The 206,453-nt window shown below is 37.6% G+C and overlaps 9 protein-coding genes across 20 annotated transcripts; 3 read left to right on the forward strand and 6 right to left on the reverse strand.

Annotated features, from left to right (window-relative positions):
- Positions 1-755: 755 nt before the first annotated feature.
- Positions 756-31,983, reverse strand: qki2 (QKI, KH domain containing, RNA binding 2). Of its 5 annotated transcripts, none has more exons than XR_008156236.1 (8): positions 31,231-31,954; positions 21,856-21,998; positions 16,314-16,430; positions 12,251-12,394; positions 8,624-8,711; positions 7,570-7,860; positions 6,497-7,312; positions 756-3,110 (listed from the first exon to the last, which is right to left on the reverse strand). XR_008156236.1 is itself a non-coding variant. In XM_052570958.1 (8 exons), the coding sequence occupies exons 1-8, from the start codon at positions 31,370-31,372 to the stop codon at positions 3,094-3,096; spliced, it is 1,014 nt and encodes a 337-aa protein (XP_052426918.1). In that variant the 5' UTR covers positions 31,373-31,956; the 3' UTR covers positions 756-3,093. The 5 variants fall into 5 exon arrangements, 4 of the variants coding, with proteins under 4 accessions (XP_052426918.1, XP_052426917.1, XP_052426920.1 ...); XM_052570958.1 differs by having other exon boundaries at positions 6,497-6,571; positions 7,570-7,857; positions 31,231-31,956; XM_052570957.1 differs by having other exon boundaries at positions 6,497-6,571; positions 31,231-31,955.
- An 18,846-nt stretch (positions 31,984-50,829) lies between these two features.
- Positions 50,830-56,540, reverse strand: prph2a (peripherin 2a (retinal degeneration, slow)). Its single transcript, XM_052571605.1, has 3 exons — positions 54,519-56,540; positions 53,446-53,692; positions 50,830-52,343 (listed from the first exon to the last, which is right to left on the reverse strand). Exons 1-3 carry the CDS (start codon positions 55,097-55,099, stop codon positions 52,134-52,136), a joined length of 1,038 nt encoding a protein of 345 aa, XP_052427565.1. The 5' UTR covers positions 55,100-56,540; the 3' UTR covers positions 50,830-52,133.
- A 132-nt stretch (positions 56,541-56,672) lies between these two features.
- LOC127969551 (tubulin-specific chaperone C-like) lies at positions 56,673-58,003 on the reverse strand. The gene has a single exon (XM_052571604.1). It carries the CDS (start codon positions 57,954-57,956, stop codon positions 56,844-56,846), a length of 1,113 nt encoding a protein of 370 aa, XP_052427564.1. The 5' UTR covers positions 57,957-58,003; the 3' UTR covers positions 56,673-56,843.
- A 1,872-nt stretch (positions 58,004-59,875) lies between these two features.
- On the forward strand, positions 59,876-69,777 carry bicral (BICRA like chromatin remodeling complex associated protein). 2 transcript variants are annotated; one of them, XM_052571088.1, is made up of 11 exons: positions 59,876-59,981; positions 62,430-62,475; positions 62,570-62,618; positions 62,696-62,761; positions 62,980-64,338; positions 64,449-64,509; positions 64,812-64,896; positions 65,254-65,399; positions 65,498-65,592; positions 65,674-65,776; positions 67,154-69,777. In XM_052571088.1, exons 1-11 carry the CDS (start codon positions 59,891-59,893, stop codon positions 67,612-67,614), a joined length of 2,562 nt encoding a protein of 853 aa, XP_052427048.1. In that variant the 5' UTR covers positions 59,876-59,890; the 3' UTR covers positions 67,615-69,777. The 2 variants fall into 2 exon arrangements, with proteins under 2 accessions (XP_052427048.1, XP_052427050.1); XM_052571090.1 differs by lacking the exon at positions 59,876-59,981 and adding an exon at positions 60,022-60,254.
- A 48-nt stretch (positions 69,778-69,825) lies between these two features.
- Positions 69,826-72,790, reverse strand: si:dkey-21c1.4 (uncharacterized). Its single transcript, XM_052571091.1, has 5 exons — positions 72,539-72,790; positions 71,059-72,144; positions 70,692-70,802; positions 70,493-70,609; positions 69,826-70,416 (listed from the first exon to the last, which is right to left on the reverse strand). The coding sequence occupies exons 1-5, from the start codon at positions 72,546-72,548 to the stop codon at positions 70,388-70,390; spliced, it is 1,353 nt and encodes a 450-aa protein (XP_052427051.1). The 5' UTR covers positions 72,549-72,790; the 3' UTR covers positions 69,826-70,387.
- Positions 72,791-73,535: 745 nt separating this feature from the next.
- si:dkey-21c1.1 (uncharacterized protein LOC100150256 homolog) lies at positions 73,536-77,339 on the forward strand. 3 transcript variants are annotated; one of them, XM_052570018.1, is made up of 4 exons: positions 73,536-73,685; positions 74,185-74,309; positions 74,818-74,929; positions 75,640-77,339. In XM_052570018.1, the coding sequence occupies exons 2-4, from the start codon at positions 74,278-74,280 to the stop codon at positions 75,889-75,891; spliced, it is 396 nt and encodes a 131-aa protein (XP_052425978.1). In that variant the 5' UTR covers positions 73,536-73,685; positions 74,185-74,277; the 3' UTR covers positions 75,892-77,339. The 3 variants fall into 3 exon arrangements, with proteins under 3 accessions (XP_052425978.1, XP_052425979.1, XP_052425980.1); XM_052570019.1 differs by having other exon boundaries at positions 73,539-73,685; positions 74,222-74,309; XM_052570020.1 differs by having other exon boundaries at positions 73,563-73,685; positions 74,227-74,309.
- A 539-nt stretch (positions 77,340-77,878) lies between these two features.
- tepsin (TEPSIN adaptor related protein complex 4 accessory protein) lies at positions 77,879-82,845 on the reverse strand. The gene is made up of 13 exons (XM_052570017.1): positions 82,663-82,845; positions 82,082-82,154; positions 81,903-81,994; positions 81,664-81,757; positions 81,004-81,071; positions 80,699-80,780; positions 80,525-80,593; positions 80,230-80,418; positions 79,963-80,149; positions 79,321-79,434; positions 79,096-79,174; positions 78,833-78,967; positions 77,879-78,619 (listed from the first exon to the last, which is right to left on the reverse strand). Exons 1-13 carry the CDS (start codon positions 82,699-82,701, stop codon positions 78,128-78,130), a joined length of 1,713 nt encoding a protein of 570 aa, XP_052425977.1. The 5' UTR covers positions 82,702-82,845; the 3' UTR covers positions 77,879-78,127.
- A 148-nt stretch (positions 82,846-82,993) lies between these two features.
- On the forward strand, positions 82,994-84,394 carry ndufaf8 (NADH:ubiquinone oxidoreductase complex assembly factor 8). 2 transcript variants are annotated; one of them, XM_052570022.1, is made up of 4 exons: positions 82,994-83,081; positions 83,330-83,423; positions 83,537-83,647; positions 84,150-84,394. In XM_052570022.1, the coding sequence occupies exons 2-4, from the start codon at positions 83,343-83,345 to the stop codon at positions 84,168-84,170; spliced, it is 213 nt and encodes a 70-aa protein (XP_052425982.1). In that variant the 5' UTR covers positions 82,994-83,081; positions 83,330-83,342; the 3' UTR covers positions 84,171-84,394. The 2 variants fall into 2 exon arrangements, with proteins under 2 accessions (XP_052425982.1, XP_052425981.1); XM_052570021.1 differs by lacking the exon at positions 82,994-83,081 and having other exon boundaries at positions 83,155-83,423.
- Positions 84,395-85,557: 1,163 nt separating this feature from the next.
- On the reverse strand, positions 85,558-129,667 carry slc38a10 (solute carrier family 38 member 10). 4 transcript variants are annotated; one of them, XM_052570014.1, is made up of 18 exons: positions 129,454-129,667; positions 128,307-128,509; positions 127,917-128,034; positions 127,570-127,615; positions 127,398-127,491; positions 126,585-126,728; positions 124,984-125,108; positions 101,003-101,105; positions 98,643-98,825; positions 97,228-97,339; positions 95,736-95,842; positions 93,612-93,774; positions 91,153-91,326; positions 90,596-91,051; positions 90,289-90,372; positions 89,403-89,423; positions 88,496-88,759; positions 85,558-88,328 (listed from the first exon to the last, which is right to left on the reverse strand). In XM_052570014.1, the coding sequence occupies exons 2-18, from the start codon at positions 128,394-128,396 to the stop codon at positions 87,172-87,174; spliced, it is 3,441 nt and encodes a 1,146-aa protein (XP_052425974.1). In that variant the 5' UTR covers positions 128,397-128,509; positions 129,454-129,667; the 3' UTR covers positions 85,558-87,171. The 4 variants fall into 4 exon arrangements, with proteins under 4 accessions (XP_052425974.1, XP_052425973.1, XP_052425975.1 ...); XM_052570013.1 differs by lacking the exon at positions 124,984-125,108 and adding an exon at positions 106,159-106,283 and having other exon boundaries at positions 129,454-129,665; XM_052570015.1 differs by lacking the exon at positions 89,403-89,423.
- Between the last annotated feature and the right edge of the window lie 76,786 nt (positions 129,668-206,453).

Consider the following 206,453-nt stretch of genomic DNA (forward strand, 5'->3'; position numbering starts at 1 on the left):
AATGTGTGAACAGTTAGAAAACTGAAAAACTGTTTTTTAGAAGGTTATTCAGAGTTATCGGCTTTCTTTGGCGACTCCAGTTCCTCTCAACGCTGCACCACGGACAAACAGAAATTGCTATCTTGACCTCTGTGATTTCTCTGAGGATATTCAATGCTCGAATGAGGAAGTGATTTGATACATTTTATAAGCTTGATGTTTGTTACTATAGTTAGCGCTGATGTGCACAGCTGAAAAATATTCAAATTTAGAAGGCATTACTGGATTGACCTCCAGTTATTCGACAAAAGACAGTTATTGCTTCTTTTGTTTTCTTGCACATTCCAGAAAATCTGAGAAGTTTCGCTTACATTGGTTTCAATGGAACCTTTGAAAGACAATTACTGGTGTAATCTGCGGTTACTCTTTTTCTTGACTCTTAGAACTTTCAAAAACAGCTCAACAGATGGTTGTACGATACAAAAACACAGCACACACAATGGAAAATGTTGAGAAATTAAATATAGTAAGACTGTGTGAAATAGAGGTGGGTGTTCGTCCAACTCAAACCACTGTACCGTTTCTATAGATTTTTCCACCCCATTATCATCTTGTCACTTTGGTGTTAAATGCAGCTTTGTTCAGTATGATCAATTAAAGAGTAGAGAAGTTTGGACCCAGATCTTCTCCATTATCTACAGCAGACCTGAATCAGATTAGTATGCAGAGTGTTCTGGCACATTTAAAAAGCACAAGAGAAAGAGCGACCAAGTTAGTTTCTTTTTTTAAAACTATGATTTTAATATTTCGCTATTGCTTCTCAGTACAGAGTTTAGTCCAGCATATTTCAGTCAGTAAAACACGCTTTTGCTTAATTTCACACAAATCCTGTTCTAAAGATTCAAAGCAGACAAAAGAAATAGTTGACAGGATTAATGAATAGAAATCAATCATCAAACGTTAGTACAATCGACAAGAAACGATTAATTAAATTATATAACTAGAAATGGTTAATAGCTTACAATTTACATGAGAAGGCACAGAGGCAAAGCAAGAATGACAAACCCAACACCCCAGCAAATAAAAACCACTTTAAAACTTGCTCAGAGCGAGGCTTGAACCAAATTATATTTTGTTGTTCACATTAGTTTTTCAATTTTCCATCAACTATGGAATTAAATCATCATGGGAAAAATATGTCTCTCATTTCAATTTTTGTGTAATAAGGCATACTGTTCATATCTGGAAATGTGATTTAATGTTATTTCTCACATACAAAATATGATAGAAAAATACATTATAAAATGTTACAATGGTTATAAATAGGACTGTGTGCAGAGAGCTGCTTGGTATTGCAAAAAAAAAAGAAAAAAACCTTTAACAGAGAGTTGCAGTTCATGGGCATATACAATAAACAAACAGTCACTCAAACAATCACCCATAAACACAACACATAATGACACTGTCTAGATTAATACTGCATGGAAAGCAAATACTAAACCAAAAACATATTAACAAAAAACTCCAGTTTCTAGTCAATCTGACAGGATGAGAGATCCTTGTAAATCCAATTTCCATCCATTAAATGTATTTGCAGGATTTTTATTTAGCAATTTCCAGGTTAATAATAAAAAAAAAAAACATGCAACTGCATCACAGCCTCAGACGTCTAAAAAGTATTGCATTTGCTCTGCATAAATACAAAAGGAGGTGCATCTTCTCAAAATCCGATTCTGATAACCAAATCACAAAATGTAATTATCATTTGTTAATACGCTTTTAGTCTTCTTGTTCTTCAGCACTGAAATGGTCTGACATTTTAACTGGAAGACCTGAACTGAAACCGAAGGAAATGTAATAAAACTGAAAATCATTTGCATAGGAAGGTATGGAGAAACGTGACATGTCTGCATACAAACATGCTCTTCTAGTACATTTCAATTCTTCAAAAGGAATAAAATGAGCTCTGTACTAATTAACCCCAAACATTTATAATATTCATCCTGATGAATGGAATAAATGTTTCTTGAGATATAAGCAGACTAAAAATATGGAAATAGTGACCAGTAACTGTTGGTTGCTTCATTGCTGTGTATCAGATGTAGTGATGGATCTACAAACATATTAGAGAGCTTATACATATATATTATCAACTACAAACAGGCTCAATTACCATCTAATGTAGTGTGACAGGGTAAAACTCAATCATTACTTGTAAATAAAAATGAGAAACTGCACATAAAAAATGTATTTTTGAGTAACGCCTGCAACATTGTTCTGTACACCTCTTGTTTTCATGAATAAAGAGGAATTGAACAGAAATACCTGATATGTTGGCATATAACACATTGATGGACATTCATACTTATTCATAATTGATGATTTTGTGTAAAATAAGGCACTGGTTTGTTTTTTTTATTATATAAAAAAAAGACACTGTTTTGGTCTCAAAAATGTTGTCTTGTGTTCATCACATTTTGACAATAATGCTTCGTTTTTTTAATACAAAAAAGATGACCTTTGAAAAATATATATTCGTTTCCTGTGCAGCACCCTCGTATCAAAAAGATATCAGTCGATGTTCAGTGTTTGCACACTTGCTCACTTTTTGACAGCTCTCTGAAGAAAACGCTGGTAGGCAAGCATGGCTTTTACATCCCTTATGGACATTTGGACCGATAAATCGGTTTTAAAATAACTCTTCAGGATGGCATGAGAACTGCAGTGCACAAACTTGTTATATAGAATATTATGCTTAATTGTTATGAAACCAACAAAGATTTGTTTATTCAGTGTGTGTATGTGAAAGGCTAACAGTAGGATTTCAGGTGTCTCCCAGACAGCGTTATTGCTTTATGACACTTCAGTGCAAGCTGGGAAGCCCAGGTCACCTGACCAAGGAGGTCCTCAGTTTGAGAAGGGGAGCGATTCTGTTCTGCGGGTGGTGGCGTGGGGCCATCACGGCTTCTCGGCTGTGTTAAGTGAATTAAATCTGCTTCTGGGCTCACCAGCAGGCCGCCAAAACATAGAAGCGAAGGACGAGAGCCAGAGAACTGGTCAGCAGGCAGGCAATGGTCAGGTCATCATTGGGTGAAGAGTTCAGAGGGTCATTGGTTAGTTGCCAGTGGCGGCTGGGTTGTTAGAGAAAAATCAAAATCAAAAATGGACAGACAGAGGGGAAACGAAAAAAAATTAAAGGACACAAAAAGGACACAAAAGAAAAAAAGATAGAGAAGGAGATTAGTTTCAGCTAGTGACGGTTGGATGACAATATGACATTACTAATTCCAGCTACTGTAAGAGAAAAACTGCTCAACGTCTAAGTTAACACAGCAAAATCATGAGAGCCTCATGATTTCACTCCAGAACCCATCTCCCAGGTGAAAATGGTTAAAGAAGCAAAGAGGCAAATCAATTATAGAGACATTACGAATTAAACTAACAGCACTTAATAGTTAGTAGCAGTCAACAGAGTTTGGGTATTTGGAAAAACCGACATCAAGATGTAAAAGGGCATCAATCCTGGATTAAAAGATGCACATTTTTAGAGGAACGATCCTCTGACTGCTATTAAGCATTAGAGTGCTGCTTCAATACAAAGCCACAAAGCTGCTAGTGATAATGATATGGATTCATGAGTAGTTACAGAGATGTGACGAGAGAGAAGTAAAACCAGAGAGTCACAGGCTAAATCAAAAGATTTCTAGACAGTACAAAACGTTTGGTGGGTTTTTTAACTCAACTTTTATTGCCTTTAAAATTGGACTATTTGCAAAAATACAGAACGCTAATCCAACAAGAATGATCCGAAAGCATATCAGGCTGAAATTTAGGGCTACAACAACACAAGAAAACAATTAGAAAGACAAATCTTTTCGCAAACCTATAACAGTGTAGCAAGACGGTCATAAATACGACATCCTAAAAACAAAATGTACCCCTTATGGAAAAAATAAAATAAAGAAACAACATGACATGGATCACTAATGTGCATTAGTATAAATTCCCTATTCATTTACAAATACAATAGAATTTCATAAATGTTCTTGTTTTATAGTTAAACATATTGCTTTCATAAACTCATCTTAAAAAGATCACAGACGATAACTGTTCTTTTCCATACATTTGACACAAAATTCAAAAGAAGCTTACTGCAAACCAACAAACAAGAAACAAACCAACCAAAAATGGAAATATTTCTTCAGTTCAGCTGTTGTTCTTGTGCTAACAGGCGGAAACAGTGTGTGACCGTCCTGCTTTGATAAACATCCTAACATCTCATGAGGTTTTGCCGTTTAGTTTTTTTCTTGTTTCACTTTGCTCTGTCTGAGTATCGCAGACTAGGAGCTGGTGATTTAAAATCTTCAGTGCAAAATACTTGTGCCATATTTTTATGATGAGGAATTTCTTGGATGGGGAGTTTAAGGGATCATAAGCACATTATAATGCTCGGATTATGCACCGAGCATAAGAAACTATTTTCAAAGGGCTGTGCATATGATGACTTACACTCTCAAACAAGTCCTAACCTTCATAATTGTCTAGCCTGTCTTGTGTGACACTGTCCAAGCCGGGTGCTTGGAATATTTCCTCCAATGCCTTTGATTCAAGGCTGTTTTCCAAGCTGAGGAATCTTAACAAATTCTCAGAGATCTTTCCGAGGCTGTGGGCAGTAAGCCACACGAGACAGATTGGACTTTTTGTGCAATTTCACAATTGTTATGCATTAAACTGGTCAGTTGTATTGGTCTATTAAATGATGACATGTTAAAGTCTTATGGGTGTGAAATTCACTTATATTGATCAGTAGATTCTCACGTTTTTTCAGGAGTCATAGTTATTATATGTACAGTTTTGGCACATCCACGTGTTTGTAATACGAGTTTAAATCGGTTTCATTACAGCGGACTTTAGAAGCAGGCACTGTAATTCCCTTAGATCCAGTTTATTTCCATTTAAGGCATTTGAAAGATTTTGAGATGAATATGCTCAATGATCCTGGCCAAAAATTATAACATTTAACCTAAACGACAACTGATCTACACATAAAAATTGCAGTAAAAAGGTATAAATAAAATATGTCAAATGAGAAAAAGATTCCAAACAGTACACGCACTCAAGATTATGAACAAAAAAATCTGGATTTGCAGAAGTCAAAGTATCTTCTGGAATGAGTTACAGCTTATAACAGGCCTGAAATAACACAGTATTACAATTCATATGTTTAAGTATGCATCTGTATCATAAATTGGGGATAACCAGCATTGCACCACCTTCTCAACTTTATGCATGCTGGTCTGGCCAGGCTGAACCATAAATAAGACGATTGTTTTATTATATCAGATGAGACCGATTAAAATAGAGTTCTATTATTCAGAAAGTAAAAACTTTGAAAGCTGCCGAAACAATGTTTCAATGGATCAGAATGGGAGAGTAGATTTAAATGGGACACTTATGTACTTAAGCGACATAAAATTATCTGAAAATACACAAAAACTGAGAAAGGATATCAAAGGAATGACAAATGAAGGAATAAACAGAAGCAAACGAACAGGTGAGCTCCATTACCCTTCATTGACTAGGAGCCTGAAGGCCACCACAACGTCATCAGTGTAATGTAGCACAGTGGACAGTCAATTTTGCTCCAAAGCTTCAGGTCATGTTTGTCTCAATATACAACGCAATTAAGTGCTGAAGTTATCAGATCAAACTAACGGTCAATTCCAAAACCTGGTGGATTTCTTACAGAGGCAGTGTTTTTAGGCACCTTCCAATATGAAGGCTTGTTTTACCTCAGTTTAGTCTAAGGTAGCATATAGTATGCATCCTTCACAGAAAAGGCTATTTCAAAATGCATTGTGATGTTGCATTCATGTCATTACTGACAAATACTGATAAAGGAATTGTACACTTGCAACACGCTAACCTCAAACTTGAAATCAAGGTGAGTCTCCTGTGTGGAATGCCACTGATGTTTTGTGTTGGTTATGAAATTGTACATTAACAAGGTTCCATGGCAGTTAGGATGCCGTCTTAGAAGGCAGCTCACTAGATTCTGGAACAGAGCTTCAATCTCAGAATTTGGAATGTTGTCTGTCATCACAGGATGTTGTAAGCTCCTGTAAATCATTTCGAATTTTCTTTTGTAACGGTATTCTAATTTTTTTTACCTTTGCTTCAGTGACCCCAAGAACATGCTCTAAATATAATACAAGTATGCTGATAACACCTACAGTTTCAATGCATTTCTAGGTTGGCAGGTTTAGTGAGTAAATGAACCCTGCACAGTATGACTGGCATGTACTATACCTGATAACAGCAACACTGAAAGCTCAAATGATGCTTTTTGTTTGGCAGGTTAGAAGTGACTAAAACAATCCCTCTGTTTTCACTGAGTGAGATGCAATGAAAACGAAAGTGTATTCAGCATACTGAAGAAGCTCAACACAGACACACACACACACACACACATATATATATATACAGAGCACAGTTTGAACACTGGAGCTAAACTAACCTCGTTCTGCGGTCACTACCCTTTGGTAAGGATGGACGCGCATATCCTGCCTTCGTACTTTAGTAGTCACTGCACCTGCTCAGAGCGCAACATTGCCAACAAAACAAGAATTACCAGATTATTCATCAAAATACATTAAAACTACACTTCACACAACATTGTTTCACAAACGAGGCTTGTAAGACCAAATTACAAGGCACACCTTTTCTCCAGGGCCCTGTTATAGTGAAATCACATCATATGTTATTGCCCTTTCTCAATTTCCCAGTAAATTGTGTTGCATTTTAATACACACACACAAATGGTGTTTTTTAATGCTCTTGACTATTTTTTTACAATGACTACAGAGCCCTTGTATTCCTTTCAGCACATTAGATGCCTCAGATAGTATGAATTCACTATTCATAGGCTATTTCATGGAGAAAGTTTTTCACAAGCATGTTATATTAGCAATAATACTGATCGCTGTCTAAATATCTAAGATACAGTTGCATGAAAAACAAATATAGATTACTAAACAAATATAGATTACTTTTCAAACAAAGGAATGTAATCAGGCTTACTTTTCATTATTTATCTGAAAATATAAATTTTTAATCTATGAATAAGTCAACAAAACAGTTAAGACCAGTGTAAACATGAGTAGTAATGATCTTTAGTCTTTTGTTTCTTATAAAAATCAGTTTCTTCGTTTGCTCTTTTGTCTTTTTTTTTGTTCCAAGGCAGCTGAAAAGCAAAGCATTTTTAAAACACGTTTGGGCTGAGGACTGTGTTAAACCCCTGAGCATTACTAGCCTTTTGTCTGGAAAGCCATACCTACAAGGACAAGACAGAATGATGGAGTTAGTCTCCTGGATCTCGGAGCAAAAGAGGACAAATCGTGTCAAGGATGGGCAGTATATTTAAATACAAAAAAACAAATAAAACATGCAAGATAAATTAAATATATATTTTATGAAATAAACATTATTATTACTATTTTTTTTTTATTAATTTATCATACTACCCAACCTTAACATCAAATTGTGTTAAATGCATAATCTGTAAGACAAACAAATAATCAAATGTCTTACCTAAAACACCACTTGAGTCAATAGGATATTCAAGAATGGAGGTTGGGGCGAGGGTGTAGGGGTAATCGTAGGGTGCATAGATGATGCCTGACTCAGGGGTCTGGGGTACGAGGGCAGGATGAGGCGTGCCCGTGGGCATGATGGCAGAGGTCTGGATCTGCCGGATGAGGGGCATGAGGGTGGGTGCGGCGGGTGCAGGTGTTCGCAGTGCCGCAGTGGGCATCACCGGGGAATGGCCGGTGATGATGCGGGGAGCTTGTGCTGTGGCGGCCAGGGAGAAGGCTAAGGCTGCTAAACAGAACAAGATGCACAAAGATATGGGGGGGGGGGGGGAAATCGAGGGGCTAATCAATCTACCTTGACTTACATTTCAAAAACTAAATATTTTTCACACAAAAATTAATTAGAAATGTGCATTTTAAGTCATCCACATGGACAGTGCTTTCATGGTAACCAAAGAAAAGTTTAGGTTTCTAATATTATCTATTGGATTCAAAAGACTGAAATTATCTACAAAAAAAAACTTGCAAAATATATGTTAAGTGATTTGGACTAAATTAAAGGAACAGTTGACTCAAAGATGAAAATTTGTCATAATTTACTCACCCTCATGCCCTTCCAAACCTTTTTGGGAGTTTCTTTCTTATGTTGAACACAAAAGGAAATATTGAAGAACAAAACACTTGTTGGTCCCCATTGACTTCCATAGTAAGGAAAGAAATACTATGAGCCACATCAACTATGTGATCACCAGCATTTTCAAAATATCTTCTTTTATGTTCAACATAAGACAGAAACTCATACAGGTTTGAAACAACATGAGGCTGAGTAAATGATGACAACATTTTTGGGTGAACTATTCCTTTAACTGATGAAAACCAGCTTATAACTTGCAAGTGATGTCAACATAAAGCTAAAAATCTCAAAAGAGATAAGTTGTGTTTAAAAGACAGATAAAATTGTAAAAGAAATGAGTTTTATATAAAGAGACTGATTTTTGAGGGGAAGTGAAACTGCACAAACACAGGTCGATGTTTGATAATGTCATTCTTACGTGACTTGATATTGGCGTCTCTGTAAGTGCCGTTGAGAATGGCCAGCTCCATCAGCTGCATCTTTTTCAAGCTGTCTTCACCTTCGGCCTGCACACACACAGGAAAAAAAGCTGTTAGGAATCCTTTAACACTTATTAGCTTCCTTAAAAAGCTCAACTGAAATTTTTTGTCAGCTAAAATGTTCGAGAAGGCAGTGCAGTGGTGCAGGGAAGCTAATGTTTCACACTTGGCAGATGATTTACTCTGCCACTGTTAAAACAAGCTAGGCCCAAGGAGCAGGAGGTTAAAGAAACAGATTACTCTCAACAGCAGGTGCTGGGATCATTCTCCGTTTTCCATCAGCTGAACCTACAAGCTGTTTTCCCCCTTATACAGTTCACTTTCTCTGGAGTGGACACCGTTTTTATGATGAAGTGGTCCATATGAACCAATGGTTCTCAAGCAGGGGGCCTTCAGCACACCTCAAAGTGTTAAACAGCTTTATGCTTCTCTCTGAAAACAGTCGAGCTCCTAAAGGAATGATGTGGGCGGAGCTTAAGAGTCACGAGTATGCGCAGCTTTTGCCAAGCGATCGTCTGCAAATTGTGATGACAACATAAACAAAGTGGGGACTAAAACTTTCTTAGCTTAAATTAACTATGGCTAACAAGTTACTGAATTAATCATGTTGATGGCCGTGCTCTTGCTCTCACTCTGGTTGATGTGTACATGTGCTCTTCCTGGAGAAGTGCCCATACTAGAAATCCCACCCTTTATGGCCAAACGTGAAAATAACTTTCTGAAACTTATATGAACCCTGAAGGAGTATCTTCGGCACAGAAATACTTCATACATCCAACTGGCTTTTTGGGACTTTGGTCATATTTAACATGAGAATCAAACTTTTTAAGAGTGTAAATAAGTCAGAATACATGAAATAGTATTAGACTATTCCACAGTCTTGAAAAACCTGTATATACGAGGTAGCCTAATTTTTTAAAGGTATTTATAGACCTGGAAAGTCCATGTAAAAAACTTAGCAAATATATAATGATATATTTTTTTTTAATCTAAATATGTAAAATACATATTTCAAATTAATTTACCTTTTTTTTGTTATACCAAGCAAGCTCTCAAAAAATTATCATGAAGTAATTTTGATTATCAGGCAGTAATTTAGTAATTTCTTCTTATTATTGATCTTATCCAGTAAAATCATAAACAACTGGGCAAGTTATGAGGCCTATGAATAATGTAGACTACAGGAGGCTTTGGAGACAAAAAGTTCAAACACACACTGATCTAAACCACTGTATATCTCCTAGTGATTTATCTGTGGATGTAATAGATGTAAATGCACTGGGTTAACAGCAACAGTATAAAAATGTAAGCCCAAAAGAGAGAAAAGATCAACAACTAAGTTTGGATTTTCATCAAGCTCCCAGACAGTTCAGAGCAGGTCAGGGAGGGGCACGGCAGACAGTCCACAGAACAACATGAACTATGTCAGCAAGCAGAGAAGCGAAAGAAAAGCGGGGCTTTTCAAACAAGGATCAGTGTGTGTATAGGTGTGTGTGTGTCTGCCAGCCAAATGACTGAAGCTAGTGAATATCAGCCCATAGGTCAGACTATGTGTTAGGGAAAATATATTTAAACATTTATAATAATTCTATTGTTTAAGGATTCGTTGAATTTGGCAACAACAGCATGAAATGAGTTTATTCTAGTGAACTTCACATCTTTCCCTTTAGCTTTAAGAAGGAATATTGGTGGGGAAAACAAACATTACAAGAATGTTTTACTACACTTTATTATTTTGTAAAATAATAATGGTGAAAGGAGTGCAGGACATTGACTAGAACCAATCTGAATAAATTCAAAATAAATATAAAAACATTTTCTTTAGACATCATTCTATTACAAAAATTTATTTCTCAAGAGGTTTGAACAAGTAGGAAATGACCAGAAAAAAGTGGAATACTCTTCCCCTTGATGGTTTGATGAAGACAAACACAACCGCAGTGGGTTTACCTTCAAGTCGAGAGCTTCCTGGAGTAAACAGTGCTAAACTTTCTAAAGAGCTTATTCCCCTTTCAGGATTCCATTGCAGAGAAAGGGCACAACTGTCAATCAAGGATCAGTGCATCCCAAGAGGGTTACCATGGTAGCACCACAGGGAGTCCAGAAGCCCTCTCTCTTAGACAGAGGAGAAGGGATTGCAATCCACAATTACACAAATTTTCCAATTTCCCCACGCTACTAACTCTATTATGCTTTCTACGGTAAACAGCTTTTGTTCACAATAAGAAATACCACATTTATATACAAATACAACACTTCGACTTTTTTGAAGTTGTTTTCATTCCATTTGTATAGCGCTTTTCACGATACAAATCGTTGCAAAACAACTTTAAAGAAAATTATGTTTCTACAATATATTTAATTAAAGCTTATCAGTGGTGACCGTCAGCTAAACGTACATATTGCAGAAATGTACGGAAAATCAATTAAAGACGTAATCAAACAGACGATGAACACTATTAACAGCTATTATTATTTCAGCTTCATTTTAATTAATGTTTCAGAAGCAGTTTTAGTTTGTTAACAATTACAACATTGATTCGCAACCCATTTTATATCTGTAATCATGTCACATATTTCAGAACGAAATGGAACAATAAATAAGAAAATATATAATATATAATACATTTTTCATTCTTGTTGAATACCAGTAAAATGGGTTACACAGAATAAAAAAAAATGTAGGGCTGGACTATATTTTATCAAACATTTATTGACTGCAATATGTCTCCATGACGGATTAAAAATAAAAAAACAAGTGGCGGCGACTTTGTAATGTCAGATGAAACAAAATCAGGACAAGTAAACTGTATAAACAAATAGGTTTAATAGTTGTAAACTTTACATTTTAGTTAAAAATACTAAAAACTCTAAAAAAGCAAATTGTTCTTCTTGACATTTTAATGGTTTCTGCAAAGATTAGATAACTCTGATGTAAGAATATTGCTATATTTCTATGTCTAGCTTCATAACTATATTGCAATGGAAAAAAATGAAAAAACATTGTGGAAAACACTACAGAAAAAGAACAATTCTCTCAATCTCACTAGGCTTCTAATGGCATTTCCTTCTAACCTGCTGTCACTTCCTTAAGACCTAAAGGTTAATTGGCATTCAGCTCTGTGTCCCAGAGCAATGTTGAGACTTCCATTTGTCCCCTGTGGGTTTTTTTCTGAGTCTTGACCCTTCAGTCCTGTGCTCCTCATTAATTTATAAGCAAAGGTAATTAAGCCTAGAAAAAAAGTGCCTGTGGTGCTCACCTTTGCACATCTGGAGTCATGTGTGCTCAATGGCTCCAGGGTTATACTCAAGAAGGAAAGCAACCCTGTAATCTGCTCCATGCTCACATCTACCTGTCTGAGGATGCAGAGCGACTAGCGAGGAAACAGAAGACCTGATCTTTCAATTATGTGTGTTTTCCTTATAGTACCATTTATCAGTGCCTAAGCAAATTTTCCATAAGTCTTGTTTGTTGAGGTGAATCAATCTGATTTTGCCACTCGACACTTAAAAAAAAATTGTCTCGAAGAATACAGACAGAGATCAAAGACAAACAAATCACTCACCGCAGGGACTAGGAGTTTCTTGACCTCCTCCACGGCTCTCTTGAGTTTGATCTCAGCACGGTTCTGAGAGTCTTCCACAGTGATGAGGACATGCAGGTCTTCGTTCAGGTGTTCCCAGTTGGGCTTTCCTCTGTTTTGCTCTTCCTGTTCACGGAAAACAGAAGAAATGTTTGCAAACCAGGGATGTGCCCCAACTCAATTCCTGAATTTGAACTGAGACATCAAAGAAGAGGCAGAATTGCAATTTGAATAGTTTACTTTGAAGAAAGTAAAATTAAATTAAATTCATAAATTTTTGGTAACACTTAAGAATAAGGTTCCATTAGTTAATGTTGTTGTTAATTGTTAGTTCATGCTAATTCACAGTCCATTTACTAATGTTAACAAGCACAAATCTGATTTGAATAATGCAGTGGTAAATGTTGAAATTAACATTAAGATCAATAAATGCTGTAGAAGGATTGTTCTTGCCTAGTTCATGTTAACTAAAGCATTTAACTAACATTAACTAATGGAACCTTATTCTAAAGTGTTACCCATTTTTTTAAGTAAAAAACCAATATTAGAGATAGACAAACCAATAGATAGATAGACCGAATGATAGGGAGATAGGGAGAATGATAAATAGAACGATAGAACAATAGATAGATAGAACAATAGATAGAATGATAGATGTCAAACTCATGAACTGCAAGAGAGGCAATTCTTTAATTTTGAATTTAGCAGAAACTAATTTCAGGTATATTTGGCCACTACAGTTAAGTTGATAGCTAGTTAATGCAACACCTACTGTACTATAAATAAAAATCCAGAGGTGTTTTTGAGTCTAAACAGGATTTTAAAATGACAAAAAGGCTAAGAATAAAGAGACGGACAGTCAGAGAGGAGACAGGAAATGACGTTGAGAGAGTGCTGGGTGGGATTGGGAAATTACTGTAACTTGGGTCGCCCACATACGTGCCACTTGAAGACATGTCAAAGCACGTGCACAACCTGCCAGGCCACATTTCCAACAAGTATTCTCCAGGGACATGTATAAGACTGTGGATTGACTGAGTGTTTAGACCACTTCCTGTTACTACCCGGCACTCCAGTTTCCATGGAAACTTTTCTAGACTCTTATTTGCAGCTCCACACAGAAATAAACCTACAACACCAACAGGCATGTGGCAACAGTTAGCCTGGAGACAAGTGACTGTCAGTTTATCTCAGGGTTCAGACTGCTAACAGCAGTGACGAGCCGGTTGCCATAGAAATGGGGCGTTCGGGCCCAAGCATTAAGCGTTATTTGAATGCATTGTCTCCAGCTGGGTTTTTCATCACAGCGGGGCTTATGTTTACGACGCAGAGCTCAGGCCTTCAGAACAATCAATTACTGCGAAAACTCGCTTGCCGCCTTCTGAGGTTCCCGCTTCAAGCAATCACAAACATTGCCTTGGCCTCAAGGGTAAAGTTTGAATGAGAGAAACAAAGACACAGACGCCCTAGCCACATCCTTGACCGGGGGACGTCAGTCTCAGATCACAGTTGGTGGCGTTGTATTTGCTAATAAGTGGCTGCCACCTCCTCAAAATAGAGTAATTAGATGATCAAATTTGGGCATCCAATAAGGCTGCAGTCTTGCGCACAGCTGGTTGTGTGCTAATAATAACTGTGATTTTGACTCTGAAACAGTCTAAGCAGCAGCACAATGTATAGAGGTCTTGGTCTGGCCTACTTTGGTGGGCAGGCAATTTTGTACACAACACAGCAAAGTGAGAAAAGTTGCTTGCATGATGCCTTTAACTATAACAGCTATGTAAAAGGTCAATCCAACACAAGCTATAAATTACAAAAAGTGCATGATTTCAGCAAGGTTTCTTAGGATATGTACACCTATTTGTACACAAACATCCTCCAAATCCTCAGAATCCCTATTTCATTTCTAACCATTAAATGCATGAACCTTTTGCACAGCATAAACAAGCTATTTCATCATGTGATATTATAAACATAGCAGATTGCTATAGGAAAAATTGACATAAAGCTATGTCATCATTTACTCAACCTCATGGGTTTCGAAATCAGTATGTCTTCCTTCTGTGGAATATGAAAGGAGTTATTAATAGGAGAACATCAAAGTTGCTCTTTTGAAAGTGAACGCTGACCATGAGATTTTCAGTGAATAACTTAAATTTCAGTGTGGAGAACATAAATGTTATGTTTCTCACATAAGGTTATGAAATGGCTTGAAACATAGCATACAAGTCATATGCACTACTTAAATTAACTTTATGTTGCTTTTTTGCATGCTTTGGGAGACTGACGGTGTTTGGCCCCTATCCACTTTTTTTATTGCACAGAAAAGAACAGCTAGGACATTCTGCCAAGTTTCTCTTTTTGTGTTCCACAACAAAATGGTGAGTACAAAAACTAAAATGTAATGTTATGGAAAATCTAACCTTATAATTCCAATAGCACCTTTCACAGACCAGAAACCTAACCCTATTCTGTGTTTATTCCAGGAAATGTGACAGTAAATTCAATTTAGGCAAAGAGAATAGATGCAGATGGCATCTCCATTTGACGCCTGACTTGTTTGCCCCTGGCTGTAACTTTTCTTATTTCTCACTGTTGCTTGATTGCCATAATTTTTCAGTTTCTCACTGCTGTCACAGTAGTTTCAGTGTCACAGAAATTAAGTTTGCAGAACACTACAGGGCTTCATGATTTCACAATCTAACGTTAATTTTCGCACAATGTTCAAAAGCACTCTTTACAGATTTAATTTTGACATGCTATTATGACAGGAGCATTTTGAAAAGCATAAGCCTAGTGGCTGCTGTCAGAAAACAATTATGTCAAACTTGAGAAAACGGCTGAGGTTTAAACTTTCGATTTCAATTGTCTGTTCTGAGCTTCCTAAATGTGCAACACCTCTTCTGGCTAAGAATTCTGAGCCACCAGTCTGTTTTTCTGTCTTGACCAGAGAAACAGCCTTTATAAGCATCTCTGGTGTGGTAGACATAGGTTTTGCAATACAGTGAAGAATGGCACTTTGCATGAGGCATCTTGGTTAATTGTGTTCCATTAATTCCCATCAATCTGAATCTCATCAATGCCTCTAACCCAATATATTACTGTGTGTTCTCTTAATATTTCATTTGCATGATTGTGTAGGCAGTAGAAGTTGTGCTGTGAGGAATAAACACAGATGGCATATCCTCAAAAGTCTTAAACTGATAAAAATTTTGATTTCTATTATGCAAAAAGGAGACAGTTGTCTCCTGATGTGTTTGTGGAAACAGGACTGAACTCAAGACAGTAGTTCGTAGTTGCTAATGTCTATATACCAGATTAAAAGCAAGTAGTCGGACATTAAATATCATTACAAGGCATAGATGTCATTAAAACAAATCAGTCTTCAGTAGCATAATTTATTCTGTTCTTGTTTTTGTTGGTTTAGAGTATTGAGCTACAGTCTAAAAACTTGGACTAAATAGTGTAGGATGAGACAAGGAAGTGAAAAAGTATTCTTTGAGCTTGAAAAACAGAGCATTCTCCTTCCTCTAATAGCACTCATTTTCATTTTAATGCGAGTCATTTTTCCTCTGTGTCAGGCAGCCTTGGAGGCAGGCAGATCATCTTCCTCAGTTGTACAGTGGGGAAGGCCATGCAGGCTCTGTCAGGAATTCCATTAAAATGGAATCGCCTGGATTTTGTCTCTTTCCATTTGGCATCTATTAGTTATGTGCTGGCGCAAAGGCAGTATATGGTCTTCCTCGCTAAAAAAACATGCAATAAAAATATGGCCAAAAAGCACTTAAATTTTATATTGAAAGAAAAGAAAAACAAAGGGATCCTACACCACTCATCCAAACAAACAACGAATAAACTGAAAAATTTAAACATGCAAAGGAATCAAAAGACACAAAACAGTAAAAAAGGAAAGCAAAAAAAGAAGGGAAAAGCAAAATATATTAAATAGGAGAAAATATAAATAATAAAGGAAGGAAATGAAAAGAATATAGTAAAAAAAAAAAACTTAAAGTTAAAGCAATAAAGTAAATCAAAAATGTCTTACCTTCTTCTTGTCTCTCATGGAGCCTTTGCCTCGCACCATGATCTTGCAGCCCGTCTCTGCCTCCAGTTGTTTGGCTGTCAGACCCCGGGGACCCAGGATTCTTCCCACAAAATTGAACTGTGAGGAAACATCAAAATGTAGAGATGTTTTTTTAAGTGGAAAACAACTGCATTTCACACATCTGGTATGAGCATCTGAAATCATTTGAGTTGCACTTTCGATGTGACAGAACATTGTGTGTTATTCATTTTATATGTGCATAGTTCTGAGATTTTTAATCACTGTTCAATTTAGTTAAGAGATGCGGAGGCAGCCACAATCACATCCTCAAGGTTAAAAGCACAGACCATCATCCCCTCAGCTAATTGTTTTGCCATTTGGAAGCTTTGGCATAGCTTTATGTTATCTGCAGCATGGTAACATAGTTGTATTATTCAATCAAAGGGACTTTGAAAACCCTGGCAGAATGTTTGGAATGTCTAATCCCCGTTTATTGAAAGGGGAACATCTAGAGACCAAATGCAATTTTGGAATGTACCATTTGCCACGGGGAAGCCTTAACCATGCTCCACCCTGTTCCTGTACTGATACAATCACATGGAACAAATTTAACCTAACAAAGGGGTCAAAGAGTCACATAAAACACAAATACCTATACCACCATTGTAACTTATGGTGCAGTGCTTGATTGCTTTTGGTCCAATGCAAATTCATGTTCCAATAAACATGATTCTGGCTTTAAAAGTCAACAAAACAACCATTTACTGGAAAATATTTTCCAAACCCAAGTTAATTTTAAATTCCTTTCAATTTAGACGTGACCAAAAGTGGAGATGTCTGAATGGTTAATTTGTTTACTCCGTAATAGAACCGTAAATTTCCACTGATTTCTACTCTCAATAAAACCCTTAAGACATTATAAATGATATTTTGTAGCATTTGAGTATGAAAACCACCAGTCAAGCAAACTGAATGATCTGTTGAGCTTTGACTCCACCCGTGGTGTGATTTATTGTGCTGTCCCTTTAAAAGTCGCAAGCCCAGGACATTGTGCTTTTTGGCGTTTGGGGCCTGTGGCTGCGCCACTCTTTCAGGATTTAACCTTATCTGTCACAATGGGTTGAGTGATAAGCCAGGCAGCTGAATCTCTCTCAGTGTCACAATGCATTCTCTTCCTTTTAAAGCTCATGCCTTCTCAGGCCGCTCACAGCTGCTGGGGGTTGTTGGCCCTCTGTGCTGTATATTTAGAGATGAGCTCATCAGACTACTGTGTACTGTGGATGGCACTGGCAAAGTCTGTATGTTTGTCTGTGTTACTGTAGTTTATACTTGTTTGTAGGCAAAGCTTGTGCAATTGCTAAACTTCGTTGTCAGTCTAGATGTTTCTGGCTACCTTCCTGTCATTCTGATTGGTAAGCTGTGTAACATTGAGATTACTGCTGCTCTATGTAACTGCACAAACAACTGAAGGGACTGATAGTATATCATTTCCAAATAAAATTCCCACTGATTACCAGGTGATGCTGATTAAGGCTGCAAAGTGTGTAATTTTCTGTGAATCACAAAATTTGTATCTGATTTCAAGCAAATCACACAGTATTTCTCATTTCACAAAAGAATGGAATGTTTCTTGAAGGGAGAACACCAAAAATAAACAAAAAATGGGTCAGAAAAGGCAGAATGACTTTTGTGTTTTTAGTCACTAATTTTATAAGTTGACCTCAGAAAAAAAAACACTACAGTTTTTTAGTATTTAAGTCTATTATGCTCACCAGGGTTGCCTTTTGTTTGATCAAAAACCCAATAAAAATTGTAATATGATCACAGAGTGATAATGAAATATTATCACAATTTAAATGTTTTAATTTTTCACAATTTTTAAATGCACTTTATTCCTGTGGTGGCAAAGCCTTCTAGTCTTATTATTAACAATGTTGAAAACAGTTATGCTGCTTAATTTTTTTATTTTTTTATTTTGTCTTTGATGAATAGAATGTTTAAATTAAGAACAATTAATTTGTAATCGAAATATTTTGTAACTTTGAACAATTCAATGCATCCTTGCTAAATAAATGCAGCATTTTCTTAAATAAAAACTTTCCATAAAGGATAATTCACCCAAGATGTATATAACATATAAACACAAATTAAGATTTTTTTGAAAATTTGTGTACATCTGAGACGACGTATGGTTGAGAAAATGAGGAGAGAATTTCTATTCTTCTCTTTGGGTGGACTATTCTTTTTTTTTTTTAAACAAATTATGTAAACGCTGTCCTTTTTCTTTTGCTTTGTAACAAGTTTAAGAACTTCATCTAAAGTGTGTGGCTCTCGATGAACAACAATGAAGTACCGGAAAAACCTCATTACCAGTCGACAGCTAGAGTGAAAAGAGTGGGAAGAGGATGACAGACTGAGGCGGCGGCCTCAGAATCACTCTGAACAGTCTTTACATAGAGACAGTGAGAGCATGCAGAATGGAAAACTAATCATCATAGTCCACCCCTCTCATCGCTTCGTCAAAGTCCACATTTGTTTTCACATAGACTTTGAAAGCAGGGATAATGCTCTACATCATTTTCTCCAAAAGGCGATAGAGGACATAAAGGCCAGTGACCTGCATGTCTCTCCCCCACACTTGGCACGGATGGTGGGATGGTGGTAACCCTGACAGGTACCTGCAGGATTATCGGAAATCTGCTTCTATTACAGGGGAGCAAACTCACTCTTAAAACAAGCCTGATGATTGATGGCTGCAAATAAGATAAGGATTTGTTGTGCCCTCAACTGATCTATCAAAATGACCATCACAAAGTGTAACGAGGAAACACAAGGTGGAGGCAATCTAACAGTATCTTGCATTATAATTTTTTACACTATCGGTATCTTCCAATCTTACATTACTTTTTAAATGTAAACATTAGGTATTCTGACATCTGCACACTGGATCTGGACAATTGAATTTGAAAGTAATTGATTCATGGTAACTCTAGCTGTTTGACAAAGTAATGTCAAAATAACAGTCAGTAGGTATTACTGACTGTTACTGATAGTCAGTAAGTTACTGATAGTCTTGAAATCATCAATAAAAATGGTAGAAATTGAGAAATCTGTATTACATTGAAATATATGCCACTATTTCATAGTAAACGCATTTTTGTAGTTTGGTATTATTAGTCATGTAGAAAACTAATCAAATCTACCATTTTTTGGAAGAGTAGCCAGTGAAAATATTGGCAGGGCAATTAAAGATCTGAATAGGGCAGAAAAATCCTTATTGTTGAGAATATTGCTCGTGAAAAAAGACCTACTGGTGCTGGCAGTGCGCAGTTACAAATGACTTTGTTGCTTTATGAAGTTTGTGACCTCAATAAGTCACTCAACAATGGGAAATTCTGAGCAGGTTGTCAAAATGTATAACATTTTAATACACTAGACAGCAGATACCAGTTCAGAAGTTCCTGTGTGTTGTCATCTATCAGGTTAATCTATTCAAAAGCTTTTCTGCCTTCAAAATGCGTTTACTTGATGCAAGAACAGCATCAGAATGAGATGTATTGCATTCTAGAGCTTCCGATTTCTTCTACATACTTTTAAAACAAGTTAATTTCACACATTTGTGCAAGTGCTGTAGGTTGGGATTCGTCCTGATATAGAAGACAATGCACAGAGGCTAATTATAACTAAACGAGAGATAATAGAGAAGCCTGTTACGCACCTCTCATTCAAACTCGATTAACCCTGACCCTACTATCACTCTTATCAGCTCTTTAAGACAGGAGAAACGTGAGAGTTGTCAGCCAGAAACACTCTTCCATCTACTAACTGTCTCCTTAAACACAGCCTCAATGCTAAAGACCGTCAAAATAAACAGGACACTGAAAACGTACATCCCAACACTTTGCTCAGATGACATACAAACATTTCAGGTTGGGCTCCTCTCGTAATCCACTCTCAGGCCTGATGACTGTTTCTGCATTAATTACGTTTTTTGAGAATCGTATGAAAGCTGCCCTTGTATACAGGATTCAACAGTCATGATGCATTCAAATAAGATGCACAATCTGGCTGAGAGTCAAACAATGCATAGACTCAGTATTAAGCATTAAGCAATATTTACCATGCTAATTATTGTCTTTTGATCATTGCTGTCCTGGCAGAGACGAGTTAATTGGATCAGTCTGCTGCAGGATTATCACGCTCCCCTGAGTCTACATCTAAGGTAAGACTATCAAAGTGTAAAACAACCAAATATTAGTCATAAGTCATACAGCAGGTAAAACTGCAGTTTCTGAACCCCCTTTCAAACTGCGTTTCCGGCAAATACATGGGTAAAGTTTTCCGGCAATTGTTTCCGGGTCGCTAGATTTTGCACTTTCACACTGCCAGTGATTACCCGTTTACACACAACCCGTAAAGATCCCGTAACAACACATGACATCAGGGCGTGACGTGTAATGTACGAGCCGAAAACGTAAGGCACGTTATACTTTCACTGAAGCTGGCGAACGATCTTGGCGTCAGCGCGGAAAGTGAGGAACTAACCGATCTCTGCTTCATTACAGTTAGCACATATTTTTTCTGTCACGAACGTTGATCTTCCTTCAAAACAGCCAGTAAAAGAGTCGCACGATAACGTGCATCATCACTACGACACGGCATTAGATCTGGTTTTTGTTCACACAGCGCTCGTCCCGGGATTGAACCCGGCAATGTTCAATGCCGGAATCAATTTCACAGAATTTCACAGAATTTAACATCAGTGTGAAAGGGGCTTGATAGGGTTGGGCCGACAGACGGCATTGTGATTACGATTGTTGTCGTGTGGTGCCGCACTGTATCAGCTAAAGACTTCTACACTGGACGCAACAAAGCGCCAGTTGAAAATCATTTGAAATTTCTGTCAGCAAGTCATAAATAGAACGCGGAAGCAGTTTACTGTCAGAGATTTGTTGTGTCACGCCACATCCAATGAGTGGATGAGTTCTGTTGACATATTATAATGAATCTCTATTATAGATCAGTGGTTTTATAGTATTTTGGCATGCCACTCGCATCCGGTGGAGACACGGTGTTAGGAATCATTAGTTGTTTTCCCTTCTAAGGATTCACACTTTGGGCACATGCCCTGATGTCATCATCCATCGTGATGTTTCACTGTAGACATCGTCCGATGCCAAATTTGTAGACATCGCCCAACCTTAGTTTCTGACTGTACATTATTATTCCAGTAACACCATGAATGCAATGATTATTTTAAGATACTAATCTGCTGTAAAACAGCTTTCTTTACCTCAATGTTGTGTGCATACATGACTAAACTCGTTCTTCTTATCAATAAATCACCTGCTTTACCCACAGAAACATGCCTGCACTGATGGAGATTCAACTGTGAACTCCTGCTCAACAGTCTATGAGTTGAAGAAAAACATGGGAAGCGTTTGAGACACATTTGGGAACACAAATTAAATCTATACAGTAGTCTTAGTAAGTGACAACAAAAGATTAAACTATTTTGGAAAGGTGCTGAAGTAATACTTACATCTGGATATTCTTTGACAGGCACGTAGAGTTTCTCTTGGAGTTGTGCAATGGGCCCCACAGCATCCGGGAGCTCGGAAGTCCTTTTATCTGTGCTTCCGTTCAGAGTGTCATTGTACATGTCCTTCCGTACCCGTCCAATTTCTGTCAAACAGACATGTTAAAAACTCAATTATATAAAGGAACTCTGAATTAAAACCTGGATAGAGATTATATATAAAGCCATATTTAAAAATTAAAATGATGCCATCATTTACTCACTCTTATGCCATTCCAAACCTTTATATGTTAATTTCATTTGTGGATGATAGAAGAAAATATTTTGAAAAATGTAATTCAATGCAAAATAGAAGTTAATGTGTACCAAAGTTTTTTGGGTACAAAATATGCTTGCGGGCTTGGAAAGGCATGAGGTTGAGTAAATGACAGAATTTGTATGTTTGGGCGAACTATCCATTTAAGGTTTAACATCTGAGAGAGGAAACTTCAACCAAGATCCTGACAAATGTTTCACTTTCTTTGAAAAACGGTATTATCTACACAAACAATGCAGTTTTCCACATAGCTTGATCCATAAAAGTCATTCCCTTTATCTTTAAAAACAAAGAATAGACGTACTTGCTGTTATAAATGACTTGCAGAAGTTTTGAAGAGTTCATGCAGCTACTTAATTCAAAAACAACTCCTAAAAGGCATGAGAGCCCAGCCAGCCATGGAGGAACTAGCGCACCATGATGTGCATTCACAAAGAGTGAATCAGACACCAGCCTTTTGAATGCTCGTCGGTCCAAACAGAGGAATTCCAAAGAGACCAGCTTAAAAGACTGAAGCAATAATTATTATTTAACAAAAGCTCTTTGGAGGATATTGGGAAGAAGCAGCACTATATTAGAATGGATTTACACTGATGTACAATATGGTTCAAAATGACAACATCAAAGCACGGCCCAGGCCTGCAGATTAAAATGACCTAAATATAACCCTGAGCGGAGTCAGTCGTAGCCTGCTGGGCTCCCATAGGATCCTCCCAGAGCAAAGCCGAGAACCTCAACAAGATCTCATAAGCAATAACTCAACAGTACTCAACAGGCTCTGGTCCTCTGAATTCCACTGACAACACCACTCAGTCCTGAAGATCGAACAGAATTGTTTTCAATGTCTCTCATATGTCTTACATTAGTGAATGCAAGCATGTAATGTAAGAACATTTACACTCAAATACATGCAATACATGCTCTTACCATGTGTTCGATTCCAACAGCATTTTCTGATTTACGATGTTTTAAATAAATCCCAACTGGTTACACCAGGACCGGTTTCGTCTGCCAATATGCTATCATTCAGAACAGAGCTGATAAAATAAACCCTCGGAGTGAAATCAGCAATACGAGGTCCCACAAAGAAGCACAAATCCAAACATCAGTTCAAACTGCTCAAAGCCGATTCATTTACACATTCTGGCACTTACACATGAGAAATATAATTGGTCACTTTACATTATGTGTTGAAAGGAGATTAAACAGCGAGTCAGAAGTTTATACTGGGTTTTGTGTGACTCTATGGCTTAACATTCCAACAGTCTCAAAACTTTGGACTAAGCATGACTTATCCCATGAGTAACAAGGGCTGGGCGATATATACAATATTCACAATTATTCTGCTGCCAATATTAAACAAGCAATATTGTGATTATCACAAATTTCATGGTTTTTATTCATCTGTTAAAGCTATAAGGATAGCTCTTCCAAAAATAGAAATTGTGCCAAGATTTACTCCCCCTCATAAGACTTCTGTTGATCTTTTTTAATATACATTACCAAACATATTAAACGCCATGGCTGCTTGATGAACAAGAACAAATCACACTTGTTCTCATGAGGGTGAATAAGTAATGACAGAATTTTCAATTTGTGGTGAATCATCCAGAAGCATAAATTCAGACGCAAAAAATGACTTTATATAAATGGAGAATAAATATAGAAAGATTCAACTGTTTATAGCATTACACACAAATGTTCAAAGAAGTCTCTGAATGCTATTTTCATCAATTTTTACATTAATAAAAATATTTTTGCATATTGCAAATTAAAATGAATACTGACATTAAAATAAATTTTCCTTGAGTCCATTTAGTAAAATTCAATTTGAAAACACCTAATATTTTGGATCTGCTTACAGAACATATACATAAATAAACAGAATTTTTTTAAATAAACAAAACACTACAGTCTGTTTAAACCATCCCCTGAAGAACAGCTGAGATGACATAAGACATATAATTTTCCACCCCCAGTTTAGCTGTCATTAGCACAGCCTTCAAGTGCACTAAAAACAAACAGACTGGTCAATACTGGAAAACCACTACATAGATATACAGTGAGATAGTCCTTCCAACTGCTGCTGTAGACCATCATTTACATGTGTGTGTGACAGAGAGAGAGAGAGAGAGAGAGAGACAGAGAGAGAAATTGAGAGAGAGCGAGCAAGCACAAGACATCAGATTACAGTTTGTGTTTGTTTACTGTCAACTGAATCGAGCTAACCAATACTACAGTATGATAGTTGGTCTGGTATGACAGCAAGCGAGCAATGGCTACATCACTGAGACATAAATATCACCTCCATAATGCTAGCTGCGCTCCTGCATTTTAAACACAGTGCTACAGACTTTACAGACTTATTTACTAATGACACACTGGCATGCGTCCGGCTTAAATTACTTCTTCCGACACCTTTAGTATTTTTCACAGTTTTTGTGTCAGCCATGGGAAGTTTGTGCCTATATCAACTTCAAACGGGCAAATTTGGATGCAGTTTTTAGACTTTTTGAAACAGTTTAAAAGAAAGAACTGGAAATCAGAGATATGTGCTGGCAGAAAAACAAGCGTGATTTAATGTGAGATGTCAGACACATTCCTTGGTCGTTTAGCGAACAAAAGTGTTGTTGCCTGCGAGAGCTGGCGGTCTCCAGACCTTGCTGGACACTGCATAAAGACAAAGCGGTTACTCAACCAAACACTGCTTCACAGTATGTGCCATTACATAAGGCTTGAAAAGATGAGTGCACATACACACAGACACACAAATTCATATAAAAGACAGAATAGGAAATTATTATAAAAACTATACACAAAACATTTATGAAAGATTGTCATCAACCAAGTAATTCCCATTTCTAAATGAAAGAATGTGACCAGTTTCGACAAAATAAATAAATAAACAGCAATTTTCAACATTGATAAGAACAATAAATGTTCCTGGAGCACCAAAGCAGCATATTAGAATGATTTCTGAAGGATCACATGACCCAGAAGATTGGAGTAAATCTTCACAGAAATCAAATAAATTAAATTTTAATTATTATATTAATGCATATGTTAATTAGTATATTAATACATATATCCATAATATATATTTACTCATGCCTAGATTGACTTCATCATCATATAAATGTATAGTTTTCTTTCCTGCAGTTATAAGTTGCCACTGATGAGTCTATAAAAACTAATTATTCATATTTTACGTACCATTTCACAGTAAAGTGTACGTCATGCAACGGAGAGTATTAAGACTTTGGAACAGAACAGATCTGTCATACAGAGACAGTGAAGTTGGCCATCTGTGGCAGTGTGGGAGAGATGAGAGACGCTGAGAAGAACAGAGGAAACGTGATAAAGAACGGTAAAAAAATAAATAAATAAAATATAGAAAAGGTTGCAAGAGGGATGAAAGAGTAGACGGCAAACAGTGAACCATCTGGATAGACGTCTACTGCCAGGAAACTGTCCGACTTCTCCTTCGTTTCAACACACCACAGTTACTGCAATTGTCAGGCTGTTAGTGACAGTGTAAAAATAAATGTGTACAACAAGATTTCCCTTTGCTCTGACATTATATCTTCAAACTGAATGCCTTCTTCAGACCAAATACCTGTGCTGAAAGCAAATCCATTTAAACTGCAACAGTTTTTTTTTTAACCAATAACTTAAGACATCCCCATTTTTAAGCATAAAAATGTAATTATTTAATAATCCTAATGTTTCAAGCCCATAAGCTGTTATTTAGTCTGGAATACATAAGAGTTTATGAGAGCTCTTCTCATATACAATACTTAATTAAATTCATTAACTTCTACTAAGCAAAGCTGCATTTATTAAACAAAACAAAAATATAATAATCATTTGATCTTTCCTGTCACTTTTCATTAATTTAATGCATCCTTGCTGAGTAAAACTGACCCCAAATGACTGAGCCATAGCATATATCTCAAAAACATCAAAAATGATAGAATAAAAGTAGTCTATATGATTAATTTACTATATTCCAGTTATTTTAAACAATATGATAACATGACAAACCGACTCAAATTTAAATAATTTGCCTTCTGTCATAACTATAAAACAAACATGGTGCCAAGTTTGATGTCAATAATGTTTGGATATGTGATGCGCCGCAAAAGCCAATAATGTCATCGATATCCAAAAGGCATTATATTTCACATAAAAGCTACAGCGGATGGCAGGTTTATTAGATAATAAATACAAAAAAATTAATCTGTTTATCAAAATGACTAGAAAAGCAGGATTTGGAACAACATCGGTTGAGCAAATGACAGATTTGTCCTTTAAGGTCGTCCTGATTCTCCTGGCAATCAGAAAATTAGAATGCAGCATGTGCTTATCACTCTGATTGGAGCTATACAACATCATGATGTGTTTGTGATGGTCAGCACTAACGTACTGGTGATTGGATGATTGCTGATTGCATTTAGGCTGAAAGAGATTGTCTGTTGGTGTCAAGAAGACTACTGCGGGCAAACTGGCAGTTAAGGGTGAGATAAAGATTGAGTATTTACAGCTGCAAGCAAAGCTGTCTGGGAAGAGCAGGAGACTGATGAGATCACTGACACGCTCGATAATCAACATTTATCTTATCAAAGAAACCGCTAAAGGGAGACAAAGAAAAATTAGACACACAGGGACAACTGAAAAGCACCTACACAAACACAGAAGACATGAGGACTGACACGGAGGCACGAGATGTGACCTGAAAATAACATCATAACTGCTATACTTCATAGCTCCAGGCACATCTGTCTGCCACTGCGTACAAAGCAGTTTTATTCAGAAAGACCACTGTGAAAAAAGTGAGTTATCTAAACATTATTAAAACAAACTCTTATTGTTTGAGATTCAAAGCCAGATGTGTTGTATCCCTTTGTGGACCAGTATTTATTTAGCTTTACTCTGGGAATGAAATCAGTTGAGGCCAATTATTACGGTTATTCCACCAAAAAAAAAAAAGGTTTTTTGTAATCAAAGTGTAAAAACTTTTGCCTCTAAAATGACACTTCCCTTTTCGGTGGATACCACAAAAGATTGTTAATTTTAAACCAACTGTCTATATAGAAACCAATACACGGATGGATGAAATTATGTCCTGTCCTACATTATTTCTCACTAAATATCATTTTTTACTGATTTTTTATTTTTTTATTTTTTAAAATAATTTTTACTGATGTCATGGCTTAGACCTAAATGTGTACAATTCTGTAATGACAAAATTTCAATGGATGATGTATGTTTTTGTTTATGTTTTTGAAAAGTCTCTTATGCCCACCTGCAATAATTTGATCAGAATGTAAATACATACAAATCAGCAATATTGTGATATCTTACAATATAAAATGACTGCTTAATATTTTAATATTATTTAAAAATTAAATAAAAAAGTACTCCTGTGATGTAAAATCTGATTATTAAGCATTACATGTCACATGATCCTTCAGAAATCATTCTAATAAGCTGATGTGCTGCTCAAGAACATTTATTATCAATGTTGAAAACCATTCTTATGATAAATTTCTAGGATACTTTGTTGAATAGAAAGTAAAAAAAGGCATTTATTTGACAGATTTTTTTGTCTTTACTCTCACTTTAAATGGAAGCATAGATATAAAATATGAATTTAATAAAACATTTTCTGATTCCATAAAAAGGTTTCTGATGCTAAATATAATAATAAATAGTATGACGCCCCGATGTAGCTTTTCTTGCGGTTAAACAGTGACCTCAGCCCATTTAATTGACCTGTTCCCTATGGAGAAGTGTTTCAGAAGAATTATTTTAGTGCATATTAGTTTTGCAACATCTGTCCTGACTCAACTTTGCAGAAATTGGAGGGAAACTGTCTAGCTAGTGGTGTCCTCGACCCGTGCCCATTCTGTATCTCGCTCTGTCTGCGTCACGGGATCTTACTAAGGAGGTAATAGCTTAATGCATTGAAAATCAAAGAGCATTGATGTCACATGTATTCTGAGATGAAAGGGTCATTTAACTACACTCACTCAGACTTTCAGGACAACATGTATATAAATCATTATGTTAAATAACAGAGAAATGGACACAATTAAATGTGTAAAGTGATTAACTGTTTCCTAGAGCACACATTCATACCCGATACTCGCTCTCTCACACACACACACACAAACACTTATGTGGAACATTGAGCAACTCTAACAGTCATGAAGTGGTGACAGATTCATGAAGAACCGTGTGATCATTGTATGTGCCCTTGTCACGGTCATATGATGCATATAGGTCAGAGTGGTGTCCCTTCATTGCTCATGTGGCAGTCTATGTTAGGAAGGGGTTACCAGAACCATGCTTTACTCTTTAACCAAGTAGACCACAATGTGATTGTGAGGACAATCAAAGGTCAAGACACCACTGAGAATTCTAACTTTCCTAACACAATTGCTTGGAGCAACTTTCACCCCTTTAGGAAATACATGACACTGTGGAGGCATTTAGAAAACTACAGAATTACTGATTTAAGTGGCAGACTTCAATACAAGCATAAAGAAAGATAACCCCTAAAAATAACAATGTTTAAGGCAAATTCCATAAGATAAAAACTTTAAGCCAAGTGGTATGCAAAAACACAATAAAAATTTAGTTTAAGTGAACCCTGTAATTTATTTAACGCATTTAATTTAATTGTTTATTTGACATTTACTGATAGAAAATACATTAAAATATTTTCAATTATAGGAACCACAAAGTTAATTTTATACATATTTAGTTTCAATATTTGTTTAATGTTTATTGATAAAAAATAGAACCAAAGAAACAATTTCCTTAAATTTATTGTAAGCATTCAAGTTTATTTTATAAATGTTGTCTATTTAATTTCAATCAAGGGGTTTAAACTTCATTTAGAAAAATTACAGGAAAAAATTTATAAAAAACCTTATGATATGATGATAAGGGAAAAAAAACATACAATATTTGACCTTCTGCGGTTGATGATATGCTGAAGGTTAATCACCTGCTTTGGTGGACCACTTTTTCGGCCTTATTTTGCACCCTATTATTGAAAGTGCCTCCAACAATAACATTTGTGAAATGCGGCTAACAATCCCAATATTATTTATCCTAGGCAATAATAAAAGGCAACAGAACAGTTTCAGTAAAAAGAACAGAAAAGCACATTTTGCAACAACTTCACTGCTAGGTCCCCCTGGGGCTCTGTAGTCCCGTTTTATATCTAACTCAAATAAGGAAAAGCCAGTGTTTTCAAAGAGAGGTTCAACATTGCTTCTGGATCCTCTCCCAGATATTTTTCTTCCAAGATGGCTTAATTACTCAAATAATTCAATAAGCAGCATACCAGCAGAATATTTGTTCCTTAGAGGGAACACAAAAGAAGTGTGAAGAAAAGAGCAGTACTTGGAAAACACATGCTGGAGATTTACAAAACCTGGAAACAATAATACAGCACCATATATATCAAATATTATGCGTAATGGCTTGTATTCATTTAAAACACTACATATACAATACACACAATTAAAACTATATAAACAACTGGAACTGTAAGCATGCTGACCTGTAAGTAAAAAGAAAAAATCCAAAAGAACATTTGAAACTGCAGACACAAATGAGTTCTCTGGCATCATAAAACACACTGGGTGTGAAAAGAAAAAGTACCCTACAAGTGCTCAAGCAAAATACCAAGCTTATTATATAGTAACCTCTTTACAATAACCTGACAGAACTGGGATCCTCATACGAGGAAAATATATGATACAATAAAGCTATACAAAAGGCAGTGGGTGATTTGGAACCCCCGTAATAATGAGAGGAAATCTAGATCAAAGAAATTGTACCTGTTTTTCAGCTAATCAACATTTTAGGAGCTCCATCTAGTTTTCAATATGCTTGAATAAAGAGAACAAGCAAGGCTAAATTAGCTCTAAACATAGGAGCTGAAAAACCCAGGCTTAGGGAGGTTATTTATGACACACATTTCAATATGCCACAAGCTATTAGTGAGTTATGATGAATCTAGATTCAGTGTACTAAACAACCAGACAGATTGAATTCACTCTAAAAATGGATTGTAAAATACTGTGGATATATAAATCTAACAGACCACCCTTCTCTCCATAAAAGTATTGCAGTGATAGCCTTTATATTATTACATGGGGTTATCAGCAATAAATTGCGAATGAAAAAAGCCACAGCTATGGGGCTGTATGATTAGAATGTGAAGGAGAAAGAGAGAAGTGATTCTGTTATCAGGTCCTCAGCTTCCTCTGCGTTCTCAGAGGAAAACTGCTGGTTACATGCGTTCTGCAGCATTTAAATGTGTTAACAGTGCATCAATAGGCCTAAGCAAACATGTTCTTTCATCGTGAACAAATCATTCCCATTTACTGACACGTATATTTATTTTGACAGCTTTCCTGGCTTATTAGCCTATATATTGAGTAAACCACATGCCAACAGAATTTGAGCACAGTTGTAAAAAAGTATTTCATTGGTTGGACTAACTGAAATAACGCAACCTCTTCATTGAATGAGTGAGGGGGTCTCAGTCACAAGAAACAGAGGAAGAGCACGAATAAATTATGAATATGTAGAAATGACTTTTTGTCTATATGATATAATAATGTCATTTCCAGCTTAAATTTTTTTTATTGTCTTCTATAGTAAACACATATGACGTTTAAACACAAAAGTCTGTAGTCTAGATTATTAAACGCACATTTTAAAAAAGGATCATAAGATTTGCTTCAGTCCTCAAAGACTCGATGTTAACAACGAATCAGTGAGTGAAAGATTCAAAGACTCGCTCACTCACTCACTAAATGACTCCCACTTGTCGCCACCAACCGGCATAATAATGTAGCAATTTTGTAATCGATTTAATTTTCACTGGGATGAAAAAAAAAATCTAAATATATTATTTACAAACTCCAAGAAACAATTTTTTTTTATAATAATAATAATAAAAACATCAACATATCTAGGATAAATCTAAAGGCACCCACAGTTCTTACGAACCCAAATCAAGTGTGTAGAACTCTCACCTTCATCTAACAGTCGCTCGAGATGGTTGAAGATACCACAGAAGTTTGGCAGGCTGCTCATCATTTTCTTGTCGTTCATGAGCTGCATCAGATAATCAGGAGTCGGCTTAGGCTTCTCCTTCGTTTCCATTTCCCCAACCATGTTTAATACCCTTCAAAAAGGCGTTAAAATTCGGAAAAACACGACAACCCCCTAAAAAAGTAAAGAAAAAGAAAAGCAAACGGAGGGGTTTGCTATGTTTTCCCTGTTTTATTCCAAAGTCCTGCCCCGATGTAGCTACTTTTCAAACGCAATGTTGAAACTTTGCATCACCCCCAATCATCAGTTTTTACAAAAACAACAACTAACTTAATGACTCAGTTAACGAAAGGAATCTACGCGAAAGTGCTTATTTGTTTGTAGAGTGTTTGCCGTCAAATAACTCCAAAAACTGCCGCATGCCCGCTGAGATTTGTGCGTCTGTCCTCTTCTACAGAAAACGTTTTATCGCCACCAAACGTTTCTCCCCAGAACTTTCCACAGACCGTCGACGTCGTTCAGAGCACTTGAATAACGGTTTTAAAGCAGGGCAGTGTTCACTTGTAGGCTCTGTCTCTCGCGCAGTGTTAACTCCTTTAGTTGCGCCTGATGTTTCTGTGTTCAGAGCAGTTCTCTCCCAAAGCTGTCTGTCACATGATCATGATCAACCCTACACTGCTCAACATTGCCATCGCACGGAGCCTTTCTCCCTCTCTCCCTCTCACACACAAACTTGTACACATATACTCCCATAGACGTGTTGTTTCAAAGTCAATGTGATTTGTACAGATTCTAAATAAACGATAATATGCAAACATTCGATTCAAAACGTTATAGTTCTGCCTACTGAAATCTGAAACTTGTGTGACAACTATAGCCACTGTCTAACCCTAAACCTTACTATATTTACATTTTCTGACTTTCAGCTATTGTAAAACAAATGTGCACACCCAATAATTCTGAAGCAATGATATGAAGAAAAAATGAAAGTGGGTATTTGTTTGCATTCCAATGCATTACTAAATATTTAAACATGGACCGTCTTACAGATAAGAATATTTTAGAGGAAGCATGGTGGATATCTTGGTTTTATAATCAACTTTGACTAGACCAGTGTCTGTATTTCACTGTGTTATAAGTGTGCATTTTACATGTTCAAATCCAGCTTTTAAGCAGGTTTTATTTCTGAAAGTGGTGCAAATGCATTGGTTTTGAGAAACAGGAGGGAGGGGAATGAAAGGGCTTGGAGGAACAGGAAAAGTTTTCAGAAATTCTTGCAGCCCTCCTCCTTCCTCTGTGAAGTGGGCAGCATTCTTATGCAGATAGACACAGACTCTAGCTATTGCTCTCACAACAGCTAAAGGCCAGAGAGAGGCCCTCCTGTAGGGAGCGGTTTGTTGATAAAATGCTGACCTAGGATCAGATTTGTGCCATGTTTTAAGCAACCAAGGTAAGTGCAAGGGGAAAACTGATCCAAAAACAGGAGAAAAAGACTTGTTGAAGTTCTCTGCATTCATACTGGGTTCTGTCTCCAAATGTTCCTACTGCCTTTGGAATTGTACTCTGAGTGAGCTTGCAGGGTCAGCGTCGGTTAGCAATCTAAACCTTGCACACAATGCAAAACATATTTTCTTGATCAGCACATTGTTTTCAGTAAATATAAAAAAAAAAAAAATCAGTAAAGATGAATTTACTTGAGACAAAATATTTACAAAATATATAATAAATATTATATTTATATATATATATATATATATATATATATATATATATATATATATATATATATATATATATATATATATATATATTACAATTTTTATTATTTTAAGCATTAAGCTTTATCAAAATGCATTAAGCATTATCAAAATGCATTTATATAATAGTATTTTCTGTCTTGTTTTAATCATAAAATCCAACAAAATTTAGTGATTATGCTTACAATAATATACATGTATATTAAATTGTTATTTATAACAAATAAAGTAATTAATTTAAAACAAGCCGGAAAATGGCATTATAAAAAATGTTTATTTATTTATTTATTTATTTTTTGGCACAGAGAGGATGTTTTTTCATGTTCAAAGAAAACTATTTTAATAATGGACTAGATTTTTTTATGGATAACACGGGTTGGTGCTAAAACATTTACTTTTATTTTTACAAAACTCCAGGAACAACTTCTACATGATATATCACTGATATTTCAGTGGCCAGGCGATTCCTCCAGGATGCTGTGTGGCCCTTTCTCCCCTTATTTTTCACTATAGGGAATCTGATTGGTGCTAATTTGTCAGGCCGTGGAGATGAAAGTGAGGATGGTATTAGTCTGGGCATCAAGGGATTGGAATGGAGGCTATTTAGCATGGGAGTCAGACAATCCCCAGGGCCTCCCATCACCACAGCACAACCGTTAAATAAATAGAGAAGTAATTAACAGACTAGTGAGAGAACAGACCATTTCATTACTGCACCTTCTTCTGATAGCGAGAGTGAAAACAGTTTGCTATAGACAAAGCCATTGAGATGTATTGACAAAAGAATATGTGAAAATCTCAGAGGAAAAGCACACAATAGTCATTTGATTGACAACTCATTAAGATGGATTATTATAGGCTTTGAGCAAAACAAAGAATAAGCATTTCATTTTCTTTGTGGAAAGTTGAAAAAACAAGACAGATGTATTATTCTGATGTGCACACTACACGTGCTTTCTTTTAGACCATATCCTTTTTGAACAGAGGGCCTGTTTTCTTCTAAGAAATCATTGGCCGCAATCACTAAATGTAACTGAAATGTGGAATTTCATCACTATACAGTAGTACAAAACAATTAATTTTTTCATTCTTATCTGCCATTGGTTGTACAAAGAGACAGCATCCATTGAGTTGAATAATATAACTGCAAACTTTACCTTTAAATTTATCAAGAAACAGAAGTTGACAATCATTTATTCACTTTTATGATGCATGTATCACTGAGTGAAATGGCTTCTGGAGCTAAAGTAAAATAGGGGAAATTTGCTGAAAATTTACGGACCATCAGGTCATCCCAGATGTAGAAGAGTCTTTTTCTTTATCAGAACAGGTTTGATAAACAGAGTTACATTTACTGCTCACCAGTGAGTGAATGGGTGCCGTCAGAACAAGAGTCTGATCAGACAGCTGATACGAAAATCACAATATTCCACAACTCAACTCCAGTCTATCAGTTGACATATTTTGAAGTGTAAAATGTGCATGTAATAAAGAAATTCATAATTTGAGGCGTTTTAACTTTAAACCTTTGGGTCCAAATACCATAACATATAATAATGCTTCCTCTGGTTAAAAAAAAAAGAAAAAAAAGAAAAAAAAATATTTAAAACAGTTCATCTCCTCTCATATGAAAATCCACCAACATACAGAATTTGTTAAGAACTGCTTTGGATTGTTTTTTTGCTTATAAATGGTGGTCGATCTATGCATATTTCTCTCCTGATTCAGATTAAATGGATTTTTCCCTTGAGAAAACAAGATTATGGATAAAGGGTATTTATTTTAGCTGAAAATGTCGTAATGATGAATTTGTTTTGTTGTTGCAGCTTTTCACTTACAAGACATTAATTTATGGAGTGAAGTCACATAGATTATTTGTGGGTAATTGTGATATTTTAATCAACTATATGGACTTTCATTCTGACAGCACCCATTCACTGCAGAGGATCCATTGTTCAACAAATGTGATTTAATGCTAAAGTTGTCCAAATCTGTTCTATTGAAGAAACAATCTACATCTAAGAACATTTTTAGCATATTTTAATTTTTGGTGAACTGTTCCTTTAAGAGCACTGCAATCTGACAAGAAAACCATTTGAAAGCTTTATTTTGGTCATAAGACAAATGGCATTGTTGTTAAACAGACACAAGGATCCTCTGCACCTGTTTTTCTTTCATGTGTAAACAGGCTGGCAGTTACTTGTGACATGGCGATGAGAGTGTGTGTCCCACTTGTGTGATTATGTTAAACAATGTTTGTTCACTGTGTGTTTGTGAAGAGCTCTATATATTTGCAAGTTTGCATGTGTGTTTGGGTATGAATGTATGCTCATATAACAATTATGCCATTGTACATATGCATCTAGTTTGTGTGTAACCACTTTAAGAATGCTGTATATCTGGGAATGTACATTGTGTATGACATGGTGAATGATGCATGTTTTACCAATGGGTCTTTGTGTAGTAACAAAGGTTGGTTTGTAGTCTGTCACTACTCTGCAATCCACTGAGTGGAGGATGAGAATGAACATGCTTTGTTTACGATATTTGTTATGATGAATATCTAGAGGCTACTAAGTGTCTCTCCCATGTCATAGCATACATACCAAAGCCAAGAAGGAGTTAAACAGACAACTGTATCTGCTTTTGGCCTTGTGCATGCATGGGGTTCTGTCAACAAGCCAAACAAGCTTTACATTCAGCATGAAGCCTGGGTCAGTTAAAAGGTCAAAGTTTAGTTCATGCTTAGGCATCATGAATGTGTCCTCTGACATTCCATTATGCATCCCATGACAGAATTATCCATGTAAAACAAAAGAATATGGTACACTAAGACATGGCTCAAGCTATAAAGATATTTGTTATGCACTGTGAATTCATTGTGTTGTATTTATTATGTTCTAGATATTTTTTCAACCATATTTAGTTAATTATGAACTGTATATACACACTATATCTTTCAAAAGTTTGGGGTCGATTGCATTTTTGATTTATATCTTAGTCTTATGCTTTATTTTTTGTCCAAAATATTAAAAACAGTTATATTGTGAAATATTATTATAATTGAAAATAACATTATATATTTTAAGATGTTATTTATTCCTGTGATGGCAAAGCTGAATTTTCAGGAGCAAACTCTGTACTCCGTACTATTTTTGAATAGTAGTGTATTTATATAAATTGTATATATAATTATTTTTAAATGTGCATTAAAGAAAAGTATAAGCTCCAAAGTAATTGTAATTAAGTAACATTGGCAAGAAAGTGACAGGCAAAACTGTAAGTGTAAATTTAAACTGTATGCAACAAGAATTCTGCGAGCTGCTGCTCACATAAATAACACTGAATTTTTATCTCTTTATCCTTATTTAGACCATTTTAAAATGTCTCATTTCAGACAGATCAAGACTGTGTCAAGCATACATCTCCTAAACGAGTATTTGAGTCATAAGTCGTTAATACATTTCATATCATCAAAATCCTTTCTGCATCACTGCAATTCATATGTGGCCAGGCATTTTAGCAGATATTCTTGAGACTACCTCCAGTGAGGCAGCCCACCTTAGCCCACCAGCTGCCCATCACCTGTCACTCAAAAAAAAAAAAAAAAAAAAAAACGGCTGGAGGTTCTAACTATTGAGAGACCATGGTGTGCCCAATTTGTTGCTCCATTTGAAGAATGTTTTTGAATTTTGGTCAGCTTGAGATAAAAACCACAAACACCAATACCTTAAAAATTCCTTAAAAATGAAGGCAGTGACCTCTGGGGTCACTTATTTCCTCAACCTTATCTACTGGAACATTACGAATTAAAACAAAAGCAAAGGATTTTTGTTTGCTCTATGCTCATGTTTAGGGAACATATGCAGAATAACGTGGCATGAAATTAAACATGCTAAAATGTGTTAAGCACAGTATTAGACTTTTACTGGCAGCTGAAATCATAATAAAATTACCTAGAAATAATTATAAATATATATATTTTTTTATATTTACCAACAATACAATTTAGTTGCAATGACCACTGCAATTCAACATTTTGGTGAATGTGATACTGGGAGAAATATCAAGTGAATAAAAACTTAAAAAGAACTGGATGTTTTTAAAATAGATTTTTTGCAACAATGTACATTTATTTTTTTTGATCAAGTTAACGCATCCTTACTATTCTTACTGACCCCAACATTGTTAAAGAGTGCTGTGTGTGTGTGTGTGTGTGTGTGTGTGTGTGTGTGTGTGTGTGTGCAAACAAAAACTATTTATATTTATATATATTTAAAAAAACTTCAAAGCTTTCTATGGCACACATATGGGCCTGATCATGCTCACTGTTTGAAAGAATTGCATCAGAAATTACATGTAATTTTCTGATACATCACATTTTTTTCCCCAGTTTTCTGATGCACGAATTACGAAACTATTATCTTCTGATGCTGAGAATGCATTAGTGTTTTAACAACACTAAATAATACAGCGCCACCAAACTCATTTCTCTCCCTGGGTTACATAGTCCCCTCCACAACAGCTATTTTAGCTCTATTCCTCCCCCTCATCGCCCCTTTTCATTCTCTCTCTGGTTGTGTTCTTTCTGCACAAAATCATTGGTATTCACTAATAAAGACCTCAGAGACATAATGCAGGAGACATAGCCCCGTTACAGAAATAGATTTATTGCTAATCCATTATGCATAGTGGGTAATGTAACATATCTGATGCGCTGGCTCACAGCGGGAGGAGAAAGAGGGTTTAAGTGCATCCAACATTAGGCTGGAAAACTGGAGAGCAGAGGAAGCCACAGGCATCACAACATGCAACCCTGCAAGTAGATGAGCAGTCCTGGCCTCCAACCACACCTGCTGCCACTTCATTTCTTCTTCTCTTTCTCTCAATAAAAAGGAAAGTTGGCTCAAGGCAAAAAGATGCCCTGAGGTGACTCTTGAAACCACATGTATAGCCCCTAAATGCTAATAGACAAGAAGCCAGACGGTATGGAAATGGATGTACTGGTGTGAGGCTATGGGGATGATGCAATTCAGCAAAAAAAAAAAAAATCACACGTTCATTCAATATGTGTGGCTTTCCTTATTTATAATTTATTTTAAAAGAGACAGATAAATGAGTTAGATGAATGGCTAATTTCTATTTCGGCAGTTCCTTTGCTTTATGTTATTAGCCTGAAAATATAGATAAAAATATAGTAGATAAAAAAACATATACAGCTCAGTTAAATATAATTACGATGATGAAAGCATAATAGTGTCATTATAGTTAAGAAAGGACAGAACCTTAGCTTCACACGGATTTAAACATTCAACAAAATATAAACAATTCATATTTCAGGCTTTGGTGGTCAATCGCTGCATTCTTTTTATTGTTATAAAATAAACTCTCTTTTCAGTCCATTTATATGTTTTTCTCACTATGACTAATCTCTGTTTGATCAGGCACAAAGTTTGCTTTTATCTGCTTGTGTTTTAGTGTGTACGAAAGAAAATATGAAACATGAAAATGGTGTTTAGATGCTTTCAGGCAACTGAAACCTCAATGACTCATATCATGTTGACTGCATTGGTTAATTTACATGAACTTTACAAGAGGGGACCTCCACTAAAGTGTTGCCAGCATCATAACAATTACGGTTGATTTATGGGCAACAGAGGGAGATCAATATGTTCTAGTTGACACCTTGGGCACCGGGCCGGGGGACAGTTGAGTGCTATAGATAGGACTTTGTAAAGCCCTTCACATCACCACCTTACCTCCGCTGCATGTCGCACATGCCCCAAAGTCCTGGAGCCCTTGTCACAAATCCAAACGAGAGACAGATGGCTGTTCATGGGGGGGCTGGGAGGGTGAGACAGCCATGGCCGACCAAGATATGTGTCAGAGACAGACATGATTACAGGAATATATGGGCTTGTTTTTCCACTGGTTGATCCAAGCAGATATAACACAGATTCAAGGAGAGATACAGTCATGCATAGTCTCTCTTTGGACTGAGAAAGTCCAGAGAGCACATCTGTGGTATCCAAGTCTTTCACATTGATGACAGGTACACGATCAATGGATGTGATGAGGTCAGATATCTATTCCAGAGCTTGGTTCAGTTCCATAATGCCAATCGGTGAGGGTCTGAAGGACAGAAAGTCAGTGGTTCATTGTTTTTAAAAGCTAAGCACTGGAGTGACTTCATAAATTGAGCTAGCAGCCTATGTGATGTCATCACCACAGCTGCCTACGGATTGATCTGTCAGTTCAAATCACCCGTCACACTGTACCAGATGAACAACATCTATATGACTGCATCAGAAAATACTGATGAAATATTTTGAAAGACTTATGATTTAATACACAAGATCTTAAAGCAGGTCTTAAAGGGACAGTTCACTCAAAAAAAAAGAAAAAAGAAAGAAGAAAATTCAATCATAATTTATTTATCATCATGTTTTTCCATACTCGTATCTATCCTGCTAATGATTGTACACTTCATATGTCCAGATCTTCTAGTCTGTGATGTTGATAAAGAAAAGCTTGCTTAAATCTAAAACCCCACCAGCACTGTGAGGCAGGTTAGCTTAAAAATTCAGCACACAAGGAATTATTAGATTGTGTCAAAAGTTCTGTCACTGTGCATAAAATAAAAGAGATGTATTTATTTGTTTATGCATTTGTTCAGAGAGACTTCGGGGGACTGGAGTGAAATGTCTCAGCATGAAGCAACTGACTCTCAAGAGTTATAAAACAGACTTGAAGGGTTTGAAATGGATCCAGTTCAGACTTTTTCCTCCAGCGACCAACATTAAAAACAAACATAGAAAGAAAATAAAAGCCAGATTTTATAGCTTCATCTGAAACAGTTGTCATCTCTGTTGGCCTGCACAGTAAACGGCATTTACTACCAAAAAATAAAAATTGTTTTTTGCAACATAACACATTAGGGAATCGTGTGAGGCATGCTTCTTAGAAACCATAGTTTATTTTTATTTTTTTCAACACTTACAAAACGCATACTTTCTAAGTAAGTATTAGTACAGTGTGTGGTCAAATCTATCTTCTCTAAAGCCAAATAAAAGTAAATGTGTCATCTAATAGGATAAGGATCACAGAGCTTTCACTCTATAGAAGGAAATGTGCTGTGTTTATCTTCTCACACCTGGAATTGTCTTCAAAGTTGTCCAGGAACAAAAGAAACTGGATCAAGAGCCTGTGTTCAATGCATTCTTGGCAAATCCTCTTTTCTATCTTTCTCTCTGGAATGGGGTGTTGCACATTAGATACACATTGAAGGAAATATCTCTGGCTCCACTACGTCATGGCCATCTGCTTTAGTCAGATTCTCTCCGGTCTGATTTCACTCAGTTTACATTTAATGTCAGCACACAAAACAAGTATGGAGATTGCAGCACAGCCCAAGGCATAACATGGCCAGTTCCCCCACATCATAAAATGCTGGGTGGGGACGTACTTTATATGTTTATGATTCCTTCAACCATACTTTCTAATGAAAAACACATGGTACTGTTTTACTATATCTCTGTAAAATCAAGAGAAACAAGTGTAGACAGAGTAAAATGAAGTTCAGTAATCAAATAAATCATAAATAGTACATTATAAATAGCGACTCGTAAATACTGTCTCGAGATATATAAGCGCAGACATGTGATATACTGATATTACATTTGGACCAGACACTTAAAGAGGAAGCACTCTTACAAATGGGAGGAAATGGAAGGACTGGGAACTGTGTGTAGATAATGAATAAGACATGATGGAACTCGTGGGATTTGAAAGACTGATGGTCCATCTGAATTTGCTTTACTGCTGAGAGCATGTTTTATTGAAAGATTTAAGACTGCTTTTCTCCTCTGTGACACGCATCCCCGAGGTCATTAATGTCTGATCTGGTGTGACTAAAAGTGTTCTTGAAGAGCCATAAGTGTGGCTTTATTAGGAATTATTATCCACAGGGTTGTTGGAATTTGTTTTGAAGAACGGGTCGGGAGTTCATGAAGTGCACAACTCCTTATTCGGAAACCCCAACAAATAACAGACAATAAAGAAGAGATTTACGGTTATTCTTAAACTTTGTTTGCCACACACATCCATTCATAAGTTTGGGGTGAGTAAAAATACTAAGCAAAACACCTCTAAACCATTGAGCAAAACAACAGTTTTCAACATTGATAATAATAAATGTACCAAATCAGTGTTTTAGAATGGTTTCGGAAGGATTACGTGACACTGAAGATTGGAGAAATGGCTGCTAAAAATTCAGCAGGGAAATCAAAAAACTTTTTGAATATTTTTAAACATTTGAAAATCTTTGTAAATTGTAATAACATTTCACAATATTACTGTTTTTACTGTATCATAAGAATCCTGCCTTGGTGAGTATAAGAGACTTTCCAAAAAAAAAGCAAAAAAATCTTATGGATCCCAAATTGTCGACAGTCAACACTTAATATAGTAACTAATTAATATAATGTAATGTAATGTAATGTAATATAATAAAATAGATTATAGATTTATAAAATGATTATAAAAGATTGCGATGTGTCAACTAGACACCTGAAACAAGCCTTTTTTAAGGAGGTCTACAATACTTAGAGAACGTGTTTTAGCTTAGAACTGTTACACAGACAAGCTGCTTACCAGACAGATCCATTTAAAAAATAAACTGAAACTGAAACTTGTGCCACATACTCGGATAACCATTTATTGGCCAGATCAGAGACACAATCGGTATTATTCTTTGAAAACAAGTTATCAAACATATTGTGTGTTAGACAAGCTTTTACTGGTCAAAAACAACCAAACCCTGCAGTGAGGTTAAACAAAGAATTGCATTTTCATTTCATGAGGGGTTAGTTGTCAGCGACTCAGATGTAGTGCCCAACCTTTAGAAAGACATGAGTCATAGAACTCAGAATCTTTCAAAGAGCAAATGTCACAGCCCACAGTAATTCAGACTTGGCTCATTTCTGCTGCACAGTGTTCTGTCAGTCCGTTATACTGAGAACCTCTCGTTCCAGAGCTTGTTACTGGATACTGCGAACGCTCACATGGTTCAAACAAGCAGACTTCCTCATTGTGAAGTTCCCGCCAATAATAAATACTGTGACAGTAAATTGTGATCTGCCTTGAAAACGAACTGTTACATGCCAATAACTGTTGCATGATTTTTAGTAGTCTTGTGTCATTTTCAGAGGCATTCCTTTCAAGCACATTGTGTTCAGATGGAATGTGCCCAATTTTGTAAGCAACCTCTGTGCTACAGCACAAAGATACTGGAAAAAGGTTAAATGGGGCTTGATTTAATAAGACGGATCATTCTTAATCCCACCCTTCTTTTTATGGTAAAAAAGCGGTTTAGAATTCTTCGGTATTGACATTCTATTGCTGCGCTAACATATATGTGCCCATGTTTTTACATGAATGTGTCCATGCACTGCCCTGCCTTTGTCCAGTCAAACTCAATGTGTCTCATTGAGTCCAAATGTATACTTCTATTGTGGCCTCTAAGACAAATATGTAGCATCGTGACTGCTCCTCCACCCCCAGTGCAGGCAACCCAGCACATAGCACTGGTTCACAAACAATCAAGTGTCCATTGACCAGCCAAGGACAACAGTGGTCTTATGTGCTCAATGGGCGTTTGGACGTACAAGGAGGGTTAATGTGGTGACATGGTTTGTCATCGCCAGCTGGTATGGTGGGGATGTGAGGGCGAAGATGACCCATTGTTCTTGCACCACCAGAACAATTGCACATTTCAGAGGGCAACACTGTCTTTGAGAGACAGCGCACCCCCTGATTGCAATGAGGGACTGACTGCATGTGATGCAAGAGTAAGCAGTTTGCAGTTATCATCTGTTGTTAGTTATTTTTTGGAATTTTATCTTCTCTCTCTCTCTCTCTCTCTCTCTCTCTCTATCTATATATATATAGAGAGAGAGAGAGAGAGAGAGAGAGAGAGAGAGAGAGAGAGAGTGGGGAAAATATTTATTTGATCCATTGCTGATTTTGTAAGTTTGCCCACTTACAAAAAAATAAATAGCCTGCAATTTTTATTGTAGGTTTATTTTAACGTATAGAGATAGAATACCAACCCAAAAATCAAGAAAGAAAAAAGAAAAACACATTATATAAAGGTTAGAAATTGATTTGCATTTCAGTGAGTGAAATAAGTATTTGATCCCCAAGCAAAACATGACTTAGCACTTGGTGCAGAAACCCTTGTTGGCAAGCACAGAGGTAAGATGTTTTTTTTTATAGTTGGTCACCAGGTTTGCACACATCTAAGGATGGATTTTAGTCCACTCCTCTTTACAGATTCTCTCTAAATACTTAAGGTTTCTTGGCTGTCATTTGGCAACTCGAAGATTCAGCTCCCTCCACAGATTTTCTATGGGATTGAGGTCTGGAGACAGGCTGGGCCACTCCATGACCTTAATGTGCTTCTTCTTGAGCCACTCCTTTGTTGCCTCTGTGGTATGTTTCTGGTCTTTGTAATGCTCGAAGACCCATCCATGACATATCTTCAGTGTTTTGACTGAGGGAAGGAGGTTCTTGTTTAAGATTTTACAGACCATAGCCCTGTCCATTTGCCTCTTAATGCGGTGAAGTCGTCCTGCCCCAAAACATAATGTTTCCACCTCCATGCTTGACTGTAGGGATGGTGTTCTTGGGGTCATAGTCAGCATTTCTCTCCTTCCAAACACGAGTCCAGTTAATGCCAAAGAGCTCAATTTTGGTCTCATCTGACCATAGCACTTTCTCCCAAGCCTTCTCTGAAACTCTTTAATCATGTTCATTGGCAAACTTTGAATGGGCCTGTACATGTGCCTTCTTTAGCAGGGGGACCTTGCGTCCACTGCAGGATTTCAGTCCATTGTGGTGTAGAGTGTTACAAATGTTTTGCTTGGTGACTGTGGTCCCAGCTGCCTTAAAGGGATACTCCACCCCACAATGAAAATTTTGTCATTAATCACTTACTCCCATGTCATTCAAAACCTGTAAAAGGTTCACCTTCAGAACACAATTTAAGATATTTTGGAGGAAAATCGGGAAGCTTGTGACTGTCCCATACAATCTTGTCTCTGACATCCTCTGTCAGCTCTTTGGTCTTACCCGTGATGGTGGGAGAGGTTGGAATGGAAGATACAGATTGTGTGGACAGGTGTCTTATTCACCTAACAAGCTGACATTAGGAGTAACTTCTTAAAGTGGCAGGACTAATCTGTGTTTCTCAAGGGCACATAACCAGTCTGTGGGAGCCAGAATTCTTGCTGGTTGGTAGGGAATCAAATACTTATTTCACTCATTGAAATGCAAATCAATCTCTAACCTTAATATAATGTGTTTTTCTGGATTTTTTGGTTGGTATTCTGTCTCTATCCATTCAAATAAACCTACCATAAAAATTACAGACCCTTTCTTTGTAAGTGGGCAAACTGACAAAATCAGCAGGGGATCAAATAAATATTTCCCCCACTGTATATAAAATGAAAACAGCTGTCTGAATTGTAATAATATTTCATAAAATCACAGCTTTGGTGAGCATAAGACATTTCTTTAAAAAAAAAATTTTAAAGCATGCATAAGCCTACTGTTATGAAATACAAGAAAACAGGAAGTGTTAAAGCATCACATACAGTCACAGTCCTTCCCCCCACAACATGTACATCATACTAAACAGGCCAGTTTGGATCAATGTTTTCTATTAATGCTCTGTACTCTCCAGCTCAAGGCCTTTTATTTTTATTGTCTAAAGAATATGCTCACTTTTATTCCCCTTCCACATTAGCTTTTAAAACTCTCAAATGATCAAAAGGAAACTTGAGAAAATTGATTTTCAGATAAAGCTGTGTTGTGCTGCTTGAGATTGTCCCTCAGAGATGTGTGCGACGGAGACTGTCATTAAGCTCTGTACAGTAACACACACACACACACTTCTAAAACAGCCTTTACCAAACAGATATTTGACAATAATGGAGAATACGCTCCTCTATATTTTATTGACAGTTACATTTGCCTGTTATTGCATGTCACATCACTACACAATGTTTTAAATAAGCGGTACTTTGCTATAAAGTTTCCAGGCTTCTTTTCTTTTTTTGCACCTTGCTTGTTCAAATTAGATTTTTTTTTCTTTTATCTAATGGAATGTTCTGATGAAACGAGCATCATTAGAATGCATTAAATTCCCACTTGAAGAAAATGTCAGAATTGTCCATGCGAAGATTGGAACTCTATAAATGAATACTCAAGTTGTTTGTCCTTGCCCATTAAACATTCAATAATTAAATCATAAATGAAACGAATAAAGCTTATCATTATGTAACCAAAAACTGTACCTCACTAAATTAATAAATACATTAACCAATAGGGCTGTTGTTTGAATAAATAAGGCTAAACAACCAAAAAAATCTATATATTTTAACTAACAACACAAATTTATGTTTATTATAAAATAAAATTTAATAAAATAATGTTTATACAATTTTCTATGAAGTGTTGGATGACTAAATAACACTACAACTTGGCCCTGCATCTAACTAAATAAGTTAGTAAAATATTATTAATTCTTAATAATCTAAAATTATGATATAGACCCTAGAAATGTTTTAATAGCTATTGCGGATAATAAAAGTATTTTGATATAAACAGTCTTCCTTTTATGCAGTTTTCTCTCCCCTGAGAAAGCTGTTGTCTTATACTCTTTGTCTAACACCTCTCCTTCTCACCTTAATCCAGTTTACACAGATAGAAATAGTTTTCTTGGCAATCTAATATGTGATATGTGTGGAGGAGTCAGACTTAAAGCCTGTCATTGTGAATGATTGAGCGCTATTAGAATGAGTCAATAGTTGATGTGTGTTTAAGAGTTTAAGTGAAATACATTAAACTCTTCTGTTTCTGCATGACAATAGAAAGAAGAGTGCAAAAAAGTCTCGTCAAGCTCACTTAGGTGATCTGGTTTTGGCACTAACATTGGATTCGGGGGTTGAACGTGAATTACCCTCTAATGTTTCTATATCTCGTGCTATATCTAGATAGATTGATGACAGAATGAACAATATTTGTTTTTCTCTGCTTGTCAATTCTCTCTTCCAGGTCCTATTGATAAAGACAAACTGGCATAAAATAGTTAAATAAGGCTATTGTGGGTTAATTACAATTGCGACAGTTGCAACATAAATATTCTTTATGTTTGTTTTAGTTTAAACATATATATGGACAGACTGAAAAATATTTGTTTTAGTAAAGTATTTATTATAATTGTAGGTAAAAATGAATGAATGAATGAATGAATGAATGAATGAATAGTTGGAATGACTTTGAATCAGAACGGGGGAGATGTGATGAGATGGGCTTTTGGAAGCAAAAGTGAAAGTCTCTGTCAACTTACCTTTCATATACACTATCAAAACCTAATTATACCTTTAAGTTCTACTACCCCTGCAAAGAGAACAAAAAGACCCAACATCTACTCAAGGAACCCTTACTTCAGCATAACTTGACACACTAATGGCTCCAAGACTGATTAAAGACAGCCCAAGCCCATAAGAGCCTTTCACCTTCACTGGAGGGCATTCAGACAGAAAATATATATAAAATAACTTGCCTGAAAAAAAAAGAAGAAGAAGTGGGTAGAGTCGCCTGTGTTTTAAACTATAAAAGCTACCACGGTCTCCTGACAGACCCCCAGTCATCAAAGCTAAGCTGGCGGCCATGTTGTAAATCACATCTTTCCCTACAGACTTCACCATCTTAGCTGTTTAATCCTGATCTCAGAGGGGCAACATCCAGCAGTATAATAAAAGACAATACATTCTCTCCTCTATCCACAGTTTAACCTGCCCTCCAACAATGAAGCTGCATCTACAAAGAACCTTTCCTTCTTCACTTCAATGCGTCCATCCATCTCTCCCTTTCTCAGTCCCCAGCGTGTTTTTGTCATTCGCGGTCTCCTTGAAGGCATTTATCACCGGGTCACGTAGAATGAGAGCAACCCTGGACTCAGGCCAAGCACAGAGCACAGAGGGGTGAGAGAAACGTCTGGGGTCACGACTGTGTAAGTGTTTGATCATCATGAGATCTTTCTGCTTTTTACCATAGGTATATTGTTAAAATCGAATTATATGTGACAGATATTTTTGTTGTGAAGTTATTGGGTTTGCATACAAGGATCACATGGGTGTAACTTGTCTGTATTTTGATAGAATAGAGTCTCTGTCGATATGCGTCACGTCAGTAAATGCTGCCCCCACGAGGATGATTATGTTAATGTCTCATTCATTTCTCATGAGACACTTAAAGGTACACTGTTTTAAAAAAGTTCTACAAATTACAAGTAGTACTTTGCAGGAAAAATATGTTGAAATAATGTACACTCACACTTCAGTAATATGAATACTCTAGTCATATATAGCAAATGTATTATACTACATCTAGCCAATCACCTCATTGGAGAAAACATCACATGACCAGTCAAAAATTCCTTTATCTTCATAACGTTCCTGTTTATATTTGATAATGTTTTCTCTTGTGAAACAAAGAAATTGTAGCTGACTGATATTGAAATAAAGCTCACACCTGCCGTGAAATGTCTACGCTGTTAGGACTACGTTAGCTCACTATTTGAGCAAATGAAGGCAGGTAAACAAAGCACTGCCCTCTACTGGTGACAAGTGGATAAAGATGTTTTGGATCAGTTGTTCCTTCCTGTACATTTATTTTTTACCAACGATGTATCCGAATTTTCTCGAGGTGTGTGAATTAGTTTTAAGAGAATGAAACCTTTTCTTATTAACTTATTTTTTATATAATCGTATATATGTATAACAGAGAAATTATAGTTAGCTTCAAGCTACACATGAGATTAAAACAACACGTGAACGTTAATAATCAACACTGAATGTTTGTATTAACTTCCGACTGCGATCCAGTGTGGACATTGGTCAAATTATGAGGCAGAAATATATTGTTTGTAGACTAGCATTTTAGAAGAATTGTATGGGGAAGATAGGCTATGCAACTTATGTGGGGCATGAAAAAGTAATAGTGTAAATAATTACTGTTACCAGAAACTAATAAGTAAAGTAATAATATTACTTTTGAAAGGAGTAGATAAAGGAGTAATATATTAAATTTATCGAGTAACTAGCCACTGCTACTGATTAACGACCAATAACTCTTGAGCTGATTATTTTAAGTGAATTAAAAACCTGCAGGAAACCGGAGTAGTTTGATTCCTGAAAAAAAATAAATAAATAAATAAATGAATTGGAATGCCGATTCTTTGAACAATTAGCTGCGAGTCTTCATTATTGTTATTTTCTGAATGTAAATGAAGAAGGCCTTGTGGCCATGCCATTATTAGTCTGTCAGCCATCAGACTCTCAGAGTCAGACATTACTGATGAGGCTGTAAAAGGCAAAAAACACAGAGAACCGGAGTCCTCGGTCTTATTAACTGTCAGTTAGTGCAAGCTATTTTATGAAGAAAGAATAACTGCCAGGAGGGTTGTCCTAAAAGAAAAGTTTGTCCAAAAGTTTTAATTTCGTCATCATTTAGCCTACTCACTTTCATGTTGTTCCACAGGCTTATGTTGTTATTTTCCCTATGTGACAGAAAAATATATAAAATATATTTTTAGAAGACTCTGAATATGGTTGACAGTAGGCTCGCAAATATGAAAACATTTAATGAAACAATAAGACTTATTGTTTTTTAACTTATCAATTCAATGCCTTATTCATAACACATGAAAATATGCTACATTTGTCGCCATCTACTGGGGTAAATATGCAATAGGAAGAAATAGTCACTGAATAAGTCACTGGCATGAATCAATCTCCTCATCACTAATGGTAAAACAAAAATCTTCTTTTGTAAAGATTAAATAATGGCATATTTTTCATTTCTGAGTACACTATTAGGCCTGCTGTAAAGCAGATCATAATGCAAATCATGTTGAAGCAGTTGAAGTGGGTGAACATCGGTGGTATAATGGCCACTGAGTGTGAGAGTGGGTGGCTGTATATGATTCTGTGTAGAAGGAGCTCAGTCTTGCCTGAAGATGTTTGCAAAAGATGGATCGAGAGATGAGGCAATTTTCCAGCTGAGAGGAACAGAGAGAGAAGCTCAAATCCCCGGAGAGAGAACAGACAATCCATCACAAAAGTCAAAAAGGTTTTGTAGTGTTTGCAGACATGTCATTCAGTCTGAGAAACAAATGAAACTTATAGAGTCGATACCGTGGTGATAAGGATTATTGAGGACATACATTAAAGAACACACCAACAGATGGCAGTGTTTATCTGAGATTTAAATCGATTGTTTAGGTTTAATGAAGTGTTTATGCTGGTTGGTCTAGTTCTGTCATTGACCCCTACTGGTTGACTCTAAGAAATAGGATTTAAAAACAGGACAGTGTACAGATCCTTTGAGTTTATACACTCTTTAAAGGTGAAGTGTGAGATTTCTGCCATACTGTTGTATGAAAGGTACATATTTGATATGAACGTGCAAAAAATTATGACAAATTAATTAGTCATTATTGAGATTCAACTAAATAGGCTAAATGTGTGTTTGGGATAGGAGACAATCTCTTTTAATATCTAAGTAAATTACCAATTTTCATCTAAGAATAATCCGAATGAGTCAAACCATTTATAATTTATATAAATTTAATAAAGCAACAATTTGTAAGAATTAACATAATTATTTGCTGTAAATAATCTACTAAGGGGAAAAAATGATATTGCATGCCCTCAACTAAAAGTTTCAAGTCAATTTCCAATTATGTAGGCCTACTGTAGATTTATTATATTGATTTACCTGACATGCACAGATGCATCTTCTCCTTTGTCGACAGTTTTTAAACTGCAAATTGTTCTGACAGTTAAACCCCATATAGTGTATTTGTCACTATTGTGTCTGAACTGCATATAAAGAAATATATATGTCTTCTCCACTATATTTCGTCACATAATCCCACGTTATGATGATATGTGACCCAAGTTACAGCTATAAGCTATGACATTACAGCTATAAGATCACTTTCTTTGTCAATATAAAGCTAACTGGGAATCAGCACTTGCATGGTGTCCCCCATTCCCCAAAATCCTATGATCTAAAGGAAAATATGGTGGAAAAGAGAAGTGCACAGTTTGGTTTGACACATACTGTACCTGCATAAGGACTTTCTGTCTCCTACACTGCTTGATACTCTTCACCGGATATACAGCAGCAGTCCAGGTCACCTGCCAAGAAGTTAAGCTGAGCACACTCAAAAGCAGCTTACTGTCTTTATCAGATCATCTGTGTTTATGTGCTCGTCGGCAAACTAAAATACCTAAAGAAAGTTCCCCTCTTTACTGCCTTCCCATTTTCCAAAGTATTTCAGCCTTAAATGCGGTTTCATTCCTAAAAGCATAAAATTGTAATGTTTAGTGTGGGTAACTTCTCAATTTTCAGGCTTAGGCAACAATTAAATCAACATTTATGTGGCTATATATATAAACTCCTATTTAGCTAGGTACTTCACTTTTTAAATACAAACCAAAAACTGTCCATATGGTGAAACTCACTATTCAGTTCACTGCCATAGGGTATGCACGACAAACACCATGTGAAAGAAATAATCACATAATTCTCTGCTGATTATTGGATAAGGCAAACCTCCCACAGAGCTCCCAGAATGCCCTGCTCTTTGATCTCAGCAAATGACTGGACAACAGAAATCAAATGACTGGACCATAGAAATCAAATGACTGGACAACAGAAATCAATGACTAGACACTAGAAATCTGCATGTTTGTACAATTAAACAAGTTTTATTCACAATGACAAATACTACACACCAAACACCATTCTAATAATCTCAACTTCTCTTACAAGTAATCTTACGAGTGTTTTTACAAAAAGAAAAGTAGATTATTAAATAATTCTACGCTATTTACATGGACACATAATTAGAATTTAAATAAAATAATTACAAAAAAATTACAGGTTTGTGCATAGAGTTTCAGTCTCTGGCCTGGGCCGTTTCTTGGAGTAATTGTGCGGATGTAAAAGCACAGGAGCTCCCAGCAATGCAGAAGTCACAGGACAGGTTTTAGCTGCCAAGCTGTCTCCTCAACTCCAGGGGCTTTCTCAAGCATCCCCTCACCCTGTACATGGTTCTCCCTCTGTATCGTAGCACATATAGGGGCCTCAAATGTTGCTATTCTCCTAAACCTGCAAAATCAGCCTCTTCTTTTAGTGCTCATGAAATCATGTGTTATCTGATGCTGAACACAGCAGTGTACTCATCATCAGGCAGGTCAGAAAAATATATGTAATGTTTTTTTCTATATACCCTTTCCCAATTCACAATCACAGTCCTCAGAAATATAACTTTTATTTATTTTTTTAATATAAAAATTACTTTAAAATAAAACAGACATCTAACTTCTTGTCTCTTTATCCATCTGTCAAAAGTATGTGCACTCTCATTGCACACATTTCATATCTAAATCCACAAGGGTGAAAAAAAACCCTGTCTAGCTTTTTTAAAAGGTGATTTAAAAAGTGTTTTCTTTTAATTTGTCATACCTGTCATATGACAGATGGTGTTGTTTACTCCTAATAAATAGAAGGACTCACTGTACTGAGGCTAGTTTCCATATTTATATCTATATTCCAAATCCCTGACTAGCCATTCTTAGGTTGAATATCAACTTAAATATGGAATAAAATATAACTATAAAATTACAAAGTAAATAGTCAAAGTCAAAGGGTAAAGCAAAGCTGGCAAAAATAAATGTAGATCTATTATATTTTAAGCCACTCTTTACAAGTCAATAATTTTTTTATATTAATAAGTTTGTTTGTTGTTATTGTTTTGGATGGGTGGGTAATTTCACCATAATATGGGATTCTAATATACTAATTTAATTACAGGAAAGTGTCCGACTGACAAAAGTTTGTATTTCAATTTTTTCCCCTTCACCAGTTCCTCATTAATTGGCTTTGTCTACACTTTACGTCGTGTGAGTGATATAGTTACAGTTTTAGACTGTGTCCCACAGCTCTCTACCTCGGGTAGGTGTCCCAAAATTTTGGCGGGCAGGGCTCGCTCAGCTCACAGTGGCAACAGCCTCTTCATTTGCCCCCTCGTCTACTTGACTGCCTTTGCCCATGGCCTTCATCTTAGCCATAATGTCGGTGAAGGTCTCTTTGACGGTCTTCTCCAGGATCCAGCCCTCGCTCTCACTCTCGGGGTCTTCTGGGTTAACCAGTGTAGACAGAGAGGTGTTTACATACTGAAGTCCAATCATTACAGCGATCTAAAGCAAAACATGAAAGATATGGTTTTTTTTTTAATCAAATGTATTAAATGTTCTACATTTCCAGTGGGTGATTTGAAATCACCTTTTCCAAGAAAGCAAGATTTAGCTCCACCCCACAGATAAGAACCTTTGATCCATGTGAGTCCTCAGTGTCACCACACCATCTCACACTCCTAATCTCCACCACAACTAGTTCAAGGTCTTGTTGTTTCTACTGCATGTCATAAGTCTGGCAGATTTAGTTCAAAACAATATTTTTTTTAAACTTTATTTTACAGTATGTGTACTAACATGTACTTATAGTGTACTTACATTGTATTTATCTAAGAAAGTTCTGGTAATACAAGGTAACTACATGGGGTAGGGTTTAGGTTTTAGGGGAAGGTTCAGGGTTAGTACCTAGTTATTACATAGTTATTGTAATTACTATAATAAGTACATAGTATGCACATGAGGAACAGGACTGTAAAATATAGTGTTACCATTTTTTTATTATTTTCATTGAGTCTCAAATTTATAAACAAACTATGGGTAAAATTGTTATTGAATTATTTTCAATGTATTATTTTAAATGTATATATTAGGTAAAAAATAAAATAATTTACCAATCTTTCAGATCTGGTAAAAAGAGTCCCTTATAGCCACTGATTCCTCAAACATGTAGTTTAATTTATCCTAGAATGTCAATCAATATTTCAGTATTACTTCAAGGTAGTCAAACACTGTATTATATTTTAAGCAATGTAGCTGTTTTCCATGATTGTGCCATGTTAGGTGATTGATTGATGGAACAAGTCTCCCCTCAGTGAAAATGGTATGATGACATAAGAGAGTTTAAATCCTCCCCAAATGTGCAGCCAAAATAATTTGTATTTATTATTTACCTTATTAGGAGCAGACAACAAAACACCTTGTAATGGTAGGATTTGAACTGTTTAAAGGTTTAAGTGTCAGACAAAATGTACCTTACTGATCAGAGATCAGTTTGACCTTTATATCACAATCTATTATTCTATTAAGATCGGAAGAACGTAATGTATGTGATTAAAGTCTGATCCTGGATCAGCACATTACGATTTTTCAAAGCTTAACATCTTACTTGCAAGAGAGTGACCATCAGCACAAGTATCCCAATAGTGTTCATCATTCCACCATAGTAGGACACCAGAGCATCTCGGCAGCCACGTTTCCAGATGTTTAGATCTTCGGTGTAGTGGTCATAGCTGTAATGAGCTGAGTTGTTGGTTATTTGCTGTTGGATGCAGGGTCGTGGAGAGCTAGGGTTGCAGCAGCTGAAGGGAACTCCATCCATTAAGTATTTTCCATCCACATTGCTGCTGATTCGGCTAAAGACAAACATTTTTGCAGACATGCTTCAGTTTATTACTAACATATATCTTGTTAAATTTCAGGATGCATTTGACAAGTATGACTCAAATGTACAGTAAATTAAAAACAACATTTACAAAGCACTGTGTGAATGTTTCATTTGACATCACTTATCATTTCAAAACAAAATAAATGATATAGGCATTTCTCAGCCAGAAATTAAAAAAATAAAAATAAAAAAGGCAACATCCTTTTTTTAGTTTGAAAACTAAATGCTCACAATAAAACTTAAAGAAAATACTGCATCGTAACTTCAATGTTATTTATTATCAATTAAATAAAATGTATATAAATGAATTTAATTAATATAGCTCATTTAAGCCACATAGAAAACTTTTCATTGACTTTATAGGTTAGGTGTTAAACATCAAAAGCCATTAAATAATTATTTGATATTAATGCACGAACATTCGGCTAGTAATTTCAATGTCTATTCCAAGCCAATCTAGCAGGTATTCAACTGATTGAAAGGGACAGTAAGCTCTGGGGGCAAGAAAATGTGATCCAAGAAGATTAGCGGATAAATCTAAACTGGCTAACATTCCTGATACCACTTACACTGCAAATTGACCCCTGCGAATCACCGATTCCCTCCTCTTACTGTAAATTTCTAAATAATTTTGTAAAAATAACACACTATTTTTTATCGTTTAAAAAGTTTTAAGTATCTTAAATGACATTTCTCTCAACCTGAATGTCTAAAATATGTAATAAAGACATAAAGAAAGATAAAACTATGTTTACATTTAAGTGTGACATCCATTAAGAAAAAACCCCACTCACTCTTTGACTTCCTTGGAGCTGAAGTCCAGGTACCGGTTGCTCACCCACTGGATCTCGAACCAATCTTTGTAGTTGTTGTTGCCACAGCAGCGAAACTCCATTTGCATGAGATCCAGAGTTCTCTTCATGTAGCAGCGTCCCGGTGTATCAGTGTCCTTGTAGTACTTCATTCCATTTTTCAGGCCCTCAGCAAGTGTGAACTCTAGAGGAATGCGCATGGCAAAACACATCACCGCTGTGACAATGAGGAGGAAGTTGAAGAACAAACAACAAATGAGAAAGGGCTTCAAAACGGTCTTCCATTTCACAAACTTGGTGGAGTCGAGCGAGTCGTAGCAGATTTTGCCCCCAGAGGCATTGAGAAAACATGCCAAAAGACCCACACCAATAAGAATGTTGGGTACAAAATGACTCTCATTGTTGTCCATAAGTTCGCTTCTCTTGCGCAGTTCAATTTTAAAGAAAAGGCCCATGCTGAAGACCATCACTCCGGCCATAATGGAAAACCAGTACATGAGCCATAGCATCTGGGCCAGCTTCACCCGTTTCTTCAGGTCAAACTTTACTTTCATTAGAGCCATGATGATCTCCTAGTTAAAGTCCAAATAAAAGTCCAAGAAAACTATTTTCAGAGTTCGGTGATCTCCAAAGACAGCAGTGCAATGTAGCTTACAGAAGTTGAACGTTGAAAGTACGTTCAAGGCGCAATGTGTAATCCATTCCAGTAAAGAGAGAACTTGTTAGCTACTTTCATGATGATCTTCGCACCCATAATAGACTAAGTCCAACTCAGATTCTTCTAAAGGCAAACACCAATGTAATACATTATCTTTACGATCTTAAAACTGGATTTTCATCTCAATAATTAAAACAGCAGTGTCCTCAGGTAGTGACGCAAATATCGGTGTCCCTCTATCTGCAAAAGGAGGACAAAAGCCAAGGATCCAAATGATTAAACACAAAGTTACTGTACGTCATCCTAAACCCAGCTAATCACCCTCATCCCATTTACAGAAATCCCTGGCCAGTAGATGAGCCTATCTGTAAGCTGCTGCCGTGGCGTGTGATTGGCTTGATTGGTCACATGGTATGAATGGGATAACCACAGAGACACCAAAAAACCAGGAGGCTAAGGCTTAAGACCACTACACTTCTACTTCCAGGGTCTTTGAGTTCATGACAGACACGCCACTGTTTGAGAGCATCTCTACATTTCTCGAGGTTGAAATATTCATGGAACTGATGGCAGTCAAAACCCTAACATTTTACAGTTTGTTAACATTAGTTAATGCATTAACTAACGTGAACTAAGAATTAGGAATATAAATTCTACAATGTTTATTAGTCCTTGTTAATGTTAGTTAAGACAATTATTTAGTGCATGAACTAACATTAAAAGATATGATGATTTTAAGAATTTATTAATGTTGAAATTAACATTAATGAATTCTTAAATATTAAAAGTCTAGAAGTATAGTTAAACAATGAAAGCATGTTAACTAATTTATTCAATTTTACCCCCAAAACAAACAGTAAAAAAATAATAATAAAATAAGCCTACAGAACTTCATATTCAGATAATGATTATACTTGTATAAAGGACTACAGGGTCACATTATTCACTGTATTAGAGAACCCAAATATAACAGACCACTTCTTACAATTCCATTTAAAAAATTTTTTTTATCATTTTTAAAATATTAAATGAAAATCTCATCTGTATGCATTATTTTGGATATAATACACAAAAGCACCAAAATTAAGAACTGTATAGCATTTTTTCCCCATAAAACTTTTATGCTGAAAGATTGAAAAAAATTCTTACCAAACAAATGTATATTTCTTCAGGTTAATCTACGAAAAAAATTCTGAACAATAGTAACAGAATTCAAAGGATTTCACCCAAAAATGAGAAATGTCAACATTCACTCAGCCTCAAGTCATTCCAAACCTGCATGGCGTTTCTGATATTTTGAAAACCGCTAGTAGTCAAATAGTTGTATTATATTATATTGAATTCTGCAGGTTTGGAGTGACATGATGAGGGTGACAGAAATTTCATTTTAGGGTGAATTATCCCTTTAACATAATTCCTGATCCCATAATTATTAAATACATAGACTGATGTGCAAGTGAATCACAAATAAACACAAATGCGATAAAACAGACTTTATTATTTGCTTACACATCCTTCTATTAATGTATTTTTTATTAAGCAATTAATAAAAAATTGGCAAGCAGGAATTCTAGAACATTCTATGTTTACAAGATTTCAATTTTAGCATCATATTGACTGAGCAGTCACACAATATTGCAATCAGATCATTATTGTTTAGATGTTTTTTCCACAACATCCCAACTACATATTCTCTCAGTCTCAGGAATGACAGTCCAGTTGGGTGAAGGTGTCCCAGCAGCAAGCCAATTGAAATCATCCACCTCTGTCCAATTATTCCTGTTCGGATCAAGTCCAGCCACTGTGAAATGATCATGAATCCCTGGATAAGTCCATGTGAACGGGGCAAACCGCACCCCATGACAGTCCTCTATAATTGCCCGGCTGGTCACGTGCAGGTATATCTGAGTGGCAGTGGTGTTATGGGTGCGCAGCTGCTGACAGGGGAATACTAAAGTGCTGTCAGTGCACTGGTCTACAAAAACAGAGCTGGACACCGGCCCGGAGAGGATCTCGCAGCTGCGGACGTTCTTGATGTGCAAGGTGCTCGGACAGCCATAAAGCCTGACTTTACAGTTTGTCAGATGAGATAACAGAACATCTCGTTGCTGGATCTCCTCAGCTTGCTTGATTAAGACTTGACTGTCAGCATTAGAGAATCCACACTGATATACAGAGACAGAAGCATCCACCACTACAATACCAGCTGCATCAGATGCAGACTTCTCTGTTGTTTGTTGAACGGGTGCAGGCTGCTTGCTTGCCTCTGTGTTCCTGGATCTAAAGGCGAATTTCTTTTTAGGCAACAGCTCATCTCTTTTCACAGCAAGAGTGCTCTGGAGCTTCTGCAGGGATGCTTGCGCCTGTCTTATTTCATACTGCGTTAGAAACATAATGCTGTCACTGAGGAACTTCTGGAGCTGTTGAATTTTCAAAGTGGTCTCTTCCAGTGTTTTTGCGGATTTTTGGCGGTCATTATCTTTACAGCTGGAGAGCATCTCCTCGACTGCTGTCCTCTCAGCATTAAAGGAGGACGTGAAGAACTCGCTCTTCTCTTCCGTCACGCTCTGGCTCTCCTTGACGTTTCTCCGGCGCTCTACCTCCTCCAGCCTCGCCTGATCCCTTCGTAAAACACGTTCGGGAACTCTGACAGCTGTATTTTTTTCTCCGTCATCGTTCCCCATATTAACTTCCACTCCCAGCGCCGCCATGTAGTTTCTCCTGGTTTCTCTAAACAGGCGTGGTGAACGCACGTTGATCATGTGACCACTCGTCAAAGTGTGCTTATCAATGATTGGACTAAGAATCAGCACCGTTAGTTACGCGGCGTTCTATTGGCGCATTAAATGCTCACGTTCATAATAAACTTATGACTATTTTCCCATACATAATTTAAACGGAATAAAATGATTTATTACTTTAATTAGACGTCTTCTGTCATATTCATTTCAATTGGTTATTGATTTTTATTTGATATGAAATGTATTTTACAGCAAGTTTATAAAACAATTGTTGATGTATTTCTTTTTAGAATTGCAAGATGACTTGACTGTATTATTGTTATTATATCCCTTACAGTTTATATTGATTATATGTTGAATTTTGTACATGGTCAATGTATGCATGGTAAACAAAAATCATACCAGCAGGGTTATTATTATATTTTGCATTTTAATTTATATTTTATCTAGTTTTACATAAATAGTTTAGTTTTATATAGTTTATACAGTTAGGCACATCAACCATAACTCCTTAAAAAACAGCTAGAAGCCTTGGAGTTATGATTGATGATCTGCTGACTTTCTCAGACCACATTGCTTAAACGATCCGATCCTGCGGATTTGTTTTAATCAGCATCAAGAAGATGCTACACAACTCCTTGTTCAAGCTCTTGTTCTGTCTAGGCTGGACTACTGCAATGCCCTCTTGGCAGGTCTTCCAGCCAATTCTATCAAACCTTTACAATTAATTCAGAACGCGGCAGCAAGATTAATTTATAATGACCCAAAAAAAATACACATCACAGCTCTGTTTATCAGTTTGCACTGGCTTCCAATAGCTGCTCGCATAAAATTCAATGCATTGATGTTTGCCTACAAAACTACCACTGGCTCTGCACCCATTTACCTAAATTTGTTACTTCAGACTTATTTGCCCTCTAGATGCTTGCATTCTGCAAGTGAACGTCGCTTGATAGTGCCATCCCAAAGAAGCACAAAATCACTTTTACGGACTTTTAAATTTAATGTTCCCTCCTGGTGGAATGACCTCCCCTACTCAATCCGAGCAGCTGAGTCCTTAGCCATCTTCAAGAATCAGCTTAAAACCCATCTCTTCCATTTTTATTTGACCCTCTAACACTCACTATTCTAGTTCTAATCTTAAAAAAAAAAAATCTAACTACCTTTCTAATCTTTTTGTGTTCTATTTTCTTTTAATTTATTATGCAATTGTATGTGTGTGTGTGTGTGTGTGTGTGTGTATGTATAAAGACCTCTAACACCAGCTTTCTCTATTCTTTTTTTTATTCTGTTTTCTTTTTATTATAGTATTTAAAATCCCATGCTACGTGTACTGTGTTAACCTAACTGATACTTGTTATAGCACATTTATATCATTGCTCTTTTTGTTGTTTTTGATTGCTTCCACTGTCCTCAATCTGTAAGTCGGTTTGGATAAAAGCATCTGCTAAATGAATAAATGTAAATGTAATATTTTTTTAAGTATCTTTTTCATTTTTTTGATTAGTTCATTGTCTATTTTAGTACTTAAAATAAAATAAATAAATTATCAATACATTTGTCGATTTTTATTTTAGTTTGTAATGTTTTAATAATTTTCGTTATTGATAACATTAAAAGCCTCGCTGTGGCAACAAACTCCATTATTTTACACACTCAGATAAAGGACCAAAGAATCCAGTGAGGTATTGTTTATTATGTATGGTTCTGGTTGACACCTGTGGGTGACGTGTGGCCTCAGGACACAAAGGTGTGGTCGTTGAGGATTCCCCGCCCCCTGTTACAAACACTGATATTATATTAATTTATTCATGTCAGGTATTTTGGGTGATTAATCAAAACAACAGATTTAACTTGTATTGTTGCGGAAGAAACCTCAATAGTAAACAAATAGTATAACAGATCCCTTTTCGTTGAAGTACAGAGCCCTAAGGAGTGTAGTGCACTATGTAGTGATGCTGCCTTCTGCTGGAGCTCCCCCGCTCCGGTGGCCCGTGCAGAGATGGCGAGGAAACCCCGTGGACACGGCACTGCTTTTTCATGACGGTGAGTTTCCCCTTTGAGTGTATTATAATTTTGTGATAAAAATTTCAAGGAAAAAACACACACAACCTCCTTCCTCCCCTTCCTTCGGGGAGGGAATAGCAAGCGTGGAGAGAAACATCTATCTGAGACTGAGCAGCAAGAACAGTGAGGGGAAATATATATGAGTAGGAGAGGGAGAAAGAAGAAGAAGGAGGAGGAGGAGGAGGAGGAGGGGGAGCAAATTAAAAGTTGCCAAATGGAGATATTGGGTTTCAAGAAGGAGTTAAGACAGGAGTAAGGGTTTGCTTCTTATTCAAGTCGTCTTTATGTGATGCAAATTCAAATAAATATGTATGTTTCGCCAACGATTGTTTCTCCGTTCGGTTTTTGCTCGACGAATTTAGCCGTTTTTTAATAACGTTAGTTAGGTGCGGGGGAACGTCCACAACGTCAAGAAGGCCATCATCAACTCTAAGCACGAAGACCGATTAGAGTTAGCCTGATGGTCCGCTTTTACCCCCTTCTTAAAAAATACGACGTCCGTGCGGGTGTGAAACGAGGCGTCCGAAGCCGAACACGGGTTTCTTCGAGCCGTCTGTCCCGCTCGCGCTCCTCGGCGGTCACAGATGCGCAAATACGTTTTCAGATGAGCATTTGCGACTCAACGAGCCTCTCCAGCCTCTGTCTATTTATGGACAAAGTCCCTTTGTGTTTGTAGCTGTTACTTTAAGCGAGATTAAGGCGGGTTTTGTGCGTCCTGTCCTTGCGCCATGGAGATCCCTTTAGTTAGTCCTCCCTTCCACCGTTTGACAAGTGAATCAGTAAAACGCGTCGCATTGCTTCAACAGGGTTTTACTGTGTATTTTGAGGGGTTGCTGGTTTTCTACGTGTCTCTTTTCCGCCCCTTTGACTTAACAGGCAAAGAGGACAGATGATTTTTTTTCTGTTAGAGAGGAAGAAAAAAAAAAATTCATCTCCTCCCTCATTTGGCTTGCTAACTTGACTACAGCCTAAACGTTTACAAGTGTTAAATATATATCTCACATTTAGTACATCGTTTAGTTTATAAAACCCGTTTTTGTATGTATAAGAATGATTTTTGTATATATTTTGAAGTCGATATGTAACGTTAAAAGGGCCGGATTAATCTGTCATACTTATTTTTTCTTTGTCCAGATTGCCCTACACGGATGTTGCTAGCTTAGTCTTGCTAGTTAGAAAATGTTACAAGTTTTAAATATAAATAGCATATATAATATCTTAATATTAAGCAGTTATTATTGATTAATCTTATTATTCGTTCGAATCCATTTATAACCTCTATAGACTGTTCAATCATTGAGTTTATTTTGTCAGTTCCTGTGTGTATGTTAAATTATGAAATAAAGGCTAACATTTTGGATTTCTGCAAGCTCATTAAGCTGTTTTTAACACGTCCTTCAGAAAATATAAAAGAGAAAAACATACACATCGAACGCTGTTCAAACATGTAATCACTTTGGAAAAACACAAACAACGAATTTCATTCTTTCACTAGCCTTAACCATAAAGTGTGTTATAAAACATTAACAGAAGCTTGTGAAGTCAGTGAACAACTGGCCAATTTTTCACCCATCCCCCACGTCGCTAATTCTTTTTTCCCATTTCCACACGTGCATTTTCAAGTTGTTCACATTCCTATGGCAATTTACAAAGAAATACGATCTGAAATTAAAGTCCAGTAGCATTATACCACTGCACAAGTACTCTGCGTCATAATGTCTTTTGTCTGTGGGCTGTTGCGAGCAATGGCGCAGTTTCAATCGCCTGCCTCCATTTTGAAGTCTACAGGCTGCAGCAAAGAAAACAGCCTTCTTTCTGTCACACAGTTGACTTATGAATTTGTAAATATAGAAATCATATTCGTATTTAAATACAATGACTATGTATATCATACAGTTTTACTGTTTATGTGTTTGGTGGAATGTCAAAACAGTTTATTACTGTTTAGTACACAGTAATAATTACTAACGTGCTACCTTTTTTGTTTGTTTTATATTTATTCTTCTTTGGAAATAGAATGATGTCAGAGGGGGCCACATCATGCATTACTTAAACATTTTAAATTATTCATTCACTTGTTTTTCACCTTTTTTGTGTTAACATTGTTATCATAGATTGGCTTATTAATATATATAATATATTACTGTACCTGAATTTAATATTATACATTCATTCGCAACCTAGGCTTGAAATGACAAACTATACCTGAGAATGTTCATTGACAAACTGGGGTTCCTGACAGATTACATAGTTTTGATTTTGGTTTAGAACATTATACATGCTACATTTATTGTAGGCTATTTAGAACAAATTCATACACAAATTATATATTAGCGTAGTCAAAGTCATGGCTGAGTTAAAATTTAAGGAACCTGTACTTTACCGAGTCCATTGAAAAATCTCTAAATCTGTAATTACTGTACACAGGTGTCATGGATGATGAAGACGACCGACGTCTTCTGGATTTTATAGGGTAAGCAGCATTACAATTTGATAATTACACCTTTTTACCCATCATATGTAACAAATAAATTTTCATGAACTGTTTAATGTTTTTTTTTTTGCAGAGATGTGCAAGCATTGAATGAGTATCTTCATGGTTCAAATAGTAAATCTGTAAGTATGCTTAGACTATATGACATTTGTGTTTTATATTGAAATATTATTGACAACTTTACTTTACATTCAAAAAGATTGGAGAAGATGATGTGACTAATGCAGCGTTTGGGTCGGCCAGTTCATTCTTAACTAGTGACACAGTGAGTATAGACAAGGTTCATATCAAGGAAAGATAAGCTCATATCTACTGGAATGTGAAAATACAATAATCTCAAAAACTTTTTTTCAAACACAGTTAAATAAAATATTTTAATATTTCCATAAAAGTGGTTCAAAGAGGTATTGTCTGCATGCAACTGGGATATCTGGAAAGGGTTGTAGAGCATCTAAACAACTAATTATTTGGTTTTCTATTCAGGGTGGCTCTAACGTTGGGCTCAAAGATGACCAAAATAATTTGGGAGAATTTGGGGAGGCTGATGGAGCTGAGCTTCAGCTCTCAAGCAGTCTTCCGTTCATTGAGGATGATGACTTCGAAAGTGAAACCTCACAAGATGAGGTCGATCTTGGGGGCGAGGACCAACCTTTCGACATCCTTCAGAAGTCATTGTTGGAAGCAGATATTACAGAGCAGACAATGGCTCAAGAAGCCCTTTTGGACTCCCAGCCCTCTCTCATTCCCACAGCTTCCGCTTTCCCTCAGCAGCTGGTCTCTGGAGGGTTTGGAGGTATCACAGGTCCTGGTGTGGTGGCACCATTGGCACAACCTCAGGCTTTTATCCAGCAGGTTCCCCAACTACCCTTGCCAAACGGCCCTGCTGGACACATCCAGGTAGTGGGATCCTTCAATGGCAGTGCCTCCTCCATGATGACTATCAACAGTTTGGAACAGCCTCAGTTCCTTTTGAGGCACAGCGGAAATGTAGTGACAAACAACAGTGGGCAAGGTACTATGTTCACCCCTTCTGCAGCTGGTCAGGTGTCAATGTCCTTTAATAAAGGCACGATACCAGTTCAGAATTTTATCATCCAGAGAGGCCCTATGCAACAGACATTGATTAGATCCATTCAGCCTAAACCCTTACAGGCAGGGGGACAAACTGTATACAATATCAGCAACATCGGGTTCCAACCCAGCACCACAACTGCTGCGAATATAGTCAGTAACCCCTACACAGCCAGTGGCTCTCCTCAGTCTGCTCAACAGGTGAAAATGGTCAATCCAGCCAGCAGCATTTTAATGCATTCACCTCTGGGACAGCAAGCGCAACAACAGTCCCAGTCCAATCTGCCTCAAGGGCAGTTTTTGCTACCCACTTCTGTTTCCCTCACCCCTGGTACGACTGTTCACAGCTTCCAGGCTGTTAATGGGCAGGTGATACAAACAAACACTCAAGTGGGCGACCCATCGTCAATGTGCACTACCACTTACTCCATCCTCACCAATCAGAACACAACAGTACAGCTTATTGCTGGGCAGAATTTTTCAACTGGAGGGCAGCTGATAGTAAATCAAGGTCAAATAGGCCAAGCTTCACCAACACCTGGTGTGCAGGTGTCTCAAAGGCCTGGTGCCACGTCCAAGGTTTGGACTGCATCACCTAGCCCAACCCCTGTACAAACGTCACAGGCTCTGGGCCACCTCACCATGGTCAATTCAGTCCAAGGCCCACAGGTTTGTCAACAGTTATCCATGACCCCTGGACAGCACCTCCTTATGCCTGTGGCCCAGAACGTTACTTCTGGTGTTCAGGAGTTACAAATTTCTTTAAACCAGGTGAAACATATTTGGATTAATTAACCCACATATTCTTTTTATTCCAACCTTGTTTGCCTGATCAAAGTGTTATCATTTCATCACATTTGAATGTTTCTTCAATTTCATAGGGCACCACAGCAGCAACACAAAGAGGGCAAACACAATTAGTTAATCTTCTTGGTACCAAAGGTAAGACTCCTTTTTACTGAACCAGTTTTAAATTAAATCTAGTTTACTTATTCATTAACAGATACTTGCTTTCTATTTCATTATATTTTTAAAATGTAATTTCTTCCTATGATGGCAAAGCTGAATTTTCAGCAGCCATTAGTCAAGTTTTCAGTGTATTAGATCCTTAGAAATCATTCTGATATGCTGATTTGGTGCTTGAGAAACATTTATTATTATTATTAATGTGGAAAAATGTTGTGCTGCTTAATATTTTTTTGTGTTTCTTTTTTTCTTTTCTTTTTTCTTTTGTTAAATCTTAGCTGTGAACACGCTCACTCCTGCCAGTCAGGAATTGCCTTTTACACTGAAGCAACCTGCAACTCAACAACTTACTAGAGGAGAAATGTGAGTGCCCAAATTGTAGACTAAAGGTCCCCGAACAATGTATGTGTTTTCAGAATTTGTCATCCTTTCCTATCACAATTACTTGCTACGTATGCGACAACGCAAAAAATCGAACCTTGTCCGAATTTTTTTATTACGGATGAAAGTTTCGAAAGCAGTGTATAAACGTGATGGACACAACATGAGGTCGTATTTATTTTTTAACATACAAAAATTTCGGACGATTATTTCAGACTCAGTATGCAAATATCTTACATCTCTTACAGCTGGTGTTTTCTGCACCACCAGTGTCAACCAAAAGTTAAATTGATTTTATGATTTGATTATAACGATTGTAACACTGGGATTATTTTACAGGGTCCTCCAGCAGTTAAGACGAGATCATGATAGAGTCATGTCTTCAGAGCGGACCCACTTCACTTCATTTAATGATGTCATTGAGAGATTACTGCCCTATCATGTTTTCCAAGGCTCACTACCACAAGATGAAGATTTTACCAAAGGTGCATTTCGACATTTCCTCAACATATATAATATTTAATCACAGATAAGTACTGACGGAATATGACCTAGGTTCTGATAACTGTTTTTGACTTTACAGTTGATGAGGAGTTTGAAGCAGTTGCCATACAAGTGTTAAACAAAACGCAGGCCATGGTGAACAAATACAGGCGCTTACTTATGGTCGAGGCAGAGGTATGTTTAGAACACAGTCCTTTTATTTAGGTGATTACTCTAATATTTGGCAAAATCAAACACTGCTTCATCTTCTTTCAGAGGTCCAGCCCTTCATCAGAAACGGTGATGATTGACAGGACTTTTAATCAAGAGGAACGGAGCAACTTGACCCAAGACAAACGAATGGTAATAGTGGATCCAGGTAAGAAATGGAAGCCTTGATGAATTTATCTATTTTTGTTGTCTGTCATTATTATTAAAACCTAAGTAAAACATTTTACAGATGTTGTGTTTTAAACCATGTCATGGTTTGACAAAGTATCTTCACAGCATTTCCAATTAGTTTTATTTTGGTTAAATACAAGTAGTCCTAAATAAAAAGTGTTTTTGGATTTTGGTACTCATGCTGTTTTGTGATCAACACAATAAAATATTTTCATTCCATGAAACCAGTGCCTTTTGCGTCCCTAAGAAATAATCAAACAGATTCAATAAAACAACAAATAAATGTGCATTTTAAAAAGCATAATAATACTATATATGTATTTCATCAATATTACATAAAAAAGTTAATGAAATATTATTTTAAATAATTGAAATAGCATTTTTGCTGGTTAGAGTAAGATTTTTGGCCTTTTCTTTACTATGATTTTTCATTTTCAGCAGGGCATTCAATTAGCAAATTGAAGGCAAATCAATATAAAAAAAATTAGATTTGCATATTGCTCTAAATATAGTCTCATTGCTAAGCATTGTTTTTTGTAAAAGTATGCATTTTTCTATAAAATATAAATACTTTTATTGGTGTCCCCTGATTTCATGTCAGCCCTGTTATCCTCATAATATACCCTTGTAAAATAATGTAGATTCAAGTGACATAATTTCTAGGAGGTTACATCATCTGTCAACCAGGATAACAACACTTAAAACATAAGCATGTTTCGCTTACTCCTCTATAATGTTCTATTTATGATGGTTGGTGAGGTTTGACTGCATCATCAACGTCAATCCTGTTACCATTTTTAGAATGTAAATTTAAACAATTGTTTCTTACATTTAGTATAATCAATATCTGTAGGTGTACAATACAATTTCTTGTCATTTAAAAGTGTCTCCATTTCATGGATATTTAAAAAAAATATTGATTAAACTTATTTGTGTGGTAAAGTGGAAAAGTCACCGATTTCGTGGAATGACCCATATCAGTTTTGTTATGCAAAGTAACACATGCATAATACATACAATTGCCAAAGCCTTAGAGAACATGTATATATATATATATATATATATATATATATATATATATATATATATATATATATATATATAAAAAATATGTAAAAAAAAAAAATTCTGTAATAAAAACAGCAGACTGTGAAGATGGTACTGGAAATTTATACAGTAAGATATACAGTATAAATGTTTTGGTTACGTTTCAAAATAATTGGTGTAATTTCTGTAATTTTTCTAAAATATGGAACCGTATTAACACGTTAATGCAACCAAATGAAATAAAAAAATATTTATTTTTGCTTGATTGGCTTTATGTTTGTGATGTTTCGCTACATCGCTTTGTCAGATGGCTTCATGGAAGATTTCTGCTGTGGCCCTAAACTGAAGATCCCAAGTACAGAAGTTTTGACGCCCACCACCCCTGAGGGCAATCCCAGCGTAATGGAGACATCCCCGAGGCATTCCATAAGTCACACCGGAAGAGATGGGCAGGGTATGGACAGCCACACAGAACCTGCTTATAGGACAGAACTTCAACAACAAAGAATGGAGGAACACAGAAGACCTCCAATCAAGTGCATCCTGGACCTAAAAAAAAAGAAATTCAACAACCTAATCAGCAGCAACAGTCAACATGCCCACTACCCTACATCTCCCAGCCAATCACAGCATAGCTCTACCCAAGGCCACCCTTCAAACCTGGGGCAGGGTCATGAACATCAACTTCCCTCAGATCATAGTCACACCCCATTGGCTGACACTGACTCTGTGCTTGAGGCTGCCGTGAATAGCATCTTAGAATGTTAGACAGTGCCATATTTATGTTTGTTAGTTGTTCCATGTCAATCTCATTTCATGCCATTGGTGTGCTAGCTGAACAGACTTAGATTGGCATTATAGTGGGTTGTCGAGGAACAGGAAGGTGAATCTGGTGATGGTTATACTCTAATACTGTGCCTGTTGTTCTAGAGAAGTTTACATAAGAAAGCCTTTTTGACAATGCTTCACAGGATACACTTGCAACCACACACACACATAAATATGTGCGCACATACACACAAAATCAAGCAGTAAGTGTGATGTTTGAAGTGTCAGGAGTAGATATTTGTAGCTTATCAGTCAATATCAGACACTTAGATTAATAGTCAGTCCGCACTTAAGGTTTTATGGTTGTCTCAACCCATATGTATTGTGTGATTGCAGTAGACATCGACCAAGTGACACACACAAAGACAACTGCACGTTTAATTGTTATTGAGCATCGGTTATGCTCTTTTTATCTTTTTTAGTTGAATTTTTTTTGTACCTTACAGGTATGTGACCCCTCCACAGAGAAAACTCACTTGTGTGGTTTTGTGCAGGGGAAAGTTAAGACCTCAGATTGAGGGTACAATGTTACATTGTTTATCTTTTTTTGTTTGTTTTAATTCATTTTTCTGGAATGATGCATTATCATTATTATAATCTTTTTTTGTCTTTTGTAAAATCTGTGCTGCTCCCTGCCTGGAGAAAATATGTGCTGTTTTATACCTCAAGATAATGTCTAAATAACTCGCATGGGCGAATCTCGAAAAAACTTGTCAGTCACCTTTTGACCCAAAATGAAAGGAAATAAAAATAAGTCATATTCTGCAAAAATAAATTAAAACTATTTTAGGATCGGTAATATATTTTTTGCAACGTTGATATTTTTTCACGACAATCAAAGCACATTTTACCTCAAATTTCTGATTGCTAAATTTACATTAAATTCATTTTACATATAAAAAAATAATAATATAAAAATCGTTTTTAGGTATCGTTTATATTTAGTTTAAATGCATGCAATAAAGGCCGTGCAACTGTTATGTATAAGTACATTATAATCGAAAAGTAGTTTTTTTTTTCCTCACATTAACATATATATCGCTTCTTTAATTATAATGAAAATGTTTTGCATTAATGAAAATTGGTTATATTAGTCAAGAAATAATGTCAGTGATAAGAAAAACCTCAGTGGTCCACAAAAGGCTTGAATTCTCTGAGCAAATGTAATGTCTTGTTTCTTTCCTTTGATTGATTTGAGATGTCTGTGAGATTCACCCAGCTAGATCTGCTTTGAAACTTTGCATTTTCACCTGTGCATCGAGTCCCCTGCTGGTCAGGAGGTAGTCTTGGTGGTCGGTTTGCAGGTTTTGCTTCTAGTGGCAGCTTCATTTTTGCACATTTGGAAATGACCTTGTTCTTTACAGATAGCCTTGCTCACAGTCCCTTTGTAGATCTCTTCTCTCTTATGAGTTCTAAATTTGTGGAAGCAGCAGTAGTGCTGTCACTCACAGCATATCAGGTTTTCATGCACTATGGTTATTCTAATTAGTTGCGTTAGGAGATGGCTGTTAACTGACAGGCCCACATTTCAACAGCCAGTTTTGAGAAATCATTTCTGAAGAGGAGACTTTTAGCATTCAGTTGTATTTTGTAGGCTTGAAAATATACTAACGGTGCCATTGCAAGGCTTGTGAGCTGTAACAATGGGAATACAACCAAGACAATGTCAAAAACTGACCAGAGTAGAGAAACTGCAGTGTGCGGACATTTTCACAAGTCTACGTTTCCATTAGCATCCATTCCAGAGCAGAAGGGAAAGTTGCTTTTTTCCATCTATTCATGTCATCCCATTGTTTTTGCATCATTTACACTAAACTCCACTGTCTTTCCCAGCAAATCAACCAAAAATGACACAGACATACTCATCTCTCTGATCTGAACTCTTGTGGTCGGTATTAGAGAGCATTCCGAATGACCTTCTCTTCGAAGGGCTTCTTTGCCTTAGAGCGAGTGGAAACAAGTTCAAATATTCTATCATTCGTTTTTACTGCTTTTTGTTGTGCGAGTGTGGCCTTCAGTTATCGGAATACCCCATTGGTAAAAGTTGCTTTTAACGTTTTATTTACTGCATCACCCGAAACTTGATTTGTAATGTTTGTACGAAATACACGAAACACAGAATATTTATACTTTTTGTAAAGAAAAAGAATGTAAAACAAAAAGTTATTTTTATTATGTTAGGTATGTGTTCACGTCATACTGTATGTGGTCAGTTGTTTTTGTGAGTGTTCATTACAACAGCAAAGATAAATATTAAATTCATTTTGAATACAGACAATATTTTGTAATGTTTTCATTTTCGATGAATCATGGGTACTGTACTTATGTTAGCAGATGAAAGGATGATGATGTAAACAACAGTAAAATATATGACAGGAAAAAAACTAATATATTATAATTTTAGTTAAATCCACTGCTTGGTTACATAATAACAACATTTTTCAAATTATACAAATACAAGTTTAGTTTAACACATTCTCTTTGTCTGCAAATAAATGAACATTTAAAAATATTAAAGTTAAATAACTCCAATAACCATGCTCTCAGATCATTCAAAATAATTCTAACAAAAATACAAGCAAACCTAATATTGCAGTGAACTACTAGTTGCTGGTGTTATAATCTTGCTATATTAATTATTTAGCTTATTACGCCCTCATCGCCCTGCTGCTTCTCCAAAGTGTGCTCCAATTATGAAGACCACCAGACGTCCCTAATGGTACTTCCTCCAGAATTCTTTCTCTGTGAAACAGCATAAAACAAGGCATTTTATTCATGTGTTGATGATTATGTGTAGATGCCATTAATTCAGACTCACTGAGATGTGGGTAATTCCATATGTAACACAGGACACAGTATCCAGTCAACAGCATGGATATCCCACCGATTCCTCCTCTCCGAACATCAATATACTTCCTGTAGTACCACTGCCATCCTGATCACATACAACCAAAGAAATCAAAAACATTAGACCAAAATGCTAAATTATGCTGTATTTTGATTGTTAAGGAACAAACCTTGCTTCGACATGGTCACAATCTCTCTGGGTGACAGAGGAGCTCGAGCGCCAAACCAGACACCAAGTTCATTCAGTCTGACATCTCCAAGTTTCCACTGCACTACAGGCACTACAACGAACAAAGCAATAATAATCTCACCAATATGTTTTGATATAGTGATAGTCCTAAACAGGCAGTCTGTGATGTTCTCATAATAATGGCAGAATGAAAACTATCTTACCAAGAAACTAGCCCCATAAATCAAAGTTGCAAAATATACTAGATAATACAAAAAAAAAAAAAAAAAAAAAAATTTCAAAGGCATTGCCTGTTTACTTAAAAAAGATTACATAAAGAACAAAACATCACATAAATCATGCATTACCTTCACTTTGGTTCGCTGGTCCAGCAGATCGATCCTTCATCCAAATACGTTCATTAGCATAGCTGCCTAAAGTTTCTGTGGAGAACTGTATTCTGTTGAGAGCAGTCACTGTCTCTGTGCTCCAAGACAGACTTCTGACACCTTGCATGCTTGAGTTAAGGATTTCTTCTGCAGGCTGATGAATGACTTTTCCAGATAAAGTGGGAGAAGGTGGAACAGCAACCTTGGTAACTGCTGTTTCAGGTTTGTTTGATTGTCGCACATCAGAAATCTCTTTGGAAGGATCTTTAGAAGTTTCCATAATAGGATAAGGCACAAACAGATTATAAGACCTCTTATAAAACAAACTGTCATTGATGTGGTCCCACACTGAAGTCTTGGGTGAAAAGAAAGCATGAGCTTTATGCTCTTTTGCCCTTGATTCTAGATCAAAATCCTTGTTCTGATTATTCAGTCTGTCAGGCTCCTCCAAGTTGTCCACTATTATTTGGAGTTCTGGATTTTCATGTTCAGATGGGAGGCTAGCGGTTTTCAGAATGGCTGGAACAATATCGATTTTACTCTTGGTGATGGATAACTGAGCTGATAATGGCGCCATCTTTGGTTTCTTTTTGTCTTTAGTACTTTTTCCATTACTTTGAAATGTTCTTTTGGAGAGTTCGCAAAAGCTTTTATCTATTTCATTGTCGGATAAAGAGGTAGGGTTGCTTGGCTTCTTTGAGACTGGCACTAACAGCTGTAATCTCTCAAGTTCCTTCTGTCTTTTAGCAAGCCATCTGCTTTTAGGTCTCTCCGTGCTCAGAGTCTGAGCTGATGGGACTCTGACCTCAGTAGTTGTGAGAAGACTATCTGCATTGTGAATATCTTCTTCTTTCCTTCTTCCTTTGGAGGTTAGGGTTTCATCAAATATGACATTATTTATTTCTGTTGTTGCGGTTTCTATATGGATCTTCTGTCTGGAAGTGGTTGAACTCGGTTCTTTGGGTGCTTGAATGCTTTTCTTTGGCTGTGCAACTGGTGCCAATTTACAGTGAGGGAGGTGCGTTTTCAGCCTCTTGAAGGGCTTTCCACAATATGGACAGTTTTCTAAAATGGGGGGGGGGGGGGGGGGGGGGTCAAAGAATTGTCAGAAATGACAGGACTGGACCAAAAGGGTTGAACTCCAGTTCACTTCATTGCTCGGAGAATATAAATATAAGGACTTGAATATTTTCCCACACATCTCTCAGAACAAACATCTAAAAGACCTGATGAAATTGCTTTATGAGCTGTTTTCAGTGTTGTGTGGTGTTATTCCTTTAGATTTGAAATATCTGTATAACAGTTAGTCAAGTTAATTTGGTTAACTTTCAGTAGTACACTGGGATTTAGATTATCTTAAATGTCCAATTTTGATTTTACATAATCTAAAAAGTAAAATAAAAACACGAGATACTAAAATTAACAAATCATCCATCAGATATTTAGATTTGATACTTACCTACACTCATACTTTAGAAATTCACTGCCATCTTTCTATGAAAGAGGGAAAGATCTTCTCTGTTTTTTAAATACATTATTACACTCTGAATTGGGAACGTCTCACGCATCCACACATAAACAAGTTGGAAGAAACTGTTAAGTATTTTTATGTAGCTCGTTTAAGGACAAATTAAGTAAAATAACGGACCCTGCGGAAAGTGACGAACCGCTAGAAGACATGCTGGATTATTTGGAGTTAGTAAAGACCCCTTTAGCCGTCTTTATCAGTGCCTGTGTATAAGTACTACAAGTGTGCATAACACCCTTGATTTTTTTTTTTAATCTAGTTATAATAGAGTTAGAATAGAGTTCACAGCTGGTGTTCCGAGGCAATTCACATATGAATATAATTATTACAAAAAACTAATAAATAATAAAAGTAAATAAATAAAAACATTTCAGTTTGTAGAAGGTTTTTAAAATTTGAGATTTTGATTACTTTCACATTTTGTTATTCTAAAAAACAATTACAAGCAAAAGACTATAAAAAAAAAAAAAAAAAACGTACGTGGGTTAAAATAAATGTAATTCTTAAAATACATGAAATTATTTCACACACAATTATTTATTACACACACACACACACACACACACACACAAACACACACAAATTATTTAGACATATATCATTATATATAATCTTTCTTGAAAATTTACAATTAGGAAATAGAAAAATAAAAATAATCAAATAATATAAACCTATAAACGTAATATTGAAGATGTTTATTTTCTAATAAATAAATTCTCACCAATGGCCTTTGCGCGTTGGACTACAAATTGACGTCATCATTACTGAATAAATTATTAAAGAGGATCAGATTCTAAACTTTCAGATGATTTGCAAAATCCAAATCACCGCAAATGTTTTATTCAATGTAGTATTATCCAAATATAACAACTCAATTAAAAATAAAACGTAACGAATCGTACGTCACCCCTCGCTCAAAGGAAAGCATGTTACGTCAGCAACAGATGGAAGACAGAGTGAGAGAGTGAGTGAGTGAGAGAGAGAGAGAGAGAGAGAGAGAGAGAGAGATCCGGCGAGATGGATACGTTGTAACTTCATAAAATGACTGAACTCAAGATTCATCTGTGAACAGACAGAGGTAGAGTAAATCACAACCCTTTCGTCTCTTCACAATCTATTTATTCCGTTCAAATCCCTTCGTTTGTTTTGTCGTAGGAGCAGTTCATCGCTAGGAGGAAGTAAAGTGAACTACACATAGCATTGTGCTATCTGTCTCTCAGCTTGACATTATGAACGTACTATTTGTGTGACATTATTACCGATTTGCATCAGTGCACTGATGCAAATTAGCCATTTTGACTCATGTGAAACATTAATGCAAATTAACGTCATACGTTTATATTTAAATTATGTAGTTAAGGTGTTTCCCTTCCGTTCTTTGTCAGTCCTATGCAGATCATTTTTCTAGTATGAATGTAATAGCTCAGTTTATAAGCTGATACTATACGCGTATATTGGCAGGCCTGAATTATTAGATATTAATGGGATGCCTTCTGCACACCTGCACTGCAATGTAAACGTGTCTGCAGCTTCTCATTGGGAGTGTGAATTACATTTGTCATTTCGCTCATCATTAGGCACAAATCTTGACTCATCCCTTCATTTTGCTGAAAGGGAAGACGGTGGTCTCTGAGACTGAGAGGTGCTGTGTGCCCTTATTTGGCTGTCAAATGCACAGATACGACATGCTGACAGAAAACAGGTAACATCATTTGCTTATAATTGTGTTTGCATGCGTGTTTCATGATGCATTTATGTAACACACGTGTCCTGCAGACATCCATGTTGCTGCTGTTGACAGTGTATGCAGATTTAGTGTAGTACTTCATGTCTGCGGGTTATTTTTAGATGTTCTTTTTCAAGGCTGATCCTCTTGACTAGTAACTATATCGGTTAAATGAGTCTGTGCTGTTATCCAGAATCAAGCTTTGACAGCTCGTGTGTTGATGGCATTTTTATTCTTAAATCTGAGTCATAATCCTGCAGTGGACATATTGATGACTAATGGTTGCAATCAAGTCTGCAGTGCCCCATTGCTTAAGAAATGGTGTTGCTTACTACTAAGAAAGATTTGCATCTAGAATGTTCTGAATCAGCTCAAAAAGACCTGGTTGAATAATAATAATAATAATAATAATAATAATAAGACTGTCCACACTATTCTATGCATGTTGAACATCGTAGTCAACGTTGATGATCTCGTTCAACAGGAAACGCAGACGCAGCTGTGATGCTGAGGAGCTTCAGGTCTTGCCCCAGGCCAAGAGGTCTGGGGGTTATTCCTTTCTCCCTGAGGTTGGCCGTGATGTCTGGGACTCTGAGGTAAGATGGCATAACAGTTGACCCCCTAGGTACAAACTAGGGGAAATGCTTCAGTGTAGAGTTAAGGTTGTTTTCAGTACTGTATCCCGCAGACCAAAGCGGTGACTTGACCTTTCATGAATGAACTGAAATTTCAGATGCTATTTTTAATGAAAAAAAATTTTGACTACCAAATTGTAAGACATTTTTGGCCGATATATTAAATCAAATAATTTATGTTGTATAATAGTCAGCTTAATGTCCAAGCTTGCATGGTATGACTAGCTTAGGTGACATGAATGTAAGATTGCATAACTTTTGAAAATGTTATTCAGTTTATACTTCACAAAATTTAGTAAGTAGGTAAATAGTAGTTTTTAAAGTCTATTATGTTCACCTAGGCTGCATTTATTTGAGAAAAAACATGGTAAAAACACATTTTGTGAAATTTAAAATAACCGTTTTCTAATGTCATCTATTTAAAAAAGTTATTTTATCCTGTGGTGGTAAATTTAGAGCAGCCTGTGGTAAACTCGTAATTCAGAGAGGAAAAAATTTGTACAATTACGAGATCTAAAAAACAAAAAAATGTAAACTCGCAATTGTGAGATATAAACCCAGAGTTGTCAAATATAAATAATTCATGGAAAGTCGCAGTTGCCTGTATTTTTAATTCGTGGCAGAAACAAGACTCTATTCTTATTCATTCTCATTTCCTTGGCACCCAACAGTCTTCCAGCAGTGACAGCAGTGGGATCAGCAGTCCAGAGCGGATGGCAGGAGCCACTTCCAGTTTCCAGAAGACTGAACAAAGAGGACTCCATGTATCCCAGGCTTCCTGCAGCCCTATTGCCCCCACCATCTCAGCAGAAGAACCGGCCGTCTCCTTAAGCCACAACCTCTCATACGATCACATCAATCGTATCTTAAGGGAGGCCCACTTCAGTAGCCTGCAAACTCGTGGTCAGCAAGGGCCGACGTGATCCACAATGACTCTTCAAGTACCCATTGGTGATAAGGAACAATGTACAGGGGACCTTAAGGGGGCCACTCGAAGACCTAGCACAAATATAGGCCCTCTAAATGCATTTGTCTTCTTTCTTATAGCACTTTTTCATGTTCATAGTGGTTATGTGGGGCTCTACATGATGTATTGAACTTCACATAGGTGCTATATAAAAGAAAGATCTCAAAAATGGTCAAGTTCTTATGTAAGCTTTTGCCCTTTACTAGACAGTCACACATGGTGCTACTGCAGTTCTGGGTCACGTTTTATTCAGACACATGCATTTGGTCATTTTTGACACTCTTTGGCCGATCTGGAGAAGGAAAAGAACTCAAAGAATTTCCTGTATTTAAGAGCTGAAGTGTAGACATCATGTGATTATAATGCAGCCCCTGCTTTGGAGTCATTAAGAATACTGTTGACGTGTTTACAGAAGATTCCGGTTTGGTTCTGACTGGAATTTAGAGTCTTTCACAAAGTTTTTGGGGCTTGATGATAGCTTACATATCCAAAACTCAGGTCTAGAGGATTTCTCTCTGCGTGCCATGAAGGTTCATACTTTAAATCAGGAACTTGGTTCCAGATCCTTACATTTTTTATATATATAGTAGTCTCTCTTTACCTTAGAAAAAATAGATTTTAGCACATCACACTGTAGAGAAACTATTCTGAAAATGCATGCTGGACTCAGGTCTGTTAATGTACATGATGCACTCTTTCGCTAGGAATTTAAAGGTGTAAACCAATGAATTATTGTGCAAATCCAGTCAGTGCTAATTGAAAGCCATGTCTGATATTCACACAAGAATTTCCTGGTTTCATTTTACAATAATCAGAGCTTGAAATACACTAGTTTAGATCAGTCACTGTGCTCAGTGTAATACGAGGACTCGTCTTCTATGGGCAGACCAGGAATGACCTAATATTAGCTCGCACCTAACTAAGCGCTCTGCAGTATCACATCATTGCAAAATCCTAAATATTTTATCATAGAATATCCATACAATCCACTTAAGCCTGTTTAATATACATGATAGCTTAACTCTTTTCACAATGTTAAACCAAACAGGAATTGTAGTACCTACTCCTAAATTTAGTATAGTTCAGTCAATTTTAGACTAAATTTTGAAGCTTAGTCCAAACAGATTGTATGAGGACAGTTGCATCATTTCAAGCAATGACATCAATCATGTACGAAATACATAAGTATTTTAAACTACTCCATGCACAATACTGTACAACCCAGGCACTGTGCTTCGTGTGAAAGACTTTTAGCTTTTGATGATGAAAATTGTCCCTGCAGTCACAATTGTTTTTTATGTAGGATTGTACGTAATATATAGCTAGCATATATACAGTATTTGAAATCGTTGTTATTTTATGAAATGTTCCGTTGGTGTAAATAAAAATGTATTCTTTTTTTTATTTCTGTTCCAGGCTCTGACATTTTTTTTTTATTCAAACCTGCCTTTTATAATGCCTGGCTTTAAAATACACTTTCACATGAGACAGTTCTTTATATATTTGCACATAAGCTAGACATTGTTTTAGCAGGATGCATTTTGATTAAACTCAATGTGGGTGTTAATGTTTGTTCTTCTTTTATAATACACACAGGAAGACGTACGTGCTTTTAGTAAGAGGAAAGACTGTAGTGCAAATAGTAGCAACCATTGCAGAAACACTCAAGTTTAACACCACAAGAGAAAAAACATCCTGAGTTTTCTCAAATTTATCTTCATGAATTCAGAAGGAGCTGAAGAAATGTACCGTTACTGATCATCGAGACTTGACTTGTTCCTAGCTTGAACTCTTAATGTGAACCACTAGCAGCGTTTAGATAGTAAGTGAAGAGTATGTTTGCAATCGCAGGTGGATGTTACCTTCATAAGTACTGGTTAAGACTGTGACCACATTTACATGCAAAATTATTTGTGGTGAAAAAAATCCTTCACAGCAACTGGTATATTCCTGTATACATGTAATCAGCATATAAACTAAGACATGCGTGTTTTTTTCTTGCTATTCCCTGGTGAAAATACTGGAGTTTTTAGACATTCTGAATAGTAATGACAACAAATCAGATTACAGCAGACTAAAATGTTCATGTGCATGTAAACGTGGGCACTTGCAGCAATTATTATATCATTATTAGATTTGAATTAAGTTATTTTCCCCCCAAATCAACACATAACTGTAAATGAATGTTGGCATCACAGATTAAGGAAAGAGAAGACAGACACTTGCTCAGTAGATGTGTGTGAGCCTGCAGTTCTCTCACAGCTTTTCTCAATTGCACAGTCTGTGCCTGTAGTGGCTTCTACACTCATCTGTGCGTCTGACTCGACAAGAACAGGCTCAACCAAACATACAGGTTTGCTTCTGTTGACTAACTCCATTCCACTGAAGAGTGACAGTCTGGGTGGCTCTGAGAGCTTAGATTTTTCTGTGTTCCTGCACTCCAGCTCTTCTTGTTCTCTTTTCATATGAGACACAGGTACAGGGCTGTTACCCTGCAGGTGTTGTGTAGATGGGGTCTCCTCTGATGGGGTTGCGTTTTCTCCTAGTTGTCCCGGAACAAAGGAGACAGTTATAGATTCAAGAGGTTGATCTGAAAGCGAAGAGCTGGTAGAGGATGGACGTCCAGCCCGGTCACATTTGGAGTTTGTGACACAACCAAGCAAGGCCTCAAACTGCCTTAAGAGCTAATTGAACAAAATCATCTGTAAGTCCTACATAATTACCAAGATAATAAAGAACAAAATGGTGTAGAAATTGCTAGTATATTTCACAATTAGTCACAAAATGGAATTTAATTAAAGGTGAAATTTAAAAGAATGATTGAAATAGTATTTTCTTGTAAAACATACTCTTAATAATTTGATAGATTCCAATCGCTTGTGTAGGGCAACTGTTACCTTGGTTGCCTTGTTGGCGACAGGGCCTGTGGTTCCTTCACTAAGTTGAGCAAGGCGTTTGTTTGTGATATTGAAAATATGGTCTAAAGAGAGGAAATCTGAAGACATCAGGCAGGCCAGAGCACACAACGCCCTCTGCAGGAAGGAAATAGAAATTGGTTATGCTGCATGGTATCAGTATAAATTGCTCATGCATGTTAAATAACAAAAAATGTTTATTTGAAATAATATTCTGAGGAGTGTAACAGAATAGGAGACTTTACCATCTGGACGATTTGTGTGCGGTCCTGGAGTTTGCGAGACAGAAGTTCAACGACCACCTCACAGTTGAGAGTGGAGCATCTGAAAGTAAACAGAGGATCAAGATGTACACAATTTTAGCTTTGACACTGCATGCACTGACATTACAGCCCAAGAGTATTCTGTAGATCAGTATATGTCTACACTGATGCCAAAATCATGCACATGTTTCATAATGAATCATTTACTCCTTGATAAAGCGCTGGCTCTCTTCTCTGGACAGGAAGACTTTAGAACCGCTGGTCAGTCTGTTGATCAGTGTCGTCTCCTGACCACAGTCCCCCAACTGAATGGCCTCCACACTGATTCAAATCAACACAAATATCACAAAATAACAATGTCAATCTCATGGTGAGCATAAGAGACTGCTTTCAAAATAAAAATGTCCAAGTAATTACATATATAACTATACTAATATTTGTTGTATACTGCTCATTAAATATATATATATATATATATATATATATATATATATATATATATATATATTTTTTTTTTTTTTTTTTTTGTGTAATAGTTACATATTGCTGCTTTACATTAATGATAATCTGAGGGTCATTGAGAAAAAACAACAACCCTTATGCTTAATTTAACTCAAAATTGAAATATATTAAAATATAATTAAAAATCTAATATTATTTTTATATATTATAAATCTTGTTGCAAATTATGACAAATGACATTGGATGCTGCTGTCTTAATACTGGAAATAAGATGCCAGCATAAAATTTCCCCTTAGCTATGTAATGCCCTGGTGATAATGACCTCGAACACTTGAGAAAGCATTGTGTGCTGACCTCCATCAAGGACAAGAGCCGTCTGTCCCTTACCGCTCTGATAGGTCACCGCTCTCTCGACTCGCCCCGGAGTGGCTGCCCGAGCCACCCGACTTACTGCTTCCTCCCAGTGAGGTCTGGCTGGCTTCCGCAGCCTCCTGGGATGAGTTGTGTGAGGAGCTGTGCCCACTGTCCGTTTCCTCCCAGCCTCCACCAGCCTGCCCGGGGCATCTGTGAGATGCTGCGAGGAGGAGAAATGGTCATTTCTTTGACATTCTTAACATGCACTTGACCTGCTTTTATAATCAGTGCAAGGCTCACCTCTGTGGCCGTGGGATTGGATGTTGTAGGCACATGCTGGCACTGCTATCTCCACAGAAGCAGAGGGAGCTACCACAGCGTGGTAGTGGTTATCATGGAGACGAATGCCAGGATGCTCTGTTGGAGGAAGAACAGCGCTGGCAACCACTTCGGCAGCTTTCTGAATCTTGTCCAACAGAGTCCCTCCACCTGAACGAGAACATTACTTGAAATGAGACAGGACACACACCAGAATGCCTTCCAGATGTTAATATTAGTTGACTAGAATGAATGATATTTAATGTCTGTGTCTTACTGGATTCTTTCCTTCCTGGGCTGTATCCAAACCCCTGCATGCCAGACCTGAGTGACTCTGAACCCATTCCTGCAAACAAAAATCATTTACATACTAAAGCAAGTCAATACTTTGAACTTATAATAAAACAAGCTGAATAGAGACATTCAAAAACACAAAGCCTGGTTCACTCACCCACAGATTGTGTCACTGCTTTGTGTGGAGACAGTCCAGAATCTGGGGACATGGTATCATTAAAGAGTAGGGTAGCCAACTCCTGTATACAAACAAACACTGGCTTAATTCAGTTATTAATAGATAGCAAGAAATACACAGCAAAGTGTCCGCTTTCTGTATTAATTATATGTTGCATGTCCTTTATGATAGACAGAAGAACAGAGGAAAAAACTAAAGAAAAAGGTTATTGATCATAGGAAAAATTTAACTGCAGTTTAATTGATCAATGTTATTTATTTGTCTGTACAAAGAGACAGTTTTACCTGAGCCGAGCTTCTGACTTTCTGAAAGAGAGCATTTCCATGGATGGGGTCCGGAGGGCCACTGTACACTAAAAAAAAATACATTTCTCTTACGCTTACAACAGCAACATTTATTAGATGTAAGATAAAGTAAAAACAGTAATCCTGTGAAATTTTATAATTTAAAATTATTTTCTGTTTGAATATGTTTTAAAATCTAATTTATTCCTGGAATGGCAATGCTAAATTTTTAGCATCATCAGTGTGTCACATGATCCTTCAGAAATCATGCTAATATGCTGATTTGGTGCTCAAGAAACATATGTCGTCTTTGCAAACTTTCATCACAATGAAAATTACTGCTTTGCATTTAAATGACTACCCAGTTTTGGCTGGCGTCACCAATCCATCCCATTTTTCATGTCATACAGAGACCCTGTTCCAATCCAATCAATTCCTAGTGGCTAAAACCGAGTCCCACCCTACATTATTTATCTTAATGAATATCCTGTTTCACCAAGTAAAGTGGGTTGCTGACATCACTGCATCTTGACTGAAAGAGTTCAAGAGTTACTGATGCTCTGGTTTTATGGATTTACACAGACTCCTTAGAATCAGTTGAATATGACTTCCTTTTAAAAGTGCTACAGTGTTCCTCTTGAACTGTTTAGATCTGCTTACCGATTACTTCTTGTATAAATGTAGCATTCCGCCGTAGCTCTGTGAGGAAGTGAGGTGGTCCATGGCCACATACATGCAGGAGAATCTTCAGGACCTTGGACAGGGTTAAAAGGCACAATAAACACACCTAAGCCAACATTTCAAAAACATTTAAAAACACTGAGCTCAATAAAGCAAGTTCATTACACTTTTCAGTGTTTGAACCTACAACATTTTGGTTTCCGACCAAGGCAACCCACCTTAAGTTTGACATGACAGGACTCCACCTGTAGTCTCTCCAAGAGGTACTCAAGAAGACACTGGCAGCAGCCCACTGACTCGTGGGAAATTTCTTAAATATCATGACAGTTAAGGTCCACGGATGAAAGAGAATTCATCATTCTGCCCTATTCTCCTATGTAATGGCAAAAAAGGATACTGCCGATTTCCTCAAAGAGATAGCCGGGACAGGGCGATTCGTCATCTGATGTTGCTCGCATAAGTGTTGGCACCTGAGACACAAAAAAAGAGGTGTCTTCCAAAAAAAAATCACTTACACACACACACACACACACACAAACACAAACACACACACACACTCACACATACAATAGCACTGTGCTTTTACCATCTGAATCCACTCACAGTCAGTACCATGGCACAGTAATAGTAAGATATGTACGTTTGCATATATTATAGCACTGAATGTAATGGTATTTATATGGTACTTCAAGGTACTTAGAAATAGAACTAATATTACCACAATATATACCATGGAACATGGTATTACCATAATACCATGGTATATATTCAAAACACCAAGGAAGTGAGTACCATTGTTATTTTGGTTGTCGTTTCCCAATCTTTTAACAGAAATATCAATCATATGCAGATATAAACTAGATATTTTTATATTTAACCACTGCTAGCACCAGATAGCCAATAAACAACGCAGAAAACCAGGTTTGGCGTCCAAAATAGCTGAAATGACGTTATTTTCCCAGTTCCACGTATACGTACCTTCTGAAGGAAAACCAACCGTTCCAATAATGAGGCCATGGTGAAGAAATTTGTGTTTTTTCGCCTGTCTATTTAACATTGCTCACAGGGCGGGTGACAGTGCAGGTCCTGCCTGCCCAAGAAAGTCTTCACAAACCACACGGACCTCTGTTTGGCTCGTCCACTCCGGTTTGACGTTTCGACGTCCGCTTTGTGAGTCGGATCTTTGCTGTGAATCAGTTGAACTGATTCTTTCACGAATTACTTCTTTGGTTATCGGTTCAAAAGAATCGATTCGGGGAAATGAATTAAAAATGTCGCAGCCAATAGAACGTGGAACTAAAGACCACGTGATTGAATGCGGAAGTTACTCTGGAGAGGACTTCTCGAAATCCTGAATGTCTTTGAAATCACCTCCACGTTACTACTGGCTCTCCACTGTAAGTAGGAAACGACAACAGAAATAAACGACCAATCATAAAAGCAGTGCATATGTTTCTGATTGCTTTGATTGGCTACTTGTCAATGGGAGGTTTGCACACGTTAAACTCGAGAGGTCACAAGCATGGCGCTGTCCGTGTTGAAAATACACATTGCATTTATGAGCCTGCTCAGTGATTTTTGAATGAACTTCGGATTAATTTCGGAGTTCAATCTCCTAAATTGTTATATTGCTGAATATATTTAGAAGTTTTTGAACTATGTCTAGTTCAAATGTCTGGAGTCGCAGCAGAGCGAGAATGAGGCTCTTCCCAGAGCTGTTGGCTCAGTGTTCAGGAGAGGTACATATTCATTCACTATTCCTTCCTCAGCCTTTATATATATTATATATATTTATGTTTTCTTTGTAGTTTGTACATTACATCGTTCTGTTCTTCTGTTATTATATTATTAGGCAGCTGCTTATGGTAAATGTGTGGCCTCCACAACCACTGGCAAACAGGAGCTGACCAAAAACATGTGTGTCAAAGAATTTGAGGCACTAAAAAGCTGCTTTCAATCAGCTGTGAGTGATTTATATTTTATGAATTATTCATATTATTGTATTTAATTATGAATAAATTACACATTGTATATATATATATATATATATATATATATATATATATATATATATTGTGCTGTCATGATTAATCGTGATTAATCTCATCTAAAAGAAAGGTTTTTGTTTACATAAAATATGTGTGTGTACTGTGTGTGTGTGTGTTTGTGTATATATATATATATATATATATATATATATATATATATGCATGTATGTGTATTTATATATCCATAATACATATACACAGTACATACACATATATTATCTAAACAAAAACTTTTATTTTGGATGAGATTAATAATTTGACAGCACTATATATGTGTGTATGTATGTGTGTGTGTGTGTGTGTGTGTATATATATATATATAAAATTACACATTTAATGTGTATAGATATCATTTTCAAAGAATTTTGTAACGTATGTTCTGCTGGCCTTTTCTAATGAATTGTTTTATATTTGCAGGCAAAAAAGGGAGTAAAGTGAAGAACATCATGAATATTATATATCATGTTGACATGAGATCATTATAATTAGACACTTAAACTTTTCTGAAGATGAATATCTATGTCCTTTTTTAATAGTAGCCTTTGTCATTTCTCTCTCTTTGTAAATATACATACATATATAATAATGTGTTTCAGATGGATAATTGTATTGTGCAGAAAACCACAATGAAGTGTCTTTTTGTATTAAAAGTGAAAACATAAGTATCTTCCTTTGGTTATAACATTACAGTATAAAATATAGAGGTAGTTTGGCTTGAATTATATCACCATCTGCATCATTACTTTGCTGTTTCCACATATCAGTATATCAGAATTGGGATAAAAGAGACAGACTAATGATAACCAGACATTCTGTGTTGTTTGGAGTGTGCATTTAATGAAGGAGCGGCACAATGAGAAATGAGATATGAGGTGTTACATGATGAGTGGTCATTATCACGCCCTTGACCGCCGATTGTGGATCAGCGCTTGAGTTAAACTCCAAATTTGGACTCGCTCCTGAAATCTAGGATGGCGGTTTTAGGGGTTTTGTTTCCAATCAAACAAAAGCGGGCTGAAACATGAAAGGCCAGCTGATTAATGTGTATCCGTGGGGTGTATGTCACTGGCACCACAAAAGATTATGGGCTCTTAGTCATCTCGTATGGAATGTAAAGCCATGCCACTGTTAAATACACCCTTCCTGCATAACTTGCACCCTCATTAGCCACATGTTAATTGATAGAAGGGCCATAAAGTCAGCCACTAATGAGTGGGGATCAACAAACAATTCAACCAGCCAATTAGAGGACCGAAGAAAAGTGGTATAAAAATTTCCAGCAAAGCAATAACCTGTATTTCTTAAAGAAAAGACATGCTACAGGTTATTCTTCAGCTTAGATACGATCATTGTTTGTGGCATTCTTTCACACTTTTTCAGCGCACTACAAGGTGCTAATTGAAAAAGAATGGTCTTGTGGAAACGGTTGTGTTTGGTCCAAATTGGCTATAAAATCTAATGGTTTAGGGGAACTTGCCTTGACATAAAAAAGGGTTATGCAGATGATCAGTTCTGTGCACAATGAGCATTACATTGGCAAACAGTGCCTCAATGTCTTTACAATGCCAATGCAATACATGGCATGTCAACTAGTGATTTGTAAATGTATAGTTGTCATACATGTTGTATTTATGACTTAATATTATTTGAGAGACTAAATAGAATACTTGTACTTTCAAAAATTAGTATGTTTAGGATTAAGTTAACTGCAAAAAAGATTAAATCTAGAAAAGGATAAAGTGCATACAATTTGAACTAAAAATAAATAAGTAGTTGAATAGGAGAAATATGATGCAAGCAACATGACAAACATTTCACAAAGAGCTGCTGTTACATAAATAAGTTTATTCATTTATCCCAGTTTAAGAACAAAATAAAATCGTTAGGGTCATCCAATAGTCATCAACCTCTGAAATCTGCTAACATGTAGATTGATTTTTTTTTTTTTTAGATCTACACATCATCTGGTGACTGTATATGGATAAACTTTCAATGAATCATATCTATATATTTACTTTCTTTTGAAATAGGAAAAAGATCCCCAAAAGCGAGATCAGGAAATACATCAAGAGAATACGGTCTACTACCCTGATTAGTTTAACCAGCATGGTATAGAAAATGCAGAAAGGGGACAAAAAGTTGCAATCCACACACAGTGTGGGTGTAAAGGTCTTCAAATACACATCAATGCAGAACATAAACCCCGTTAAGGCACTGACCAGAACCAAATCTTCACATGAAAAATATGGAATGTTCAAGAAAAAAGCAATGCAACCCAGAAAAGAAACCAGCTGCAAGGAATTGACTGTGGGGAAACGGTAATCTTATGTTCAACACTAAATCTGGAATATATACATGGTCCAATTTCTGATCAACCTCAAAAGATGAGAGTTGAGTTCTTTCACAAAGAGTCACAGACCATTGAAACACATTTGAGACAACTAGAAAAAAAAACTCAGCTAGTAAAAGATAAATAAAAAATAAACATAATTCATTCACTTATAGCTGGTCTGATTAACTATTAGTTATAACAGTTCACTTTTAAATAAACTATTATCATAAGTTAACCATCTGGAAGGAATATCTGATCCTGAAGACACAGAAAAAAAGACACTCCTTCAATAGACAAATTACAAAAAAAAGTTTCATAAAGGATTTTGGACAAATACAAATAAATTATGATTTCTTCAGGCCTTTTCTGAAAACCATTAACCAATCTCAGACCACTTTTTTCTAATTTCACAGGAAAAACAAATATGTCTTAACGTAGAGTGAGTGTAGTTTCAGATAATATCATGTCACTATTCTAGCAAGCAGATGGACCATTAAACCTGTTGGCCAAAGTTACATTAACACTCCATTTTCATTATAGTTCCTATAGAAGAAAATAAAGCTTCTGCAAGAAGATAAAAGCTGCATTTTAAAATATATTAATTTGGCTTCTATTTTCATTAACAGAAGATAAAACTTCAATAAGGAAGTATGCACTAGGGACATTACATTTTAGAACCGGCCGTACAATTTACCATAATAGCCACGAGAGGGTACACTTGTGCCGTTTTCCTATGCGATGGTCCAAAACACAATATTCTGAAATGCCCTGTGTGCCCATCAAGGCCTGTTTTTAATGTGATGCCTGCTCAGTTTATTACACCAGACATTCCGTTTATTGCACCAGATTCAGCAAAATCTCACACAAAACAATAATGGAAGACCATAAGAGACTATGGATCCAGTGTTCCCCGCAGGCAACAAAAGGATCAAAGCAAAGGGCCCACTGTCATCCCCAACCCAGAAAATGATGTGTCTTAGATAAAGGCATCTACTTTTAAAATGAAGAGGAAAGAGAGTCTTCTCACTGCCAGATCATGTTTGTTTTTGAGAGGTCCAGGGAGAGGTGCACTGGGTTCCAGAGATTGTAATTCTGGAACAACCTACTCTAATCTTCATTCTCCTGCCTCTGAAACGTCTGTTTAAGCTGGCGTGTGTGAATCAGAGATCCCGCCAGGAGCTGCCCCTTTAGGTCAGCGTGTAAGTCTAAGCCTCCTACGTCCCGCAGAAGATCCAGGTCAGCGCCTCCTCCGCCCTCAGGGTCCACAGATCTGCGTCTCCTCTTAAGGTCCAGTCCTCCATCCTCTCTGCTCCTCTTTTCCTCTTTCTTCTCCTCTTCTGGTGGAACTATATTCTCCTTTAAGTCCCTGCCTCCTTTTTGCTTGAGTATTGGGAGGACTTCTTCTGCTTTGGGGGCATCACCGTCCTTCTTTGCTTCAATGACCTGCTGTGGTTTGTCTAGTTGTTCTTTCTGCTCGAGTATCCTTTTCTCTTTCTCTGCACGCTCCATCATCTCTTTATTAGTCTTCTCTCGTTCCAGTTTCAAACTCCTGTCCTCAAGACTTCCCTTCACCTGTCGTGCATCGATGACCTGCTGCATCTGGTCTAGCTGCTCCTTCTGCTCCAACAATCTTTTCTCCTTCTCGTTGTTCTCCATGATCTCTTTATCCATCCTCTCTCTTTCAAGTTTCATCCTCTCCGCTTCAAGCCTTTCCTTCTCTAGCTGTTCCTTTTGCTGTCGCACACGTTCTAGCTCCTGCTCACGTGCCAGTTCCTCTTTTCTTTCTCGTTCCTTCCGCTCCTTCTCGACACGGGCCTGCACCTCTTTCTCAATCCTTTCCTTCTCCAGCTTTTCTTTCTCTATTCTCTCCTTCTCCGCCTCCAGTTGGGCCAATTTCTGCCTCACTCTCTCCTCCTCTTCTGCAAGAGCATCAGGATTGATTTTGGCCGGTTCTGGTTCTCGAGGACGCAGAGGAACACCCCGGGCACCGACTTCTGGAGTAAGTGCTCCATTTTGCCCTACTTGGTTGTTTAGCTCCAGCTCCTCCTTCTTGGGAACTTTAACACCTCCATCTTGCTCCGCTTCAAGGGCATTGTTGGGAAGACCAACTACGACTTGAGCCTCCTTTGCTTCAGGTTCTTCAGACTCTCCCTGAGGCTGCTTGAATTGGTCTGGAGCGGCAGCAACAACTTTAGGCTTCACTGCCCCTTCCATCCCTTCAAACTCCTTCTGCACAATGTTCCCCAACTCACCTACACCCTCTCCTAAAAAACACATGAAGTGTTTCATTACTGCACTGCATGCAAGATCATGTCAGCAGGAAGCACAACACTGGTAACACTAGAGGTTAACTGACTCATTCTCTTTTTATTGCTCAGAAGTGGCAGAAAAACTTTCACTTTCAGACAAGATCGCTGACTTTCAGACTCACCTGCTGCTGGCTTTGGCTCATCTTCTCCTTCCTTTACTTGATGGATCTCCTCATTCACATCTGAGTGTTTTTCTTCAAGGTCCACGTGTCTTTTCTGCTGTTCGACTGCCTTTGGTTCTTCTTCTCCCTCCTTAATCTGGTGGATCTCCTTGTGTTGCTCCTCAATCACAGCCAGGAGTTTTTCCTGTTGGTCCAGAAGCCTTTTCTGCTGTTCCTGCTGCTCCTTAATAACCTGGAGCAGCACAGCATGGTCCAACTGACCCTCTGAGATCAGCCGAGCAAAAAGGTAAAAGTTAGAATGAATGCATTTTAGGCTTGCTTATAAAAGTGTAATTAACTGTGGTCAGACATTCTTGTCAATCTGACTGTTTATCAAATTAAGGAGCATAATTTAAAATGATCAAAAAATGGATCATGTTTTCCATTTTCTGAAGAAAATGTTAGAGGTGTCCGTTCATACAACCATTATGCTGTATTTGCCTTGATAGCCACTATTTGTTAAGCTATGTTATGCAAGTTTCCAGAGTAAGGCATTGCTACACATCTACTAGGAGATTGCAATGTTATTCTGTGCAATCTGTAGTGCACTGCTCAGTTTCTAGTTTGTAGGGCACGTAGTTCCTAGTCAAATATGGAACACTAACAACATCAGTATGGAATTCTACCAAAGAAATCACTTTTATAAACAATAAAAGAGACAGACTAGGGATCCCAATTAATACTAGATAGGTGTTCAGTTATCAGTTATCCAGAGTTAGTACAGTACAAACATCTGCAAGCTACACAAATGGTCAATGTATCAACACAGGTAAAAGACTATTGTTATTAACAGCTATACGGGTTGAAGCGTGAGAGGATGACTGTTAAAAATTACACCAAAGAAGACAGACTAAGACACATCTCGTACCTGCAACAATCTTTTTAATCACTGTAGGAGGCAGGAGTCCGTGGCACAACAGAATGGCAGGGGAAGATAAGAAATCGAGAAACAAAAGAGAAAAAGACAGCAGAAAGAGGGCACAGTGCCTTAATAAAAAACAAGCCATGTGAAAGAGACAGAGATTTAAGATTTGGTGCATCTTTGCAGTGTAGCAATGCAACGCGACATTTCAGAGGTTGCCCAGTTTGCTGAGAGAAAGTAAAACAAGCATTTGGAAAAGTAAAATGGCAAGTTATACATTGCAAAAAAGTGGGGAAAAAAGTGTATTATTACAAAACAGATCTGTTCTTGATACTAACTGGTAAATAGTATATTCTTCTATTCATGATAAAAAAATAATAATAAAAGTTATGACAAGACACTGGTTCATAAAGCTACTGTCTAGTGGGCAACTTATAAACTAGGTTTTACATATCAATGACTATATTTTCAAGTGTTAAGATTGTATTTCACTGCTTGATTACCAGTGTTGTTATGGTTAACTAAAACTATTCAAAATAATTTTCAGCAACCGAAATAAAGCTGAAATAAATAAAATATAAATATTACTGTAAAAACGCTTAATGAAAATTAGGAATGTTGCCTTGTCAATTAACTAAATTTTAAGAGGAAATAAAACTGTAACAAAAATAAAGCTAAATAGAAACTAAAATCATAATGAAAAGTATAAAAGTAAAGCCAGTTCAAAGCCATCCAGCTAGGAGTGATGAAGTAGAACAGAACCAGGCAAAGAGAAGCAAAGATCGCACCTGTGAGCTCAGACATCTGACTGAATGACTGAACAGAAAATGTTATACTTCAAACCACATTTCCTAGAGATTCTGGACAATGTTCTGATGAACGAAGCACTCACCTTCCATCTTGTCCCCATCTCCATCCTTTTCCGCCCCTACATCCTTCTTTTCCTTGTGCTCCTGCACCAGAAACTTCTCCTTCGCTGCAGGAAGCAGTCAGTGAATGAACAAATCATTACAGAGTGGAAAAGGTCATATGCTTGGACCTTATGATGTGCCATGTCATATCAACAGAATATGAATAAAAACAGAAGGTCAAAGACGTTGTCTACAAGCCACTTAGAGTTTATCAGTCATGTACGCTAAAGAGAAACTAGATGTTTACATTTTCTGAAGATCTGAGTGGTTGCCAGAGAGTTCACTCACATTTCTCACCCTGGGGTTCAGGGGCTTTGTCCAGCTCCTCTGTCTTCTTCTCTCGGGGCGCTTCATTCGCATTTTGCCGTTCTTTCAATTCAGGCAGGTTGTCTGGTTCTTTATGGACCACCACGGGTTCCACCTTCTTCAGATCCTCTGGATTTTTCACCTTGTCCAATACTTCATTAACTGCATGCTGGTCCTGATGGACATCCCTTTTCACCGCATCTTTTTCTTTTGATCCCTCCTCTTTAACAGCTTCCACCTCTTGTGCTTGCCCCGCCCCCTGCTCAGCAAGAAGCTCCTCCTCCTCTCTGGCAGGTAGTTTCTTTTCTTCCTCCACAACTATAGGTTGTTTCTTTTCATCCTCCAGTTCCTCCTGGTTTTTGTTCTCATCTATCTGAACTCTGTCATGAGGGATGGGTGGCTCATGGCGATGGGCTTCCCCTTCTGGGACCGCAACACCTGATAAAAAAAAAAAAAGAAAAGCCAGATCACTGTAACTGCTCACAGGTTCTCATATGTCACAAAACCATCAAAATTACACAGCTAAATTAATGCATTACCTGCTTCAGGGCGGTCCAGCTGAACCTTTTCCTTCTTATCCTTTCGCTCAGCCACTTCCCCAGGTACTTTAATTTGAGGGGGCTCTGCTGGTGCCTTCTCTACTGGCTTTTCAACCTCAATTGGTGGCCTATCTGGCTTCTCTCCTGGATCAGGTTCCAGTCTATTCTCCTGCACTGCAAACACACAGATCATTAGACGTGTCACAATGTACAAAGAAATTACGCCAAGTTTCTGTGCGGGGTGAAAGACATGTCAAATTTATCCCACACCCATGGCTCTCAGGCTTCATGTGGCTCTTTAATGGCAGTCTGAAAAATTTCATTTTTTTGTCCTGGAATAAGTTTTTGCCTGAGGCCTGTCAGATAGACTTTGTAGTGTAACTCAAGTCACTTTGATGAGGACCCTACTTTGGGTACAGACAAACCAGAATCAAGCTAAATTATGTTAACAACACTGCATGGGTCTTCAGTGTAGGCCGTGTAAAGATAAGAGTTAAAGTCAACAAGAAGCAGCATACACAAGCTATTTTAGCTTTATAATCTGACATTTTTTAAATAAACAAGAAAAAGCAGAACTTGATTTTAACCATCAGAATTGAATCAAGTTTTTGCTATACAGTCCAAATCGTCAACTTCAAATAAATAAATCTTAAATAAATAAGTCTTAAAATGAAACTTTTTTTAAGATAAGAAATACAAATTCAGTCAATTGTGTCCAAACCTTTGACAGCATATACTATCATTCAAAAAGCCTGATGTCAGTAAGATTAATTTTTTTAAAAATTAAGAATTTTATTATGCAAGGATATATTATATTAATCAAAAGTGACAGTAAAGCCTTTTATAATATAACAAAAGATTTATATTTAAACAAATACTGTTCCTATTTATCAAAGAATACAGAAAACAATGTATCACCCTTTCCACAAAATATTAAGCATTACAATTTTTTTTCAACATAAATATTAATAAGAAATGTTTCTTGTGAATCAAATCAGCATCTTGAAGTAAATTTGCAAAATGCAATTACAGGAATAAATCTAATTTTAAAATATATTAAAATAGGAAAGTTGATGAGAAAAGGAGATTTCTTTCAAAAACATTACAACATCTTCTTGACCCTAAATTTCTGAATGCTACTGTATATGACAGGTGGTTAGAGTTGACAAATTAGAGGGTTTGGTGACATTATTCGAAAAGTAAAGCTGTTTCAGAGATGAAAAAAATATTTTTCAATAAACTACAACAAAGAAAAAAAAAAATCATTTAGGATAAAATTTCAAAATAAGACCAGGAGCGTGTATTCAAAAACAAATGGGCTCCATTTTTATTCATGCATTTTCAGAGGGCTTTTATAGAATAAGAGTCTCAAACGAATGAACTAGGTCTCCTGAACCAGCTACGGTTATACAATATTCATTTCAATCGAAGCCATATGCACATGACTTTTCTGCTGCAGTAGTCTTGAAAAAAATCCTACTGAGAGTGTCAAACAAACACCTGTAGAGGGCAGCAGAATACGAAAGACCAACAAGACAAGAGCTGAACCATAGAGGAGATTTCTAATAAGGGTCCGAGATAAATGCTCAGTGCTTTCCATATAACCTTGCCACTCGTCCTGTGCAAAACAGCCTTTGAATATTTACAATGTCCACACCTTCCTTTAACCTGAGCCTGTAGTGTACTTCCATAACAGATAATCTACTGCACGACAGCATTTATGCATACGCAGAGTTACTCACTGCAAATGAGAAAGGACAGCAGTTTTGATAAACATTATCTATGGGAGCTGAAAAGAAAGAAAGAAAGAGTGTTCATTACTGGGGGTGGGGTGCACTTTCCTACAATCCTGAAAAGCAAAGCATGCATGTGCATACAGCTGTAAACGCACACCTCAACATGCCCCATGTTCCACTCTCCCGCTCACTGAGCCCTGTGTTTTCACACAGCTGCCCTCTCCAGCACGCCGTAAACAGGAAACAGGTGTGGAAGTGGGTGTCCGCTCAGTGATAAATGCCAGTGTCAGTCAGCAGGAGGGAGGGAGAGGGAGAGGAAGGAGGAGTGGCAGAACAGAAAAGGAGAGGTAATGGTGGATGAAGTTGTTGGGACGCTCCTGGTATCTGCTTTTTTATGAGCCTCTGTGTTGGAGGAAACACTGTTGTACCTGCCCTCTCCCAGATTTGGACGCCCTCCCATCTCCCTCCCCTGACCGGAGCCATAACGGGAAATCGCCATCGGCCGTTTCACTGCTGCTCTGGGACAGCGAGCGCTCAGGTTTGAAGGGCATCATTCAGGTCACTGATTCAAAGAGAGGCCTGTTTCTGGAGCTCATCATTTGCGCTCCTTCACTGTTCTTTTTATTTTTCTCATTATAACTTGTCCTTTCAGAACTTCATTTTCTATTTTGTGTCATCTGTCAATTGGTAATTTTTTCTTAAATCAATAAAGCATAGATGTACCTGGTCCTTTAGGCAACTCATGGGCGACAAGGATAGGAGACTTGTCCTCAGTTTTTACAGGAACATCCGGAGGAGGATTTAATTTCTGTGGCTCGTTGGAGGAAATGGACAGCGTTGTGAAGGTACTGATTAGCAGGATGCCGAGACCGACCCACAGAACCAGCTTTAAAAAAAAAGAAAGAGATGAAGAGAGAAATTAAAAGAGAAAAGAAAGTTCTGTTAAATATTACATACATATACAGATAATTTAACCTTTTTATATTAATAAGACCATGTTTATCCGATTAAATGACATCAAAATAAAGTACATTTACATTTATCTGACGCTTTTATCCAAAGTGACTTACAATTGCTATATATGTCAGAGGTCGCACACGCCTCTGGAAAAACTAGGGGTTAAATGTCTTGCTCAGGGACACATTGGTGTCTCACAGAGGATTCGAACCTGGGTCTCTCATACCAAAGGTATGCGTCTTATCCACTGTGCCAACACCACCCACAAATTACATCTTTTAAAAATTATTGATCATGCCCTTTAAAAAACATTTTACTTTGAAAACTTGAATGTGGGTGCTATTTCAAAATGACAATGAAAATAAAAAAACTATATTTAAGAGGTAAATAGAAAATATTTTTCCTTTAAAATATCTTGCTAATTACTATTGACCCTAAAAACTAGAGAAATTTCGATTCATGGGGTCAGCGAGGTCCATTTTGAATCCAATTTCAATTTGTTACATGCATACATTTGATTCTATTTGACTGTGATAAACAATAAAGAAAAGAAAAAAACTGTACAAAAACAAAATATCCTAAAACTACAAGAAAAACCTTAGAAAAGATTAAACTGATAAATGAAATGAAAGTAATAAAAATGCTAATAAATATTTTTTAAATGCATTAACAAATAATAAAAAAAGTAAAAACATTTTCTCTAACAGAAAATGGGGAAGGATGTATTCATAGTGTGATATAAGTGTGCGCTCTCAAAACTGTCCCAGTGTTATGCTACTCTTGCAGTTGACTTTCATCTTTTTTTTTGAAAAACAAATCTATGATTTGATTCAAATCAATAAATGATAGAATCAATCCCTCCCTTCCCTAATGGAAATGTTTAAATTCCAATAGAATCAGAGCACATTTAATTTTAGTGGTTTAAATTCAATATACAAAGCTGGCAAGGGGGTCGCTGGCATCCAATCTACAATAATGTCCTACAGTCACATTAATGGTGCCCCAAACGCTGATGAAATCTATTAAAGCAGGTCCCTCCCAGTTCCACAGTGCTGATCTGTGGGTATTCTGTGTGCAGCGGTGGACCTGGACATGTCAGGCTGCTTGGCATGAGACAAGGAAGAGTGGCAGCATCTGCTCATGCCAACAAAAACATCTGCTGCGCTCGTTATGACAAGAAGCTCTTTTGGAATGGTCCTTGCCCCAATATCAGGACCGCCACCCATTTGGGTGGACTCCAGTGTTTGGGAAGTAACCCTGTGGGCAGAGACTCATGGGCATGGAAGTATGGCATGGTTGGCACTAAAGAACAATGAACATCAGTTTGTTGGCTGCTCGCAAACCACACAATATAAAAGAGGTGAAGACGACATCAGCATTGTGGTTACACATCATCTAAGATGAGACCTTGGATGCTTTCACTCTATTGTGAAAGAGTAAAGGCATCTGTAATTTGGGCAAGAGACAGAGGGGGCTCAGCCCGAGGCACAGTGCCAGCACACACACTGTGGGAATGACTCCACACAGCAAGTCAGTGCACTCGCAGGATATCAAAATTAATGACAAACTCCATTACAAAGAGAGAGGAGCAGCTGCCTTTTCTCCCTGACACACAATTCCAGTGCATTCTTCTTCTTTCAGATCACATCAGATATCAAACAGACAAAATTGATGCACTCTCTTTAGATTGTTTGCTTTTTTTGCTTTTATGAGTTACACTTCCATTCAAAACTTTGGAATCAGTTTTTTGTTAACCATGGCTGCATTTATTTGAAAAAAGGCAAAAATGAATATTGTGAAATATTATCACAATTTAACAACAACAACTGTTTTACATATGGTAGATATATGTCAGAGGAGTAAACCATTTGACTGTGGGATGTGCTGTACCTGTGCAGTCCAGGCGTTCTTCATGATCTTCTTGTAGATGAGAGCTGGGCAGATGAAGCAGATCAGACTGCCCATGGTGGCTCCAGTCAAACCCAGGATGGTCTCCACTATGGCACACGCACACAAACAAACATTTGTTTATAGAACATTCTTTAACCAAAGATTAAAAAAAAAAAAAAAAAAAAAAAAATGAACTACATGAAATTAAGGTCTTGAGGCTGTTGATTAGGGTTTGCTAGGGCATTGCTAAATGGCTGAAGTGGTATCCTGGTCTCTAAATATGATGAATAAAACATTTGAGATAATATTATTTACATGTCAAAGTTTACTGATTTCAAATGTACTTGACTCAACAAACCCTAATGTCATTTGGAGCAATTGTAACCGTGAGACTCACCTTAACATACATCACTAATTACGCATCTAAAAAAAAAAATCATAGTATTTAACCAAAAGATCCAGTAGTTTTTATTTGTTAAAAACAATTTTTTTTACATGTTTTTGAAAAAAATATTTTATGCTCACCTAGACAGTATTTATTTAATCAAATATACAGTAAAACTGTAATTACTTTAGATTTTTACCATTAAAAATATCTGTTTTCTATTTAATATATTTTAAATTTAATTTGCAGAAGTAATTTTGATATTCTGATTTGGTGCTCAAGAAACATTTTCTTTTAAACCCAATCCTGAACTAACTTCACAACATGAACAGGTAATATTATCTGATTTGTTTCTACTAATATATAAACTCTATTTTATAATCCAATATAAACTAAAATAAAACAGCAACTAAGTGTACAAATTTATTCCAACCTGCACTATATTCAGACCCAGCATGAGGAGGCAGTTTAAACCGGAAAAAATGGCCCAGGCAATCTACACCATCTCATCTCCTGAATCACCACATCCATCCTCCATCAGTCTTTCTACCCAGACCGCTCCATCACACGCTCCCCCCTCATCCTTCTATCTGCCTCCTACCATCCTTCCTTCACGCTGCCCTTGTGTTGCAAGGCTGGGCAGTGGGCCCAGGGGGTGTTTTTCATCCTGAGAGCAGCCATATTGTTTTAGTCAAATTTATGCCCTGCAGTGTCTGCTTCCCTATGGTTAGATTTGTGGCCGTGAGGACACACCGGTGGCCAGCAGAGCCGTCATGGAGGACAGAGCTACGCCTTTCCCCCATTCAATCGTCTCTGGGAGTCTCGCCTTCCCTTCTCTATTAGTCTAATTGGGCCCGCTGAGCCAAATGGAGCCCAAGCCAGCGACAGCCAATCTCCATGAAGAATGAATAAAACATGGCCCACCCCACCATCGCCTAAAAAAACACATCTTTATCAACCTGTTCCGCTGATAATGAATGGATGGTATATAGAGGGCGGATAAGGAGTGATTGACGGAGAAATATTTTAAAAGGGGAGATGAAGTGGGGTGTGACGTCATGGGGGTATTAGGAAGAGTAAAACTAAGGCGCACACAAACAGACTTACCATTAGGAATGAGGATGCCGCCCAACATGGTGCCAAAAACAATGCAAAGAGTGATGCTCTTGAAGCGAAGAGGAGGCATATATCCACCTGCGGCGAAGGTGCCATCCTTTTGCTGAAAAAGAGAGACAAACAGAGCACTTTCACAAACCTGTTACTAGATTCCAGGCACACATGTAGTTCTCCAAGTCTCTATTATGGCTGAACAAGTGAAATACATGTAAGGATATTAGGTTTGGCATGCAAGCTTCATAAACCCCCCTCCGCTCTGTTGTCAAAATGCCAAATTTAACGACAGCGTTAAACCCTTCAGCCAACCGCATATCCAGCCATGATTTGAGCTGATTCAGCATGGCAGCGGTGGTGAGACAGCGAGACAAAGTCTTGGATAGTTTATGGAGGAGATCTGGACCTGTTCTCATCAATCCAGCCCCTTTTATTTCCTCCTGAATCTCTCCGTGCTCCAGCAGCCTGCTGTCCGTGGAGGCTGGATCACTGGGGTGTGAGAGGTGGAAGGAGACTTTGGACCTCAAGGGATTCATACTGAGGGACAGAGCAGGCAAATGCAAGCTCACTGAGACCAGACTTGGGGTCTGAAATCAGCACTGTGTAAAGCCCTGTTAGGCTCAATGAAGTCTTTATTGAGTCCATTAAATTTGGAAAAATACTTCTGCAGCTGTTTATGTGCATCAGGAAGGAGGAGACGCCCGAGTTTGTCCAGACAATGTCCAGATGCTGGCAAGTAAATTATTTTAAAAATAGGCCAAAAATGTTGCTATGAAAATTTTATTTGGTATTTAAAAAGGGGTATTAATTTGGTGGACAAAATGGGATGTTATGTACAACCAGTTCCAACTAGTCACAATACACAACACAGAGACTTCAGACAGTCCTATTCTACTTTAAAATAGGCCAATCCAACACAACACTATTCAAGTTTTCAAAAGTAAATGGTAAATGCAATAAAAACAGAAGTGCCGGGGTTAGAAAAGCAGCCATCATACTGAAGTCCAAGAACCCAAAGGGAGCCAACAACGAGGGTTATTGTACGATTAGGGAGATAAATCATGTAGGAAAAAAATAAAATTGTATATATATCTAAAATAGTGTTATAAGAATATATATAGTGTTCCTGTATCTCAAGTGGTAGAGCATTGTGCTATCAAGCGCACGGTGGGGGGTTCGTTTCCCCAGGAACACATGATAGGTAAAAATTGATAGCCTGAATGCACTGTAAGTCGCTTTGGATAAAAGCGTGTGCTAAATGCATAAATTAAATAAATAAATAAATAAAAAAATATATATATATGTTACTGTCTATATATTTTAGGAAGGGGATCAGTCGCAAGGGAAACATTATATTTAGGGGTCCATGGCACCGAGAAGTTTGAAAACCTCTGTCTTTGTAAAACTGTTACCTGCTGCTCGAATAGCATGGTGTTGATAGCCTGTCTGCAGGGCAAGATCATCATAGGAAAGCCTACAGCCACAGACATCATGAAGCCCACACGAATCATTTCTGTTACCAGGTTAGATGGAAAGTTCATCAGTACGTTCCCAGCAATGTTATCTGTGAAGCTCACATAACCAAAGAACCCCACCTGGAGAAACATAATACAAAGTACGGGTAAGCGTTTGAGTCTTCGAGTCTTATGAAGGACAAATCTGCATATCACTCAAGACAAAATGAAACAGCATAACTTTTATAATGTGATTCATTTGCTAAATCCTAAATAGTAGATAAGGCAAGACTTGATTTTATCCATTGAATCATAAAAAGTTATTACAGTATTGCTTTATTCTTTCTTGAGCACAAACAGTGTTTTAAGAAGTTTTTATGTTCAACTAAAAATCATCAAAACATATTTTGCATTTCGGCACATTCCTTGTTTAAATACATTCACTGCAGTTTTTCAATTCAAAAAGTTGGATCACAACTCATTTCTAAAGTAATGTTTGTTTGGGTGCAAACAAAGTAAAAAAAAAAAAAAATGAAACTGTTGCATTGATTTTCCACTTCAGTATGCGTTATGTCTGAGCAAACATACAATTTCACACAAGGTCACTTGATCCTGTTTGAAATGATAAGGACTAATACTTCTTATGGCATTGTACAGAAGCATTCCAACAGAGATCCATGTCTCTTTCCTTGTCTCTTTGATGACCTCACAACACCTCCTGACTGTGCAATGATATTGTTTTTATGTGATGAAAAATAGCAAGCTGCTTTTCAAAGGTCTTTAAAGCCTGTCAGCCCCCCGAAGGCCCTCTCTACAGAGAAACAAAGCAGTGCCTTCCCTCTCCGACCTTGCTGGCCTTGATCTATCCGCAGAGGAAAAGGTTCCCTTCAGTAGCAACACCAGGCAGATGTCCTTGAGCCTGCCACAAAACTCCCTCTCTATTCTATTCTGCAAACCCTCCCCTGATTCAATTCAGCTTTTGTTCAAAGAGAAAAAAAGCAAAAAGATGATGAAATATAAAAGTAGAATACAAAGAACACTGGGAAAAAAAAAATCACGAGCAATATTATCTCTCAAGGTAACGTTTACACTCCCGCTTTCAGAGAAGAGCACGGGGACCAGAAACATTCTGACGATGTCTTAAAACACATTCCACACAAAGTGGCCCTGAAAAGATTTATGAAGGAATAAAAGAGACACAGCATTTGATGTTGATGGAGCGTGCCAGTGCACGTGGGTCACAGAAGAACGTGCCAGTCAGTCTAACCCCATCGTCTGAGCTCACTCTGTTCCTTCGAAAGGGAATCGGGTGGATCAGTGTGCGCCCACCACCCACAACAGGGGAAGGGCGATCATCTGTGGAGCCGGATATGGATCTAAGAGGAAGAACGTGAGCAGACAGCAGCTCCGCTATCCTTGAATCCTCATTTCTTTACTGTGTCTGAGCCACATGCTCTCAGGAGCCAATAAGGACAGAGCAGCTACAAGTGTTAGAAGTTTAACAGGTTCTATAAATTTAACTTTGTCGAATTTAAAATTCTATTTAAAAAAAAACTATTATGCTAACAAAGGCTGCATTTATTTGACTATAAATACAGTAAACCAGTTATGCATTAGTATCAATGAAGTATTATTAAAAATTTATTTTAATATTTTATTTAATCCTGTGATGACACCAGTCTTTACAGTCACATCATCCTTAGGCAAATCATTCTAACAGGTTGATTTGCTCCTCACGAATAATTATTATTACTGTTATCAATGTTAAAAAAACAAAACAGCATAATATTTTGTGTAAATCGTTACACATTTTTCAGTGTTCTTTGATAAAAGTTTAAAAGAGCAACATTTTCTTTAAAATACTAATCTTTTGTAATATTATAAATGTCACTGTTGATCAATGTAATACATCCTTGCTGAATAAAGGCATTAATTTCTTTAAAAATAATAATAATAATAATAATCAGACGGACCCCAAACATTTTAACGGTAATGTATCCTAATTAAGACCATTTCATCGTCATATGACATGACTATCCGTCAATGGTATTTCTATAATATTTTCAATACAATAATTATGAAAGATCACGTCTCATTTTTCAGCAAATGAAAAAGCAGCAGATAAGAGGTGGTCGGATTGCACTGGCCAGATTTTAAGCTTTTAGATCACACTTGTGACTAAAGCATTGGCTAATTAACCAGTCACTCCAGTTAAAAGAAATGTTCAAACAGAAAAATCAATGGCATGGTTATTGTTTTGGCCTCAAACAAGCTGCTGATTATCAGTTAGCAGTTGATGAATGGTCTCACACACTTACTGTGATGTAGAAGGTTGTGACCACGTTGAGCGAAGAGGTGAATATTGTGCTCATTCTCTTCACCGAGGGCTCATCCAGGCTGTCGTAAGTGGGCAATACTTGCCTATGGAAGAAAAAGCTTTTTATATACATCATGCTCAAGATGCATACATTAGAGTCATAAATAACAATGTAAAACTATGACACACTGTCGATTACTACAGCTATAAATGTAGTGTTCAGTTATATATGTGCAGCTCGCATTTGTAAGTAAGCTTCAAAAATGTTTGTTATTTGAGATGTAAATAAGTCTAAATCATTGTTTAACAGAGGGGCTACGGTTCTAGGTGAAAGAACATTTGGTTGTATTGGGTGAATGTTTCATTTTGTAAACAGTTCATTTCTTGTGTCCTTGTGTAGATCATGTGAATGTTACAGAGTCTAACCATTTTACCATGGACTGATCCAATATGTTAGATATGCAGGTAAACATGATTTTTCTGTTTTCTAACAAATTAAATGACAACACATTATAATCGACAGCATTTCACAGATAAAAGTCTACAGATTTGCATTGAACCCAAAGCATTCCTTTAAAGTATCACAATACTAAAAGACACATTATTATATCAGATGCACAATTTGTGCAATGTCAGATTTATAGTAATGTTATGACAAAATATAACAAATATAACATTATGTGAATTCATTTAAATGCTTATTTATGGGTTAACTCAAACTGACCAGTCACAGTATAATCATTATTTAGCATAAAGACAAAATGAACTGTGTGTTTGAGCTCTAGAGACACAAACATGCAAGAGAGCAAGAGAAGCAGGAATTTAATATAGAAAGGCCATCACTCATTTCAGACACACAAAAGACAAAATGGAGGGAGGGCGGGAAGGAAAGAGAGTCGAATTGGATGAAACGAGCACTGATAAAGGGTTCAGTATCACGGAGAAACAAAAAACAGCTACAAAAAGAGCAGGGAAAAGATCTCTGTCTGTCATCAGGACAACCAATAAAACCAGACGCCAGCAAAACATTAAATGGGGAATTTACAACAGCTATATATTAGCGACAAGTGCTAGTCAGACTTTAGCATGTTATAAAATTTCCTGGCAGTATGGGCTTTTGTTCGGGCTCTCTTGCTCTCAGCCCACTCACAGCTCTTGTAGACACAGTCGGAGCCCATTCCTGCTTTTATTAAGATATACAGTACCACGTTCTGGGCTTTTTAAGCCAACGCCTGAGCTCACACCAAAGACCAGTCTGTCTCATAGCTGGAACTCACTCGCAATAAAAACCAGAGCAGTGGGAGAGAGAGAGAGAGGGAGAGATGCCTATGTTGACTTCTACATTTTATGTGTATTTATTTTTTCATTTTTCACTTATTAAAACACAGCAACACAGCACACTTTTGATATTCCTCAAGCATTCATTTTCCATTCAAACTCAGTTGGAGGTTTGAAAATCTCCCACTGACTACCATTAAAAGTTCAGGGTCAGTAAAAAAAGTTTAAGAGACGAATGAATACTTTTATTCAGCATTTATAACGTTACAAAATATTTAAAAGCCATTTTTTTATTTTCTATTCATCAGAGGAAAAACACGATCATGGTTTCTAAGAATATGTAGCGGTACAACTGTTTTCAACAATGATAATAAGAAGAAATGTTTCTTGAGCACCAAATCAGCATATTAAAATTATTTCTGAAGGATCATTTTACACACTAAACTGGAACCATGGCTTCTGAAAATTCAGCTTTTCCATCAAATTAATAAACTATATTTAAAATATAATAAATCAGACAATCAATTACTTTAAAATGTTTTCCTGTATTTTGAGCAAATATTTTTTTACAAATAAGACTTTTGAACGGTAGTTGATAGAATGTTTGCTATTTATTTATTTAGCTATTTATTCAGCCAAAAATATCTATGATCTGAAATGTGGCTTTATGTAGGATTCAGCTAAAAAAAAACATGCTCATTTTCTTTCTAAAAGGAAACACTTATTTGCGACACCACTTGCCACCCAATGGTTGAGTCCCTTACACAATTAACAAAAAAAAAAAACAAGTGTTGAGGCGCCATTTACCCAGAACTAAGGTCTAAAATCTGATTTTACTTTGCTTGCAAGCCTTGCTATTTCTCTCAAAACCTACAAATCTGCTTTTAGAATTTCCTTCTGTTTAAGTGTTAGTCTTTCAAGTGCTTCCAAAAGCTTTTTGACTATACCTTTCATCTTTTTTGAGAAATCCGCATCTGAGAGAGAGAGAGAAATAAGAGGAGGCGGATGAAAGTCACAGCCAATCAAAAGCTTTTACAGCCATGTCATGGATGCAAAACAGAATTCAGACATTCAATTATAATTGCACAGAATTCAGTGTCATAAGACTGAAAGAAAGTACCACAGAAAAGCCATTCCTGATGAATGGAGAGAAAAGACCCCAAAAACCCATTCCTGATGAAATTACAGTGTGTGTGGGTGTGTGTGTGTGGAGGGGGAAGATCAGTGATGCTACAGTCCCACCGCACTTTCTCTACACCTCTACCAAGTGTTGACACAATAATTATTTTGTAATACTGCTAAAATGATCCCATCATAACACCTTAAGCTGTGAACCTGTGCCTTGATGCTGTGTAAGCTGACATGACAATTTTACGATAGGAATAACACCATTATGGTGTTTACACACTACAGTGGAATTTACACATTAAGCGGGAGCTGTATAAGGGTGCCAGTGGACCCAGAATGCTGCTCTTTAATGAACAGTATATGTTCTCTTAGTCAAAAGAGCAAGCAGGTCAACTTTTCTCTAAAGATTCAATTTGGCATTGGATTGAGCTCGTACTAAATGTACTAAAGTAATAAATGTAAATGGATGGGTAAACGTAGGCGTTGACAGGAACTGTTTGTGGTCGGATCAGAGGTCATGTCGCGCCGTCTCTCTCTTCTAATGATCGGGTGTAAGTGGCATTGTATGTCAATGCCGGCCAAGAAGTCAGAGCCAAATATCACTCATCACCCTTCAGAGAAAGAGAGTGTGGATGTGTGAGTGTGTGTGTGTGTGAAGGGGGAGTTACAGTAAGCTTCAAGAGCCGCATTACTTCATCCACACCAGGATCCAACACTGACACCTCCTCCACCCCAACACCCTCACTCTCAAACGCACACATCTGTGCTGGCATCTGTACACTCCAGACACCTCAATTCTATTCACGTCCAAACACATTAATATCCAGACAGACACAAACACAAGCACCATATTAAGGATAATAGAAGGAATCTTCTATGTATATTTATCTCAGAGAATTGTATGGAGTTGTTATTAATTGTATGTAAAGATTACTGTTTTTGACAAATATTTTATGAGCATTTATAATAATTACAAATCTTCATTAAATCAGCATATTAAAATGACTAAAGGACCATGTGAAACAGGAAGACGAGTTGTGGCTGCTGAAAATTTAGCTTTGTTGTCACATCAATAAATGACAAAAAATATGAACAGAAATGAAAATATTTAAAACAGAAAACAGCTTTTTTTAATTCTGGTTTGTAACAATATTTTACACTGTTTTCATTGTATTAATTTATCAAATAAATGTACACACATTCACATACAAATATACACACACACACAGTGAAATCAAAAATTATTCAGACACCAGATTTAATTTTTTATATATTTTTTTTACTAGTGGGTGCCGAACACTATAGTTCATAAATTTAAATGAGGACAGCAATATTTATTTATGCTGAATATACCTGGATATATTTAGTTTAATGGTTTACAAAAACATGAATTTGAAAGATAATATTAGACATGTAAACTATGGGTACTATGATAACCATATGTGTATTGTATAGATATTATGTAATATGATGTGGATATAGTAAAACTACAGTGGAAATAATTTGCACAATGAGAAATTAAACTTAAAAAAGAGAAAAGAACTAGGAGTGGAGATCAATAGGTTGGTGAATGCTGTTAATGGTGTGAAAGATAACAAACCGAAAGAATTGAGTCAGTGACACTCCATGCCCAAATTTAAGATTGCATAACCAGGTAAACACTGAGATTACCAACCCCTTGCATGGTTAGTATATTTGAGCTAGCAAAAAGGAAAGAAAGGAAACATAAAATTAGGTTAAGATGGAGAAAAAGAATGTGAATTCTTATCAAAGTGGATAAACACTGGACAAATGTCTGCCAGCAGTATCTAAGACCTGTAACAACTTTGAGCTCAACAGTGGTCTGTGGTACTCCCACAACATATCAGAGTTTCAACATAATACAAATAAAGACTGTGTCAGTGCACCGTGGCTGAATTCATCAGGTTAAGATCCGGTCACGGTGAGCTCTTTATGGATGAACTGTGATAAGCTGCGAAAACTCATCATTCCTTGTTTATGAATCATTAATGCTTGTATGAGAATGCACTAATATTTCAACTGTATGCAGATCTGACAAGCTGCCAACTGACAAAATAAATCAAGATGACCTTGTGGGTCAGTCTATTATTGCTAAGCAAACCCAAGCTATTCAAACACGTTAAAGAGGCAGAGAGGCCTTTCATGGTTGGGAATAATTCACTCATAAAAGAAACCCATTTTGTCATTATTCACTCACCTGTCATTCCAAACCTGTAGGACTTTTGACATGGCAAGTTTTCAATATGTACAAACGCAAGAGATTTTAAAGCTATGACAGAAGACAAACAGTGAATAAAAACTTAAACGTCTGTCTTTTCCTACATAAAAGAAAGAATGTCATACAGGTTTAGAATGACATGACTGTGATTAAATGATCACAGATTTAACTATGCTTTAAGGAACAGAGTAAATGTTAAGATCAGGATAAAAATAGTATATGCAGAAGGCATAAGTTAGAGATTCCATGCAGGTTAGTGCCACATTCAGTTGAATAAAGAATATATTTATGACATAAGCTAAGCACCTTCAGAATATATATATCGCTTTACCAACAAGGGTCCATTTTCTCAGGGCAAACACACTTATATTAAATGCATTGGCTCTTGAATTCAGGGAATGTTATGATGTCCTTTTGCACCATGAAAATGGAGCCCTATATTAAACCTAACTGGCCTTATTCAGGCAACAGAAAGGAGGAGAGAGGCGGTGCAAGGATTGTGGAGTACTTACGACTGACAGGCAAATGCCATGCCACAGATAGGGATGCAGCGAAAGACGCCGTCCCACCGATCGTAAATGACCTTGTTCAGCCACTGGCCAGTGAGGAGGCCGTGTTTGAAGGAGGAGAGCACCATCTGTGGTGGAGGGGAAAGCAGGAGGGTTACAGATCATCCCATAAAGACAGGATGGAGGGAGGGAGGAAGAGGACGACGAGAGGGGCAGTAATGATGCTGTGATAAGACCCTTAGACTGACAATGAAGAGTGCATGGAGATCCTGTAATCTTTTTAAAGGGATAGTTCATCCTAAAAATTAAATTCTGTCATCTTTTACTCATCTTCATGTCATTCCTTAAAGTGCATGACTTAATTTTGGCATGGGACACATTATGGACACCCTTTTCAAATGCTCAGAAAAAAAGACAAAGATATCGAAGTATAATAAAAGTGGCCCATACTATCTATTTGAATATATTTAGGGCCCGATCACCGAGGTGCGAGGACCCTCTTGTATCTGCTTTGTTTTTTATTATTATTAGGGCCCGAGCACCGATGGTGTGAGGACCCTCTTGGAATTGCTCCGTTTATTAGGGCCCGAGCACCGATGGTGTGAGGACCCTATTGGAATTGCTCCGTTTATTAGGGCCCGAGCACCGAAGGTGTGAGGACCCTATTGTATCTGCTCTGTTTATTATTATTATTATTATTTTTCTTCTCCCCAATGAATCGCGTTTTTGAAGGCCTAAACATACTCAAAAAGTCAGGAAAATTTGCACACACCTCCGAACTGGTGAAAATTTACGTCTGATATGGGTTTCAGAAGTGGGCGTGGCAAAATGGCTCGACAGCGCCACCTATACATGTTCAGCGGTGTGCGCCTCGAGCTACGTTTCACGCACATGTCTGAAAATCGGTAAACACATGTAAGACACCAAGACCTACAAAAAAGACTCTTGGAGCAAAATTCTAAACCCAACAGGAAGTTGGTTATTTTTAATATTATGAGCAAATTTTTTGTCATTTTTGCCATTTCCATGCATTGTATTTTAACGAACTCCTCCTAGAGATTAATTCAGATCAACACCAAATTTGGTATGCCTAATCTAAAGGCCATTGAGATGTTAAATTGCGAAGATCTTGAGTTTTCGTTGAAGGGCGTGTCCGTGGCGGCCTGGCGAATTTTGATGATTCGCCATGAAAAATGAAGTAGCTATAACTCAGACATACAATGTCCAATCAGCCCCAAACTTCACATGTTTGATGTGACTCCAAACCTGAACAGATTGACATGCCCATATTCAGTTATAGTCATAGCGCCACCTATTGGCAACAGGAAGTGACATATTTTACGCTGTGATGAACTACTCCTAGAAATTTTTTGACATCAATGTCTTTTTTGTGGTCAGTCTAATCTAAAGGCCTGTGCGATGTTCAGTTGTGAAGATCTTGAGTTTTCGTTAAAAGGCGTGTCCACGGCGCCATGGCAAAGTTCGATGTCTCGCCATGGGAATAAAAGATGTTATAACTCAGGCATAAAATGTCCGATCTTCCCCAAACTTCACATGTGTGATAAGAGTCCTGGCCTGAACACATCTGAAGGCCAATATTCCATCGGGTATGGCAAAATGGCTCTATAGCGCCACCTATACACTTTCAACGGAGTGTGCCTCGAGCTATGTTTCACGTACATGTACAAAAATCGGTACACACATGTAACACACCAATACCTACAAAAAAGTATCTTGGTACGAAATCCGAATCCCAACAGGAAGTCGGTTATTTAGAATTTTCTCTGCAAAATTGGCGTTGTTTTTGCCATTTTCAGGGGTTGTACTTTAACGAACTCCTCCTAGAGATTTATTCAGATCAACACCAAACTTGGTCAGTGTAATCTAAAGGCCTTTGTGATGTTAAATTGCGAAGATCTTGAGGTTTCGTTAAAGGGCGTGTCCATGGTGGCCTGCCAAATTTCGATGTTTCGCCATGAAAAAGGAAGTTGCTGTAACTCAGACATACAATGTCCAATCTGCCCCAAACTTCACATGTTAGATAAGACTTCTGCCCTTAACAGATCTACATGCCCATTTTCAGTGATAGTCATAGCGCCACCTGCTGGCAACAGGAAGTGACATGTTTTAGGCTGCGACAAACTACTCCTAGAATTTTTTTGAGATTAAAGTATTTTTTGTATTCAGTCTAATCTAAAGGCCTGTGCAATTTTAACTTGTGGAGATCTTGAGTTTTTGTTAAAGGGCGTGTCCATGGCGCCATGACAAATTTTGATGTCTCGCCACAGCAAGAGAAGTTGTTGTAACTCAGGCATAATTTGTTCGATCTTCCCCAAACTTCACATGTTCGATGGGAGTCCTGCCCGGAACACATTTGAAGGGCCATATTCCATTATAATGATAGCACCACCTGCTGGCACCAGGAAGATTGGCACATGTGGAATAAATGTTGATATTTTCCACTTATATTTATGAGTTTGAATGCATATTTCTCACCGTTCACCAATTTACTAAGGCCACTCACTGCCGGTGAGCCCGGGTGCGAGGGCCCGTTCATCGCTGCTTGCAGCTTTAATTAGGGCTCAAGCCCGAAGGGGCGAAGAGCCCTATTGTTCTTCTAAGGATTATTCTTCTTATTATTATTTTTTTTATTTTTTATTAAACCTTCCGGGGGTTTTTAGGGGCCTTAACATGCTCAAAAACTCTTGAAAATTGGCACACACATTGGAATCTGCGGCCATCAGGATGCTGCAGAGGCTGGGACCCGGGCGTGGCACAGGGACTCTACAGCGCCCCCTGGAACACCTTCAGAAATCTTGAACCATAGCTCACACACACTTGCATGTATTTATATGAAACTCGGTACACTTATAGATCTCATTGAGCCGAACAACTTTCACACTTTATGTCTTAGGCTCCGCCCAACAGGAAGTCAGCTATTCAGGGCTGTTTAAAAAAAGCATGCTCTGGAATTTGAAATACTCCTCTGAGGTTTTCAACCCGTTCGTCACGAAACTCGGTGAACATGATCTCAAGACATTGGGGATGAAAAATTGCGAGGGGATTTTTGATATCTCGAACGGTTTGCCCGTGGTGAGGCGTTGAAATTATGGCGAGAAATGAGAAACAGGAAATGTCTAATAACGTCCAAATACATTTCCTGAATTTGATCAAACTTCATTGGTTTGTTCGTTGTATGATACAGATCGTATATATGTGACTATTAAGAGTCAATGTTATAGCGCCACCAACTGGCAGCAGGAAGTGAGTCATTTTCAAAATGTTTTGAATTCAGCATCTTATTTTTACTCAATTTCCTTAAAACTTCATCAGAATAATGACAAAACATGGCCGATGTAAATCTGTTGTGGGGATATTGATATCTAATATGGTGTTGCCATGGCAACGTGTCAAACTTGAATGTTCTGTTATGATGAGTTTGAGGCAGACAACAACCTCAGATTTACATGAATCTCAAAACACATATCAGTATTAGTGATAGCTAGACAATGGCAATAGCTTTTAAAAGGGCGTGAAGGAGGCACGCTATAGCGCCACCTTTTGTCAAAAGTGGGGGGGTTAGTTTTAGCTACAGACACAAAACTTGGTACATAAATTGTTCTAATCAAGACGGACAACTTTCTAATTCACAGTCATAAGCTACGATCAACAGGAAGTCGGCTATTTTGATTTGAATGTGTATTTTTGAGATTTTACAGTTGTGAATTAATGCATACTCCTCACAGGGGAAGTACACTATACACACCAAACTTTGTCTACATGAAGAAAAACCATTGAGGAACTTAAATTGCGAACGGATTTTGGTTAGCTTGAACGGTTTTGTCGTGGTGAATTTTTGAAATGACAGTAAAAAGGGAAACATTAATTGTCTTGTATGTTTAAATTGCAGCTTCCAAACACTTCAAAGCATTTTTTTATTCAAAGATCAAATCATTCTGAGGAAATATGCATAGTTTCACGACTTTACAACACTGTATGGATAAAAGAAAATTAAAAAACTGTCAGACTTCTCAACTGACATGATCTCACTCTGTCCACCCTGTCTGTGTGAGGGAAGGGAGGGGGAGAGGGAGGGGGAGTGTGAGGGGGTTGGTGACTGTGACAGTGTGTGTGGACTGTAGGGAGGGGCTGTCTGGCAGAGAGAGAGAGAGAGAGACCTAATCATCCCTTTAATAATCAGGAAAAATATCTGTATTTTAAATTGTTATTGTTTTTGTTGTTGCTAATGGTGGTGTTTTTTTCCTTTCATTACAGGTTAAGAAATCTCTTAGGCCTTATCCTTTTCTGACAGTTTTAGGGATTTAAAAACATCCTAAGAACCCTAATTTGTGCTGCAAATAATAATTTCAAACTCATTTGATACTGACCTATGACAACATGTGACGTGACATTTATTAATCTCATGGATGTAACAGTAAAACTCTTCAACTGACAGATAAAGCTGCAATGCAAGCAAAACTATTTCACAAATGCTTATAGGTCATTAAAATCATTACAAAACACTAATACATTATTTAAGGATTTGGTAACACTGTAAAATAATGTCTAATTTGTTAACATTAGTATATGCAATGGTAACACTTTATAATAATTGCACTCATTAGCTAAGCTTTAGTAAATAGTTCATGATTATAAAGCCTTTTCCCTTAATAATAGTCATTATTAAGCAGTAATACATCTATAAATAAATTGTTCTTGGTTTAAAAGCACATATATTACAAAGGAGATTAAAGTCTCAGTTGTCTTATAAAATAAATAAATAAACACAACCCAGTTTGATTCAGAATTCAGAAATATTTATTTCAAGATGCAATAAAAGGAAACTGTACACTTGAATAGCTTTTATGCGATTCTTGAAGGATTAGCATCACCTCCTCTTGTAAGATCGTTTGAAGAATATATCTTCCAGATAGTACCGCCGCTCCCTATATGCATAGTATGCAGTCTTCGTAGGGCACCAACTCCAAGAGGGGGCACCATCCCAGTTGCTCAAAAAAAAAAAAAAAAAAAACCATGCGCCATTCTCCCATCCGCGCTCGCGACCGCTCACACCTCATGTTTGCGGCTGAATGTTCGTAATTGATGGATGGACATCCATGCCTGGGTATAGGACATCAGCAATCCGGAACAGAGAAAAGAAAACTAAAGAAAATAAAACAGGCATAAAGTTGTCTTGACATTGGACTTTCTAGAGTCTCAAATTTAGGGCCGGTCTCTAAAGTTACATGTGATATTGTTATACACTTTTCTAACGTCAGTAGCATTTGAAGAGAATGACTTACAGTCATAAAAACAACTGTAATTGTTCATCTAGGTGACAGCTATAATGCACAATTAAATTGAATGTTTGATATTTATTACAACAAACTGTAAGTCATATGCAGAGATGTATAAAGTACTAGAGACCCATACTTGAGTAAAAGTACAAGTGCTCTATCAAAAAAGTGACTTGAGTAGAAGTAGAAGTGCTCTTTAAGCACCACACTTAAGTAGAAGTACTAAAGTATTCAACATTTTTTGTACTTAAGTATTGCAAGTAGTCTATTTTAAAATGTACTACTCAAGTACTGAAAGTAAAAGTAGAAGTATTGTGTTATGTAGCTATTAAAGAAAATAGTCAAAAGTTTGAACATATTGTTTTTATTATTTCAAATGATTAACCTAAAGGACAATAACAATTCCTTTGACTAACTTCTTGTAAATAAAAAACGGTTAGTAGGGTCAGTTAGCCCAATTTGCAAAATGATGTCATTGATAACTTACCCTCATGTTGTTTCAAACCCATAAGACATCAGAGGGTCATTTAGAATTTTTTGAAGCATCCAAAATACATTTTGGTCCAAAAATAGCAAAAACTACGACTTTATTCAGCATTGTCTTCTCTTCCATGTCTGTTGTAAGAGTTAAAAACAAAGCAGTTTGTGATATCTGGTTCGCGAACGAATCATTCGATGTAACCGGATCTTTTTGAAACAGTTCACCAAATCGAACTGAATCGTTTTAAACAGTTCGCGTCTCCAATACGCATTAATCCACAGATTAATTAAGCTTAACTTGTTTAATGTGTCTGACACTCCCTCTGAGTTAAAACAAACCAATATCCCGGAGTAATTCATTGACTCAAACAGTACACTGACTGAACTGCTGTGAAGAGAGAACTGAAGATGAACACCGAGCCGAGCCAGATAATGACTCGTTCACGAGTCAAGAACCGTTTCTGTCAGACGCGTCCGATTCGTGAACCGAGGAGCTGATGATACTGCGCATGTGTAATTTAGCGTGAAGCAAACCGACACACAGAGCGTCTGAACTGAACTGATTCTTTTGGTGATTGATTCTGAACTGATTCTGTGTTAATGTTATGAGCCCATGTGCAGTCAACGCCAATGACGCCATTGCATCGAGCGCAAAAGAATCAGTGAACTGTTTTCTTCAACTGGTTTATTGAATCGGAACTGTCAGAAAGAACTAACGTTACTGGTCATCCGAGAACCGATGCAACCGGCTCTTGACTCGTGAACGAGTCATTATCTGGCTCGGCTCGGTGTTCATCTCTCTCTTCACAGCAGTTCAGTCAGCACGCGCAGTATCGCTTGATTCGCTCAATGATGTGGCAGCTTCATCAAACCTGCCATCTACAGTTCTGGCAGTGGTTTGTAATGGAATGATTCGTAACATTATTATAATTGTAACGAGTAACGATGCAGCACATAAAAAAAATATCGGAGTAAAAGTATTAAACTCAGCGAAAATATGTACCGAAGTAAAAGTGGAAGTAGGAGAAAAAAATAATACTCTAGTAAAGTACAGATACCGCCTTTTAGTACTTAAGTACAGTAGTGAAGTAGTTCTACTTCGTTACTATACATCTCTGGTCATATGTAAATTATGCTACTTTTTCACATGGGCTCAAATGCAAATTTGAAGCTCAATAGCATTTGAGAAGAAAGACTTGCAGTCATAAAACAATTGTAATGTGTTCATATAGGTGTCAGCTACAATGCACACCTTATACATTTTTTATAAATATTAAAAATAAAGTGTTACTAAAGTTATATATATTGTTCTGTGTATGTGATTTCAAAGTCTAGATTGGTCGGATTAACCCTTTAACTGCCGCATCCCTTAAAACTTGATTGTCAGAGGGTTACTGTAAATGCTTATGCCCGCTGGGCACAGTTATCCTGATGCCACCGGGGTGGCGTTGCACTGATGGCTTGAGCCCGACATCGCTGCTTGCAGCTATATTTATTATTATTATTCCGCTTCTCCAAAATGAATCGCATTTTTGAGGGCCTAAACATGCTCAAAAAGTCACCAAATTTTGCACACGCCTCCGAACTGGCGAAAATTTACATTTGATATGGGTTTCAGAAGTGGGCGTGGTAAAATGGCTCGACAGCGCCACCTATGCATGTTCAGCGGTGTGCACCTCGAGTTACATTTCACGTACATGTATGAAAATCGGTACACACATGTAACACATCAATACCTACAAAAAAGACTCTTGGAGGAAAATTCTAAACCCAACAGGAAGTCGGTTATTTTTAATATTATGAGCAAATTTTGTGTCATTTTTGCAATTTCCATGCGTTGTATTTTAACGAACTCCTCCTAGAGAATTCTTCAAATCAACACCAAATTTGGTATGCCTAATCTGAAGGCCTTTGCGATGTTAAATTGCGAAGCTTTTGAGTTTTCGTTAATGGGCGTGTCCGTGGCGGCCTGGCGAATTTTGATGATTCGCCATGAAACAGGAAGTTGCTATAACTCAGACATACAATGACCAATCTGCCCCAAACTTCACATGTTTGATGAGACTCCTGACCTGAACAGATTGACATGCCCATATTCAGTTATAGTCATAGCGCCACCTATTGGCAACAGGAAGTGACATATTTTATGCTGCGATGAACTACTCCTAGAAATGTTATGACATCAATGTATTTTTTGTGGTCAGTCTAATCTAAAGGCCTGTGCGATGTTAAGTTGTGAAGATCTTGAGTTTTCGTTAAAAGGCGTGTCCATGGCTCCGTCACGAAGTTCGATGTCTCGCCATGGGAATAAAAGATGTTATAACTCAGGCATAAAATGTCCGATCTTCCCCAAACTGCACTTGTGTGATAAGGGTCCTGGCCTGAACAGATCTGAAGGCCAAAATTCCATCAGGTGTGGCAAAATGGCTCGATAGCGCCACCTATACACTTTCAACGGAGTGCGCCTCGAGCTATGTTTCACGTACATGTACAAAAATCGGTATACACATGTAACACACCAATACCTACAAAAAAGTCTCATGGTACGAAATCCGAATCCCAACAGGAAGTCGGATATTTAGAATTTTCTCTGCAAAATTGGCGTTGTTTTTGCCATTTTCAGGGGTTGTACTTTAACGAACTCCTCCTAGAGATTTATTCAGATCAACACCAAACCTGGTCAGTGTAATCTTAAGCCCTTTGCGATGTTAAATTGCGAAGATCTTTAGATTTCGTTAAAGGGCGTGTCCATGGCGGCCTGACAAATTTCGATGTTTCGCCATGAAAAAGGAAGTTGCTGTAACTCAGACATACAATGTCCAATCTGCCCCAAACTTCACATGTTAGATAAAACTTCTGCTCTTAACAGATCTTCATGCCCACATTCAGTTATAGTCATAGCGCCACCTATTGGCAACAGGAAGTGACATGTTTTACGCTGCGACAAACTACTCCTATAATTTTTTTGAGATTAACATATATTTTGTGGTCAGTCCAATCTAAAGGCCTGTGCAATGTTAACTTTTGGAGATCTTGAGTTTTTGTTAAAGGGCATTTCCATGGCGCCATGACAAAATCAAAATTTGATGTCTTGCCACAGCAAGAGAAGTTGTTGTAACTCAAGCATAAAATGTTCAATCTTCCCCAAACTTCACATGTTTGATAAGAGTCCTGGCCTGAAGACATCTGAAGGCCAATATTCCATTATAATGATAGCGCCACCTGCTAGCAACGGTAAGATTGGCACATATATGGGATATACTTTGATATATTCCACTTATATTTAGGACATTAAATGCATATTTCTCAACGTTCACCTTTTTACTAAAGCCACACGATGGCGGTGAGCCCGGGTGCGAGGGCCCGTTCATCGCTGCTTGCAGCTTTAATTAGGGCCCGAGCACCGAGGTGCGAGGACCCTCTTGTATCTGCTTTGTTTTTTATTATTATTATTATTATTCTTCTTCTTCTTCTCCCGAATGAATCGCATTTTTGAGGGCTTTAACATGCTCAAAAAGTCATGAAACTTTGCACACGCGTCAAACCTGGTGAAAATTTTCGTCTGATATAGGATTCAGAAGAGGGTGTGGCAAAATGGCTCGACAGCGCCACCTATACCAAGAAAATCAACAGCCTTCCAGCTATGTTTCACGTACATGCACGAAAATTGGCACACATATGTAACACACCAATACCTACAAAAAAGACTCTTGGAGCGAAATTCTAAACCCAACAGGAAGTCGGTTATTTTTAATATTATGAGCATATTTTGTGTAATTTTTGTCATTTCCATGTGTTGTATTTTAACGAACTCCTCCTAGAGAGTTCTTCAAATCAACACCAAATTTGGTATGCCTAATCTAAAGGCCTTTGCGATGTTAAATTGCGAAGATCCTGACTTTTCGTTGAAGGGCGTGTCCGTGGCGGCCTGGCGAATTTCAATGATTCGCCATGAAAAATGAAGTTCCTATAACTCACACATACAATGACCAATCTGCCCCAAACTTCACATGTTTGATGAGACTCCGAACCTGAACAGATTGACATGCCCATATTCAGTTATAGTCATAGCGCCACCTATTGGCAACAGGAAGTGACATATTTTACGCTGCGACGAACTACTCCTAGAAATTTTATGACATCAATGTCTTTTTTGTGGTCAGTCTAATCTAAAGGCCTGTACGATGTTCAGTTGTGAAGATCTTGAGTTTTCGTTAAAAGGCTTGTTCATGGCGCCGCGACGAAGTTCGATGTCTCGCCATGGGAATAAAAGATGTTATAACTCAGATATAAAATGTCCGATCTTCCCCAAACTTCACATGTGTGATAAGAGTCCTGGCCTGAACAGATCTGCAGGCCAATATTCCACCGGGTGTGGCAGAACAGCTCTATAGCGCCACCTGTACACTTTCAACAGAGTGCGCCTCGAGCTATGTTTCACGTACATGTACAAAAATTGGTATACACATGTAACACTCCAATACCTACAAAAAAGTCTCTTGGTACGAAATCCGGATCCCAACAGGAAGTCGGTTATTTTGAATTTTCCCTTCAAAATTGGTGTTGTTTTTGCCATTTTCAGGGGTTGTACTTTAACGAACTCCTCCTAGAGATTTATTCAGATCAACACCAAACTTGGTCAGTGTAATCTAAAGCCCTTTGCGATAATAAATTGCGAAGGACTTGAGGTTTTGTTAAAGGGCGGGTCCATGGCGGCCTGACAAATTTCGATGTTTCGCCATGAAAAAGGAAGTTGCTGTAACTCAGACATACAATGTCCAATCTGCCCCAAACTTCACATGTTGGATAAGACTCTTGACCTGAACAGATCTACATGCCAATATTCAGTTATAGTCATAGCGCCACCTATTGGCAACAGGAAGTTACATATTTTACACTGCGACAAACTACTCCTAGAAATTTTATGACATCAATGTCTTTTTTGTGGTCAGTCTAATTTAAATACCTGTGTGATGTTTAGTTGTGAAGATCTTGAGTTTTTGTTAAAAGGTGTGTTCATGGCGCCGTGATGAAGTTCGATGTCTCGCCATGGGAATAAAAGATGTTATAACTCAGGCATAAAATGTCCGATCTTGCCCAAACTTCACTTGTGTGATAAGGGTCCTGGCCTGAACAGATCTGAAGGCCAATATTCCATCGAGTGTGGCAAAATGGCTCGATAGCGCCACCTATACACTTTCAACGGAGTGCGTATACACTTTAAACGGAGTACGCCTCAAGCTATGTTTCACGTACATGTACAAAAATCGGTACACACATGTAACACACCAATATCTACGAAAAAGTCTCTTGGTACGAAATCCGAATCCCAACAGGAAGTCAGTTATTTCGAATTTTCTCTGCAAAATTAGTGTTGTTTTGGCCATTTTCAGGGGTTGTACTTTAACGAACTCCTCCTAGATATTTATTCTGATCAACACCAAACTTGGTCAGTGTAATCTAAAGCCTTCTGCGATCTTAAATTGCGAAGATCTTGAGGTTTCGTTAAAGGGCGTGTCCATGGCGGCCTGACAAATTTCGATGTTTCGCCATGAAGTAGGATGTTGTTGTAACTCAGGCATAAAATGTCCAATCCTCCCCAAACCTCACATATTCGATAAAAGTCCTGCCCTGAACACATCTGAAGGCCAATATTCCATTATAATGATAGCGCCACCTGCTGGCAACAGGAAGATTGGCACATATATGGAATAAACATTGATATATTCTACTTATATTTATGAGTTTAAACGCATATTTCTCACCGTTCACCTATTAACTAAAGCCACTCGCTGTCGGTGAGCCCGGGTGCGAGGGCCCGTTCATCGCTGCTTGCAGCTTTAATTATTATTATTAGGGCCCGAGCACCGAAGGTGTGAGGACCCTATTGTATCTGCTCTGTTTATTATTATTATTATTATTTTTCTTCTCCCCAATGAATCGCGTTTTTGAAGGCCTAAACATACTCAAAAAGTCAGGAAAATTTGCACACACCTCCGAACTGGTGAAAATTTACGTCTGATATGGGTTTCAGAAGTGGGCGTGGCAAAATGGCTCGACAGCGCCACCTATACATGTTCAGCGGTGTGCGCCTCGAGCTACGTTTCACGCACATGTCTGAAAATCGGTAAACACATGTAAGACACCAAGACCTACAAAAAAGACTCTTGGAGCAAAATTCTAAACCCAACAGGAAGTTGGTTATTTTTAATATTATGAGCAAATTTTTTGTCATTTTTGCCATTTCCATGCATTGTATTTTAACGAACTCCTCCTAGAGATTAATTCAGATCAACACCAAATTTGGTATGCCTAATCTAAAGGCCATTGAGATGTTAAATTGCGAAGATCTTGAGTTTTCGTTGAAGGGCGTGTCCGTGGCGGCCTGGCGAATTTTGATGATTCGCCATGAAAAATGAAGTAGCTATAACTCAGACATACAATGTCCAATCTGCCCCAAACTTCACATGTTTGATGTGACTCCAAACCTGAACAGATTGACATGCCCATATTCAGTTATAGTCATAGCGCCACCTATTGGCAACAGGAAGTGACATATTTTACGCTGTGATGAACTACTCCTAGAAATTTTTTGACATCAATGTCTTTTTTGTGGTCAGTCTAATCTAAAGGCCTGTGCGATGTTCAGTTGTGAAGATCTTGAGTTTTCGTTAAAAGGCGTGTCCACGGCGCCATGGCAAAGTTCGATGTCTCGCCATGGGAATAAAAGATGTTATAACTCAGGCATAAAATGTCCGATCTTCCCCAAACTTCACATGTGTGATAAGAGTCCTGGCCTGAACACATCTGAAGGCCAATATTCCATCGGGTATGGCAAAATGGCTCTATAGCGCCACCTATACACTTTCAACGGAGTGTGCCTCGAGCTATGTTTCACGTTCATGTACAAAAATCGGTACACACATGTAACACACCAATACCTACAAAAAAGTCTCTTGGTACGAAATCCGAATCCCAACAGGAAGTCGGTTATTTAGAATTTTCTCTGCAAAATTGGCGTTGTTTTTGCCATTTTCAGGGGTTGTACTTTAACGAACTCCTCCTAGAGATTTATTCAGATCAACACCAAACTTGGTCAGTGTAATCTAAAGGCCTTTGTGATGTTAAATTGCGAAGATCTTGAGGTTTCGTTAAAGGGCGTGTCCATGGTGGCCTGCCAAATTTCGATGTTTCGCCATGAAAAAGGAAGTTGCTGTAACTCAGACATACAATGTCCAATCTGCCCCAAACTTCACATGTTAGATAAGACTTCTGCCCTTAACAGATCTACATGCCCATTTTCAGTGATAGTCATAGCGCCACCTGCTGGCAACAGGAAGTGACATGTTTTAGGCTGCGACAAACTACTCCTAGAATTTTTTTGAGATTAAAGTATTTTTTGTATTCAGTCTAATCTAAAGGCCTGTGCAATTTTAACTTGTGGAGATCTTGAGTTTTTGTTAAAGGGCGTGTCCATGGCGCCATGACAAATTTTGATGTCTCGCCACAGCAAGAGAAGTTGTTGTAACTCAGGCATAATTTGTTCGATCTTCCCCAAACTTCACATGTTCGATGGGAGTCCTGCCCGGAACACATTTGAAGGGCCATATTCCATTATAATGATAGCACCACCTGCTGGCACCAGGAAGATTGGCACATGTGGAATAAATGTTGATATTTTCCACTTATATTTATGAGTTTGAATGCATATTTCTCACCGTTCACCAATTTACTAAGGCCACTCACTGCCGGTGAGCCCGGGTGCGAGGGCCCGTTCATCGCTGCTTGCAGCTTTAATTATTATTATTATTATACTTCTCCAAAATGAATCGCATTTTTGAGGGCCTAAACATACTCAAAAAGTCATGAAACTTTGCACACACCTCAGAACTGGCGAAAATTTACATCTGATATGGGTTTCAGAAGTGGGTGTGGCAAAATGGCTCGACAGCGCCACCTATACACGTTCAACGGTGTGCGCCTCGAGCTATGTTTCACGTACATGTATGAAAATCGGTACACATGTGTAACTCTCCAGTACCTACAAAAAAGTCTCTTAGAGCAAAATTCTAAACCCAACAGGAAGTCGGTTATTTTTAATATTATGAGCAAATTTTGTGTCATTTTTGCCATTTCCATGCGTTGTATTTTAACGAACTCCTCCTAGAGACTTATTCAGATCAACACCAAGTTTGGTATGCCTAATCTAAAGGCCTTTGCGATGTTAAATTGCGAAGCTTTTGAGTTTTCGTTAATGGGCGTGTCCGTGGCGGCCTGGCGAATTTCGATGATTCGCCATGAAACAGGAAGTTGCTATAACTCAGACATACAATGACCAATCTGCCCCAAACTTCACATGTTTGATCAGTCTCCTGACCTGAACAGATTGACATGCCCATATTCAGTTATAGTCACAGCGCCACCTATTGGCAACAGGAAGTGACATATTTTACACTGCGATGAACTACTCCTAGAAATTTTATGACATCAATGTATTTTTTGTGGTCAGTCTAATCTAAAGGCCTGTGCGATGTTAAGTTTTGAAGATCTTGAGTTTTCGTTAAAAGGCGTGTCCATGGCGCCGTCACGAAGTTCGATGTCTCGCCATGGGAATAAAAGATGTTATAACTCAGGCATAAAATGTCCGATCTTCCCCAAACTTCACATGTGTGATAAGAGTCCTGGCCTGAACACATCTGAAGGCCAAAATTCCATCAGGTGTGGCAAAATGGCTCGATAGCGCCACCTATACATTTTCAACAGAGTGCGCCTCGAGCTATGTTTCACGTACATGTACAAACATCGGTATACACATGTAACACACCAATACCTACAAAAAAGTCTCTTGGTACGAAATCCGAATCCCAACAGGAAGTCGGTTTTTTAGAATTTTCTCTGCAAAATTGGCGTTGTTTTTGCCATTTGCAGGGGTTGTACTTTAACGAACTCCTCCTAGAGATTTATTCAGATCAACACCAAACCTGGTCAGTGTAATCTTAAGCCCTTTGCGATGTTAAATTGCGAAGATCTTTAGATTTTGTTAAAGGGTGTGTCCATGGTGGCCTGACAAATTTCGATGTTTCGCCATGAAAAAGGAAGTTGCTGTAACTCAGACATACAATGTCCAGTCTGCCCCAAACTTCACATGTTAGATAAGACTTCTGCCCTTAACAGATCTACATGCCCACTTTCAGTCATAGTCATAGCGCCACCTATTGGCAACAGGAAGTGACATGTTTTACGCTGCGACAAACTACTCCTATAATTTTTTTAAGATTAACATATATTTTGTGGTCAGTCTAATCTAAAGGCCTGTGCAATGTTAACTTTTGGAGATCTTGAGTTTTTGTTAAAGGGCGTTTCCATGGCGCCATGACAAAATTTGATGTCTTGCCACAGCAAGAGAAGTTGTTGTAACTCAAGCATAAAATGTTCAATCTTCCCCAAACTTCACTTGTTTGATAAGAGTCCTTGCCTGAACACATCTGAAGGCCAATATTCCATTATAATGATAGCGCCACCTGCTGGCAACGGTAAGATTGGCACATATATGGGATATACTTTGATATATTCCACTTATATTTAGGACATTAAATGCATATTTCTCAAAGTTCACCTTTTTACTAAAGCCACACGATGGCGGTGAGCCCGGGTGCGAGGGCCCGTTCATCGCTGCTTGCAGCTTTAATTATTATTATTCTTCTTCTTCTTCTCCCGAATGAATCGCATTTTTGAGGGCTTTAACATGCTCAAAAAGTCATGAAACTTTGCACACGCGTCAAACCTGGTGAAAATTTTCGTCTGATATAGGATTCAGAAGAGGGTGTGGCAAAATGGCTCGACAGCGCCACCTATACCAAGAAAATCAACAGCCTTCCAGCTATGTTCCACGTACATGCACGAAAATTGGCACACATATGTAACACACCAATACCTACAAAAAAGACTCTTGGAGTGAAATTCTAAACCCAACAGGAAGTCGGTTATTTTTAATATTATGAGCAAATTTTGTGTAATTTTGGTCATTTCCATGTGTTGTATTTTAACGAACTCCTCCTAGAGAGTTCTTCAAATCATCACCAAATTTGGTATGCCTAATCTAAAGGCCTTTGCGATGTTAAATTGCGAAGATCTTGAGTTTTCGTTGAAGGGCGTGTCCGTGGCGGCCTGGCGAATTTCGATGATTCGCCATGAAAAATGAAGTTGCTATAACTCAGACATACAATGACCAATCTGCCCCAAACTTCACATGTTTGATGAGACTCCGAAGCTGAACAGATTGACATGCCCATATTCAGTTATATTCATAGCGCCACCTATTGGCAACAGGAAGTGACATATTTTACGCTGCGACGAACTACTCCTAGAAATTTTATGACATCAATGTCTTTTTTGTGGTCAGTCTAATCTAAAGGCCTGTGCGATGTTCAGTTGTGAAGATCTTGAGTTTTCGTTAAATGGCTTGTTCATGGCGCCGCGACGAAGTTCGATGTCTCGCCATGAGAATAAAAGATGTTATAACTCAGGCATAAAATGTCCGATCTTCCCCAAACTTCACATGTGTGATAAGAGTCCTGGCCTGAACAGATCTGCAGGCCAATATTCCACCGGGTGTGGCAGAATGGCTCTATAGCGCCACCTATACACTTTCAACGGAGTGCGCCTCGAGCTATGTTTCACGTACATGTACAAAAATTGGTACACACATGTAACACTCCAATACCTACAAAAAAGTCTCTTGGTACGAAATCCGGATCACAACAGGAAGTCAGTTATTTTGCATTTTCCCTTCAAAATTGGTGTTGTTTTTGCCATTTTCAGGGGTTGTACTTTAACGAACTCCTCCTAGAGATTTATTCAGATCAACACCAAACTTGGTCAATGTAATCTAAAGCCCTTTGCGATAATAAATTGCGAAGGACTTGAGGTTTCGTTAAAGGGCGTGTCCATGGCGGCCTGACAAATTTCGATGTTTCGCCATGAAAAAGGAAGTTGCTGTAACTCAGACATACAATGTCCAATCTGCCCCAAACTTCACATGTTGGATAAGACTCTTGACCTGAACAGATCTACATGCCAATATTCAGTTATAGTCATAGCGCCACCTATTGGCAACAGGAAGTTACATATTTTACACTGCGACAAACTACTCCTAGAAATTTTATGACATCAGTGTCTTTTTTGTGGTCAGTCTAATCTAAAGACCTGTGTGATGTTTAGTTGTGAAGATCTTGAGTTTTTGTTAAAAGGTGTGTCCATGGCGCCGTGATGAAGTTCGATGTCTCGCCATGGGAATAAAAGATGTTATAACTCAGGCATAAAATGTCCAATCTTGCCCAAACTTCACTTGTGTGTAAAGGGTCCTGGCCTAAACAGATCTGAAGGCCAATATTCCATCGAGTGTGGCAAACTGGCTCGATAGCGCCACCTATACAATTTCAACGGAGTGCGTATACACTTTAAACGGAGTGCGCCTCGAGCTATGTTTCACGTACATGTACAAAAATCGGTACACACATGTAACACACCAATATCTACGAAAAAGTCTCTTGGTACGAAATCCGAATCCCAACAGGAAGTCAGTTATTTCGAATTTTCTCTGCAAAATTAGTGTTGTTTTGGCCATTTTCAGGGGTTGGACTTTGATGAACTCCTCCTAGAGATTTATTCAGATCAACACCAAACTTGGTCAGTGTAATCTAAAGCCTTTTGCGATCTTAAATTGCGAAGATCTTGAGGTTTCGTTAAAGGGCGTGTCCATGGCGGCCTGACAAATTTCGATGTTTCGCCATGAAATAGGATGTTATTTTAACTCAGGCATTAAATGTCCAATCCTCCCCAAACCTCACATGTTCGACAAAAGTCCTGCCCTGAACACATCTGAAGGCCAATATTCCACTATAATGATAGCGCCACCTGCTGGCAAAAGGAAGATTGGCACATAAATGGAATAAACATTGATATATTCTACTTATATTTATGAGTTTAAACGCATATTTCTCACCGTTCACCTATTAACTAAAGCCACTCACTGCCGGTGAGCCCGGGTGCGAGGGCCCGTTCATCGCTGCTTGCAGCTTTAATTTGAAATGTAATTTATTCCTGTGATGCAAAGCTGAATTTTCAGCAGCCATTCACTTCAGCCTCACGAGATCCTTTAAAAATAATTCTAATATGCTGATTTGGTTCTCAAGTCGGCTCCTTAATAATGTGTAAATAGTAATTTTTTCTGTATAATCTAATGAATAGAACGTTTATAAAAAGCACTTTAAATAATTTGATTATTACAGTCATTTTTGACCCATTTAATGCATTCTTGCTGAATAAAAGTATTAATTAAAAACCTTGCTGACCCCAAACATTTGATTGATACTTTATATGATATACGATAAAAAATACTGAGAGTTAATTACTGCCTTTTTTGAAAGCCATATGGGTTTAAACCAACATTTTAAATTATGATAGAATTTTCATTTTTGGGTGAACTACTCCTTCAAGGGAATAAAGAAAGGGGAAAAAATAGTCAACTAATGTAGGAAAAACAAATCATACTGATCAGCTTCCACACTTATATTTACATTGCCAGTTCATCTCTACAGGACAGCAAAAGGTTCCTGTTGCATGCCAAAAAATCTTGATGGGTAAAATCTGATTACTTGCACAAAACATTTGCGGTAGCTTGCCCCTTTACCTTCAAAATCATCAAAATCAAGAGCCCCAGCCCGTGTAACCATCAGAATCACCACCAATCCCAACCCTACCAGATCAGCTTACTCAGTGGTAGGGTTTAACTCCGGCGGAAGTATATCAGAGGACGCTGGATATTACCAAAGAGTCGAGACAACTCTGATGACACACAAGACATATCAATTCTGCCACCGTACCACTAACCTCTCACACACACACACACACAAAAAAACCTTGGACCAGATGGCACCGACAAACAGAGCTTTGGATTGAATGAAGGTGGACAGAGGAGGAAGGGGATTTTGGGTAATGTAGTTGAATCCATGGCAGTGGAATGGTCCGTTCTCTGGGGCGGATTACTTACGGGTGGCAGCAGAAGGTGGTGGCGATAATTGGCAGACACTGTATGACACCCTTGAAGCGCCACAGATGTACTTGCTCCACCCAGGAGCCACTGATTATTCCGTAACGCAGAGAGGACAACACTATCTATAGGCCGCCAAGTCAGAGCATCAGATGGTCGGTTGGAAGTCAGCATCAGGAATGGGGGTGGGGCAGCGGTTCAGATGGGGGCAAAGGGAAAACATAATTAGATGGTAAAATGCTAAACTAAGAAATGGGTTGGGAAAAAACGGCCGCATACAGCTATATAGATTATACAGCTGCATAGGTTGTGCAAGCAATACAACAACCTAAAAACATTAATGTTAATTACTCTGGAACTATTATAAGATATTCAGTCCAGAAATCTGGATTACACATAGAAATAATTATATTCTATTCTTTACAATTTTATTACGAATTATGTTATCGGCATAATAGTTTCGGTTTGAAATCTTCAAAAGTTTGTATACGAACAGATTGTGTTCTCTAGATTTGAGAATGTTCCAGAGACTCTTTTGCTGCAATGGAACACTTGACTGTCTGTATGATAATTAACATAGAAATAGGGCCGAACCTAAAATATGTTTTTAGGGGTGCTCCGATCACGATCAGCCGATCGTTATGCGTATTCTCTAATCAGTGGTAAATTCCATCAGGTGCGTGATTTCACATAGAGCAGCTGTTACTACACAGAGCCATTGAAAACTGAGAAGCTGCGCAAATCCACGTTCATTTTCAGCGTTTATTGGCGCATCTTCTCAGTTAACAACGGCTCTGTGTAGTAACAGCTGCTCTATGTGAAATCACGCACCTGATGGAATTTACCGCTGATTAGAGAACCGGCTTTACTGACGAGATGCGCATAACGATCGGCCGATCGTGATCAGAGCACCCCTAGTTTTCATTTATTTGTTTATGTTTTCAAAATCCAAAAAAAAAAAAATAAGAAGAAGATTTTCAATATGATCTGAGCATTTTAAACCCATTCTACAGAGAGAGAAAAAAAAAAGGAAGTCTTGAATTTAAGTACAAACTTGATTTATGAACTCTGCGTACGACAGTAACACAATATAAGGTTTCAGAATGTTTTGTAACATGCTCTTTTCTTTTAAGCCATTACAGATTTGGAGCAGGAAACATTGAAAATCTGCTGCCATGGTGATGCATATTCACACTGTATTCACCAAAAAAAAAACAAAAAAAACATGCAATTTCCAGATTACATTCTTCAAAAGTGACCGAAAATTGGCAAATTTCTTTCTTTTTTTTTTATACTACAAATGAATTCCACACATACTTAATACACAGCATCATTGAAGAGACTTGAAATGAAAGTGAAAAACATGACCTTAAAGCAACCATGATGAACAACTGCAATCTAAATTGTTTGAAAGTCATGTTGAAGTGCACTCTAATGTTATATAAAACATTTTCATATCATTTAATATACTCAACGTGCTAAAAGATAAAAGTATTTTCTCATACAAGTGACATATAGTGAGTATATGTTTGTCTACACATATATTCCTACACCTGAATGAAGTTGTGCTGATGGAATCTGTGGAAAGGGGAACGACTCACCGTGAACATGAAGAGTGTGTAGAAGATAAGCGCCATGGCTGAAAACGACTGGATTGATGACATCATGTTCCTTTGCAAGCTGAGCGGCAGCACAATGAACAGCGACACAGCGATCAGTAACACGATACGGAAGCTACGCGTCACCTGAAGAAGCAAAAAGAAAAGCAGTTATTGCCCAATTCAGGGCAACAAAGCTGTGTATATTTATATACACACCAGCAACAAAACACATAGCTTTATGAAAATGTCACTCATTTAATCTACAGTAAAAATTTGCAAACTGTTTATTTATTCAGCACATTTTGTATTTATTTATCCATCAGCATTTCATCTAAGATGCCTAAAGTTTAAAATGTTTTTCTACAGAAATCATGTAAAATAATCAGAAACGTTTTTGTGATAATACAAAATCTTAATACATCTTGCATAAGATGCTGCATGTAACACAATGAAAATATAGATATGTGGCCAGGCCAGTAAGAAACATTTACAGCCAGTAAAACTTCTGAAATCACCTTTCACTGGCAAGTGTGATAAAAAAAAATAATTTTCACACAGAAACTGTGATCTCATCTACACTAAAGTCATAAAAAGTCTATGAAGTGTTTTTTTATGGTTACATGACACACAGCTCAGCAATTTTTTTTAAGATAACGGTCTTTGATTTTATCATTTCAGGAGGTTAATGAACAAGGGCAATGATCAGCTCTGGGAATTGCTTATCATTAATTGATTTGGAAGAAATGTGTTGGGAGTAACAACAGGTATTAACATAATTTTAGTCATGTGACAACATCAAATCTTATTTCTTACCTCCAGCCCAAGCAGCTGAGCAAAGAAGTTGGAACCCAGATCTGCGATGACCACATAGAAAGCAATGCATGTCCCCAACATGAGGCCAATCATGCTGAAAACAGAGAGAGAATATAAGTAGATAATACAAGCAAAAAGCGCTTATTGAATTCATGAGGTTAAGTCATCTTACCTTAATTCCACAAGTGCCTTGCCTGGTTTTCCATAAGCATGAAAAGCTGAGAAGGGAGAGAGAAAAGGTTGTAAATCTTCCTCTTGATTAGATTTTTTTTTTTAAACACTCATATCACAAATACAACTTTTAGTCTGCATTACCTGTGAGTTATAGGTTATTGGCTTTTCTGTTTTATTTTGCTTACTCGTAATTAGAAAAATACAGATGTTGCAATCTGGTCACCTTATTTAACAAAATAATTAAATATTCCACTGTAATCCACACTGAGGATGCTTTAAATATTATCATAACAATGGAAATTGATGAAACCTCTGAGTGTGTCTGTTGCTTTCAGTCACTCTCACCTAGTCCAGCGTAAGTCCTGCGTTTTGTGTTACTGGCCGAGTGGACTAGAAACATGCAGGACTGGTGGGTCATCCACGAACAGAAGAACAACAACAATGTGCCCAACACAATTCCACACTGCAAAAAGAATGAAAAAATATTCAAAATCAATCCAAAATGTAATTTATGTTTAAATTCCAGGCCCAGTTAAAGTTACATGCTTTTACTGATTATTGTATAGAAAGGACAAAATACAATAGCAGCTTATCAATTTCTGATTCACTTATTGTTCACTCAGTAAACAGATTATTAACCAGAAAAGTTGTGTATAAAAAACTAATTTCAACATTTGTTTACTCCTGTAAACAAAACACAGCACATGTTCCCATAAGCTCGAACTATATGTTTACCTGTTTGAAGCAGAAGGGCATCGTCAAGACACTCACACCCACAATGCTGTTCACAACGTTCATGATCAGACCCCAGTTTGACGCAGTCATTTTGGCTCTCAGACAGCTGAGATCTCTAATGTCCAAACGGGTGTGTGTGGCCTAAGGTTTAATTGAGATAAGTGGCTTGATGCAGCTCTCCTTCAATTGGCCGCTATGACACCCTGTGGAGACGCAGAAGAAAACGAATACACCAGCATCATATTCAACTCTACTGAATCAGAGATTGTTTAAATGTACTCGTTTGCTAGTGTGAAACTTTATGTATGAGAAGAAATATATAGCTTCATACAAAACGGCAATGTATAAACAATTTATAAATAATTAAATAGCTTATTTATTAATTTTCTATGCATTGAAACATGCAAACAGCTTATGGAAAACAGTAAGCAATATACATCGAAGAATATAAAATATATATAATAAAAACTATTTACTCTAGTAAACTCTATACCAAACAGATTAGGAAATAAACAAAAGATGCTAGATTTAGATTGATACAGGGCTAGAAGATTTCCTTTCATGCTTAAAGAAAGCAGATCACTACAGAAAAACATCTGGAACAAATTGAACACGTTTATCTATTGTTGGGTTACGTAAATGTTCAACTAACATGATCCCCTTAAAACATTAAAAACGACATATCCATAATTGCTATGCTGACTGCAAACATTCGGTGCAGTTGTCAAATGTGTTTTAGGTTTTCTTGCCATATGGCAACAGTTGTGTTGTCAGGAGCACTTTTGAGTACTTCTACACAACTCACAGAACAAATTGATAGGTAGTGTTTAGGAAGATGTTTTTGAGGGGCTCAGTTTAAAATAAAAACAGAAATGGCAGCATGTGTTTGCATGCAAAGAAAATATGCCATGTTTTTATTCTTCAAAAACTCTTGAAAGCAAACATGTAATTTATCAGAATAATATTAATGTGCATGTGACAACATATATGAATATACAATATATAATCCAGAAATATTTATTATTGTATAAGGTTTTAGCATGCTATTCGATACAACAATGAATATTTCTCGGAAGTAAACATTGTCTGTCTATAAAGCTTCTCATATCAAGACTGAGGAGGTTATAAAAAAAGTTTGTTTACATACCACGTCAACACTTTTTCCCATCAGTCATTAATTTGTGACATCGGCTCATGACTGTTTTAAAACGATTATAAATAAACTTCCTGTTTTATATGTGCTGTCTGTATTAAATTACAGGAGATAAAATTCAACAAGTATTTAGAAAGAAATTTCCCGAATTATGCGAAAATGTCCTTGTTTCCCCAGTCTGTAACCAGGAAGTATGCGCTGCGTTACTAGTGTGGCGTTATTAAAGACACTAGTGCGCCCTGCTGCCTCCAGTGGCCAGGAGAGGAACTGCACGCTGCCTATAGCCTGTCACTGTTAGTCAGGTTAATTTTCGTTTGCCAAATATAGCTCAAATTGCACTTTGACAGTTTGTTCGCTTTGTTTTCAAAGTAACTAACACTGCAATATCTTCTTAGTCCCGCGATGCTTTACTTTGACACACGGTGTCCAATTTATGCATGCTGAGATCATATCAATGGCTCGGTCTGTCAACTGCACGTACACAGGCGAAACACAGAGTTGTTTCATTTGGACAGAGATTTGAGCAGGAAAGGGAAGCAGGAACAAGGGATGTTGATCTGCAACAGGAGCCCTGCGGAATCCGGGTAACAGAGGCTCCTGTTCTGTTACTGGTGTGTTTGGAGGAGAGGTTGGGACCAGCGTGCCCCAGTCAGGCATGTGCTCTCATGGGAAGGGATTTTAGTGTGTTGTTTTAGGGGGGCTGGTTTTAGGTAGGAGACAGGAAAAGTCTGGCTATTGTGTACCATTGGCCTTCGAACCTAAATGACAAGTCAGCCCATTGGCCGGAGGGTCTTGTCACTCCACACCTAATCCCTGAAGATTGGAATTAGGCCCGAGCAGCAGAAGGGGAGACAGTGGGCAGATTGCTGGGCAGATTTGGTGGTGGTGGTGGGGGGGGTGTCTGTAGCCAGGAAGAAATTAGACACAGGCACCCGATTGAACCGCTGACCTCCAGGGGAAACCCCTGGTCAGCTCGAGGTCACGGGAGCACAAAGCGGGGTGATGAACTGCGAGAGGTCAAGCATGCATGTGGCTGAAAGAGCGCCTTTGTGAGCTCAGGCATGCACAAAATTTCCCATCAGCCACCAAAGTCACAGGCTCCTCAGGAAGCCAAGGAAGGGGGATGAAACCTGGCGACGGAGTGTTGTAGTTCTTGTGTGTGTGTGTGTGTGTGTGTGAGTGACCTCAGAAAGGACACACACAGACTGCAGCAGTAATCACATTTAATTACACATCAACCAGCCTTGTGAATGAGGTTTTTAATGCAGACTCTCCCTACACACAAAAAGACTGACATGTGCAGCTAAACATTGTCTACCTTTGTCCTCCTAAAATCTATTAAAGCCCTCTCTATTAACAATCAGCATCACTAAAGGCTGCAGATAACGGCCATTATGTTGATAATTGTGAATAAAAGGAACAAAAGATGTTTTTTTGTGCTATGCCTCAATCAACCATTCAACCAAAGGTCGGACCTATTTATAATGGGAGCCGGGTTGAAACTAAAGGCTGAATTCAATAAAAGAAACGAATACCTTCTCTTGTGCCAATAATCTGTCAACGCTCAGTCACTAATCGATTACTTAAGTATTCTAAACAGTGCTGGCGGTGTTTGTTCAATTCCAGTGTCACCTGTTTTAATAGGATTTACTAAATCAAATCATTTCTTTATTGAATTATCATGAGTTTCAAATATATTTCTTATTCATGGTGGTGTGTTTTAAATACAGCAGACAGTGATAAAGATAAGAAAAACAGTTTAAAAGAAAAACCTTTAGGTCTGTGTTCTGCATATGCAAGTTTGTGTGTGACTGAGAATTTAACTAGCTTTAATTAGCTTATAGGCATAGATTGATACACCTACATTTTGCATAACACTGCTGACAATATAAATCAATTAATTGTAACTGACAAAAAGCACTAATAATGATTTATATATATATATATATATATATATATATATATATATATATATATATATATATATATATATATATATATATATATATATATATATATATATATATATATATATATATATATATATATATATATATATATATATATATATATATGCATACACGTAAATATATTTTTTACCAAATGCCAAAGATTCAATATTGAGGGTTGAAGTTTAAGAATTTATCATTATAGAACTCATATTAATCGTACAGTATTTCAAATTTCATGGAAAATATGTCCCTCCAAGTGTATGTGGTGGTTACAGCCCTGCTTTAGGAAGAACATGTGGGAGATGACACAGAATATTAACTGATACTTGAAAACAGTGCTCATTGTTTCATGGATATTTCTTGTTAAATAAGCAGAACACAGCCTCAGACACATCGACACGTCACTGTGTGGGGGTCAGCAACGTTGTTGGGAATTTTTCCCGCAGTAACTCATATGCACAGGCATAGCGCTGCTCCTTGGCATGTGCATGTGGACAGTAAAAGTGTCAGAATGACATTTACACCATTAGAACGACTAAATCTCTCTACATTACAGATACTGCTATTATGGCTTCGGATGAATCTCTCTCTCACACACACACACACACACGCACACACACACACATTCAAACACACAAGATGCCAATTGTGAAGGGAAAAGCTGTGCATTCAGTATATACTTGGCCTGACAGTTATAATTTCAGTTTTCACACAGCTTAAAGATAGGGGGTAATTAAAGTGAGAATGTTTTCCTTTCAGATTAGTTGTCCTGTCCATTTATCAGTTGTCCGACCACATGTGTACAGACGCTGGATGCCTGTGAAGCACTCACTGAAAGTCAGTCTTTCAGAAAGAGCGCCAAATTGTCTTTCCCCATTAAAAGCTGCTCTCCACCCAAACATGGCAAGCGTCTCAGCTTGACAGGCAGCTATTTTACAGGCCTGAAACATTCCTCTGCCTCTCCTAACGTCTTTTGCTGTACCCGACCTATCCCTCCCCCCGTGACTGCCAACTACAGTAGCGTCTGTTAGTACATCTCAATCAGGTCTTCATGTTGAATTGGGCTTAACTAACCCCACTCAAACAGCCATGAAATAGCAGAGAGAAAAAATGTGTCATAAATCTTTACACAGGAAAAAAACCCCTCAGACTCATAAAAAAGGAGGGTGACAAGAGTTGCCCTGATGGGCTGATCTATGTAGCCTCTCCTTTCAAAGTTACGCACAGCCATCCTTATACATGTATATCAGCCATGGGTGCTGGAGGGTCTGGTCAATGCCGGGGCCTGTTACATGCGACCCTCAGAGAAAGGGCTCCTGTGTCAGCTCCCGCCGAGTTCCTCCAATTAAAATCCTTTTTTGAGACATGGTTATGTGCGAATGCCGACACTTGACTGATTTTTTGATATACAGTCTTGGTAAGGGGCTCCGCATAAAGAAAGAAGGCACCTCATTCCTGTTTGGCAGTGGGGAGTGATTGGGGTGGTTTTGGGTTTCTGTAAAACTAACGAATCATTTAGGGTTTGCTTGATGAAAGTTTATTCTAAATATAATATATTACACCACAAATGCTTTGATTTGGCCTCAGTTTACACAACCTATGGTCACTGCATGCTTCTGGAAATATTTCTGTGCCGCTTTCAGCCTCTCAATAATACTTTTCTCACTAATTATAACCCTCACAGTAGCTCAGAAGACAGTGGCAGCTCAGTTCCTTAAAAGAGAAAAGCATAGATCACCGATCGTTTTAGTGACTCCTCCCACTTCCGCCCCACCCACTGAATCATGGCCAATCACAGGCCCATGGCTCAGACCAGATGTGTGGCTCACAGCTGCTCAGGAATTAGTGGGGTACAGCCAGTGCTCCCCTAACATTACTAATTAATCTCTTTTAGATTACTTTTATGGCTCCACATGCAGCAAGTGAGCTACCCATCCCCTGCCCTGTGATTGACCCCATCCCTGGCCATGTATCCTCTTAGCAGTGAATGAGGGGAACAGATGGGGTACAAGAATACCCCCCTTTTCTCACCCAGTTTTCAGTCTTTCTACCCCTCAATCAAATAACCGTATAACCCCCTATCCCCCATTTCTATGGACTATGACCCCTAATCTTTCTCTTCTCCATTAACAGTGCAGCTTTATTAGGCTCCTCTGTTCTAGAGAAGTGAGTGTGCGCTGCATATTAAGAATCTTTTTTTTGTTTGTTTTTTTGCAAATTGAAAGAAAGTCTTTGTTGACATCATACTGTAAAATTTAAATTATCTGATACTGTTGCTCACTATGGAGAAGATGTTTGTGTTGCTACATTTCAGTCATGATATCTTATTATTTTTTGTTCAGCATGTTTAGATTACGTAATGAATGCATTTTTAAAAAATTGATTACAATATAATGTAAAACTGACCTGGTGGAATGAATGGAGGCATTTACAATATAATGAGTGCATTTATTATGTAATTTTATGTATTTTTCATTTGTTTTTAATTTTTTACAATATCTGTATAGAGCTATTCTTATGTAGCCATAATATTAATATAAATACAAAATTCATAAAGCTAAGTTACATCGACACGCCCTTAGATGGCGATAGGTGTCTTGATTTTTTTTTTTACCATTCATTAGAGAGGATTCGTTCAGAAACACTGACTATAAAAAATTTTAAAATAAGGCACGATTGATGTGCCGCATACTAGCACACTATTATGACAGTTTTTACCATATTTTTCTATGGCAGACATAGTGTGAGTAGTGTTGTATGTTGTTCTTAATACGGGTGATTCATTGAATCATTCAGTCGATTGATTCGCAAACACTGAATCGTTCAGAAAAGAAACGACACTACTGCGTTGCTCTACTCTCCTCTCCTGTCCTCTCCTATTTTGAAGACAACGTATCTGACCAAATTGTGTCAGAACTGTAAGTTAGTCAGTATGAACTTATTGTTTATGTAACTGTTGTATGAAAGCAATCATACTGCCTACATATTAGGCTATTTCTCAGAAATGGGCCAAACCGCCAATGCTAATTAATTAATCTAACTGACGGTTTTTGAATTACGTTAGCAACGTTATAACAGATATTTTATGTTATAATGTGTGTATACTGTGTGTGTGTATGTGTGTACAGTAGACCTAAAGGTAAACATAGTACCTGGTGTGCCTATATCATGGCCATAACATTTAACTTTTACTTGTGATTTTGTGATATTGCTCAATTGCTGCTACAATGTATTTATAAGTATATGCCACTTTGCAATCATGATATCTTACATTAGCATGTTGTTCAAAACAGAATCAATTAAACTTTATATAACATTATATGGTAACACTTTAGAATAAGGTTCCATTACTTAATGTTAGTTAATGTATTAATTAACATGAACAAACAATGAATAATACATTTATTACTGTATTTATTCATCTTCGTTAGTTAATGAAAATACAGTTATTCATTGTTAGTTCATGGTAATTCACAGTGCATTAACTAAAGTTAACAAGCACAACTTTTGATTTAAATAATGCATTAGTAAATGTTGAAATTAACATGAACTAAGACTTAGAAATGCTGTAGAAGGATTGTTCTTGCTTAGTTCATGTTAACGAAAGTAGTTAACTAACATCAACTAATGGAACCTTATTCTAAAGTGTTACCCATTATATATAGGCTTCATAACAATCCAACATTGCAGGATTTTTGTAGGCCTTTAGTTAAATTGACAATTTGAGGATTAAGTTTTTCGCCCTTATATAAAATGTTTGTGTAATTAAAATAGATTCATAAAACAAGCTCTTTAGTCCCATTGAAAAAGTCCTAGTGCTTCCTTCGGCCAGTTCGTTCCTGCTTACATCGCATCCACGTCATCTTTCTTTTTTTTTTATCAAGTAGCTTCTGTATGGATTTCTTGCATTCAGTGTCTTTCTGCTTTCCAGCATGGTTTTCATTTTTGATTGTTTTGTCAGATCTAATAGGCCCATACACATACACTCACTAAAACACACACATACGATTCAGAAGAAGCATAGCAGCTGAAGTGAGCAGGGATCAAAGAGACATTGGGGATTTTTAATGGCTCCAAATGGCCATACAGTGGTGACAGTGTAGAATCAACATCCATCCATTATCTCTGCATCTGCTTGTAACTCAGCCTTCATGAACACATGCTCGGGAACACACACACACACACTAACAATCACCACACATGCATCTTTACACTCAAACACAAGCAAATACAGACAGGTACACATTCATCCAGAAAAGTGTGTCACACTTGCTCTGGGGTCCTCTGGAATCTCAGGCCCCCTCCTCGCTCTCTCGCACTCTTTTTATTGCCCCGTTTCCTCCTCCTCCTCCCTCGTTCTGTGGCGCAGAAATGTGTGAGGATCGCCACAGAGCAGCTGCTGGCAAGAGCTACAGGTTCAGGCCGAAGAGAAACACATTATCCTGTTCTAAACAGGAAATGTCTTCTTAAATAGCCATAAGTAAAGGCTTCACTGCACAGTTGGGCCCTGGAAACACACTGTTTTTTATTTCATGTCGAAAACCGGCATATGTAAACATTATCACACATAAATCTAAACAGTTATTAGTTCACAGTCTGCCTTTTACATATCTTCATAGCACAGAGAACATTTGTGCCTGGAAATGCTGTGAAGCTTATCTATATTGGTGCATTATGTGCATATACAGTTCCAGATAGTATTAACCTTTAAACTTTGGAAATGTGTGTCTTGAGAAGGCTAAAATAGTTTTAACTTAACATTCTTGTTACATTGATCCCCACAAATTACAATTTTTTGCTTTTTGAAATGTATTCCCATATGTTTTAGAAGCAAAGTAGTAAAAATTATCTTTAGGCATTGTGTACATACAATTGATTTATAAAAAAAAAAATGCACCACTTATGCACTAATAAATAATTTAATAACAATGTTAAATATAATCTTTATCAAGTCTCAAAATGATTTTGCTAGAAATTACTGATTCAAGTTTTTTGTATTTTGTTTTCCTTTTAAATCAATGTTTATTGGTTTTTAGTAAATTAAACCCAAAATAATAAATCAAATAAAAAAATAAAAAAAGGAAAGCGATTTTACTAGTGAGATATTACTAGTACTAATAAAAAGAAAATAAACCCTAATAAAATAAATAAATAAATAGGAAAAGAAAATACAACTCATTGCACTGCAACAGGATAAACAAAATAAAAGTGTGTGTGTATATATATATATATATATATATATATATATATATATATATATATACACACACACACACACACACACACACACATAAATATACAAAAGGGAAAGTAGATAAGAAAAATGCATTAAAAAATTGCATTTCAATGTTATTTAGGCAAAATAGTACAGGATTTTAATATCATGTTTATCATTATCAAACATAAAAGTTTATCACTATCGCCCAGAATTTTTATGTCAGTGAATCTCTATTTCCATATGAAATATAAATCACATTGCAGACACACTTCAATATTTAAATTGTTTCTCATTGGCAGAGATGAGATTAAATAAACTTTAGAGTTCCTGCTTCTTGGAGACCCTGGAAATCTCACATTTCCTTTAGAGATCTCAGCAATAACTCAAACATGCTCGGATTTTCTAAGATATCAAAACCTGGTATTCAAAAGTGATTTCTATATGGATTTCTCGTCAAATTCTACTACGACCAAATGAAAAGTTTAAAAATGTAGTTAAACGATTTTAAATGTTTAAAGATTGTGAGTAAAAAAAAAATGAATGAATCATTCACAATAATAGATAGAAAACATTTTTAAGAGTAGCTTAAGTGTCTAAATACTTTTTGGGTCGGCTGTGCTTGTGTATTTTTTGTTTGCCGCTTATGAGCTGCAAATGGCCCTGGTTTTGTGTTCGCCTGCCCATGAGTGAGCGGCCTGCACACATACAGTGGCTATCCACATGAAAGCCTTCAATGTCTCCACAATCTTGCCTTTGTTCTTACACTGGTCTGATCAAGGGCAGTCTTTGTGAGCTCCCTGTGCCCTGTCTGCGTCTACTTTCAAGGGGATATTTCTCTTCCATATCTACCCCTTTGCTTTCTTCTCTCTCTGAAATTTAGCTCGGTAATTCTTGGCTTTTTCCAGGTAAATGAAAAAAGAGGGCCATGCGATTGATGTGTTTGGCGGTTGTAGGGGACGCGGTGGTGTGGAAAGAGGAAAGTGGTTGAGGAATAAGGCCGTGTCTTCCCTTTGTCATTACATCCTCCTCCCCATTTGTTTTCTTTTTCAAGTGTCCTCAAACAACAGCGTGGCTCTCTTTTTTTTTTTGTAATGTAATGGTGCTGCTTATTTGCTGTGAGTCATTGACTTTGTGCCAAAGTCACATTTTCCAGTGAGTTTTGAGCTGTAAACCGCATCAAAGGAGGGGTGGGGTGGGGGTCATTCCTACAGTGAGTGTAAATATTTGGGCATGGAACTCATAGTGGGTGGCACTTTGTGTTCACGAGAGAGGAGTGGCATTGCCCTTGGACACAGAGAGATAAAACCGTTCCCCTCTGTGCTCCGGCACAGGAACCAACCCTTTACCCAGCTCTCCTTCACTGCTTAATTAGCTCTTATGAAATTAGATGAAGCCTGCAGATAGACCTCAAGGGGAATAACTAGTGCTCTGGGTCTCATTGCGGTGACCCAATATTCTGATCAGGGCCTGATTCATGAAAAATCTTAAGATTTGCTACTAGTTACAAAATTCTAAGAAAATTCTTAGAAACCTGGGTGTTTCCTCTTAAAATTAAAGAAAAGATCCTACTAAAGGAAAAAATAATTCAGAAACCATCTCAACTCTTAAAAGAGGTCTTAAAGGGTTAGTTCACCCAAAAATGAAAATTATGTTATGTAATAGACCTCCGTTAATCTTCGGAACACATTTTAAGATATTTTAGATTTAGTCCGAGAGCTTTCTGACCCTCTATTGAAAATGTATGTACGGTATACCGTCCATGTCCAGAAAGGTAGTAAAAACATCATCAAAGTAGTCCATGTGACATCAGAGGGTCAATTTGTTGAAGCATCGAAAATACATTTTGGTCCTAAAATAACATAAATTATGACTTTATTCAGTATTGTCTTCTCTTCCGGGTCTGTCGTGAGCGCGTTCAAGGCGCTGCTGACGTGTTTTCTGGTGCGCCCAATAACAAAGATAACACGTCAGCAGCATTGTACGTCAAAAAAACGATTTGGACATATATCAGAGTATTTTGTACCAAATACACACTTCCGGGTTTCTAACACTTTTCGGAAAGTTTTTTTCAATCGTGGCTCTTCATTACGTAATGAATGGTGGAACTCCTAATATGGGCAATTCTCCCAGATCTAAAAATCTAATCAGTTTGGATAATAAGGTATCTCTAATTATTTAAGTCTTTTGAAGTGCCCACGATTGTGATTTTGAAAAAAAAGTAATTTCACTCTCCTTAAGCCACACAATTTGAGGTACCACTCTTACATCACAAATTGTATGGGAAGATTTACATTTTTTATTTAAATTTCTAGTCCGAGAAGCTTTACAATTCGAAACACGCAACAAGTAATTAGTTATGCCGCAGTTTAATACTCAAAGTTAGAGGCTAAGTATGAGCGATACTAGTAGTAGTGATTTGGCTAGCACTACTAATAAATGTAAAATGCACATTGATAAAAAAAGCTTCTATAAAAACCAGCAAGATGTAGTGAACATTCGTGCCCTGAACATCCTAAAATTGATTCAACTGCACCCTAAAGCAGTGTTGTACATAACCACTACCATAGTCTATATCTAGACAAAAGGAAAATCAGACCTCGGTTTGTCTACAGGGACTGTTTAGCGCAGTTGAAGCCTGTTCTGTCAATAACTATGATTATCAGCTTGCTGAGGTCATGCTACAGAAAGAAGAGGGGCCTTGGGGTGTCAGAGGTGGGGCGCATTTGCCCGCAAGGTATATGGACCTGCACTTCTACAACATGTGGGTGTACTTATATGCGACCTTACCAGAGTCACCCCAAGCCCTGCCTACCAGGGCTCTAATCATAGTCTCCATGTCCTCAAGCTATGTGGTCAGCAGACATTCTGGCTGCAGAAGAGAAACTTCAGCTGCCCGCATAATTTTCTCCCTTTTTAGCTGAATCTTGCGGGTGACCTCGGCCTGGCCTCTCGCTCAACCCAGCCTCCGCACGTCTAGCACCCCACCAAAACAACGTTAAGTTCTCTCTTGCTCAGAGACTCCAGTCCAACGTAGACTTCCAGAGTTCAGCCAATCGTTTTGTATCAAGGCAATAAATCTGAATTGTTATTGTTCGGCCTACTATTAGCAAGCCAGTACACGTCTGTGCGTCAGAGCACGCTGCATGCGCGAGCCACAGGTTGCACATTTGGTTTTAATTGCGGCCGTTTCAGTCCAGGGCAAATGGAAAGCACATGGAAACCCCTCCACCTGCCTTGAGTCAGCTACTGACAGAAACACAGCAAATCACACTGACAAGAGGAAGGGAAGCACTGAAAGAGAGAGAGAAAAAACGATAGTGAGTTGATAGAGGGCGTGCAGTGAATAATTAATGATGGATCTGAAAGGAAAATAATCTTTAAAAGGTAACGGAGAACAATTAAGGCTTCAAGACTAATGAAGTTCAAGCAGGCAAGTTTGTGCAGGTAGGGGGCGCTGTACGGTCTGGGTTTTTCATTGGCCACACAGGATCCTTGTGTGCAGTTTGGAAATATGCCTATGCCTATGCCTGGCTTCCTTGATAAGAAACACATGCAATTCGGACAAAGAGACTCCTCTTGTATGATTCCCTCTGCTGAGGTGAGAACATAAACAGGCCAATTCAAATTAAAGAAGCCGGTGTCAAAATATTTAAAAACCCACCCAACCTGGGCTAAACCGATTTCAACAGAAACAAGACCGCTGCCTTCTGAGATACCGGCCTAGATGCATGACAAAAAAGACTCTTTGATCTGGCAACAGAAGCAAGAGCTGAAAACTGTTTTATGGAGAGATAAAACAGTAAGGTGATTACAAAGAGTAAGAAAAAATATGACAGATTTCCATCAGCTTCTTGTTATCAGAAAGGCTTTGAATGACCTTGATATGCAGTTCAAATCAAGCACTGTGTTTTATGTGAGAGTGATTCCTGCATTTCATACTTTGAACCTTTACTGTTTAAAGGTCACTGGCATTTCTACATTCCACGCATAATGCATGCTTTTATCATATGTGGAGCATCCTGTGTTGTGTTGTGTTACTGCTTACAGAGGCAGACGGCTATCATGTGTGAGGTTAAAATGTTTTTACAACTAAAAATAGTGTCTGCGGGAAAAAAAAATGTGTGTTTGCTGACAAGTTTCATTCATGCTGGGTTTGACTAACTGTATGAACAAGCAACCTTTTACAAGCCACAGATTTGAAAAGTTCTTGGAAGCTTTTTGGAAATTGGAAGCCACATACTTTTTCCAAGTCTGTCACATAAAGCATATTCCGCACATTGACATACAACGTGCTTGTGGGTTACAAATACTTCAATTTTTAATTTATCTTTCCAAGACAGGCTTGTAAACAGTATTTGCCTGTTTCCGCATCAGAAAAATATATATTAGTATTTTATTACTGTGACAGAGTACAGTAATTTTGACTTTATTTCTCACAGTTGCATCTTTATTTCACATACATTTTTGTTTATATCTCACAGACAATTGACACAATTTCAGTATCTCATGATTATAACTGCTATAAGTGTGATGACTATATTTTAAAATGTGAGTTTATAGCTCACAACTTCAACTTTATTGCTCATAACTGCAAATTTATTGTAATTGTAGCTTCATTTTAGAATGTGATTTTACATCAGTAGCAATTTTTTAAATACTATAACTCACAATATAATTTTAAAAAATCACAATTTTAACATTTTACTTTAAAATTATACATTTGTTTCTTCCAGTTATGACTTTACACATCAAAAACTATATTTCACAGTTGTGGAATTGTGATTTCTCATAATGTCACATTACCTAGGTAATTACAATTGTGACTATATTTTAAACTGTGACCTTGCATCTCATAGTTGCGACTATATCATACTTTAACTCCTAGTTTCTTGTAACAGTGACTTTACATCTCTTTATATATTTATATCTATGTTGTTAGATTTCACAGCAACTTTATTTCACATAACTGCATCTTTATCATGTGACTTTAATTTAAAATAACTGCATCTCACAATAACTAACTTGCAATAAGATTTTATATTTAAAAAGAAAAAGTAATTTATACTCTAACAGTGTAAATTCATTTCTTGTGATTGTGACTTAATATATCAAAATTTGACTATTTCACAGTTGTGATTTCTAATAACTGCAGATTTACAGAGTCTTATTTAACTACATTAAAACTGGAGTAGTTGCTGCATTTTTATCTGGCTGCAATTTGTGTAAACTAGATTTCAGATTAATTGGTGGGCACAAGGGGCATCCTGCACCAATCAGAAGCCATTTAGTGCTCATCTCCCATCTCATTTAGGGTCATTTAACTCCATACCTAAGACCACTCTTCCCCGTACACAAACCCTCCCGCTCCCTTCAACTCTTCTGAGGTCACAGCCAGCCTACCAAATGAGTTTCAAATGTTCATGTTATTTATGATTAGGTATCAATTCACTCTACAAATCCCTTGCAGATGTTTTTGTCACTGCAATCCTCTTCCACATACATAGGCTTGTGTGTGTGTGTGTGTGTGTGTGTGTGTGTGTGCGCGTGTGTTAGAGAGAGAGGGTCTTGTATGAATTATACATACAGCAGGTGTTACTGTTTACCACTAAGCCTTGAGCCTGGGTTATACATCACAGGCGTGGCAGTATCATCTCAGTTCAGGCACAGACGAAAATACATTTACAGTCTGACCCACCCTCAAAAAGGAAAATCAACAAGAACTGCTAAAGTTTGTTGAACAAATCAACAAAAACAATGATTGAATGAGAATTTCAACTAATAAATCAATATTGAATTTTATTTTATTTATACTCTACATTTTATATCATTGCTCCTTTTCCCCTTTTTTTAAATTCTTATTCATTGACTTGGATATTTATACAGTTAAATAGAACACAAACCAAATCATCTTGCTGTTGTTTCAGCCTGCACTATACTTTAACACCAGTAGGGGGGGTCGTCACTGTGGCTTTCTATTTTTCATACTCTTATTTTTGATGTGATTGTTGATGTTATTTTAAATTCTATTTTAGATTAGATTTTAGATTTTTTTAACATGGAATCAGAAAACCTTTGAAACAATGACATTCAATCCCTCTTATTTTTCACCCCTCCTGCCTTCATTCTAATTAAGTCCACATTCACATATCCAGGGATGGATCCTGATGGATAAAATAATCCCCTCCCACTATATTTCACTTAGAATATCCTGTTTATCTCAGATATATTTCAAATAATAGAATTGTAAACATGAGCTTGTTGCTTTGAGACTTTTGCACTTTAACGTGAACAACATTTATTTTATGTTTTTAGAGTAATTTAAGCTGGACATGCAATTATGTCTTTCTTCATAAAAGTAGGTTTAATAGTAATGTGACTGTGAATTTAAGAAGAGGGACTGAATGTTGCAGGCCTCACCATTCGACTCATTATACAATTCCCCTGTGGCCTCCCCTAGAACATCTCTCTTACTGAAACTTACCCTTTCAGATCTCATCAGTCATAGGTTACCCCCACTGACAGGTCTGCCTTGAGATTGACGCACACATCTTTAAACACACATACACTTCCTTATTGCTTCTTCCCTGTAAGGCATTCACAGTCAAGCTAAAGACACACCACACACATACACCGGTGTCCTTTGGGGTCCTCCACACGCCAGGTCTGTGCAGTTCTGAGAGGCTGAGACAGGACTTAAGGCTCAAAGGACATGAGGAAGAGAGCACACATGACCTTCCCCAAACCCTTTTTCCCTTTGCCTCAACATCTGGTTTGGTTATCCCTATCCCTGCCTGTGATCGCACTCATACAGACACTACCTCAACAAAACACACATGCACACACATGTGCACCACCTCTTGCCCTCCGTCCATTAATCGTATCGGCCACATCATGCCCTCTGCTTTCGCTGTGATTGGTAAAGTAAACCCAAGACGTGAAAATGATGAATGAGCTGCTCTGCTACGGAAACGACAGTCGAGCAGAACCTCAACCTCAGCCAGACCCCACTGTGCCGACCCCACTCTTCTCCCAGAAACCCTTTTCTCCCAATAGGGAAGACACACCTGTCCTCCTTACATGTCACAACGGTTTACAGGCAGGAGTTTTTCAGCCTTTTATTGGAAGCATCTGAGTCGAAGCCTTGTTAGAGACAGGACCTGCGAAAGGCCATTACTGCTTCCAAAAACAGCATCTTACAGTAAATGCAGTTAATTTGAGACCAATTATGATAAACTCTGCACCACTTTTGTTTCTCAGTAGAAAAAAAAAAGTCTCAAGATGATGCATTTTCGTCATTAGATTTTTTTTCAGTAGTGCGGTGGATTGTAATGATTCGGTGGGATGAGAGCATTGCGCTGTCGTTGTGAATAATAAAAACATCAACTAACTGTTGTCTCGAAAGACAATGTGGGGTTCATTTTCAGCCATCTTGTCGTCAACAATCACACTGTTATTTCTCAGCCTAAACACACCACACACTGCCGCAGCTTTCGCCTAGAACGATGATCATCTCACTGAACCGTAATTCTGTCCCTTGAATTTCACTGAGGCTGTAATAATTAAGAACAGTACACAATCACTGAATGAAAGTTGAGATGTAGATGAAGCTGATGCACTACAAATGCTATACAAAACAATAATCCATATAGCCTGTGTGTGTTTGTTTAATTATACTACATTTATTTATTTTCTTGCCTTAGTTCATAGAGTTATTCAAGTTTTTGTTTTACTCCCAAAAAAATAAAAAAACACATGCAGATCCGTAGCATTTACCCCATCTTTGATGTACGCTTGATGTTGATTTGTGTAAATATAAAATCCCCAAAATGTTTTATAGCAACAGCTGACCTCAGCTGACTCCGAAAGAAGCACTCGTTCGTCAGTCAAATTTTAATTAGCCATCAGCAGTTTTATGCCTGGCTGAGTGCATAGTTGCGCGCGCAGACTAGACTACAGAGCCGGAGAGAAAAACTTTGGTACAACAAACATGGATTATACAGACCTAGCTCACGTTTCGTCCTTGTGAGTTTCTGAAACCACACATGAAAATTCCCGTGTGTGCCGTGCCAAGTTCTGACAGACAAATTTGTCCGGTACGGTGTCGTTCACACAGCATAGGCCTGTTAACTGAAAAGGCGGTTATGATTCGTGTGAATTCGATTAGAGAAAGCTATTGAGAAGCCTGTGAATTTGTTTACAGAATGCTGTTGTCCCACCAACAGTGTATAAAGGTAGCCGCATTAAGTATTAATCACCCTAATATAAGATTGACAAGCATTCTGCTGTTGTATGAACATGGCCATATCTTTTTATATAAGTTTCTGAACACAGCACAGGCTTTACCAATGTGTAAATGTGGACGGGGTTTGTATTAATAAGTTTGTGCTTCTGATATCAAAGAGCCAATAACTTCAGAACTAGTCTTTTTATCTTATTAGTTATTGGTTCTTTGAGTTATAGTATGCTTTATACAATTAACTATTTGAATAGGTCAAGTAAATCATTGATTTCTCATGATATGTCCCCTGTAAGGTAATTAATGAAAGATTTTTTTAAAAGTGATCTAAGACTTTATGAAATTAGATACTGTATGAAAAATATATTGTAGATTAACTTTCAGTGTTAAAAAGGAATTAATAAATGATCGATCCAAAACATTTATTATTAAATTAGTTATTTTATTCTGAGACAATATTACATTATGTTTCTCACTTTTAGCAACACACAGATTAATCCATATTGTAGGAATTTTTAGGGAGTCAGAAAAATGCATCGTTTTTTGACACACATGATGTCTGTCTTCCCCCAGGAATCATCCGGTGAGACTTCATGGGGATTCTTTGGATAAAATCGTATTGTCATCATAAAAGTCGTATCAGTTTAAATGGAGAGGTTCAAACTCTGGTTTGCTTTTTATTCTCTGTTGCGCTGCTCTCTGTTCTGTACATGCATGTTGAGTCAATGTATCGTAATACATCCCCAGGAATCATAATTATATTAGTTTGAATAGATGTCAGGGGTGTGCATGTGTGTGTTGGGGGTGGTGGTGAGGGGGGGTTAGAGAGGGAGGCTCATCCCATTTTGTGGAAATGCTGAAACTCCAGGAGGTCTGACAGCCAATTAAATAAGCACCAATCCAGCTCCACCCTACCCCCACCCACCCACCCTTAGCTCCAAGACCCCCTGCACCTCCTATTCAACACTCATTCCTCACTCAGAGAGGCAGACAGAGAAAAAGCGAGATAGTGAGACTAAAGGAGTGAGAGACCAAGGGAAAGAGAGATCTCTATTGTCATCACTGTCTGTCAGTCATAGCCATGGGCCTTGGAGGTAAAGCAGATAGACCAAAGAGCAGAGAAAGGCCATTGAGTCTTCGGATATGTTCGGTACCTTACAAGCCTGTGGGGTGTTTTTGGTGGGGATTCAGCAGAGGAAAGAATTCGGCTTAAAAAAAAAAACAGTCACTGGCCAGGACACCTGTAAGGCCGGAGAAACTGATTGACCCCAGCACATTTTTATAATATGATAAGCAGCAGAGGCAGAAGATAGTTTTCGGAAGTAATTTTGATCTGTGTCAAATCAGTCTTAAAACCAAATTTTCTTGGATAGCCTGAATAATTTTTATTTTATATAAAACTAAACACTTTTATGACAAGCATTACTCTCAGAAGGAAAGAAGAGAAAGTGACTTGCAGATCTGTTTGTGCCAATCTTTCACGGAAATTTTTATTGCTGTCAAAACATTTGTAAAGGGCTTAAAAGTGTGTGTGTGTGTGGGGGGTAAAGACAGAATGAGAAACAGAAAAGAAAGAATTTAGCATTGCATTAAATGTTCCCCAGATCAGTCTCCGATTATCAGTCAATATATCAATACAATGAAAAAGTCTTAAAGTGTAGTGAATGGACATTCATCATGGCCACTGCACCATTAGAATCTGCAGTTAGTCTGTTCACATCCTCCGGTCATTACATGCAGAGCTCAGACAACCACAGGAAACTGAAAACTATGAAGAGAGAAACCCCACACAAGAGAAAACATGTTCAGGAACAGTATCACTCAGTTGTATTCTGTGTTTGGCAGTCTTCTAAAACTGCTTCAGTACTGATACAGTGCAACTTTGAAAAAATTAAACTTGCAGTGCGGAGCCAGGGTCATTGAAAACCACATATTTTAGAGTTGTGACAAAAACATTGGGTAAAAACAGACATGCTTCTGGTTTGACTTATTTCATTACCTACAGAGTATGCTTGGGTTAATTTTGTGATGTTTTTAACATGTGTTTACCATTTTATGTATTAAGAGTTTAATCTGAAATCACACCCTATTTGTCAAAAGAAAAGAAAGAAAGAAACGGAATGAGAACGCATTTCCTTTTTTTTTTAATATTAAGTTACGTTGCTTTAAATATGTTTAAATCCATAGCCAAAATAACCAAAGAAGAAGAAAAAAACACATTTCCAGAAAGGATTTAGAAATGTATTTGGATTTACTTTAAAAGGCCGGTTGAATGAGCACGGCGTCAGACTTGTGTTTAACCGGCTCTCCTGTGCTTTACAGGGCAGGATTCTGTCGACTGATAGCCGCTGTTTTCTGGACGTTCGATAGACCTATGGCAAGGGAACATTATTTAAAACATCGAGTTTGTGAGCTTTAGAATAAGTTTATCATATATATAAAAATAATAATTTACGAATAGTCCTAATACAATAGTTGTTATTAAAAGGCTAGTAATTTATAGCCTATATATATATATTTATATAATCTTATTATAATCAACTTATTATAATCTATATTGGTGGCATTGTTGTAAACTTGCTGAATACACATCGACTGTTTTTGACCATTTCAACAACAAACAAAAAAAAAGGGAAAAAAAGAAAGCATTTGCTTAAGTTTTGAGTTTGACGATTTTCCGTCATGTCTCCACTTTAAATAGCCAGCTGCAAGTTCTTTGTCTTCGGTTGGCCTCCAATATTTCTTATAAATCCATAATGAATTTTAGAAGGCGTTTTGAAGTGATATTTTAGTTCTCAGCTGGACACCTCAGACACAAAGGGAAAGGTATGAGGCATGCCTCAGGGGGGCGAGAGAGTCTCCTGCCTGAGAGTTCAGAGTTTTCCATAGAGCCCTTACGATTATGGATGGACCTTCTGTCTTTATACGGGTCGGCCTGAATTAGGCTACATATAAATATAGGGGAAACACTGTAAAATCAGTTTTATTAACAGTGAACCAACAAACACATAGGCTATCAGTAATATTTATAGCCTTATATTTCTGCATATCCAATAGTCTAAGATATGGTATTTTAAGAGGTTCGTGAACTAATTCCTGGCCACAATTTTCAATTTACTAAGTTAGAATTTTTTTAAAAGGACTTCATAAAAAAGAATAAACGTAAAATAAATAAATACTTGAGTAAATATTTATTATTTATTTTTCTTATCGCTTTGCCCTAAGCATTGAATCCTTGGTAAACTGCTTTCATAACAACACAAGCTATATGAGCATTTAAAATGTCACACATTAACTTCTCTTATATCTTCTACGCGTGTTAACAGTCCACAAGAATACAAACAAATAAATTAAAGTTGACTTGTTGGTAGGCCTAATTGTAAAATGGCCTTAGTCTATATTTTATGTTTAGGTCTATGTATAAAATCACCACATTTTAATTTATATTAAAAAAATAAACTGGATTAGAATATTAAGAACAAAATCAAAGTCTTTTCGGAAGCTTTTCTAATGGTTCTACACTATAAACATCCCAACTACAGTTGGCAGCGCGATGTATTGTCAATGAAGTGAAAAGACTGATAACACGGACTATATGAGAGGCCCTGTACTGGCCAGCAGCCTGCATAAATTAATGAATGTTTTATACATCAAGTACCCACGTCAATCTGGAAAATCTACAAAACACAGATGTGTCTTTGGTCTTTTGAAAATAATCGAGGAAAAACTGGTCATTTGGCCTTCATACTCTACTGGCCGTCGTCGGACTAAGGTTTTGGGTCATAGTCAGTCTTGCGTGACATTTTTTTTTCTTTTGAAAGATCGAGTAATTGTAAAACACAATGTTCCATTAGACATAATACCACAAAAATGCGCAAATTGACTGTCTAGATTTATTCTAAATTTTGTATTTTCCCTTAAGAATATTCCGCCACTTTCAACGTCATCGTATTCATAAAAAAGCCTTCTGCTCGAGTCAGTGTGAATTAACTTCAGAAACTCGTCACTGGCTCGCTGCAGGGCAGTCTATTGTTATAAATAAAGAAGAAAACGAGGCAAATTAAATATTCTTTATTTGGTCCTGCAGTCTTGTTTTTGTGAAGTGCTGGAGGTAAACTGGTTTTGCTGTCTCTCTGTGTCCCCAATAGGAACCCCCAATTTATTAATTATCTAAAGAACTGTTAATCTCAAAATTACAAAACATAAAAACAAGCAGCCTATAGGGTTAATGTAAAATTATTACCAAACCCACATCAACCCTTTTCCACATAAGCAAAAGTCCACAATGAATTTAATATGCCTGCACAAATATAAAAACATAATATGGGCCTATGTAAATACATACATACACACACACACACACACACAAAGACACACACACGTGTATGTGTGTGTGTGTGTGTATATATATATATATATATATATATATATATATATATATATATATATATATACATATGCACACACACACACATACATAAATATGTCCACAAACTAAAGTAGTAGCTAGATAAGGTCGGAAAAAAATAAAAAGGCTTGTATAGTTTGTTTTAGATTCGGGGCAAGATATGTTTCCTGAATTATCTGAGGCCTATTCTATAATGTTGAATTGAATTTGCTTTTGTGCAACATAAAACAAAAAAATTATATAAACACACATGTTCAAAAATGTTCAATTATGGCACACACAAAGCTTTTTTAGTTAAGCAGTTGTGTCACCCACAAAAAAATTTAATTTTGCCATCAAACAAATGTTTTTATTTAAACTCGTTATAGTGTTCTAAAATTTCTCCAATAAGCTCTTAATCAACACTTTTTTTTATTATTATTGTCCATATCGATATAAAAATCTAAAAGATCTTAAAGAATAAGCTTTAAAAATAAACAAAAACTGTGTAGCACATATATATATATATATATATATATATATATATATATATATATATATATATATATATATATATATGCATACAGATAGACAGACAACAAAATATGACTCACAACTGTTTGTTAACTACGCAGAAATAATGTAACAAAAATACCTTACGATCAGGGAAATTGATTTTATTTTACACACTAAGAAACAATCAGATAACACTATGTTGTACCAGAAAACATGATTTGCAAAGGTTAAAAAAATGAATAAATAAATATACAATAAAATGTAAATCAAGCGCGATATATAAAAAAAATAACTCTGGACCATTTCAGTTCCAGAATCCAGATCGCAATTGTAGGCTATATGCGTGGATTTCAAATAAAATAGCACAAGGTATAGTGTATTCTTTATTTCAGAGTGTTTTGGCTCAGATAATTCAAATGCAATTTTTTTTATTTAAGATAATTGATCTATAGCCTAGGCTTTATCGGCCGACTATGAAAACAACACCAGTAAATGTTTGTCTTGCTATAGATCGCGTTGTTTGCATTAATAAAAGCTAGTTTACAGCTTGTGCATATTACCAATGATTCAAACAATTGTACTCTAAGAAATTTGTGTATACGCATATAATTATTCACATATGTCCTTTTGACAACAGTCAGTAATGTAATTTAAATATAAGCTAAATAAATAAATCACTGTGTCCCACCTTAACGGCAACGCGACCTCCGAGACATCTTCTGCATACAAAACATCCTTGACGCGAAATCGACACATTTTAATCACACAAAATGTATATATATATTTTTTTTTCGAATTTTGTTGATTGGCGCGATTACATTTCACGTTACATTATCGTGCGATTAATATCCCAACTCAAGCGAAACAAAACAAGCGAGCGCGACATTCGAAACTCGCGCTCTTGTTGGTCATTATGACGCACCAAAGCTTCCGCGCGTGCTGGACTAGTTGTGCTATTTGGAAACATTTACAAATAGTCGACATCCTTGATCATGTTGCATTACACCATGGGAGCGCTACGCAGTGAAAAACGTTCAAGCTCGCGTTGTCAAGTGCCATTTATAGGTTTTATAAAGACTACATGTAAAAAACAAATCTCGAACAAAACTGTGAAATAAGCTTTAGCTCTCCCTCTGATCCAGATGATGCCGTCCGCTCTGCAATCTTCCTCAGTGTTGTATTCCACAGCGACGATCTAGACGTCTCAAAAAACGCAATAGACTACATTTAGCGTGTTGCATATCTTCCGCTGTGTGGTGCACCGTCGTCCATTTCCACAACAGGGTTTGGAGCACCGGAGACACGCCATTCTTCTTAACGCAAATTCACGGGCTTCTTTAGGTAGCAGGGTTGGAGAGGAGTCGTGCAAGGGGATCTCCCCTCCCCAACCCAGCCGCTGAGGTGGAGAGGGGGAGGGGAAACCCGCTGGATCTGCGGGAGGGAGCCCTTGGCCAGCCGCGCAAAAAGGAATTCCCACCAAACGTAGCCCAGATTTAAGGGGGATCTGTAGACTCGATAGGCACAAACAACTGCCGTGTTATATGTGCATTCCGCTCGTGCCACAATTTTATTTAGACCTAATAAAACACAGCGTTGAAGAGTTTATTCTAATATAGGCCTACAGGGAAAGGTGTGAGGGATGTATAAAGTAATTTGGAAATGAATGCGATTTGTCCACAAATAGATCACAAGGCGATCACACGTAGCATAGTCTATTATCCCAGTAAGAACCGACTGAAATGTAGCAGAATTTAAATTCGACTCGAGCCTAATTTTGTTTCAAGGAAAACTGACTCTATGTAGGAGCTTTAACATCGTGTCCACCTTAAAACATGCGCGCACACACTTTCAAGTGGAGAGAGCTCACGATGGTGGTTAATGCCCAGGTCAGATGTTCTGCTTGGCCACTTTTTGGAAAGCTAAGATCATTTGCTAGCTCATCGATTTGTAGAAAATGATAGAAGGGGCAATATAATATTAGAGAATGACTTTATAATAAATTATGTGATGAAATCATCAACAGATCACTTGCAATCTATTGGTGATGATATTTAGACTAATGTGCCTTGCGCTGCTTTATTTAACTTTATTTTTATAAAATGATTGTACATGCCCTTATTGTATTTTGGTTGTATTTTATATTGGATCTAGATTTTTAGGCTCTACTATTGGTGTTATCTGTATGCACCATGCGTCTGAGAGTGACGCAATTTCATTTCTCTGTATGTAGCTACATGTGGAAGAACGGACAATAAAGCAGACTTGACTTGATCATCTGCGTGTGTGAAAGTATGAATAAGATACTATTTCTAACAGTTTTTCTGTGCAATAACCCCTTAAACATCGTTTAACGTAAAAACACTTGTTATTGCTATAAATGAACAATTCTGTACAACGTTAACTACTAAAAAAATCGAGACATGGTTATTTGGAAAGTATTGGGAGTTGGGGTTTCGCATTTCAAATGAATTACTCTCGGCTTTCCAACAGTCGCAGTTCACACCTATGTAAACGCACCCCGGAGGGCAACAGATTTATTTGCAAGAGAACTATTTTACCCCTCCTTCTTACCCTCGACTCGGTGATGGATGGACGATCTCTCTTTGTCTAAATGCAAATAGACTTTAACCCTGAATTAATGGATAACTCCGTAGAGGGGTGATTACTCGACTTTCGGGTTGATCTGCCTTTCTCGTAGTCCGTCTGTCACCAGCTACATTACAATTGATCATTTGACGCACATTTTGTGAACCCCTGAATGTGCGAATTACTAGATGGTTGAGTTGCATTGACAATGTCCCTCTTGGACTGGTTTATTAATCAACTGGACTATCTATCTAATTTTTGTTGTGAACAGAACATGTCAACTATGGATGGATGGATAGATAGATGGTCTAAACATTTGTATTTATAGTTAATCAAAAATATAGTGTTGTACTTTCTTTTCCAAAACCATGCTACATATTTTAGGCTATTTGTTTGGCTGGTGTTCTGTATTTCGAGATTACAGTGCAATAAGTAGCCAATAATATTTGGAATTTTGGATGCAATCTCCAGCTTTAACTCTGATAAACATAACATGGCTGTCATTTACCCTTGAGCTAGCTGCAGACCCCCTGTGGTGGTCTGTAAGGAGCCCCATTTAAAAGCTATAAAGAACACAGCAGCGCGTGCAGAGAGGGGAATGGGGAGGCATTTTGGATTCGATTTTGAAGTTTTAGGATCAGGCAGTAGATCTGTTTTTAGAGACTTTTAAACCTGCTCTAAAAATGCAGAAATCTTATTTGTCAATTATCGTTTGACTTTAATTTGCACAGTTTACCAAATAGAATAATTCATCTATTTGTTAATTTTCTTTGTGTGTGTTTTGTATTTTGTGTAATGTGCTTGATTGCATACATGCTGAAACTTGTAGCACCAGGGTTAAGCATTTTATTGACAACAAATAGAAAAAGGTCTGAGAATGTGTGTGCAATACATATCAGTGTGTAAGCATGTATGTTCAGTGCCCTGGTCTTCAGCACGACTTGCACATTATCACTAGAGGTACTAAAATTTTATTTCCAGCTAACATTATCAGGATACAGAGTGTGTGTGCTTGAGTGTGTGAGAGAATATGTGTATAATACCACCATTGCCTTTTGCCAAGGGGGGCGTTTGCTCATGTAGCTTGTAAAACTGAATGTCTGGGCACCCTTTAAGCCTTCCCTATGAAATATCACTTGTGTTCTTGCTGTCCAGTGATAAAAGAGTCAACAGGATTTGAAACTGATCTACAGAAGAGGCCACCTGTTGCAGAGGACAAGAGAGATACAACACAAATCATTATTAGTAGATACGTCACGTAAGTCCTCGTTTTGTTATTAAGCCATACTGTTTATGCATGTGAAACCTTGAAGTGATGCATATAAGCAAAATGCTAACTTTTAGGAGTATTTTATCAATTTTTTACATTTTGTCAGTATTTCCCTTCAAGTCGTTCCAAACCTAGACTTTTTTTTTCTTCAATTAAATGTTTCTTTTAATGTTCATAAGAAAACTTTCATAAGAAAACCATGCAATTATTTTACCACAGTTTTCAAGATAATTAAATGCAATTAAAAATTGAACATTTGATGTAAAATGTTAACAAACAGATCAGGAGGTCTGCAGGCCCACAAACTCGTTTCACCCCCCCCCCCCCATTTATCCCTCACTTATTTTTTCTCTCTCTCTCTGCTTCTCTCATTCTCGTCCTTAACTCTGTTCCCATCCATTTTGCGGCTGATGGAGTCAGTTGTTCATTCTTCTCATAAAATCAAATCAGCAGTGGTCTTGGGACCTTGGTGTGTATCAGAGGGTGAACGCAGGGTCGTCTCGTTCTCTTTGCTCATCTTTAAAAAGAAAGCTATGCCCAAGGCCTGGAGATAGAGACTGATAAAAGGCAGCAGAATGTGAGAAAGAAAGGAAAGAGGGATAGTGGGGAGAGGGAGGAAAAGAGATGGTTCATTGTTGGGTAGGCAGTCCCATCACTTGATGTCTGTGGCACTCCTCAACCCTGCAGCTGGGTTCTGATGCCTTCACAAACTGTCTTTCTTCTTCCCAACAACAACCATGGCTTCGGGGGGTCACAGAAGATGCTTGCCCTTCCGCGTGATGGCGCTACAGATGTGGTGAGGGAACTTCTTTAACAGCCTGGGCAAAAAGCGAATGCGTCAGATACAAAGCGAGGGTCACAATACTGTCCTTGTGTCTTTCTCCCAGCTGCTGTATTTAACAGCTGCAATAAAGAGCTTACTTGAAAAACCTGAAAAAATAAGAAATTGAATGCCTCAGACTTTTTAAGGGATGGCTCTGTTTGTCGTTCTCTCTGTACTACAACGTCTAATGCCTCATGCATATGCATGCAAGTGTTTAAATCAGACCTCTAGCTCTGCTCTGAAGATAAAAGAATGAGCACAGCTCAACCTTCTTCACATCTATCAACCTTTGCCCAAGTCTTTCTGCTGTGGATTTGGAACTGGTTTGGTGGTGTGAATTTGGCACTGAATATTTCTCTTTATTTTTTCTTATTCATGAACATTTGATAAATCAGGGAATTAATGTGTTAGCTAAACTTTCCTAAAACTGGAGTCATTCCACCAGTGCAATGTTTTTAATGTAGTTTCTTCTAAAAAAAAAAGTTTTTAAATTATAATTTGCCAATTGCCTGTTTTACTCTATGAAACTAGAAAAATTAGTTACAACCTCATTTATAGAAAATCTGCATAGTGTACTGAATCGTTCCCCACATCCAAGAAACCCAAGGGACCCCTGAATCTGGCGACCATCGTAGTGACGTCACTCTAGTTTGGACACTGACAACTTGTCTGGTTTTGCGGTGCAAGAAAATCCCTAAAAACATTGTATTGTATACAAACTTTGGTTTGTTTTTCTTCACCATAGAGTTCCCCACACCAAACCTGTCTAGGGGAGGCCCGTATGCCTTTTAAAAGACTGCGCAAGAGTGCAACAGATTTGAGCATAAAACACGGCCTCTCCCGTAAAGGTTTTGTGCATGACAATACTTCTATTAATATTACGTCACTCATGAACAGCTCCACCACACGGATTAAATTGGTGTCATCTGTGTTTTCAGTTTGGCTGGGAGAAGTCGAAATGTTGCTATGGCTATCACCAGGGCTGTGTCAGTCATCAATGTTTCAGATGTGATTTATGTATTCTCTACCCAGACGGAGCGATTCACTTGTGTTTAAATAGGACTGGCACTTTAAAAGCAGTCTATACGTGGCCTATGAGTTGCTTTCAATGGTTAATTTCCACTGAAGTGCAGAATTGAATTGCACCTATAGCCTACTATCAAAAAAATCTAAAATCATTGCATCTTAAAAAAGTTTTCAATTCATTGGATTGTCCACAGCTTTAGATTGAAAACAGGGAGGAATTTAGAGTCTTATTTTTCTAACATATTACAGCTGTGATCACACTGGGTTAAGCACAGACAGGTTTACTGTGATTTCTCCAGTGGGGAAAGAGATACACCCTTAACATGTGAGTCTGTCCAAAGGCAAAACCGTGGGCCTAAGGAATGAAGTATATCTATATATGTACTTATAATCTGTATTCATCATTTTTTTAAACCTATATTTTTAACCTCTTGAAGCCAGGACAATTTTACTGGTTTTCCTACATTTCTTTAGCTCCCAGTGACTTTTTATTTGTTTATTAAGGCTAATAAACCCCTTGCCTAAAATTGAATTTGCTTAAGTCCATGTCTAGTTTTTCGAAAGTCCAAAACAATATTTTGTTGTCCCATGATATTTGCCTGTGTTTTCTTTAACCCACCATTCTGATTAATCTGTTAATCTCATCATCTCAAAGCTGGTCTGGAAGGGCTGAATGATGACTGAAAGGCCAATGAGGATTTGTCCTTCTATAAAACATTACTATATTAAATGACATTTTTAAAATAGATTTATACATTTTGTTTCAAATATGTAATATATGAAGGGAGGGCAAGACTTGATTAGATTACATTCCAAGTGAAATAAATGGAACATGTACATTAAAGCATTCCAGTAGCCTAGTCATATATTTGCATCTTCTGACACTAATATTCTGGTAGCACCGTGGAACATATAAGGAGCATGGATCTTAAGTTTTGTCACACTGTAATTTTAATTAACGCGTACATACAAGACACAGAAAGGTTAGGAGTTTATAGCAGGATACTATCATTCATGCTTTCATGAATATGGAGAGGTTGAGCTCCACCACTTTAATCTTCCGTTAGCTGCCCCGAAGCTTGCTTAACACAGACAATAGTGTTAATTATTCCACGCTTCTCTCCTTCAAACACTTACCATTCACATATGTTTATGCAACAAACAAGAATGTGCCCAAAACACACAGTTATTAAAATACAAGCAAATGATGGTTATAAGTTCTGCCAGTGCAGTCATGCCAATGACACTATTTTTAATGGCATACAGTCAGGGTCATTTGGGGGTAATGAGTTTGTGTCCATGAAAAAGCACTAGGCAACTGTCCTCCCTTAAATTGATCCCTTTTGCAATTGTATTCATAAATGCATACAGGCGTCTTTTGTATATTTAGAGGTGCTATGGTGTCTGTCCTGTCATCTTACTGTTGTCCCCAGCCCAGATGCATAAGTCTTTAAATACACTTGGACTGCTAATTATGGGTGTGCATACATAGGCATACTAGCAGCCGATAGTCTCTGATTTGTTTGTCATTTGGGGTAGGCTTGCTCACGGAATGTACATGTCTGATAAATATGATACGACAACCATAATGAATAAAAATATTATGTTCAGGACCTCTCTGCTCTTCCACACACTTAATAAGTTAATGAGCAAGTTTGCCTGGGTGTTTATCATTTCTAAAACCTCTTGGATAAAAGGTAGGCTATTTATAAACAGTGGGGTTTGTGAGGGATTTTTTTTTTCAGGGAGGGATATAGTTAAATCCATATAGTCAAACCCATAAACAATTGCATCAATTTATTAATTTATTTGTTTAATATTTGCTGACAGTTGCTCTCCCAAACATATCCACAATTTAAATTGTAAAAATAGGCATAATATTAGTCTGACAGATTACAATCTCCCCGATTATAAATTTGATTGAATCTCTTTTGACTTTTCTGGCTTTATTTTGGACAGAAGCAAATAATATTATTAGTATACCCACTCTAATTGGTCTTAATTCTTTTAGCTTTCTATAATGTTATTACAACGATGAAAACTCTAACTTATAGGTTAATGAAAAAATAAAATGTTTCTTATGCTAGTTGTAGATAAAGTAAACTTTATCCCTTTTTTTTTATTATTTTGAATACATTTTTAGGAGTTTTATACTCCATACAGGCCTATGTCAGTTTAAAATTAATAATCACTTAAAAATATTCTCCAAAGTGTCATTTGTCTCTTTGTGTAAAACTTTTTTTTTTGTGTGTCGAGTCCACTTTTATACCAAAGTTGTAACCCAGGTTTAATAGTTTGTCGTGTTAAGTGCATTATATCAGGATACATGTGTGTAAAGCTCAAGCTCTGGCTGCATGGCTAAAAGGTCTCACTCGATCATTGCTCTCGGGACTGAAAGCGTTAATTTTCTGACGTCATCATTCCCGGGGCGGTGACCTTAAAGGTAGGGGTGGGGGCAGATATTTTGCTCCGGGGATGAGTGGGAAATACGCCTCGCTTTCAAGGCAAATAGCCTGTTTTGGATGTAAAACCTTAACTTGTGTATAAGAGTCGAGTATTGCTTTTCTTTCAGGACAACATAAGTATTTTGTAATGGATTGCCTGTGTTTCCTCAAGGTAAACCTGTAGTTCTTTAAGTAAACCACGTATTGAAGCGAATGTGTGTTTTGTGGTGTTTCTAGTAGGCTACTGATCTTACCACCTCTACATAGCTTCTGTTCGCAAACACGTTGGATTTATCGAATCCAACAGCACAGCGTGTCCCTTTACAAAACACAAATGTGCTTTTAAAACAGTCGGTTTAAAACGACAATGTTCTGTACAGTTGCGTCGATGTCTTCGAATTCCGCACACGGTCGCGATCGGCTCGTGCTGGTTTGCCTGCGATGTCTTCAAATTCCCAAAGTTACCGCATGAAATCGGCTGCAGTAGTTCGATTAACATAGGTTCTTTTTTGCAGGCCATGAGGGAAGTCCAATATGGTGGAAACGAGATGATTTAAGTGTATCCAAGGTCTGTACGAAGCGGAGGAAACGGTTCGCTTTCCCCAAGTCCCGTTCAGTGCAAACATGCAAAAAAGTAGAATAGTTCAAGGTGTGTTAAGGAGTTGGGGCATGCTCAAGAGACACGTGCCCTCTCCCCTAATTAAATGAGGCAAAATGCAATGGTCTGGATATGACAGCAGATTCAATTTCGTTCGCCTCTCCATCAATTTTCTGTTTAATGTCACTGAGCTCTATTGTGGGAGAAGAGGACGCGTCATCCAGCCATAAATTTGTGATTATAGAGGCTCGAGGAGGCAGTTTGCTCTATTCGGACTTGCTCCGTACCTTCAGATAGATCTTCGACAACCAGAAACCATTCAAGTGCTCGTTTATATACCATTTAAGCTTTAAAGACTTTTACCGGACTAGACTATGATCAAGTAGTCATGATAAATTAAATAGCGTCTATTTGTTTTTCCAAAGACTGTTAAGATTTGTTAGGAGGCTCTGCACGAGGAAGGGACACTCCAGACGGCTTTTTTTTTTTTTTATCGAGAATTGAATCCAGATCACTTGCGTAAATCAATAGTCAATCTTTATTCAAAATATTTTCTATCTGGACGGACTTCCATTTTTATAGGTAGGTGTTTTCTGCTCATCTGAATGTAATTTATCGCAGCCATCAGGACTTTAGAAGATCGTGCTTTACATGTTTGTTTGTGTCCATTATGCAGAAGGTATATGGGTTGTCAAAATTAATCACGGCTTTATACGAGGTTGCTCCTGACATAAAAAATATACTTTTCATGTCAGATGCACCGTTCGAGCAAAGACTATTTAGCTGTCAGCAAAAAGTGACTTTTATAGCATTTTTAAGTGAAGCCTATTTCTAAAACCGGTTTTACACTGGCTTTGACTGAAACGGTTCGAAGCTTAAACAATATTTTATATAGCTACACTTGATATGGGCATTTTACAAATATACCGAGGTGTTATGTTTCTAAAGATTTTATCACTGTTTTTTTAGGGTAGCCTACAAGAGAGACGCCGTTCTGTGTAATGTGGACGAGGGCCTTTTGACCGGATATTTAATTGTTCTGACCTTTTCATTGTTTGTACTACACTCTCAAATCCTTTACTTAACAAAAAATATGGATTTTTCTAACAGATATAAATTATATTCAATTAAATATATTTTAGTTTACCTTTTATACTTGTTGTTTTCCTACGTGTGCTAAATATGTATACTTCTAAAAGCAACGTATGTACGACTATATGATCGTTCAGTCTTACATGAGCCTAATTCATTCATTCGAATTTATTCATTTGTGTTATTGATTTGCTCACCAACGCTACTGGGTCACAGGGTCAAAACATTGTTGCTGCTTAACGAAACATGTAGTGATGCTGAGTGGTTTTATATTATTTCAGTCTGTTTGAATGGAGCCAGTCCTGAAATGTAATACTATACATTTGTTTATAAAACCAAATTAAACTCGGACTTACTTATTTTTGTTCCCATAATAAATCAGCATGTATCAAGGGCCTGGGCTTTCACGGAGGGACACTGAGACGTCGATGTACTTGTGTCGCTGATTGATAACAACGTGTAACACATTGAATACATACATGTGAGAGGAACTGTGAAGATCTGACACCCACCAGGCTGGGATACAAGCATATACTCTACATACACGGTAGGCTAAACTCGGATCAAGACCGTGTCCCGTGTCAAAACCGAGTGGGCCACTGACAATCACTTAAAATCATGTGGCTGAGGCATCCCCTTAAGGATTTATTTGAACCTTTACATGTAGACTCATTATCTAAGAATAATGCGAGCAGTGTAGATGTATAATACTGCGCCATGTGACTATAGCTCTCACACGAATTCATATAATGTATTTTAATTATAGTTGTACTACTTTGATTTAGATTTATGGCAGCAGAGAGTACTAATATACAAGCTCATAGTCATTCCCCTGTATGCGGATACTTATTGCAGTTTTCTAACTTGTATACTGAACACCGCTACAATACGAAGATTACTTGAAATAGGTAGGCTATTAATGATGTTTTCTACTAATTAGACCACTCATCCGATTAATATTCAATTTCGTTAGTCACGTTAAATTTGGGAGATAAGCTTTAAGGAGGCATTTTACGAATTATCACAGAATTTAAACTGAGGTATTTATAAGACAATCTTATTAATGAAACACGAAGGGGGCAGTCGTCAGTTTTTTTTTGTTCATTATAAACGGGTACGTCCAAAATTGGGGTATAACAATGGCATATAGCCTATATTTGTTTCCAGTTCATCTGCGCTGTTTTGTGCTTCTTTTGTCGTAAGACGTTCATAACAGAAAGTTTCTTGAGTCCTTTTTGTTAAAGCAGCGTTGCTCGAGTGCTTTTATTTATTTATTATTATTTTATTTTTTGTATTTTGTTACATGTATTACCGCTCTATAGTTTGACTTCTAGCTTTTACAATAAAACAGGTCGTAATGAGGTAGGTTTGTGCCATTTATGGGGGTGAACCAGTACTTCCCTTAATTGGACACAGATGGACTTTTTCTATCGATAACTCCATTCCTTGGAATTTATAAAGGGCAGCTAGTCGGTCTCCACCCTTATTGGGAGTTGTTTTCTATCATTCACAATCTAGCCCTAGGCCTGTAGATTACCACCCTAAACCTAAAGCGCCTATACCTCACTTTATAGGGTTAAGGTCTGACTACATTTCACGTGTCTTCATCGTTTCATGTAGAGTTTGACTTCGGTGTCAACTGTGTCTATCATGATCCCCTCATATACGACTCCTATAATGATCAGCAATATGTTTCTGCAGAGCTTTGATTTTATAAGAGCTGCATCTGTAAAGTTCGATATCACAAATAACGCTTTGAACAGCTACAACGGGCCTATTCACATAAATCCAATCTAAATATTCTTATGCGTATAAATGCTTATTTATAATGCCATTGTTTTACATAGGCCTACAAGTCCTTATTCCAGATACGCCAGTAGGATACTGCTGACATCGGGCCTTCTAAACAGTACGCGTCCCTATTGCCTGACACTTACCAGAAGCCAAGCCATTTCACAAGAATTTAGCAATTCTAATGGTTGCAAAATGTTCAAAAGTTGGTCCATTTCACTTGGATATCAATGTAGTAGCCTAACTTAATAATCAAAAGGAAAGGAGAGGTTCACAAAATAAAAATCTAACTGATTTCGACCGTGTTCACGGGTTTAAAACGACAGTGTAATTAAATTAAATTAAAGTTATCTGTTCCTTGGTTTTCCATATAAGTCTTTTTGAAGAACAAAATAACTTGCTGTAATTGTAGGCTATAATGTAACAGTGCAATAGGCTATAACACTAGCGTTCATTCAATATTAATAATAACTACCACAGTTCATAAATTGTGGTTTTCAATAAAATACAGTTGATTATAGCCTAATTTAAGCACGTGTTTCTTGTGAAATATTTCGAACACACATCTCTGGCCGGTTTACTGGGCCGTAAGCAAAATGAACGTCTTGACTGAACATGCTTCATCCTCATCACCAGCTATGGAGTGCATTGTCACAATGATTCATCCTACGGACGCGTATATAAAATCCCCTGACCTACATGGACGTGTAGGCGCATGTAAGCACCGTTTATACATTCGCATCAAAATGGGCTCTGAATTCAGGCGTCTTGTCTGGATTATTCTATTGCCAATGGCAGACCAGTGCGATCTGGCACTATCTAAAACTGGTGTGCAACTTAGACCTGACAGTAACTGGGTCTCTGCGCACCCTTGGCCTATACGCTGGTGACAAACGCCCCGTTCCGGTAGTTTGAATGTGGCTGGAAGATGGAGGGAAAGTGTCAATCAGAGACGCTTCATTGATCACGGACAATGCCGTTCGCGGGACTGGTCTGTTTCGAGAGCAATCAGTCACTCCGCATTAATTATCCCCGCGTCCCACAGTAGGGCAGCTCGCGCTGGCACATGGACAGTGTGTGTGTCTGTTTGTGTGTGCGTGAGTGAAAAAAAGAAAAAAAAAAAAAGAATGTGTGTAAGTGTGCGCGCGTGGGGAGAGAAGGAGATGTGTGTGTGTGTGTGTGTGTGTGTGTGTGTATGTAAGTGTTTGACAGAAAGAAAAAGTCGCTAAGTTTGTTTTCAGGTATGTATATATTTAGACGGGCCTGTATGCGAGTTATTGCCTTTGCTTGTGTGTAAATGTGTGCTTGCACGGGCCTCTTATGTATGTGTGTGTGTGTGTGTGTGTGTGTGTTATCCGTACACCACTAAAAATGCACCCCACCCCCACCTTTCAAGTTGCGAAAAGGAGCCAATAAAAACCCAACAATAAAAGGGTCTTTCTTGTCACTAAATAAATTAAGTGCCGATATCTACTTAAAGCGCTGCACCTCTTTGTATATTGCAGAACAGAATTCTTTATTGCCCCAGTGTTATTGCTTTTTTGTTTTTTTTTTCTCCAGTATTTTTTTTCTTTCTTTCTTTTTTTTTTTTGGATAGGAAGGTCGGTGGTAGGCCATAGCGCACACTCTGTCACAGTTACTGTAAAGTTGGTTAAAACAATGACTGGGTACTTTGTCGTATTAAGAGCTTCTGCTTGTGGGTCGTTTGCATATTTGATTTCATACTTCCATGGCCAAAATTTTGGTTGAATCTGATTAACAGTGGCATTTCTTTTTCTTTTAGGACTGGCCTGATTTCTCTCTTTATCTGTCCTTTTATTTTCTTTACAACAAGCCCCACCCTATAGGATGATCATAAACAATTTATACTTTAAGGGAATGATTTATTGAACCTTTGATTGTTAATTGGTTATACCTTGTGAAATGTCATATTCCTTAAATTAAAAGTCCCGGTAGTTATATCGTTTTTAGTACATCTATAGTTTCTCTCACTTTTTTTTAATCTAAAAGGTATAGATTAACTATGTAGTCGTAAATGTAAAATATTTGTATAAGGAGAACATTTCTTTAATATATGGTATTTAATATAGCAATGTTCTCTGTATACATTGATTAGGCTACATTTGTTTTCTTCCACCATATTGAGCAAATATGAGAAACGTATAGCCTATTATCAACATTCACTATAAAGCCATTTTTAAACAAAAAAATATACTGTTACAAGGGGACGGTGCTAACAAAAACCCATATGGTAGCCTACATATTCATAAAATCACCGTTGTTCCAGTGGCCTAGTTGAAGTTGCGCTTAAGTTTTGTGTGATGATACAGAAGATTTTCCTGAATAAAGTATCATGGGTTGAAGTTAAAGAAATAATGAAGAAAGAAAAATAGCAGAAAATCACAGAAGAACAAAGAAAAAAACACTGCAGTATATATTTCATATGTATAATGATTAAAAAAACAAAACAATAACATCCTTTAGAAGGCATAATATTTTTTATTTTATTTTATTTAATTAATTTCGTAATTTAATACAAACATTATAATATAATCAACTACTAGAGTAATTGAATACATTCTGTTAATAATTGTTTTCCAGTTTTTCTCTCACCAAGGTTTTCCTGAATTGCATTTGGACAGAAAGAAAGAACGGCGTAGGCTAGGCTATAACAGTTTTCCTATTAGCGCGTAATGGTAAGTATATATTTTACAGCCATTTACTACTTACTGTTATTAAATATCCAGTCAAAATTAGAAGTCGCAGGGAGTATGAAGTTTTTACATTTCATCGAAAAAAAAAAATCCTCACGCACGCTCGTTTTGGGTCGCTCTTGCCTTCTTTTCCTGTCTTGTCCTGTTTTTAGATTCCATGTATTACAATTATCATGCTTCTGTTGAATTAAGCGATATTAATCCGAGAATCTATACTTTAAATTTTATACAACATGCAATTTCCCCCTTTTTAACGCATTCCCTTTGATTAAGTCACTCTTGACTCTCCTTTAGCTTTGGGGCCAACGAGGTTCGCCTAGGGGAGGCCTTGAAACCGCCCCTCCTTATCTCCTTTCATCATTCAGCTCTGGGCCGCCTTGAAACCGCAAGGCCAGTAATTGCTTTTTTCAGGCAGCCCAGTGCGGACTGGACAGCAGCCAATCAGAGCCTTGTTTACATTCTATGATTGACAGCGCTCTGGCATCACACCAACCAATCAAACAATTTTCAGAACGAGGCCCAGGCTTTTAACCCTTCATTTGCCACTGCACCGTAGTTTGGGCTTTTACTGATTATTTACCATGCTGAATATGTTCTGCCTTAGAATTGTTCATTTGACTCGTGATCTGATTATTAACTCTTTAAACTGAACATGCAGTGACGCGCTTTAAATTAAGTGATATTGTATATGCTAATTCACAAACTGGTTAAAATATTAATTGGAGAGATTTCATGTTTTTTTTCTGGGTTTGGGCTACATTTACGTTCAGCAGGTGAGTTGTTCAGTTGCTTGTTTTAGGTTTGTTCAATTAGATTCTATTACTCTAGAAGACCAGCTGTCATTTAGGCTAAAATAATAACTATACATGTAACATGTCTGCATAAAGGCTTACTATTCCTTAACTTAAAGCAGGGTTAAAAAAAACTCAAATGTTGTGAAATGCGTTTCGTCCTTTGTTTCAAGTAATTTAAATAATGACATTCTAGGCTGCATAAGTAACCATGTGGTCTTGCCTCACGCTGAACTCGTCACGAGACAGGAAAGCTCAAATAAAGCGCCCGCCGTTTTGTTTAGTTGATCCAGCTGACGCGCCATTGGCTCAGAGCGTCATCCAATCGGAGCCACTGTTTATCCTGGGGCGCGCTGCACGAGCTTATTGACATGTAGGTATTAGACCAATGGGCGCGACTGCTCCCCCAGTCACCTCCCCCTCTTCTTCCTGAGTGGCACTAGCAGACTCAGGGAAGAGTCTGTGACTGCTTGTACGGGGCTCGATTCAGCAGAAGCTCTTACTACTACGGTGCATCTCCGAACTTCTGCACTGCACACGCACTGCAATCAGCAGACTCTAGGATGTAACCATTTCCATATGTTTTTATTCTGCCTCTGCTCTTTTACGTATTTTTTTGTATCATGTTTTTTTTTAACCAATTTAATGTTTTGCAAGGAATAACTTACCAGTAAGTAATTCGTTTATATTGTATACATTTATATGCGTGCAATAATAAACAATTGCCTTCAAGAGCTGCTCTTACTTTTTTTAAGAACATCTGGCGTTATAGAAAATTATGGAGTTTGTATTGCAGGGGGGTGAAAAAAAAGCTATCCATTAATTTTCATCTGAGTCTGTTGCTTTCTTTGAGCAATTATAACAATGGTAATGACATCAACAACCAAAACAATTATAATAGTACTCATAATCATTATACAGGAGATTTGTGCAATACAGAATTGCTACTGAATTTCTGCCTTATTTTGAATAAAAGGGAATTTTATATAGAGCGAAGACCTTAGTGTCTCTTCGACTCATGAAGGATACAATACAAGTGTGAATAATTATATTATTTGCGAGAAATTCATTCGCAAAATGCTATATGCAATAGACGTGCTGACAGAAGTAGCCTGTAATCGCTTTTACCTTTCTACAGTTTACACGTAGAATTAATATTAGGCAGTTGTTTATGAAATTAAAACTGAAAATCTCTTTTTTTTACTAAATTTTTGTTTTATTATATATACAACGTTTTCCATTGATATACCATGATTCATAAAATTGTCTGGCTTTTATCAGAGGACATTTCCTTCCACTCAAATCCTTTATGAAACCTGTTCTTTCATGCGCTCCTCCTCACCTCCCATCCGTCCTCGGAGCCAAATCTAATAGATCTCAGATCCCAATAAATGTAAAAAAATTCGGCTTTGGTTAATAGTGGGATGATACTACGTTCAAATACCATATGCTTTAAAAATTGTGCCCAATTTCTTTTAATGATGTCACAGACATGATACATGTTTGCTGGAAATGTCCTTTGTCAGCGCAAAAAAATGGTGCACTACATTTAATTATGTGCTTCAGAGAGCTTATTCTTCAGAAATTTGTACCTTATGGTCAATATTTGAGGAAATATGTAATGTTGTGCACGTCAATTCACTCACTATTTTATAACCTCTCCCTCTTTTCAGTTTTTATGTTTTTAATGAAGGCTGTATAGGGCTACAGCAATTTGGCACTGCAACCATCCTTACACTCCAAACTGGGAACTTCCACCGTTTTAAGGCCTCGATCAGCAAAACGTTGAAACATCTAACAGAAGTTCAACGTTCCGAACGCCAAATATCTGGAGATTCGAGATGTATTTCTTTTATAATTTAGAATAAATGGAAAGCACAGCTGGAAATTCAAACTTGAAAATATCTTTGTTTCCTTATCTTTGATTCGGTATGATAACGAGATCACTCACGACCGTTCGTATGAGCTTTTTTAATTCTGCTTTGCAGACTTTCTTTGATTACCTTTCAATTTTCAGTAGTCTGGTCAAATAGGCTTGCAAGCACGTTTTGACGCAAAATCTCTCGCCGTTTAATAACATCGCATGACAATTCTCTCAATGTACCATTTTGCCAAGACTCTATCTGCAACAACGTAGGATGCTTTTTTATAGATTGCTTGTATTCCCGTGATTTAGAAAACTTAAGGACCAGGCCAAAGGTAAAATATAGGCTCCGTGTGCATTTCCACCATATGTTATGGAAAACCTAGTTCAGATCAACAAAGCAGTTTAATTAACTGAAATGACTGACAAAATGGACTGAAGAAATTACATTTATAGTGGGATGCATTAAATAAATTAGAGCTTATAATGAAAGCAGTCATTCCAAACGTCAGCGATTAGATTTTTGTAATGTTTTTCATCTCGTCAAAAAAGACTGATTTGGCTTTGTCTATTTCCCCTCTTTTTTGCTTAAATGTCCTTGGTTTTCGCTATAGGCTTAAGGAGAGTGTACAAATGTATTGATCCTGGCATCTCTATGTGAATGGTGTGTAGCCTGCAGTGAGTCTTCTGTGTAAAAGTGGAGGTGTGCTGCAAGCTCGCTCAATTGTGGAGAGATGAGACAGACGAGCGGAGAATTTGTGTTTAGGCAGCAGTCGCAGCAATGGACGTAGCCTACACTTCGTGGTGTTTTCAATGAAGGATTACCATTACACATCTGAAGGATACTAACATGATACGATCTTGTGGATTTGCATCACTCGCTCGTGTAACTGGTTTGTAATTTAAACTACCTTTTATGATTTTTGTGTTGCAGAAAACATGACTGGGACATACTTTTTTGGCCGTCAAAGCCAAAATTGTGCTGAATGCAAGACCTAAGCGCAACTCTTAACGGAATTATAACATCTGGGCGGCGTTCGGTTCGGTTCTCGTGGATTCCCGCTCTGGATTTCGGATTTATCGTTTTTTTGTCGGGATGGAAGGTCGGGATTTCGCTCCTCCGCCGCACCTTCTGGCAGATCGAGGCGCGCTGGTTCACAGAGGCGCCTCGAGGATCACTCCTGCCGGGCACACGGCTGTGCAGCATCCCGGTCACTTTCAGCCTGGGAAATATTACCCCTCGCACATACCGATGCCTCCCCATTCAGGTAAGTGTTATGTTTATTTTTCCCCATGTCGATAAGTGAATGCATTTAAAACATACTTGTAGCAGATTAAAATTGCGTAACTTTACAATATCGCCTTAACGTGTAGGCTACTTAGTCTTCACTTTTTTATTGCTTTTTTTTTTGGAAATAAGCAATTGCTACGGTCTCCATATAGTCAAATCTGACTGCATTGTAGCTTTTAATCAGATAGTTTACTTAATATCTGAAGTGCTGCGAAAGGCTGGTTTTAGATGAAGTGCGTATCAGAAGAGAGCAGTAAGAAAAATAAATGTATGCCTTTAACCTTAACTGGGAATATTACTGTAGTGCACCGTTATTTATATTTAGTCTTTACATTTATTTCTGATGATTAAATGAATATACTGTTTTGTTAATAATGAACAGTTACTTTATAGCTGGATTGCCCTCTTTTTTTCGCGCTCATTCAGACATCTAGTTTTTTTTCTGACAAAATAAGTTGTTTGGTAGAAAAGCCCCATGATTTTCTGTTAATTATTAGGGTGCATATTTGAGCGGTTTGCTGCCACAGCTGCTTTAAGTTAATAACACAAGCTTTGGTGTGTGTGTGTGAGCTGTGGTTCGAGAAGTCTTCGAGATTAGGGTCAGTAGTTATGCGTGTATATGTGTGTGTGCTAAAAGAGGCGTCTGTAATACCAGAAAATCCGGTTTCTATATTGAGCGGTGATGTGACGGGGTGCGAATGAGTTGACAGTGCATGCATTAGATTTAACAAGTGTCTCCAGCATTCAAAGTACCTTTGGGATAGAGGTACACTTTGCATTTTGGTTATTAATGAGATAGCCTATAAATTCATATATATGTGCACACGAATACGCCAGCCTGTGGATGTTTCAGCTTCTGTTGTTAAACGCAGACAATATCACATTTTGTACGTAATTCCATTTTTTTTATTTTATTTTATATATAACATTGGTTGACAGCCATAATTTTGGCTGACGTGTTGTTTTAAAGAATGTGTTCAGCAGTTTATTTCTAAACAATGAATTAAACTCCCTTTGGTGTTGTTTTAGTCGGTAAATATAAAGCTTTTTTTGTTTCTTTTCATATAGATTTACATTTATTTTTCATAGATTTTTTTTTCATATTACCCCTTACGCTTGTCGACTTGTGTGTGTATGTGTGTGTGTGTGTGTGTATATATATATAGGCTATATATATATATATATATATATATATATATATATATATTTATATATATATATATATATATATATTTATATATATATATATATATATATATATATATATATATATATATATATATAGCCTATATATATATATATATATATATATATATATATATAGCCTATATATATATATATATAGCCTATATACGGCTTGTTAACTGGTGTATGTGCGTATATAAATTATTTTCAGTTTAATTCGAATGAGACGTTTCATTCGCTCATTCACTGTGCTTCAGACTCAGCTGATGTATTTCAGTCGAATTCATATTCGATGCACAACGTTCGCTGTGTTGTAGACTCAACTGAAATTTCAGAAGCGAGATCTATCACAGCGCTCGCTGACCCTGATGGTCCCCGGCGCACGGTGAATGCGCGCGGGTACTGATGGGGTCGTTAGCGGCTGTCTTTCTCTCCGGCCTCCTGCTGCTGCTATACCCTCACCCACTGCCTTCTTAAAGTAATTTTTATTTGTTCCTTACACAAATAACTCCGTCCTCTTACCTCACACAGAGACAAACTGCGAAGGTCCGCAAGACAAACTCTATAAAACACACAGTCTCTTTTACGATAGCGGCTTTCGATTAAATGTAAATCTTCCTGTCGTTATTTGTCATCACTAATGTATTGAATCGGTTCATTGTCTCTTTCTTCGACGACTGTCGTCAATCTGAATGCGTTTTAAAAGCCGCACCGCCGGTAGATGGATGGATTTTGTTGTGCTGCTCAGGTCTCTCGTGCACATCAAATGCTGCTCCGCAGTGCGCGCGGATAATGTGTACAGTAGGATCTCCTTTTCTTCTTTCTTTTTCACCCCCTCTCTCTCTTTCCTTTCTTTCTTCCATATCCTCAGCAGATGTCTGTAACGTCTGCCTCAAGGCGGACGCCAGCTCATGCCATACAGGTGCATACTTGTGTGTGTGTGTGTGTGTGTGTGTGGGAGTAGGGTATGTGTGTGCGCTCGTATCAAATTCTTGTTCTTCTGCTGTGGCTTTTTTAATCAACACAGGTGTCATTTCTGCTCATACAGAATAGGTAATATACGATGATACTGTGTGTATTATTATACATCATATACTGGGACAAAAGTAAGTTATATTTAAGTTTTAGACCTTCCTCTTTTTGTTTACGTGGGATGAACATATATATTAGCAGACGATATTATATATTTTCCTTCCCTTTTTCGGTGTATAAATAATTGTTCTCTTTATTTCTGCTTGTTTTATCAATTATTTGAAATCCTTATATTCCTCTTAATTAAAATTGATTATTTCAGAAGATGCCAAACACACATGCACTTAGGCCTACATATAAATCGTAATCCCTAGAGTGCAGACATGCAGGATGTGAGGAATGTCTAAAAGTCCCTTAATGAATGTAAAAAAATAGGTAAGATATGCACTCTGGTACTCTTTTAGCCAATTCTGTGCTTTAACTGTTGAATCACGAAAATAGCTACAATTAGATTGGTAGATAGATTGAGAGACTGTATGATTCGAGTTTTCTCGGATACAAACCAACAGCAACCCGCAGTTCAGTTAGGTGGCACCCTGTCTGTCACGGTCATCCACCTGGTCGTTTGCCCTCACCCTCTGCGTTACAGTGGTTTTGTAGCTCTGTGCCACAGCAGTCATGTTTCTGCAAAAGCAGTGGTCTGCCCTGTCAAGCTTCAGTCGGCCTTCTTTCATATCACTTCTTCCTCTCTCGCTTCTGTGTGCCTTGAGTCCTGATTTAACAATGCTGTTTCTGCACTGCTGTTGATCCTAACCTGTCTCACCCTCCCAGTCCACTCGTTCCTCTGCGGTGCAGCCCTGCTCCGTACTGAGGTACTGCTGCCCCCAGGCCATCCGCCTTTGATAGGGCTTGTAGTTTAAATTAGTGCGTTCGCTTGAGTCTAGTTAGTATCTCTCTTCCTTCTTCTCTCCTTTTCGCCTGTGCATGTCTCTGCACTATCCATGACTTGCAACGGATCACTTCTTGTAGCCTACATAAATGCTAAATGAATTACTGCGTCTTTGGAATAAACGTTTATGTTTGATTCCACCTTCATCCAAAAACTTCCGAAATGGCATGCGATTCCTTCGCTGCTCCAAAATAGAGTAAAAGAGTGAAAGTGACTAAAGGAAAGAGAGGGAGAAGAGGAAAAAGAGCGGCTGAATGTTTCCACCTGGTTGGTAATCTGGCCCAATTACCTCTGCTTGGTAGCACAGAGCCTGGCGTGTTCCGTCGCCACTCACTATGCCTGCCAGCTGAGTGCTGTGCGTGAGTGTACGCCGCTCTGTGTATGTGTGTGTGATTCAGCAGAGCCTCGTTGGCAGAAGCGACATCGTTCCCCCTCCCCTTCACCCCACAGTCTCTTCTTTCACTGTTTGATGTGCCTCAGTAGGCTGAGAGAGTCCCAACGCCCTGCCCCGACTGCACCCATCACCGCTGGCCCCTCAAACAATGCATCTTCACGTCATCAATGCCGGCAGAAAATCAGTTATTAATATTTGATACGTACACCTTCTTATGTGCAACTATAAAATATGTATTACCTGCTTCAGCGCCCAGAATATCATCACTTTCGATGCCTGTGACTATTGATCAGGACCGGATTTCCCAAAAGCACAGCTGTGCCGTTAAAATCATGAAATCAGGCCAGCATGGTGCTTTTCAAAAGACTCACCCGTATCCATCTAAAAATAGTTCTGTCGTAATTTAATCTTTTGTAATTTACTCGTCTATTTGTGTCATTTCCATTTATGACATTTTATGACATGATTTTATGCCGTGACTTTTTTTTTTGTGCACACAGGCCTGTGCAATGAAAGTCAATGTAATTGACTTTCATTGTATGCATAATAATCTTCTATGAAAGTGAGTTTTAGAACATTGAAAGTGAGGAAATGATGATAGAATTAAAATCTTAAAGCACTGAAATTTAAAATCTGTAATTGAATGTGATTTTTTTTTATGCTGACAAAACATTTACAAACAGTTTGCTATGGGTTTAACTCAAAGCAGGAGGATTAAAATGAGGAAGTGTGAATGCATGCATGGAAACCCAGACATGGCACCTATTATACACCTGACATATGATATGGTGTTTTCACACCAAATCTGAAAATTGTCACCCTTCCGACTTGGATTTGTGCAACTGATACTTGAGAACTGACTGGGTAAAAAAAAAAAAAAGAAGCTCAGTGGGAGGGCTTGTAATATGCACACAGACACAATCGCACACAAACACACATAAGCTAAACTTAATAACGGATGCAAGCAAATAAGGGTCAATAGACACTAACGCGCACACACAGTTCAACTTTTAAACCCTGGGTTCATCTGCTGTGCATTGGATCAGCACAACAATGAGGCAGTACTCTGGGGCGCCATGAGCTACAGAGCTCATTTATACAGCTGTCAGGCTCCTTCTTTCTCTCTCTCTCCCTCCCTTTCTCAATCTCCTCCTCCTCTTCCTTCTCTGTTTCCTACTGGCTCGCATTTTCACAAGAAAACAGCCCTCCTGACTCGTCAACATTGCTGTTTGGATTTCATCAGTTTAACACCCAGCATTATTCTTTTTTCCTTTTTTCATTTTATTATTGTTTTGTTTAGCACGTATATATGTGATTCTTTCAGCTATCTCACTCATTTTGACACATTTCCCTCAGTCTGTTCCATCACGGTTCTTCTCTGAAATTTGGAGGGGCTTTCTTTAGTGCTTTGGAAATTAGATTACACTGCAGATTAAAATACACCGAAGTGTTAATTGTGCGAACAGTTCTGTTGTAAATCAAGACCTTATATTTATTTTATTTTAACTGTTTTATTTTTTATTAAATTCATTTTTTTCAAGATAATTTTTCTGTTTTATTTGATTTAATAATAAAAAAAAGTTTTTTATTTTATTAAACAATTTGCAACAAACACTTTATTTTGTCTGTTGTTTTATATTTAAAAAAGATAAATAGATATTTCATACCCTGATACGGGCCAGCGGCTATCTTTTTTGTTAAGCCCTGTAAATGTAACAGTTTTGTATGGGGTTTGAGCAGTATACGTTCTTTCTTTCATGTGTACGTGTGTGCGCTTGCATGCTGCTTGCTGCTTGCTACATCCTGTGAGCTACTTTTCATTGTGACACCTCGACTGATGGACTCAACCACCACAGCATATTATAACCATGTGGGGAATCTCTCTCTCTCCTCCTGCACTCTTTCCCTTTTGCCTCGCTGCCATTATTAAGTCCAAACTTTGACTCGGCCTGCAGCCAGCTTTTGTAAATGAGAAACAAGTTTGGGATTTGGCTTAGAAAATAAAAGCCCTCCACACTGGCTTTGATGTCTGATAGTAAGAGAGAAATGACATTTTAAATAGGCTGCAAAAACAAAACCTTGAAAGTGCTTCCATTCTGTGGTGAGGATGTGTGATTGGACGAGGAAACTAGTGACAGGCCTGACTGTGTATGCTATGAGGAACTGGGAAATCCACTTCCCATTTTTTTTGGATTGTGTGTGTTTTGAATCATGGATGCTGTATAATTTCTGTGTGTTTGTGCATGTGTGTGCATACAGGGATCAATAATCGATCAGTCTGTGTGTCCTCAACAAGGTCGGATCGTCCCTCCTTAGCATATGTAATTTCACTGTTGTGCTGAGCTCATCACCATCAGATACTTAGATGATATCAGGCAATATCATCAAGGATTTTATGCTGCAATGGCATCTGACACCTGTATGTACCAGGTGCAAACACACACACACACACACACACACACACACACAAACGCGCTTATTTCCCAGTCAAGATGCCAGCAGAATCCAACTACCTTATTTATGCCCTAATGGTTTCATACATTATATTCTGCGCTTCTTACTATTTTGCATTATTAAATGCATTTTATCGTACGGTTCATGTGACTATTATAAAATGCACATTGTATATTTCGATATTTGGGTATCTTGAGCAGTATGTGGCAGTATGTGATCATGCGAGGGTGGGATACCACACAGCAAGACGAGTGCACCAAGTGTATGCGGAGCCTTCATTGAATATACATAAAGCATGCTTTTTAAGGACACGTCGGCTTCCACACCAGTAAAGGAAAAAAAGCACAAAACAAAGATTAGCATCAGGAATTCAATATTAATCAGTCTCAAGGGACACACACTCTCTCTCTCTGTTTTCCTCTCTTTCTCCTCTCTCTTGTTATAGGGAAGGCTTTAATTCGAGAGGGACTTGTTGCTTTCAAGCTACAAATCTGAATATTTTCATGTTCTCTGATTAAAACAAAACTCCGGTTGACGCGTCGCCTTTGTCTTTGGCCCGTGCTTTGATTGCTTGTTGAGTTTTCCTCGCTCACTTTCATCCCTCCCTAATTGTCTTCCTGAATCTTTTTGTTTGCATTTTTATTTATTGTTTTATTTTTTTTCCCTCAAGAACTTGCTTGTTTTTTTTATCTCTGTCTCGCGCTCTCTCTGTCTGTCTCTCTCTCTCTGGTTCTGATTAGTGTTTCTCAGACGCAGCAGGAGGTTGGCTAGCTGTGGGGGAAGACAGTGCCGTGACCACCGTGACCACACAGTCATGCCTGAACACGGAGCCAGCCTTCCATGCATCCCATAATAGCCCCCTGTTCTATTTCTGGATTCTGGCCTTGCCATTTTTACAGAGAACGCAGAGAAAAACGAAGCCTTATTTGACCACACAAACTCTCAGCTTCACTCCTCCCACAAGTCAAATTCTGCGAAGCGAACAACATGTCAAAACATGCGGGTCTCATTCCAATAATCTGAAAGAGTCCTGTCTTTCCGCACCACTTCGGCCCCTTAAATGCATCGATTTAACACTGAACTGCTTAAATGGATGCAGTATGGCTTGGCTTGCCTGCTTTGTCTTGTACATGCAGCTGATCTCTGGTCAGGTGTACTGTGTGGTCGCAGTCGGCTCAATTAGGACACAAACATGCCCAGCGACTATCAGCATGGCAACATAATGACTGTGATTTGGATTGAAGAGGAATGCATGACTACATACAGAGGGGTTGTTGACAAGGGAAAGTGGCGTGTCAGTGTGTGGATGTGTTTGTGTGAAAGTCTATATGAGCCTACCCTTATTATCGCTCTTTTCCCATAAACAGATCTCTAGCTTTGAAAACGAATGTGCTACTGTCAGTAAACTTGTTTATTTAATTACTTATGCACATTCAGACCCTCACACACACATATAAATGGGTATTGGTAGCCTGGTGATAATAGCTCTGGGCTGGTGACCCGAACAGGTGTGATTCCAGATAGGGGTGACCCACGATCCGTGGTGTCATGGTGCCCTCGGGCAGGGCGGTTAACCTGAGCTTGCTCCAGGGGAATTGTCGCTGTATGTATTGTACTGTAAACAGCTTTGAATGAAAATGTCTGCTTATTGACAAGTAGGCAATTATAGAGCAAGTTGCTTTGTGTAATACGTAATTTTTTTTTAAGATGATGCAGCTTATGGGGTTGGCGCACATAAGAGTGTGTGCTGTCTCTCCAGTCAGAGTTTGCTGGATGGTAGAATGAGACTCGGGGCTGCTGGTAATCTCTCTCTGGGCTTGGAGTTTCTGAGTCTCGCTTTCTCACTGATACTGGCAGGTTAGAAGGGGATTAGAGGACTTCATCATTCACTGGACGCCTGAATAGAGGTGTGGATCAGGGTGAAATGACGGAGAAAGAAGAGGAAGAAGGAAAAAGGAAAAAATCTGAAAGGTGGGGGGAAAGACAGAAGTAGAGAACACTAACAAAGGGATGGTATAAGTATAAAATGAAAGTAAGAAGGGAAGAAAAGTACAAAGAAAAGGAAAAGGTTGGAATATGGAAAGAAGGAAGAAAGAAGGAAGGAAGGAACGGACAAACTGGGGTAAAGGAAAGAAGGAAGTAAGAAACAAAAAGGAGGAAACTTAGGAAGGTAAGAAAGGGTGGAAGGAAAGGAGGAGAAAAGGAAAATGTAAGGAAAGAAAATAAAGAAAGAAAGAAATTAAAAGAAAGTGAAAGGTAGAAAAGGAAAATAAGATTTGAAAAGGTATTGAAAGAAAAAAGGGAAAAATGAAAGAAAATAATTAGGAAAGATGGGGAAAAAAGGAAGAATGGATGGAAAGAAAGATAAAAGTAAGGGAGGAAAATAATGAAACAAACAGAAGGAAGGGTGGAATGAAAGGAGGAGAAAGGAAGGAAGACAAGGCAGGAAAGAAGGAAGCAAACAAATGAAGGAAAAGGGATTTTTTTGGAATAAAGGAAAATAAAAATGTATGAGGTATTACGGTGATGGAAAGAAATATGGGAAATAAGAAGCAAGGAAGGGAAAAAAGAAAGGAAGAAGAAAAGCAAACAGAAAGAAAGAAAAGAAATACAGAAAGAAAACAAAGAAGAGCGGAAGAGGAGAACAGTAGAAAGAAAAGGAGGAGAAAGAGTGGAGAAATGTAAGGAAGACTGGACAGGAAGAAAGGAATGAAGAGGAAAGAAAAAGGAAGAGAGGGAAAGAAAAGGAAATGAGTTGAAAAAGATGTTGTATGGAAAGAAAGAAAAAAGTAAAGAAGGAAAGCAAATGGAAATTTGGAGAAAATGAAGGAGGGAAGGGAGGCAAAGACAGATAAGAAAAGAAGAAAGCAGGTGATATATGTGTGAATATAATATATACGTGAGAGCGTGCATGTGTGTGTTCTTTCCACTATGGTTTATGCTTCAGCGAGAGTGCTGATGTCATGTAGACACTACCAAGATTAAAGTGCTGCACCCGCTGTCTGGGGTGTAAACACTGCAGCCGGCACATTAAACACTGCAGAGAGAGAGAGAGAGAGAGACGGTGGGACAGGGGACAGGGAGCCAGGGAAATGAAAGACAGAGACGGTGACAGGGAAAGATAGAAATAGCAAAAATGAGTAAAAGAAACAAGAGTGTGGGGAAAGAAAAAGTGTCTGATTAGTGAAAGGGAAAGTTGTGTTATGACTCTCTAAAGGCTCACAACAATGACATCAGCAGCAGTGCATGTTCATTAATGCGAGGAATGCTTTATCTCTCCTTTCACAGCATTTGCATTGTTTTCAGTACAGCACTGTAATTATAAGATGCGTTTACATGAGACACATCCGTGTAGCACTGCTTTATGCTGCAAGAGCCTCATGAACGCCATGCAATAGATTATGGCATTCACCAGGCATATTTTGATTTAATAATTCTTGTATTCCTGTTCTTGTCCTTCAAATCAACATCCTGCATCTGATTATGAAGGAAATAAGCAGTTCTCAGGGAGCTGACGGAAATCAGGCGAAAATAAAATAGTCACATAAATAATTTGCCTACAGTTTAGAGAATCTGTGTTTTCAATGATAAGGAAAATACTCATCCGCTTACCTTGTTTTTTCCTCATAGTTTTGTCTTCGAGCTTAAGTTTATTCCTCCCTGAGGAACATTTCAGTCCCTTTTTAGCTCACTTTAGTTCTCAGTTGGGTGTCTTAGGTATTAAAAATAGACATTATTGAGTCAGTTGTCATTTATTATTTATTATTTATTATTGGTGTTAAAAGTAGTTGTGCTGTTTAATGTTTTTGTGGAAACTGTGATACATCTTTTTAAAGATTGGTCACTGAATAGAAAGTTCAAATCATAACAATGTTAGTCTGTACTGTCACTTTTAATAAGTTTAGTGCTTCCTTGCTTAGGAATTGAACAGCGTTGTTCCACATAAGAATATAAAATGTAAAAACGTGATGCTAGAATATAATTTTTTGGGGGTAAAATATCCCTTTATTCCCTTAAAATCTCAATTTCCTAATCTCATTGCTGTCAAGGAGAAACAAATAAGATGCTAAACAGATCTCATTTATGATTTTTCTTTCCTACAGGTCATTATGAACGTCGTATTAAACCTGTCTGGGCTTTTCCGCTTCTCATACATGTACATTAGCTAAGTGTGTGTATGTCTCAGTGATGTATGTCGTGTGTGTGTGTGTCTGTCTGTATTAACGCTATGAGTGTATGCGTGTCATGCTGGCTCCAGTCGCCAGCGGTTATCAAAGGCCTTGCGGGTGCTGTGTTGTCTCTCAGTCTTTACTGTCGTTCCCTCAGCACGTCTGGCTGGCCTGGCCTGTCCTCTATCATGCCTGCCAGATAGTGGCTCCTCTGTGCTGGGCTTTGTTTGGAGGTCAGGAGCCTTACACACAGCTGTGGACACAACACAGAGGCAGTCAAAGTCCCACAGTCCTCCCCTATCATCTCCCCCTCACACACACACACAAATACGCTCAGGACATGGAGCCAGTCCAGCCTGATGAAAGAGGGGAAGATGTGAGGCGTGAATCGAGGCTATAGTGATTCCACATCTCGGGTGCCAGGAGCGCTGCTCCTCTAGCTCTTTGACGGATGTCTAAGGATAGAACGAGCGCCGGTTTGTATGAAAGTTAGTGATTCAGATCTTTTTAATGGTTTAAACTCTTTTCATAACTTGGCTCGTCTCGGTGGGGCAGAAGAGTGTTTTGGCCAGCTGTTGCAGTGAGTAGACAAACACGGTGAGGCGGCTCGATGTTATGTTTCCACTGTAAAGACCATTCAATCAGTCTTTAATTCTCCTAATAGCTGAAAGAGCGGCCTATGATTACACTTTGGCTGAGACACACTTCCCTTTGGCTGTAATTCAGCTCTCCGTTGACTCTGCAAGTTGTATTTCTCTTTTCTCTTTCAATCACTTCTTGTTCTCTTTCGCTCTCTTTCTTTCTCACTTCCAACTGTACTCAGTTTAAAAGTGCTGTTTTGCTAATATTCACCTTGTTGTTAACTTCGTTTCTCACACCCTCTTTCCAAAACCAAAACGTGCTAAATGATTTACAGTCAGAAATGATTCTGATTGGCTACAAAAGTTCTTTCAGCCTAGGGCTGTCACAGAGACAGGTATGACTTCTTTGGACACCTATTTCACCGAAGTCTGAAAGGTAATCGCATTTTGTGCGTCGTATTGCAAATATTGCTTGGAGCACCTTCAGTGCACTTTCTGTTTCATATAAGCACTAATGCATGTGCAGACAAACACACCTTTGTATTGCAGCCTTGATCCTTAACCTATAATCTGCAAAAGTGATTCAATCTCCTTTATAGTCACACATTCACTCTCCTCGGAATATTACTAACATTATTCCTGCTCATGCCTTTCACTTTTCCCCTCCATCTCTCTGTGTCTTTATTTTCAGTACATTTCTCCTTGAGTTGTCGCACTTTAATACTCTTTCAATAACTCTTTATCCTCTTTGTGGAGTATTGGTAAGAGTATTGGTCATGCACTTCAGAGCCCCAACTCACCTCACTTGTGCAGATGATTTCCAACATGGCAGTTGTTTGTTAGAGCAAGTGAGCAAAACTACATTTTTTTCATTTCACCTCAAATGAAGAACAGACATTTAATATTCTTTTAAAATCAAATTGGAAATTGATTACTGGGTCAATGAGGTGGCACTATTTTTTGTGCTATTTATTCATTTATTGAAAAATATGCTAGCATTCAAAAGTCTGGGGTCTGCTAAATATTTCTTTTTAAAGAAAGGAACATTTTGAGCAAGGATGCATCAAACTGATTAAAAGTGACAGTAAAAACTTACTGTTGAATGAATGATTACTGTTTAAAATAGATGCCGTTCTATTGAACTTTCTGTTCCTTTAAGAATCCTGGAGAGAAATAATCATAGTGACCACAAATATTAAGAAGCACCAACACTTTCAGCTTTGACAATGATAAGAAATCTTACTTATTTTTGATGGATCATGTGACACTGAAGACTAGAGCAATGTCTGCTGTAAATTCATCAAATATATTAAAAAATATAATTATTATTTTAAATGTATTTTGATGCAGCCTCAGTTAGCATAAGATATTTCTTTTTAAAACATTGCAGCCTTATTGGAAGCAATATTTCGAACAGTAGTGTACAATAAATATTAAATTAAATATACAACGATCCAACTTCTATGTTAAGCATGTTTTTAATTTCAGATTTTTTTGGATAAAAAATGAAAAAAAAAAAAAAAAAACTCTTGATATAATTTTGAATATTATTTTTTGAACAAAATAAACAACAACAAAAAAAGTTTAGTTTTGCAGTCAAATTCCATTTGTTCTATTTGTTTCAGAGGTTTGTTCATGTGCACATTCATCTGATGGATGTCTGTTGTTCACTGCGAACTGTCTTTTGGCAAAATGTGTCTCAAAAACCACAAGAAAAATTGTCCAAAGTCACGGCGTGCACTGTTGACGCAAATTGCTGCCTGGTGAATTAGGACCGCATTACCAACCGCAAATTTAAAATGAGCTCCCATTTTGACATGTTTGTGTATAGTTTGTTATTTCTTAGATATTTAATGGTTGGGTTTTCACGGTCAATTCAAGTGTAGATGTGGGGTTAGAGAGAGACAGAGCTCAATGCTATGCTGTTGACTCTGATTCGGAGTCTCAAAAGAGAGTTCTCACACTGGCCAGGCTTTACTACAGCCTCTATCATTCAACAGGGAAATGCAAGGGTTATGTTGAGGTCAGTCAATCGTCCGTGTTTACTCTTTTATGTTATTTTCTGTGTGTGTGATTGTCCAGGACTGGAAGGACTGTCTGCAGGTGGCTCATTCAGGTACTCCTGCAGATCTTGCATGTCTGAGCTCACCCTAGCTCCTAATGAATCCTACTTTTCTTCTTGGGAGAAATCGCATCTTTAGCGCTTAGTGGAACACACTCAGTCTCATCATTGCAGCATTGTGTTTTCTCAAGGTTACAGCTCTACAATAGCGCTCCAATCTTCTCATTTTCAGAGGCGTTTAACCTCAGATCTGGGATCAGCCACACTTTTTTTATACGGTGAACGTTGCTTCTACAGTAGTTCAAACAGGGGCATATTTGTGGCCTCCAGGTTGGATCGAGAGGAAGTCTGTTTTTCTGCCATTTGCTTTCCCTCCATTTTGGAGCCTTGAGAGAAGAAAATGAAACACATTTGTCTTGGGTTTCCCTCTTCTCTCAAGCCTTCATGTGTCCTTCCTTTGGCTTTTATTTGTCGAGAACACACGTACACAAACCCCCGGAACGATGCGCCCATGCAGCGCCGTCAATATTCAGATGGGCCCCGAATGGATGGCTGGCATTTGCATGCATTGATTGAGTGCATGTTTGCCCAATATTTCAGCACAGCTGATGGCTTTATTAGACACATTGATTTAGAAGGAAGATAGATGGAGGTGGACGCCAGGGAGGGGAATGAACAGAAGCGAATGAAGGAGGAAAGAGAGGGAACATTGTGACACACATGCTGAAAAATGGAGCAGTTTGGGTTGCTTTTCTGTGTATCTGGCAAATCTGAAATTGTAATAAATCACGAATAATAATAAATGAATCACAAATAATAATGTATAATAAATTGGTTTTGTATTGAATCAAAAGGGCACACTGTGACTTTTAGATCCTCCGTTGGTCAAATGCGGACATATTGTGTTCATTAACTTTAACTTTTATTTATTGATTTACAGTTATTAATTGCATTGGTATTACATTGTTACATTTATTTAACTTTCATTAGAAAATGTTAATTTAAAAAGTCTAAATTCCCATTGATTATTTGATGAACAATGAAAGCCCAATGTCATCTTCATTACTTGTGATTTATTAATTTTTCTATTTACATTTAATGGCATTTCATACTATTTTCAAAAATTTGGTTAAACAATTAAAGGAAAAAAGAAATTGTGAAAGAGAGGAGGCTGGAGTGAGAAATGGCTTTTGGACAGTGAGAACTTTGTGACATGTTGACCTGCGTGTGTGTGTGTGTGTGTCCTGAAAGAGTCTGATTAGGAGGACGGTGTTGGGTTGTCAGAGGAAGCGGTGGCCTAACGTGGGAACTCTCACCTTTTCACTGACTGCACTCCAATTTACTGTGACCCTTACTATCCGCTACACACACACACTCACAGGATGGTTAGGGGTGGATAACACTACAGACCGCTGAATGTTCTTTCTCTCTTTTTCTCTCTCTCTCTCTCTCTCTCTCTTGCTTCACGTTGTAGTTAAATGTGCCTTAAATCGGATTTTTCCAACTCACATGTGACACAGATCTGACACACTGTCTGAACAGCAAAAACCACAATCATTGCTACACTTTCCATGACCTTTCCAGTTATTCACGTTTACTTTCAAATTTTTTTTTTGTGCATTTTATTTCCTAACCATTTAAAGTAGATTTATATTTGTATAGGATAGCAATCTTTGAAACCAACCATTTTAAATGATGATACTTTTTAGTTTACAAATGTATCAAGAAAAATGTTTCTATCATTTTATGACTTGTTTTAGACTGTGGAAAGTGTGAGTGTGAGTGTGTGTGTGTGGTGGGGGGGTGGTGGTATTGTAGCCCGAATTATTCTTTTTTTCTCTTGAACGTATACTAGTAAGCTTATTTTAATGAAATTAATAGTTTTATTCAACAAGGCATCATTAATTTAATTAGAAATGGCATTTATAATGTAACAAAATATTTCAAATAAATTGTGTTCTTTTGAACTTTCTATAAAAAAATAAAAAAGCAATAAAACAGATGAAAGAAAGTAAGATTCCTTGAGAACCAAATCAGCCTATTAGAATGATTAAAATAAAGATTGGACTAATGCCTGCTGAAAATTCAGCCTTACCACCACCACAAGTACATTTGAAAATATATAAAATACACGTTACAGTTACATTTCATATGCATTAAAAAAAAAAAAAAAAAAAAAAAAAACTTAAGCATAAACTTTTCAAAAACATTTTAAATGGTAGTGTATCAGGTTAGAGTGTTTTACACATGCAGACTTAAGAGTGTCACCTGTTCAAACGGTCACATTTAAAAAGTCATGTAAACAACCACATGAAAAAGTGAACTTATGCAGAAAATCGGAATTTGGGCTTTTTGGTTTGTGGCGTGAACACGTCCCCTCTGTCATTGTCTCTCTCTATATCTCTTTTTAGCCCAAGCCGTACTGAACAATTCCCTCTAGAAGCGGCCCTTTACATTTGATTTGAGTCTGCATGTGTGTTCAAGCCAAGCAGATGTGGTTTTTGGTTACACTTCTGTTAAACCCCCCCAAAGGAAACTGCAGCCTTTTCTCCCTCCCATCACTTATTTTGAACATGGGAGGGCAAGGGTTTTGCCGTACCTCAGCTTTGGGGTTTCGGGCGTGCTTCACGCTCTCTTGCAGATGCCAAATATAGAAGCTCGTGTGTTCCAGTGTGGGTGCAAGACACCGCCAGACCTGACCAGACTAGACCCCTCTACAACAAGTGCTGCTATTTCCACTTTTCAACAGGAAACCAGCTGTGTGGCTTTAGCTTAGCAAGGGCTTTTTGAGTGTGTGTGTGTGTGTGGAAGAGAAATTAAGGAGGGTTTTAATGTCTTGCGCATGTGCAGGTTAATCTCTCGTTGGACAGAAGAACATTTGTGTGTGCATATCGGATGTAATGAGCAGTTACCCATGGGCGTCAGAGAGCAGGAAGCTACTTCACCCCCTGTGCTCCTCTGTATCTGCTTTCTCCCTCACTCCTCCTCGTTTACTCTTACAATAGAGTGTCATTGTTTGCAAAGCTGCAAAAGCATCCATTGTTTAGTTGTGCTTGTGGTTGGAAAAAGGGCAATTTAATATCTCTGTTCAGCATTTAAAGTGTAGTGATATTGTGCTGATAACGTTTATGCACACACATGCATGCACACACACACACAAAAATCAAGGTGGGGACTTTCCTTTGACCTCTGTTTTTACACTGAGCTTATTTTACCTGCTCCTATCCCTAAACCTAGCACTCACAGAAACATTTCTGCACTTTTACATGTAGTTTTTTTGCACGCAATATTTCATGTTTTTTATTTGTAATTTTTTTAAAAATCTTTGTTGGGTGTTTTGTTTCCACATTATATGCTTGTTTGTTCTGATATTTGAAACCATTTAAATATATATATATATATATATATATATATATATATATATATATATATATATATATATATATATATATATATATATATATATATATATAATGTGTTTATTCATCAAGGATATATATTAAATTGATCAAGGTGACAGAAAGAAAAATATTTATAATGTTACAAAATAATTTTATTTTGAACAGTTCTCCTCTTTAAACTTTCTATATAAGAATCTTGAGAAAAAAATTATCGCAGTTTCCACAAAAATATAAACTATTTTAACACTGTTAATAATAATAGTAAATGTTTGAGCACCAAATCTGCACATTTCAATGATTTGTGATCAGGAGTAAATTACGTTTTCATCACAGGAATAAATTACATTTTAATGTATATTACAATATAAAACAGTTATTTTAAATTGTAACAATATTTTAAAATATTACTGTTTTTACAGCATTTTAAATCAAATAAATGTAGTCTTGGTGGACATAAGATACTTCATTCAAAACATTAGGAAATCTTACCAACTTCAAACTTTTGACTGGTAATTGCTATCCTATAACATCTACATTTATTTCTTGTTATATAAATTTAAATAGCTAAGTTATTTAAATTATATTTAAAACCTTTTGCATTACTTGTGACATCATACATTTGTTGTTAATAAAGCATTAAAACACAGTTTTGCATGTTTAGCAAAATGTATTATTTATATGTTTAAAACTCTGGTTAAAAATAACAAAATAAAGTTATTTTTAAAAAATCTAATTTAGAAAAGGGTTGTTCTTTCTTTATTTATCCATGCATTTTTTCCAAAATGAGGTTTTGTCGTTCCTCTCCAAATATAGTAAAGTAAACTTCCACAAACATTTTCAAAAATCAGTTTGACTTTCAAGAACATCCCCAGACGTTCCCAAAAGGAGGTTTTGTCATATTTTGTTAACTTGTGTGGACAAATAAGTCTCCAAAGTATTGCTAAGTCAACCCACACACACACACACACACACACACACACACACACAGAAGACCATAAACCAAACATCCCAAAAAGAACTTAAGCAGATTAACAAAAAAGAACAAGAAAGACAACAGAAGCAAAACCACATATATACACATGGTTTGTACATACACACACTTACACAATGGCAGGGCACAGAAATATCATTATGGGAAAAATAAAAAAATAAATAAAAAAAGGGGAGTAAGAAGACCAAAAAGAACAACCTGAAGGAATTAGCGAATGTGACTAAAGTAGTTCAGAAGAGAATAGCTTGAGTAATTCATCTGCAGGTCTTTGCATGCTGTATGCACAAGCAGTGTGTGCGTAAGTGGACACATACCTAGAGCAGCGGAAAAAGTCATTTGTCTCTGTGATTACTCATTAATGATCAGGGCCCATCCAGCCACTCCTGTTTTGTTTGGTTTCTGTGCATGTGTGTGTGTGTGTGCATATTTGTGTGAGAGTATGAGTGAATGAAGTGTTTGCTTTTCTTCTCTCCTCCTCCTCCTCCTCCTCTTGGCTTAATGAGGTGTCTGACCCCTGGTCGCCTCCAGCACCATCAGAGTCTTATCATAACACACACACACACACACACACACATACACACACACAGAAAGCTACGCATGCTGAACATGGTTTCTCCCACAGTTCCTCTTATTCCCGCAGTCTCGGTACAAGAAACTAATGAGTTGTAGGTACGTCTCCTTGGGGTCCACATTCTGCTTGTGTGACTCCCTTCAAATGTGAGTCGTGCTTTCGTTGGTCGTCTTTGCCAGTCAGCACAGAGACAGATGCCAGTGTCTGTTTGTGCTGGTATAAATACTGATAGTTGATTCTCGTGGCATGTTCAGACGAGTCAGTGTAATTAGGCTGCTGGATTATACCAGGAAGGAGGCGTGCGGCTCACCTACGAATCCAGCATCTGTGATTAAAGTTAAAATGCATAACTGCTGTTTCTGACAACGTGTTAGTGCTAGTGCTGCAACAACCACCTTTAAATAGCAGTGTAATTCTTAAAATGATGTCTGTGGTGATTACTCTTAAATACTTGCAGTTTTTTGAAGGTGCAATTTGACATAGCCATTGTTTATAAATGTTGTTTGTACTATGACTATATATAGTATGTAGTATATATAGATATGTAGTATATATAGTGTCATAGAGCTATAACATATCTCTTTGACTGTGTGTGTGTGTGTGTGTATTACATATTTTTCTTAAATATAGGCTATACATGCATGTGTTTGTATTTATATAAATAAAAAAAAAATCTTAAATTGCTAGTACATTACACAAACAATTACAAACAAATGGCAGGTAACACTGAATCAAACATGAAATTTTGAAATAGACAACTGAAATAGTATTTTCTTGTCAAATGAACTCTAATATTTTTGGTTTCATTTACAATCACGAATAACCATTTTTAGTTTGTGTGTAAATATCTTTGACATTTCATTATAAATTTTAAACAAGTCATTATGTAAATCATCATGGCAATAGAATTTATTGACGTGCAATCGCTCAGTTGTTTCATTTCGTGCCCATTTTCCTGCATGCTGATGTCTTTGTAAATGCATAACTTTGCATTTCTGTGTAAATACTTGTGTGTGTGTGTGTGTGTGTGTGTCTAGACACTCAGCCACCTTTCAGTGTGTGAGGGATGCAGCATGCACTTCTGCCCTTGATGATGTGAGAGCGTCCCCCAGTATCCCAGGCACACTCATCCACCCTCTGCTCCTCCCTTCCTCTACACTCATCTCTCTCTCTTTGTCTCTTCTGTCATTCTCTTCTCTGGGGGATTCTGAGCTCTGTAGTCTGGGGTGTCTTTCAGTCTCTTGACAGGCAGACGGATGAGCGCTTGAAGGACTGCTGCGTGATTTCTGTGGCAGTGTGTGAGAGTATAGGGGCGGATACCTGGAGTGAACTCTCAGAAACCTCCAGTCTGGTGCCAGAAGGGTTTGACTGACAGCTGCTGAATCTATACAAATCTCCAAAGAGAGAGTGGGAATGTGGAAACTCTTAAGGAGAGTAAAAGAAACAAAGAACTGTAAAAGATGTAGTGTTAAAGGTGAAGCGTGTAATTTTTGCATCACTGGTAACACCAAAAAGCATTGCAAAAATAAATACTGCTTTAAACATGGAATTGCCATTGGTCCAGTGCATACCTGTAACACGTTTTCATATAAACAACCATTCAGCTGCACTACAAAATACAGTAAATAGGCCTAAACACTATGTTTTTGATTCACTAAAACGAACCAGCTCAAGTTCACTGGGGAATCGGACCTCATAGTTTGTGCCTTATGTTTTCGCTTTACTGAATTAACCGAATCATACAAGTCATTCGTCTGGTAGTCTTAGTCTCAGACGTCACGCTCCCGGACCGTTGGATAAACGTCTGATGCATATGGGACACAAAAGTGGAAACACTTCAGGAGTGTTGAAGTCGTCATCGGATTGGTTGAATTCGACAGGATTTCCACTAGGCGTGTGTGTCGCGTTCTTTAACTTTCCGCCTGGAAACAAAGATACTGGGGCATCAAACCCCCCTCATGAAAGTAGAAAGCCGCCGTGTTTTCAACTGTGATGGCGAGCGCTTATCAGGATCAATTAAACGCTGACTTTTCAAAAGTATGTGAAATATTTAAAATTCGCAGCATAGAATCTTTAAAATATGTTTGAGTGTTTTATACACCGGTCTGTTATTGTGGTGACATTTCCACGCCTCGAAACGTGAAGATGAACAAAACAAACTGTGATTGGTTGTTTGACATGTCAGTCAAACAGCCTTATGGGCGGGACTTGGCCAATGAAACATGCCATGAATGTTGCTCTCACATCAAACTCGCAGTTGAACGGGTGTTATTGTGTTGGCTTCTATAATCGCTAAGGTAAAACATTTTCCTTTTTATAAACACATTAAAAGACGTGGAACATGAACATCATGATATGCTGGTGTCTGTTGTAAATTTAGTGATGTAATTCTGTGTTTAATTTGAGCATGGGAGCCTGCTGCTTGCTGGGTTTATGGTGGCTCATGGTGGTGCAAATGACTGATTGGATACTTAATTCATGCTGATTTGGGCAGTCGTTGATTTTTATGAGCGCTAGTTCTGGACCAACACGGTTTCAGTTTGGTTGTTGTGCGTTTTCCAAGTGGTGGTCACATTCAAATTCTAAGGAGCCTCTATTCTTCATGACCGAGAGTCTGCTTTTCTTGAACTGTGCCATGGAAATCTGTCCATTTGCAAAGGTTTATCCTTTTCTATCTTTCATTTATTCTCCATTTCTATTCTTTTACTAAAAATTCACAGTAGTGAGAGGATGAAGAAGATGGTTGAGACTGACCTGTTGGTCATTCTTAATTGTATGTGTCCCTAGTTAATTGAACATATAGTTCAATTGAAATAGTTAATTACATATATATATATTTTTTTACTATCATTGTTGAGCGAGTCCAAACTTTTCACTGGTAGTGTGTAATTTATGCGATTTCCTCATATTTTTCCTCATTTTGACTTGCAAAACTAGGCTGCTATCAGTAGGGGGCGACACTCCTAGAGGGCACTGTAGGTAGGAAGGTGTGAAAGGGGTCAGACTTGCGGTCAAAGTGTTTACTGTAAACAGATTGTTGAACAAACAGCGGCTAACATGCTCACCGGCAGACCCGCTGTCCACTGTTGACTTAACTGCTCCCTTATCAGAGAGAGCAGCACACGGTCAGCCCTGAATAAACATTCCTAACACAGGAGTCCTTTGTGTGCATGAGTGCGTGTGTAAGTCTCTGTATGTATGTGTGTGTTGCTGTACACAACTCTAATGAGGAAATACTCCGTTTAACTTGTCCGTATAGTGCGTACAGCATGCTACTACATCCTGCGCAGTCGCATGCAGATTTAAAACAAGTTAATGATCTAGCTGAGCGGTCAGGGCTGAAGGCCAAAGCCAACCCAGCCAGATCCACATGCTCTGAACCTGCACCACACTGATACCACAGCTCATCCCTTCAAATAGCTTCACATAACAAACATTACACAGATCAGAACCACACTGGACCAGGACCAGCTCTTTTATCGCACTGTGCTGGCTGTAAAAGCACCGCATGTGGCCTTTGATGTTGTCTTGACTATGGGTGTCCTGTGTAAACCAGTGTGAGAAAATAGATATCATGATTCATCAATAGCTTTTCATTTGATCTGCTTCGTAGATTTTTTTCTTCCTTTATGTGTAGATGTATGTCAAATAAAATAAATATACTGTTTTCATCCACTTTGTTTTCTTTGAATACTCTAAAAGTTTGGAGTCACTAAATTGTTCAATTATTCAAATGGAAAGAAGTCTTATGCTCACGAATCCCGCACAAATATAGTGAAATAATTATATTACAAAATATTAGTACAGTTTAAAATACTGTAATGGTAATATACAATTTTAATCCGGCATTGCTCCAGTTGTCACATGATACTTCAGAAGAATCTTAATTTTTGATTTATATTATTTTATAGTTATAAGTTCTGCTTCTCAAGATCTTATATCAGAAAAGCTAAAATTGAATTGAAAAAAGTTTGTGTTTGAGTGCACCTTTTAAAGAGTGTAAGGATACATTTGAGTGATTGTCTTATCAAAGCCCTTATATGCAGATTATTTTAGTGTGTTTCGTGTTAATCACATGCTCCTTCATTTAGAATAACCCAGATTTATCAACATTTAGATTTAGAGAAAGAACAAATTTATGTGGGTATGCACCTGTAGTGAATCTGGCAGAAATATTTATTGAACCTTTTCATTGTGTATGTAATTATAAAGGAATAAAACCCATTGTGGGCACAAAGTTTTAATGTCACATAATTCTTTTTAACACTTTTTGTGCACGTCCATGAAACGAAAAGTAAAAATTAATGGTTTCTTTCGTAATTGCTTTTAACAGAGGGATTCGCTGATGTTAATAAAAATTCAGTCCTGCGTTAATAAGCCTTTTGCATGTGCATGTGTGTGTGCTTAACATGCATGTTTGCGTATGTGTGTAAGCATATGAGATCAGGCTTCCTGTCTGAGTAAGTACCCCTGTCACTTGTGTTGTTGCTTTATGTCAAAACATCTCAAAGCAAGGACTGCGCTCTGCTTCTCAACACACTCACACACACACAGACACACATGCATACACACACTCTGTCGGTACGCAACATGCTGCCAAGTCTCTGGGTGGTTGCAGAGCTCAACCTGTTAAAAGGTTGAACTCTTGGGAAGGTGCTGATCTGAGCGCACCGCACAGAGGCCCTGTGAACTCCTGTCAGCCTGCAACACACACACATAGTGAGCTGCCTACATAGGCCGCATTTTAAGCAATCATAGGTGCGTTCCCAGAGCGAATGCTTTACAAAAAGGTCCAAACTTAATTATGCTGCCTCGTTTTGGCCGAATTCCATCTAGCCTTTAAAGAGAAGGCAATCCCAGGATGCACTGCGACAATTCTTACTGTCTCTTGGCACAAAAGCGCACAGCTGTGGTCAGATACAAAAGGAATGCCTTATACCATTTTATTGTGTTCTCAACTGACTTTTTATATGTTGTAAAGGAGATTCTGAGATTTTCTTCTGCTGAAATATGGCAGCAATTTCTCTCCATTACGGCAACCGGCTCAGGTCCTCCCACTTTATTTCAACAGATTTATTTAGCTCACAAGCCTGGAAGCATGCAGTAATTCAACACAGGTAATGTGCGTGCACATGCTGTGTTTATGAGAAAAAAGAGAGAATGAGACCAAATGGAAGAGACGGAGAGAAAAAGCGAGAATGAGAAAGTGTGCCAGATCAACAAGTCAGCATAAGGACCCTGTTAATTGGCATTTGTGACAATATAACACTGGCAGTTATTGATCCCAGATCGGCCAGGGATCGAATATGCAGAGTATTACTTCCCATCATGACTGAACTCACTGTGAGTGTGTGTTTGTGTGTGTGTGTAGTCTGTGAAAGTACGTTCATTGGTTTTAATCATTGAAAATAGTGTGGGCTAAAGGAAGTTCTTTAATATCTCAATTGTTGCCACATTGTTCTTAAATAGCAGTTAAATTAAATAGAGGAAATACAGGGGTTTTTACTTTTTGTTTTCTTTTTCCTGACAAAAGGGTGTCAAACATAAATTAAAATTTTTGACCTGGCCACACCTTTTTAGGCTTTTAGGAGAGTAAAAAAAAAGTATGATTTTCTTTCTTCTGTGGAACAGACTCTTTTGGTAAAAAAAGAAAAAAAGAAAAAAAAGAGAGTTTTGGTTCTGTGGACTTTTTGTATGAACAAAAATATATAATGGAATTCAGTCAAAATTGAAAGAACAACATAACATACATAAATAAAAAGCCCTCCTTATTTGCAGAAAAGAATTAAAACCTCTAAAAATCCATTGATTAAGTTTCCTTGAGGACCAGAGAGTTTAGACTTTTTAATACAATTGTATTTTCTCAAAGTCAGATTTTCAGTTGTTTTCACTACAAACATGTTAGAAATAAGTTTGATGTTATAAAATTGAAATAGATGTAATTGACTTTTATTATAAACAAACTATGACATGTTTATGTTGTACAGTATTGATAGTAAATTTTAAATTGTTATTTAGGAAAATATAATTGTAAGTAAATATATTTAGTTTTTAATATTTTATTATTTATTTATTTTTTACTAGAAAACAATTCTCAGTTAAAAATCCAAATATTTTTTTCATTCTCCTATACTCTGATTAAACAAAATGCAAAAGGAGACCTTTTTTTTTTTTTGCTTTTCACATTTTTAGGCTGAGAGAATAATCCTGGCAATTTGTCTCCATTTCAGAAGACATGTCAAAAACATCACATTCATCATCTTTTTTAGACTTCTGAGGACAAAACGTATGATTTTCCTCCTCCTTTGGATCATAAAAGCAAATATTTTGAATGTTAACAAAATAATTTTGTTCCCATTGACACTCATTGTATGGACCAAAAACTGGAAGTCAATAAGAATTGAAAGAACATGGTTACCAACATGCTTTTTTTGTGTTCTGCTGAAGAAAGAAATTCATACAGGTTTGACAAGAATGAAATGAATATCAATGGAATGACAAGAGGGTGAGTAAATGATGGCAGAATGTACATTTGAGGGTGGACTGTCCCTTTAAATATAACTGAGAGCTCTACTAAGTCTCCAGCTGAGCTGTAGAAGAGCAACCTCTGAGCAGGTATTGGCTGATATCTCTGAGAGTAACGTCACAAGGTCAAATGACGCCTCTGTGTGCGCGCTCCCCTGTGAAGATGACCTTTGCTGCGAATGTACAGATTGCAGGAAGTGCTCCCTAATTTTACTCCCCAGCTGGGAAGGCTTGCTGCTTTATTTCACCAGATGTCCAGCAGACATCTGAACGTTACGGATGAATGCGGCTGTGTGATGGAAGGCGTAATTCAACTTTAGTGCAAGTCAGATTCAGATGTGTCTCTGGTAGTGCTTTACCAGCCTCCGACTCTCCATTTCGCCCCCTGACTGGTAGAGTCCAGAGGCTGGAAAAACATGAAAGAGGCCCCTGGGCAGGTTCACTGTAAGGAATAAGGGGGTAATCTTTAGGCCTCAGTAGAGCAATGATGAGGAGAGGAAGATAAGACGACTGTCTGATCTCTGTATATGAACCTTTTCATCTGCATGTGTTTAACCCGTGTGGTTTCTGAAAGCACCTGCTCTCACACGCAAACACAAGCAGAGGAAATTATTGCTCGGAGGTTGCTCTTTCATGGTTCAGGAACCTTCTTAGAAGAGGTTTGAACCAATGAGACTGTAGTTGACATATATTATGTCAATACATATGTTAACAATATAAGTTTGTGACGCAGAGACCTTATCTGAAACTCTTTCCCAAAACAACAATCAGAGGAGCACATAATTAAGAAAAAGTCTTCTCCATTTCCATTTTTTCTTAACTAAATTTTATTCATTTTTATATATATAATTTTTTTTAAATAAATATAAAAGTACACTATTTTGTGGTAGGGTGTAAAATGTAACAACTGGAGTAAATAAAAAAAAATTTTAAAACTAATTTTTGAGACTTCCGTCGATCTCATTGCGATCTTGGAGAAACAATTCAGATATTTCGAAGATCACATTTGTTTTTCGTTTCGTTGACAGTTTCCCTCGTGGAAACATACAAACCTCCTCTGAGATCATTTAAACAAAAGCACATTTACACACTGAATCTCAGGTCGCTCTTGCACCTGGTCATCTGCACCTCGTTCACTCGCTTCCTCTCTCTTTCTAACCTCTCTGACTCACTCTTCCTTTTCTCCTCTTCCTGTCTTTCTTTCTCCAAGGCCCCAAAAAATCTTCCCTCGCCTCCCCCAGAGTACACGCCATCACCAGACCTTGCTCTGAAGGGCGGAGAATCCTTGGCCAGTGCAGCTGGCAGGCTTATCTTCTCAGCTCTGCTTTCAATCTGAGCGCTCTCTCACCCCCCGGGGAGATTCCACCAAGGGCTGGGCTCTGAGCAGATGCAGGCGGGTGTCGAGTCGTGGTCAGCTCTGTCTTGCGTCTGCTGGCCTGCTCTGGATCTTCTCACTCGCAGGAGTGGGAGTGTGGCCCTGAGAAAGCTCTGGTCTTGATACCAGTGCAGGGCATATGAATGTTTGCTGTCGTTCCAAAAAAACTGATCTGGCCCATGCTTCAAAGTTGTGTAAATGTTAGGACTGGGCTAATGGTGGGAATGGGTGATTAGTGTGGCAAAACTCTCTCAGTAAGTGAAGTTGTCTCATGCGCTGTTTATTTCTTGATACAGCGGCGGCAGATTTTTCATGAACTTTCATCGTCTGGCTTTTTTGAAAGTGACTGTGCAATTTTGTATCTGCCTGAAGTCTATGACACGCATTTTGAGTTGCTTGTGTAAATACTGACTGCTGATGACTTGTCAAGAGTTGAACCTCTACCATCTAGATTCCTTTTGACCTGGTTTACTCTTTGCAGCTTTATGGAAAGTTTTAGAAGGTCTTGTGAGTCAAGGGCAGGAATGACTTCTCAGTGAGCTGTCAGTGCTGTGTGGGATCTCTGGTTCCTCTGTGAGGCTGCAGTCTTGCAGAAAGGCCTATGGAGTGATGATGTGACCCAGGGTCAGGGAAAAAAGCCTGGGAAACTTAAAAGTATGGAATATTCTTTATAGCTCATTGCTTTGATTAAAATGATTGTTTCATTTAACTCATCACTTTTTGTCTGCTCATTGGCATGTCTCATTTTATGTACTAGATTATGATAATTATTATTGGATATTTAATTATTCATGCTCATATCCCCTGTATTTTTTTAGTTTTTTTAACTATTTAAATGAGTTTTGTTGTCATCTAAGTTTTATTTAGTTTTTTATTTTTGTTCATTTAGGCAAAATTATATGCAGTTTTCATATCAGCCATTTATAAGTTATCAGTGTTTTTGTTAATATTTGTAAATATTGACAAATATTCATATCCATTTACCAGTTTAACAACCTTGAGATGAAGACAACTAGTAAAATGTTATATTAATGCATTCTTATTTTTAGAGATTTCATCCAGGCAATATATTAACATTTAAAAATCTGATAATGTTAATTTGCATACTTTTTTTATTGTTATCATGCATTTATCAATTTATACAAATTTTATGGTGTATACTTTATATTAATAAATATGTAGAAAGTAACATTAACTAAGGTTAATAAATGCTGTAAAAATATTATTCAGTCTTATTTCTTGCTATAGCAATCACATTTATTAATGTTGACGTATAGAAGCTTATTGTAAAGTGTTACTATTATTTCATTTCCTACCATTGGCCCACATGATATCTGCGGCCACAGAACTCGAATTTCCACAGCATTGAAATGCCTGTCATTTCTAACCATTTCAGCACATATTTGTTTATTAATATTATGGTTAATGTATTTATGCTTTTGGCTAAATAGTAAGAGTTGTGTTCTTTCAGCTCAGTTTAATGCATTCTTGCCATGTTTAAATACATCCCACAGAATTCTACAGTGTAGAAAATGCAACAAAATGTGTGCAGGATCCATGTGGGCCTAATGAGCACTAAGACCACGTGCACTGTATGATCTTGGTAGGACTGGTGAAGACATTGAAAATAATCAAGATGGACATTGATTAAAAACAATGATGATGTGCTTTGTGCGTAAGAATCAGCCTGATGGGAAGGGCAAGGGCTTCTGGGAAAGAAGGGATGAAATGAAAGATTGAAATGATAATGAAAAAGACAGGATCTGGGAATTGGAGTGAAAGGGAGTGAAAGATAGATGGATAAGTATTGTCCTCCAACTGTAATCTGCCAACACCAAAACACTATTACTTCGCTTAATTTTCTCCGGCTCTACTCTCTTTTCTTCATTACCTCTCACACATCTCTTTCTTTCTGTTCAGACAGTGTGTGTCCTTGCTGTTGAAACGTGTTGTTCCTTAGGGAGAATTAAGTCCTGTGCACTGGACATACTGTTTTCTGTATGTGTGTACTGTTTGAGTGGCCCCTGAGGCTGCATGCTGGGAGCCCACCCAGCTGACAGTCTAGCCCAGCCCAAAGTCCCATCCTCCCCAGTCAGACCACCCAGCCACCTGATCCCAGAACTCTTCAGATACAGCAGTGGGCTCACATATGTCATGTGTATTTCATTTTTTTCTCTTGCGTATTTACATGTGTGCATATTTAGAACTGAAAAATGGTCTTTCAATTCATGAGATGGAATTTGATTTTAACTAGCCTCGGCTTACAAAAAGTTTAATTAGAATTTGAAATTGAATGACAGGAACTTAGTAAAGCATTATTAAAATAAATTCAGTAGGTATGGAATTTTGGAAAATTATGTTTTTTCCCATCCTGGTTCATAAAACTGACTGTATGCCTATTAATTCCTCAAATTTCAGCATTCAAAAAAATGTGTTTATATTTATATAGGATGGGTTGCGCAGAAGACATTGATACCTCAGACAACATGCTATTGAAAACTATGAGAAATGTTTATACTCAAATCTCTTTTGAGCACTGTTTGAGATATTTTTGGAAAATCTAGTGGAGGGCTATGTAAGATTTCCGGGATCTCTTTTTTTTTAAGAAGAAAAACCTTAGATCTCATTGCACACTAACACTTGCACAATTAAGATGTCATTTGTAATTTTTCCCTGCCATGCCAACGTGGCAACTTGCTGTCAGGATTGTGCCGGGGAAAGCGGAATGGAAGGATGCTCAGAAAACCAGAGGGAAGACTGTAACACTCGCACGTGCTCAGGCTAAAACCAAAGAGACGCCGCCAACATGCACAAACACACAGTGGCGTGAGGATAAGCAATGTATTAGTCATCTATTACAGGAATCAGTCTCACACTGGGCCTGTTTTCCAGTCTCGCTGGATGCCTTGTGAATTTCCACCCATGAAATAGAGCGGCTTTCTTCCCCCAGACTCAGCTCACAGAAACCCGCTGCCCACGGGAGACGGCTCTGACCTGGCAAAGAATCTCTGCTTACAGTGGGTCAAATTCTCCACCAGCGATGTGAATGATGATACAAAACATAATCCAGAAAAGAGTCTGACTTCGCCTCTGTGAATGGACTGAATGGAGGAGTGTTAGCCGAGCCGGTCGATTTGAAAGCATGCACCTGGTGTGATTCAGGTGTGTGTGGAGGGTATTGTACATGCTAAATGGATTTCTCACCTCTCGCTCTTTGTGGATTGGACAGAGCGGCCAAATCGCCCTCGCTGAGTGCGCTCTCAAGGCCTTGGAATATATCCTCCCTACCGAGGATGAAAGAAATGGAGAAAGAGTCCGAAAGAGAGGGAGGAAAATAATGAGGGGTGTGTGAGAGAGAGAGAGAAGCAAAGGAAAAAAAAGAAAACAAAATAGCGTTTACGGTTCAGGCTGCCTCTGAAATAATATTCCATATCAGTGCAACTGCATGAGCCCAGTGGGAAAGGGAATATGGTTTTCTCCATACAGTGCCAATGGAAAAAAAGAACTCAAGTCAAAACAAGAGAGAGGAATGCTGGGAAGAGAACAAGAGAGCTGGCCTTTACATCAGGAATCCTGTACAGGGACTGTTGTTAGTGGGTCTTTTCTGGTTAGAAAACACACAAACCATCATTCAGTCATCCTTCCAGAACCCGTTTGGTCCATCCAGTAGCCCGCCGAGATCTATTAAGCTCCGGCCTCTGCCTCCAGCTCGGCATGCCAGGTCGATCCAGAGAGCAGAAGAGCTTGACTCCATGTTAATTCCTCCCACTCTCCCCGGTTGCTCCGCGCTCACCCCTCGGGTTGGGAAACGTCTCTTGCTGAGCCCCAGGTTTTGGATGCCGTCCTGTCATTAGTTAATACTGAGAGCTCCATCTGATATTCCCTGCATAAGTCCTTGCCTCTTTTCCCATGCTGACACTCAGGATAGAACAGAGGGTGGATCGGGGGGACGTGGAATGATATTCGGCCCCTGAGCCAAAGTGCTCTTGTGACAACAGGCCGATTAGCATGAAAACAAATGTTCGTAGCAGACAATTGAATCGTTCCCTGTTTGGAACAAATGGTGGCTTTGCTTGTTGCATGTAATTAGCCTAGCCGAGGCAGGCTGACAGCATCCATATGTCTGAGAGGGTGCGAGAGCGTGTGTGAGTTTACCGTAAGCGATGGAGCGTAGAGTGCTAGCCACTAGCGTAGCATTTTTAGCAGGAGAGGAGCCGCAGGAAGCGGCAAAGGGAGGAAGAGAGATTTAATGAGGTAGAGAGCTTGAAAAATGACAATTCAACATAGCTCATGTTTTCTAAGATAACACAATGAAGTGATGGCGACAGCAAGATGCTGATCCCAGGGGAATGAGGGCAGGTTTTCCTCATTAAAGTACAGGGGGGGTGTGGAGGGAGGGTGGCAGGTGATCAGGCCAGGTGGAAATCCATGTAGATAACATGGCTATTGAGGTTTAAATCGATGTGTCAGAGAAAAAAAAGAGCAATGGAATAGTAGAATGGATAAATAAAAGTAACATGAAGTATAAGGAAGGAAAGAAACAAAACAAAACTTTCCTGCCTGACATGATTTTTTGGTTGTTGTCCCAGTCCATGAATGTAAGTGACAACACAGAAAGCCTTAGAATTTTCTGCCTCAGAATAAAAATAACAAAAAACTTAAATTCCCTTTATATTTCATAATGTGACTTTACGTGACAATTTCAACTGTTTCTTATATATACAACTTTATATTGCAAATGTGACTTCAAATCACTTAATTGCAAAAGTGTTTCTCATATTTGCAGCTTTATGTTGTACAATGTACAATGCAACTTGCAGTATCACATAACTGCTACTTGGTTTCTCATTTTTGCAAATGCAAACCACGTATGGTGGTCTTTTTAGCAAAGGTAGATTAGCATGAAGTTAGCAGAAAAGATCACTTTGCCCCTCCTGATCTAGTGTTCCTGCCATACCAAGGTTAAGAGTGAACGATTTTATTGCTGTCTGTGCACTGCAAACTCATTTTTGGACAAGGCTCTGTCTGTATGTGAGGCTGTTGTCCTATCTGCGAACCCTGAGTTGTCCCAGACTGCCGTGTTTGCATTGTAAAGCACTGTGTGTGTGTGATTTTTATGTGTGTGTATGGGTGTAATGTTTGACCTTGTACTGCTGTATTTATCCCCTTTCGCTCTCTCTGTGTTTTGTTCTGAAGGTGGAGTGATTTTAGAGACCTGCTGATCATAGAGGGGTGTTTTCGCACCCAGGGGGGTTGATTCAAACATTCATACATGGAAATGGAAGGGCGGCAGTGCCAGCGGGGAGCTGTGTGTGTGTTGTGTGCCGAAGTGTGTGTACGTCTGCTCATCACCGCTATTGTTTCGTCTGCTCTGTTTGACTCTCATCTCTGAGTCTCACATGTACGCTTCCACACATACACACTCTCAGGATGTGCACTTACAGTAGTCTGGGTGTGATTTTTGATTGACAGCGTTCTTAATACCAGGGCTGAAAACCTGTCGCTGATTTTAAATGATAGCCATGTAAGTGTTAGCTTGTGTGAATGCTTTTAATTGATCCGCATTGGAGGCGTAACAGCTATTTGTCATATTTAAAAATGCGGTTGGACACGTCCTCCTGGTTTTCCAGACCAAAATTATATGTAGTCCGAATCCAACATCTGGAGGTGATGAATAGCACCTACTAATTTTTATAAAACAGAGAGACAGCCTTTCAATTTAACCAGTGTTTCGTGGCTATGCCGGCTTATTAATGTTTTGTCTTTGTGGTTTACGTCAGAAAATAAGATCGTGAGTTTCTCGCCAGGTCTGAACCATTCTTGGCAAGGACTGTAACCGTCTCTCTGAAAATAATCTTAGGCCAGTACACATAGGCGATAGAGTTACCTTCAAATATCTGTGGCATAAGTCTTGGATGGGTTATTTTTCAGGTTCCTAGCTATGTAACATGTTTACAGTTGAACTATCTTTAACTAACTCAGCAGTCTTCAAACTGTTGCGCTACCATGCAGTGGCTGACCTGAAAGAGAAACTTACTGTAGGTTGCTAATTCTTGCTATAGTGCCTCGTGGCATTCCTATTTGGGGAATGCATTGTGCTTTGTGACATTAGTATTTTAGTCAAACAAATTTTATGCATCGTGTCAGTAAAGCCGGTTCTGTAATTAGCCATAAATGGAGATTTACAGCTGATTACAGAACCGGCTTTACTGACAAGATGCGCATTAAATATCGCAGGTGATTTATCGTGCAGCCCTAATTTAAACGTCAATGTTTCAGTCAATGATTTAGGCACTCCAAAACTATTTTGACAATAAAATATCAGCAACGGAAAATATGTGGCCGAAATAAAATAAAATAAAAATAATTAATGCATGTTTTGGATAAATATTTTCTGCTGACAAAATGTAGGCGCATCATTACGTAACTACTTGTCCAGAGAAGTGCCCCTATAGTGCCTCTTTTGGCAACTTTAAAACACAACATGTACTTGTTTAGCATTATGAATTGTATTTTGACACATTTCAGGTTGACATTGATTATAAAATCGAGCTTGCATAGCTACAAGTGTTTTCACATACTTAAGTGTCTTAAAGGGCTAAGCCTTTATCTTACCAGAAAACAAATGTTTTTTTTTTGTTCATTTGCATTACTCATTCACTTCATGGTGTTGCTTCTAGACTATCTGTCATTGTTTTCTTTTTCTCTTTGGGTGGTGTGCAGTTCTGTTTCTTTACATGCACGATGCACTTTTACTGTCCAGCAAACGATGCTCCGTTGTTCCCGCCAGCTATGCTGTCTGTGCCTACACAAACACTCCGACCCACAGACCTGGCTGTTGGACTTCACCTATAGATCTTTGGGCTTTTGGTTTTTTGCTGTGTACCGTGCACTTTTGGTCTACTCCTTTTTTTGATTGTTCTTTGGTCTACTCCCCTTCTCCTATTTGTCTTTTTCTCAAATCGGCTTTAATCCTCTGCGACGTATTATTTTATGCCTCTGTGTGAGTTATTTACTGGGGATTGATGTACCGCGAGAAGCTGCATAGCTGTGTTTAATGATCCTGCCATAGGCCGTCCCGCACGTGACAAATAGACACGCACCATTGTGATTCCGCGACTGCTTGCTGCCAAAAGTTTTTTGGTGGTTCTGGGGTGTGGCATCTCCCAATCCTCTGGGAATTAACTCACTTCCAGTCTGTTTTACAATACACAGATGCAGAGTTATACACTCACACACATACAAGACCACACACCCACTCATACGGCCTCTACCCGATTCCCAGGAGAAAACGCTTCCTCTGAGTTATAATTTAATTCCTGGCCAGGGAATACCACGGATGACATATCCAAACACACACAACAAAGTAAAAAAATGTTTATGCATAAACCAATGACGAATTAAATTAAAATGTAAATGCTAAAATAGCAATTCTGCCGTTTTGGCGCAATTTTCACTGGTGACATCATTAGGGAGGAAATTCCACAGCAGCAGCCCATCTAGTGGTTCTTGGAAAAATGGAGCATGTTCTTCACAGTTTGAGATGTAGCTGTTAATCGGTCCGCCTTTTTCTCCTGCCTTTTTTGGTGTTCACTCACCAAAAGTAGAAATGTGCAGCATTGCAACGCAGCCATTGTAGGTGTAAACTGACCTTGATTCTTGATTCCTGTTGTGATGTGATTCGGCGGATTTCTCTAAAGCCCTATTTGGATGAAACTTGTTATCCTGAGGGTACAACAGGGACATTATGCTTCACAGATATTGTTGTATGATTGTAATCTTGTCCATTTTATTTCCTTTCAACACTTTTCTTTACCAAAAATGAAGATTTTTAACTACTATATTTAACAATACAAATTATGTTTCATTTACTGTTTATTTTACTATGAATGTATTGAAATTACAAAAACCATGTGTGAGAAATGGACTTGTTAATCACTAAAACCTTGACATCTGCCTTCGCTTTCCTTGGCAAGTTCACAAGTGTGCTGATGATTCGAATGAATCATTTGTTCCAATGGAATCAACTGGACTGATCTGATTCTTGAGTTAAACTTACTGACTCAATGATCTGGTTGGAGCAGGTACCAGCTCACTGAAGGAGAAGATTATCAGCAAATGACTTAAATTTTAGTCTGTTCATCACGCAAAACTATTATATCATTACATTTGTTCTAGCAGCATCCATACGAATGTAATTTTAGAGCGCAACCTGGGGATAGGCCTCCAGCGAGAGCAGGGTTATTTAGTGTCATGTTCATTTAAATCCTTCCTGTCTCTGCCATTTCTGTGTTTAGGAACAGAAATGATTAATGACTAATGCTACTTTTACATGTGGATTACCCTAAATACTCCCTTGTCAGTTTAGACTTGTTCGTTCGCACAAGCGATCGGGCCAAAACCAAACGATTTCGAAAATATCCTCATGTATGGCACGATCCCAAACTAACTGAAAACAAACAGGCAGTGAGAGAAGTGCACTGTTTCTGCAGACCCGGCCCTTCCTCCCTCCCGAAGGCTCTTTATTATGACTGTGAAGAGAGAAAATATTGGGGTTTTCTGGAGTGGCACATGTTTTGGGGGACAGCGAGACGTGGGGTTGTGTGAGAGTGTGGAACCCAGCTGTGTAAACAGTCTCACACTCCCCCATTTCACACACACATATACGTTAACCATTCCCTTGACAAAACTCTTAATATGAAGTCTCTCATGCCCATACTCCTCTAGCTATTCCAGGTCTCAATCTGATGCAGCTAAAATGTGTTGTGTGTGTGTGTGTGACCTTGCTTGGTCACTCACATTTGCATGTTTACCTAGTTTCTCTGCGGAGATATCTGTCTTTAAATATAGTATGGGATTCATGAACCATATGCGCCGGGATCCTGTTCGTCCTATCAGGGATTATTTTGCAATATTGACTGGCTAACCATATATCATCTCGCTTATTGCACAACTACTTACCGAGTAAATAATGGGCATATACAATATTGATTAGAATGAGTTAAATTGTTTTATTGTTTTATTATGTGAAGAGAAAGAGGATAAAGAGTGATGCAAGTTACATGAAACTGGCACAGCTACAAGTGCTGTGAATTACATAGTTTAGCCGTCTTTATATACAATTTTTGACCACAGACTGACCAATCAGAATCAGGTATTTCACTTTTATTTTATTTTCTGTTTATTGCCACCAAAAATATTGTCAAAATATACTGACAATAATTAAAATAAATAAATGTATACATACTTATTTTGCCTCAAGTATCTAAAGTTGTTACATTTTATATTATGTGTGTATGTATGCATGATTGTATTACAAAAATACATTACCAGTATATATAATTAAAACATGTAAATAAATTTATTTTAATATATATATATATATATATATATATATATATATATATATATATATATATATATATATATATATATATATATATATATATTTTCTAAACTATCCAGTGTATCTCTTTGTTTATTCATTTATTACAAGAAAATATCAAATTTATAAAAAACATATTTAAAATATGTATGTATGTTTGTGGGCATGTATGAAGAAATATATATAAGAATAAATATTAATTATACATTTGTAATACATATTTTATATAACATTTAATTTTTTTTAGGTAACACTCTATCTTAAGGTGTCCTTGTTACACATTACATGTACTTACTATTATTATAACAATAAATTATGCATAATAACCTGCTAGTAACCCAAATCCAAACCATAATTCTAACCCTAACCTTATAGTAAGTATATGTAGTTAATTAATATTACTGATTACTTAAATGTATAATTACACTGCAAAAAGGACACCTTAACATAAAATGTTTCCATTGTTATATTGCATTTTCATTCTTTATTTGTCCATTTATTTGTTTATTTATTCATTTTTATTACAGGAAAATATAAAATACAAAACATCTTTTTATCTACTTATTTAATTTTTTATTTTAAACTATCTAATGTATGTATATATGTTCATTTATTTAATTGAAATAAAACGAGAGAAATTGACATAGTGTAGGTAGATTTCTATTCTTTTCTCCAGCGTAGTTGTGGCAGCACTTCTGCTATCTCTGTCTGTTGAACGGAGTACTCAGCACCAGTAGACATAAACATCCTCCTGTGAAGAGAGCGAGGGAGACAGCTGGTGTAATGTATACACACAGACCCATTAGAACCTCGAGCTGTTGTGTCTGCTGATGGATTGCACTTCATTTGGATCTCTGATTTAAACAAGTAACACATAATCCAAACCTCGGACTTGACTTTTTTTTCCCCACATCATGCTCTCTTTCTCTCTCTCCTTCGGTCTCTCACACACGTCTTGTTCCACTGAAGGGCAGCGCTGGGGGACTCTCATTTGATGACAAGGCTGAACATGCACTTGTGCAGTTGGCGGTTACGTGAGTGTGTGTTTGTGTGTGGCAGACACACTCGGGACTCCCACTCTTCAGGATTCTTCCTTTTAATTCCTTAATTGGATTAATGTCGCTCTGAGCCTGGAATCAGGCGATTAGTATGCACATGACCCGATTTCCTTAAGCACTCACACAAGAGTCACTCTCTCTCGTTCAGCCACGTTTCGCACCACGGACGTAAATAAACACACATTCCCATTGGGGATCCGCCTGACAAGACAGCATCATCCTTTATAACTCGCTGTATTCCCGCCGTAATGACTCTACCGCTGTTTTTTCACAGCGACTGGGCTTCCCCAGGTTCAGCGTGCTGCCCCACATGCCGTTTGGAGTTGTTGTTTTTTTGCCAGCTATGTTTCTTTTTTAGACCTCCCGCCATCCTTTCCTTTACTCCAATCCCTCTGTTCATGTATCAACAGCGATTCATTTCTGTAGTTTGGTTTATTAGAAGTGGTGGAAGGAGGGGGAAGTTAGTACGATGGGCGCAGGCAATAATTTCAGCCTTTGCAGCTGACGCTCGGCCCACGGCGTGCTCGAGACGGAGGAAAAGAGAGAGAAAAAAGTCAATAAAGCAAAGCAAACAAGAGGAAACGTTTTATTAAAGGGAAGTTGGCGGAGGGTGTAGATGAGAGGAGGAGCGAGGGCTTTATATGCTGTAGAGTACAGTAGGGGTAGTGCAAACCAGACTTCTGACTTATGGTGTAAAGTCTGGTCCACTTTGCTGCATATTTTGGCCAAAACGCTGAATTCAGTTTGCTTTTGTCCTCATTTTCTGATGTTTCCATATAATGCTGTGTAAATCTTTACAAATTTACAAAAAAATTGTTTTTGTCGACAAGATAAATAATTGCATCAATTTTAATTAAAATATGTAGATTTTTTTCGGACAAAGTATCATTTAATTAGTGAGGTCAAATGATTAATTGCGATTAATCACATAAAAAATTTATGTTTTTGTTTACATAAAGTATATTTACTGTGCATATATAAATATGAAAAAAAAATATGTTATTTAGCTATATATTAAATATATTTATATAAAACATAAATTGTATAATATATATACATGTAAATATTTTCAAAATGTATACTGTATTTGTGTGTATTTATATACATTTTACATAATAAATATAAACAGTAGATGCATATATTATGTTAACAGAAACTTTTATTTTGGATGCGATTAATCACGATTAATTGTTTGACAGCACTAAATTTAATATAAAATGTTCAAATAATTAGTTTAATTTACTTTTCAAATTAATTATTTTTGTTGTTTTAAAATGTAGAGTTAATATTGTCAACAAAATTACAGTCAAATTTTACTCACTCACTCTCACTAAATGCAAGATATTCTAATTTGTAACATTACATTGTAATATTACATTGTAATATTACAAAACAAAAACACACAAAATTAACACCGGCTCATATTTTTCACTGGAAAAGACCCTTTTAAAGTGTTGGATTTTGCCAGAATTGAGGTGAACACACCCATAAAGCAATGGCAAATAGTGACTGCACTGCTCTTGGAGAACATAGCTCTTTCATTTCAGTAGTAAAGCCCGTGGGAAGGTGGTTGGGGATATTTGGGAGGAGAAGACGGCCGTAATGTGCTGGGAATTCTGTAGCTTCGATTATACCGTTTCATGTAGACGCAAACCGTTCCTAGACCCGCGCAAAAAGCCTGCTTTCTTTCATCCTGAGGCGAGAGAGTGGGTGAGAGGAGACAAAGTGTCTTGACGGCTGTGATCCCAGCATCCACCCCGGCACCATCGGCCTAACGTCTTTCCAGACCTGTAATTCCGCTGGTCTTTTCCCGCTTTCGTGACTTTATTCCCCCTGCTTGCTGTCGTTTCTGCCTGGGGCTTGAGCTGTGGCCTGGTGCTCTGTTTATCTTGTGAGAGCAGTCATTTAGTAATTTCACACCCATAAACGTCTTCCTTAACCTCATCCCTCTCACCCACGTTAATTAACTTTTATCAGTTTAGGAAATGAAACCGCACTTGCCTTCACCTCGCTGTTTAATTGGTGGTGTTGGTTGTTTTAGAGGACACGAGGGCAGAGTCTTTGTCAGGGGAGACACACAGGAAACCACAGCGGTATGCGCTGAAACTAACATCACATGTGTGGTGTTTTTTTTCATTTGCACAGAATTCACGGTTGTTAATCTTGTAAATGTTATGCAGACATTGTTTTAAGCACAAATCGTTCTATTAAACTCTGTTTTTAATAGGCTGATTTGATGATTCTATATGCTGCATCGCACCACGAGCAAATTGTCTCTGGTGAGTTGCCTTATCTTTAAATTACATTATGTTCAAAGTTTATT

The sequence above is a fragment of the Carassius gibelio genome, chromosome B12, assembly GCF_023724105.1.
Source record: "Carassius gibelio isolate Cgi1373 ecotype wild population from Czech Republic chromosome B12, carGib1.2-hapl.c, whole genome shotgun sequence".
Lineage (NCBI taxonomy): Eukaryota > Metazoa > Chordata > Actinopteri > Cypriniformes > Cyprinidae > Carassius > Carassius gibelio.

What these genes read in the sequence shown, in the direction of transcription:
- qki2 (XM_052570957.1), bottom strand. Translation starts at nt 31,372, where the DNA reads ATGGTTGGGGAAATGGAAACGAAGGAGAAGCCTAAGCCGACTCCTGAT. An exon ending in CGAGCGACTGTTAGATGAAG is followed by an intron (nt 21,999 to 31,230) that starts GTGAGAGTTCTA and finishes TCTGTTTGACAG; the next exon opens with AAATTGGACGGGTACGGAAG. An exon ending in CCATGAGAGACAAGAAGAAG is followed by an intron (nt 12,395 to 16,313) that starts GTAAGACATTTT and finishes TTCCGTGAACAG; the next exon opens with GAAGAGCAAAACAGAGGAAA.
- prph2a (XM_052571605.1), bottom strand. Translation starts at nt 55,099, where the DNA reads ATGGCTCTAATGAAAGTAAAGTTTGACCTGAAGAAACGGGTGAAGCTG. An exon ending in AGCTCCAAGGAAGTCAAAGA is followed by an intron (nt 53,693 to 54,518) that starts GTGAGTGGGGTT and finishes GTTTGTCTTTAG; the next exon opens with CCGAATCAGCAGCAATGTGG. An exon ending in TGATGGTCACTCTCTTGCAA is followed by an intron (nt 52,344 to 53,445) that starts GTAAGATGTTAA and finishes GTTTTGCTTTAG; the next exon opens with ATCGCTGTAATGATTGGACT.
- LOC127969551 (XM_052571604.1), bottom strand. Translation starts at nt 57,956, where the DNA reads ATGATCAACGTGCGTTCACCACGCCTGTTTAGAGAAACCAGGAGAAAC.
- bicral (XM_052571088.1), top strand. Translation starts at nt 59,891, where the DNA reads ATGCTGCCTTCTGCTGGAGCTCCCCCGCTCCGGTGGCCCGTGCAGAGA. An exon ending in TAATCTTCTTGGTACCAAAG is followed by an intron (nt 64,510 to 64,811) that starts GTAAGACTCCTT and finishes GTTAAATCTTAG; the next exon opens with CTGTGAACACGCTCACTCCT. An exon ending in TACTTATGGTCGAGGCAGAG is followed by an intron (nt 65,593 to 65,673) that starts GTATGTTTAGAA and finishes ATCTTCTTTCAG; the next exon opens with AGGTCCAGCCCTTCATCAGA.
- si:dkey-21c1.4 (XM_052571091.1), bottom strand. An exon ending in TGTGACCATGTCGAAGCAAG is followed by an intron (nt 70,610 to 70,691) that starts GTTTGTTCCTTA and finishes GTATGTGATCAG; the next exon opens with GATGGCAGTGGTACTACAGG. An exon ending in ATGGAATTACCCACATCTCA is followed by an intron (nt 70,417 to 70,492) that starts GTGAGTCTGAAT and finishes GCTGTTTCACAG; the next exon opens with AGAAAGAATTCTGGAGGAAG.
- si:dkey-21c1.1 (XM_052570018.1), top strand. Translation starts at nt 74,278, where the DNA reads ATGCACAGATACGACATGCTGACAGAAAACAG. An exon ending in GACATGCTGACAGAAAACAG is followed by an intron (nt 74,310 to 74,817) that starts GTAACATCATTT and finishes CTCGTTCAACAG; the next exon opens with GAAACGCAGACGCAGCTGTG. An exon ending in GTGATGTCTGGGACTCTGAG is followed by an intron (nt 74,930 to 75,639) that starts GTAAGATGGCAT and finishes GGCACCCAACAG; the next exon opens with TCTTCCAGCAGTGACAGCAG.
- tepsin (XM_052570017.1), bottom strand. Translation starts at nt 82,701, where the DNA reads ATGGCCTCATTATTGGAACGGTTGGTTTTCCTTCAGAAG. An exon ending in AGCGGTGACCTATCAGAGCG is followed by an intron (nt 79,435 to 79,962) that starts GTAAGGGACAGA and finishes GATTTGAATCAG; the next exon opens with TGTGGAGGCCATTCAGTTGG. An exon ending in AGCCAGCGCTTTATCAAGGA is followed by an intron (nt 79,175 to 79,320) that starts GTAAATGATTCA and finishes GTTTACTTTCAG; the next exon opens with ATGCTCCACTCTCAACTGTG.
- ndufaf8 (XM_052570022.1), top strand. Translation starts at nt 83,343, where the DNA reads ATGTCTAGTTCAAATGTCTGGAGTCGCAGCAGAGCGAGAATGAGGCTC. An exon ending in TGGCTCAGTGTTCAGGAGAG is followed by an intron (nt 83,424 to 83,536) that starts GTACATATTCAT and finishes TTATATTATTAG; the next exon opens with GCAGCTGCTTATGGTAAATG. An exon ending in AAAGCTGCTTTCAATCAGCT is followed by an intron (nt 83,648 to 84,149) that starts GTGAGTGATTTA and finishes TTATATTTGCAG; the next exon opens with GCAAAAAAGGGAGTAAAGTG.
- slc38a10 (XM_052570014.1), bottom strand. Translation starts at nt 128,396, where the DNA reads ATGACTGCGTCAAACTGGGGTCTGATCATGAACGTTGTGAACAGCATT. An exon ending in CAGGACTTACGCTGGACTAG is followed by an intron (nt 127,616 to 127,916) that starts GTGAGAGTGACT and finishes CTCCCTTCTCAG; the next exon opens with CTTTTCATGCTTATGGAAAA. An exon ending in CGGCATCCTCATTCCTAATG is followed by an intron (nt 95,843 to 97,227) that starts GTAAGTCTGTTT and finishes CGTGTGCCATAG; the next exon opens with TGGAGACCATCCTGGGTTTG.